The 263,235-nt window shown below is 48.9% G+C and overlaps 2 protein-coding genes across 8 annotated transcripts; both read right to left on the bottom strand.

Annotated features, from left to right (window-relative positions):
- Window positions 1-36,803: 36,803 nt before the first annotated feature.
- Window positions 36,804-199,826, bottom strand: LOC144943612 (semaphorin-3A-like). Of its 7 annotated transcripts, XM_078871224.1 has the most exons (19): window positions 143,818-144,293; window positions 127,710-127,856; window positions 115,748-115,934; window positions 79,305-79,462; window positions 75,249-75,311; window positions 73,478-73,597; window positions 68,798-68,891; window positions 67,756-67,875; window positions 61,847-61,992; window positions 60,220-60,334; window positions 57,394-57,463; window positions 51,834-51,978; window positions 50,112-50,331; window positions 48,805-48,896; window positions 47,428-47,469; window positions 46,538-46,695; window positions 45,697-45,767; window positions 44,797-44,942; window positions 36,804-42,477 (listed from the first exon to the last, which is right to left on the bottom strand). In XM_078871224.1, the coding sequence occupies exons 3-19, from the start codon at window positions 115,884-115,886 to the stop codon at window positions 41,959-41,961; spliced, it is 2,418 nt and encodes an 805-aa protein (XP_078727350.1). In that variant the 5' UTR covers window positions 115,887-115,934; window positions 127,710-127,856; window positions 143,818-144,293; the 3' UTR covers window positions 36,804-41,958. The 7 variants fall into 7 exon arrangements, with proteins under 7 accessions (XP_078727350.1, XP_078727349.1, XP_078727355.1 ...); XM_078871223.1 differs by lacking the exons at window positions 127,710-127,856; window positions 143,818-144,293 and adding an exon at window positions 199,755-199,826; XM_078871229.1 differs by lacking the exon at window positions 127,710-127,856 and having other exon boundaries at window positions 45,697-45,764; window positions 51,834-51,975; window positions 143,818-144,295.
- A 26,337-nt stretch (window positions 199,827-226,163) lies between these two features.
- LOC144943611 (guanine nucleotide-binding protein G(i) subunit alpha-1) lies at window positions 226,164-258,980 on the bottom strand. The gene is made up of 8 exons (XM_078871221.1): window positions 258,466-258,980; window positions 256,280-256,322; window positions 255,574-255,715; window positions 254,012-254,169; window positions 233,706-233,834; window positions 231,285-231,414; window positions 230,138-230,291; window positions 226,164-229,450 (listed from the first exon to the last, which is right to left on the bottom strand). Exons 1-8 carry the CDS (start codon window positions 258,581-258,583, stop codon window positions 229,260-229,262), a joined length of 1,065 nt encoding a protein of 354 aa, XP_078727347.1. The 5' UTR covers window positions 258,584-258,980; the 3' UTR covers window positions 226,164-229,259.
- Window positions 258,981-263,235: the final 4,255 nt, after the last annotated feature.

Raw genomic sequence — 263,235 nt, 5'->3', positions numbered from 1 at the left:
AATGGGAGGCTGATCGACGCCCGGGTGCGATCAAGGGATGGCTCCCTATTGGTCAACCACGTTATGTATGCCGATGATTTGGTAATAGCTGCTCATTCAGAAGAGGAGTTGGAGACGCTGCTGCTGAGACTGGAGCGTGCCACTAAGAGGTGGGGCTTTACCATCAGCCCCACCAAAACTAAGCACCTGCCTGGGTATTTTGTACCATCGGGCACTCCACCCCCACAACTCCCAATCGGTGATGGGGCAGTTGTGGAGAGAGTGGAGAGTTTCCCATACCTGGGCAGTGTGCTTATGACCGGCTCCAGTTTATCAGCAGAGGTCTCACTCCGAATCAGTCGAGCGGCAATATCTTTTCATCGGTTGCGTAACGCTGTGTGGAAGCTACCTGGTCTGTCGCTCCGCACGAAGCTTCAGGTCTTCTCGGCCACGGTCATTCCCTCCCTTCTCTACACTTGCGAAACGTGGACCCCCCTAGTGGAGCATCTTCGCCGGTTGGAAACATTTAGGCTGGCCTGCCTACGATCCATCCTGGGTTTAACCAGGCTGGATTGTGTGAGGAGCTCACAAGTCCTTGAAAGATCTGGGCAAAGTCCCATCAGTGAGCTCCTCCGGCAGGCAAGGCTGCGTTGGCTGGGTCATGTAGCCCGCATGCCCAGCCACAACGGAGGGCGGAGGAGCGACGCTCACAACAACGAGCGGAGCGCCGGGTGGCTAAAGCACAGCAAGTTGGCACAGTAGGGGGCACAGGTGGTGGATCAGCCAGTCATCTCGGTCATCTCGGTCAGTCGACCCGTGGCACCTGGGTCTGCCCCGTGACCTCCTGCCAGCGGGCGTTCGACACTTCACGTGGCCTCAAGGTGCACATGGCCTGGCACAAGCGTCGTGGTGACGTCACCGCCACTTAGTGGCGAATGGCGGTTGTTGTTGTTGTTGTGTGTGATGTTCGCAGATTCAAACACAGTTTCGATGTCCACGACTGTTGCCTTGCTATCTCGAACGATGGGATCGAATTCAAAGTTCTACCGCTGCAGAAATGTGTGTCGTGTTGTAATGCGTTTGTTTGCGGCGAACGTAAAGTCACCCGACGCTCTAACGCGTTATTGAATGACCACTGATCTGGGGGAAGCAGTAGTAGACAAATTTAAAGGTTTAATTTTGGTGCTAAATTGAAAAACGTACGTCAGGAAGCATGATTGGAATATGGGGCGCGTGCAGGGGAGTGGCACCTTTGATACATCGCGAAATGTTTTTGTATTATTGTTGAAAACAAAATTCCATTCGACAAAGTGGGTGGAATAACAATAAGAAATAAAGACTTCCTTTGGACACGTCCTTATCCAAAGGACACGTCCTTTTCCATTTTAACAGAGCGAATGTCCCGCCAAAAACGAGAATGTGTGAAGGTTGTTTTTGTTTGGTAACCAGTCGTCGTCAGTGGCGTGTAAATAAATGCAACGACGCAGCCATGCAATGTGCTGGCTCACAGCGCTGCTGGCAGAAGGTGCATCCACCAGAGACAGCTGCTGGAGTGCATTGGGACTGCTCCTGCACTCGATCACGAGAGGAATTGTATCGATGTGTTGTCTGAACCGCTTGAGGATCGCAATGACAAACATATATTGGGAATGGAGGGAGTACAGATTTGCTTCATGTGCTCAGTTCAAAGTGCGGTTTCAAAACCGCGACCGGGAATGTTTGTCAGCAAATCTGCTGAGGTTCTTAAATCCAGATTGAAAACTAGTTCCTTTAGAGCTGCTTCTGCGTGTGTAGTTTGTTATCCTTCCCCCGCACCTCCGATTAGCGCGGTCGGATACGTACGTGCGAGAGAAGTCCAACAGACTTACAAACATATACGACCAGTTTCGGTTCAAATAGCATACGCACCAAATCTCTGGATCTTTATCTGAGACGGGCATGCCCAGCTGTCCTTCGGACCTATATTTAAAGGTGTTACTGTTGCCCCTCACAGCAAACGTCACCTGGGGAACGAACTCAACTACTTTTATTTTACCATGTAAGTCCTGCTGAGCTACACAGCTCTTTGTCAGAATCTCCCTGTTTACATTAATAGCTCAACGAAGTGGCTTATCATGTGGAAATGTATATCAGCCAAATACTGTAAACGCGTAATGTTGATTCTAAAGGTGGAGGTGAAAACCGGAGGACTCGGAGAAAAACCCACGCGACTGTGTCGTTAATGCCGACTTGATGCCTTTTAATAGGTTTCTATTTGGTGTTTGAACATCTAAACACCTCCTCCATTTATGGGTTCCGTAGATACGCCTCAGACTGTTGACTGCTTGCTGTTTTGGGCCTTTTTGGCCTGTGCTTCGTAACTGTACAAAATAAAAGACCGACCATTCAGGTTTTTGCTCGTCGCAAAGCGGAGTTGCTCGCGATGGCGCTGAGGACGTGTGTGTGTGTCTAGAGCCATGATGAATGCTGAGTGCCATTCAGACTGTTGTTGAAACCGGCTGGACATCGATGTTGTGGGCAACGATGGCGAGATGTTCACTCCCTCGCAAGGGGTCGTGGGTTCGATCCTGATCCCGACCCCGACGCCTGCTGTATATTTGGAGTTTCATTAATCTCTCCCCCTGCTACGCTTGAATTTGTCTCAGGGTCCTCCGGATTTTCCCTCCACATTTAGAAACACGCGTTTAAAGTATTTGGCTGCTATACATTTCCACGTGATAAGCCATCTTTTTTTCGCCAGGTCCCTTCTCAAAAAGAGCTATATAGCTCTGTGGGTCTTACCTGGTTAAATAAAAATAGTAAAGACATTTTCTCAGTTTGACATTTCGAGTAGGGTGCTATATTTTCCCTGTTTTGGAAATATCAACAAGCACGAAACTAGATTGAAAAACAATTAACTTAAGTGAGTTGCAAGTTACTTTTCCATAGAGAAGCAGCGTTCTTATATTTTGTAGTTGTATCATAATACAATCTGCGTTGATAAAGTGCAGATAGCGCGCAAACACCACATCACCACAACAAGATATTACGCGTCAAGGTGCGATTGAACGTCAGGCAAAGCTGCGGTTGGCGACTGCTCAAAAGTCCGAAGAGCAAAGTCAATCTGCGCACGATTGTCGAGATAGTTCATAGAAATGCAGAGTGGCAGAAATAAACTCGGGGGTTCATGTCGATGCGTGGAGGGTAAACTTTTAGTCTCAAATTTGCGAATCAGAGACTGCCCAATGTTGCTTTTCGTTATTTTTTTGTTCACGGGCTAAGAGTGTTTTACAATGTCCAAACTCGAAAGCGAGACGCAGCCAATGCTGCAAAGTCTACTAAACCATAAGGTGCCGATCTCTTATCCTACTTGCGTCATCGTCGCGTGCTGTGCAGCAAAAGGTGTCGCCTATGACTGAGAATATTGGTCACATGAAATAGCCACATGTGTCAGACATGACCTACTCAGCGAACCACAACACACTCCAGACTTCGGCCCTGGGGGTGACCACCACGCTTCTGAGTGTACGGCACCCGTGCTCTTCGCTGCCCCCTTGGAGGTCAAGAAATCTCAGTCGCTGTGTGTATGTTGAACCACTCTCGCACCGCACGTAGCCGACCGTGCCAATCGAAGGTGGATGCAGTACGTTTAAGTTCCAGGCAAAGAACCTGTTTAAAGAGGCTAACTCTCACTCCATTTTCTGTCTCTCTCGAGAGAGAGTCTTGCTTGCTTCTCACTTATTTTTATTTCTGAAAAATAGTGCACACATAGAGATCACTGGGTTTTTTTCGTTGTTATACAGTGAGGGAAAAAAGTATTTGATCCCCTGCTGATTTTGTACGTTTGCCCACTGACAAAGAAATTATCAGTCTATAATTTTAATGGTAGGTTTATTTGAACAGTGAGAGACAGAATAACAACAAAATCCAGAAAAACGCATGTAAAAAATGTTATAAATTGATTTGCATTTTAATGAGGGAAATAAGTATTTGACCCCTCTGCAAAACATGACTTAGTACTTGGTGGCAAAACCCTTGTTGGCAATCACAGAGGTCAGACGTTTCTTGTAGTTGGCCATCAGATTTGCACACATCTCAGGAGGGATTTTGTCCCACTCCTCTTTGCCGATCTTCTCCAAGTCATTAAGGTTTCGAGGCTGACGTTTGGCAACTCGAACCTTCAGCTCCCTCCACGGATTTTCTATGGGATTAAGGTCTGGAGACTGGCTAGGCCACTCCAGGACCTTAATGTGCTTCTTCTTGAGCCACTCCTTTGTTGCCTTGACTGTGTGTTTTGGGTCATTGTCATGCTGGAATACCCATCCACGACCCATTTTCAATGCCCTGGCTGAGGGAAGGAGGTTCTCACCCAAGATTTGACGGTACATGGCCCGTCCATCGTCCCTTTGATGCGGTGAAGTTGTCCTGTCCCCTTAGCAGAAAAACACCCCCAAAGCATAATGTTTCCACCTCCATGTTTGACGGTGGGGATGGTGTTCTTGGGGTCATAGGCAGCATTCCTCCTCCTCCAAACACGGCGAGTTGAGTTGATGCAAAGAGCTTCATTTTGGTCAGATCTGACCACAACACTTTCACCCAGTTGTCCTCTGAATCATTCAGATGTTCATTGGCAAACTTCAAAAGGGCATGTATATGTGCTTTCTTGAGCAGGGGGACCTTGCGGGCGCTGCAGGATTTCAGTCCTTCACGGCGTAGTGTGTTACCAACTGTTTTCTTGGTGACTATGGTCCCAGCTGCCTTGAGATCATTGACAAGATCCTCCCGTGTAGTTCTGGGCTGATTCCTCACCGTTCTCATGATCATTGCAACTCCACGAGGTGAGATCTTGCATGGAGCCCCAGGCCGAGGGAGATTGACAATTCTTTTGTGTTTCTTCTATTTGCGAATAATCGCACCAACTGTTGTCACCTTCTCACCAAGCTGCTTGGCGATGGTCTTGTAGCCAATTCCAGCCTTGTGTAGGTCTACAATCTTGTCCCTGACATCCTTGGAGAGCTCTTTGGTCTTGGCCATGGTGGAGAGTTTGGAATCTGATTGATTGCTTCTGTGAACAGGTGTCTTTTATACAGGTATCAAGCTGAGATTAGGAGCACTCCCTTTAAGAGTGTGCTCCTAATCTCAGCTTGTTACCTGTATAAAAGACACTTGGGAGCCAGAAATCTTTCTGATTGAGAGGGGGTCAAATACTTATTTCCCTCATTAAAATGCAAATTAATTTATAACATTTTTGACGTGCGTTTTTCTGGATTTTGTTGTTGTTATTCTGTCTCTCACTGTTCAAATAAACCTACCATTAAAATTATAGACTGATCATTTCTTTGTCAGTGGGCAAACGTACAAAATCAGCAGGGGATCAAATACTTTTTTCCCTCACTGTATGCATGGCGGTCTGAGATATGTTGTTAAAGGCACCTTGTATATCTAAACGATTCGTATTTTCCCACATTTTCACCAAACTAACTGTTCTTGTTTAACTGTAGAATGACCTCTCTGTAAAACTTAAAGCTATAAATAATCTGACCCATAAACAAAGTCATTCATAATTTGGAGACATACCCATTCCAAGTCGCCATATATTTTTGTTCACTCGGACGATCCCAGAATTTGCCAGTGTTTCTCGCTTGCATTATGAGATCGATTTGCACAGTCCATTTTAGGCGGCCCAGCCAATGGCATTCAGCCTCCATTCGAACCACTCTCTCTTTTACCTGGCCGATCTCCACTTCCACTTTAGATCACCAGATTTTCAAAATTCTCCCAGAATGTTAAGTGTGTTATCACACACTGAACCATAAATGCCCAAAATGAAAATCAACTTCTACGTTCTGGATAATAGGTGTCCAAAACGGCAAAACATAAATTCTAAAAGTTGGCAAACCTTGAATCTGTCATGTTATTTGTTTCCTCGACAGATACCTCTCTGGTTCTCTGAATGTCAGGCATTAGCAAGAACCCTAAAATACTGTACATGCATTTGTCTACCAGAGTCTTGTAGTGGTGCATAAAATCAATGTGTATGAATCGCCTATTGTTCAATACTTCTTCTTGGTTCTTTCGGTAAAGTCACGTAGAAGGGAAGTAATAAAATAATAAAAATAAAACATAATAAAACAATTCTCACGACGTTTCGGCCACAACGCAAGCAGCCGTCCTCAGGCGAAGAATGAGAACATTATCAAGCTAGGAGCTTATATAGGTGTAGCGAGGAGGAGCGCCTTAACAAAAGAATGTGCATATGAAGAGGAATTTAGCATACCAATGGGCAATGAGTAGGAGGTGGGCGGAGGGGTTTCAAAGTCCCATTATGCCCATGCATTATGCAGGATCAACAGCACCACGGGGGGGCGCAAGGAACAGCGTTAATAAAGGAAAGGAATGTTAATGATATGTAGCTGCATTTACCAAACAACCACGTAGAAAACCAAAGTAAAAACTACATAAAAAACTAAAATATAAACTGATACTTACTATACTCTACAATAAGCTGAGTTACTAACAACAAATAATAAATTACAATTCTACGTCGTAAGAAGTATATAATATACTTCCATCTAAACTTTATTCTCTTAGCATATACAGTACTATATACTGCCATAGATAAACCCAACATTAAATTATATACTGTATTGCTGTAAACCACCCTATACTTTATACATTTTAATATAACACTATGTATTATTCAACTCACCCTAATGTGTATCGAAATGGTTTATTACGTCCTTCCAATGATTGCTAAGCCTGAATCCATCTTCTCGGTTAAAATTGTCTCTGTGTTTGTATATGTGGATCGCCTCATGAACGAATCTCTCATGATAGCCAGATGGCTTGCAGAGAACCTCCGTCTTGGAGAAGTCAATGTCATGTGAGCCCACTGAGTTGTAACAGTGGTCTGCCACGGCTGAGGTGTTTGTCCTACCGTGTTTTAGATCAGCTTTATGTTCACGAATGCGGTCTGAGACGTGTCGTTTGGTTTCCCCAATGTAACTGCTACCACAGAGGCAACTTAGTTTGTAGACGCCAGGGTACTGTATGTCTGGAATCACATCTTTTACAGACGGTACCAGATCACGGATTTTATGTACTGTGTTGAATCGGACCTGGATCTTGTGTTTAATCAGGATTTTGGAGATCTTTTTTTTTTTTTTTTTTTTTTTGTGACCCCAGCAATGTAGGGTAAGGTGATGGTCTTGAAAGGCTCCTCAACAGGATCTTTCTTGATGGTTGGAGTGATGGCTTTGCGGATTGTGTAGTCGGAGTAACCATTAGCCTTAAGAGCTTGGCGTACGTGTTTGAGTTCACTGGAAATGTGTTCATGGTCGGAGATGCATTGGGCTCTATGATATAGAGTCTTGATGAGGGAATTCTTCTGGGATGGATGGTGGTGGGAATCCGGTTTTAGATAAGCATCCGTGTGGGTGGCTTTCCTGTAGACAGAGTGGCTCATTGAACCATCAGGTCTCCTTTTGATTAGGACATCCAAAAAGGGTAGCTTGCCATCATTTTCGACTTCCATGGTGAATCTGATGGCTGGGTGTATGGAATTGATGTGGCCGAGAAATTGGTCTAGAGCAGGCCGGCCATGTGGCCAGATGACAAAAGTATCGTCTACGTACCTCTTCCATAAGGTCGGGCGTAGAGTGGCAGTCTGGATGGCGTCCGTCTCAAATTTTTCCATGAAGATGTTGGCTACAACCGGAGATAGGGGGGAGCCCATTGGGGTGCCCTCAATTTGCTTGTAGAAGGTTCCATTCCAGGTGAAGTATGTATTGGTTAAGCAGTGTCTCACCAGGGGGGGTACCCCAGCATTTAGTCCTTGATGGACCAAGTCTTCAATGATTGCGATGGTGTCAGGCACAGGCACCTTGGTGAACAAGGAAACCACATCAAAACTGACAAGCAGGTCGTCTGGGGACAGGGCAATCCCCTTGATTGTCGATACCAGGTCAGTAGAGTTTAGTACTGCAGAGGTGGTTTTTCCAGTGAAAGGCCGTAGGATTTCGGACAAAAAACGAGCCAGTTTGTAAGTGGGGGAGTTGATAGTAGAGACAATGGGACGAAGAGGTGTATCTTCTTTATGTATCTTTGGCAAGCCGTACAATCTTGGTGGCCTGGCTGCAGAAGGTTTCAACGAGAACTGTTTGGTCTGATCAATTAATGCGGTTGAAGCAGAAATGATGTTGTTGGTTTTGGAGACAAGGCTGTTGGTGGGGTCTCTTTTTATTTTTGTATAGCTGCCATCGTTGAGTAGTTCTTGAATTTTGTTGTTGTATTCTATTTTGTCCATGATGACAGTGGCATTGCCTTTGTCGGCTGAGAGGATGACAATGTCCTCCCTCTTTTTTAATTGAGCTAATTCAAAACGCTCATCTTTGCTGATGTTGCTAGCTGGCATCTTAGCGTTTTTGAGGGTTACAGAGATTTCAGATCTTGCTACGTCTGCAGCGATGTGACTCAAGCCCTTGAGAGCTACATCTACTCGAGCAATTATATCATTAACTGGTATGTGTCTAGGTGTGACTGCAAAGTTTAGTCCTTTAGCTAAAACGGATTTCAAACCTTCAGAAATAGGACTGTTACTGCGATTAATTACGACTTTGTTAACATCTAGCTTTTCAATGTGTGGGTCCGGTTTCTTGTTTGAGAGGCGGTTGAATTTGGAAATCAAGTTGTCCTTACATTTAGTCGACATAGCGGCAGCTGAAGAGGCAGTCATTTTTTCCACGTGTTCCCAATCCGATGTGGACATTGTTGCACTCAAAGATAAGTGTGATTTGTAGAGTATCTTGTCTAACTGATCTAGTTCGGTGCGCGTAAGTCTGATTTTCTCTGAGATAAGAGCTAAGCTAGTTCTAGACAGAATTCGTTTCGCATTAGAAGAAGTTACAGCAGCAGATGTTAGTGTAAATGCGTTTGGTATTACCTTAGAGTCGCGGCATCTCTTCAGAAAGGTGAGAGACTCGATTAGCTGAGCCTTCTTATCCCGGAGCTTGTTGAAGGATCTCAAAGTTATGTGGAAACCCTCCCCGTAGAGGCGGTTAAATTTCGATTTAAAGCTTTCGTGACTGCAGGGATTCATCTTCTTGGTTCTTTCGGTAAAGTCACGTAGAAGGGAAGTAATAAAATAATAAAAATAAAACATAATAAAACAATTCTCACGACGTTTCGGCCACAACGCAAGCAGCCGTCCTCAGGCGAAGAATGAGAACATTATCAAGCTAGGAGCTTATATAGGTGTAGCGAGGAGGAGCGCCTTAACAAAAGAATGTGCATATGAAGAGGAATTTAGCATACCAATGGGCAATGAGTAGGAGGTGGGCGGAGGGGTTTCAAAGTCCCATTATGCACATGCATTATGCAGGATCAACAGCACCACGGGGGGGCGCAAGGAACAGCGTTAATAAAGGAAAGGAATGTTAATGATATGTAGCTGCATTTACCAAACAACCACGTAGAAAACCAAAGTAAAAACTACATAAAAAACTAAAATATAAACTGATACTTACTATACTCTACAATAAGCTGAGTTACTAACAACAAATAATAAATTACAATTCTACGTCGTAAGAAGTATATAATATACTTCCATCTAAACTTTATTCTCTTAGCATATACAGTACTATATACTGCCATAGATAAACCCAACATTAAATTATATACTGTATTGCTGTAAACCACCCTATACTTTATACATTTTAATATAACACTATGTATTATTCAACTCACCCTAATGTGTATCGAAATGGTTTATTACGTCCTTCCAATGATTGCTAAGCCTGAATCCATCTTCTCGGTTAAAATTGTCTCTGTGTTTGTATATGTGGATCGCCTCATGAACGAATCTCTCATGATAGCCAGATGGCTTGCAGAGAACCTCCGTCTTGGAGAAGTCAATGTCATGTGAGCCCACTGAGTTGTAACAGTGGTCTGCCACGGCTGAGGTGTTTGTCCTACCGTGTTTTAGATCAGCTTTATGTTCACGAATGCGGTCTGAGACGTGTCGTTTGGTTTCCCCAATGTAACTGCTACCACAGAGGCAACTTAGTTTGTAGACGCCAGGGTACTGTATGTCTGGAATCACATCTTTTACAGACGGTACCAGATCACGGATTTTATGTACTGTGTTGAATCGGACCTGGATCTTGTGTTTAATCAGGATTTTGGAGATCTTTTTTGTGACCCCAGCAATGTAGGGTAAGGTGATGGTCTTGAAAGGCTCCTCAACAGGATCTTTCTTGATGGTTGGAGTGATGGCTTTGCGGATTGTGTAGTCGGAGTAACCATTAGCCTTAAGAGCTTGGCGTACGTGTTTGAGTTCACTGGAAATGTGTTCATGGTCGGAGATGCATTGGGCTCTATGATATAGAGTCTTGATGAGGGAATTCTTCTGGGATGGATGGTGGTGGGAATCCGGTTTTAGATAAGCATCCGTGTGGGTGGCTTTCCTGTAGACAGAGTGGCTCATTGAACCATCAGGTCTCCTTTTGATTAGGACATCCAAAAAGGGTAGCTTGCCATCATTTTCGACTTCCATGGTGAATCTGATGGCTGGGTGTATGGAATTGATGTGGCCGAGAAATTGGTCTAGAGCAGGCCGGCCATGTGGCCAGATGACAAAAGTATCGTCTACATCCCAGAAGAATTCCCTCATCAAGACTCTATATCATAGAGCCCAATGCATCTCCGACCATGAACACATTTCCAGTGAACTCAAACACGTACGCCAAGCTCTTAAGGCTAATGGTTACTCCGACTACACAATCCGCAAAGCCATCACTCCAACCATCAAGAAAGATCCTGTTGAGGAGCCTTTCAAGACCATCACCTTACCCTACATTGCTGGGGTCACAAAAAAGATCTCCAAAATCCTGATTAAACACAAGATCCAGGTCCGATTCAACACAGTACATAAAATCCGTGATCTGGTACCGTCTGTAAAAGATGTGATTCCAGACATACAGTACCCTGGCGTCTACAAACTAAGTTGCCTCTGTGGTAGCAGTTACATTGGGGAAACCAAACGACGTCTCAGACCGCATTCGTGAACATAAAGCTGATCTAAAACACGGTAGGACAAACACCTCAGCCGTGGCAGACCACTGTTACAACTCAGTGGGCTCACATGACATTGACTTCTCCAAGACGGAGGTTCTCTGCAAGCCATCTGGCTATCATGAGAGATTCGTTCATGAGGCGATCCACATATACAAACACAGAGACAATTTTAACCGAGAAGATGGATTCAGGCTTAGCAATCATTGGAAGGACGTAATAAACCATTTCGATACACATTAGGGTGAGTTGAATAATACATAGTGTTATATTAAAATGTATAAAGTATAGGGTGGTTTACAGCAATACAGTATATAATTTAATGTTGGGTTTATCTATGGCAGTATATAGTACTGTATATGCTAAGAGAATAAAGTTTAGATGGAAGTATATTATATACTTCTTACGACGTAGAATTGTAATTTATTATTTGTTGTTAGTAACTCAGCTTATTGTAGAGTATAGTAAGTATCAGTTTATATTTTAGTTTTTTATGTAGTTTTTACTTTGGTTTTCTACGTGGTTGTTTGGTAAATGCAGCTACATATCATTAACATTCCTTTCCTTTATTAACGCTGTTCCTTGCGCCCCCCCGTGGTGCTGTTGATCCTGCATAATGCATGTGCATAATGGGACTTTGAAACCCCTCCGCCCACCTCCTACTCATTGCCCATTGGTATGCTAAATTCCTCTTCATATGCACATTCTTTTGTTAAGGCGCTCCTCCTCGCTACACCTATATAAGCTCCTAGCTTGATAATGTTCTCATTCTTCGCCTGAGGACGGCTGCTTGCGTTGTGGCCGAAACGTCGTGAGAATTGTTTTATTATGTTTTATTTTTATTATTTTATTACTTCCCTTCTACGTGACTTTACCGAAAGAACCAAGAAGATGAATCCCTGCAGTCACGAAAGCTTTAAATCGAAATTTAACCGCCTCTACGGGGAGGGTTTCCACATAACTTTGAGATCCTTCAACAAGCTCCGGGATAAGAAGGCTCAGCTAATCGAGTCTCTCACCTTTCTGAAGAGATGCCGCGACTCTAAGGTAATACCAAACGCATTTACACTAACATCTGCTGCTGTAACTTCTTCTAATGCGAAACGAATTCTGTCTAGAACTAGCTTAGCTCTTATCTCAGAGAAAATCAGACTTACGCGCACCGAACTAGATCAGTTAGACAAGATACTCTACAAATCACACTTATCTTTGAGTGCAACAATGTCCACATCGGATTGGGAACACGTGGAAAAAATGACTGCCTCTTCAGCTGCCGCTATGTCGACTAAATGTAAGGACAACTTGATTTCCAAATTCAACCGCCTCTCAAACAAGAAACCGGACCCACACATTGAAAAGCTAGATGTTAACAAAGTCGTAATTAATCGCAGTAACAGTCCTATTTCTGAAGGTTTGAAATCCGTTTTAGCTAAAGGACTAAACTTTGCAGTCACACCTAGACACATACCAGTTAATGATATAATTGCTCGAGTAGATGTAGCTCTCAAGGGCTTGAGTCACATCGCTGCAGACGTAGCAAGATCTGAAATCTCTGTAACCCTCAAAAACGCTAAGATGCCAGCTAGCAACATCAGCAAAGATGAGCGTTTTGAATTAGCTCAATTAAAAAAGAGGGAGGACATTGTCATCCTCTCAGCCGACAAAGGCAATGCCACTGTCATCATGGACAAAATAGAATACAACAACAAAATTCAAGAACTACTCAACGATGGCAGCTATACAAAAATAAAAAGAGACCCCACCAACAGCCTTGTCTCCAAAACCAACAACATCATTTCTGCTTCAACCGCATTAATTGATCAGACCAAACAGTTCTCGTTGAAACCTTCTGCAGCCAGGCCACCAAGATTGTACGGCTTGCCAAAGATACATAAAGAAGATACACCTCTTCGTCCCATTGTCTCTACTATCAACTCCCCCACTTACAAACTGGCTCGTTTTTTGTCCGAAATCCTACGGCCTTTCACTGGAAAAACCACCTCTGCAGTACTAAACTCTACTGACCTGGTATCGACAATCAAGGGGATTGCCCTGTCCCCAGACGACCTGCTTGTCAGTTTTGATGTGGTTTCCTTGTTCACCAAGGTGCCTGTGCCTGACACCATCGCAATCATTGAAGACTTGGTTCATCAAGGACTAAATGCTGGGGTACCCCCCCTGGTGAGACACTGCTTAACCAATACATACTTCACCTGGAATGGAACCTTCTACAAGCAAATTGAGGGCACCCCAATGGGCTCCCCCCTATCTCCGGTTGTAGCCAACATCTTCATGGAAAAATTTGAGACGGACGCCATCCAGACTGCCACTCTACGCCCGACCTTATGGAAGAGGTACGTAGACGATACTTTTGTCATCTGGCCACATGGCCGGCCTGCTCTAGACCAATTTCTCGGCCACATCAATTCCATACACCCAGCCATCAGATTCACCATGGAAGTCGAAAATGATGGCAAGCTACCCTTTTTGGATGTCCTAATCAAAAGGAGACCTGATGGTTCAATGAGCCACTCTGTCTACAGGAAAGCCACCCACACGGATGCTTATCTAAAACCGGATTCCCACCACCATCCATCCCAGAAGAATTCCCTCATCAAGACTCTATATCATAGAGCCCAATGCATCTCCGACCATGAACACATTTCCAGTGAACTCAAACACGTACGCCAAGCTCTTAAGGCTAATGGTTACTCCGACTACACAATCCGCAAAGCCATCACTCCAACCATCAAGAAAGATCCTGTTGAGGAGCCTTTCAAGACCATCACCTTACCCTACATTGCTGGGGTCACAAAAAAAAAAAAAAAAGATCTCCAAAATCCTGATTAAACACAAGATCCAGGTCCGATTCAACACAGTACATAAAATCCGTGATCTGGTACCGTCTGTAAAAGATGTGATTCCAGACATACAGTACCCTGGCGTCTACAAACTAAGTTGCCTCTGTGGTAGCAGTTACATTGGGGAAACCAAACGACACGTCTCAGACCGCATTCGTGAACATAAAGCTGATCTAAAACACGGTAGGACAAACACCTCAGCCGTGGCAGACCACTGTTACAACTCAGTGGGCTCACATGACATTGACTTCTCCAAGACGGAGGTTCTCTGCAAGCCATCTGGCTATCATGAGAGATTCGTTCATGAGGCGATCCACATATACAAACACAGAGACAATTTTAACCGAGAAGATGGATTCAGGCTTAGCAATCATTGGAAGGACGTAATAAACCATTTCGATACACATTAGGGTGAGTTGAATAATACATAGTGTTATATTAAAATGTATAAAGTATAGGGTGGTTTACAGCAATACAGTATATAATTTAATGTTGGGTTTATCTATGGCAGTATATAGTACTGTATATGCTAAGAGAATAAAGTTTAGATGGAAGTATATTATATACTTCTTACGACGTAGAATTGTAATTTATTATTTGTTGTTAGTAACTCAGCTTATTGTAGAGTATAGTAAGTATCAGTTTATATTTTAGTTTTTTATGTAGTTTTTACTTTGGTTTTCTACGTGGTTGTTTGGTAAATGCAGCTACATATCATTAACATTCCTTTCCTTTATTAACGCTGTTCCTTGCGCCCCCCCGTGGTGCTGTTGATCTTGCATAATGCATGGGCATATTGGGACTTTGAAACCCCTCCGCCCATTTCCTACTCATTGCCCATTGGTATGCTAAATTCCTCTTCATATGCACATTCTTTTGTTAAGGCGCTCCTCCTCGCTACACCTATATAAGCTCCTAGCTTGATAATGTTCTCATTCTTCGCCTGAGGACGGCTGCTTGCGTTGTGGCCGAAACGTCGTGAGAATTGTTTTATTATGTTTTATTTTTATTATTTTATTACTTCCCTTCTACGTGACTTTACCGAAAGAACCAAGAAGATGAATCCCTGCAGTCACGAAAGCTTTAAATCGAAATTTAACCGCCTCTACGGGGAGGGTTTCCACATAACTTTGAGATCCTTCAACAAGCTCCGGGATAAGAAGGCTCCGCTAATCGAGTCTCTCACCTTTCTGAAGAGATGCCGCGACTCTAAGGTAATACCAAACGCATTTACACTAACATCTGCTGCTGTAACTTCTTCTAATGCGAAACGAATTCTGTCTAGAACTAGCTTAGCTCTTATCTCAGAGAAAATCAGACTTACGCGCACCGAACTAGATCAGTTAGACAAGATACTCTACAAATCACACTTATCTTTGAGTGCAACAATGTCCACATCGGATTGGGAACACGTGGAAAAAATGACTGCCTCTTCAGCTGCCGCTATGTCGACTAAATGTAAGGACAACTTGATTTCCAAATTCAACCGCCTCTCAAACAAGAAACCGGACCCACACATTGAAAAGCTAGATGTTAACAAAGTCGTAATTAATCGCAGTAACAGTCCTATTTCTGAAGGTTTGAAATCCGTTTTAGCTAAAGGACTAAACTTTGCAGTCACACCTAGACACATACCAGTTAATGATATAATTGCTCGAGTAGATGTAGCTCTCAAGGGCTTGAGTCACATCGCTGCAGACGTAGCAAGATCTGAAATCTCTGTAACCCTCAAAAACGCTAAGATGCCAGCTAGCAACATCAGCAAAGATGAGCGTTTTGAATTAGCTCAATTAAAAAAGAGGGAGGACATTGTCATCCTCTCAGCCGACAAAGGCAATGCCACTGTCATCATGGACAAAATAGAATACAACAACAAAATTCAAGAACTACTCAACGATGGCAGCTATACAAAAATAAAAAGAGACCCCACCAACAGCCTTGTCTCCAAAACCAACAACATCATTTCTGCTTCAACCGCATTAATTGATCAGACCAAACAGTTCTCGTTGAAACCTTCTGCAGCCAGGCCACCAAGATTGTACGGCTTGCCAAAGATACATAAAGAAGATACACCTCTTCGTCCCATTGTCTCTACTATCAACTCCCCCACTTACAAACTGGCTCGTTTTTTGTCCGAAATCCTACGGCCTTTCACTGGAAAAACCACCTCTGCAGTACTAAACTCTACTGACCTGGTATCGACAATCAAGGGGATTGCCCTGTCCCCAGACGACCTGCTTGTCAGTTTTGATGTGGTTTCCTTGTTCACCAAGGTGCCTGTGCCTGACACCATCGCAATCATTGAAGACTTGGTTCATCAAGGACTAAATGCTGGGGTACCCCCCCTGGTGAGACACTGCTTAACCAATACATACTTCACCTGGAATGGAACCTTCTACAAGCAAATTGAGGGCACCCCAATGGGCTCCCCCCTATCTCCGGTTGTAGCCAACATCTTCATGGAAAAATTTGAGACGGACGCCATCCAGACTGCCACTCTACGCCCGACCTTATGGAAGAGGTACGTAGACGATACTTTTGTCATCTGGCCACATGGCCGGCCTGCTCTAGACCAATTTCTCGGCCACATCAATTCCATACACCCAGCCATCAGATTCACCATGGAAGTCGAAAATGATGGCAAGCTACCCTTTTTGGATGTCCTAATCAAAAGGAGACCTGATGGTTCAATGAGCCACTCTGTCTACAGGAAAGCCACCCACACGGATGCTTATCTAAAACCGGATTCCCACCACCATCCATCCCAGAAGAATTCCCTCATCAAGACTCTATATCATAGAGCCCAATGCATCTCCGACCATGAACACATTTCCAGTGAACTCAAACACGTACGCCAAGCTCTTAAGGCTAATGGTTACTCCGACTACACAATCCGCAAAGCCATCACTCCAACCATCAAGAAAGATCCTGTTGAGGAGCCTTTCAAGACCATCACCTTACCCTACATTGCTGGGGTCACAAAAAAAAAAAAAAAAGATCTCCAAAATCCTGATTAAACACAAGATCCAGGTCCGATTCAACACAGTACATAAAATCCGTGATCTGGTACCGTCTGTAAAAGATGTGATTCCAGACATACAGTACCCTGGCGTCTACAAACTAAGTTGCCTCTGTGGTAGCAGTTACATTGGGGAAACCAAACGACACGTCTCAGACCGCATTCGTGAACATAAAGCTGATCTAAAACACGGTAGGACAAACACCTCAGCCGTGGCAGACCACTGTTACAACTCAGTGGGCTCACATGACATTGACTTCTCCAAGACGGAGGTTCTCTGCAAGCCATCTGGCTATCATGAGAGATTCGTTCATGAGGCGATCCACATATACAAACACAGAGACAATTTTAACCGAGAAGATGGATTCAGGCTTAGCAATCATTGGAAGGACGTAATAAACCATTTCGATACACATTAGGGTGAGTTGAATAATACATAGTGTTATATTAAAATGTATAAAGTATAGGGTGGTTTACAGCAATACAGTATATAATTTAATGTTGGGTTTATCTATGGCAGTATATAGTACTGTATATGCTAAGAGAATAAAGTTTAGATGGAAGTATATTATATACTTCTTACGACGTAGAATTGTAATTTATTATTTGTTGTTAGTAACTCAGCTTATTGTAGAGTATAGTAAGTATCAGTTTATATTTTAGTTTTTTATGTAGTTTTTACTTTGGTTTTCTACGTGGTTGTTTGGTAAATGCAGCTACATATCATTAACATTCCTTTCCTTTATTAACGCTGTTCCTTGCGCCCCCCCGTGGTGCTGTTGATCTTGCATAATGCATGGGCATAATGGGACTTTGAAACCCCTCCGCCCACCTCCTACTCATTGCCCATTGGTATGCTAAATTCCTCTTCATATGCACATTCTTTTGTTAAGGCGCTCCTCCTCGCTACACCTATATAAGCTCCTAGCTTGATAATGTTCTCATTCTTCGCCTGAGGACGGCTGCTTGCGTTGTGGCCGAAACGTCGTGAGAATTGTTTTATTATGTTTTATTTTTATTATTTTATTACTTCCCTTCTACGTGACTTTACCGAAAGAACCAAGAAGATGAATCCCTGCAGTCACGAAAGCTTTAAATCGAAATTTAACCGCCTCTACGGGGAGGGTTTCCACATAACTTTGAGATCCTTCAACAAGCTCCGGGATAAGAAGGCTCAGCTAATCGAGTCTCTCACCTTTCTGAAGAGATGCCGCGACTCTAAGGTAATACCAAACGCATTTACACTAACATCTGCTGCTGTAACTTATTCTAATGCGAAACGAATTCTGTCTAGAACTAGCTTAGCTCTTATCTCAGAGAAAATCAGACTTACGCGCACCGAACTAGATCAGTTAGACAAGATACTCTCTACAAATCACACTTATCTTTGAGTGCAACAATGTCCACATCGGATTGGGAACACGTGGAAAAAATGACTGCCTCTTCAGCTGCCGCTATGTCGACTAAATGTAAGGACAACTTGATTTCCAAATTCAACCGCCTCTCAAACAAGAAACCGGACCCACACATTGAAAAGCTAGATGTTAACAAAGTCGTAATTAATCGCAGTAACAGTCCTATTTCTGAAGGTTTGAAATCCGTTTTAGCTAAAGGACTAAACTTTGCAGTCACACCTAGACACATACCAGTTAATGATATAATTGCTCGAGTAGATGTAGCTCTCAAGGGCTTGAGTCACATCGCTGCAGACGTAGCAAGATCTGAAATCTCTGTAACCCTCAAAAACGCTAAGATGCCAGCTAGCAACATCAGCAAAGATGAGCGTTTTGAATTAGCTCAATTAAAAAAGAGGGAGGACATTGTCATCCTCTCAGCCGACAAAGGCAATGCCACTGTCATCATGGACAAAATAGAATACAACAACAAAATTCAAGAACTACTCAACGATGGCAGCTATACAAAAATAAAAAGAGACCCCACCAACAGCCTTGTCTCCAAAACCAACAACATCATTTCTGCTTCAACCGCATTAATTGATCAGACCAAACAGTTCTCGTTGAAACCTTCTGCAGCCAGGCCACCAAGATTGTACGGCTTGCCAAAGATACATAAAGAAGATACACCTCTTCGTCCCATTGTCTCTACTATCAACTCCCCCACTTACAAACTGGCTCGTTTTTTGTCCGAAATCCTACGGCCTTTCACTGGAAAAACCACCTCTGCAGTACTAAACTCTACTGACCTGGTATCGACAATCAAGGGGATTGCCCTGTCCCCAGACGACCTGCTTGTCAGTTTTGATGTGGTTTCCTTGTTCACCAAGGTGCCTGTGCCTGACACCATCGCAATCATTGAAGACTTGGTTCATCAAGGACTAAATGCTGGGGTACCCCCCCTGGTGAGACACTGCTTAACCAATACATACTTCACCTGGAATGGAACCTTCTACAAGCAAATTGAGGGCACCCCAATGGGCTCCCCCCTATCTCCGGTTGTAGCCAACATCTTCATGGAAAAATTTGAGACGGACGCCATCCAGACTGCCACTCTACGCCCGACCTTATGGAAGAGGTACGTAGACGATACTTTTGTCATCTGGCCACATGGCCGGCCTGCTCTAGACCAATTTCTCGGCCACATCAATTCCATACACCCAGCCATCAGATTCACCATGGAAGTCGAAAATGATGGCAAGCTACCCTTTTTGGATGTCCTAATCAAAAGGAGACCTGATGGTTCAATGAGCCACTCTGTCTACAGGAAAGCCACCCACACGGATGCTTATCTAAAACCGGATTCCCACCACCATCCATCCCAGAAGAATTCCCTCATCAAGACTCTATATCATAGAGCCCAATGCATCTCCGACCATGAACACATTTCCAGTGAACTCAAACACGTACGCCAAGCTCTTAAGGCTAATGGTTACTCCGACTACACAATCCGCAAAGCCATCACTCCAACCATCAAGAAAGATCCTGTTGAGGAGCCTTTCAAGACCATCACCTTACCCTACATTGCTGGGGTCACAAAAAAAAAAGAAAAAGAAAAAAAAAAAGATCTCCAAAATCCTGATTAAACACAAGATCCAGGTCCGATTCAACACAGTACATAAAATCCGTGATCTGGTACCGTCTGTAAAAGATGTGATTCCAGACATACAGTACCCTGGCGTCTACAAACTAAGTTGCCTCTGTGGTAGCAGTTACATTGGGGAAACCAAACGACACGTCTCAGACCGCATTCGTGAACATAAAGCTGATCTAAAACACGGTAGGACAAACACCTCAGCCGTGGCAGACCACTGTTACAACTCAGTGGGCTCACATGACATTGACTTCTCCAAGACGGAGGTTCTCTGCAAGCCATCTGGCTATCATGAGAGATTCGTTCATGAGGCGATCCACATATACAAACACAGAGACAATTTTAACCGAGAAGATGGATTCAGGCTTAGCAATCATTGGAAGGACGTAATAAACCATTTCGATACACATTAGGGTGAGTTGAATAATACATAGTGTTATATTAAAATGTATAAAGTATAGGGTGGTTTACAGCAATACAGTATATAATTTAATGTTGGGTTTATCTATGGCAGTATATAGTACTGTATATGCTAAGAGAATAAAGTTTAGATGGAAGTATATTATATACTTCTTACGACGTAGAATTGTAATTTATTATTTGTTGTTAGTAACTCAGCTTATTGTAGAGTATAGTAAGTATCAGTTTATATTTTAGTTTTTTATGTAGTTTTTACTTTGGTTTTCTACGTGGTTGTTTGGTAAATGCAGCTACATATCATTAACATTCCTTTCCTTTATTAACGCTGTTCCTTGCGCCCCCCCGTGGTGCTGTTGATCCTGCATAATGCATGGGCATAATGGGACTTTGAAACCCCTCCGCCCACCTCCTACTCATTGCCCATTGGTATGCTAAATTCCTCTTCATATGCACATTCTTTTGTTAAGGCGCTCCTCCTCGCTACACCTATATAAGCTCCTAGCTTGATAATGTTCTCATTCTTCGCCTGAGGACGGCTGCTTGCGTTGTGGCCGAAACGTCGTGAGAATTGTTTTATTATGTTTTATTTTTATTATTTTATTACTTCCCTTCTACGTGACTTTACCGAAAGAACCAAGAAGATGAATCCCTGCAGTCACGAAAGCTTTAAATGTTCAATACTTGTCCACAATTCTATATACGTCTGGAGATGGGCATGTAGGCAAGATCGTCTGAAGTGGTCCACGTTTGTCTAATATGTTAACAACGTATCGGAACGGTTCTTAGACTAAATATATGTTTCAAGAAACATCTTTGCTTTGAGATTTAAAAAATTTGGACTCATGAGTACTGAGAGGTAATTTGTTCTGAGCCTCAACCTCAAGGCGGACCAAGTCGACGTCGAAAGGTCCGAAGTGATCCCGGAGGGGAGCTGAACGCCTCTGGGGTCGAAGCTGCCACTTCCCCCAGAGTCGAGCCAACCGCGGCTGAGCGAGTCGGCCCTGGCAACCGACGACCAACCGCCACGTGGGTCACCCTCACGCGGGTCAAGTGAGCAGCCCAACTTAAGCAGGCTCCAGGCCTCCTCCATGAGAGAATGGAAATCTGGGGAAATCCATGGCGGGTTCGCCATTGCTACTGCTGTGGTGTCGTCACAAGGCACTTGTTCGTCTTCTTTCGTATGGGCTGATGTTAGACGCAAAGGAACAATTATAATTTAAAATCAGGTGGTCAAGCCAGGATAACCACGTTAGGAGCAGCAAAGTAGTGTGCCATCGCTGCGATGTCTCCTTCGTATTTGTGGATCGGGCACCGCGTCGTTATACATTGTACTTCTGACTTACCTCGAAACAGCCGACTGAAATGTCGCAGTTCCAGCCCCAAAAAACTGGCGTCCGCCTCCAAGATGAAGTCCAGAGGGGGGTTGTGGGGGGTGGGGTCTCCCAGTAGCAACCCCCAGTTGGAGCTTCCGCTGATCGGTCCACCATGACGTTTCGATCGCAACACAAGAGACCGTCTTCAGCTGAGAGTGTTTCCATGTTTCTTTCTGTTGCATCTGTCCTCCTTTGCTCACTCCCACTGTGCTACCTGCTGCTCTCAGTGTTCAACTCGCCAGTTGTTCCCACATTTCATTCACGCCCATCCTAGGCCTTACACGTTTTAAGTTCTCCACAGCTTGCCTGCAGAAGTTGTCTTTCTCATTGTTTAGTCGCCACCAATTCACCCTACTACAGTTCTTTTGTCTCACCTTTCCCTTCATAACTCCTTTCACGACGCAATCTGCCCCCAGTAGTCTGTGTTGTTGTCCAGTCACACACTCTCCAGGGATCACTTTGCAGTTCTCCACTCCTTTCAGGCGCTTCCTCCTCACCAAACTAAAATCGACGTGGCTCCTCACCTCTCAACTCTGGTAGGTCATCAGGTGTCCCTCCTGCTTCTGGAAGGAGGTATTCACCACTGCAAGATCATTCGCCTGGGCCATTTGAAGAATGTCCTCTCCTCACCCATTCCTAATGCCATATCTGCATCATCCATGGTTGCTTTCATATTCGTCCTTACCTCTTTCTACTCTTCCATTTAAGTCTGCGCCCATCACCACTGGTTCATCTACCAGTAAGCTCTGAAACTCCTAGTCTAAGCTCTCCCAAAATGCATCCTTCTCTTGTCTACTGCAGCCCATATGCGGGGCATACGCACACACATTTACAACCCCACTGTCCAGTACTCGTCTATGATCAATCTGTCATGCACTATTCTGACTTCCACCACCTTAGTCTTAATCTTCTCACTCAGCACAACTCCAACCCCATTTCGCAATGCTGTGGTTCCATGGTATAACAATTTCGAACCACGGCCAATCTCTTTCGCTCTTCTGCCTTTCCATTTTGTTTCCTGGATGCACGCGATGTCGACTTTACACCTTCTTAAGCAGTCTGATATTTCCTGACCTTTTCCTGTCATTGTTCCAATATTCCATGTGGCCAACCTTATATTCCTCTCAAGCATACTTCTGCTCTTCACATTTTGTTTCTCCATCTTGATATGTGCAGGCAACGTGACTACCACCACCCGGGTCTGCACTCCCTGCAGCAGCAGAATCATTGGATCCCGAGATTCGTCACACCCTCTGCTCACCTAAGGGCCGCAGGGGACTGAGGACCACTTGTTTGCAAGGACTTTACATGTTTTGGCTTCAGGGTTTTACGGTTGGTTGCCACCAGGCGCCAACCCTCCTCCTTTTATACTCTTAGTTCTTTCGGTAAAGTCACGTAGGTAAAAAAATGAAATTAAAATTAATAAAAATAAAACAATAAAAATCACGACGTTTCGGAGGCAACACAAGCTTCTATCTAGAACCTCCTCCTTTTATCCTAGCTTGGGACAGGCAGAAAAAAAATGTTCTGACAGAGTTAGAATCATTTAGAATCAACGTGCGTTTCGAGTATATGACTGGCATAAATTTCCACATGATACGCCACTTCGTTGAGCTATCATTTGTGGCCAGGTGGCTTCTGAAAAAGAGCTAAATAGCTCAGTGGGCTTTACCTGGTAAAAAAAAATAGTTTCATTAAATGGTTTAGTTTATCTCATTGGCACCTGGGTCTGTTCCGTAACCTCCACCAGCGGGGCCTTCGACACTTCACATGGCCTCAAAATGCACCTAGCATGGCACTTATTGGTCTACGGCAGCTGCTGTTGTTGTTGTTGTTGACATCACGGTGTTCACTGGTGCCGCCTCGGCTGTCCCAGGGGCTCGTCGGTGCCGCCCGTAGCTGATTGCTGTCCCCTCGGACTGATTGGCCCCAGGGCTGGGCCGTGCCTTTGCCCTCTCTGCCTATCCGCGTGTCCGCGCGGGAGGGGACGGGGACTCTCCGTGTCCTCGTTCCCCCTCTTCACTCCCACCCCACCCTTGTTGTCCCGACTTTTGAAAAGTGTCTTGAGATGGAAGTTGCGTTCAGATGCTGTGCGCGATTTTAAATGGTAACATTTGTTGGGAAATGAATGAACGTCGAGTTTATGTGAATGCAACTTGCCATAATCTGCATTGTGGATGCAATTGCGCTCATTAATGGATGTGAACTTAAATTGTGTCGTGGCAATCGTGGATTTAACGGCTCAAAGAGCATGTTTGCGCCATTCCACGTGTCGCCGGGTTGCTTAAAAACGTTAAAATGTTCTCTTAATTGCCGAACGTGTGCTCTGTGATGAAAAATGTCTGATCGAATGTGATTAATGCTGGCCAGCAGTGATCACTCTCGTGTGAAATGGCGTGGGGGACTGTGGCGGTGAGGGGTGAATGTTCAAGGGCATGATTTAGAGTGGAGGCATTTCTCACAACAAAGGTGTTGTTCCATCGGCATTCAGGTGTAAACACAAGGCGATAACATTATCTTTATGACAGTGTCTACAAGCGGAGATAAGGGGCCGTCCATAAATAGCGTCACGCGATTTTGGTCGATTTTTGACCCCCCCTCGTCACGCGGCATCACAAAAAGTCACAACCCCCCCTCAAATATGACGTCACAAAGCTATGCCCCCCCCCCCCCAAAAAAACATATTTCCATTTTGAAAATAAAACATGCTTCAAATCACTTTAAACTACTGTCATTGTAGTGCGTATTTAATGTGGCGCTGTACTCTGATGTTGTAGGAGAAAACATGTATTAAAAAGGCGTTGGAAAGCTGAAATTTAGCATGAAATTAATTTGAAAATAGTCATCGTCTAACTAAAACTGCAGATGTTAAGAATATTTATTGAAATTATTTTATAATTATAAAATATTAAAAGTAATTATAACTATAAAAAATGCTTGAAACTTTATAGTAGAACGAAGCAAAATGGAGAGTACAATTTTAAGAATCACATATTCATTCCACAGAATGAAAACCCCTGGTAGAATCGTTAGACTCAAATGTTTAATAACAATCATAAAAAAATACAAAATGTATGCATATCCATTCTCCCATGGAGAAGCAAAATGCTCCTTCATGGAATAAATAGGGAGAGCATGGATCTCTTCATCCTGTGGAATGGATATTCCATTCAGATCAAGCTCTTCTTCGTCTATCCAATCTGCACTCTCTACATTTTCTTTGTTCACGATTACAACCATTAGTTCACGTTGCCAACGTGCAGCGGACTCTCTGTGGTCTGATGCGTTTTGGCGGAATAATAATTGATTCCTGCTTGTGTGATATGACATTTATTGACGGACAATACAAGTCATATGGAATCGACCGATAAGGATTCTCCTACGTACAAACTAGCCCGTTTTCTATCAGATACTCTGCTCCCTTTCACAGGCAAGACCTCTTCGGCAGTACTCAACTCAACCCAATTAGTCTCTATGGTTAAGGACATGGTACTATCTCCTGATGACATCCTCGTCAGCTTTGATGTAGTATCTTTGTTTACCAAAGTCCCAGTACCGGACACCCTAACAATAATTGAGGACTTAGTCCAACATGGATTGAATTCTGATGCACCTGCGCTGGTTAGGCATTGCCTCACCAACACCTATTTTACCTGGAATGGCACCTTCTACAAACAGAATGAGGGTACCCCTATGGGCTCCCCTTTGTCACCAGTTATAGCCAACATGTTCATGGAAAAGTTTGAATCAGACGCCATCCAGACATCCACCCTGCATCCTTCCCTGTGGAAGAGGTATGTGGATGACACTTTCGTCATCTGGCCACATGGCCTCCCAGCATTGAACCACTTCTTGGACCACATCAATTCTAGACACCCATCCATCAGATTCACCATGGAAGTGGAGAAAGACGGTAAACTACCATTCTTGGATATTCTGTTTGAGAGGAGGCCTGACGGATCATTGGGACATTCTGTCTACAGGAAAGCCACCCACACAGATTCCTACTTGAAACCGGATTCCCACCACCACCCATCTCAAAATAATTCTCTCATCAAAACGCTATACCACATAGCCCATGGCATTTCTGACAAACACCACCTGACCGGTGAATTAAGACATGTACATCGGGCCCTCAGGATGAACGAATACTCTGACCGTACTATCCGCCAAGCTGTCTCTCCCACCACACAGAAACAGCCACATGAAACTCCGACCAAAACCATCACGTTACCATACATTGCAGGCGTGACCAAAAAGATCTCCAAAATTCTAAACAAACATAAGATCCAAGTCCGATTCAGTACAGTGCATAAAATCCGTGATCTGATTCCATCTGTGAAGGATGTCGTTCCTGACTTACAGTATCCTGGAGTCTACAAATTGAGTTGCATTTGTGGTGATTGCTACATTGGAGAAACGAAACGTCATGTTTCTGATCGTGTCCGCGAGCACAAGTCAGATCTGAAACACGGCAGAACTGATTCTTCTGCCGTTGCCGATCATTGCTACAACTCGGTGGGCTCTCATGAAATTGTCTTTTCCGAGACCAAGGTTCTTAGCAAACCTCCCGGCTACCATCAAAGGTTTGTACACGAAGCCATACAAATATACAAACACAGACATAATTTCAACCGTGATGATGGGTACAAACTTAGTAATCATTGGAAAGATGTTATCAACCACGCAAAAAAGACTTAATTACAATTTTTTGGACCATCTTACCTGACAGGCACTATTTTACTTTACTTTACCGAGTGTTAACATCCCCAGTTATTTTTTAACAGTACTCTCTTCATTGTTCAGCCAGCATTGGTATAAACATGGGCATTTTCGTTCTTTTGTCTATCATGTGTATCAGACCTCCCCTCCCCCTCTCTGTCCATTGTGTTGGCGTGTGCAGTAGTTTGTCGCTTGCGCACAATCGCTTCCACACCGTCGCCCACCCTTTTGGCCCCGCCCCCCCTCCCTCCCGATACGTTCCATTCATTGGCTACCATATTCTGATGAGCTCCCCCCTCCCTCTCCTCCCCCCTCAACTCGCTTTTAAGGGATTACATCTTGAATCATTGCCTCACTTGATGCAGCTAATCTGGCTGTGACGGTCCCACTTGATGACGGAGACTTGTGTTGCCTCCGAAACGTCGTGATTTTTGTTTTTATTTTATTTTAATTAATTTTGATGTTTTACCTACGTGACTTTACCGAAAAAACCCAAGAATAAAGGATTTGAAGGGCGAGGAATGATGTCATCCACTTTCAAACTTTGTGCTGCAAACAGAGATGGGAATTTATGAGATGCTCCGTCTGTTGTCCGTTCTGGAATTTTAATGCAGGGCCTTTTTACATTTAATCGGCTTCTGATGGGGCTCCACTCCACGCTGGCTTCGTTCCAATGATTGATGAGGTTGGTCCTAGCTGGACTGCAGTGGGACTCATGCTTGCTATACCTCGACGATGTTATCATCTTCAGCCGGATGTTCGAAGAACATCTTGATCGGTTACGTGCTGTCCTTCTCATAATGCATGCAGACATTCTCAAATTTAAGCTCCAAAAATGTCACCTCCTGCAAAAATCCGTGCGGTATCTCGGTCATATTGTCAGTAAATCGGGCATTGCAACGGACCCCGAGAAAACAGCGTGTGCTCGGACTTGGCCGACCCCCACGATGGTGGGGGAGTTGCGAAGTTTTATAGGATTCGCGTCTTATTATTATCGCCGTTTTGTTGCCGGGTTTGCTACCATCGCGAAACCGATCCACGCCTTGACGGCTAAGGGTCAGAAGTTTCATTATTTTTTGCGCATAAAATACTAAACCGTGCACACGATATACTGAATCGTGAGGGGTTTTAAAAATTGCATTTCCATAAGGGAACTCCTTAGTTAAATCAAAGATCCTAAATGGTTAAATTCAGTCACTCATGGTTCATAGTCGGACAATGGCGAAAAGAAGCATGACGCCATTTTCTGGGTACAAATAACTCAAATTTCATGGAGGAATGATTAATAATGGAGGACGTGTTGGCTATTGTACGTTTGCCGAAATGACGTCTAAAAGGTGACCTTAATACATTTAAATAATCAAAAAGTTAATAATGAAAAATTAATTAAGATTAGTGTTGTTATAAGAATTCTATTTTATTGAGTAGAACGTGTTGTTTATATTTATTTAAAGTTGTGCATTTTTACGTGACGTCACATTTCTCAAACCCCCCCCTCGTCACACATCGTCACAAATGTCTGACCCTCCCCCCCGCCCTTAGGTGCGTAACGTCATTTATGGACGGCCCTTAAGATAACACTCAAAACATGCAAACTAGATTCGAAGCTTTCGTGACTGCAGGAATTACTCTTTGGTTCTTTCGGTAAAGTCACGTAGAAAGAAATGAAATTAAATAATAATAATAGAATACGACGTTTCGATTGCAACACAAGCAACCATCATCAGGTACAAATGAATGAGAAAACAAACATAGTGAACTTGGAAATATAATGCGATACAACACAGAGAGTCGACTAACACAACAGTCAACGCCCCACCTGGTTGATTACGTTCTTCCAAAGATTGCTAAATTTGAGAGAGAGACAAAACATAGACACGGAGACACACAGCCAGACACACAAGCAGAGATAGACTCACACAGAGACAAACAGAGAGAGACACACACATAGACACACAGAAAGACAACGTCTCTGTGTCGAGGCCTTATAGAGAGAGAGAGGGGGGTGGGCAGAGGGGGAGTTGTGTGGAGTTGCTGCCCGCAGCGGACGGACGAGCTGGACACTGCACTTCTACACAAACACGCACCGAGCATTGTGCCTCTCTCTCTCTCTATTGTGCAATCGTACTTTGTCATGCTGGTCCATTGTTTGACAATCGAGTTCACATACGACGACTATACACGCGTATGTTTTGTGCCATCAATATGTACATCTCGACGATATCCACATTTAAACTGCAGTGTCAGCTATATACGGGGAAATCTTGCCCAACGTGGCTTTATCGAGTTCTGGTTTATGTAACAAGGGGTGGGTGGGGGAATGATTTGATCTCGGCTATATACGCGGTTTGACGCTGCCAAGATACTCATCAACGCGTTGGCAAGTCGCGCCGTTAGAACCATTCAGTCGTGCCGTGGGAGTGCTGCATGGGTTGGATGGCGTGTACGAGTCGACTGTGAGAACGACGCATCCACCCTTCTATGTTGTTTTCTCGTTTGTGTTGTTCAGTGCGTTTCGGTGTGACGATGTAACACATTTTCGCGCAGCGCAGCGTGCATCTCGCCGTCCACTCTCGTCACGGACTTCGGTGACACGGACGCCGAGATGACTTTGAGGGGCCATTTGGGGTCCCCTGGGGCCGAGTTGACTCAGTGGAGAGTTTCGAGGACACGGGGGGGGGGGGGTGAATGGGCGGCGGTGATGCACATTCACCAAATCCCCTACAAACAAAGATCCACGTTTATCATTAACGCCGCTGCCACAAAACTGCCGCGCGTCGAGCCCTTGCGGCAGGCAACGCCGTCTCTGCCCAGCAGCAGTTGGATGGGCAGGGAGAGGTGCCCGTCCAGAGTTGGAGATCACACACACACCCACCATGCACTGTGGGGCCCCGTCCAGAGCTGGAGATCACACACACACCCACCATGCACTGTGGGGCCCCGTCCAGAGCTGGAGATCACACACACACACCATGCACTGTGGGTGCCCCGAAACAAAAACGTAGAAGTTGAGGAAAGCGAATGGGTTCAATGTTTTTTGTTTATTTATTTACATATCTCGAGATATCCCAGTGGCCTAGGTAACACGACTTTTCAACAACCACAACAAATGTCATGTGGCGAGATGCCGCCGCTGGCGAAATGTTAACTACCTCGCCAAGTATTCAGGAGGTCGTGGGGTCCATCCAAACTCTGACGTCTGCTGTACATTTGGAGTTTGCGGTGTCTCTCTCCCCGTGGTCACGTGGATTTCTTCCTGGGTCCTACGGGTTTTCCCTCCACCTTTAGAATCAACATCATGCGTTCAGAGCGTTTGGTTGCTGTCAAATTCCACGTGATAAACCACTTTGTTGAGCTATCATTTGTAATAAGTTTGCTTCTAAAAACACATTCCTGCGGAGGGAGCTGGTAGGAACGTTGGGTTGCTCGGTCAATGCCCAGGGTCAACGGCGGCGTGGTGTATTCCGCAAATATGCCCGACTGTGAGGGCGGGCACAAGCCGGCGTGAGTAGGTTAAACGTTGAGTTTTATAAGGGCACCACGGGGTGACCAGCCCCTCCCAGCCCCACCCCTCCCACCCCTCCCACCCCTCACCCAGCCCCTCCCCACCCTCCCCTCCCCACCCAGCCCCTCCCTGCACGACGGACACAATAATCCCCTGTGGGTTGGTGTAACCAGGAGGTTCCTACCAGTAAAATACTTTATAGCTCAGTGGGCCTTACCTGGTAGAATAATAAAGTTTAGTTTTAGTTGTTTAGGTGATGCAATTAATCTTTTATTTTTACAGTATGTTCTTTAATATAACTATCCGTAATTTAACTCACATGCTAGTTATTTAGGTTTTAAACTGTTTCGCTGTATTGAATTCATGCATTTTGCAAATAATAAAGGACATCTGTATCCTGTTTGTGACTAGGACACGTTTTTCGAGTGAAGATTTCATTTTCATTCATCATATTCATTTTAAAATCTACTTTCATCTTAGTAAATTACGCACTTGACCCTGTTGATCCATAAAACCCTTATTGCGAAATCTCCGCTATACTTAGCTAACTCATTAACCCCATTGTCAAACCTAAGACGTCCATCCATTTGCCTTTTAACGATCCCTCTCACAAAAATTGGAATCTTGACTTACAGCTTTCGTGACTGTGAGGAATTCATATTCGTTGGGTCTTTCGGTAAAGTCACGTAAATAGAAATACAAATATCACGACGCTTCGATCGCAACGCAAGAAATCGTCATCAGGCGGAAGAAAGAGCTCTTTATTTTTATTTATATCTACGTGACTTTAACGAAAGACGCAAAGAATAAGAATTGGAATATGTGACAAAGCCTTTGCCATTGCAGCAACACATTTTTGGAACAACCACCTTGTTTCCTCCCTTAACATCGCAAATCTTCCTTCAAATAATAACATGAAGCAGAAGATTCGTGCTGGGTACAACCTCATTTGCACATGTAATTTGTAACTTTGATCCTTACCCCTGTATCGATAGTTCCATTTTAACTTACAATTTTATTGAGGGACTATGTTGTTGCCTTGGTGTGGTCTGGCACTGTTGTTTTTGTGTGTTTTGCTGCCTTATCCAAGCTTGCATTTGGTGTTGCAAAAATCGTCAGGAATTTATGTACTTATGGAATTTGTCATTATATACTTTATTTATAATTAATTAGTGTTATGACTTACTTGGCCTAAACTTTACACTCCTATCGTTGTTTGTATTGTTGTTGTAGTAACTTTTTGATCCGCCCCCCCACTGGACATCTGTGAGTGAAAGGGCTTCAAAGCTCATCGGATTCCTCCTGCAGTCTCAATCACGATTCTGAGCTTTCATCAATACACGGAAACAGTGTGACACCAGTTGAGGGGTTTTACATTGTTTTTCATTTTAATGTTTCACGCCGCAAGCTAAATGAGATATTCTCCTGATAATGCAAAACAATAATAATAAACGCTAATGAGCCAGACGGTGACGGGAATCCTGTTAGACCGGGGATGCGCAACCTTTGAAAGAAGAAGAATACATACATTTGCTTTGTTTTTGTAATTTGAACAACTTCGTTAGAGAGCCGCACCGCCCGCAGAGAGCTACTTGTACACAGACTCAGCAGCAGCGGCGGCGGCAGCAGCAGCAGATGGCAACATCCTGACTCAAGTGACAAAAGCAGCTGATGAAATAAAGCGCGTCCAATTCGAGTTTTGTCCCCCTGAGTTATTCTTGAACAATTCAGTTTGACTGCTGTACATTATATCACCACTAAAACATTACATAGCGACACCCCATTCCCTGCCATATTCAATCAATTATCTTTACGTTCAATTACGTTTAATATTAATGTCGGGTTTCTTTAAATGACTGCCTGCAATGGGGCAGCAGCCAAAGAGCCCCAAGGGGGCAGCAGCCAAAGAGGCACAATGGGGCAGCAGCCAAAGAGACACAAGGGAGCAGCAGCCAAAGAGGCACAAGGGGGCAGCAGCCAAAGAGGCACAAGGGGGCAGCAGCCAAAGAGGCACAAGGGGCAGCAGCCAAAGAGGCACAATGGGGCAGCAGCCAAAGAGACACAAGGGGGCAGCAGCCAAAGAGCCCCAAGGGGGCAGCAGCCAAAGAGGCACAATGGGGCAGCAGCCAAAGAGACACAAGGGAGCAGCAGCCAAAGAGGCACAAGGGGGCAGCAGCCAAAGAGACACAAGGGGGAAGCAACCAAAGAGACACAAGGGGGCAGCAGCCAAAGAGGCACAAGGGGGCAGCAGCCAAAGAGACACAAGGGGGCAGCAGCCAAAGAGACACAAGGGGGCAGCAGCCAAAGAGGCACAAGGGGGCAGCAGCCAAAGAGACACAAGGGGGCAGCAGCCAAAGAGACACAAGGGGGAAGCAACCAAAGAGACACAAGGGGGCAGCAGCCAAAGAGACACAAGGGGGCAGCAGCCAAAGAGACACAAGGGGGCAGCAGCCAAAGAGACACAAGGGGGCAGCAGCCAAAGAGGCACAAGGGGGCAGCAGCCAAAGAGACACAAGGGGGCAGCAGCCAAAGAGGCACAAGGGGGCAGCAGCCAAAGAGGCACAAGGGGGCAGCAGCCAAAGAGACACAAGGGGGCAGCAGCCAAAGAGACACAAGGGGGCAGCAGCCAAAGAGACACAAGGGGGCAGCAGCCAAAGAGGCACAAGGGGGCAGCAGCCAAAGAGGCACAAGGGGGCAGCAGCCAAAGAGACACAAGGGGGCAGCAGCCAAAGAGACACAAGGGGGCAGCAGCCAAAGAGACACAAGGGGGCAGCAGCCAAAGAGGCACAAGGGGGCAGCAGCCAAAGAGACACAAGGGGGCAGCAGCCAAAGAGACACAATGGGGCAGCAGCCAAAGAGACACAAGGGGGCAGCAGCCAAAGAGACACAAGGGGGCAGCAGCCAAAGAGACACAAGGGGGCAGCAGCCAAAGAGACACAAGGGGGCAGCAGCCAAAGAGACACAAGGGGGCAGCAGCCAAAGAGACACAATGGGGCAGCAGCCAAAGAGACACAAGGGGGCAGCAGCCAAAGAGACACAAGGGGGCAGCAGCCAAAGAGACACAATGGGGCAGCAGCCAAAGAGACACAAGGGGGCAGCAGCCAAAGAGGCACCGCGTGCGGCTCCAGGGCAGCAGCGGGTTGCCGACCCGTGCGTGAGACAGATCCAGCACAGACGTCGCCACCTGCTGGTCAGGTGAAGAGGCAGATGGAGAGGCGCGTGTCGCCTCAAGGCGAGGCATTGGCCATGAGATGAGATCATTGAATTGTACAGCGATAGAAACGATGCGTTACATCTCAGCACGGGTAGCGATGGGATTTTAAAAAACCCTTACGAAAGCTGGTAGCGAGAAAAGCGAAGTCCGTAGCCCACATATTTTAAATCCGAGGGCCTGAGCGATATTTTTTATCGATATTATTATCGATATTATGACCACAGGGTGAACACGGGCGCAGTTATTGGATTGGTCAATTTCGGCGACATCGGCGATTCCGTTGGAGTCCGATTTTATTGTAGCGCTGCATCACGGTGGCGATGGAATGTTAACTACCTTGCCCGGTATACAGGAGGTCATGGGTTCGATCCCGACCCCGACGCCTGCTGCTGTATATTTGGAGTTTGCGTGTCTCTCTCTCTCTCCCCGTGGTCGCGTGGATTTTTCTCCGGGTCCTCCGGTTTTTCCCTTCGCGTTTAGAATCAACGTCACGCGTTTAGAGAGCATTTGGCTGCGATAGATTTCCACACGATAGGCCGCTGTGTTGAGCTATCATTTGGTGCGTCTGATAACGATCCATGCAGCTCAGTGGGCCTTACCTGGTGAAATAAAAACAAGTCACAGTTTAGTTTTAAATCCTCAGCCTGTACATTTGGGCACGAATTGGTTCCCCGTTTCACCAACTCTCACCGTTCGCTGCGGCGGTGATCGTTCTCGATCACATTGCACTTTGCGATCGATGATTTCCAATCCAGCACAAGCCAATCGCATCCCATTGATTGCACGACGGTGGCCCTCGTGTGTTTGTCCAACTAATCAACAGAATATGCGGATCGTGATGCAAATAATATTGACCATGGTGGCATTCGCACCCCATTGATTTAAATTAAAAATGCGTGGGGTTCGTCCTCAGGGGTTCGCATACTTGAGGATCCAAGTGGAATGCAAATAAACGGGGAGGGAAGCCACACACCCGCCTGTACCATCATGCACAGAGGGGAAAAGGTATTTGATCCCCTGCTGATTTTGTACCACTGAGAAAGATTTTGCCCACTGAGAAAGAAATAATCAGTCTATAATTTTAATGGTCGGTTTATTTGAACAGTGAGAGACAGAATGACAACAAAATCCAGAAAAACGCATGTTAGAAATGTTATAAATTGATTTGCATTTTAATGAGGGAAATAAGTATTTGACCCCTCTGCAAAACATGACTTAGTACTTGGTGGCAAAACCCTTGTTGGCAATCACAGAGGTTAGACGTTTCTTGTAGTTGGCCACCAGGTTTGCACACATCTCAGGAGGGATTTTGTCCCACTCCTCTTTGCAGATCTTCTCCAAGTCATTAAGGTTTCGAGGCTGACGTTTGGCAACTCGAACCTTCAGCTCCCTCCACAGATTTTCTATGGGATTAAGGTCTGGAGACTGGCTAGGCCACTCCAGGACCTTAATGTGCTTCTTCTTGAGCCACTCCTTTGTTGCCTTGGCCGTGTGTTTTAGGTCATTGTCATGCTGGAATACCCATCCACGACCCATTTTCAATGCCCTGGCTGAGAGAAGGAGGTTCTCACCCAAGATTTGACGGTACATGGCCCCGTCCATCGTCCTTTTGATGCGGTGAAGTTGTCCTGTCCCCTTAGCAGAAATAAACCCCCAAAGCATGTTTCCACCTCCATGTTTGACGGTGGGGATGGTGTTCTTAGGGTCATAGGCAGCATTCCTCCTCCTCCAAACACGGCGAGTTGAGTTGATGCCAAAGAGCTCCATTTTGGTCTCATCTGACCACAACACTTTCACCCAGTTGTCCTCTGAATCATTCAGATGTTCATTGGCAAACTTCAGACGGGCATGTATATGTGCTTTCTTGAGCAGGGGGACCTTGCGGGCGCTGCAGGATTTCAGTCCTTCACGGCGTAGTGTGTTACCAACTGTTTTCTTGGTGACTATGGTCCCAGCTGCCTTGAAATCATTGACAAGATCCTCCCGTGTAGTTCTGGGCTGATTCCTCACCGTTCTCATGATCATTGCAACTCCACGAGGTGAGATCTTGCATGGAGCCCCAGGCCGAGGGAGATTGACAGTTCTTTTGTGTTTCTTCCATTTGCGAATAATGGCACCAACTGTTGTCACCTTCTCACCAAGCTGCTTGGCGATGGTCTTGTAGCCCATTCCAGCCTTGTGTTAGGTCTACAATCTTGTCCCTGACATCCTTGGAGAGCTCTTTGGTCTTGGCCATGGTGGAGAGTTTGGAATCTGATTGATTGATTGCTTCTGTGAACAGGTGCCTTTTTATACAGGTAACAAGCTGAGATTAGGAGCACTCCCTTTAAGAGTGTGCTCCTAATCTCAGCTCGTTACCTGTATAAAAGACACCTGGGAGCCAGAAATCTTTCTGATTGAGAGGGGGTCAAATACTTATTTCCCTCATTAAAATGCAAATCAATTTATAACATTTTTGACATGCGTTTTTCTGGATTTTGTTGTTGTTATTCTGTCTCTCACTGTTCAAATAAACCTACCATTAAAATTATAGACTGATCATTTCTTTGTCAGTGGGCAAACGTACAAAATCAGCAGGGGATCATATACTTTTTTCCCTCACTGTACATCTGCAGAACGTGAAGCACCAGTGGCATCTATATAACATCCTTTTAAAAATACTGGTATAAGAAGCGCGGTACATTATTGTAACGCACATTATTCTGATCTGGTCAGTAACAAATAAAATGTGTCATCCACCTGCTTCATGAAATATTTGACCATCGTGCATCATTGCCAGGTTTATAGGTTACTAACATGAGTTCCTTTGCACATCAATAATCCTTGCATCCTAGCCAGTAGGAAAATCGGAATGTTGTTTCTTCTTGCGATTTTCCGAATAGATTATTTAAAAGATGAATGGTTGTTCTCTCGTCAATGCGTGTTCTGTCTTTCGTATGGATAGAGTATCAACTGAAAATCGATGTCTAAGTTGTGAATCCAGCTTTCGGATTCAGATCTTAGCGAGTGTGAGACTCGTTCACAACGCCATCCACTCAACACACGAGCTCCACCCCCAACACGAGCTCCACCCTCGACACGAGCTCCACCCTCAACACGAGCTCCACCCTCGACACGAGCTCCACCCTCCACACGAGCTCGACCCTCAGCACGAGCTCACAACGCGCTCCACTCTCGTGGTACCCGGCGGCGGCATTTGGATTCCGAGCCTCTCGCTCCGACGTCCTCGCGGTGCCGGTCTGCACGGCGAGCAGCGCGCGCGGACGCTCTGGAAGCACCCGGCGGCGGCTTTGCCTCCATCGCCAATCTACCGGCTGCGCGGTGTCAGAGTGAGAAGCACTCGACGCCACGTCCCAGATCCAACACAAGCGCAGTGCAAGGAAGATCGTTGCAATGACGGATCACAAAACAACAACGACCATATCTACTGTTAGATATTTGTTTGTGTTAATATGGTCACGTGTCGCTTTGTTATGTACATAAATTCCATCGTCTGACAAAATGTAACATTTAAACTTATGCTTATTTTATTCAAAATACAGTTAACAGTAACATGCACATTTGTAAACCAATTCTGTTCTACAGAGCATGACTGAAGTACCTTCATGTGCTCTTACCAAGTTATAAATTCATCTAAGAAAAATAGTGTAAGTTGAGAATATATGCCCATAACGGGTAAAGTACATGGCCCATAAAAGCTATTATGTGTTCTGTTCATTAATCCACAATGTAATATGCAAGAACCTTATCACAATGCAAAACAGTCATACTGCTCTATTTCAATAGGACTGACATGTGCATTTAATGCGGGAAACAGCAGATGTCAAACAAATATTAAGTTAAAATGGTATTCAATCAACGTAAGTTGATTATGAAAAATATGAGCCATGCATCTTTGTATCCTGTCACTTGTAAACTAAGTCTTATTGGCAGGCAGCACAAAATGGGACTGAACGCAACGTGGATTTCCCATGAACTTCTAAATCGCCATACAAATGTACTTTCCGGCAAACCAAGGGTCACGAGGCTTGAAATACATCCCTCGGTTGTCATCCAAGCAAGCCAAAACATGTCGCCACAACCACGTCGATATTCTAAGCCTGCCAACTACAAGACATTGCAAAACGAATGCTCTTCACAATCAAGACGAGTCGTGAAGTCAGAAGGCGACGGCGGATGATGCTGCCGCGTGGCTCGGAGCAGGAATGTTGTCGCCACACTTCACGACTTAATTCGTCACAAGCGTAGCGTCAATTTTCTCTTGAAGTTCATATTATACTGACACAAACCCCTCCGTCTTCTCCACGTGAACGTGTTGGCGGTACCACCGGTGGTGTGTGATTAAACAACAACAACAAAAATCGCTATCGTTTATTTTCCCGCGATTCTCAACCCCGGTCAGGAAATCTTGCGGGGTGGTGGCAGTGGTGATGTTGCGTCCGAATCAGTTCTCGTGATGTCGAAGCCGTGGGAAAGCGAACGTTTATATGAGCGGACCGAACACGAAGGTGCACGGTGTGTTGCCGTGTAGCAGCACCCAGCCCTGATGACGATCGGCCGATCCGTGTTGTTGACGCTTCGTGACCTCGACAGATTTGAGTCGTGCCCGAGACTCGGTCGGACAATTCCTCAATTCAACTCGCCGGACTATCCATCGGCGGATCAAGAAGACGACGACGAATAAGATGATGCTCCAGTCCGACCTCGGGCTCATAAGGCAACGCAAGGAAGCTGCTGCTGCTGCTCCAGGCGAAACCCTCCTCCTGGTCGGCCCAAAAGGCCCTGGAACCAAGTCAACGGTCAATATTGACCTTTTTTTAGCAAGGCTCAGCCGACTGAATAAAACTTCGAATCGCGTCAAACTTTGCGACAGGATCAATTAATGACTGATAAGAAACAGATTTTCTGATTAACATTTTGATTTCAGGCTGTTTCATGAGGACCATTGGGTGCTATGCTGCACCGGTGTACCGCCAATACGTCCAGAATATCATTTGGAAAAAACCTGTACCTTGATCTGTACCTTTGCTGACACAAGCACTTCTAATATTTTCTTATTTCTATTCAATGTTCTAAAACGCCAGTGAAAATGTGAGCCAACTCGAGTTACAGGATTCGCATTGTAACCTCAGTAAAACATGATTGTAACCAATCCGATCAATTTTCACAACGTTCTATCATTTAATCGCTTATATATATGAATATAAAAACACTTGTTTGCTTTACATATTATAAATATTCTTCAACAAATTACTATTGGTAATGGTTGTGCGCGCCAAGTTTGACGGTGCTCAGAAGCCCACAACTTGCAGGGCTACACCAATAAAACGTAACGCCAACACTGTTATTTGCTCACCCACGAAGATACCAGCACCCTCAATGTTCATCGCATGGCTGGGTGGGGGGATCGTCGATAGGCCCGGGAATTCATTCACTGGTTGTGGGTTCATTCATTCTATCGCGATCCGTGCTGATGACAAGCAAAGCCGAGATGCAAGTTTGACTTGTCAGTTCAAAAGTAAAACCAAATATGTTCTCTGCCTCCTTTCACTTTGTGTGCTGATGTAGTGGTACAGCAGAACCCCTCTTCACGACTGATCGCTTCACGACGGGCCTCTATAGAGACCAATGTGTTCACTTACCGACCATTCCCCTGTTAACGACGGGCTGTTGTAAGTACAGTAAATATTAATGAATGCATTGATTAACCATGTTTCTTTTAATATTATGTATTTATAATGTTTGTATTTTTATGTATCAATATACATTGCTTAATTATTATAAAGTACGTTTTTGGGGTGACAAATTAAGCCTTTAACATGGATTTCCTAGTACTTGCTTTAACGACCAAATCACTTAACGACCGAGTTCGTGGAACCAATTTCAGTCGTTAAGAGGGGTTCTACTCTATTAGAATATCACTCGGCCGCCCGTCACCTGACCTGGTGACTCGGACGGTGCCCTCTCCATGACCTCAGGTGGAAGGCACCACAACCCAGGGCATTCCAGGGAAAAGGTGCCCCCTCCCCTCCCCCCCGAATAATTCCACTCCACCAGCCACCTCTTACTTGTCGTCTTCAGCCATGCTGGTAAGTCCATGGAAGCATTCCCGCCCCCCCCGCTCCCCAGAGAGATCAGCACGTAGCACCGGTCTGTAACACTGCAGCTCGTTTTACAGAATACTGCACACATGTCGTCAGCATGTGAGACACGAGTTGTGGTGCACCCACCAATTATTAAGCATCTGTAGTGCACCCATCGCTTGCACTATTACGCACAGACCTTTAAGTTAGGCGTATGGCATCCAATGAAACGTCAAGCAGCTGTTACCAACGCAGTAGGAAAACGCTATTCTTGTATTATGACTTCAGCCATTCAAATATACATGTCACGTTTAAATGGTTGTTTTGGATTGTGAAAAAGCAATATCCCAATTGTGCAACTGGCATTGTGGCAGAGCTGTAACCAACATCATTATTTTGGTGAACTGGTCGAGAAGCCACAGAACTCAAGCTCCTGTTGGCCTTGTCCCCTCGTGAGGGACAGAGGAAACACTGCCACCAGCCCTCACCTGCCCTGCAACGACAACAACAACAACCACCACCACCGTCCACCACGAAGCGGCGGTGATGACACCACAGAGCTTGTGCCAGGCTAGATGAACCTTGGGGCCATGTGGAGTGTTGAAGGCTCGCTGACAGGTGGTCACGGGACAGACCCAAGTGTTACGAGTTAACTGCCTGAGACGACTGACAAATGCGCCAGCCTGCCCGCTCTCACCTACGCATACTAAAACACCGTGACCAGACACAAAACCCACTCAACATGAGACCCAAAAGATGATGATTTTGTCACATGCGTGTGCGTATTGAAACATATCGAGTCAAGATTCTTAGAAGAGAACACCTGAATTCATGTTAGCTGACTTTGTCTGAAATGCTCCAAGGCAGGAATTTACAAGATTGTGCTTTTTAAGTTGTGCAGGTAAATGGGAGGCTTACTCCTAGAAATAGTTATCCTTATGAGACTGCCCCAAATGTTCACAAGATGTTGTAAGGGTCATTTGTTGACCAAGCTACGATATTTGATGTGAGATTGTGCTTTCAATAATACTCTTAAGTTGTCTACAGCTAGGGTTCACTGGATCTTGGAAGCTGAGCAGGTTTAAGCCTGGTTAACACGTAGGTCGTCGTGACCAATATTATCCATTAAGGTTTTTTGGGGGGTAAGATCGCATGAATATAATTGTGTCGTGAAACCCACCACCAACCGGCACAGCCAATTGGTAAGGTTTGTCACGTAAACAAAACATGCAAATTAGTTACTAGTCCAACACTCCGCTTGTGTGTTGGAGAGTAAACCCACAACGTTCACAATTTAAATTACAAACCTTACTAATTGGCTGTGTCGGGCGGTGGGGGGCTTAACGACACATTTATGTTTACACGATCTTACCCAACAAAAACCTCTATTATAGGTTGAAGCCTGGTTAAAAGGTGAATGGGAGATTTCCTGTGAATTCCAAGAATTGTAAGGTTGGCAGTACAGAAAGAGGTTTTAGAATCCATCTGTCTAGAGCTTCGACAGTAAGACCCTGGTATGCGCAGCGCGTTTTCTCATGTTTTTTGTTGTTGTTCACAATCATTAATGGAACTGGACAAACATCCCTATGCAGGGACCTCTCTTTAAGGAAATATTCTTGAGACTCGGCGAGGCTTACCTGGATAAAACTAAGGACATCATTAGTATTGTTGTTGTAATGGGACTGTATGATTCTCTCCGGTATTCTCTGAAATATTAACCTTGTGACTTAATACTACTTTGACGAGAGCATTTAGTACTGGACCGCCATGACACCCATACACCACGGAAGTGGTAATCTAAGAATATTTACTTCATCTTCTTGGTTCTTTCGGTAAAGTCACGTAGAAGGGAAATAATAAAATAATAAAAATATTAAACAAAATTATCACGACGTTTAGACTGCAACACAAGCAATCATCAGCGAAATCGCTGTCCGTGGTGCTGACGTTAAGAAAAAAACGCCACTTTTTTCAAATTTTCTTGTTGTGGATTTCATACCTGATGATGATTGCTTGTGTTGCAGTCGAAACGTCGTTGAGAATTTAATTGTTTTATAATTTTATTATTTTATTATTTCCCTTCTACGTGACTTTACCGAAAGAACCAAGAATATGAATCCCTGCAGTCACGAAAGCTTTAAATCAAAATATTTACTTCCTTTCACGGTTATAAAAAAAAAAAGCGTTTTAACGAGCGTACGTCGAAACCTTTGTAGATGCGTATCAGTCCACGTACGAGTTGTAACTCCCAGACACGCATTGTGCTCTTGTGCGTCAGTGGTTCACCATGAACTGCCCGAGAAGAAACGCTCACGAAGGTTGGGTGGCCATAGGCGGAAAAAATGTGAAATGCGCACAACAACAATTTCAGACAAACCTGACTATGTACATTGGATAAAACAGCAAAATCAATCTTCAGACAATTTTCGAATAAGCCGAGAACAAATTCCCACCCCACATGCCTTTTTTTTTGGAACATTTAAACGACGGTTTAATAGTTTTCTTTTTTAATGTACACGAGCTTAATGGAGATACCACTTGCACAAGAACGACGAAAAGTCTTTTTGAAAAGGCGATGACAAATCAACGATGACGATGATTAAAAACCCCAGCATGTCACAGCATGGGGTTTGCAGGTGAGAAGCCATGCTGTGCCACGCACCACGCACCACGCGCCCACCACAGTCAGGGGCCCACGCTGCGCGGAGACCTCTCGGGCTCGTGCGTGCGACGGTTGCGTCCCTTCTTGCCGTCCTGGAGGTGCTTCCACTTTGCGTGGCCGAAGCCTCCGTGGTGCCGTCCCTTGCCCTGCCGGCCGCGGTGCCGCCGCTCGCGATGCCACACCTGCTCGCAGAAGTCGTCGACGCCGCCCAGCGTCGGGTGGTTGATGAGCTGCATGAAGTCGCGGTACCACAGCCGGCGCGACGGTGCGGCGCCCGGCAAGGACGACGGCGGCGGCGGCGGCGGCGAGGAGCCGGCGCCCTCCGTCGCCTGCGCGATCCTGGCCCTGGACATGGCCTCGTCCTCCTTCCGCAGGAGCTCTTCGAGTTGCGCGGCGTCGATCACCTCGAGGCGGAAGCGCCGCAGGGTCTGCGCGAAGCCGTGCTCCGAGGCTCGGCACAGGTAGGAGCCCGTGTCCCTGCGCAGCGTGCCGCGGAAGAGCAGGCCGTGGGCCGTCTTCACCACGCGGTCGTCCGGCGTCACCTGCGGGGGGGTGGAGGGGGTGGGGGCAAAAGGGCCGCGTCAAAAGGAGACGCGGGACGCACGACGCGGCGGATAACGACGCGCGGAAGGGGGCCGCTGAATTTCACCGGAGACCGTCGATGCAGTTGTGTTCACTCCTTTCTCTTTGAATGCTTGGACGGAACTCAGAGAGTAAAACACAAAGCCCAATCGCATCCTGATCGTGATGTCTCGGATAAGAGGTTTGATGCTTAACGCATGTATGACAGGTTTTTTTACTTAACAATTGATTTTTAAACAGTAGCTCTAAAAATAGCCCCACTTCCTCCAGGTGTGGTCATTAATTTGGTATTGCTTCTGCAGGGTTTATTACAAGTAAAGTTTTCTCGCACGCATCAATCAGTTCGTGCTAATTTGCAATGAATGAGGTCACGAGGCTCCGTGGGAGAAACCCCACGAACGAGGACATTGCCAAAGTGCGTACAGTGTGTACAACAGGTAAGAGGAGCAGTACGGTACAATACAACATTACGGCACAATACAGGATGTTTTGGTTCTTAACTACGGTATGATATTTCGGTACAGTATTTTTGTCATCAGGAACGGTACGAAAGTACAGATATTGTTTTATGTACCCTTTCTGTACCAACTCAGGTGACCAATTATTTTCTGCTAATCATTCTACTATATTGTCTACAATAATTTAACAAGTCAATTATCAAAAACTAAAATGGCAGGCAAGATTCCTTTCTCAAAATGCCACTTAGCGTGGATAACGAATGATAATTTTAAGCGTTTTCAATTGACATTTAAAAATTATGCAATTTTGGATTTAAATGTGTTTTTTGTCAATTCTAACAAAACAATCAAACATGTTAACAGAAGATTGTTTTTTTTAAGAGCAAGAAGCATTCAGCAAAATATAAATCAGGCAAAACAATATACTATAAAGCTTGCTTGTCATCTATCCCTTATTTTCTTTTCTTTTTTATGGTATAAGGTACGAAATCTTACCGTACTGGTACGATACGAAAATGTTCTCAAAGGTACGGTACAAAAAATCTGAAGGCACGGTACAAAGTTACGGTCTGGTATTTTTTCGAGGATCAAATACAAAATATATATCTCCTACCGCCGCACCGTACTGCCAAGTGCTACTGCACTCATGATTCCGAACCAGGAGGAGCCCTGATTAACTTTGTCATTGAAGCGTTAACATCTCAAAATTCACACGATCTGATTTGCAAGGCGGGTGGAAAAATACCAACCTGCTACCCACACCCGCCTGGAATTCACCGTTGTGGATTTGCTTCCCCGATGTTGGTCGTCTATTGTATTTATTCTTAGCACGTAATTAACGTCTTCTCAGTCTAAACATATAGATTTTTTATTCAGTTTATTCCCTCTTTGCTGTTTGTTAAGTTTTTTTGCGATGTGGGTCTGCTGATATAATAACAAATCTGCCTCCAAATGTTCACACTCTTGTTGCTTCCATTTAGTTTTCAAACCTTGTAAGTTTAACAAACTTTATGAATTATTATTTGGTTCTTTCGGTAAAGTCACGTAGATCGCGTAAGTATAAATGCGTCGTAACCCTCCACCACCCAACACAGCCAATTAGTAAGGGATCTGTCACGTAAATAAAACGCCAATTAGTTACTACTTCAGCCCACCGGTGTGTTGAAGAGTAAATCCACAACAATTACAATTTGAGTAGTACGACGTTTCGCTGGTAATTACACCAAGCATCATCGGGCAATTTGCCAAATCGTCTGATGATGCTGGATGTAAATCCCTTACTAATTGGCTGAGTCGGGCGGTGGAGGGTTATGACGCATTTGTAGTTACGCGATCTAACCCAAAAACCTTAATTATTAACCTATAGAAGATGAACCTTTCGAGTGATGCCCCTCAATATTAACTATATTACTTTATGCCATATTGTAGCAGTGCCGATATATTTATATCGCTATTTTGGTGACTAGTTAACGATAGTTTGAACAACTGCTTTGTGAGGAATAAAATATTCTCTAAACCGATGGTTTAACATCTCCAACTGGGAGCTTTCACAAACACCCACAGTTGCACTTTACCTTTCTCCAACACAACACCAAACCGTACCACTACTCTATTAGCACCACTAACGCTGCATTGACACAACAAAGTCTCACTGAAGAAAGCCCAAAGTACCGACGTATTCATTCCCACTCACTGACGGAAACACAACCCCCACGTCGAAGCTTTATAGGCAGCTGCTGCCCGCGACGCTCTCCACGCCAACGTCACTAACGGGGAAGATGCCTGCCAACGACGCTGGTGGTGGGGAGTGGAGGCGGTCACCTCGTTCTTGGCGGACTGGCCGCTGGGCTTGCCGAGGAGCCATGAGACGTGCGCTTGCTGGGACTTGGGGAGGCACTCCAGCAGCAGGCTGCTGTTCTCCACTCCGTACACCAGCTGCTCCTCCATGCTCTCTGCATCCCCAGCCACTGAAGCCACACACACAGCACTCAAGCAGGCCGCTTGTTGTTGTTGTTGTCGTGTTGAGTTTGGTGTCTCCCCCCTCCCACCCGCCGCGCTCCTCCGATGAGCAATGGTTGGCTACGTGCGGTGCGCAGGAAGCTCAACGCACGTACATCCTCCACAATCGCGTTCGTGGTTATTTTGCGTGATGTGTTGTGTGGTTTCGCGTCGGACTGGGAAACCGTTGTCTGACAGAAGTGGGGAACCTTGCCGGTGAGACAGAGAACGTCATAACCCCGTCCAGAGTTTGCACGTGCTGAACCAATTGCTGGTGAAAGATTGGATGTGTAAAAAAAACGAATTTATTTTTGTGCCGAGGGATTGATACTGGAAGGAGGTGTATTGTCTTGCATAATTATTTTGTCTCTGGAGAAAGGACAAAGCCACCACTTTGTGCTTAATAATACGAAAAGCAAACTTGCTGTGTTTGAAAAAACAAAACATGTATGACACATTTTATTGGAAAGACGGTTATTCACAAAATGCCCATGTGAGTATAAAGACTAGCTCTGTGCCCTTCTCTGGAATCCCGTGGATTTCTCAATAACTTATGAGACGTCACAAATATATAAACGCAAGTTTTACTTTTAAACATCACATTATCTGAAAATCTGCCGGAGCAGGAGCAGCGCAAGGCTGCTGGGCCCTGGATCCAGGTGCTCGCGGCCGGCACGACGAGGTCGCGAGTAATCATTGTTTGAAGCGCTGTCGCACACTTACGTGAGTAGTACTGGTCGGAGCACTGCGTGAGGGGGTCTCCGTTGCGAACGTCCTGCCGCCGTGACCTCCTGCTGCGAAAGCAAAAACCGTGATGGTAATGCTCACAGCTGCACAATAGCATCGTCATGGGCGCCCCGGTGGCGAGATGTTAACAACCTCGCCAGGTATACAGGAAGTAACGGGTTCGCCCCCGACCCTGACGCCTGCTGTATAATTGGAGTTTGCATGTTCTCTCTCTCTCCGTGGTAGCGTGGATTTTTCTCTGGGTCCTCCGGTTTTTCCCTCCAAATTTAGAATCAACATCACGTGTTTAGAGTATTTGGCTGCTAGAAATTTCCACATGATGATAAGCCACTTCGTTGAGCTATCATTTGTGCCAGGTCACTTCTGAAAAAGAGCTATGTAGCTCAGTGGGCCTTACCTGGTTAAATAACAAATATTTACAATAAATGTGTAGCTATACAGTCTGTTATCCTGTAACGCGGTAGTTGCATTCCTGAAGAACACCGCGATGTGGAAAAATCGCGTTATAATAAATAATATATAGTAGAGGGTATAAAGCACAATACACGAAAACACGTGAGATGCATATGCAGGTTGAGCACAGACTGAGGCGAGTGGGTAGCATCTACAAGCATCCAGCAGCATCCCAACGCCTTGCGCGATGCTACGCCGAGGCAGCCGCACAAACCGCTTATTCCTTATCGCGCGACGTAGTCCGCTCGATTCGCGCTCTACATCCAATCCGCGTTATGAAAGCCAACACGCGTTTGCAGCAGAACTGCCCGTAACGTCACAGGCAGCTTGAGGACGCGGCGAGAGCGTGGCGGCGGCGGGCAACCTGCGCGAGCTGGGGAAGTATCGCGTGCAGGAGGCGCCGTCCCAGGCGCAGTAGGGGTCCCGGGCGAGACAGCACTCGGCGCAGGCCTTGCCGTACACCCCGCAGCGGTGCAGCGCCAGCTGCGTGAGCCCGCCGCTCGAGCCGATGTAGAGGTATTGCTGTGGTCAAGGGACGGCAAGAAGAGGCCGCGTGCGCGCTGTGTGCGATGTCCAGGCTCTGTCGTGCCATGCTCAGTGGCGCATCCAAGTGGGGGGCGACTGGGGAGATGGGGGTGATTAACCCCCTCCCCCCCCCCCCCCCCCCACGAGTATTGGTGTTTTATTGATATTTAACGGAGAATTTTTTTAAAATATTATTTTGATAATAATGGAGAGGCATTCACAAGGGGGCCCCATACCTGGGTCAACTCCCCTTCCCTATTCCTCAGTTTCCGACTCAGGTGTTCTAAAGCTGCGAGGACGAATCGGGAGTTATGCCAAAGGGTGAATGAGGGGGGTTCCCGTGGTTCTTCCAGGAGCTCAGGATACAATGTTGGGTATTATCTCGGTGCCACACATCACGCTCTACAGATCGGTAATTTAAGCACAGAACGTCCTCATGGCGGGGCAGTCCCCAGAGGCGTGGATGCAACGTTTAGATGGTGCCCAGGGGCCACCTGGGCCAGTCGGGGGGTTTGGTTGAAACTCTTTTTTTTTAAACACTCAACTTCGTGTGCGTTGTTTTTTTCATTTAAACTCGAGCAACGTTCGCTCACGTTGAAGCCTATTTACCGACTGTTGAATCCGTTTACATTACTGGCAGCAAGCAGTAGTGATTAAAAAATGTATAGTTTGTGAAAACAACATTGAATCGTACACAGGGCACTTTTGAAAATGCGTTAGGGAACTCACCAGCTTTGATGAGATTTCCATGCTCAAGATGGGTTCAGGTTCCTAAGTTGAAACACACAAATGATGACTGAAATGAGTAAGTAAATAAACACCACAATGCATTCACAACCAGCACAAATTTGTGTTTACGTTGAATTATAGTTTAACCAAAGGCCTGCGACCACATCTCCTCATGCGTTCTGAGGAGCTAAGCAGGCCTGAGCCTGGATAGTGCTTGGATGGGCGACAGCATCAACAAACAGTCTGCTGCTGTAGGGCTGACAGGTTGCTATAGGGCTGCTATGGGGTTGTGAGATGACGCGGTGGGCTTTGGGTTGTTATAGGCTGCTATAGGTTACTGATTGCTATAGGGTTTCTATAGGTTACTGATTGCTATAGGGCTGCTATAGGTTACTGATTGCTATAGGGTTGCTATAGGGTTGCTATAGGGCTGCTATATGGTTGTTATAGGTTACTGATTGCTATAGGGTTTATATAGAGTTGCTATAGGGCTGCTATAGGGTGCTATAGGCTTCTATAGGTTGCTATAGGGGAGCAATAGGTTGCTATAGGGTTGCTATAGGGTTGCTATAGGTTTCTATAGGTTGCTATAGGGTTGCTATAGGGTTGCTATAGGGCTGCTATAGGGTTGCTATAGGGTTGCTATAGGGTGCTATAGGTTTCTATAGGGGAGCTATAGGCTGCTATAGGTTGCTATAGGTTGCTATAGGGTTGCTATAGGGCTGCTATAGGGTTGCTATATGGTGCTATAGGTTTCTATAGGGGAGCTATAGGTTGCTATAGGTTGCTATAGGGTTGCTATAGGGCTGCTATAGGGTTGCTATAGGGTGCTATAGGTTTCTATAGGGGAGCTATAGGTTGCTATAGGGTTGCTATAGGGCTGCTATAGGGTTGCTATAGGGTGCTATAGGTTTCTATAGGGGAGCTATAGGTTGCTATAGGTTGCTATAGGTTGCTATAGGGTTGCTATAGGGCTGCTATAGGGTTGCTATAGGGTGCTATAGGTTTCTATAGGGGAGCTATAGGTTGCTATAGGTTGCTATAGGGTTGCTATAGGGCTGCTATAGGGTTTCTATAGGGTGCTATAGGTTTCTATAGGGGAGCTGTAGGTTGCTATAGGGTTGCTATAGGGTTGCTATAGAGCTGTGAGACAACGCGGTGAGCAGCAGAGGTCAGTGCAGCAACAGCCAGCGCAGGTCTGTGCAAGGTAGCAATAAACCCCATGAATGTGCATCGCTCTAATAACTGGGCCAGTGGCAATTATTAGGTCGAGTGTGATGTCATCGCTACCGGCATTTGCCACCATTTCACTGCAGGGCTACAAATAGAAACTCCGCTCTGTGCTTGCGGCCTTCACCCCTGGAGGTGCAGACGAACCTTGAAGACCTGGATCTCCTCGAGAAGAACCTCCTCCAAGTCCTGCCAGGTCTGGCGCGGCACCGACACCACCTTGAGCACGGTGCCCACGTCTGCATTCGCCACGCGGCACGCACCACACACAAAGACAAAGATCCCCCGTGTAGCCTTAACAGACCGTTGGGGCAAGTTGACGTTAGAGAGCACCTATAAAGGTCGGCACACGAGGGGGCAGCATCACGCACGGCCGCCTTTGTATCCCTAGTGGCGATGTTTACACACCGCAGCAGGTACTCCTTTGCGGCTGAATCGACCTAGGGGAGGCCCAGGACCGGTTCAGATAATCGTCACTGCTGTTGGCCGTGAGCGGGAATCGAACTCCGGTCGTCGGGTTCGTAGCGCAGCGAAGCGCTAACCGCTGCACCACCGCTCCCCCTCCGCACCACCCACCCACCCCATGCCACCGCACACCACAAGCACCGCACACATCACATGACACAATGCTTATATGACACGCAAGTGTGTGTAACACACAAATCGCGCACCCCATTCGTGATTTGACTTCATCACGCAACTACAATGGCTAATTCTTACAAATTACATCACTCTCACTTGAGAGCGGGTAAAGCATTTTACCAGTTGACCCAATGCACAAGATTTATTTTAAATCCCCTGCTGCTGTGCGCCCCAGCAGCATGAAAGGAGCACACAGCAGTCGATCGGCAGGTTATGCATGGTAGGGTAAAGTGTGGGTTACTCTCCCTTCTACCAAGACATCTGTCCGGCGTGGAAGTGTAGGCCAAGTACTCTCCAGACAGGCTCTCTCTGGAGTTGCCTCTAGCGGAGGCCCTTCGACCAGCGGCGCCTTAAGCAAGCAATTCCAGACCCGCAACTTTATCCTCACAGTGGATACGGTGATTCACCATGGGAGTGGCTCAGCCACTGCTGATGGCTTTTGCATCGCCAGCCATGGGAAAGACAGCAAACTAAACACAAAAAGCAGTTCTAAAGAAAAGAGTATTCAATCTCGATTATTTAAAAGTGCATAGCTCCAGTGGCTTCCTAATATCGGAAGGAAGAGCGTTCCAGACGGCCGCAGAAGTGCATCTGAAAGCGCCGCGCGATGACGTGGTGACCACCGCCTTTGTTCGATGGCCAGCCAAAAGCTGCTGCTGCTGCGAGGATGACGGAGTTCACGCGATGGTTTACGCTCCAGGACGAGAACATCACAGAGAGACGACACAGATAAATGTCACAGAGAGACACACCACGCTCGCCCCACCCCCAGAGAGACGACACAGAGAGAAGCGCCCCGCGTCCCCGCTGACCGGTGGCGATGAACATGACGTCGTAGTGGCCGTCGTCGGCCTCCACGCGGTCCACGACGATCTGCGTGAAGCGGTACCCCACGTCGGTCTGCAGCAGCAGCGGCCGCTGAGCCGCGGGCCGCACCGGGTGCAGCATCAGCGGGTGGCCCTTCACGAAGCTGACCACCTCGTCCGGGAAGGCCTTCGTCGACTCAAACCCCCCGAATATGCGACTCGGGCACTGCGGCGCACGCACAGGTAGATCAGCGCGTGTGTGTGTGAGTGTCATTGGTATTGGTGAGTGTCTGAGTTTGTGTGTCTTTGTGTGTGAGTGTCTGAGTCTGTGTGTGTGAGTGTCTGAGTGTGTGTGTGAATGTCTGGGTGTGTTTGAGTGTCTGGGTGTGTAGACTCAAATGAGTACCTGGTGCCGTATCTAAGTGTGTGTCTGAGTGTCTGAGTATGTGAGTGTGTGAGTGTTTGTGTGAGTGTTTGAGTGTGAGTGTTTGAGTGTGAGTGTGTGTATGTATGTGTGTGGGGAGCGGTAGTGTAGCGGTTAGCGCGCTGCGCTACGAACCTGGTGACCCGGGTTCGATTCCCGCTCACGGCCAACACCGGTGACGATTATCTGAACCGGGCCTGGGCCTCCCCTAGGTCGACTCAGCCTCAAATGAGTACCTGGTGTGATGTGTAAACAACGTCACTAGGGAGACAAAGGCGGCCGGGCGTGGTGTTGGCCACCCACCCCCTCGTGTGCTGTGCCAGCCTTCATAGGTGCTCGCTAACAGCACTTGCCCCTACAGTCTGTCAAGGCTACACGGGGGATCTTTGTATGTATGCGTGTCTGAGTGTGAGTGTCTGAGTGTGTGTGTTAATGTGTGTCTGAGTGTGTGTATGTATGCGTGTCTGAGTGTATGAGTGTCTGAGTGTGTGTTTGTGAATGTCTGAGTGTGTGAGTGTTTGAGTGCATACCTGTCAACCCATACGGTTTACCCGTATTCCTGTACAGGGAAATTTAATTTTCAGGTCCATACGGCGTACAGCCGTTTCAATACAGGCAACAACAAAAAATTATTGTCTATTTGTTTGTGTTTCTCCCTGATGATGGAACTTTGTAGGATGAACGTTGATATTTATAAGGGCACGGGGTGACCAATAAAGTCTTAATTGGTCTGTAATAAGGTAGGCACTGATAAGGGGTTGACATTTACGTGAGTATGTGAATATGAGCGTGAGTGTTCACATGGATACATGCCAGCTTTGTGTGAAAAATTATTCAATGTTAAATGTTTATGCTGCTCTTAAACACACCGTGTAGCTTCCCTAAATTAAAAAAAACGTCAGCGCAAAGGACTATTTACAAAACATCCGTGGTTTACCCAATGGGCTAGAAGCACGTGGTCACAATTTTGAGGTTTATTAAATACATTTATTATCCCACTCAAATTGAATGGAATTCATCAGAAACCCCAAAATATTTGTGCGTCGAATTTTCCAAAGTTATTTTTCCCCCCCACCGGGGTATCCAGAACGTCGTCGACAAGTGAAATGTTTGAAACCACAAATGCCGCTAAACCGCGCATCCCATTAGTCTGCCGGTATGCGTATATAATTCTTGGTGGCTGAACGCCTGATTAGCTGCGTATAGAGTTCGTTCGTGTGTGTGCACGTGTTATTATTCTGGCGATTGCGTTGTTCATGGATAACGAGCGCACGCGAACACACGCTTAGTGGCGAGGGACTCACGGTGCCAGGGCGCGGGTAGGGCACGCGGCCCTGGTACGCCACCCACTTGTGGCTGGGGCCCTCCTTATGGGCAAAGGGGCCCAGGAAGGTGCGGCGGACGTCCGCCATGCTGTACATGCACACGGCCGAGCCCGTGAACACGCTGCTGCAAGGCCACACAACGCACACGCGCACCTCGTCACCGACGTGCGCAGGGAGCACCAGAGCAGCCGTCAGCCTGCTACGAACCGCGGCGACACGGGCTTCGATTCCCGCTCACGGCCAACGCCAGTGAAGATTATCTGAACCGATCGTGGACCTCCCCTAGGTCGAATCAGCCTCAAATGAGTAGCTGGGTGCGGTGTGTAAACATCAACACTAGGTAGACAAAGACGGCCGGGCGTGGTGCTGGCCACCCACCCCCTTGTGCGCCGTTCCGGCCTTCATAGGTGCTACTCGCTTACTGCACTTGCCCTAACAGTATATTATAGGCTATCTTTGTCTTTGTATGTTTGTTGAACTTCTTTTGCACCGTACGTAGCCAACCATTCGAATCGGAGATGCGGGTGAAGGACAACAAACTGAGCACAAGAAGCAGTTGTCAAGAAATAACTTTTCAATCTATATTTAAAAGTGCGTAGCTCCCAGTGGCGGTCTAATATCGGAAGGAAGAGCATTCCAGACGGCCGCAGAAACGCATCTGAAACACTCACACACTCGCGATGTGGTGACCGATGGCCAGCCAAAAGCCGCTGCTGCGAGGATGACTGGAGTATTGATCGACACAACACAACTACGAGATAAATGATTGCACATAGGTGTGTGTTAGTCACGGAGGAAATATCGTTATCACGTTATTTTAACTCGACATTTAAGGCGGTGACGTGGCACAGTCGTTGCGCTTTGTGCTATAAACTCAGTGACTGGATTCCAAGCCATATTCAATGACGTTAAAGTGATATCTAAGTAAGTAGGGAAATAAAACTCAGCTTTATAGAGCGCCATTTCCACAAGGCCTCACGGTTGCTCTACAACACAATGCCGCTAAAAACCCTTAAACATTAAACTAAGAGTAAAACAAGCCTACACAGATGGATATGCAAGGGAACATTTAAATAAGTATACAGAAAATGAAGCCAAAAGACGACAAAGATGAAGACGAGTGGAGCAGGAGCGGCAAATAAGTCCGCCAGCGTCCCCCACGCCCACTCACAGGTTGTCGCCAACCTGAACAGACCCTGGGCCTCCACCCCATCGTTAACCTGAACAGACCCTGGGTCTCCACCCCTTCGTCAACCTGCACAGACCCTGGGCCTCCACCCCATCGTTAACCTGAACAGACCCTGGGTCTCCACCCCTTTGTCAACCTGCACAGTCCCTGGGTCTCCACCCCTTCGTCAACCTGAACAGACCCTAGGTCTCCACCCCTTCGTCAACCTGAACAGACCCTGGGTCTCCACCCCTTCGTCAACCTGAACAGACCCTGGGTCTCCGCCCCTTCATCAACCTGAACAGACCCTGAGTCTCCACCCCTTCATCAACCTGAACAGACCCTGAGTCTCCACCCCTTCATCAACCTGAACAGACCCTGGGTCTCCACCGCTTCATCAACCTAAACAGACCCTGGGTCTCCACCCCTTCATCAACCTGAACAGACCCTGGGTCTTCACCCCTTCATCAACCTGAACAGACCTTGAGTCTCCACCCCTTCGTCAACCTGAACAGACCCTGGGTCTCCACCCCTTCGTCAACCTGAACAGACCCTGGGTCTCCACCCCTTCATCAACCTGAACAGACCCTGGGTCTCCACCCCTTCATCAACCTGAACAGACCCTGGGTCTCCACCCCTTCATCAACCTGCACAGCCCCTGGGTCTCCACCCCTTCGTCAACCTGAACAGACCCTGAGTCTCCACCCCTTCGTGAACCTGAACAGACCCTGGGTCTCCACCCCTTCGTCAACCTGCACAGACCCTGAGTCTCCACCCCTTCGTAAACCTGAACAGACCCTGGGTCTCCACCCCTTCGTCAACCTGCACAGACCCTGGGTCTCCACCCCTTCATCAACCTGAACAGACCCTGAGTCTCCACCCCTTCGTAAACCTGAACAGACCCTGGGTCTCCACCCCTTCATCAACCTGAACAGACCCTGAGTCTCCACCCCTTCGTCAACCTGAACAGACCCTGGGTCTCCACCTCTTCGTCAACCTGAACAGACCCTGGGTCTCCACCCCTTCGTCAACCTGCACAGACCCTGGGTCTCCACCCCTTCGTCAACCTGCACAGACCCTGGGTCTCCACCCCTTCGTCAACCTGCACAGACCCTGAGTCTCCACCCCTTCGTCAACCTGAACAGACCCTGGGTCTCCACCTCTTCGTCAACCTGAACAGACCCTGGGTCTCCACCCCTTCGTCAACCTGCACAGACCCTGGGTCTCCACCCCTTCGTAAACCTGCACAGACCCTGGGTCTCCACCCCTTCGTCAACCTGAACAGACCCTGGGTCTCCACCTCTTCGTCAACCTGAACAGACCCTGGGTCTCCACCCCTTCGTCAACCTGCACAGACCCTGGGTCTCCACCCCTTCGTCAACCTGCACAGACCCTGGGTCTCCACCCCTTCGTCAACCTGCACAGACCCTGAGTCTCCACCCCTTCGTCAACCTGAACAGACCCTGGGTCTCCACCTCTTCGTCAACCTGAACAGACCCTGGGTCTCCACCCCTTCGTAAACCTGCACAGACCCTGGGTCTCCACCCCTTCGTCAACCTGCACAGACCCTGGGTCTCCACCCCTTCATCAACCTGAACAGACCCTGGGTCTCCACCCCTTGGTCAACCTGCACAGACCCTGGGTCTCCACCCCTTCGTCAACTTGAACAGACCCTGGGTCTCCACCCCTTGGTCAACCTGCACAGACCCTGGGTCTCCACCCCTTGGTCAACCTGCACAGACCCTGGGTCTCCACCCCTTCGTCAACCTGAACAGACCCTGGGTCTCCACCCCTTGGTCAACCTGCACAGACCCTGGGTCTCCACCCCTTCGTCAACCTGAACAGACCCTGGGTCTCCACCCCTTCGTGAACCTGAACAGACCCTGGGTCTCCACCCCTTCGTCAACCTGCACCGACCAGCAGGTGAAGTCTGTGGCCAAGCAACCCCCACGGTTGCCGTGGCATTGGGCTGCCTTCATCAAGCAGATTGCCAAAATGTCTCTAAACCAGCGGTTCTTCACCTTTACTGCAGCCTTGCACCCCTTAGGTTCTCAATCTTTTAGAAATGTATAATGTTAATAAATACATAGCGTTTGATGAAACAAATTAAGTTGTACTTACGTGCCCGTGTTTAATTTGTGTTTCGATGGTTTACCGTCTAAAAAATTCCGTCCATTTATTATACCCCCAGAAAGGGCATCACGCATCCCCCAGGGGGTGCAGCGTGCACCCCAGGTTAAGAAGAACCACTGCTCTAACTGTTTATATTATCTCTTCTTTGTTGATCCACTACAGCGAGCACTTTCATAGGACACCTTACTCGTCATGGTGCTGCCCTCCCCCGCATGATCACAACAGGACATTTGCATTTGAGATGTAGAATACAAAACTAATTCAACCTTAGGCAGCGGATAATTTGTCTTAAAACTGGACTTGAAAATGGGGAGTCATCAGTACAAACAGACGGGGAGAAGGGAGCTCGGGGACAACGGGGAAGGAGAAAACGAGCCGAGCAGAGATTGGCGAGAGTGTCCGCACAAGGTCTCGGTTGATGTGGCAGAGGGCACGGGGAGCGAGCAGAGTGAGACACAGATTCGAGTGGTGCACAGGGACGAGGCGTGGAGAATCTCGAATTATATAAAAATAATATTTGAGATGATTCACAATTGGATTGGGAGCCAGTGGAGGAGATATGAACATCGGGGTGATGTGGTCTCATTTACAGGTATTCCTTAGGAGAGGGTGCCACGGTCGAGAGATGTTAACTACCTCGCCTGGTAAGCAGGCGGTCGTGGGTTCGATCCCCACCCAGAAGCCTCAAAATTTGGAGTTTGCATGTTCTCCCTCTGGTCGCGTAGATTTTTCTCCAGGTCCTCAAGGTTTTTCCCTCCACATTTAGAAACATGCGTTTTGAGTATTTGGCTGCTATTAATGTCCACATGATGATGATAAACAACTTCGTTGAGCTATAATTTGTGGCCTGGTTGCTTCTGAAAAATAGCCGTATAGCTCAGTGAGCCGTACCTGGATAAATAAAAATAGTATTTTAAAAAACGTCTTGTTGGAGTGTTTTGCATCATTTGGTATTTGGAAGTAAGGAATTTGGTCAAGTCCTAAAGGAGACATTCATAATAGTCGAGATGAGAGGTGACGAAGGCATGAAGGAATGTGTCCATCAGCACAGGGGTCCAGCAAGTGCTGGATGCACGCGGGTGGAGGCGTTGCGACTGATTGTGTGTGCTCAGCGTTGAGAGAATGCTGCAGAGAGAGAGAGAGGGAGGGAGAGAACCTTCCGGGTCAAGGGATGTTGATGTTGAAGCGAATATCTTTATTTTAGATGTTTGTATTATTATTATTGTGATTAACTAAAAATGGGGCAGCTTAAGTGCAGAATTTTTGCCGCGCCGTGCAACTTTGTGACTACGTCGATTGGAACGGACAGACAGTTCAACCGTGTGAGGCTCAATGTGCGATGTCATCTTAAAGATTGAGTTTGCGGAAGGGCTAATTCCACTGATGTGCAGCAGAGGGATGTACAAATGCCACTACTTACAGTCTACTTGGACTGGTTCGTGTCTTTTCTTTGCAGAAAGAGGCCCCGTGAGTATTGGAGCAGATACGAAAATTAATTATAACAGAGGAAGCTGATTTGTCTCTATCTTATAGTTAACATTGGAGTGTTTTGTTTCGTTTCTAATAAATCGCATTTTTTATGACTTCAGCTCCATGGGAACCCAGAAATGAAGCCGCGTTACTTCTCCGTACATCAATCATGAACTGTTGTGAAATGCTCTACACAACACATACACACCACTTTGATGGCAAGGCGTCATCATATCCACAACGGCTTTGCCGGTGACGATCAAGTACACTTTACAACTGGAAAATTGTTCCGGCGCTGGAAAACTGTATATCGGGCTTAGTGCATATCACTATTGTTATAATTATAGATCCGCTTGTTTACTCGGTAAAGCCTCATTGAGTCTCAAGAATCTTTTTTTCAGGAGGGTCCTGCCAGGTTTTCACAGTATGGAGCGATGTTGTTGCTGCTACTGCTGCTGTGTGTAATCCCAATTGAGAAAATGGCAGGTATTGTTTTAGCAATGGGATGCGTGGGAGAAAATTGGAGAACCTGGAGGATACCCATGGGGAACAGCGGGTGGGGGAGGGAGAACAAACTTCACGCAGAAAGGTGCCCGGGTCCGGGAATTGAACCCAGGTGCTCCTTGCTGCGAGGCACACCCTGCCGCGCTGAAGCGAAATTTTCATCTGTGCAGAGTTCTCGTCGGGTGCCGCGTTCTCATGCCTCGTCAGTCATCGGCCATTGTGAAAGGGCAGTTGCCCGAGTCATGGGAAAAGCAAGCCTCCTACCTTGTCGTGGTGAAGATCGTGTAAATCACCGGATTCTTCGCATCCCTGGTTTGCAGCAGGTACACGTCCTCTGCAATGAAACCACCCCGCCACAAATGCCTCAGCGAAACTTCGTAGTAGTAATAATAATAAAGCAGCACTTCCTGCACTCTATCGCGGCCACGGTGGTTTGCACACACCTGGGACTTGTTCGTCGAATGAATGCCGTGCGGATTACACTGCAGCCACGAATGTTGCCATCATAATGTTGATGATGGCTTGGAGGGAAACTTTATACCCAAGTGGCCCCTCGGGGCCTTACCCCCTTACATACGTCTGCGGCTCTATAGAGCGCCGATTCAGTTACAGGCGAGGATAGTTATTTGAGATACATTCTATTGAAAATGTGTTTCTTTAAAACTGCAGCGAATGTGAGAACGCACAGATGGATGAATAAGCGAGTACATTAAACGTGATGTCCCGACAGAGTAACTGTACGTTTTCATGGGAAAATTTCGAGCACTTTTTTTTATTAAACTTTTAGCAATGTTACAATTATGTTTTACAAAGGACACTGAGGAAAATGAGTGGGATAAGAGTAAAAATAAAACACTATAAAAAGGTTGAAAAGATATATTGGGAATCAGTAAATATGATTTTTATTTGCAACCCCACATAAAAGTTTGAATACATTTTATATTCTCCCATTTTTTTAATTAAAAAAACTCAATATGTGGACTGGGAAATATGTTTAATTAAAGAGGTAAGGTTTTAAAATATGCCATGTGAGCCACAATCAATCAATGGAAGGGGCTAATCCCAGACTGGTGTAAAGATCACGATTGCGCGCTGAGTGGCTTTCTTTGTCTGACATGAAGAGAAATGCGCGGGTGGAAATTTAATTCCGAGCTATTTATGGGTTGTGCTTGGACCACGTATGTTACGTTATATTTTTCCATCCAAAAAAATAATGTAAATGGAGATTCAAGATATGAACAGTTACCAGATGGTAACGGCAAAACCATTTTTCTTTTGTGGAGGTGCTTTTAATGTAACATTTCGATGACAGGATAACTATTATGTGATAGTTTTACAAATTAAAACACGTACAGTCGTGAACGCACGCGATTTTTTAAGTCAAAACATACGCAGCCTCTTTCTGTCTGCGATTCTGGAATTGGAGCATATTTAACGTTGTATTTAAATGACTCAAATTCTATTATAACTGCGGAACTTGTAAAACAATAAATCACCGCAACTATCATTATCAGGAAATTACATCGGAACTGGCCATCGGCCCCTCGATCACCAACCTGCATTGGTGAAGTATGGTCAAACACCCCCCGTGATCGACATAGCAGGGGGTAGCTTTTCATCCAGCAGTGGATCGACAAGGGCCTGTGACATCCTTTACTGCTACGAAGTTTTGCTGGCTGAGTGGCCGAGGTTCGCGGGAGGTGGCGGCAGTTTGGCGCGAGACAAGCGGCGAAACGCTTTTAACCCTCGCTTCGCCGCTCACTCACTCACACAGCTCGTCAACATGGGTGTCCATGCCGTCCTCACTCACACAGTTCGTCAACATGGGTGTCCATGCCGTCCTCACTCACACAGCTCGTCAACATGGGTGTCCATGCCGTCCTCACTCACACAGTTCGTCAACATGGGTGTCCATGCCGTCCTCACTCACACAGTTCGTCAACATGGGTGTCCATGACGTCCTCACTCACACAGCTCGTCAACATGGGTGTCCATGCCGTCCTCACTCACACAGTTCGTCAACATGGGTGTCCATGCCGTCCTCACTCACACAGTTCGTCAACATGGGTGTCCATGCCGTCCTCACTCACACAGTTCGTCAAAATGGGTGTCCATGCCGTCCTCACTCACACAGTTCGTCAACATGGGTGTCCATGCCGTCCTCACTCACACAGTTCGTCAACATGGGTGTCCATGCCGTCCTCACTCACACAGTTCGTCAACATGGGTGTCCATGCTGTCCTCACTCACACAGCTCGTCAACATGGGTGTCCATGCCGTCCTCACTCACACAGTTCGTCAACATGGGTGTCGATGCCGTCCTGACTCACGCAGTTCATCCAAATGGGTGTCGATGCCGTCCTCACTCACACAGTTCGTCAAAATGGGTGTCCATGCCGTCCTCACTCACACAGTTCGTCAACATGGGTGTCTATGCCGTCCTCACTCACACAGTTCATCAAAATGGGTGTCGATGCCGTCCTCACTCACGCAGTTCATCAAAATGGGTGTCCATGCCGTCCTCACTCACGCAGTTCGTCAACATGGGTGTCCATGCCGTCCTCACTCACGCAGTTCGTCAAAATGGGTGTCGATGCCGTCCTCACTCACACAGTTCGTCAAAATGGGTGTCCATGCCGTCCTCACTCACGCAGTTCGTCAAAATGGGTGTCGATGCCGTCCTCACTCACGCAGTTCGTCAAAATGGGTGTCGATGCCGTCCTCACTCACGCAGTTCGTCAAAATGGGTGTCGATGCCGTCCTCACTCACGCAGTTCGTCAACATGGGTGTCCATGCCGTCCTCACTCACGCAGTTCGTCAAAATGGGTGTCGATGCCGTCCTCACTCACGCAGTTCGTCAAAATGGGTGTCGATGCCGTCCTCACTCACGCAGTTCGTCAACATGGGTGTCCATGCCGTCCTCACTCACGCAGTTCGTCAAAATGGGTGTCGATGCCGTCCTCACTCACACAGTTCGTCAAAATGGGTGTCCATGCCGTCCTCACTCACGCAGTTCGTCAAAATGGGTGTCGATGCCGTCCTCACTCACGCAGTTCGTCAAAATGGGTGTCGATGCCGTCCTCACTCACGCAGTTCGTCAAAATGGGTGTCGATGCCATCAGGGCCCGGCACGGAGCACACCAGCCGCGCCTTGAGGAACGTCGTCCACTTGTTGATCAGGCTCTTCTGCCCTCCCACGTCGTTCTATGGACACAGGCGCGCACACACAAAAAGGTCTTCCCCCATATAGCGTATTAATAGACTGCTGGGGCAAGTGCTGTTAGCGAGTAGCGCACGAGGGGGGTGGGTGGCCAGCACCACGCCCGACCACCTTTGTCTCCCCAGTGGTGATGTTTTACACACCGCACCAGGTACTCTGTTGAAGCTGAGTCGACCAAAGGGAGGCCCAGGCGGAGTTCAGATAATCGTCACTGGTTTTGGCCGTGAGCAGGAATCGAACTCGAGTTGCCAGGATTCTAACAAAGACATCACTAAACAAAAACGCTGCAAGTCCGCACGTTGATCATTTTTGTCTTTAATTTCCAGGTAATAAAATAAACTTCCTTCAATTTCTCTACTTAAAATAAAACATATTTTAGTGATTTAGTCCATAATTGTAATGGTACGTGGAAACACAGGTGGGAGTTTGTTTAATTGCACACAATGCTCAGTTTACACAGCACTCATCCCATTCTGGGGCCACATCAAACACCAGTGGCGAGTGGTTGCTGTATCTGGACAGCGCTCACAACAACGATCGGAGCGCCGGACGGATAAAACACAGCCAGTTGGCACAGTAGGGGCACAGGTCAGTCATCTCAGTCGACCCGTGGCACCTGGGTCTGTCCCGTGGCCTCCTGCCAGCGGGCCTTCGACACTACAAGTGGCCTTAAAGTGCACCTAGCCTGGTATAAGCGCCATGGTGGCATCACCGCCACCTAGTGGCGAATGGCGGTTGTTGTTGTTGTTGACCAGCGCTCGGGTTGGTGACGATGGTACAACGGGCAAGCCATATGCCACGGGGCTACGTGGTGGGCTACGTGGTGGGCAGCAGAGGGCAGTGTAGCACTGTGCAGTACTTCAACACGGAGTTGGCTGTCCCGACCAAAAATATCCATGAGTTTGTTTATTGGGTTAGATTGCGTAAATATAAATGCGTCGTTAAACCCACCACCACCACCAGTCACAGCCAATTCGTAAGGTTTGTCACGCTAACAAAGCGTGCCAATTCGTAAGGTTTGTCACGCTAACAAAGCGTGCCAATTCGTGACTAGTTCAGGACTCCGGTGTGTTGGAGACTACACTGTTCAGTATTCCTTTCCTTGCCCATCTCCGTGGCCTCGGCCTTCACCATCCCACACTGACCAGTGTGGTGAAGTATGGTCAAATTAATGGTACAGCTGACAGGACGCGGGAGGCCTTCGTGCAGCAGTGGATTGACAAAGGGCTGTGTGCACGTGATACAATGTAACTTTACAGGCTCACAAACCGCCGTGCGATAAGGCACGGAGTGCAAAAGCAGCGGTTAACGGAGTCGACGGTCCGTGCAGCATTCCTCGGCGCTTGCTCTCCTCGCCCATTGCACCTCCCCCCGAGTTGTTTCTGATTTCATTTCTCATTCTACCTGATCTCGTCACTCCCCCCGAGTCGTATTCCGTAAAGCGGTGCCATCGCCACGGGCGGTTTCACGAGCAGCGAGGGTCTGCGTGAACTCACCCGGCACACTTGCCCGATGCGCGAGTACACCGCCTTGCCCGGGTGCTCCGACTCCATCGCCGTTTCGCGGAAAAAGAAGTAGACCTTGTCGTCGTCCTCGTAGCCATTGCTCTCGGGAACTCTGTGCGCTGCGATGAACTTCGGCTCTGGAAAAAAACATACATTTGCATTGAACGTCAGTTGAACACGCGGCCAATGATATTCCATAATAGAGGTTTTTTTTGGGGTTGGATCGCGTGGATATAAATGTGTCGTTAAACCCGCCGCCACCCAGCGTGGCCAATCATTAAAGTTTTGTCACGTAAAACAAAACGTGCCAATTGGTTACTCGTTCAGCACTAACTGGTTGTGCATTGGAGAATAAAGCCACGACATTTATAATTCGAGTAGAGTGACGTTTCGCCGGTAATTACAACCGGCCTCGTCAGGCGACAGCGGGGGTTGTGGAGAAATCCTCCTCCTGTTTGGTTTCACGTTAGGCCACAACAAGCGCATGCTGGGACGAACTCTGCGTACGGACGGCCGGTAGATCGCACGCTACACGGGAATCGCGTTATTTGCAAAATGGTAATTAAAAATGTGTCAATTATGCAAGGACGGAAAAGTCCGAAATTGCAGTACCACAATTGCGTGCCGATGCCACCCCTGCTAGATCGGGGTTCTATAAAACCACTCTCAAGAGGGTACTTGGCCTACTCTTCCATGCTGGACAAACGTCTTGGAAAATGTGGCAGGAACCAACGCTCCTACCCCACCACACGTGGCCTGCCGAGAGTGTAACTGTGGTATTATACAAAGCAAACCAGTATACACGTGTGATTATAATCTCGTCCATGAGAGCTGGATTCTTCTGAATTATGTGGTGGGGGGGAAGAAGAAGAAGAAACCCAACAATGATATGACAACGTTTCATGCAATCGCTTTGTAAACCGGCTAAGTTATCAACTCGCTACGCTGAGGGCTGTCCGGAGCTGAAGCCACCATCTCGGCAGCGACAGCTCGGTTCTAGCCCCCCATCCCCCCGCCAGGGCACTGCGACGCCCACCGCGACGTCCACCGCAGCTTTGACTCTCGTGCAGAGGTGACTCTCGTGCAGAGGTGACTCTCGTGCAGAGGTGACTCTCGTGCAGAGGTGACTCTCGTGCAGAGGTGTCTCTCGTGCAGAGGTGACACTCGTGCAGAGGTGACTCTCGTGCAGAGGTGACACTCGTGCAGAGGTGTCTCTCGTGCAGAGGTGACACTCGTGCAGAGGTGACACTCGTGCAGAGGTGACACTCGTGCAGTGGTGACTCTCGTGCAGAGGTGACACTCGTGCAGAGGTGTCTCTCGTGCAGAGGTGACTCTCGTGCAGAGGTGTCTCTCGTGCAGAGGTGACACTCGTGCAGAGGTGACACTCGTGCAGAGGTGACACTCGTGCAGAGGTGACACTCGTGCAGAGGTGACTCTCGTGCAGAGGTGACACTCGTGCAGAGGTGTCTCTCGTGCAGAGGTGACTCTCGTGCAGAGGTGTCTCTCGTGCAGAGGTGACACTCGTGCAGAGGTGACTCTCGTGCAGAGGTGACACTCGTGCAGAGGTGACTCTCGTGCAGAGGTGACACTCGTGCAGAGGTGACTCTCGTGCAGAGGTGACACTCGTGCAGAGGTGACACTCGTGCAGAGGTGACACTCGTGCAGAGGTGACACTCGTGCAGAGGTGACTCTCGTGCAGAGGTGACTCTCGTGCAGAGGTGACACTCGTGCAGAGGTGTCTCTCGTGCAGAGGTGACACTCGTGCAGAGGTGACACTCGTGCAGAGGTGACACTCGTGCAGAGGTGACACTCGTGCAGAGGTGACTCTCGTGCAGAGGTGACACTCGTGCAGAGGTGACACTCGTGCAGAGGTGACTCTCGTGCAGAGGTGACACTCGTGCAGAGGTGACTCTCGTGCAGAGGTGACACTCGTGCAGAGGTGACACTCGTGCAGAGGTGACTCTCGTGCAGAGGTGACTCTCGTGCAGAGGTGACACTCGTGCAGAGGTGACACTCGTGCAGAGGTGACACTCGTGCAGAGGTGACTCTCGTGCAGAGGTGACACTCGTGCAGAGGTGACTCTCGTGCAGAGGTGTCTCTCGTGCAGAGGTGACACTCGTGCAGAGGTGTCTCTCGTGCAGAGGTGACACTCGTGCAGAGGTGACTCTCGTGCAGAGGTGACACTCGTGCAGAGGTGACTCTCGTGCAGAGGTGACTCTCGTGCAGAGGTGACTCTCGTGCAGAGGTGACACTCGCGCAGAGGTGACTCTCGTGCAGAGGTGACTCTCGTGCAGAGGTGACACTCGTGCAGAGGTGACTCTCGTGCAGAGGTGACACTCGTGCAGAGGTGACACTCGTGCAGAGGTGACTCTCGTGCAGAGGTGACTCTCGTGCAGAGGTGACTCTCGTGCAGAGGTGACACTCGTGCAGAGGTGACACTCGTGCAGAGGTGACTCTCGTGCAGAGGTGACTCTCGTGCAGAGGTGACTCTCGTGCAGAGGTGACACTCGCGCAGAGGTGACTCTCGTGCAGAGGTGACTCTCGTGCAGAGGTGACACTCGTGCAGAGGCACAGGGGTGTCACCCCTGGAGGACATGGCCACCGCGGTGAGATCGTCCAACATTACAACAAAGAGTAACGGCTACGGCTATGTTAGTACACACGATCAACAGGAGGTACGGAAACAATGGGCGTGCATGTGCATACGTTGTACATACGTTGATTACCATATAAATAACCCAATTGATACCCATCGCTCAAGGGGTGCTCACAAGTGATGCCATCACATCTACATCCCTCTAATTAAGGAACGAAACAGGAGGATTTCTCTACAAATCTGTCTGTCGCCTGATGAAGCTGGTTGTAATAACTGGCGAAACGTCGTACTCAGATTGTAAATGTTGTGGCTTGGCTCTCCAACACACCGGTTAGTGCTGTACTAGTATACTACACTATACACTACACACTAGTGCTGTACTAGTATACTACACTATACACTACACACTAGTGCTGTACTAGTGACGAATTGACACGTTTTGTTTACGTGACAACCGTTACTTCTTGGTTGTCGGGTGGTGGCGGGTTTAACGACACATTTATATATTTACGCGATCTAACCCAAAAACCTGCATTGTGGATTACAACAAATATTTACACTAAACCCATAGCCATTCTGCTGCTCCGTGTGACACTGGCAGATCTGTCGCAGCAAGGGACGTCGAGCGGACCTCTGCCGGCGCTCGTGCCATAGGGCCAGGATGCGGAACGTGTCCAAGAGTGCGCGTGCGGGACGTGTCCACGAGTGCGCGTGCGGGAAGCGCAACGCGTATGATTGCATTTACATTCAACTGTATCGGTAATGGAAGGATGAATATTTCAAGTGAAGCACTATTTGTTAGATATACTGGCACGTGTTTGCTAGTTATTGCCTTGGGGTGTTTACGTGCAATTGATCAGGCATGCAGGGAATACTACTCCTGGAAGACCCGTTACTCTACTGGAATACATATATGCCACGTAATTTCCAGCAAACACAATGTACACAATATAATTTATTAAGTTCTGTTGTCGTTACTGAACGATGTAATGCCTTCCTCAGATAGGGGCATCGCACAAGCCACTTGTTCTTTCTAAGAACACCATCACCACAACAGTGACAAACATCAGAGGAAAGGCATCGTGGAGCTGATCATGCGGACCCTGACCCGAGTTCAGGACCCACTGTAAAACGAGATCAATAACTGACGTGTGACCGGTTCCCATGAGGGTGGGAGTGTGCTGCGGGCCACAGCGGATGCGCGCCGGGCAGCCACTCATCCACTCACCCTCCCCACCACTGACGGTCACAGGGTCTAGCCCCGGGAGTCGGCGATTGGAGCGATAACAACCCCGCCGCGGTGGTGTGACCCCGAACATCGCGGCGTTATCTTGGGTCGGCTGTGACGAGGCTAATCCCTGCGGAGTCCTTAGAGGATACACTGACGCTGGCCAACAGCGGAGGCTTTGCCTTTCACGTTTGCCCCCATCTATTCCCAATGGCCGCGTCGCGTGCGGTGCACACACTCCTCCTCTGCCCCGATCTCTGCCACGAGGAACTCTATTTGCCATAGTGAGCGCCACGCGAGCTCCCTCCTGCGCCCACGTCGGTCGCCTAGCGTGCAGGAGCCGCCTCCTGCTCCTCTGAGAGAGTTCATGAATTCGAGAGTGGCTTTCTGGTGCCCCACGTTGCTCTTCCTGCCTGTCACGTTCACTCCGCATCACCACCTACCCTCGACATCCCACATCCTCTCGTCATAACTAAATCGCAATCGAAGGGTAGTCGTCTCTAATTCTACGACGCTTGTGTCCAGGTAAACAACATATCTCGAGCGGCGTAAACTGTACCGTTTCAACATTTAAGATCGCAATCATGAAGCACGTGACCAAAACTCGTAATTTGATTGAATTTACATTTTTTTCTAAATCTTCAATGGCAGCTGGATTTAGTAGTTTAATCAATCAAAGCTTTATATGATTAGAATACTCTGATAATATGGTCCACCACTTCCATAAAAATAGTATTCGGTTAAATTGCATGTACGTCCAATTCATTAATACGGGTGTTAGCGTGGCTATGTGCAGATCTCAAGTTTAAGAATGGCATTTGAACAGGATCTACGCAGGATTTGCAGGGTTTGACGCGGCACTAAATGGCACACGACTGTATTATGTGTCTTTGACCCGGGTCAAGTATTAATATAGCTTGTAATGTTCCACACGACGAGATGTCCGCGCGTATTCCATGTCTTATTAGCTCCGATAGGTTCTACATTCATTGCTCCGATAAGTTCCACATTCATTGCAATGGAAGCTATTGTAATAGCTATTTCTACAAAACCACTAATTATTAGATCCGGATTTTTATTTCCAGAACAAGTTCACAGCCAAATTTAATTTGCTGGGGTTTTTTGTACGGTCATTGGTAACTAGGCTGAGCCCATCAATATCTCTGCACTATTATCATTATTATGAATGCGCTTTGTTGCCGAGGGGTGTTTTTATTCTTCCGCGGCATGTTGCGACGTTGACTCGCGAAATCTCAAACAAGTAATTTGCTGGTCGTTTTTCAGCACCAGTTACAGTGCATCATCACCTCAGCTATGGGAGGGGGAACCAGATAACCTGTAGGAAGAACGATGCAAAACAGGGGGAGAACATAAAACATTCAGACGGAAATGAGCTCTCATCGAGATTCGAACCCAGGCGATTCTTGCTGCGAGCCGCCCTGCCGCCCATGAAACACGAATCAGTCGAGGTTCTGTTAGGACGGCAGCAGTGTCCCAGCTGGTGTCGCTGTGAGCATTCACCAGCAGCACCAACAGCACAAGCAGAACCAGCAGCATGGACTGCAGAACCAGCAGGGCCAGTAGCACCAGCAGGGCCAGCAACACCAGCAGCACCAGCAGCACCAGCAGCACCAGCAGCACCAGCAAAACCAGCAGCACCCGCAGAACCAGCAGCACCAGCAAAACCAGCAGCACCAGCAGCATGAACTGCTGCATCAGCAGCAGCAGGACCAGCAGCAGCACCAGCAGCACCAGCAGCAGCAGCACCAGCAGCAGCACCAGCAGCAGCATGAACTGCTCCATCAGCAGCAGCAGGACCAGCAGAACCAGCACCAGCAGCATCAGCAGCAGCAGAACCAGCAGCATGAACTGCAGCACCAGCAACGCCAGCAGTACCAGCAGCAGCACCAGCAGCACCAGCAGCATGAACTGCTGCATCAGCAGCAGCAGCAGAACCAGCACCAGCAGCACCAACAGAACAAGCAGCATGAACCGCTGCATCAGCAGCAGCAGGACCAGCAGAACCAGCACCAGCAGCATCAGCACCAGCAGCAGCATCAGCAGCAGCCGCCTTACCGCTCAGCCAGCGCGAGTCGTGCTGCTCCGTGCGAACGGGCATCCTGTGGCCCAGCGTGCGCACGATCGCGAAATCACGGCCCATGAAGTCCGAGGTGACCCCGGCGTACAACTCCTCTCCTGCACGCGACGCGGAGGGAAGTTCGCCTTCGCAAATCGCTCAACCAAACCACCGGCGTCGTCGGCGGTGCCCGAAGCGTTCTCCATTCTTGAATTCAAATGTGGATGACCGTCGGGTGCTTTGCATTCCGTTATTTTGTGAAGCGAGAAACGCGGCGTCGGGATTCTGTGGGCGCAGCCACGGGGAGTTTGTCGTCCAGCCCACGGCGCGCTGTCAGCGTCGACTCGTCAGCGGCGCGTTGGTGGGCTGCCCCACGTGAACCTGTGCTTTGACCTTAACAAAAGCGTGTACTCGATTCGTTGCACTAATGATTATTTTTTTTTATCTGCAAATCATTACGTGCGTAGGCATTCAATTGCTGATGAAAGTCACATGTCCGCTGCGTCCGCGTGACGTTCCGACCGACGGGACTGTAAAGCGCGTGACACCGGCGCTTGCCGCAAAACGTGCACTGCGACTTGTGGTGAGAAACAAAGTGCGGCGGTGAGACGCATGGCAGCAGCAGCCAGGTGCGAGCCAGGCAGCCGTGCCGGATAGCCACGGCGGGCAGCCGTGCCGGGCAGCCGTGCCGGGCAGCCGTGCCGGGCAGCCGTGCTGGGCAGCCATGCCGGGCAGCAAACCAGGGGGGAGCCGCTGTGTTCCCACCCCAATTTGGCTTTGATTTACCCAGGAATCACCAAATAGATGACTGCAATGTAGCGATTACTGTCACGTTCATGTCATGACGAGGGTTGTTGGGGAACACATTCAATTCAACGTACTGCTGCATGAACTTAGTAATTAAAAAAATTTTTGCAGCACAAGTTAATCAGTATACCCCTTCCTGCAATCATCAGAAGAGAAATCCTGGAGCGATGACTGTTGTTTGGCCTCATGAGTGCCAATATTTAATATCCTGGATAGCAACTAAATTGCACTTACCTACAAGAGTAGATGCAGTCAGCTGGTTGGGGTCATAGGGGCTTTTCCCTCGCCCACTCTCCAGGGAATGCCGCTCGAGGCTGAACTGCTGGTCCTGCACGGAATACGGTGCAAGCGAATCACGGCACGGAACCACAACACGGCACGGAACAACAACACGATATGGAACAAGGTACACTTGCTGGAGCCCCCAGGCCCAATGAGCTTCTCCGTTGTTGGTAATTAACCGAATGCTTTTTGGAGCATGGGCACACGGTGCCATCGTGGACTAGGAATCCACAGCGGACGTAGTGTGCACAAATGATGCTTCATTTAATCACGAAAAGGATATATACTGTATACTGAGAAGACTTTACTGAAAATAACACTGGACTGGTTTTGTGTTGCTTCATTCAGGTGTGGCCTGCGTGTCGGAACCCAGTGGTTACCCAGCGGGAACCCAGTGGTTACCCCGTGGTTACCCAGCGGGAACCCAGTGGTTACCCAGTGGTCCCCCAGTGGTTTGGGTGCCCAGTGCATACACAGTCAGTACCCAGTGGAATAAATGAAAACATCTAAATTAAATCACGACGTTTCAGGCGCAACACAGAAGAAGGACGCTTGTGTTGCGCCTGAAACGTCGTGATTTAATTTAGTTGTTTTCATTTATTTTATTTTTTACCTCCGTGACTTTACCGAAAAAACCAAAGAGTAAGAATCTTTTCAGTCACGAAAGCTTCAAATCTCGAAGTCCCCAGTGGGTTCCCCAGTGGTGTGGGCACGCACTGGGTCCCGACCAGCAAGCAGGAGCCATCTGTGAACACGGCCAACATCGCGCAGAAAAGTCTCTGAAATCGTTTCGTACAGTGCGTTGGCTCGTTACGGTTAAGAGGAATGGGCGAGGTAAAGGGGGCTTGATTAATTGCAGAAGACACAGACCCAAGCAATTAAAGCCAGTCAATTTGTAACCAGGCCAGGGAAATCGGGGGGGGGGGCGATGCAATTAGACTGCTTGGGGACAAAGCCGTCTAATTGGGTCAGGGAGGTGAGGTGGAGACACCGGGAGGGGAGGGGGACGTGGCGTGAAGGGCAGGTAGGTTGGGTGAGGCGGCGTGCGTGTTGGGTAGGCAGTCAAATGTAACAATGCCGTGCGCATTGGGGGGTGAGCACGATGGGACGCGATGGGAGGGGTTGCGGACATGGGTGAGTGAGGAAAGTGATGGTGGTGTGGGCAGAGCAGAGAGGTGGCAAGGTAAGGTGATGGGTGCGTTGGGTAGGGAAGGGCTGGTGGCTTAAATTCACCCTGTCCACAGGATGGGCTGCCCTCTTGGTTTAAAAGTAAACTTGCCCTCGACCTTAAAGTACACTTCACCGCCATCAATGCGTGTGTTGTTATTCCCATCCGTACCCCTGGGGGGTTTGCGCACAGCGTTTCGGAGCTGTTCCCGGGTGGGCGACTGTCAGAGAAAGAGGCTACTACTCAAGGTTCGCGTAACACCAGTACCGGCTTAAGCGAGTGCGGGGACTGTAGCGTATGTTATAAAGGGGCCCTAAATAAATAAAACGCATAAATATTAAAACGTTAATTTTTAACTTGCATAGTAGGATAATTGTATGTTTTTATTTGCTATACAGCCAGATAATACGACAAATCGATATTCTTAAACACCTAGTCGTTCATAAAACTTGAAGGCAGTTTAGTACTATAGTAAAAGAGCAAGTGCAGAATCACTGAACCGGAATTTAAAGCTTGAAATCATTTAGTGCGGGGCCCGTAGCATATGCAGCTACTTTAGCTACTAGGATAATCCGGCACTGCGTAATACAGCAGCAACGCCAGCGTCAGCAGCAGCAGCAGCCAGAATAAGCAGCAGCAGCCAGAATCAGCAGCAGCAGCCACAATCAGCAGCAGCAGCAACGCCAGAATCAGCAGCAGAAGCAGCCAGAATCAGCAGCAGCAGCCAGAATCAGCAGCAGCAGCAACGCCAGAATCAGCAGCAGAAGCAGCCAGAATCAGCAGCAGCAGCAGCCAGAATCAGCAGCAGCAGCAGCCAGAATCAGCAGCAGCAGCCAGAATCAGCAGCAGCAGCAACGCCAGAATCAGCAGCAGAAGCAGCCAGAATCAGCAGCAGCAGCAACGCCAGAATCAGCAGCAGAAGCAGCCAGAATCAGCAGCAGCAGCAGCCAGAATCAGCAGCAGCAGCAACGCCAGAATCAGCAGCAGAAGCAGCCAGAATCAGCAGCAGCAGCAGCCAGAATCAGCAGCAGCAGCAGCAGCCAGAATCAGCAGCAGCAGCCAGAATCAGCAGCAGCAGCAGCCAGAATCAGCAGCAGCAGCAGCAAGAATCAGCAGCAGCAGCAGCAAGAATCAGCAGCAGCAGCCACAATCAGCAGCAGCAGCAACGCCAGAATCAGCAGTAGCAGCAGCAGCCAAAATCAGCAGCAGCAGCAACGCCAGAATCAGCAGCAGCAGCCAGAATCAGCAGCAGCAGCAGCAACGCCAGAATCAGCAGCAGCCAGAATCAGCCGCAGCAGCAGTCAGAATCAGCAGCAGCAGCAGCAACGCCAGAATCAGCAGCAGCAGCAGTCAGAATCAGCAGCAGCAGCAACGCCAGCGTCAGCAGCAGCAGCAGACAGCAACTGGTTGAGAAGCCCTTGGGCTGGAGCTCGCTGGTCTCCGTTGGCCACGAGGTTATTATCCCCCAGATGTGGAAACTCTGAAACACGTGGGCACCGCTCACTGCGTGTTGCTGCGCGCGTTGCTATGTTTGATCTCTGGGAAGAAGCTGACATTGTGGTAAGTGTATTTCAAGGTTTTTGGGTTGGTTGTTTTTTTGTACGTGTATGTGCATTGTGGTATTAAACGCTAAGTTAAGCTGGTCTCTAAGCTGTCACTGATTAAGATTCCCTTGGTTTGCAAACTCGCTGATGTTTTTTTAACCCACCACTAATCCTTAAGAATCCAGAGTGTTTTGGTCTGACTCTACGAGCATGAGGCATTAACGTGGACCCCACATTAACACTGGACCCACATTAACACTGGACCCACATTAACACTGGATCCCACATTAACACTGGACCCACATTAACACTGGACTCTACATTAACGTTGGACCCCACATTAACACTGGACCCACATTAACACTGGGCCCCACATTAACGTTGGACCCCACATTAACACTGGACCCACATTAACACTGGACCCACATTAACACTGGACCCCACATTAACACTGGGCCCCACATTAACACTGGACCACCCACATTAACACTGGCCCCACATTAACAAAGGACCCCACATTAGCACTGGACCCACATTAACACTGGACCCCACATTAACACATGATTCTACATTAACGTTGGACCCCACATTAACACTGGACCCACATTAACACTGGACTTTACATTAACACTGGGCCCCACATTAACACTGGACCCACATTAACACGGGACTCTACATTAACACTGGACCCCACATTAACACTTGACCCACATTAACACTGGGCCCCACATTAATACTGGACCCCACATTAACACTGGACCCACATTAACACTGGGCCCCACATTAACACTGCACCCCACATTAACACTGGACCCCACATTAACACTGGACTCTACATTAACACTGGACCTTACAAAATCTCAAGAGTCTTATTTCGGCTTCCCGAGCCTTCAGCATTAACTCCATGAACATAAAACATTATCGCTCATTGCTAAGAATCAAAAGCCTAAATCTGACTATTTGCCTCAGGCATTAAGGCCAAATATTGTATTTATTATTGTTGTATATTGTTTCTATTTTAGTACGACAGAAATTGTAGTTTCATAATTGACATCTGTGTTGAAGGGGTTTCTATTTCACATATCGGTCTTCTTAGCAATTGGACGTTTTGGCGGTACACCGGTGCGCGGTATTAAAAGAAAGCAAAAAAATGTCCACAATAATTATTCTTGCGCGATTCGCAACCCCGATGTGCGTCAACATCGTTTCTCGTAGACCCTGAGTTTACTTGATTAAACTTGGAATGGGACTGACCCCCCACCTCTGTCCCCCTTCCCTCCCCGAAGAAAATCGATCTGACGCACCCCGTACCGCACAACGCTACGGTCCTACACGTCCGCGCTGGTTGTCTGTCCGAGCCGCCTATCCCGCCATGCACCACTCGCCAGTCGCGGAAGTTGTACACCACCCGTGGTTGGATCAATAACAAATATTTTACGGGAAAAAATCGTTACTCGTGCTGGCGAAGCGGTGGGAAGACGAACGTTACACGAGCGGGCTGAACACGGAGAAGCTGCACGGTCTGTCGCCGTGCAGCAGCACCCAGCCACGATGACGATTGGCTGCTCCGTGTTCCGACGGCAAGGTTTGACTCCTCGTGCCCTAGACTTGGTCGGACGGTTCCTCGATTCATTTCCGGAAGAACAAAAAATGTCTTGGCGGACGTGGTGTCACCACCGCCACGTCCGAATGGTGACAGCAGCTGCTAAATCTAAGGGCAACTTCTGATGGAGGGTCTGCAGCTCGCTCAAGGGCAACAGCGACATCGTCAGACTGCTTGATGAAGAGCGGTGTATTATGCTGGACCGATGTACCGCCAATACGTCACGTGACGACCTTTGGCAGCGCCCTCAACCCCTGCCACCCGGACGCAGGTGCCAATACCCGGGCTGTCCCAGCGGGGACAGGTGACCACCCTACCTGGGAGCGGCGGCCAACGCGCAGGAAGGCGCAGACGGGGTTGAAGGCGCCCGTGCCGCAGGTGTAGAGGTGCGTCTGGTTGTAATGGTGCAGCACGCGGACGTGATTCCCGCAGTCCTTCTGTGCACAGCAGCAATGCAACGTGGAGTCACACACAAGACAGAGGCAAGGAGCCCCCGTGTCGCCTTCACAGACTGTCAGGACAAGTGCTGTTAACGAGCAGCACCTATGAAGGCCGGATCGGCACACGAGGGGGTGGGTGGCCAGCACCACGCCTGGCCACCTTTGTCTCTCCAGGGGCGATGTTTACACATCACACCAGGTATTCATTTGAGGCTGAATCGACCTAGGGGAGGCCCATGACCAGTTCGGATCCTGGTGTTGGCCATGAGCAGGAATTAAACTTGGGTCACTGTGTTCTTCGCGCAGCACGCTAACCACTGCCCCACCACTCCCCAAATATTTCTCATACACAGATTTTGCATTAAATCAAATACATTTTGGTAAAATTGTAGTAATTAAAATCGAAATGGACTGCCATGGGTGAATGCATATTAACTTTTGAAGCACTGCATGCATGCTTGCCAATTAATCATTTAAAGGTGGTTTTGGAATGAAATTTACAAATATGTATCCCACAGAGTATACCCAGTCTAATGTGTGAGATATCATTATACAACTGCATACTCTATTCGTTACGTATCGATGTCCATAGCTTTCGCACTGGAACCTATAATTGGTTTTTTTATGTACTTAAGATTACTGTCTTCCACACAAGTTGAAATTTGAAGTTTTCAGACCGGGCAGGTGATCTGAACGTTTCCGTAACCAATGTTTCCATAGAACCTGGCTTCCAACCTGATGCATCCCTGGCATCATAATATATGCTCAAACATATTCGTGTTGAGAATAGGTTTTCCCCTTTTTTCTGGCAACAAAAGAGGTATTCAGATGTTAAAACACCAAACAGAAATCCTTTACAAGGAATCATGTCTGCATTAACCACAATACTTGTGGTCAGAATGCAAAAAAAAACCTCCTCTGATAATATATGCATTGTCTTTGAAAATGATTGGTCCACACCAGAGACAGCTTTCTTTGGAGCCTCGTCTCAAAAGGTGTTAGACCAGAGGATGCCAAAAGGCGTACAGCACAAAGACAGGCATGATCAGGGTAATGAGAGCTCGGGGTGAGCAGCTACATGACATATTCCTGTTGGTTTGCACACGGATATATTCCAGGATAAGGGTAAACATTTGGCCACGTTGTGGTGTTGCAGAAAGTTTCGGCGGTAGAGACTTTCAAGACAACACAGTTCGTTCAGTGCGTGAGCAAAATGATGCTCACTGCGCTGAGAGAGAAACGAATGGAACCCTCCAGTGTGGTCTGTGGAGGCCTGGAAGATACTGCCAGAACGATCCCACCAGGCACTGCCCGTGGTGGGGGCCGGATAATCAGGCTCCAAATCTGACACACGTGCACACCACTGCTACAGTGTTACATTTGTCTCGGTGTCTCAGGGACCTCCAGGGGGATGGAGTAATTTCCAACGCTCGTTTGAGCATTGATGTACTTCGATGGGCACTTTCTTCAACGGGTTCTGCTTTAGAGTCGGGAGAATATTATTAATAACAGTTTTAAGCAAACTCTGAAATGAAAATCGCACTAACAGGGTATGGCAGGCACCTATTTTGTATTTGTCTCACCAGCGACTAACGATGAGGTACAGCATGGTGTGTGCTTTGCGGGTTATTGTGTGGGCTCTCCGTACCGTCACGTCCTTCCCAGCCAGCTGGCATTCCAGCATCTTCTCATCCGACGCCGGCCAAGAAATCTGAAGCAAAAATAGAATGGGAAAGATACCCGTTGTAGTCTCTTACAAGAAGCCTCCACACGCTGGTAAACATCAGCGACAGTGATGCGAAAATAATGCAAACTGTGAACCCAATGAAACGTGCATTGCTTTTGTTTTTGAAGTTTGTCCAAGTGGGAGAAGTCATTATTTTGGATTTGAAGCCCATTGGAACACGTGATATTAAACATGCAATATTTTATTTTACAATATCTATTTTACCAGTTAATAAGGCCCACTGAGCTACGTAGCTCATCTTCAGAAGCAACCTGGCCACAAATGATAGCTCAACGAAGTGGCTTATCACGTGGACATTCATGGCAGACAAATACTCGAAACGTGCGTTGATTGTAAATGTGGAGGACTGGGAGAAAAATCCCACGCGACCACGGGGAGAGAGACATGCAAAGTCTAAATGCCGAGATAATGTAAATTGAATGAAAAACCAAATATGCAGTTTCATTTATTTTCTGATAGTCAATGATAATGTTGAAATGATCACCCCGATGTACCTGGACACCAATGTTGAGACCAGATTCGAACCCAATACTGCGACGACGCTGGTATAGTCCTGACACGGATCGTAAGGTACCGTGAGCCACGGAGGCTTGCCAGAGCGGTCGAGATGAATACAACCACATCCGCGTTGTACAAAACACACATCAAAGGCTTCTCTTCTCAAAATTTCCCATCATTTTGCTCGTGTCAAAACAACAATCAAATCCTTGATTTAAAGCGGAGTGTAAATAGACTCAGACGGGTGCTTTTCAAGGGCAATAGCAACGCAAATATGAACAGGGTGAATTTACAAAGCGCCACCGTGACATGAAACACCGCGCGCACATAAACTGATTGTGGGTGGAGAAAAATAATCATCTGAGAACGATCGGACACCACGGCATTGGTGACGCCACCTTCGCATGCACTCGGCTGGGGGTGAACGGCACATCGTCAAGCGATCGCACATCCCCAGATAATTAACTTAGTGGTGGTCTGGGCAGCTCAGAGGCCACGCACACCGACCTGGTGCCGTTGCAACTTCTTAGGACTGAATCTAGCCAATCGCCTGTGTTTCCGCACTTGATTTGGCTCAAACATGAGAGCAGTGAGAACGTGTCTAGCTGTCCTCCCATTTCATGACATTTGCACTCTTCGGTCGGGCGGATGGGAAAGTTCTGCCCCCGGTTGTGTAGACCAGAGGTCACTCGAAGAGACCTCGGTTTGTGATTTCTGCATCCGTGGACCATCATCGAGCGCCAGGAGGTTGCAAATCTCAGCAACCGCCATGTTCCTTTCAAAATATATATATACAGTATCAGTGTTTGAACAGCTGATGTGCTGTGCAGATATCAACACCCATGACTGCAGTCAACTACTTAAAAGTTGTTTAATTTTTTTTTTATGTGCCAAAATGTTCCTCTGCCCAACGGGGAAGTTCTCGTCTGTTGGCGGTGCTCACGTAAAAACCTGTTTGTCAAGCTGCGGGAAGGACGTTCTCAATCATCCACTCACGGACGTGGACGCCCGGGTCACTCTAACCCGATGTGTGTTGAACTTCTTTCGCACCGTACGTAGCCAGCCATGTCAATCGGAGGTGTGGGGGAAGGACAAACTAAACACAAAATCAGTTCTCAGGAAATGAGTTTTCAATCTGGATGATTTAAAAGTGCACAGCTCCAGTGGCTTCCTAATATCGGAAGGAAGAGCGTTCCAGACGGCCGCAGGGGCGCATCTGGAATCGCACGATGCGGTTCGATGGCGAGCCAGAAGCTGCTGCTCCTGCGAAGATGACCGGAGTTTGTGTGATGGCGTACACTCCTTGACGAGATCAGCAAGGTATTGTGGTTCATTTGTGGCAAGCACTCTGTGTGTAATGAGTGTGATAGCCCTAAGAGGGAGGGAGGGTGCGGGAATTCTGCTGTGCACTTGTACGATGCGACGGTGCAGCCCTGCATTTGGTTGTGCACCTGAAACGACTTGACCTGGCACGCACTGCACACCATTGTGGGGTTTTAATGGTGAGGAGAAACAAAACTAGTTCCAGTCGTGAACCGAGTGGTATTCTCTCCTATATTTATATAAGACTAATTTAAATGTGAATAATTTAATGGGATTCAGCAGGATTGGATTTACTTGCGGTGACAAATATTATTGCATTGGTACTTCAACATTAAGAGCAAAGCATCAGAATCTTTATTTAAACTGCAAACATCCCATGAGCTATGAAGCTCTTTTTCACAAATGTCCCGTCGAAAGTTACAACAGCAAACAATACAAACACCAATATGAGTGCAAAGTATAGGAACGCTAAGCAAGTCACTAAATATTAATGTACAAGTATAAATTGCATAAGTACATCAATTAATGCCGATATTTCAACACCAAATGTAATCTTGGGCAAGGCAGCAAAACAAAAAGAGTCCCAGACCACACCAAGACAACACACAGTCCCTCGATAAAATTGCACGTTCGCATTGAACTATCGATAGATACATGGAGGGTGGAAAACGTCTATTTATAAACCAGTGAGTGTAATCTGGTGTGGTAAGTGCACTGCACCTTGTACCCAGTTACCCTGGCCACAGCTAACACGCATGGCGGAGTGATATGTTCACTATCACACTTAGCACGCTTGGCACCGTATGGTGCGAAATAATTCAACATAGAGCTGGGCAGTATATGCACAAAGCGTCCACTTGACTCATGCATTTCCCGCTTGCTTACATACTCCAGCTACTTTCAATATTTCCCACCTTCGTGTCATGTATTTATACTTATTTTACAACTCAAAAGAACTACGGTCACCTTAAGAAGTATGTATTTTATAACTAAGCATATTGGGGCGCCGCGGTGGCGAGATGTTAACTACCTCGCCTGGTATGCAGGAGGTCGTGGGTGCTATCCCGACCCTAACGCCAGCATATTTGGAGTTTGCATATCTCTCTCCCCGTGGTCACGTAGATTTTTCTCCGGGTCCTCCGGTTTTACCCTCAACATTTTGAATGAACGTGCGTTTAGAGTATTTGGCTGCTGTAAATTTCAACATGATAAGCCACTTTGTTGAGCTCTCATTTGTGGCCAGGTCGCTTCTGAAAGAAAGAGCTACACAGCTCTGGCAAAACAATATATATTCTTTAAAAGTTTGTAGTATTTGTTTCTGACTTTGCTGCACTGCAGCATTCACAATGCGACGTGTATTTATAAACCTCTCGTTTGCCACATTGAGCGCCGGGCGCGTTGTCTCCCCCATCGGAGACGCCTCTGGTGGCTGCACTCTGCCAGCAGCGGCTTTGATTTCACGTTCCCTGAAACGCCGAGCACAATCACCACGCATGACAGCCCTCTTGGGGCCAATCGGCTATTATTAAGGCCATGACATATGTCAACGGGCAGCCAATTAGTGGCACGTTGACAGGACCTTGGGTGCCATTTTCTCTGCCATGTTTAACAAGCCGACCCAAACAGGGCTTATCGTGGGATGCTATTTAAAATGTGTATGCTGGATTTGTAACACTACGGTTTATATATAACGTTCAACGAAAATATCCCCGTGAGGGCATTCATCACCAACGTGTCATGTCTTCCTCTCTTGCCGCTTGTAAAATATGTTTTATAATTAACCCTATTTTTAAAATTACACGGGTTGCTGTAATTGCAAAAAAACAAAGCAATGCATAACCAGTAAGAGAGAACAACAACTTGACATCATGGAAGAGGACAGGATACCCACCCACACTTTACCCCACCACACAATACCCTTCCAATCGACGAACTATGCGATGTCCCCATTTAAACGGCTCAGTGGGTAGAGGCGGGGGGGGGGGGTTAAGAAACTTGCTTTTCGCCAAAGAGTGCGTAGAGAGACACATCTAATTTTGCCACGAGTATTCAAGAGGTTGGGCAGAAATTGCGGTTTCACGCCTGGATATGATGCCTCCTCGTTCGATCGCCCAATCAGCAGGTTTGTGCACCCACCTTCGTGTGTCCACGTGTGATGTTGTCAAGGGCCAGGGAGTACAGGACATCCTGGCCACCCACAAACAAGCGGCCCCGTTCCTCATCCAGCAGTAGAGTACGGTGGTCACTTGAGTTGAGGTCACGCAGGGTCACAGAGCTGTTGGAGGCCTGCAAGTCTGGGTCGGGGCGGGGTGGAGCAAACAAGAGGTGTGGGGGGAACGTTATACATCGGCGGCTCGATAAAAGCAAGCAGCTTGACCGCCACGTAGATGTGCGTGTTGAACTTCGTTCGCACCGTACTTAGCCAACTGCGCGTATTTGGAGGTGCAAAAAAAATACGCAATCGGAGGTGCAGCATTACGAATACAGAACACAGGTGGGGTCAATTGATACTGCACAGATAATTATATTGCGGATCGCGAAACACAACAAAGGGATGGGTTTTTGTTTGAACATGTTGGGGATTTACTGAGTTTGAAGCCCAATGTCAGACCTATTTTTCAGATGTCTTTTTAACTATAACTTACACTTTCAGTGATTACAAACTATAACTTACACTCCGTAATAACTGAACGTGTTTTTCCTGCTGACAAAAGTGACGTCGCACGATGCCGTTTGAGACCACGTGGCCGGGGGTGGAGTGGCGCACGTGTTGTGACGTCATGTGTTGACTGGCATAAACACATTCCTGCGAAGGGAGCTCGTAGGAACGTTGGGTTGCTCGGTCAATGGCCAGGGTCAACGGCGGCGTGGTGTATTCCGCAAATATGCCCGACTATGAGGGCGGGCACAAGCCGGCGTGAGTAGGTTAAACGTTGAGTTTTATAAGGGCACCACGGGGTGCCCAACCCCTCCCACACCCTACCCAGCCCCACCCAGGCCCTCCCCACCCTCCCCACCCAGCCCCTCCCCACCCTCCCCTCCCCACCCAGCCCCTCCCCACCCTCCCCACCCAGCCCCTCCCTGCACGACGGACGGACGGACACAATAATCCCCTGTGGGCTAGTGGAACCAGTGGGTTCCTACCAGTATTACCACCCCACACTATTGAGCATTGCACGCACTGAATTGTCAATTGCCAGTGACGCAAAGATGGCATGTGAAGTAAGTATTTTTACAAATTCATTCTCTTTTACTTAACATTACGTTGGTGTGTGGATGAGTTGTTGTTATCCCCCCCCCCAAACACCCCAGCGAGCAAGCTCAGCCATGCACGGAGAATTGTGTGACATTCGTGACCCTCGCCTTGCATTCCCACGTCATTCCTAAAAAAACGCCCGAAATTCTCTCTTCCAAAGAGCATCATTACATCAGCGCCACGTTTGGGCTGCGGGGGCAGCAGGAGGGGCTGGGGCACATCCTCCCAGCTGCGCATGCACGGCGCATTCCCGCTGGCGGGGAGTGACAGGTAAATGGAGACGCGGGGCCGCACTCAGACGCGCGCAGGTGGCAGTGTCGCCAGACGGTGAACGCACCGCCAGGTAACACAGCGCGTGCGTGTGTCTGTGTGTGTCTGTGCGTGTGTGTGTCTGTGCGTGTGTCTGTGCGTGTGTGTGTCTGTGTGTGTGCCTGTGTGTGTCTGTGTGTGTATGTGCGTGTGTCTGTGTGTGTGTCTCTGTGTGTGTCCGTGTGTGTGTGTCTGTGTGTGTGTGTCTGTGTGTGTGTCTGTGTGTGTGTTAGGCTGGCCTGCCTACGATCCATCCTGGGTTTAACCAGGCTGGATTGTGTGATGAGCTCACAAATCCTTGAAAGATCTGGGCAAAGTCCCATCGGTGAGCTCCTCCGGCAGGCAAGGCTGCGTTGGCTGGGTCATGTAGCCCGCATGCCCAGCCACCGCATGCCTAAACAGCTTTTGTTCGGCCGGATCGAGGGGGCTAAACGGACGCGGCACGAGCTAGACAAGAGATGGAGTGATGTGGTACAAGAGGACGTGGAGCTGAGTGGACTTGCCGATGACTGGTACCAGCGGTGTCAAGATCGGCCTCTGTGGAGGAGGCTCGTGAAGGACGCTACTGGGCAATTGGAGGCAGTCGCCCTCCAACAACAACGGAGGGCGGAGGAGCGACGCTCACAACAACGAGCGGAGCGCCGGGTGGCTAATGCACAGCAAGTTGGTACAGTAGGGGGCACAGGTGGTGCATCAGCCAGTCATCTCGGTCAGTCGACCCGTGGCACCTGCTGGGTCTGCCCCTTGACCTCCTGCCAGCGGGCGTTCGACACTTCACGTGGCCTCAAGGTGCACATGGCCTGGCACAAGAGTCGTGGTGACGTCACCGCCACTTAGTGGCGAATGGCGGTTGTTGTTGTGTGTCTTAGTGGCGAATGGCGGTTGTTGTTGTTGTGTGTCTTAGTGGCGAATGGCGGTTGTTGTGTGTCTTAGTGGCGAATGGCGGTTGTTGTTGTTGTGTGTCTTAGTGGCGAATGGCGGTTGTTGTTGTTGTGTGTCTTAGTGGCGAATGGCGGTTGTTGTTGTGTGTCTGTGTGTGTGTGAACCCCTCCTCCAGTCCCTGCAGGGAGCGGTGGCGTAATGGTGAGCGCTCAGTGTCGCTGCAAACCCGGCGACCCGAGTTCGATTCCCGCTCACGGCCAACACCAGTGACGATTATTTGGTCCTGGGCCTCCGCTAGGTCGACTCAGCCTCAAATGGAACGACGGGGCGTGGTTCTGGCCACCCATCCCCTCGTGTGCCACAGTGGCGGCCCTCATAGGTGCTACTCGCTAACAGCACTTGCCCCAAACAATCTGTTAAGGCTACACGGGGGATCTTTGTCTTTGTGTGAACCCCTAGCGCAGCCCGGAGCGTTCTCTCTCTACCCCCCCCCCCCCTGGGAATCGCGGGGTACACTTACACGCATGGCGAGCCGCGGGGATTAGCGGCGCGGCTAAATAAACAAAAAGGGATTTAAAAAACGGAGGGGGGTAACTTCCCAAAAGGGGCAAACAATTTGGGATGGGTAATTAGCTTCCAAGCTCACTCCAGTGTGAGGGTGTTTGAAATGTTTCTAAACTGAACGTGAAAAGACGATCCCAGCGGTGTACGAACGTCGAGCATGTTTAAAATAAAAACTAGAAATGGTTCGGAGATTGTCGTGATTTTAAGAGACGAGCAGATATCCACGACCTTTAATAGCGTATCGCTCGCTGCTGGGACGAAGGCCCTCGCTGCGAGGCGTGGGGTCGTTTGACTTTGCTTCACCGACGCCGATCAGCGCGGGTTGGAGAACGGGTGGCCCAGGACCGGCTCAGATGTCCCTTTGGCAGTGGCCGGGAATTGGCCGCGCTGTGCGCAAACCACTGCGCCTACACCGCCGCATTAATAATATGAACAATGAATAAAATAACCCCCCATGAGAACATACTGCAATAAAGCAATGGTATTGTCGTTTCCACGATACCGTTAGAAATATGCTTATATGTGAGTACTAAACAAATCAACAACATTCCAACTTTATTGATTCATTTCCTAAATCGTATGGCCGTTATCTCTGTTTAAGATATATACAGTATTTTAAAGTAGAGTTGAGGTATTTTATTTTTTATTACCAAATATATATTTTGTACTTTCCAATGTAATAATCCAATTTAATACCAGCCGTAATACCAGTTGACGTCTCACCTTGTATCCTCTCCCTTATCCATGACCACACGCTTCAGAGCCTCAATTATCCTTCAGTGTTCCTCAATTATTTCGCTACCCCCACAATGTGGTGAGAGAAGGGAAGGGGAGCCATTTGTAAATCCGAGACCAACCACAAGATAATAACATTCATTATAATTTATTCTGTACTGCAAGCCTGCAAAATTGGTTCTGAACACATCTGTTCCATGCGAATGCTTCAAATGTTATATTTTACTCGTGCTTTATTTAAAATAACACAACTTAATGTTTACAAACTACTTCGGCACCATGGGTGGCTATGAGATGTTAATTACCTCGCCTGGTATGCAGGAGGTTGTGTGTTCGATCCCGACCCTGACGCCTGCTGTATATTGGGAGTTTGCATGTATCACTCCCCGTGGTCGTGAGGATTTTGCTTTCTGTCTTTCGGGTTTCCCCTCCACATTTAGCATCAACAACACGCGTTCAGAGTATTTGGCTGCTTTACATTTCCACATGATAAGCCACTTCGTTGAGCTCTCATTTGTGGCCAGGTCGCTTCTGAAAAGAGCTACATAGTTCAGTGGGCCTTGCCTGGTTAAAAAAAACATTGCTTTGTTTTCAGTTTAGTTTTACTTCATGCGCGAGAACAATCGTGCAGGCTTAGCTCTCCCGGCATTGCTCCTCCGGCATTGCTCCTCCGTGCGCTGGCGCCGTCCACCGATTGGCCTGCTGCCTGCGCGAGAGCCCCCCCAACGAGGGGGACGCGGGCGGCCCGCGCGGCTCCTCGTCCACCGCCCCAGCACCCAGAACCAGTTCGACCGCCCGCGAAAAACTCAACACTGGTCACGTGACCTGGAACTTTTACATTGGCGGTTCGGATTTGTGTTTGTCATATGCATCATGAAAACAAGACCTCACGGTACAACAGGATTCCCACCCCCTTTGTGTGTTGCAGCGCTGTGGTGTGTTTACCTGCGGTGTGTTTACCTGTGCCGCACTGAACTGCCTTCACATCGTTTGAGCACGGCCCACGTTTTTTGGTAAAGTATTTTTTTGTTATTATATCCTCGTTTTGCACGCACCAAACAGCTCTTCCGAACAGAGGCAGTGAGTGCAAATCGTGGCATTCCGAAAATAAAACTCGCCTTTGAAAAGAGGCGTTATGTTCGCCCGATTAGTGATGACAGAGTCACACGTTCACCAGAAAGTATATGGTGCAAAACTTGGAATGTGTCCAAAACAAAATAAGCCTCGTAAATTGGTTTATACGGCAATTACAACAACGTGCATTACGTGAAATCATGAGTCACCATCAGCCAACTGGTCTATACAAATAACAAGGTGACCATCTACTCAGACCATTGATGCTTGAACAAGTCTAAACTAAACTCTCCATATATTTTGTTTTACCAGGTAAGGCCCACTGAGCTGCATAGCTCTTTTTCAGAAGCGACCTCGCTATCACAAATGAGAGCTCAACGAAGTGGTTTATGATGCGGAAATGTATAGCAGCCAATTACTTTAAATGCACGTTGAAAAACCGGCGGACCCAGAGAAAAATCCACGCGACCACGGAGAGAGACACGCAAACTCCAAATATACAGCAGGCATCAAGGTCGGTATAGAACCCACGTCCTCCCGTATACCAGATGAGGTAGTTAACATCTCGCCACCGTGGCATTTTTCCAGCCTACCTAGGTGCCAGGTGACTTACATGCTGCTAAAATAGTGCTGAAACTCAGTGAACCTTGGATAAGCAAAACATTATCAATATTATTTACCTACTTTCACGTCTTAAATTGCACATACAAACATATCCCAAAGCGTTATATGCAAATATATCTATGAATTATGGATGTTACTTACTCACGATATACAATTTCACATTTTGTCAGACAGAATTCTCCCATAACAATTATAAATGACCCAGCATATATGCAATTCGCAAGTCAAACGAATGGATTTAGGCTCCTAGAAAGTAAAGCGCAGTGCAACGCACAACTACTCGGACCTTTAATCTTGAATAGCGTATTGTGCAATGTCTGTAGAGAAACTTCCGGGGGTAGATTTCCAGATGGCTGCAGTATTGTTCACTTGCAGGCAAACTTCCATTGTGTAGTCATTGCGTCTGTACTGAGGAGCCAGTAGTTAAATGTGAGAGTATCCTCTTACCACTCCTGGTTGCTGCATTGTTATCATTTACATACAATGCAAGCGAAGCAGTCCCCTTCAGGATGTCATCTGTGACTAACCGAATATGATTACACTATGTAACACAATCTTTGTTCCTGGGTATTAAGTGTTATTTCGTAATTGCGTATGCCTAAAAAGTATAGGAAATGGCTATTATTCCCCACAAACTTTGCGTTTGTAACCAGGACAGTGATATTTTGAAATGTATCTATTTTCAATGATGAAATGGCCGAAATTGTGTCTTTTCGTTCACATAAAGTCAGAAAAAAACATGTGAATCAAAATTAACATGTATTTATACTAAAGTAATAAAAAATTACTACAAAAGATTTAGAAGTGGGTAGTTTTTCGAGATTCACGATTATACTGTAAATCACTTTCACGAATCAGACCCCAAATGTAGTCTCCCATCATGTTCTCATTATGCTGTCCTTGGTAGTGGCGTTCAAAGTCCAGTATACCCTGGTGGAAGCGCTCGCCTTGTTCCTCCGAGTATGCTCCCATGTTCTTGAATTTACCAAGATGAGCATCAAGGATATGGACTTTGAGGGACATCCTACAGCCCATTGTACCGTAGTTCTTCACCGGAGTCTCAACCAGCTCCACGTAGTTTTCGACCTTGTGATTGCCCAGGAAGCCACGTACCACTGCGACAAAGCTGTTCCAAGCCGCTTTCTCCTCACTAGTGAGCTTCTTGGGGAATTCATTGCACTCCATGATCTTCTTTATCTGTGGTCTGACGAAGACACCGGCTTTGACCTTTGCCTCAGACAGCTTAGGGAAGAAGTCTTGAAGGTACTTGAAGGCGGCCGACTCCTTATCTACAGCTCTGACAAATTGTTTCATAAGGCCCAATTTGATGTGCAGTGGTGGCATCAGCCACCAGTGGCTCCCACTTGACAATGTTCCTTCCCACAGAGTCCGCTGTGGCCAGTCCCGACTGTGGAAGTGCGCCTTGGTGTCTAAATCTTTTGTAGTATTTTTTTTATTACGTTAGCATAAATACATGTTAATATTGATTCATATGTTGTTTTTATCTGACTTTATGTGAACGAAAAACATTGTTACACAGTGTAATCAGAAGGCATGCCCACAGGCAACAGTTCATCCACACGATTCAATTTAAAACCACGTGCTGCTGAAACATGGCTTTCGTTATTTTAATAAATCACCTGCTTAATATGTGTCAAGTTTGTGTAACGAGGTGAGAACTCGACAGACCAGGTTCGCGTCACTTGCAAGCGTGACCTGGGCCAGCACGGTTACAAGACGAAAACAAATCGGATTAAGTAATCAGCACGTTACAAATTACAAAAACGTTCCAGATGAGGCGTGACATTTGTGCCAAATGCAATAAGGTAATGTATTTTAAAGTTCACGAGAGATTTAATTTGAGTCACAGTGGCCAATGAGGGGGGCACTGTGTTCTCTGGGTTAGACCCGCCAATCTGTAATCCATCTGATGGGGCATTGACCCCCTCGGCATCAATTTTCAAGGAACAATGCCTTTTTTGTGGCGAGCTGTCAAAAAAACATGCCGCTCTCTCCAGGCTAACTAATCCTTAAAACATCTGCGGACGGAGCAATTCCACAGTGACCCCCCCCCGCCCCCCCCCCCCGCGACTCTGCTCGCGCGGTATTTCGCTGCTGTCAAACGCGGTTAGTCACTTGGGTGGTGATCACGGGGCCCAGTGTCACAATCGCACGCATCGCACACTCCCCCCCCCCCCTCCGTGTCTGCCCCTGTGGCCCACAACGCAACCGCTGCAACGCCACACGTGGCTCGTTTTGCTGAGTGCTGAGGGATGAGGCGTCACCCCCCCCCCCGCCTCTTAGCCGGTCGCAGTCACATTTATTTCGTGCGTATGCTGAACTTCTCTCGCACCGTACGTAGCCAACCGTGCTAATCGGAGGTGCGGGGGTAGGGGAACAATTTCGATGGTGACCTAAGGACCATAATGCATTTTTTAGGGAGCTCCTGATGTTTGTTTGCAAAATGCACACACACGCGTGTGTGTGTGTGCTGTTTACAATTTGAGACATTTAGCCACGGTAAAAAACGTGATTGATTTTTTTTTTCATAATTCATTGGGAAAAGGTGTTGCTGGCAATATTCCTGCTTGGATACATGGCTGGCACGTGGTCACGTGCGCGTGCCCGGCGGGGACGTCACCGCGCACATCTACGTGATGACGTCACTCGCAGTCCCCACATCCACCCTCCACCCTGGACGTGTATCCCGCGGAAATATGTGGGATACGCTGTCATATCTTATACTACACCAAAACAAGTTTTCCTTGCTGGCTGGCTCACGCCCTTCCTTTTCTACCGAGCCAATGACTTCTCTTCCTAAAGTATCTTCAATCCCGCCCGAGTGTCAATCGTTTCACTTAGAAACACGCGTTTGTAGTATTTGGCTGTTATAAATTTCCACACAATAAGCCACTTCTTTGAGGTATGATTCGTGGCCGGGCCGCTTCTGAAAAAAAAAATATATATAGCTCAGTGGGACTTACCTGGTAACATAAAATAAAATATTTAATTGTTTTAGTTTAGTCTATTATTCCCCTGCAATCGTTCTGTTTTATTCACTGTCCCTCTTAATGTGCATGCCCTCCCCCGTGTGTGCATTGCCCTGCGATGCGGTCGCATTTAGACATTTCTTATGAACCCTATTTTAATTGTGAAATGTAAACCTATGCCAAAACATTGCGTTATTTTTCTCCACCGCTTTGTAAAGCTACACACCACGTTCACGATTCATGCATGTGCAGAGGAAAGGCGAGGAGACGGCTATGGGGAGGCAGCACAGCATCAGGCCTCAATGACAATCTCAGCACGAAGGAGGAAGAGAGAGAGAATAACCGCGTGGAATTATTCTTTGCAGACTTTACGTAATTATATATACGATCATTATTTAATACATCCAACCTCTCGTCTATGAATTCTGTAACGCGCAAAGGCCACAAAGGCGCAAGCTGTCCGGCACTATTTCTGTTTTCCAAGGCTCCCCAAAGATTTTCAAAGAATCCGTCGGTCAGATGCTTAATTTATAACCAAGTGAGAGCCCGTGGCAAAAACTGATCTTTTTCGCGTGAATAAGAAAACACAAGATGATGGAGGATGTATAAAAGGGACTGATTAATATTTATATCTATTTTTTTAGGATGCAGCATACGAATTCATATATTATGCACAAATACAACAATCAGAATCAGAATATTTATCTATACTGCAGGAGGAATCCGATGAGCTCTAAAGATCTTTTTCACAGATGTCCAGTAGGGGCATGGGGTAAGAACGTTACAACGACAAACAGCACAAACACACGATAGTAGTGCAAAGGACAAGAAAGGTAAAAAATCACCCAAACACAAACGAATACAACACGAAACCATCCCCATCCTACCAGGCAAAGCCCACTGAGTTATTGACTTATTTTTGAGAAGCAACCTAGCCACAAATGACAGACGCTCAACAAAGTGGCCCATCATTTGGACATTCATAGCAAAATCATCTAAACAATCTCAATGCACGTTTTATTTATTCTCAACTGCAATGAAGTGGAGGGGGTGTCACGAGAAAGTATGAGATTAGCAGAGTTGTCCTGGGATCATCCACCGTCTTAGAAAGTGACCCGCGGCCTGCGCAGTGTTTGGGCGTTGAACCCCGGCTGGTCTGCACTTGAGCGCGACGCGCCTCGCCGCCGAGCACTGCAGGCGACTGCAAGCGACTCACTGGAGTCCTGGCTGTCTGTCAGCTGCTGACGCTACAAATCCCCGTTTATCTGCAAAAGATCAAAGTCGCTGCAAATCTCATTATCAGCGGATCCCTCTCACGTTATCTCCACGAGTGAGAGAAATGAGATGAAATTGAAAGCCCCTTTCGATCCACGGCTTTGAAAAGGGCCACCCCCGTGCTTTTGCTGGTCATGGGACACTTGCGAGACCGTAGCTCGCGCTCACGCTGAGACACGCCACCCATGCTGCGTTTCCGCGACGATTTTAGACACAAGGCCCCAGCCAATGGGCTGGCGGTGGCTCCTGTCTGGGCCCCAATCCCTCATTTGTCCCCTCTTCCTCCTCAACTGGGGTGGTTGGGGATTAACAGATGATTTCGTTATCTTCGGGGCTGGAAATAGGAAGGAATTACTGGGGGAACTCATTGCTCCCTCCCCACCCCGCCCTAGATCTCGATCATGCCAACTGGACCTAAGAGCATTGACGAATAACTTAATTTTTTTCAGCCGGTTTTAGTAGCCACATTAATTTAAAGTAATAACGCAATTCCACACCCGTGAGGTATCGAGCATTAAATATTGCATGTCCAACATTTCTCTTCAATTTTGCCCTATGCAAGATGAGTTCAAAGGTGTGACTGTCAACGTTATTTTGGTAATAATTCAGGATCAACATCGTACACAAAGGCTAACAAATTAATGAATGCGTGGATGTGGAACTTTTTTCGCACCGTACGTAGCCAACCGTGCTAACCGGAGGTGATTAATGAGGCATCAATCATGATAATTAATTCTCAGAACGCTGTAGAATTTGTAAACGCGCAGTTTGCGCACAGAGGCCACGGGGGGAAACCCACGGACAAGCAGGTTAGGAAGGCAGAACCAGAACCAGCACCTCCAATGCCGAAACTACAAACTCTGTGCTGCTATATCGGGATGTGTGTCCCACCGTGCATTCGCTCTGTGTAATCAAGGGGGAGCCGTTGAGATTGGTCACGAAACACCGGCGGCGCCACGGAGGATCACAGAGGAGGCCCTTGCATCACCCTGCTGCACCTGGTAGACGGGACGAGTGAGACCTCCGACTGCAAATGCCGTCCTGGGTGACGATGCTTGGGTTGGGAGAAGCCAGTTGGTTTCACGTTCATAGTAAACAGGGCGCGTTGCAGTGTTACTACGCGTTATTTACCGTCTAGAAGCGTCTCGCACTTACGACAAACATTACGGTGTGATAGGCAGTGCCGGATTATCCTCGTAGCAAAAGTAGATTGCGCTAGGGCCCCGCACTTTCAAGGGCCCCGCGCTAAATGCTTCCAAGCTATCAATTCCGGTTCAGTGATTCTGCACTTGCTCTATAACTATAGTACTACACTGCCTTCAACTTTTATGAACGACTGGGTGTTTAAGATTAGCGATTTGTCGTATTATCCGGCTGTATAGCAAATGAAAAAATACAACTACTTTACTATGCAAGTAAAATATTTGTGTTTTAATATTTGTGTTTTATTATATTTAGGGCCCCTTTATAACATATGCTACAGGCCCCACACTAGCTTAATCCAGCACTGTGGATAGGCATTATGGTAGGTCGGAAGAGGCTCTGGCCGTGTGTGTGAGACACTGGGGGACCTCAATTGACGCACACCGAGGATATCGGTTCACTCCTCAGCCCCCGGAACAATTTTTGTGGTTTATTTTTCTAGTTTAAAACAACGTTGTTCGAAGTATGACATGTTATTCAATGCGGGTGGAGTGGTGGTGCAGTGGTTGGCACGCTGCTATGAAGCCAACAACCCGAGTTCAATTCCTGACCGTGGCTCACCAACACCCGTGGCGAGTGACGTGAAATGGTCCTGGGCCCCCATCCTTTATCAACCCACACTGACCAGCGAGGTGAAGTATGGTCAAATAACCACCATTATCGTTATGATGTGGAGATGCTTTCATCCAGCCGGAGATGTGCAAAGGACCGGGCATTATTCGTTTTGTTCATGAGTATTGTTCCAAACATTATTAAAGGATTCTTTTTCAATTGTACAAAAATAATGCACGTTGTAATACGAGTAGGGAATTGAACTTATGTTTCGCATGTCAAGGGAAAGCCATCTGGTGTCCCACAGGCAGTCAGCCCCCCACCTGTGAAGCATCGTTGCCACCACACCGCAATCATGACATGGCAGGAGTGTAAGAGGCACGCCGGTCGATATTTTATTTAACACGGGGCCTGCATTCATCATCAGTCCCAGGTGGGGTGGTAAACCGAGGATTATTGTATTCATCATCAGGCCGGAGTGTACACGTCGCACATCGTACGCGTGTGTCCGTGCACGTGTGTCCGTGCCCGTGTGTCCGTGCGTTGTGGGGAGCGGTAGTATAGCGGTTAGCGCGCTGCGCTATGAACCTGGCGACCAGGGTTCGATTCCCGCTCAGGGCTAACACCAGTGACGATTATCTGAACCGGTCCTGAGCCTCCCCTAGGTCGACTCAGCCTCAAATGAGTACATGGTGTGATGTGCAAACATCGCCGCTAGGGAGACAAAGGCGGCCGTGCGTGGTGTTGGCCACCCACCCCCTCGTGTGCCGTGCCGGCCTTTATAGGTGCTCGCTAACAGCACTTGCCCCTACAGTGTCAAGGCTATACGGGGGATCTTTGTTGTCCGTGTGTGTGTGTCCGTGTGTGTGTCCGTGTGTGTGTCCGTGTGTGTGTCCGTGTGTGTGTCCGTGTGTGTGTCCGTGTGTGTGTCCGTGTGTGTGTCCGTGTGTGTGTCCGTGTGTGTGTCCGTGTGTGTGTCCGTGTGTGTGTCCGTGTGTGTGTCCGTGTGTGTGTCCGTGTGTGTGTCCGTGTGTGTGTCCGTGTGTGTGTCCGTGTGTGTGTCCGTCCGTGTGTGTGTCCGTCCGTGTGTGTGTCGTGCGCATTATTCATGACGGCAAAGCGGCGCGCAACCACGAGAGCTCACATTCTCAATCGTATCGAGCAGCTCAGAGCCAAGCAGTGTGCAGCAAACGGTTCAGGTTGAGGTGAGGGTGAAGGCGGGGGGTGTTAGGGCTGGAGGACAGAGAGGTGAGGGGGGGTGGGGACCTTGTTAGGGTGAGAGGGGAGGGAAGTCTGCACCGAGGTTCACGTCTAATTGCCCGACAAGTTCGAGCACGATGGGGCAACGTCAGAATGGACCGAGCCTCTTCTATTGCTGCCACTACCGGTGCGGCGAGCGACGGTTTTAGTGCAGTAGACAGGACGGAAATGTCCACGGCTGTTGTCGTCGATTTCACGAATCTCACGCGGCTGGCCGTGACGCATGGACTTGCGGTCTCTTCTACAAAGTAATGCATCCTACCTGGTCACAGAACCTACAACGTTACTCAAAACGAATTGACTACTCCTGAATTCGGCCGCCCGGGTTCGATTCCTAGCCATGCCACCTCCCCCACATATTTATAAACAAAATAGAGCTTTATAGCTCATCGGATTCGTCCAGCAGCAATACATATTCTGATTCTGACCCCGCTTTTTGAACCCGCGCTAACTAGCGTAGCGAAGTACGGACAAACAACCCTCATCACCGGCGTGGCCTGGTGAAGCTTTCATTCAGCGGTGGATTTACAAATGCCTCTGATTAATATTTACATGCACAATATATATTATTCTCTGCCGCAAAGTTTAACACAAACGCAAAACATCCAGTTGATTTTAATTCAGCCTAACAATGTTTGTTGTTCGTGCCATTAAAAAACGGTATCTGTACTACCGTGAGAATTGGGTGGTGCTTATTATACTTGGGGGCTGAGAGCCGATGGCTGAGACCATCGGTACCGAGTTTAATCACCATTGGGGGAATGAGGGACGCGACGGTGGTGAGATGTTAACTACCTCGCCTGGTATACAGGAGGTCGTGGGTTCGATCCTGACCCTGACGCCTGCTGTATATTTGGAGTTTGCATGTTCTCCCTGTGGTCGAGTGGATTGTTCTCCGGATCCTCCGGTTTTTCCCTAAAAATTTAAAATCAACATGTGCTTAGAGTAATTTGGCTGCTATAAATCCACGTGATGATAAGCCACCTAGTTAGGCTATTATTTGTGATAGCCAGGTCGCTACTTCTAAAAAACACAGCTCAGTGTGCCTTACCTAGTCAAATACAATATATAGTTTAAATAGTTTAGTTTTAAATAAATTGGCAGTTAACCTCTCAACAGCGGAGTGCACCAACAGAGTGGCACCTGGTTGGCCTCTTGTGTTTTTCTCCTACTGTATTTATTTTTAGAGAGCATGAAAAAAAAGGATGATCACATCACCACGCTGATTTTGTTTCTTCTTCTTCTGTGGTTTACATCACTCGCCACCACAAACGTATAATTATAAACACATTCCAGAAAAAATCACATCTTTGAAACCCTGCAAATTGACTAAACCGTGTCTGGGAATGTGTCGCGTGGAGAACGACGCAGCGGGCAGAGCTGAAAAAAACATTCAGGAGTGCTGGAAATCACCGATGTCTGCTACTCGGCGGTTGCTTGCAAAACCCCAGCTGCTGGTCGTGTCACTGATTGGATTGAGAAAGACCCCAGGGAAAGGGGCTGCGAGGTAAAATATGCATCACGCCTCTCATCCACCGCAACGCGTCTCTCACGAACACCACCAACAACAACAACGACAACGGCGGCAGTGGCGGCCCTGACTGTCATCTTTAAAAGTAGGCACGCTTGTGTTTCTACCGTCACTTACGTAAAATACCTCGAACGGTATTTGTAAACATTCCTCACCGTCATTAACGTCACTTAAATTCACATCATATTCATAGCTAATGGCTGAATCAACTGCTACGTGGATGGCTTAACTGGCATTACAAGCGTACGATAGGCATGGAACACACACGCATGGCGTTCGCCACAATGTGCTTTACTCTTACCATTCTCTATCACTCGCTTCACATCTACGCACGTCCGCTGAACTTCTTTCGCACGCCGTACGTAGCCAACCGCGCTCAGCGGAGGTGTGGGATTATACAGTGAGGGAAAAACGTATTTGATCCCCTGCTGATTTTGTACGTTTGCCCACTGACAAAGAAATGATCAGTCTATAATTTTAATGGTAGGTTTATTTGAACAGTGAGAGACAGAATAACAACAACAAAAATCCAGAAAAACGCATGTCAAAAATGTTATAAATTGATTTGCATTTTAATGAGGGAAATAAGTATTTGACCCCCTCTCAATCAGAAAGATTGCTGGCTCCCAGGTGTCTTTTATACAGGTAACGAGCAGAGATTAGGAGCACACTCTTAAAGGGAGTGCTCCTAATCTCAGCTTGTTACCTGTATAAAAAGGCACCTGTTCACAGAAGCAATCAATCAATCAGATTCCAAACTCTCCACCATGGCCAAGACCAAAGAGCTCTCTAAGGACGTTGGAGATAATCCACGCACCTCCGATTAGCGCGGTTGACTACGTACGGTGCAAAAGACGTTCAACGTATAAGTGTTCATACATTTTGATGCCCCGTACATCCCCTATTCAGTGCAATGAATGCGGCATCTACGGAGCGGCTACAACCATGGAGAACAACCGCCGGGACGGTGGACAACGTCCCAGGTGGTGGAGCTGCCCCCAGCGACTGCCATTGACGCGGCGACGCGTGCAGGACCCGTGGCCATGCAGCGGGTGACACCAATGGAGAGGGCCCCATGTTGACCCAAACCTCAAGACCCAAATATACCACGGCAGCATCCGTGACGAACGTGTTCGGGAAGTCAATGAAACATGTCCACGTTATTGTTGGGAGAAAAAAAATCGAAAGGCCTCCGTTGGCGTCAGCGGTTCGGATGCTGGACTTACAATCCAGAGGACGCCATTCCAATCTCCCAGCGCGGCAGCTAAAACAGCGGTGCACGGTTCTTAAGCCCCCGGTTCCACCTCTGTCTACCCAGCGGCACGGACGGCTTCACCGACGTTAGGAGGTCGCGTGCGGTGGGGCAAAGTGTGGATAACTCGCACGCCTTGCAAGGAAAGTGTGGCCGGTGTTAAAGAGTGTGCCACAACGCCCTCTAGGGGGGCTCTCAAGAGCTACCCCCAGTGGAGCTTCTCGTGCCAGCAGTGGCAATTTGCAGGGCTACAAATATGACGTACACGTGGCAAACATAAAAACAACAAATCAAAACAATAAGTATTGTTCACAAGGGGTACCGACCCACTCGCACGGTGTAGTCGCTGCAATCAAGCAGCCACCCCGCTAGGCAGGGTGCATGGACAGCATCCCCCACGCTTGTCAGAGCTCACTCACGACGAGCAGCCCGCCCAGGTGTTCTCATGAGACGCAGGAATCTGTGGAGCGCATGGCCCATGGACGCACCGAAGCCACCGCCACACTCAGTGGCCACGGAGGACCGTGGCTAGGAGCGTGGCGATGTGACTGGCACACAAAGCAACGTCTCTCCAAGTCTCTCTCTCTCATCGTCTCTCTCCATCTCTCTCCTTGTATCTCTCTCCATCTCTCTCCTCGTATCTCTCTCCACGTATCCCTCTCTCTCTCTCTCCACATCTCTCTCCACGTCTCTCTCTCTCCACGTCCCTCTCTCTCCACATCTCTCTCTCTTCATATCCCTCTGCACGTCCCACCGTCGTGCCTGTCCGTTATCCCATTTTTGTTTCAATAGCTAATGGTGAAGGCGCAGCCCTGCAGTTGCTCGCTCAAGTCACTGCTACCCGGAAGGGTTTCTCCACCAGATGGAGAACCCCTCTGAGAGAGTTTGTTTTGGCCTACTCTTCCACACTGTGTCTCGAATGAGGTGGGAGTAACCCCACACGTTTACCCCACAGCTGTGTGTGCGCCCATTTCTCTTGCTGCCTTGACAAAAGTGGGGAGGAGGGGATTAATTAACAAATATATCTATGGCCTGTACATTGTTTCAACCATCGCGCGGGAAGATTGAACTGGAGACCTCCCGAATGCGAACCGATACAACAATTCCATAGTAAGATCTCAGTCTATCGTCGATTTCCGAGAGCAGTGCACTACCACCATGAGTTGAGCTTCATTTGTCTTCATCTAAACTAACAGAAGACAAGCGTAATAGAGGTGTTTTGGGGTGAGGTCGAGTAAATATGAATGTGCCGTTAAACCCACCACCACCCGACACAGCCAACTAGTAAGGGTTGTCACGTAAACAGAACGTGCCAATTCGTTACTAGTACAGCACACCGGTGTGTTGCAGAGTAAATCCACAAAATGTACAATCTCTATTATGTATGATATTTGTCGCGAAACCCTACGTGTTAAACAGAAGACAGTCGACTGCCTGGTACGTTGTCATGTATTTTAACGTAATTTGGTTTTGTATGGAATTGGCTTTTACTCTTCTTGTGATTTAGTCTATTAACAATGTTTTTTTTAAATCTGTACAGCACTTTGAATGGCATCCTTTGCACGAAAAAGTGCTCTAGAAATAAAGACTTAATTTATTACATTTAATCTAGATTTGAAGTTTTTAATTAAGTTAACCAAGGAGATTAAATAAAGTCACTGAGACGCGTCAAACAACAGGGCAAGGGGCGACCCGAGTGCTCGGCAGCTCGGACCATGGGCTGCCATCGGACAACCTCCCCCCCGTTGTCTCACCCCCAAAAGACAAAGATCTCCCCGTGTCGCCTCGACAGACTGTTGGGGCAAGTGCTGTTTGCGAGTAGCAGCGCCTATGAAGGATGGAACGGCACACGAGGGGGTGGGTGGGTGGCCAGCACCACGCCCGAACGCATTTGTCCCCCCTTTGGTGATGTTTACACAGGGGCTCATTTGAGGCTGAGTCGACCTAGGAGAGGTCCGGCACCGGTTCAGATAATCGTCACCGGTGGTCTCACCTCCATCACCACCAGCCACCAACACCACGCTTAGCAATATTCGTTTATTCCTTCAGAAAAGTTCTACTCCACCTCAAGACCTTTGTCACATGTGTGGCCATTCCCGACACGCGTTGTCGTCCACGTGGGGGGAGGAGGAAACCGATGCACATGAAGAAACCCTGCAGCACACTCGCAAAATACAACTCAAGAATCTACTCAAATAGTGTGGATCGGGATCCCGCTTGCTGTACTGCCACCTCCTGGACACCGTGCAACCCATGCCAGGTTGGGAGTCTCATGGACCAGATGACATTTCAAATACCTCCTCCGATTGTTTCCGTCACAAGCATTGCCGATAATATTTTATGATAGGCAGTAGGTTTGGAAAACTATGCAATATATTGCAATTCTGTGATCACAATTCTGCGAACACTACGCTCAACATTACTTCCAGAAATCCATACGAACATCGCATGTGCCCGCCTAACTGACCAATTAGCCTTTTGTTCTCAAATACACAGCGCGCTAAATTATGCACGCGTTTAAAGGCCCTATTGCCATCCGGTAAGTATACATTACTCCGACGATATTATCCCCGTTCGTGTGGATGGCAGGAGTTGTGTCAATGCTCAGGTAAGTCGAGTATTAGCGTGGCCATTGTGCTCCGTGAAGGAAATCGTGTCATTGTGCGAACAGCCAGCTGTTCAAACAATATTTTGGTGTAACGCACAATTTTATAAAATTTTAATACCCTAAGTGCGATTATGCTTGTGTCGTCACCAAACTCGCATTCGGGACCGATTGTAGAAATGTGGCGTGTGGCTGTTTGGCGAGTGGGGAAGTCTACTTAGGACCGCGCGGTCATTTATTTTCGCAAGGATTGAAGCAAAAGCTTTTAGCAGATTGTGTGTTTGGCCCACAGAAGGAAGGCGATGTATCACTGCCGCGTGCCGGTGCGTTGCCATCGACAGGTGGTCTCCTTGTCCGCGAGGATTTTTGCGGAAATCCAGTTATTCTTGATGCCGATTGCGGCGAGGGGAAAGCCCCCGTCGTTCGAAGATTCCAACCGCTGCTCGAGGGAGCGTTCGCAGCACCGTGAGCCGTGCCCACGAAGAATCGGTGGGCGATGTTAATTTCCAAAGTGCAATTCTGTCGGCGTGCAGCCGCTGACGCGTAGCATTTGAGTTTACGTTCAACTCCCCTGTCAGCTTAACCTGTGTGTGTGTGTCCCATGCGCTCGCTCTGGCTCACTCATAATCTGTTTGAACAGCAAATGGCGACGATGGCCACCGCCCGGCCGTTACGAGCGACTGTGACCGATGTGCGACTGTGACTGATGACGGGACCGATACTCGCGGTCGCAAGCGGCACTCCACAGATGCGCCTCGAGATTAGTGACCCTGAACATTGCGTACAAACTCGTGGAAGATGTTGCACTCTGCAACAACAATAGCTATTGCTCGTCTCGAAGTTTGCCAGTAAAAGGGCCTCCACGCGCGTGAATGGAATCAACCCCAGAGCGATTTAATGATTCACCACGATTCATGGTTGTAATTGGTTTTTAAAATCTATTATTTCGGGGTTTAGTTTATATTATTTCTCATGCGTTCTGTGTAATTTATTCTGTCTCAATGAACGATTCGTATGTAATTGGTGTAAACTGTAAGTAATCGAATATCACACGTAGTAATGCCTGTATTGTAAGTGTATCCATTTTCCTTAATAATTCGATGACGCGTTACATGCCTGGTATTTACGATCGGATTTTATCGACGTAGTAATATTTAGATGGCAAATGCTCGTGAGATTTGCGTGTGACCACTGTCTCTAAACTCAGAGATGACGGCAATATCGGCAGGTGTTCCCCAGCGTCTATCGGGGAGCGTTCCACTCAATCTCAAGACCTCCATCAGCAGTGTGCAGCGCGTTTACATGTGGCCCTAGACGCGTGGTGGACATGTCGGAAGATGCCCATGTTTTTTTTTAAAGCCCCGACGCACACTGGATAATACAAGTCGAGGATGTGCTCAAATACAGTGCATCAGGAAGCTATTTGCTGTACCGCCATCTCTCGGACACCACGCAGCTCCACCAGGTTGGGAGTCTCATGGAGAAGATTGCAATTTAAATGCTCCACGAACACTGGCACCCAATGGCTGGGTCAGTCACGTGCCACTCATTCTGGCACTTGTTATGCATTACTCTGCTTTCTCCCCCTGAAATATAAACTAAACTGTAAATTAAACTATTTTTTTATTTTACCATGTAAGGCCCACTAACTTGTTCAGACGTAGCGTGGCCACAAATTATAGCCCAACGAAGTGGCTTATCGCGTGGAAATGCCAGATACTCGGAAAAAAATTGTAACTGTGGAGAGAAAAAACGGAGGACCCAGAGAAAAATCCACGTGACCTCCATGGGGAAAGCATGCAAACTCCAAATATAATGTATAGGCGCACAGGGCCGGGATCGAACTCACAACCTCCTTCATAGCAAGCGAGGGAGATAACATCTCGCCGCTGCTAATGATAAAAACGTTCCCACTTAGCATATGTGAGCTATGATGAAGGTTGATCAAATAGCACCAGGTTCTTTTAGTATTATTATTCAGCTTGTATACTTAGCAAAGCCTAACTGAGTCTCAAGACTCTTTCAAGAGGGTCCTGCCAAGTGTTTTGTAGAAGAGAGCGATCGTGTTGCTGCTGTGTGTGTGTGTGTGATCCAAATGAAGAAACTTGCAGGTAATGTTTCAGCATTGGGATGTTTGCCAAATATCAGTTGCATTGTATGGGGCTTGTTTCTAGCTGTGGGAGGAAACTGGAGAGCCCGACGAAACCCCACGCAGCTCAGGGGGAGAAGATACAAGTTCCACACAGAGGCACCTGAGGCCAGGTGGTCCTTGCTGTGAGGCACAGCTGTTATCACTCCTGCAGGGAGTGACCCTGGGGCCAAGCAAATTGAGTGTGCTCTCAGCGTGCTGAGAACAAATTAATTTATGAACGAACTTAACTCATGAGGATGTTATATGGGCTTCTGGCAGCCCTTCTATACCCTCGATGTAGCGGCCAATATATCCACTTCTAAGTTGACACTAATTTATATGGGATTAGTGAAATATCTGTACACTAAGGAAAACATAACGTCATTGATTACGCATTCCAGCCAGATAAACAACCAGTTTTATTATCTGTCAACCGAATCTGCAGCGGTCTATTAAATCCAAACAGGGCAATAAATTATTATATCCAAGTTAAAGGTTATTTAAAATTAGCTTTCTCAAAAAGCAAATTGAAAAGGTCAGTTCGCGAATTAAAATTAAGGACTTACAAGGGCATACTTGGAGCATTATGAGCGGAACCTCGTGCCTTTAAGAGTGACGCATTAAAAGCGCCGATTGATATGGAACGTCTGTCCGGGTGAAGGGTCCATCTTGACCGCTCGCTCGGCCGTTTTCTTGGCAGCGTTTTGCCACAGCCCCCCCCCCCCCGCCCGCCCCCACCGCATCTCCACGCGGATTTGCGAGGGCGGCAGAGACGTGGCAGCCGCGGCGTGGCGAGGATTAGCGGTTGGGCACAGGCCTCGGGGTCCCATGGCGAACGCCAAACTCCCCCCCACCCTCCCCACTGGCTATTCCTGCCCAGAATCCGTAAAAAAAAAATCACGGCACAATGCGAGAGTCGCACTTTTTTTTTTACGTTTTTAATGCTCCGCTCTGGTTGCGTAATAGGAGACGGAGCGGGGAGCGCTAATGCAAAACTGGCGACAATACGGAACTCATTTGGTCTCTGCGGTATTGTGCCTGTGAAATTGTCCCTCCGATGCGAGCTTCTACGGCTGTGTTCCCTGAATTGAAACAAGATGCATATGTGCGGGCGCGCTTTGGTCAATATTTGCAAATGTGTGCCTTTCTACTTAAAAATGTACACGCGTCTATTTGTAAACGTGGGCAGGTGTGCGCGTGGGTGCACTCGCGCTGTGCACGTGACGGCACGGGTGTGTGCCGTATCGAATGCATTTTTTCCCCCCACTTATAATAGTTAGGTTTTCCAGTACGACACTTTTGGTTTAAAGAATAAATCATGCATAACGGTTTGTCAAAAGAAATAACGATGTTCGTTTGAAAATGTTGCAAAAAATATATAAATCCCGGCATCAAGACGGCGTTTTTATGTTGAAACGGTCGCTCTGAGCCCGCATCTATTTCTGTCAAAGTAAAAATTTGATACCGGCGTGCGAGTGTTCGCATTTTTGGCTCGTGCATTTTTAATTAATCAGTAAATTATGCACACGATTGGTTGAGATGCGTACTTTCAACCCAACAACGGTACAGTGTCGGCTTGTTAAATACAAGACGCACAAGAATAACTGTGGTGGGCACGACAGAACCCCGGAGATCCGAGTTTGATTCCTGCCCCATGGCTAACATCAGCGGCGAGTGATATTTGAGCCAGTCCTGCCACCGCCCCTCCATTACCAATCTTCACTGACCAACGTGGTTGAAGTATGTAGTACGTTGAACTTCTTTCGCACCGTACTTAGCTAGCCGCGCTAATCGGAGGTGCGGCGGGGGGAGGGGCACAACAACTAAACACGCAAACAGCGAAGAGGGGAGATGAAGATCGCAATGAGGGTAGAGGGATAGGTAAACTGGTAAAGGCACAGCCATGCAATGTGTTGCTCATTCCAGTACTGGCAGAAGGACTTCCATCAGAGCCCCTATTAAGGGTAATTTGGCCTACTCTTCCACAATGGCAATACATCTTGGAAGGGGTGGGCGTACCCACACTTTACCCCACCACACGCGAGATGTCGATTGACTGTGAGGTACCCCGTTTACAATACTGGGTGGACAGAGGTGTTGATTGAAGTGGGATTTTCGGAGTGGGTTTTATGAAACGTGCCCCATTGCTTCATTGCCAAATCACTCCCAATAAGTTACAGAGCTAAATTGTACCTACAATGTATTGGCTACCCAATCAGAAGCCTATTATCCTGGCTATTAATGCAGCAAATGTTAGATGCTGGTGACGATGGCTATTGCCTGAAATGGACCGGTAAGTAAAAATAAAAGCTTGACACATTGCTGAATAGTGTTTCCTGGGTTGATTTCTACGGCCAGGGCACTGTTTGGATGAACCACATCACACGTGACGACTGCTGCTCTTTGCACGGACTGTCCTGAAGACAACAAAGAGGCATTGCTTGTGAATACTATGTCCGCACATCTGAATAACGGAGTCAACGTGGGCCAACCAATGGCCCAGAGCATGTTGACAGCACCGATGTTCCGGTGCGGGATGAAGAAGCTTCTTTTGTGCCCTCCTCTGGGGACCCGTGGGTGGCGAGACCTCATGACGAAGGCTTCACGATTGAGGCCTCATGATTGAGGCTGTGCGAAATGCAAGAGCTGCGTCATATGACCAAAATGAAGCAAGCACACAGCTCTGCAGCTAGTCTTCCCCACACCCCCCCCCCCACCCTGTATGACTTTGTACACATTGCCATGAATCAATGTAGTTATGGGTTAGCATTGTCATTTGCTATACTGTAAATGAAAGAGAGTCCACACGAGTCATCCTCGGAAGGGAACTTTATTGTTCCAGTAAAGCACACGCAGGAGCATCAACAATCACGCAAACTCTGGTCATCCTCACAGCGGAGGCTTTTGGCTGACCATCGAACAAAGACGATTACCACATCACGCGCTTTCAGATGCGCTTCTGCGGTCGTCTGGAACGCTCTTCCGATATTAGGAAGCCACTGGATCTATGCACTTTTAAATCATGTAGATTGAAAACTAATTTCTTTAGAATTGCTTTTTGTGTTTCGTTTGTTGTCATTCCGTCGCACCTCTGATTATCACGGTTGGCTACGTCTGATGCGAAAGAAGTTCAACGTACATACTGTAACCCACACTCAGGAACGCTCGCAACCCACACCCTAATCTCTTCTCTCACTCACCATCCTCTTGAAACCTTCTGCCGGTCTCTCTGAGGCTCTGCTCCTTCCTCATTGCTTACCCCTGAATATCTCTCTCTGTCTCTTGGGTTTCCTCCATTCCCCTTTTTCCCTTTTCACACCTTCGTTAGCACTGGCCTCTTACATGATTTCTCCCGGGTGTGGTCCCGTGTTCCCCAACCCAACCTCAGCATGCACCTGCATGAACTTTACACAAATTTATCAAATCACTCCCTGCTAGGGTTGTCACATCTAAGGCACACACAAAAAAACTGGGACATATCATGAAAAGATAAAGGGAGAACTGGCATGTCACTGAAAAAAAAAATCTGGACGTTTAATGTTTAATGTTCAGGGAAGACTTATAGATTTCCCAGGACCGCCATGTCAAAGAGACGATCCTGGGAAAAAATCAGGACAGGTGGTAACCCTACCCCCTATAATGCAGACGTGCCGTTCCTGTATGGGCGTCCTTACCGTGCATGCGACTGTTGCAACTGCAAACAGCAGTGCGTCTTTTTATAATTGCTCCAATGGAGCTGGCGTCAAACTTACACTTTCTGCTACTTTACACAAATCCATGACTTTTCTAATGAGCGGAAGGCATAAACTTCTTGGTTATAACGTTTCAGACAATTCATGGTGCAACCTATCACATTAGCACGGTTGGCTACGTACAGTGCGAAAGAAGTTCAACATGCGTGCACATAAACAATGCATAGGCACAACAACAGGTACCCATGGCCTACGCTGTACCTGTAATTGAAAGACTCGTTACAAATCTTTGCCCCCCGGGGTCCGTGCGCGGCAACAGGGGGCACGCGCTGCTGCCGCTGCTGCCGCTGTCACTGCCGCTGTCACTGCCGCTACCGTCGCCGGGCGTTGTTCAGAGTCAGAGTCTTGACTGAGACTAGAGGAATCCGACGAGCTCCGAAGCTCTTTGTCGCACGTGTCCCGTTGCTACCATCGGTCACGGCGAGCCGGGCCCGGCCGGGGACAACAGCTGGCGCCGAGATTACGAGGGAATATGCTTGCTCAGCATTATTGAAATGGTCACAGAAAGAAACAATACACACACACACAAAACAAACGACAAGAAATACTTCGTGGCATTAAGAGGGCTTTTGTGGGACGGCATGTGTGTGTGTGTGAGTGTGCGCTCATCCTGCATGTCACCGACAATGGGGAGCGGTGGTGTAGCGGTTAGCGCGCTGAGCTACGAACCCGGGACGTTTGATTCCCACTCACAGCCAACACCGGTGACGATTAATCTGTATCGGTCCTGAGCCTTCTCGAGGTCGACTCAGCCTCAAATGAGTACCTGGTGCGGTGTGTAAACATAGCCACTAGGGAGACAAAGGCGGCCGTGCGTGGTGCTGGCCACCCACCTCCTCGTGTACCGTTCTGGCCTTCATAGGTGCTACTCGCTAACAGCACTTGCCCCAACGGGCTGCTTAGGCTACATGGGGGCTCTTTGCCTTTGTGTGTGTGCGTTCATCCACATCAGATCTTTCAGTGCGGGATCATTTTTTGACGTTGTGGTTTGCGGGGGTTTAAAATGCTGAAATGACAGCACAGACCTGGTACTGCAAGCAACACTCGCAGCGCGAGAGTAAATATGTACAAGCTCGACGTGGGATTACAGCAGCTGTTTGCTTATTGGTTCTGGGTTTGGATGCGAAGGGTGACATACCTCGTTTGGTGAGCATTCCAAATTGGTACGATCACACCGTGTGTTATCAGAGGCTTGAATACAGCTTACATGCACTTACTTATACAGCAAAGATTTAGCAAACTCTGTGAATTGCCGCATTTACTGTTGAAGTGTAACTGTGCCTTTTGGTATCTGCTTCTTATTATAGCACGGGGAGAACATGACTGGGAAACATCGTTAACAGCAACGGAGATCACACACTCAAATGACATTGTAATCTGCATTTTTTATCATCCATTAGACCTCGAGCTGAGACTGTCTCCAGTTCCTCGGCGACTTGCATATCCAGCGCTGTAATTGGGTCGATGAGAAACTGGCTCTTGCAGTAACTGATTTACATGTGCTAATGTTATCGTGACAACATACGACGCTCAAATGCCATCACGGACACAGAGTTCGATCTCGATGTCATCAGAATGAGCTGCAGAGAAAACGCACGGGAAGCCGTGAGTGAGTGAGTGAGTGCAGGATAATGGGGCGTCAAGGTGGTGAAATGTTAACTACCTCACCTCGTATACAGGAGGTCGTGGGTTCGATTCCGACCGAGACGCCTGCTGTATATCTGGAGTTTGCATGTTCTCCCCGGGGTCACGTGGATTTATTCTCCGGGTCCTCCGGTTTTTCCCTCCGCATTTAAAATCAATGTGTTTCGAGTATGTGGCTGCTTCAGAGTATTTGGTTGCTATAAATTTCCACGTGACGAGCCACTTCGTGGAGCGATCATTTGTGGCCAGGTTGCTTCTTAAAAACAGCTTTACCGCTCAGTGGGCATTACCTGGTAAAATACAAAATAGTTTACTTTCACTTTGTTAGTTAAAATGAAAATAAAAGAGACCAGCATCGAAGCTCATCAGATAAAACGTGGCGCTACTTTTTCCCGAACACAAACCCAGGATTTGTGGAATCTGTGCAGTGTGCAATCGCGGCACTGCGTACACGATCCGATATTTTGTGATGTCGCAAAATCGTTGCAAGAATTGGTGGTGGCTTGGGGAGGCCTTCGTCCAGCAGTGGATTGATCATGCCTGATGATGACGACTACTGTAAATAAACATTCAATTATTTGCCTTTGGAAGCCTTTTAATTGCGTCCTGGAATATACGAGAGTTACAACCCTTTTGGAAGTGCATTGTACATTTTACTTCCTCAATGGCAATATAGCTTCACGTTTAAAATAGCATTCACACCAAAATGAATGACATTTTAAAAGATGTACACCCCTTTGCCAATCCCCTTCTGGACGAACATCTCCCGCATGCCGTGTCGGTCGTGGGAAATGTTTGGCCATACGTCACCACGGTGGTCAGGGTGGGTGGGTGAAGGTGGGGCCAGGACCTTTTCCAGACCCAGGAATCAAACTCAGGTCACCAGATTTACAGTGCCGTGTGCCAACCACTGCGCCACCGCTCCACCCGCTTTGAAGATGGCCAGCTAAAGTCAACTGATGCTATACAACTGCAGCACGTTGGTAAGAGATGCTCAGTAGTCCGTTGCATTCCACGCCTGCCCTTACTGGCGATATTTCTGATGTACGTTGGCCAGACATTGCAAACACTTTGAACACTGACACACCCGTGTTTAAAAGCCTACTCTCTATCCCCAACTAAGTGGGCCTACATTCTCAGAGCTTGCACTTTGCCGGTCCCACACCCAGCACTGCAAACAGACCACACTTATTAGTGGTATTGTCAGCCAATGTCGGCTTAACCCAAAGTGACTTGAGGATATATCTCTGGCCGCTGGTGCCGATATTGAAAGTGCCCTAGCAAACACTATCTGTATTATATCTATAATGTTTGGAAAAGGCAAACACAAAGGTGCAACCTCTGTCATTCCCTGATTGTGCCGCTGCTGGTGGAAGGGTCCCCACTGGAGCGAGCTCTCCACAGCACGTCTAGGACGGTGTTTGGCCTACTCTTCCATGCTGGCCAGATTTTTTTTCTCGGAAGAGTTTGGAAGTAGTCACACTTTACCCCAGCACGTGCGATCTGCCGGTTCGACCCACCGCTGTAAACCCATTCATACTGCTGGGTGGACAGAGGAGAGGGGGTGGGTGGGGGGGGTTAAGAAACTCGCACCGTTGTTTCAACTGCCACGCCGAGAGATTGAAAGCAGCTACCTCTGGATTGCCAGTCCAGTGTCTGACCAGGACAACCACGGCAGCATCTGAAACAAGATGCCAACCTACTCGTTCAAGTGGAGCAGGTCACTCAGATCACTCAGAAGTCAGAACCTTTCATTGTTGAAGCCGTCAAGCAGTAGACACAATTCGTCTCTGCTCGCATCAGCGCATTCTTAAAATTCATGGCTAGAGTTCAATCCGAGATGTATTTGTTGTTTTTTCACCTGGACATTCCCTTGAGATGAAGCATCTAATTTGCAAGACTGTCCAAGGTGTCGATTGACACGCACGTAGCAAACACGTAATGACACGCGTATAAACATCTTGAACATAACACAAAGTCGTGAATGAAAGCACCTCTGGTGGATGTGGACCAGGGGGTCACGTGGACCCATCACGTACAACATTTACGGAAAAAACACAAGCGTGTAAGTTGACTGTGTACAATGAGCCTGAGAATCAATAGAATGCATCATTGCAACCCTAACGCCTACACGCGCTAGGGGAATACAGTCAAAGCGCCACGCAGATGGTGGATTCAATCTACCTGCTGTACTTATATCACCTGGCCCCCTCTCTCACCCCAGGAGATTCAGGAGTTTCACAAATTTGGACGATCCACCAAACATTTGCCCCCGAAATGCTGCGTCACGAGGCGTGGGCTATGATTCCCCCTCGGTCTGCCACTGTACAACGGTACGCATGAGAAATCTGAAGCTGTACCTCACCGGACAGTCGATCCGACCAAGAGTAATAATGCAGATTTTATTTTGTTTAAACACACACATCTGCAGATGGCACAAGTGCAGCATGTTCCCTGCGAGCCCGCCCTGCTGTAGGTGGCGGGACGCTGCAAGGTCGTTTGCTGTCTCTGGGCGATGGCTTCAGCTCGGGAGAGCCGTGAATGATGCTGGCGTGAAGATCGTCTTTTATTATTATTATTAACCCGAGCGGGGAACACACAGGCCTCGCTTTTGTGGAGCAAATTCATTAATTTGCCTCAGCTTTGTCATTCAGATGTTTGCTTTGTGGCTTTCCCACAGGAGAGGGACAAATTGGGCTTTTTTTCTGAACAGCCAAGTCACTATAAAGGCAATGAGTGTGTTTTGTGTGCCTTTGTTTTCTAATGCTCCCAACAGAGGCTTAATCTAAAGTGCCCATTTTGTGCAAGTAATTAGCGGGAATCCTCGGTGCTCTGACAGCACTTGAATGTGGCAACAACTCTCGCACGCAACCTCGCTCGCTCGCAACACCTCGCACGCATCACCTCCTCGCTCGCAACACCTCCTCGCTCACCACCCCTCCTCGCTCACCACACCTCCTCGCTCACCACACCTCCTCGCTCACCACCCCTCCTCGCTCACCACCCCTCCTCGCTCACCACACCTCCTCGCTCACCACACCTCCTCGCTCACCACCCCTCCTCGCTCACCACACCTCCTCGCTCACCACACCTCCTCGCTCACCACCCCTCCTCGCTCACCACCCCTCCTCGCTCACCACACCTCCTCGCTCACCACCCCTCCTCGCTCACCACACCTCCTCGCTCACCACACCTCCTCGCTCACCACCCCTCCTCGCTCACCACCCCTCCTCGCTCACCACACCTCCTCGCTCACCACCCCTCCTCGCTCACCACACCTCCTCGCTCACCACCCCTCCTCGCTCACCACCCCTCCTCGCTCACCACCCCTCCTCGCTCACCACACCTCCTCGCTCACCACCCCTCCTCGCTCACCACACCTCCTCGCTCACCACACCTCCTCGCTCACCACCCCTCCTCGCTCACCACACCTCCTCGCTCACCACACCTCCTCGCTCACCACACCTCCTCGCTCACCACACCTCCTCGCTCACCACCCCTCCTCGCTCACCACACCTCCTCGCTCACCACACCTCCTCGCTCACCACCCCTCCTCGCTCACCACACCTCCTCGCTCACCACACCTCCTCGCTCACCACACCTCCTCGCTCACCACACCTCCTCGCTCACCACACCTCCTCGCGCCGTGTCTAGAATCACGTGGTGGTGGTGGCGGTGCGTTTTGTCAAATTGGCCGAGATATTAAACTGTGGGAGAGAGGTATACGTATTGTTTTGGTTTTCAAGAGGGTTGGGCGTGACCCCACTCACCCCCTCACTCGGCACACTGGCAGGGGGGAGATGAACATCAGGGCAGCTGAGGACTTAACCGTAGCATCTTGGCAAGGGATCTACACACACACACGGGGAGCGGTGGTGTCGCGGTTAGCGCACTGCGCTACGAACTCCGCGACCCGAGTTCGACTCCCCCTCACGGTCACCACTGGTGATGATTATCTCAACCGGTCCTGGGCCTCCCCTAAGTCGCCTCAAATAAGTAGCTGGGTGCGATGTGTAAATATCGCCACTGGGGAGACAAAGGCAGCCGGGCGTGGTGCTGGCCACCCACCCTCTCGTTTGCCATGCCGGCCTTTATAGCTACTCGCTAACAGCACTTTCCTCAACAGTCTGTTAAAGCTACACGGGGGATCTTTGCCTATATATACACACGGTATGATGAAAAATGATAACGTACAACCCTTGTGGTTTCTCTGCCGTAGAAAGAATACGGTGTCAGTGATGGGGGTTGTTTGACCATATTTCACCATGCTGGTCAAGAATAACAAAGTGCACAGACCACTGCTCCAATGCCCCCCCCCCACTCCAAGTGATATCAAGTGAGCATACATCTATTAGTCGTCGGTACACTTCTATAAGAATACGGCCAATTTCATGTGGGAAATATAATCATTACATTATCACTTCCGTTTTATTCCAATGCTCGTATGTGCTTCACTCAAGATTTGAGCTTCAGTTAACAGCATGATGATGCTAGATGCCATCTCCAGTGAAATGTCCAAACCCATTTCAATGTCGTAAGATTACTCTCCAGCACATTGGGGTGCTGAAGCAGTAATACATTTGGCGCATTTGAATCATGTGACACGTTTATTAATTGGCTTTGTCGGGTGGAGGAGGGTTTTACGACACACATTTTTACACCACCTTATTCAAAATAAACCAATTAAGAATGACAATACTCGCTGTGAAGGCATACGCGTGAAGACATCCTCTGTGATGGTTGCGTCGAGTCTCCCCAGAGAAGCAACCCGTCATGTGCAAGCAGAAGCAACGACTGCACATTCGACTTCAGGCACAGAACTCGCACCCGAGGCGAGTCTAAAGTCACTATTTTATGGTGCCATCGCACGAGGAATCTGTAAACTTTTTAAACGTCACGATCACAGAAATAATCACAACGGCCGTATTTACCAGCAAGCTAAGAAAAGTGTCAAAAACCAGGGTGTGTCATGGAAAGAACGATATCTCAGAATGGCTGAAGAGGGGGGAGACCCACAAGTAAATGCATCGTCTTGAGCGGTGTATTCCTGTGCCTGGGAATTGGAACGCCCTAGGAAACATTAAAAGATTTCCCGGGACAGCAGCTGCCTCGACACGAGGGTGATCCGGGGACAAACCAAGGGAGGGCGCAACCCAAGTCAGCGACCAAGGGGAGAGACCAAAGGCCGGACGGCGGCACGCCGTAGGAGCAGATCGTGGAGGTTGGGGCGTCAAACGTTGTAAGAGCTGCGGCCTGGAGGGGAATAGAACATTTGGCGAGGTTGTCACAGCATCAGCATCAACCAACGCTGGCTGCGATGACCTCTTGACCGCCAACGAGAAAGCTCTTACCATTTATTCAATGGTCGAAAAAAATGCCCATGACACCAAGGTGGGGGCCTGCTGAACATCCGAAGGACGAAGTGAGGCTGACACAATTGAATCAGAGTGCAGTCACATTCAAAGTAAGTGTCCCCATGCTCAAGCAAACACTGCACAGTGATGCTTCCCCACTGGTGGATCTTTGTGAGCCGTACGATTTTATGCTCTAATGGCAGGGCGGACTAGGGTCTATCTATAGGGTGGTGACCACTGTTGAATTTCCATCATGATCCAGAAGGATGATGGGCTTTGGTGACCCTTGCCAACAAAACGGCTGGACAGACGTTTTGTTGGCTGAGTCCCACGTGTGTCAGGGCACCAGCTGTGTGGATTTTTGCCGGAGTCTCAAAGTGCCAGGGCCAACACCCTCAAGGTTTCAGGTTTCGTTGCGAATTCCAAAGGCTGCGAGAGCAAAGACTGACACCGGTACGATTCTCATGGTTTCAGTGTCAATGCCCAAGTCTTACAAAGGTCACCTGACACATTTTAGGTTGCTTATGGTCCACGTTGAACTCTGGGGGTGACTCGTAGAGACCCCGTGTCTTGAACTTTTGAGATGTAAGCAACAACAACAACAAATCTCTTCAATAGATAATAAAGGTTCCAATTTCCCTCGATGCCGAATATTAAATGCACAAAATTTAATTTTATTTTTAATTTAACCAGGTAAGGCCCACTAACCTATGTAGGTCTTTTTATAAGTGATCTGGCCACAAATGATAGCTCAACGAAGAGGCTTATCACATGGAAATTTAAAGCAGTCAAATACTCTAAAAGCGTGATGTTGATTCTAAATGTGGAGGAAAGAACCAGAAAACCCGCAGAAAAATACAAGCGACCACAGAGAGAACACGCAAACTCGAAATATACAGCAGGCGTCAGGGTTGGGGCGACCTCCTGTATACCTGGCGAGGTAGTTAACATCTCGCCCCTCGCCGACCGCAGAGACGGTCGGACTGACATGCCTCACGCTGGCCAGGCTCACACACCGAGCCCTCTCCAACAATTGATCTTCAATCCGGCACTCGCTCCACCAGCCGCGTGACTCAGAGTAACGCGGAGCAGCTCGCAGTCGCGAAGGTCGTGAGGTCAAATCCTCGTTCGGGGTTTGGCTTGATCCATCATCCCTCCGGGGGTTGGTAAAATAGGTACCTCTTTGTGGGGAAGTCAACAGTGGTTGTCCCATGAAGAGGCTCTGCCCATGCCATAGCAATATGGAATTTACACCACTGTACCACTATTCAGAACGTGGAATTTCCAGCGCTCATTTGAGCATGAATTCACTTTTACTTTTTGTTACTTTTACTATCAACGCACAACATAAATGTTGCACGTCCACTGCTAATTGCTTCATACAAATACACCACACTGTATGCGGATATTGCATTCTTGGCAATACCACGTTGAATACGCTGCATACAGGCGTCGTTGTACGAGCAAATTGCGCTCCCGTTAATCCACGCTCCCCGTTATTACATCACGCTAAATGCTTCGCGAAAAACTTACGTACGAGATTAGGGTTAAGTTAAGATTACACGCTTAATCCAGACATTACTGCGTCAGTGGCGTGCACTGTGCCTCTCAAAAGAGTGTATTCATTGAGGGGGTGCGGGAAGAGAGCGGGGGAGGGAGGGGGACCCGAGGAGCCCCCCCCCCCCCCCCCCCCCCCGGTGTAATTACTCTCGCAAGTTGCAGCAACACATGCAGCGCTTCGGGTTGGAGGCCTTCTCGCCAGGTGACGACACGGAGCCACTGTAACTGGCCTCCCAGCGACTGTACGTATGTATGTTGAACTTCTTTCGCACCGTACGTAGCCAACCGTGCGAATCGGAGAGTGTGGGGGAAGGACAACAAACTGAGCACAAACAAGCAGTTCTAAATAAGTGAGTTTTCAATCTAGATGATTCAAAAGTGCATAGCTCCCAATGGCTTCCTAATATGGGAAGGAAGATGTGTTCCAGACGGCTGCAGAAGCGCATCTGAATGCGCGCGATGCGGTGACCGTCTTTGTTCGATGGCTCGCCAAAAGCCGCTGCTGCGAGAATGACAGGAGTTGTATGGTGTTTATGCTGCTTGACGAGAATCAGCACTCTCTTGCCGCACTGCGACGTGCGGGAGCTGAAGGACTGAATCCGCCAAGGTCTGCTCAGCTGACTGTGTGCCTCACTTGTATTGGCCACGCTCAAAGGGCGCCACGGTGGCGAGATGTTAACTACCTCGCCTGTCAATTTGGAGTTTGCACGTTCTCCCCGTGGTCGCGTGGATTTTTCTCCAGGTTGTCCGGTTTTTCGTGAATTGGTTTAGCATCTTATCAGTTTTCATTAAACTGCATAATAATGATGTACAACAGCCCTTTATCAATCCACTGCTGGATGAAGCCCTCACTTTACGCTGTGCCTATCGTAGAGATAGTTTCACCACATTTCACCGTGCTGGCCAGTGCACCTCAGGGGACCACGAATCAATCCAAAATTTGTAAAGCGTGGATGGGACTGAGACAAATTAAACAACATTTTAACTAAACAGGGGGTGATATCTATGCCATGGCATGTAGAGCTATCACTGTACAACTCATATCAATCATTTGCTGGGAATAAAACCCAGTTGTGGCCAGATTTATAGCACGGCATGCCAAAAACTACTGCTCCCAAACCGAACTACGTAAACGGTCGCTCAAATTCAGAGCCATGTCAGTGGGCCGCGGAGACTACGGGGGAGAAATCCAGAGGCAGCGACGTTGCGCGAAGCCTGTGGACGCCCGATCGCCGTCCCGTGGAGAGCGGCGATGGCTGCGTAAGAGGCTCTCTGCTCTGGAGCGGGGCGAGCATCCCCACGGACGCCGATCGTCACCGAGCGTCATCGTCAATACGGCCGGCCCATCGCTGGTAACCCTCGCGAACGCCGAACGTCGTCAAGATCATCGCTCACCGTTCGCCGACCTCATGAGTGCCGTGCATTCTGCGCACAGAGGAGGCGTATCTTTGTCCTCCAGTGGTCACGCTCTGCGCCGACTATCCCTACGCCAAGCCGGCAAAAGGAGCGCTCCAGAAATACTGAGCCCTGGTCTTGACACATTTAATGGAAGTTGTTTGATCGTACTTTACCACGCTGGTCAGTGTCGGTTGAAATGTGGGGTTGGGGAGGGGGCCAGGGAGTGGTTCAGATATCACTCACCACTCATGTGAGCCATGGCTGGGAATCAAACCCACAAGGAATCAAACCCACCCCAACAAAGTAAAAACATGTTTTAATTAAAATCAAAGTGAAATGGTAACTCGCAATGTCAGAGCAGTCGGGAATACACGCGGCTTGGTTCATAGGAAACGCAGTAGCATCTCAACCTCAGTTTGTGAAAAATGCATTGCTCTGCCACAGTGTGAGTGGGGTTCCTGCAGCAGCAGCAGCAGCAGCAGCAGGAGGAGGAATATTGGGCATGCAGCAGCAGCAGCAGAATGACCACTGGGCATGCAGCGCAGCAGCAACAGCGGCAGCAGCAACAGCGGCAGCAGGAGGGACACTGGGCTTGAGGCGCAGCAGCAGGGACACTGGGCTTGCAGCAGGAGGAACATTGGGCTTGCAGCGCAGCAGCAGCAGGGACACTGGGCTTGCAGCAGGAGGAACATTGGGCTTGCAGCACATCGCAGCAGCAGCAGCAGGGACACTGGGCTTGCAGCAGGAGGAACATTGGGCTTGCAGCACATCGCAGCAGCAGCAGCAGCAGCAGCAGGGACGCTGGGTATGCAGCGCAGCAGCAAGAGGGACACTGGGCATGCAGCGCTGCAGCAGCAGGGATGCTGGGCTTGCAGCGCAGCGCCACTTGTGCGCATAACGCTAAGAGGCGTTGGATGTAAATTAATAACGGTAATTTGATAGTCCATGTGTGTGCTGTAGGCTGTTTGGTAAACAACGCAGAAATATCGCATTGTGTGCGTACAGATTTATTAAACTTTACTCAAGCGGTGTGAAGTTTCCGCAATTTCACTTTGTTGAAATATCAGATCATGGAAAGGGTTATTTTTGTGTCCATATAGAGTATATATAAAATACTTTAACAACATTTACACATCACAGATCAAATAGGGTCGATGCAACGAAAATTAAATTTCACAAAAATCATGTAGGTTTACACAGAGAATTAGCGCAGATGTTAGATAACAAGGTGACTATAATTTATCGTCGTTGCTATCGATGACTTAACGTGTCACTTTTTACACTCCCGCATTCCGATGAGCGCAGGTGCAGTGCAGTGCTCAGAGCACTCCGCCGCGGTATAAATCCACAAAGTTCGGCGGTTCGACCTCCCGACAAGGCAGCCAAAACAAAACGGCCCACGTCGATTATTTTGCCGTTACCAATGTCCAAATGATGAGCCGCTTTGTTGAGCTCTCGTTTGTGGCTCGGGTGGCTTTTAAACAATAAGTTAATACCTCAGTGGGCTTTGCCTGGTAGGATGGGAATGCTTTCGTCTTATTTGTATGTGTGTGGGTGATTTGTCTACCTTTCTTATATTTTGCACTACTATCATGTTTTTGTATTGTTTGTTGTAACGTTTTAACCCGCCACGACTGAACATCTGCGAAATAGAGCTTTATAGCTCATCGGATTCCTCCTGGAGTATAAATAAATATTCTCGTTCTGAACCTCCCACCTCCCCCCACCCAACCTCTGTCCACCCAGCATCACAGACGGATTCACCACATTCGTGCAATCGGTAGGCCGCGCGCGGTGAGGGCAAAGTGTGGGTAATTCCCACGTGTTGCGAGGAAAGTCTGGCCAGTGTAGCAGGGTGCACCCCAATACTCTCTGGGGGAGGGGGGCTCTGTAGGGCTACCCCAGAGTGGAGCCTCTCGTGCCAGCAGTGGCACGAGCCGGCAATTGTTGGCCCTCCACCTTGGCTACGTTTTTTGGTATATAAATATATATTTTTTAAGTACCAATATTTCTTAGATGTGCCGATTCATAGTTATTTAAGCCTCACGCGTATATATCTCAACGTGTTTTCGGTTGTCATCTCGCGCATGAAGGTTCATAGATACCGTCGATACTTTGTCGTACATTAGCTCCTCTGATAAAATAAAATATAAAAAATTGCTTGAAACTAAAATGGAAATGGGGTTATGTAAAAAAAATCAACAGCAATGTGAAACCCATAACCCCATGAAATGGACACGTCTATTATAATAAATCAGAACTCTCTATGCATTTTAATCATGCTTAAACACCAGTTCCGCAGCAATCTATTAATGTACATTTAAAATATTTAACCTGCCATTAAAAACAAAGGTTAAACCAAATTGCACTGTTAACTTATTTTTAAAAAGACTAAAGCTTGTTTTTTTTACTTTTTGCAATAAGTAGAAATGTTTGTTTGGTACTCATCACAATCTCCACGAAACGTAGCACGAAAATTCACAATGTTCATTCCGAATACAGTAACGCGCTTGCTTGGCTCCACGAAGTTGCAGGCGCTTGTGTCGCCTGACTCTGTGAACGTGAATTTCAGAAGAACCTCTGCGACACCACTGGAGAGGAGCAGCGCGGGCGTCGACAGGGACCCACCTTTGTACGTGAGCTTGAGGCGAGGGATGCTCGTGGTCTTGCTGGAGGCAGACGCAGCATCGCGCAGCAGCAGCAGCAGGAGCAACAGCAAGAAACCAGAGCGCAGCAAAGTTGCGCTGCCCTTCACGCCGACAGCCATCCTTGACCGCTCTCGTGTTAATTGCGGTGCTTCGAAGTGCTCGTCAAACTGCAACAGGGGACAGGTTGAAACGAAAAAAATATAAAAACAGCACGTTCATAAAATCAACAACAACAAAAACCGAAAGCATGAGAAATCCCCTGCCAGCAGCGGCTGCGACACACCGCGTAACAACGCCCGCGCTGCTGTCGTGCGTGGGACGCACGGGCGGCTGATAATAACGAGGCGCTGTAGGAGGGGGTGGGGTGGGGGGGGTGGCGGTCGGTCGCGCTGCCCACGCCGCCGGTATCAAGATTTGTCTCGCGCACACTCGCCACGAACCAACGCACGGAAAAGTTCCCTCGCCCCCACTCCCCTCCTCCTCCACTCCACCCACCCACACTCACTCACTCACGCCTGCTGGCGGCGTTTGAGAAGAGGGTAAGCAGGAGGTCAGCGCACAAAGTCTTTAACCTAAATAAACCCCGAGGGTCCACGCTCACATCTCAAAACAGCGTCAACACGTCCCTTTTGGCAACACTTTTGAGCTGATGTACCGTCTCCCCTGAACGCTTCCTACTGAACCAAAAAAACCCAACCCCCCCCCCCCCCGCCTGTGCGGAAACATATGAACTTCTGGCACAGCGGCCCACTCCCCCTGCGGCCAGGAGTAACCCGTCACACCTGCTCTCGAGTTCAGGTAAACTCCTCCTGGTTTCGCGAGCGCCGGCGGCGCTGGAGACGCTGGCCGCGTGAGCAAATTGAACACGAATGGCGACGTGCCGTTGTGAGTTGTTAAACGTCGGGGCACTCCGTGGATACCTGCAAGCGAGGCCTCTCTTTGGGGTGCCGCAAACGAACGCGCGCGGTGCGCAAGTGTGCAAGTAGCAAGCGCGCGCATCAGCCGAGATGTGCGTTGGTGTGGGCCGCTTTGCGAAACGTTGAGTGCCCCGTCTAATTTTGGGCAGTAAAACGACGCCGCGAAATCGTCTACTTGAAAGAACACCGCAACAAACAACAACAACAACAACAACAACAAAAATGAGACTAAATTTCAGGCCGACTTTTGTATCCTCCAGATGGGGCGAGTGGGAAGAGAAAAGCGGCCAGGAACAAAGGCAGGAGGCGTCGTCTCTCTCATTATCTGTGTCCAGGGCACCACCCTGCGCGCACGTGTGGGCGGATGGTAGAAAGGAAGAGAAAAATCGACCGTTCCCACTCCTGACAGATATTTCTCCGGCATCTTCAATCGCCGCTTGACGGATTGTGTCAACTTCCACGAGGCGTGGGCTGCCCTTTGTCGGCGTTTCTCCACGCGATGTCCCTTTTGTGTTCTCGGACAGGCTTCGTGCGTGCCCACTTCTCCCCCTCTTACAACATCTATCCCTGTTCTTTTGGGGGGGGGGCACCTCCCTTTGTTTTTCAAGTGGCCTCTTCCGTGGCCTAAATAAATACAAACGTTGAATCTGACATTTTTAAAGTTCCTTATTTTTTCCCCGTGGCGACCGACCCGGGCCACATTCATCGAACGCGGCGTCTACCCGGCTACATTTTGAGCCGCCAGAAATGTACAACCGAAGGTGACGCATTCTGGTTAAAACGGCTCTCTCGGTTTTTATTCTATTGTTTTCAAATGGGAGGAGCGAGCCTCGAAATGATGAACTCTGCTTCAAGCTTTGATGTTGACTCGCCCCCGGCTCAACTGTTAGTGCCACCGTCCTGATGCCGCATTTGGTTTGTCCCACGCATTCCATCCAACCTCATTCCATTCGAACTTAAAACTAACCGTAAACACAAAAGGGGGCATTAGCAACATATTTGCATTGAAGGAAACTTTACTTCTTTACATTAGCAAATTAGTTGTCGTCGGCAGCAAATATGCAAAGCAGCTTCACAATACCTGCTGTGCTTACAATGCGTTTAAAAAATGTTAACCCCATTTTATGACAATATAATAGCAATATAATTGAGAATATAATAATAATAATGATAATACGGAAAAGCAGGAAGCTGTTTCCATAATCATGTGACAAAACATTATTCACTATATTTATCGGGATTCCGCCGTGGTGTGTTGGTCACCATACTGGAAGTCTAAACGGCGTGGCAAGTTAAACAACGATGCAGGCTTCCAAATAAATCCCTCTGCCTCTGTCCACCCAGCAGTCTAAAATGTATAGACCACAGTTAGTTGATTGGTATGTCGTGTGTCGTGGATTAAAGTGTGGCTCCTCCCACCTGTTTCAATACATCTGGCCAGGATGGAAGTGTAGGCCAAATATCCTCTAGAGCTCTTCAGCCAGCAGAAGAGCAACGAACAATGCCAGGGCTGCACCTTTACCTTTATACACTACACACGCCATGAATGTCATGATTGTCTCGAGAATCGATACCCTCGTTCAATGTACGTGAACTCCAGAGAGCATCAGCAATAAGATTAATTAGTATTTCTGTAGCAAACTAATTTTAATTGAGTGAAAAAAATCTTCCTCTATCCCATGGGACTTCATGTAATAACAGCTCGGAGTTTATTTTATGACATGAAAAAAAAAATAGAGTTGTGGAAAATATATATAAATAAAAAATACCAGAAGAAATATAGCTTGCAATCAAGGTAAACACAAACACTCTATCGCCTTAACCCCTCAGTCTAACACTAGCGCATATTTAAAAAGGTACCAAAACATCTAATCACATCAAAAAAAGACACAAAAACCACATCTGTTACATTAATCATGAACAGGAAATATAATTTGGGAAGAAAATAATACTTCCTTAATCGTAATGCCCTACGCTTTGGTGGCATTTTGGAGAGAAATCGAACACAATCAGCGACAAAAAAAACCCGCAGAGTAAAGGTCATACGATAAGAGTCGTGTCATTTAGTACGAATGCAAACGTGCACTTCGTCGAGGTAAAGCCGCCGCTGCGGCGCCTTCCCGGCGTCAACTGTCGAAGGCGCGAGCGACGCTGTGGACCGTCACACGTCGCGCGGCTCTCCCCGCTCCGCTAGGATCTGACGACGCGGCGTGCGGTATCAGACCAGAGAAAGCCAAAAGGCGTTCTCTGGTCTAACACTGGTGGAGACTGGGCCCTAAAGAAGGCTGTCATCTGGTGGAGACCAATCAGTTTCAAAGACAATGCTTATATTACCAGAGCAAGTGTTTTTTTCATGTTCACCACAAGTATGTGAAGTTAATGCGGACGTGATTCCTTGCGAAAGGTTTCTATTTTATTGCCAGAAAGGGTATAAAACCTATTATTATACAGATTCAAACGTCGCACTTGAAATCACGGGCAGTTGCGCCACGCCGCTAAGTGGGCAATACTCTGTCGGCGATTCAACATCGTCTGCGATAAAATCCCTTTTCCTTCAAAGGGTTCGTTGATTTTAAAGCCAAATACTTCGTGACATACCTTCACTTTCCACCAGGTAGAAGGCCCACTGAGAAGCGACCTGGCCATCACAAATGATAGCTTAACGAAGGGGCTTATCGTGTGGACATTTATAGCAGCCAAACACTCTTAGCACGTGTTTATTCTAAATGTGGAGGGGAAAAACGGAGGACCAGGAGAAAAATACACGCGATCAAGGGGAAAGAGAACATGCAAACTTCAAATATACAGCAGGCATCAGGGTCGGGATCGACCCCACGACCTCCTGCATACGAGGCGAGGCGATGCAGATAACATGTCGACACCGTGGCACTGTGTGCGTGAACCCAGTCCAGACCCGAAATAAAGTTTTAAACGTGAATTTTAAATCAGGCCTGCAGAAACCTTACACCCAAGTGTTTTTTTATAACTTGCACAAATCATGACAAGCACAGTTCCTTCAACACGCCGTGTTCCTCGCCCCCATTAAGATATAAAAGGAGAAATGTTCTGCCCTCAGCTAGGGGAATTAACAATTTAACATGACATGCTCATAGCAGCAATGATTTTGCAATTCCATGATCTAAAATTGACGACGGATCAGCGTGGGACTACACTACGCGTGCTTGTGTGCAGCGAGATATTTTTGAAGTCTGTGGGACGAGAGTTGAATCACAGCAGCTTCTCTTTGATTGAGCAGACGCCCACACTCGAGCAAGTGCATCCCGCAAAAGGTAAAATTTACTTGCAAAAGACTTGGTGAAATATTCACGTATAATTGCTAAAATTGCAAAGGCTATCTATGGCACGGTCACCCTCACATGAGGTGACAATTCTACGGGGGTTTATGAATTAATAACCTGCTCGATAAAAAAAATATGGGGAGTCGAGGTAAATGTAGCAAATGTTGTAACAGTACGTGTTTACAAATTAACGTGGTAACTCGTCATAACAACAGCCACTTGATTAATAAGAAACTCTTTTCGGAATCACAAATCCCACCAGAGAAAAAAATCCACACAATATTAAAATTAGCCGTCTGTGGTTGAGGGGCATACTTTTAGTGCACATGTCACTCGGGGGTCATTAAAAAGCCCCGAGTTAGTCCTCCACCAAAATTAGTGGCATATCCATATCCAAGCAGTATTCCCTGTGTGCCCCTCCTGATAATGAGGGCGTAAGCCACTGGCAGCGACAACTCCGACGGAGCCCACCGATGGGGCGTGCTCACGAGGCGCGAGACTCAGACGAGTCGTCGATAATCACTTACAGGGCCACGCGGTGTTGGGAATCACGCGCCATTCCCTCGCCTCGAGTTGGCGGGTCCGCTCCGATTGACGAGCGCACCCCAATAATTGTGAGACTGCGAATCGCGTCGGAGGTTGTTTAGGGCGCTGTCTCGCACAATCTTCCTGGCACCGTGAATTATGCAAACCCCGTGCGGAGTTTATTCTTACGATGCTTTTAGTCTTAAATCTTCGGATATTTATAGTTTTAGTTCCAATTTATTCATGACTCAGCTCGGCAACGACACAAATTGCAGGGTAACAAAAAAGTGTTCTCATTTGCATGTCGTTCTGTGCAAAAATGTAGGCCAATAAGCTGATACTATAAGGTGATGTTAATTGCTAATGTATTTACCATGGAAAATACACCTCATTCAACATTCGCTGCAGATGTACATATTGAAGTCAAAACGGTGTACAATGTCACTTGGTATTGGCCACACATCTCAATGCAGGATCCTAATCTTCGGGGCTCAGTCTGGCTTCCCAGTGTAAGTACTCGCGGGTGAATAAGTCATTACATCTCCAGCACTACCACTGGGATGCAGGAGCGTCCACTGCGTGACATCACAGTGGGACCCCACGTGCAGTGTGTATCGCACGTCACGCGCCGGTGGTTACGTGTGAGCGGGTCCGCGTCCTCTGAGCCCACGTGCTCTTGAGACCTTGCTGTACTTGGCTGCATGAATTGCCACGCGATGATGAAGCCACATTGGTCGAGCTTCCATGTGTGATGGCCAGATCGCTTCAGAGCAAGAGCTGCACAGGTCAGTGGGCATGTTGCCTGGTAAGATAAAAAAAATAGTTGCGTTTAAAACGCCGCCAGGGCCCCTCCTGCACCTCCCATGCAGGACACGGGGACATGAGGAGGAGGAACTCCCTCACCTCATCCTCACCTCACATTCCGCATAAACGATTGTACATATTATTTTTTCCCTTCTAACAATCAATAATCGATCGTGATGTAGGTCATCTATTACAAATGGATAATGCCTTTCGAAAGTTGATGATGATGAATAAGAAGAATAGGCTTCACCCTTTCTGCCAATAAAACAGGTGTTAAGTAGATACCTTTTTCAAGGCATCAGGTCGAGATTAACCACACATACTTGCGGCAAACATGCAAACAAACATGCTCTGATAATATATGCATCGCCTTTGAAACTGATAGGCCTACACCAGAGGACGGCCTTCTTTATGGGCTTGTCTCACCAGTGTCAGACCAGAGAAAGCTAAAAGGCAAAAAGTACAAAGACAATGCAAGTTGATTATATTCAAACACTGCATTTAACTGTTTTTTTTAAACACTTCAATGAACGGCCAATTAGTGATTGTAAAGCATATGTATAGAAGAGGGACACGCCAACTCCAGTACAGCTTCTGCAGTGAGCTTACAGCGCACACAAAGACAAAGATCCCCCTTATAGGCTTAACAGACTGTTGGGACAAGTGCTGTCAGCGAGCACCTATGAAGGCCGGCACGTCGCACGATGGGGTGGGTTGGCCAACACCACGCCCGGCCGCCTTTCGTCTCCCCAGTGGCGATGTTTACACGCCGCACCAGGTACTCATTTGAGGCTGAGTCGACCTAGGGGAGGAGCCCAGGACAGGTTCAGATAATCGTGAGCGTGAATGGAACTCGGTTCGCCAGGTTCGAAGCGCAGCGCGCTAACCGCTACTAATGAGAACAGTCCACCAGCCATAAAGTGTGATTACCCTCGTCTCTGACGTGAAGAATTAATTGCATGATATTTTAGGTACAAGTTAAGTACAAGGAGATAAACCGTGGGTGGGAAACATGGGAGGACTGCAAAGTTGCGTTTATACTATTTAGATTATTTTGCTGCTATAAATGAATACATGATGGGCTACTTTATTGAACTATCATTTGTGGCCAGGTCGCTTTAAAAAAACAAGTTAATACCTCAGTGGGCTTTGTCTGGTAGAATGGGGATGGTATAGTTTAATGTGTTTGGGTGATTTGTTTACCTTTCTTGTGCTTTGTACTCCTATCATGTTGTTGTATTGTTTACTGTAACGTTCTTAACTCGTGCCATCTGTGAAATTAGCTTTATAGCTAATCGGATTCATCCTGCAGTATAAAAACAATATTCTGATTGTTGAATATGTGCACAAGTTATTGCATTCGTATGCTGCTTCCTAAAAATATAAATATTAATCAGTCCCTTTTCTACATCCCTCAGCATCTTGTGTTTTGTTATTCACGCGAAAAAGATCCGTTTTTGACACGGGCTCTCACCTGGTTATAAATTAAGCATCTGACCGACTGATTCTTTGCAGTATAAATAAATATTCAGATTCTGAAAAAAATTCTGGACAAAGACTGCGAACACAGTTTTGCGTGGCTGCCTCAGTGTTTGCAAAACGCCAATGTGCGTGGCATTGGTTTGCATAGATTTAGATTTCCCTCAGCCTTGATTAGAATTCGTAATTCAACTTTCATAGGATATGAGTGCACACATGAGCGGTCGTGGTCTACGGAGACCAGGTGTAAGGAGGGCGACTTAAGAAGCAGCTGGTCGTGAAGGCACGCAAGCACAAGGACAATTAAACTCGCCACCTTCATCAGTCGCACTGCCCTGTGGCATCGGCGGTGGCTAGGGGAGAGGGTGCACGAAGAGGCTGGCGTGTGAGAGCGATGAAACCGCCACCGCTGAGATTCCAAATGGGAATCTGGGAAGGCTGCCCCAGAGCTAGCATGGCACTTTTTCAGAAGCGACCTGGCCACAAATGATAGCTCAACGAGGTGGAAATTTGTAGCAGCAAAATACTCTAAACCAGGGGTGCCCAACCCCCGGGCCGCAGACCGGTACCGGTCCGTGGTCTGTTAGGAACCGGGCCGCACAGCAGCAGCAGCAGGTGAGCGGTGAGTCCGCGCGTGGCCCGTCCCCATTGTTTCATTCTTTACCACTTCCGTCCGCGCCTCTTTCCTGCACTGCGCACAGTGTTGGTAAGCCCACAAGCTCTAACCCTAGCAGCCAAAATGAGTAAAAAACAAACGTCGCTGGAGAGCTTCTTTGAAAAGGGGGAAAGACCCAATGATGACCCCCCCCCGCTCCCCCGGTCCGTGGAAAATTTGTCTTCCACGAAACCGGTCCCTGGTGTCAATAAGGTTGGGGGCCGCTGCTCTAGACGCGTGATGTCGATTCTGAACGTGGAGGGAAAAACCGGAAGACCCCGAGAAAAATCCACACGACCACGAGGAGAACACGCAAACTCCAAATATACAGGCGTCAGGGTCGGGATCAAACCCATACCTCCTGTATACCAGGCGAGGTAGTTAACATCTCGCCACCGTGGCGCCCGACTGTTAATAGGCTAACCCCCATCACCAATGACTTGGCACGCAAAAGCACGATAATGTAAAAATGTGCTTTGTCACTTCATTTGGCACAATTTAGTTTTGAGAATTACGTGTTTTAAATGTAATTGGATTGCCACGGGCACGGTGTATAGAAATATGTACACCACCCAGTATGAATAAGAAGCCACCGAATGGCCTTCAGGAGAGGTTTTGTCAGTTGTATTTAGTGCAATCATTTAACAACGATGAAAGCGCAATGGGGAATATAAGTGGCAGAAAGAATACCTTGCAGTTGGCTAATGTTTCCAGCAGTGGCCTTTCTTCAGATAATTAGGTCATAAATATTGACTGGATTACAGTTTAGAGGCCACACTTTACAAGCGCGGTGCCTTGAAAACACGAGTTAAATTTGAACATAGTTGGGGAAAGAACAGTCTTTAACTAACATATGACAAAGCCATTCACATGTCAATGACCGTAATCATATTCCTCGTGCTATGCCATTGATTTAGTTTTCAGGGCTTCAAAGCCACTCCGTGCATCTTGGAAGCAGGTTTTTCAAGATGCCAGGGATGTGGAATCTCGCCTTCATTTGTGGCCAGGGAAGCTGACTCGCGATTGGCCGCTTGTGGTCACGGGACACGATGTCCACATTCCTGGGCTCTGTTGTTGTGTTTATTGGGGATTAACATCACGCCGGCACGGTGGCACCAGCCTTGTCCTCCGAGGTGTTCCGTCGTGGCGTTCGGGTTCAACAAGTGCATGGGAAGCCAAAACTGGGGCACTTTGAATGTATCCGCGATGAAATCAGTACGGCCATCCCCCGATTTACAAACGATTTACGGTTTACAAACTTCCGCGTGAACGCAATTGACAAATTACAGACACTTTTCAGTTAACGAAATCTGTGAAAAAGAGCTTCATGGCTCATCTGATTCCTCCTCCACTCTAAGCAGAGATTCTGATTGGGATGCGCAACGGTGTCACGGTGTCGCTGCGCTGCAGCAGTAACGCCTGTCCAGTCATTCCAACCTACAGCACATCTTTTGGCGAGTTCCCTGAAAAGATTAATTATTTTTTTTTATCAATTAGTGTTCAATCGTCTGAAGTTTTATATTATTATTATATTTGTATTGTGAAAAGTCAGGTGTATATTTTTAGGTTCGGTGCATAGTTGGATTAACTGTCCGAAACACATCCCTAACTTTTAGTATGAAATCAATTTATGAGATTTCGTTTTACGGGTGCATGTTGAAGAACACATCCCTTTCGTAAATCGAGGGATAACCTGTACGGTAAAAACATTTTTGCCGATCGTTTTGCACGGAATTTTAACGGTACCTCCTCTTGTACACACGGATTTTAAATTGGACGCTCTGGTTTGCTCGCACGCACAAAAATACTCGTTAAGGAGTTGACCAAACATCGAAAGTAGGACACGGTATCACACATCTCGTGTTATACAATACCCCCACCGCATTTTTGTGCTTTCTGATATGCTAATACTGTTGTGTCAGCCCGCTATCTCGGCTGCTGGAGCCGTGTGCCGTACATTTCGGTGATCTCACTTCCATGGAGGAGCCCACCCACGCACTACCTCACCACTCATTCACTCACCCGGCCTCTCACCCACTCACTCACCCAGTGCCGGATTATCCTCGTAGCAAAAGTAGCTACGTATGTAGTAGTAGCTAGGGGCGCCGCACTTTCTAGGGCCCCGCGCTAAATGCTTTCAAGCTATCAATTCCAGCTCAGTGATTCTGCACTTTCTCTATTACTATAATACTATACTGCCTTCAACTTTGATGAAAGTTAGCGATTTGTCGTATTATCTGGCTGTATAGCAAATTTAAAAATACAATTACTTTACAGTTGTAATATTTATGGGGTTTTAATAACATGCTACAGGTCCCGCACGATGTGAATCCGGCACTGCCCCCCCCCCATATTTATTGTATCTATTCACAGCCCCACGTTACTCAATTTCAACACACGAGTGCAATGGTGGAGACAATTGGGCCCTCCTGTCTGTCACGTCAAGCCCCTTTTCTGCCCCCTGCCTTGAGGCATCGTCAGCGCGGCCACAAAGCGCCCTCCAGAGGAGGGGAGGGCGGAGCAGCTGTCCTGGCCACTCGTGCAAGCTGAACATTCGCTCGTGAGGTCGGCGGGAGGGTCGGAGGACTTCGGTAATACGCGAGTCAGAGTACCGGGGCCAGCACCTCGCCGCATTCAATGGGTTCTATGATCTCACCGTGAACTGCCATAACAATAGAAGACAATTGGTAAATAAAAGCAAAAGAGGTTTTCCTCAACAGATGCGTGTATGTATGTTGAACTTCTTTAGCGCCGTACATAGCCAGCCTTGCTAATCGGAGGTGCATGCAGAGAGAACCACGTGACCAAGCTGTCCAGCCGATGACAGTGTTCAGGGAGATTCATCATCACGGCATTGGCTTGAGGCCCGGGCCATTGCTTCTTATCCGTTGCTGGCCCCTGAAACGGTGATTGTGTATTTGTCCTCTGTACATTGATTGGAAAAATGTAACATTCTAAAGTAAAAATGCGCAGCATTAACACACTGTATATATTTAATTACTATTATTATTATTTTACCAGGTAAGGCCTACTGAGCTACATAGCTCTTTTTCAGAAGCGACCTGGACCACAAATGCCAGCTCAACGAAATGTCTTATCACGTGGAAATGTATAACAGCCCAATACTCTAAATGCGTGATTCTAAATCTGGAGGTAAAAACCGGAGGACTCGGAGAAAAATCCATGCGACCACGGGGAAAATATGCAAACTCCAAATATACAGGCGTCAAGGTCAGGATCGAACCCACAACCTCATGTATACCAGACGAGGGAGTTAACATCTCACCAAGAGTAATGCTCATGGTGTTTTGTTGAAAAAAAACAACAACAACAACAACAACTATACAGCCAGCCACCAATATTCATAAAGCAGTTGATTGGCAGGGTGCGTTTTTTAGGGTAGCGTGTGGAAGAGTAGGCCAAATTCGCTCTCTCGAGGGGCTCTCTCTAGAGCTTTCTCTAGTGGAGGTCCTTCTACCAGCTGTGGCGTGAGCCAGCAATTGCAGGGCAGAACCTTTACCCTTTATTCATATTATGACAACCAAGAACACGACCGGGATGAACTGCAGACTCCCAGCCGTGAAATAATTGAAAAAGTAAAGAAGTGAGCCTCACCTGGTGAGGCTGAGAGAGTTAAGAAGTGAGCCTCACCTGGTGAGGCTGATAGAGTCAAGAAGTGAGCCTCACCTGGTGAGGCTGAGAGAGTTAAGAAGTGAGCCTCACCTGGTGAGGCTGAGAAAGTTAAGAAGTGAGCCTCACCTGGTGAGGCTGAGAGAGTTAAGAAGTGAGCCTCACCTGGTGAGGCTGAGAGAGTTAAGAAGTGAGCCTCACCTGGTGAGGCTGAGAAAGTTAAGAAGTGAGCCTCACCTGGTGAGGCTGAGAAAGTTAAGAAGTGAGCCTCACCTGGTGAGGCTGAGAGAGTTAAGAAGTGAGCCTCACCTGGTGAGGCTGAGAGAGTTAAGAAGTGAGCCTCACCTGGTGAGGCTGAGAAAGTTAAGAAGTGAGCCTCACCTGGTGAGGCTGAGAGAGTTAAGAAGTGAGCCTCACCTGGTGAAGCTGAGAAAGTTAAGAAGTGAGCCTCACCTGGTGAAGCTGAGAGAGTTAAGAAGTGAGCCTCACCTGGTGAGGCTGAGAGAGTTAAGAAGTGAGCCTCACCTGGTGAGGCTGAGAAAGTTAAGAAGTGAGCCTCACCTGGTGAGGCTGAGAGAGTTAAGAAGTGAGCCTCACCTGGTGAGGCTGAGAGAGTTAAGAAGTGAGCCTCACCTGGTGAGGCTGAGATAGTTAAGAAGTGAGCGTGGCCTGGCGAGGCTGCAACGTGTTATGGCAAGGCAGCATGGCTCAGCACCGGGACGACAGGAGAGCGCCTTCCAACGTTCACTTGAACTTGGGAGTACGGCGCCTTGACTATGCCTTTTGAGCACACCCCCACACACACACCGATTGTCAATTTAAGTGGCGTTTCATAGTAGCATTGTGTATAGACCAACACATACCTGTCACCCCCCTATCAGTGCCCTACCTTATGACAGACAAATTCAGACCTTATAGATCACCCCGTGCCCTTCTAAATCTCAAGGTGCATGCTACAAAGTCCCATCACAAGGGAGAAACACAAATAGACAAAACAAATTGCCCGTATTAAAACGGCTGTACGCCGTATAGACCTGAACACTCAATTTCCCTGTGCAGGAATACGTGGTAAACCGCCGTGTGGGTTGACGCGGTGTGTCAACGTCAGGCGACGGGAGTGATCTCTATACCAATAGGGTTTTTCCCCTTTTTTCTGGCAACAAAACTGACACCTTTTGCAAGGAATCATGCTTACATTAACCACAATACTTGCAGTCAAATGCAAACAAAAAACAATACTCTGATCATTTATGCATTGTCTTTGAAACTGATTGGTCCACACCAGAGACAACTTTCTTTAGAGCCTAGTCTCATATGGTGTTCGACCAGATGACGCCAAAAGGCGCACAGTTCAAAGACAACGCACTACCAGAATAATGAGATCTCGGGGTGAGCAAGCTACACCATGGGACTTCTTTTGCCAGTACCAAAATATACGAATAGGGTTTTTCCCCTTTTTTCTGGCAACAAAACTGACAAAGACAATGCATAAATTATCAGAGTATTGTTTTTTGTTTGCATTTGACTGCAAGTATTGTGGTTAATGTAAGCATGATTCCTTGCAAAAGGTGTCAGTTTTGTTGCCAGAAAAAAGGGGAAAACCCCTAATAGTATATTTTGGTACTGGCAAAGGAGGTCCCATGATGATGGGAGTGATCTCGTTCGTCTCAGGTGTTGTTCCCGTGGCTGCTCTCGGTGATTAATGCCGAGCCTGGGCCAGCCACTCTCAGCCCCCCGGCACGCAAAAGTCCGTGTGGGAGCGGCTCACTGGCAACAGGCATTCAACGCCAAAAAAAACCACACACACAAAAACGCGGACATATTCATCTCTCTCGACGGGGATTCGTGCGTGCATTTTTTTTTTGCGAAGCACCTGGTGGAGACAAAGAGAGAACAGGAAAAATAAATGCAACGCTGCTGTCAAAACATTCGCTCGCCCTCTCGGTATGCGTCAGCTGTTTACCCCTTTAAGCTTCGACCCTTCGCAGCGCATTTTTGTTTGCCCAACATTTCAGAGAGGACGTTGTTGTTGTTGCTGCTGTTGCTATTGTTGCCTAATCGTTAGGCAGCGGAGATCGTACGCGTGTATTGTGCCGTTTGGGGTTTTTTTGCGGATGGGTGGAGAGGCAGAGTCGGCGTCGCTGGGCACCGCCTCCCCCACGGCTCCCGGAGCTGACGCCGTTTTCATTTCATTCAAACCAAAAAAAACCCACAGCAACAAACTCACCCCCCACCCCCACACGCACAACGAACTGCCCTGGCCGAGCGTTGCGCAGATGCCGAGCGTGCATTTTTACGTGGCCAGGGTGAGAAACGTCGCCGATGTTGCACACAAACAATTGGTGCTGGATGGGGGGGGGGGAAACCACGTACCACATTTAATTGGTATTCACATACATGGGCAAGTAGGGCCCCGCGTATGTCACACCCCCCGCCCTCGCCGCTGTTGGACGGGAGTCGAGGTCGTGGAACCCCAAACGTGGCTCGGTGGAGGTCCCACGACCTCGGACGTCGCCGATTTGTGAAAGGCGGCGCTGAGCACACAAGACGTGGGAGCGCAGGAAGAGAGTCCAGCAATCAACGCTGCTGCTGCCCCTGCTGCTGCTCTGTCCTGCGTCGGGCCTACTGCCGATGAGAACTGCAGCGGGCGTGGGGAGCACCAATTCCACACCCAGCAACTGCCCGGGATTAAGCCCTGCTCAGCTTCGGAGACCCTTTTCCATTTGACGTTGACGTCGGCGATATTTGTGGCCCGTATTTGAGGTGATTATAAAAAGAAGAAAATGACAGAAAAAATGTTTTGACAATAAAAAAACGACACACGGTTACCAGAAATTATTCAAAACGACCGCTGCATTTCACCGTCCTTCTGTCCCCCCTTCGCGCGACCGCTCTGCCCCGTGTTTTCACACGGACAGCAGAACTGTACTTCTTATTTGTGGGGGTGCGAAGTAAAGGCCCGGAACACAGCCCCACTAAATATAGACCCGAGGTGGCTTCTGCTGCTGCTGCTGTCCGCCTGCACAGGACCCCAGCGAGCACGGCCGCTGCCGGCAGAGGAACACAATCGTGAGCCATCGTTAGAGCAACGACAATCACGGCTTCCATATGAAAATGATGAGAAAACCCAGCGCAATAGAACGCGCAGTGCAGGCCCTGAAAGCCGGTCTGCACTTTGCGTGACCTTGTTTCACTGCTGCCCATTGGGACGGTCACACTTTCTCAAATCTTTGGAGCTGGTGTTCTTACGCAAGGCTGGACGGCTGTTGTAGACATGCAAATCTCATCTTGTTGCGTTGTTCAATGCATTCGGCAAATAAAAGTTTAACCATTCTTTCCCGTTGTTATGAAACAGAAAATAGTTACGTTTTGTTCCGTACTGTTGGGTTGCGCTTATTTTTTCTTCAGTTCAACCATTCTCGGTGTCTGAAGAGCATATTCCTTGATTACCTTAACATTCCCCTGGCATGAAACGAATGGAACAGAAAGCAATGCTCCGTAACCTTCTCGAAGCAAACTGTGCACAAGTTCCTAGACTCAGTGAGAAGGCCTTGGGGTTCAGGGGTCTCAAGCGAATGGATAAGATGAGGACTACTTTGCGAGCAGTAAAATAGTGGAGGCCCCAAGGGTATACTGGTGCCTGTCATAGGAATGAGGATTCTACGCAACTCTCTTGGGTCCACCAATGGAGTTGAGAGCAGCCCGGTGCCTGAGAGAGCAGTGAGACACTTTGAGTTGCTTTGTTGTCAACCCAACACCACTGTACTCAATCCAGCACTGTACTCAACCCAACGCTGTGCTCAACCCAACACTGTACTCAACCCTAACACTGTACTTAACCCAACACTGTACTCAACCCTAACACTGCACTTGAAACTATACTCAACCACACACTGTACTCAAGCCCAACACTGCACTCAACCACAACATTGTGCTCAACCCAAACACTGTACTCAATACTGTACCTAACCCCAACACTGTACTCAACCCAACACTGTAATCAACCTAATACTGTACTCAACGCCAAAACTGTACTCAACCCAACACTTTCAATCCTAACATGGCAAACGGTATTGTTTTTTATTACATATTTTGCTGAATGGTTCAAAATTGCATTGGAACATTCCAGAGCAACAACGGAATGAATGTGTAAATGAGTCACTTCTGATACACTAATAGTAGGAGGGAACACACCTTTATACTAAACCTTTGGACACTGTTCACACACGGGGTAACTATAAATGGGTCAGAACAGCCGGCATGCTGTCTGACCTACGACGCCGAAGACGAAGACGTTGCACCTTGGGTTTCAATCCACCGACAGACAGCCCTTATCCAGCCTCGGGACTTCCCTTTTATGCCCCCCAGTGTGGCCTGGCTTTGCCCTCGGCCATGCCCCCTTCTGGAACCTACCAGAAGGTTCTGGGCCACCTATCACATGTCCCCTGCCTGGCTCTGCTCTTGGCTATGCCCCCTTCTGGAACCCACCAGAAGGTTCTGGGCTATACCTCACTTGTCCCCTCGGTCACGTTTGCCCCACATACTTTACCCCGGCCTATCACGTGCTCCACCAGCCAGCCGGGGTGCCACGTCCTCATATGCCCCCTTCTGCCCACAGCCAGCGCCACGCACCCTAGTGACCCACTCCGTGGCATTGCATGCTCTGCTGGCAGAACGGCTGCCACACCCTGCTCTGCCGGGAGGTCGGCCGTTATGCCCACATTCCCTTTCTCTGTCAGTAACCAGCGCTACACGCCGTAGTGACCCATTCTCTGTCACTACATCACCCCCCCCCCCCCCCTTAAAAAAAACAGCCGTCCCGTCTTACCTCCATACCTCGTGCAGCGGGACGACCCACCATCAACCAACAACAATCCCGATGACAACAATCGCAACAAAAACAACCATTAACCCCCCACCCCCCCCCCCCCCGCGAGTCAACACAACAACAACAAAACATTTGTGAATGCACCATAATAAACCCAACCCCCAGATTATATACAATACCCGACGACCACTGGCACGCCACAGCCCACGAACACAGGAAGGTCCCAGTTCAACCAGCAAACACAGCCCGGTTCGTGTCTGTGACCACTTGCCAGACGGTGGCAGAATAAATAGGACTGGGGCGGTTATTTAAAACGTACAGTTTTTGAACGGGTCCTCGTCGCCGGTCCCCCAGGTGGGACAAGGGCAGGTTCCCTGGGGACCTCGGGGACGACTTGAAGATGGCCTAATGGGCACGGCCCCTCCCGGAAAGAAGATGGGGGGAAGAAGAAGCGGGTGTCAGTCCTTCCTCCCTCATTTGATGGCTTTTATACGGCTCAACGGGTGGTTCCGCGGTTGTCAAGTGCTGGATTCCTTTGGGCTCGGAGGAGCGGAGGTCGACGGAGTGGAAGATGGCGCTAGTGCGGAGAACTGTCCCTGCTCGGTACGGCATCCCTTGGAAATGTAGCCCCGCAGGCCACACTTGAAACAGGTGACGAGAGCCCTCCATGGTGGAGTGACAGTTCTCCCTTGCAGTTCCCGCTCCTGTCAACGTCCCGCGTCGACTTTCCCCCGTGGACTCCCAGCCAGTAATGCACAAATTTGAGGGGGCTCCTTATCCTCAGGCTCTTCCACTTCCCCCAACTGTCCTACACAAGCGGCCACCCCTACTCGCCATCGCAAATTACAATGTGCCTGTATGCATGGAGCCACCTTAATCGAAGTCAGGTCGTCCTCCTCCATGGTGGGCAGAAAAATGGTCATTTCCCGCGCCAACGCCAACAACCTCTCCAACACCAGGGAGTCCAACCCCGCTTGCTCAATCTTGGGGTGTACGGCTTGGGCCAGCGACATCAACGTGCTATGGAAGGCGAGGGGCGTCTCGGCCTTCCCCCGTCTTCGCATTGCAATTTTTTGTCGCACATTGGATGGTGGATCGAAGATAGCTGCCATCTGGCATATGCCTGTAACGTCGTCCTGTCCGTCGGGGGAATCGCATAAAATGCCGCCAAGGCGTCGTCATCCAAAGTCGTAGGCAGTGCTCACAGCGCCTCAACATCAGTCCATCCCGCGAGCGCACATGTAGCAGCAAACCGCCTTTGAAAGGCAGCCCAATTGCCCCGGCAGCTGCTTTCATACAAACAGCAACCGCTTCTTGAGGGTGGGCATCTCCGCGCACGAAGTTGGCGGCGAGTCAAATTTGACGGGAGCTCTTTCCCACCAAACCGATAAAATGGCGGCCGCTCACATGGACTGGGGCTCCGCCGTTTCCCACGCTCAGCTAATGGCGGCGGCGGGGCTGTCCACTAGCCCTTCTCGAATCACGTCTTCCTCCAGCTCCTCCACGTCCATCTCCACCACCAGCGCTGCCGCCGCAGACAACAGGTCCGCGAGGCACGCATTTTGTATGCGGCGTCCTCCTCCTGATGGCCGCAGCGTGGAGTCGCAGCCTTCCTTCCACTGCTCCGCCGGAAGCGCCTCCTCGGGATTATTTTCCGTGGTCCCGGGTCCCAGGGCTGTCTGGGGAATCACCTTCCCGCCATCTTCCTCGTCCGAAGACACCACGGTGAATGTCTTTCTCAGCGGCAACATTGACATTCTAATTTTAACTTTCCCTAATTGTTTTAATTCATTGTTAACATTTCTGGCACCAAATGTAGTGAGTCACTTCTGAGACACTAATAGTAGGAGGCAACACACGTTTATTCTACACCTTTGGACACTGTTCACTCACGGGATAACTATAAACGCGTCAGAACAGCCGGCACGCTGTCTGACCCACGACGCCGGAGACGAATAAGTAACACCTTGGGTTCCATTCCACCAACAGACAGCCTTTATCCAGCCTCGGGACTTCCCTTTTATTCCCCTGGCATGGCCTGGCTCCTCCCTCGGCCACGCCTCCTTCTGGAACCCACCAGAAGGTTCTGGGCTAGACCTCACGTGTCCCCTCGGCCTAACACGTGCTCCACCAGCCAGCCGGGGTGCCACGTCCTCATATGCCCCCTTCTGCCAGCAGCCAGCGCCACGCACCCTAGTGACCCACTCCGTGACATTGCATGCTCTGCTGGCAGAACGGCTGCCACACCCTGCTCTGCCGGCAGGTCGGCTGTTACGCCCACATTCCCTCTCTCTGTCTGTAACCAGCGTTATGCGCCGTAGTGACCCATTCTATATCACTACAAATGCATAGCGACTGGTTCCAAACTAAGATTGTTGAATCCCTCAAAGGGCAACCCTTGAAAGTCATTAAAGAGTGTGTCAACCATCCATTGCAGGCGTGTTCAATTGCCATCCCTGGCAATCAATAGTATTCAACTAGTATACACTAAGCAAGCAGAATGTATATTTGTAATGTAATTAATCTGTATTTAACAATTCAACCCCCGACCACCCTGCCTCCCCATGTAATGCATTGTGCACAATGTAGGGTCGCAATTTGATCCAAGAATCAATTGTTATTTTTAGTTCGTCTTGTTTCACACATTTCCATCTCAGTTGTATCATTTCTGTCAGCCGACACCGTAAAGATTCATGATTTCGTCGATGTCTGCTACGCTGTGGCTGCCAGATGGATGTGACCGATGAAAGATGAACGGAGGCGAGCCGTGAGTTCGCTCTCCCAGCCACCGTGTTACAGAGTTGCGATTGGCGTAATGTTAACTCCCTCGCCTGGTATACTGAAAGATCATGAGTTCGATCCCGGCCTTGACGCCTGCTGTATATTTGGAGTTTGCGTGTCTTTTTGCCCGTGGTCGCGTGGAATTTTTATGCGGGTCCTCCGGTTAGTCCCTCCACATTTAGAATCAACATCGCGCGTTTGGAGTATTTGGCTGCGATAAATGTCCACATGGTGATAAGACACTTCGTTGAACTATCCATTTGTGGCCAGGTCACTTCTGAAAAAGAACTATACAGCTCAGTGGACCTCACCTGGTAAATAAAAAAATATTTTTAGAGTTAGATGAAATGATAACTCCATTCAGCCACAGCTTTGCTTCTTCTCACCGCAGTATCTTCGCTTCCCCAGCGATAACGAGCACAACGACAAAGTGCGCATAGCAAGCCCAACTTGTGTATACCGTGGTGGAGTCATTCACAGCCTCGCCACCACTGGGCCAATGGCAACAAATGAAGATTGACAGCGACAGGCAACACGAAAGGTTCAGGCGCAGAAGCAATCGTTAAACATTCACACGTCTACTTAAACGTATATACACACAATGCTAAATTGTGTAAACACAGGCGACGGAGCGGCTACATGTAAACATGACATGAAGACCGTGGAAACGTCTCCCTCGACTCGTAACATGGGTGCCTGTGGTGCCCGTGTGTGGGAGCGTGCCTACTCTGCTACGCTGCGCGTGGATGAACCTGAGAAAGGCCAATGCAGCCGCGGCAAAACTCGGCACTGAACTGTGGAGAGAGCTCCGGCTACCTTCCTGAAAGGGCACAAACTTATGCAACCCTGTGACCAAAACCAAAGTGGCACACTCAAGAATGCGTGGGTTGTTATCACATGACCATGAGCAGTCAATCAAGGTTCTGATCCCAGGCCAAAAATGCAGTCTTAGATTGCAAACCTTTATTTTTCCTGAAAACCACACTGCTGGGTGTATATTTCAGCATGCAACCAAAACCACTTTGTTGGATGACAGGAGGATATGACCCTGGATGTATATGCAGCCTAATACTGGGCAGATTCTACCCAGTTTCACACCTGTGGTAGCAGCCAACAATGACCTTCATCTCATGTAATGTTTCAAACATTTTATTTCAAAGCCTCTCTACACGTCTCCCACCAATCTCAATGCACTTATTAACCAATGCTGTACATTTAGTAAGTCACCGTTCTTCTGGAAGACACGGGGCCAACGCTTCCACAATGGATCATTCAACAACCGTGCGTGGTGTTAATTCACCTGTTGTGAAAATATTGGGTCTGAAATCAGAGTATCCATAAATTGATCACCCTGTATAGGTGGAAAGCTAAAAGCAAACGAGGCAATGATTGTATCAGTCGCCAGTCGAAGCCAAGAAATGATCGTTTCTGTCTACAGCACGGCTTCCGAGTCTTCAATTATCCAAAAGCTATAAGCTGGTCCAGTTGTGCGCTGTATGTATGTCTGTTGAACTTTTTTCGCACCATAAGTAGCCAACCGTGCTAATCGGAGGGTGCGGGGGAATGACAACAAACTAAACACAAAAAGCAGTTCTAAAGAAATGAGTTTTGAATCAAGATTTAAATGTGCACAGCTCCCAGTGGCTTCCTGATATCGGAAGGAAGAGCGTTCCAGACGGCCGCAGAAGCGCATCTGAAATGTCGCGCGATGCTATGACTGTCTTTAAAGTGCAGTGACCCAACTGCACTCTGCTTGGGAAAATAAGTGATCAGAAATGCGATGTCCCTTCCAACAAGTCTGCCCATCGTGGGAGAGGAGGTCAAATTCCTTTCAGAGGCGCTCTCTAGAGCTCCCGCTAGCATAGGCCCTTACCACCAGCGGTGGCGCGAGCAAGCAATCGCAGGGCTGCACCTTCACCATTCACACAGCCACGCACGCACTCTGCAGAACACACGTGATGTGCATCGCGCTGGAGATAGAAATCACGTGGGAGACGCACGCAGGACGCGCCGTGACGCGCGCGGACGCGCAAGACCCTTCCCGCCGATTGTTGAGAAAGTTCTCCACAACTGGCCTGACCCCTCGTCCGCGCGTTTCCACGGGGAAATACGGCGCGTCACAAGCGAGCCCCCCCCCTTCCCCGGAGCCCAAGTGGCATTACCTGAGCAGAGGCCAGGTGACCTTCACGACCCCAGCCCCGCCCGCTGCACACGGCGCGGGTGAAACGACAACGCCACTCCGTACTTTGAAGCGCGAGGCTTGGACAGGAAGATATAAATATTGGGCGCTGATTTACTGTCATGCATTGCTGAAGGTAACGTTCTTGTTATCAGCGCACGTCTCGTTCCGAGGAGGAGGTGTTGGAGGTACTAATGCATTTTTAAAAATACTCCGCGTCGCTTTTGCACGCTTACTTTGTCCCTTCGGTTATGTTCCATTCCTCGGTGTTATATCCATACAAGAGAGATCCAAATTTAGTTGTTTTCATTTATTTTATTTTATTTCTTGAGATCCCATTGTGTGTTGTGTGTGACCACTGTGTTCTGCAACAACACGGCTCTCCTGCTGAATTTGGCTGCTGATTTGTTTTGAAATTCACCGCGGTAATTAAAGACAAGTCTCTACCTGGTATTATTTAGAGTGGTAGAGGATGCTTGAAGAAGGAGTTATTATTCCTTTGGCTTGGCTGGTGTGCGTTTGATACGCCATGATGGCGCGATGTTAACTACCTCGCCTGGTATACAGCAGATCTTGGGTTCCATCCCGACCCTAGCGCCGGCTGTATATTTGGAGTTTGTGTGTCTCTCTCCCTGTGGTCGTGTGGATATGTCACCGGGTCCTCCGGTTTTTCTTCCACATTTAGAATAAATCAACATACGTTTAGACTATTTGGCTGCTGTAAATGTCCACACGATAAGCCACTTCGTTGAGCTATCATTTGTGGCCAAGTTGCTTCCGAAAAAGAGCTACATAGCTCAGTGGGACTTATTTGGTAAAAAAACAACCGTAACAGAGTATGCAGAGTAATAACATCGATACTTCTCAGCTCATTAGTGATTTAGTCATCCCTAAGAACTACATAGCTGTCGACCCATACGGTTCTTGTACAGGGAAATTTAGTTTTTAGGTCCATACGGCGTTCAGTAGTTTGAATACGGGCAAAACAATATCTGTGTTCTCCCTTGTGATGGGATTTTGTAGGATGAACGTTGAGATTTATAAGGGCACGGGGTCACTAATAAGGTCTGAATTTGTCTGTAATAAGGTAGGCAGCACTGACGAGGGATTGACAGGTATGGAAGTATTTTGTTCGGGCACTGCTGTCATTAATTGTGCCTCCCAACTTCCACGATTATAACATCAGACAGAGAGGACGCGCACAGCGCCACTCCAATGACATTCTCGTTTGCTCCGCTATCAAATATGTATCGACTGTAAAAAAAAAACAAAGATTCTGCTCAGCAGCTTCACAAAGAACATCGTTCCGTGTCTCATTCCCCTTCTTTTGATCTGAAACGTCTTTCTTTGCTCATGCTGTGATGCGGCGCCTCTTGTCGACGTGTCCGTTATAACTTCCTTGTATATATCCACGGCCAACGGTGGTGCCTGCTGAAAGCCTCAAGGGGAGTGAAAGAAAAACTCTATTTTCGTGACAAATGAAACCCAAGCCCGAATGTTATCCGACACTCGTTGAACTCCATACACGAGTCTGCCGCTCGAAATGTCGCACGAGACGTAGTAAACTTGCGCGCGCGCGCGTGCGTCTCTCTGCCGGAGATGTCTCAATCAGCGCCGCGCGCACCCAACCGGGACAAGGCCGCCGACGGAACGACGCCGGGTGGGGGGGGGGGCGCAGCGAAGGATTCAAAAGACGGAGCGCGGCTCGCGCGGAGCGGCGAACGGAGAAAGAAGAAAACTCCATTGCTCAGATTAAAACCGAGAAGGCAAGCGGGGACGTGTGTTTGTCGGGACAGACAAAAAATACAATTGTAACGAAGAGCGTTAGGAAACGCGGGGGTTGGGGGGAGGGAGGCTGACGGTGAAGGCACAAGAGGCGGGGAGCGAGCGAGCGACGGAAATGCCTTCGGAGGTGTCGAGCGCGGAGGAAATGAATACGGGGGGTGGTGGTGGAGGGCGCGTTTCGGAGTGAGATTGATGACGGCGCTGTGGGATGGAGGGGCCCGCCGCAGACATCGCCGCGTGAGGGGGGGGGGCAGGCAGACGGGGCGACACGGCGGCCGGGATTTGGGGGTGACAATTGACCAACACTCCCAAGTTTTGTTGATTGCTTGCAAAAGGTTTCCATTTGGTGTTTGAGTGGCTTGGCACCTCCTATTTTATTTCCATAAAGCAGAGGTGGGGAACCTTTTTTCTGCCAAAGGCCATTTGGATATCTATAACATCATTCGCGGGCCATACAAAAATGATCTGTAATATTTGGTCAAACATTTCATTAACTCACCCCTAATGTGATGGCTGGAACTGCTTGTCTTTGGTGAGGCGTGTGATGTTAGCTGGTATTGATGATGATGTTGCTACTCGCAACTGCTTTTCCAGGTTTGCTCCTAGATTTATTGAATTTCGAGTCCCGCCTGCGGTTGCTTGGCAGGGCAACACCAAATGATTTCGCGGGCCTTATACGGCCCGCGGGCCGGACGTTTCCCACACCTGCCATAAAGGATAAAACCTACAAAAAAATGTCATACTTTGATACTGTCAAAAAGGTCCTAATTTGTAGCTTCTCACCCCGAGCTATAAATGCTCTGATAGTGCATTGTCCTGTACTTTTCGCCTTTTGGCGTTTTCTGGTCTGACACTGGTTGAGATTAGGCCCTAAAGAAGCTGTCTCTAGTGTAGGCCAATCAGTTACAAAGACAATGCCACATATATTATATTTGCATGTTCACCACAAGTACCGCGTGTGCTTAATACAGATTTGATTCCTTGCAAAAGGTTTCTGTTTGGTGTTTGAGCGTCTTAGCACCTCCTGTTTTATTGCCAGGAAGGGTAAAACATGTTCTTATTTTTTCATACTCCCAAGTTGCTCGCCATGCAAAAAGTTTACCCAAGACATGTTTTTGAGCCGACAGCATTCGACGCGAGTTTCGAGGGAAATTCATGGACGAATGCTGACACGCAAAATGTGCGTTGCAGATTTAAATACAACGCAGTGCTGTGCATAATTGTGACAATAGTGAGTGGCTTTGCGTGTGAAACCCGCGTCCTAGCAGACTATTTATTCCGTATGATTGTGCTCGTGCCTCGGTGAGCCTCACGCCTCTTTAGCAGTGGGTCCTAGGAAGTTTTCACAGTAGGGGGGATGCGATGATTGCAGATTTACAGGATTACAAATAAATGTGGTACCTTGATGCAGGCTCACAATGGCTTACTTTAACATCCACCGTCAAGCAGACCGGGGAGTAGTTTTTTTTTATTATTATTTTATTCTGGTTCCTACTCGCCGCAATATTAACCAGGTGGCGGCCGCTGGAAATTCGAACCGCGACCCTCTGCAAAAGACGCGCGGCGAACGCAGCGCCACAACCCCGCCGGACCCAGGGCGACGCCAGCTCAAGGTGCGAATTCACCGCCATGGCCCCAATGTCAGCAGCAGCAGCAGCAGCGACACACAACAGTGACAAGTTTAACCGACACAGCTTTCACACACACACACATGAGAATCTGCCCCATTGTTATCACAGTTTGCAAGGCTTTCTTCAAGGCGGCATGATGATAATAATGTCGATAGAGGAAAGCGGAAGAGAAGATATTATCCTTAACACTGGATGGTAAAAAAAGGTTACAAGGTAGCTATCTATGAGAATGTTCGTGGAGCGTCTTGGGCCGATTGCATCTTGTAACTAGCAGGAATATAACATTTGTGACAGTTTCACAGTTCTCAGTGGGAGGCCGAGCAGCAGCGATCTCTATCTGAAGCATAACAGCTGAACAGACTGCAGGAGCCACCACAGTGGAATTAATAAAAATTTATGTTGTCTGCGATTGCTCGACCTCGTACGCTTCACCTTTCTAAGCTGCCGTGCCAATGCCCCATCTTGTGCCGGAGAGACGCGCACGAGGCTCCCCGTGACAGTTTGAGGAAGCATTGGCTGCAGAGCGGCTGCCACGTTCATCATTGCACAGTCAACGAAACCAGTCCATCGTTTGTTCATTCTCATCCTTCAACAGCAGAGCCCAGCTCTTCAAGTCCCCCCGCCCCCACACTCGTTCCCCTCCCTCTCCCTTCACACCTCCACTCACATCTCAAGCCTCACCATGCCCGTAGTCTCTACAGTCTCCCCCAACACCCTCATCTCCCTCTTGCCTCCCCCCCCAATCTTACAAACCGAGCCATTTCAAATACAGTAGCCTACTATACGCGCACGGTATTCAGGCCACGTCGCCACCGTAGAGGAGAGAGGCCAACGGGGACGCGATCACAGCCGAGGCCGTGCGGCCCTCCTGTGCAGCGGCGGACTCAGGCCCGACGGTGTGGCCCCGTGCAACGCGTTGGGAGGGAAATGAACACGCAACGCAAAGCCCGCGCCGCTGCCCCCACCCCCCGCCGCCACAACCGCGCGCGGGTTATACGACGCAGACGAGCCCTGAGCGCACGCCGTGGGGCTTCTATAAAAATAGCGGCGCATGCAGATTTCATGAAAACAGCAGGGACGGCGCGGAGCTCGGTGCCGCTGGGCTGGTGTAAGGCTGGGGTGGTGTGACGTGGGCTGGTGTGACGTGGGGTGGTGTGACGTGGGCTGGTGTGACGTGGGTGGTGTGACGTGGGGTGGTGTGACACAGCTGGTGTGATGCGGGGCTGAAGTGACGTGGGGTGGTGTGACGTGGGGTGGTGTGACACAGCTGGTGTGACGTGGGGCTGGTGTCACGTGGGGTGGTGTGACGTGGGGTGGTGTGACACAGCTGGTGTGATGCGGGGCTGAAGTGACGTGGGGTGGTGTGACGCGGTGTGGTGTGACGTGGGGCTGGTGTCACGTGGGGTGGTGTGACGTGGGGTGGTGTGACACAGCTGGTGTGACGTGGGACTGGTGTCACGTGGGGTGGTGTGACGTGGGGTGGTGTGACACAGGTGGTGTGACGTGGGGCTGGTGTCACGTGGGGCTGGTGTGACGTGGGCTGGTGTGACGCGGGGCGAGGACTCGTCGCTCGCTGCCAGTTATTTGGTGATGTGGGGCGAATACCCAGAGGGTGGCAGCGTGTCGGTAAGTGGATGTTCGAGACCTTCCTTCACAGAAAATAAAAAACCAGGACATTTCGTCGTCTAAGCACAGATTAAACTCCAAACGTGCATTCCAGCCGACGTCAATTGTAGCGTCGCCCGAAACGTCGCAGGCGGCGCGGTGGCGCATTGGTCAGCGCCGCTGCGCGACGATTGCCCCCCACCCAAGTTCGATTCCCGGCCACGGCTCACGTCAAGCAGCCGAGTGACATCTCGAGCGGCGCTCGACTCCTTTCACCAAACCCCACACGGCACGGGGAGGCGTCCATGCTACTCGTGGTTTCGTGCCAGAGCTGCACGTGATCGCCGCTACTTGCAGCGTTGCAAATGTCACGTTAGAAAGCGAAACCCTGACAGCGGTTCTTAGCAATTGAAACGGTGCCGCAATCACAGGGGAAGGCGCCTCTGCTCAACGACAATAAATGTCACAACAGCGAACGTTGCGGCGATTTAACTGCGATGGCATTCGCAATGAGCAGGGCACGGTCACCCAGAAATACGCACATACAATATTTATACTGACACACAAGAATGTGCCGTTTAGACTCCTATAGTATCCATTGCGCAGCACCTATCAACACACAAACACAAAATACCCACATATACAAGCTTGCACTTACACCCGGCACCCGGAGCAACACTGCACACTCACCTGCAGCCACACCTGTGAACACACACACACACAATACACATACACCCCAGATAGCCTCTAACAGACTGGAGGGCAAGTGCTGTCAGCGAGCTCTAAGAAGACCGGGACGTGTTTACGAGGTGGTGGGTGGCCAGCACCACGCCCAACCGCCTTTGTCTCCCCAGTAGGATTGCTTGCATACCACACCAGTTACTCATTTGAGGCTGAGTCAACCTATGGGATGCCCAAGACCGTTTCAGATGATTGCCACTGGTGTTGGCCATGAGCGGGAATCGAACTCAGGTGTCAGGTTCGCTACACTATCGCTCCCCCAGTCTCCTCACACACCTGTAGATGTACACACCTGTACACAGTCTCCTCACACACCTGTAGATGTACACACCTGTACACACAGACTCCTCACACACCTGTAAATGTACACACCTGTACACAGTCTCCTCGCACACCTGTAGATGCACACACCTGTACACAGTCACCTCACAAACCTGTAGATGTACACACCTGTACACACAGACTCCTCACACACCTGTAGATGTACACACCTGTACACACAGACTCCTCACACACCTGTAGATGTACACACCTGTACACAGTCACCTCACAAACCTGTATATGTACACACCTGTACACACAGACTCCTCACACACCTGTAGATGTACACGCATGTACACAGTCACCTCACACCCCTGTAGATGTACACACCTGTACACACAGACTCCTCACACACCTGTACACAGTCACCTCACACACCTGTAGGTCTATAAAGTCACCTCACACACCTGTAGATGTACACAAACTCCTCACACACCTGTATACTCTATCGCACTCAGAAGTGTTGGCGAGTCACAACTTCGAGTCGTCCCGCACCTCCGACGGCTCCGTGCGCGCATTTGCAACGCGAACGCCGCCCTCTCCGGCACGCCCGTTCCTTTCACGACGAGGTGCAGCTAACAGGGGGGGGGATACAATAAAAATGAAGCCGTGGAAACTCCACGAGACCCCCCCCCTCATCCTCCTCTACCCGGGCTCTAAACAATCAAATCATTCGGATTCCCGATGCTCCGCTCGGCTACGCACCCCCGACAGATAATTAGCGGTGACGCGGCGACTCGCGTCGTGGAAGCCGCGCGTCCGTCTGCGCTCGTCGGACGATGATGAACGCGCGCCGGGAAAATCTTTAGGAGGCGACGAACAAAAAAACTTCAATCGGTTCCGCGGATGAACGCGGATGGAGGTGGTTACCTGCGCATCGCTCCCGAGGCGCGCGCGCACGCGCGTGTCCGTGCCGCCGCCGCCGCCTTCGTAGCCGCGCTTCACCACGGCCGCTCAGCGCAGCGTGCGTGGCGACATCGCATCAGCGGCGCAACCACACACACACACGCGCCTCGTCCCTCCTCCTGCTGCTGCTGCTCGCGCTTCTCCAGCTACAGTTTCACGAGCGGCGACCCCCACACGCACGAGAACGCGCACGCGAGAACACACGAGCACACGCGCACGAGCACACACGCACACGAGCACACACGCACACGAGCACACACGCACACGAGCACACGCACACACGAGCACACACACACACACGCACACACATACGCACACGAGCACACACACACACGAGCACACGAGCACACACACACACACGAGCACACACACACACACGAGCACACACACACACACGCGCACACACACGCACGAGCACACACACGAGCACACACACACACACACGCGCACACACACGAGCACACACACACACGAGCACACACACGAGCACACACACACGAGCACAGACACACACACGAACACACACACACACGAGCACACATACACACGAGCACACACACGCGCACACACACACACGAGCACACACACACACGAGCACACGCACACACGAGCACACACACACACGAGCACACACACACACGAGCACACACACACACACGAGCACACACACACACACACGAGCACACACACACGCACACACACACACACACGAGCACACGCACACACACGCACACGAGCACACACACACACACGCACACGAGCACACACACACACACGAGCACACGAGCACACGCGCGGGCAGTCCGAGCGGGCCGCCCTCTCGCACTGTTCGCGCTCTGCCAAGTGTCCCTTTTCAAAGCGGGCAGACTTGTGCCGCGGTGTTGTCGCGCCGCTTTGGAAATCAGCGCCGTGGAGAACACAAAGGGAGGGAGGGAGCGGGGGGGTCTCTATGGGATTGTGGTCACGGGCAGATTCCGCGGACGTATAGGATGTCGTGGCGCAGATAACCCCGCCGATAGCGCCGGGGGCTGGGAGGTGGTGGTGGTGCTGTGGCCGGGCATGACAGTCGCACGGAATGCCCTGGGTGGGGGTGGCAGATGAAAGTGGACACCGCGCGCTTCGCAGCAAACGCCGCTCGCCAGGACGCCTTCTCGCACTGTGGAGGCGAGATCACGGCATAATTAAAACGCGTACTGTACTCGGCACGGCTGTGAACCAATTAAAATGCAGTCACGTTCGTTCAAATGACAATTGGGCCAAATATCTCGATTATTTCACAAGTGTGTAATGTGAAAGAATGATTATAATAGTAGCGGCACAGAGTAGTTGCTTTGACATAAAGAATATTTTCAACTCGATACGGATCGGTTTGCAGTCAAAAGTGAAGCTATCAGTTGCTAACAATTGTACAAACACGCCTCCTATTCACCATTCTCTTATCCTTCAACCTGTCATCCAAGGTCGCAGCAAACCCAGGACGCGTCCTCAATACATTCACAACCTCACACGCACAGCAGTGTGAGGTTCGAAGCATCCTTCGCTTCCATGGCCACGGTCAATTCTTGTTCCGTGGCACAGCGTTCCCATGCGTCCTCATGTCACACATGGCACCCATGTCTTCATAAGGGGACATTCACGCGCTATAAATAATCTACACAAACACAGATACTATTGCCCGGGCACTGGGATTCGATCGCCCCGTTTTCCCCACTTGTAATTGTCATGTGATGAAGTAAACGCCAAAAGCGACCTTCATTCCGCAGCGTCGGGTACCAGAGGGAGCCCTGGGGTTTCCCAGTGCCACCGCGTGCGTGGCGTGCCATACATCATGCGGCACGGACGTCACATTTGTTATCGCGGGGAAATGTTACGCGGCAGAAATCATCTGCTCCGAATTATGGTGGATTTCCCACCGCTGGCTTCGGGCCGCCACCGACAGAGAGAGCGCGAGAGGGGACCGACGACCAGCGCCGCACCGAGCAACCAAAACACGGCGGGGTGGAGCCCGTTGCGTGCCCGTGACTCCACGTGTGCCGCCGCGCGGACGTCGCACTCTCGCGTTGCTAATCCTCTGATCTTCGACATCGGTGACTGGGTTCGCTCATCGCGCTCACCCATTATCCCACAGGCGAATGAAACATGTGCATTGATTGTCGGCGTGTTGAGGAATACCCGGGCTGTGTGTCGCTTGGTGTTTGGCGCGTGATGTGGCGTGGATAATCACCGACTGATAGGGGCAGTGAACAGACGTTCAACAACAGCCGACTTATTTCCTGGATCATCAGAAATGAACCCTTTCCAGAAAATTCTCAAAAAACGCTCCCCATATCAACATGCCAGAGTTTTATCGCGTGGAATATGTTATGACACGCGGTAATACCAACACTGACCAACACATTGTGTGCCAAAGGTCCCGTGTGTTGCATACAGAATTAGCGTGACAGAGCACCTGGGCTGCACCGTGGCATCGCCTTGCACTGCATTACTGGCACTACAACATAACAACTATTTATATCTGACAAAGCTTGTAGACGCCAATCAACCACTATTAATAAATAATTGTATAAGGGATATGCCGAAAAATGTATCAAATCTCACACCAGACAAAGTACGATTATGCCACTGTGTTGTCACTTGTTCGCATAATCCCCGGCACAAACGATGCAGTTTTCCATTAGGACATCACCTACCTACATATGCCATGAATGTGCCACTCTGGTTTGACATGCCCCACCCACTGAAGTTGGCCTATCCATCGTCACCACCAAACGTGTCAGCACACACGTTATAACCGTTGCAATTCGGATAAACGCTTCCCGTACGTTAGGATGGCCAATCTGCAATGCTCCCGATGCCTCAACGCGCGATGTCCCAACTCTCTTAACAACCTCAACCGTTCCCTCCCGCCTCCTGCTCCGTGCGTTCGCTCCGGGCCCTCTGGAGTTGCGAGACCGGCGGTGCGAGAGAGCGCTCGGGCGGTCCCTGCACGAGAATCGATTGAACTGGGACTTGGGGAGGGGGAGATGGAGAGCAATTAGTGCTGGCCTAGTCTGAGCGAAGCCTAATTGGTCAATCCGCCCGCAGGGAGGAGGCGGCATTAGGCTGTTAACCAATTTGTAGGTTGCAGTGCTGTCCTGTCGAAGGTGTTTTATGCCCAAGGACATGGAACCCTCACCCTTTGCCGTTCATTAAATACCAATTGCCATGCCCCAAACGTGCAGAAGATTACCCCCTTCCCCCACCCCGCTCCTGTTACTGCAACCTTACGAGAGGCGATACCTCTGCTGGGCACGCTGCTACTCTCGGTCCCCTCGCCTTGGCCCACGTCCTGACATCGCTGTAGCGACGCGTGCAGGTGTGTGTGCCCATCCACAGGGCGCCCAATCGTCCGTGCAATCCCGGCCACCCTTGGCCGCTTCTTCCAACGGCCATTTGAACGCAGTGGCGGTACACCGGTGGTGCGAGATATATATAAAAAAAAGTTTCATTGTCGCAATAATAATTTATTTTCTCGCGATCCGCAAACTGCGGCCGGAAAGTCTTGTGGGGGTGGTGTTGTTGCGTCAAAATCAATGCTCGCGATGTCGAAGCAGTGGCAAGACGAACGACGGCGCAAACGTTGCTTTGAGACCGTTTCGTGAGGACCGGTGCGTTGCGCTGCACCGGCGCGTTGCCGCCAACCTGGTGGCGTCTCTCTGTCGCTGCGGCCACCTCGCGCTGCCGACAACCGCTCGAACTGCACGGCGCGCAAACTTCGTTTTCTCTGTGTGCGTGTGTGGTTGTTGTTGTTGTTGCAGTCTCGCTTTCATGATATAGATGTTCTACTCCGTATGCTTGCGTTGTCGTCATCCTATCCTAGGTATCATTTGGAATCGTCCCGCTAGTTCAGGAGTCGAGGATGCAACTCTACTCTCCCAGGGGTTCACATCCTGGTTGAGGGTTGACTCAGCCAATCATTTCCCATGGAAGATAAACAAAAGAGAGTAGTACCACTTTGTGGGAGAGTCAACAGTAGTTGTTTTATGGATAGACTCACCCCTGCCATATAAACATGGAATCTCTCCCATTGGCTCAGTGCTATAAATAGGGAATATCACCTCAATTCACATTTGAACAGAAAATCACTCACTTTGAATTTCTAACGTAACAAATACTCTAAGGAATGTTACCGAGTAAAATAAACAAATGAAGCCATATTCTAATGGTGGTTTGAGGAGGCCTCCATACAAGCAGTGGATTTACCAGAACTGATTGTTCTACATATACATAAAGTAAAGAATCTAGAAATTAGCCTGGAGACAACTGCATCGATTACAATTGTAGTTATTTTCAGACACAAAGTACATTGCTCTGATTTTTATGGGGTAATTGGCTATTAATGACCTGGATGGTATTTCAATTTGTCGGGTGGGGACCCAGTTAACACAGGGCCCACCCCAGGCTCTCTGGGAGCTGTGCAGACGCGGTGGCCATCGTGGCCCAGGAGTTCCGTGACGCTCACGAGGACCCCGTGGCTGGGCTCGGACGCGAGGTGCAACGAGAGCACGACGCCCTTGCTGTTTGGGGTCACGCGACGAGGCATCGCAGTCCCCTTGGTGGCTGGATGTGGGCGGGCAGATGCCGGCTCCTCCACTGTGGCTGCAAGTGCGCTCCAGTTTATAATCCGCAATTTTTTGTTTAAAATATATTTTGTATTATCTGCTTTAACTTTTTTTTTATTTTTCCAGCTATTATTTGACAGATGAAAGTGACAAGAGTGAAGACTGCTGTCACAATATTGGTGTCAGTTGTCAAATGCAGTGACCTTGTTGTTAGTGCTTACGACCTTGACAGCATGGCATCGTACTTGCTAGGCAGAGGTGGGATAGGCCGATACCTGAAGGTGACTTGATACTTTTAAGCGACCGAAATTCACCGGATACCCGACTGTGTAGATCATGTATATCTGAAGATGTCCGGGATTCTCAAGAAATGGGTTTGCTGCATAGATTAGAATTTCAAATACTTTTCGCTGCGTGGAATGCGCGCGTCTCTCGCGAAAGCTGCACACCTGCAACGCCTGCCAGGGCCACGGGGTGCCTCGTGCTAAACTGCGGAGAGATCGCAGGAGATATGCGGCTCGAGGAGACTGCGTCGTGGTGAATGGGGGCTGTAAAAAGAGAGTAGCTGTGCCTGGGATGCCAGGGGCGGTTTGCGGCAAGCAGCGCCGCCGCGCGAGACCCGCTTCAGACAAACGCGAAATCGTCGTCACGAGGGAGCCGGCGCTCGGAATCGATCTCAGGTCGCGGAGTTCACAGTGCAGTGGGCACCAATCTCACCGCGCCCGCCGCTCCGCCACACGCTGAAAACACGAACGAGATGCGGAGACGTCGTCGATGAGCGGAAAGGCGCGTTTGGGTTATTTGCGATGACCTCTGGTAACCCCCCCCCCCCCCCCCCGTAATATCACGCATGTCTCTCAAACCCCCACAAAAACGCGGCTTGCAAGAGGCAGTGGAACGACCGCTTTGTTCCCGCGTAGAGCGCAGCGCCGCTTGAAGAGGCTTCGCGGCTAAAAGCTCCGAGACCGCCGAAAACCCCGCGCGAACGCACGACCTCATTGTGGAGCGCCGCAAGGACTGGGCGTGATCTCCCCTCTCCCAGGGCACGCGGCTGGAGGAGAGTGCTTCGTGGACGGCCGCGGTGCGGAATCCTCCCACACACGGTGCCCCTTGCAAAAAAAAAAACAACTAAAAACGGGGGGGGGGGGGGGGGCCTGGGGCAACCGAGAGATTCACACTCGGCGGGGGAGTCGCCAAACCCCTTTACTTACTACTTGACACAATGATTACTTAGTCAAGGGGCTACGGAAGAGCGATCCGTGGGGCAATGCGGATGATTGTACAAATGTGTTTCAAGCTGAATGACGACATATCCAGTTTGTTTACAAGCAACTCGAGTGTGGCACATTTAAACATGCAGCTCCTCTTTTACGTTCTGTGCGAAACGCGACCATTACTAAAATAGATTCTGCCGCTATGATGTAGCGCGAGCAACAAACGCACCATTTATATGCTTTTCTCAATCGCGGTAAAATTGAACGCGTTTTAATGCGCAATAATGCCCCTTTCCCAGGCAAGGTTTAATTCAGATCTGCACAAAAGCTGCACGCGCACACAAACGTGTTTGTTGCACAAACAACATGCGCAGACCAGCACAAGGGCAGCGACGGCGTGAAGACTTCAATTAGCAGAAGAATACCGGGGCGGAAAGCGAATGCGCACGCGGATAGCCGCTAATGAGCATGCGTGCGCATTCCCACATCCGCCAACACTAAATCTTTCATGAGTTGAAAGCGCAGAATGCACCCCCGGTGCCACCGCGCTCGGACGTGCCAGGCTGCTGCCAACCTGGCAGCAGCCCCGTTCATCCCTCGCTCCAGTGAGCAGCGCAGCAGCAGCAGCGCACGCAGCAGCAGCGCACAAGCGCCACAATGCCCGCATTGACGAGCCGTGCCCAAGTGCCTCGCCGGGGTTCCTCCGCACGCAATGGTCAGGCCCCACCCCCCTTCCCCCCCCCCCCACGGGACAGCGGTCGCAGGGGAGAAGGTGTAGCCAACCGATGACTGTATACAACCTAGACGTCATTCCCTGCGCACGACTTTCTTCACCTCTCGCAAAGTATGGGAAGAATGCTTTGTGTGTCGACGGCCGCGTAATCTCCGATGTCCGTGCGTGCCAGACTTGCAGAGCGCAGCGGCCGGCGTGAAGCCATTTAATTAAGTTGCTGGCACCGTAATGGGGAGGGCCACCTAACTCCGTAACATTTTGGTTTGTCCGCCTTGAGCAGCTTTTATTTCTTCTCCCCACTGTACAATAATAACGTTACAGTTCGGGTGACCGCGCTCACAATGACAGCAATGTCACTCGCTAATTTACCTCCCATGCGTTTACGAGCTCACATTCTCCCTGTGCAATGCAAATCCCCATCAAAGTAAAAATGCATGCAGGCCACCGCGCGTCGTGGAAATGCGCGATAACGTGGAAAATATTCGGTTCAGTACCAAAGCGTGGCGAGGGTGAGGGGGACACGCCTTGCAAACCCAACAAAGACAAAGATCCCCCGTGTAGCCCTAACAGACCGTTGGGGCAAGTGCTGTCAGCGAGTAGCATCCTGTGAAGGCCGGCACTGTGGCACACGAGGGGGGTGCGAGCCCCGACAGAAGGCGTGCACTCACACACGCGCTGCAGACAAAGACGGCCACCATGGCATTGACTGGCCGCGAGGCCTCGTCGCAATCGAACGGCGGCGGCCTCACGACCGCGAGGAGTCGTCGGTTCAGCAGAGCCCCGCCGCGGGTGCGTGCGGGGACTGCGCTGAGAGCTGTGGCCGCGGCTCCGTCTCTTCTTCGTCCGTACGGCGGCTGATGTCGACACAAAGCAACGACTACGATGTCGCAGCCAGGTGACGAAGCCAGCAGATAGCCGCGTCCAGAGCAGCGGAGTGTATGGCCGCGATGGCTTCTTCGTTTATTTGTGGATCGGGGGCGTTGCGTCGTCAGACGTTGCACGGCCTGTTCTGGATGACCACAGTCGCACACTGCTGGAGATTTGTATTTTCTATTTGTGCATCAGGTATCCGCATATGCCATGATTTGTGTAGATGCGGTTTGGGGTGGATCATGAGCTTCGTGGAATATAAAAACCAGGCATCTTCTGCGTTGGGTCTTCCACAATGTTTTTTTTCTTGTTGCTGCGAGTTCTTTTTGAATGCCATTCATTTCTCCGAGCTTCATCGGGGTAGAATTCGCGTCGTTTTAGGTGAAGCGATTGCCTCCACAAGGGCTTTGTGGTCCTGATGATACGAGAAGGCGACCGTTTCTCCGAGATTCTCTGGGCGGGGGGGGGGCTCTGCCAGCGGGAGACTCGGTGCCCGCTGGTTCCCAACACGCGGGGGGGGGGGGGTTTACTCGCTGCTTTAACGACCCGTCGCGGTGTCTACAAATAAAGCCGTGTGGCTGGGACACTGCCATAGCGGTGCGATGGCGAGCACGCCGGACTTGCGATGCAGAGGCCAAATCATGCGCGTGGAGATCGGCTCCATTTAGAGCATCAGGTATCCGCCTCTGCTGGTTTGTGCGGATGCGGTTTAGGGTGGACCACGAGCTTCATGGAATATCAAAACCAGGGATCTGCTGCGTTGGGACCTCCACAAGGTGTTTGGCTGCGAGTTATTTTTGTTTAATTCCATAAACTTTGCACCACAGTGAGTGAACCGCTAGGCTGCGCGTGGCGAGAGGTTCGTGTCCGCCCCACTCCCACTTATCCCAAGACCTACCGGCCAGTGTGGAAGAGTAGGCCAAACACCCTCTCGCGGGGCTCCCTCGAGCTCCCTCTAGCGGAGGCTTTTCTCCGGGCAGCAGCAGCAGCAATCGCAGGGGCGGCGCTTTCCACCTTCCACTGGGGCTGCGTGGCGAGGCGACTGCCGCCAAGAGCGGCACGGGGTGGCTTCGCAGGCCCGTTGTTTTTACAACCGAGACATTGTGACTACGGCAGAGTGCCTCAGTGGGTCCCTCCTTCCTCCTCCTCCTCCTCATCATCATCCCGCCTCCAAGAATCGCAGGCCCGAGCGACCGTACGTGGCAATCGTTTCGGGTCGAGCCTCGTCGTGCACAGCCAAACAAAACACAACAACGCTACACTCACATATCGGCCAGAAGAGGGGGGGGGGAGGAGTGAAGTTGGTGGGCTGGAAGAGAGGATGTGTGGGGAGCAGTTGTGGAGGATGGGATGCCCCCTAGACATGACGTTTTATTCAAGTTGACAGGACAAGGGCAGGTTGTAGAAACAACTGCATGGACGGAATTAGCCGGCATTATCTACTGGTTACACTGGAATGTGTCTGCGCTCTGGTGTGCGAGTGTGTGAATTGTCTTTGTGTGTTGTGTGAGTGGTGGTGCATGGGCCAGTCATCTCAGTCAGTCGACCCGTGGCACCTGGGTCTGTCCCGTGACCTCCTGCCAGCGGGCGTTTGACACTTCACGTGGCCTGGAAGTGCACCTAGCCTGGCACAAGCGTGGTGGTGACGTCACCGCCACTTAGTGGCGAATGGCGGTTGTTGTGTGTTGTTTGTGTGTGCGCGAGTGTGTGTTATGCGTGTTGTGTATGTGTATATTGTATGTGTGTGTATTGTATGTGCGTGTTGTGTGTGAAAAAGACAAAGGCGGCCGGGCGTGGTGTTGGCCACCCACCCCCTCGTGTGCCGTGCTGGCCTTTATAGGTGCTCGCTAACAGCACTTGTCCCTACAGTGTGTTAGGCTATACGGGGGATCTTTGTCTTTGTGTGTATGTGTATTGTGTGTGTGAGTGTATGTGTGTATTGTGTGTGTATTGTGTGTATGTGTGTTGTTTGTCTGTATTGTGTGTGTATATATTGTATGTGTGTGCTGTGTGTGCGTGTTACTTGTGTGTATTGTGTGTGTATTGTTTGTGTGTTGTGTGTATTGTGTGTGTGTTTATTGTGTGTGTTGTGCTGTGTGCGTATTGTTTGTGTGTTGTGTGTGTGTTGTGTGTGTATTGTCTGTGTATATATATTGTATGTGTGTGCTGTGTGTGCGTGTTATTTGTGTGTATTGTGTTGTGTGTGTATTGTTTGTGTGTTGTGTGCATTGTGTGTGTGTTTATTGTCTGTGTGTGTTGTGCTGTGTGCGTATTGTTTGTGTGTTGCGTGTATTGTGTTGTGTGTGTTGTATGTGTGTATTGTGTTGTGTGTGTATTGTTTATGTATTGTGTTGTGTGTGTATTGTTTGTGTGTTTTGTTTGTGTGTTTTGTGTGTGTATTGTGTTGTGTGTGTATTGTGTGTTTTGTGTGTGTGTATTGTGTTGTGTGTGTATTGTGGTGTGTGTGTATTGTTTGTGTATTGTGTTGTGTGTATATTGTTTGTGTGTTGTGTGTGTATTGTTTGTGTGTGTTGTGTGTGTATTGTGTGTGTGTTGTGTGTGTATTGTGTTGTGTATGTATTGTTTGTGTGTTGTGTATTGTGCTGTGTGTGTATTGTTTGTGTGTATTGTGTGTGTATTGTGTTGTGTGTGTTGTGTGTTGTGTGTGTATTGTGTGTATTGTTTTTGTGTGTTGTGTGTGTGTTGTGTGTGTGTATTGTGTTGTGTGTATTGTGTGTGTGTTGTGTGTATTGTGTGTGTGTTTATTGTCTGTGTGTGTTGTGCTGTGTGCGTATTGTTTGTGTGTTGCGTGTATTGTGTTGTGTGTGTTGTATGTGTGTATTGTGTTGTGTGTGTATTGTTTATGTATTGTGTTGTGTGTGTATTGTTTGTGTGTATTGTTTGTGTGTTTTGTGTGTGTATTGTGTTGTGTGTGTATTGTGTGTTTTGTGTGTGTGTATTGTGTTGTGTGTGTATTGTGGTGTGTGTGTATTGTTTGTGTATTGTGTTGTGTGTATATTGTTTGTGTGTTGTGTGTGTATTGTTTGTGTGTGTTGTGTGTGTATTGTGTGTGTGTTGTGTGTGTATTGTGTTGTGTGTGTATTGTTTGTGTGTTGTGTATTGTGCTGTGTGTGTATTGTTTGTGTGTATTGTGTGTGTATTGTGTTGTGTGTGTTGTGTGTTGTGTGTGTATTGTGTGTATTGTTTTTGTGTGTTGTGTGTGTGTTGTGTGTGTGTATTGTGTTGTGTGTATTGTGTGTGTGTTGTGTGTGTTGTGTGTGTGTTGTGTGTATTGTTTGTGTGTTGTGTGTGTGTTGTGTGTATTGTTTGTGTGTTGTGTTGTGTGTATATTGTTTGTGTGTTGTGTGTGTATTGTTTGTGTGTGTTGTGTGTGTATTGTGTGTGTGTTGTGTGTGTATTGTGTTGTGTGTGTATTGTTTGTGTGTTGTGTATTGTGCTGTGTGTGTATTGTTTGTGTGTATTGTGTGTGCATTGTGTTGTGTGTGTATTGTGTGTATGTGTGTTGTTTGTCTGTATTGTGTGTGTATATATTGTATGTGTGTGCTGTGTGTGCATGTTACTTGTGTGTATTGTGTGTGTATTGTTTGTGTGTTGTGTGTATTGTGTGTGTGTTTATTGTGTGTGTGTGTTGTGCTGTGTGCGTATTGTTTGTGTGTTGTGTGTGTGTTGTGTGTGTATTGTCTGTGTATATATATTGTATGTGTGTGCTGTGTGTGCGTGTTATTTGTGTGTATTGTGTTGTGTGTGTATTGTTTGTGTGTTGTGTGTATTGTGTGTGTGTTTATTGTCTGTGTGTGTTGTGCTGTGTGCGTATTGTTTGTGTGTTGCGTGTATTGTGTTGTGTGTGTTGTATGTGTGTATTGTGTTGTGTGTGTATTGTTTATGTATTGTGTTGTGTGTGTATTGTTTGTGTGTATTGTTTGTGTGTTTTGTGTGTATTGTGTTGTGTGTGTATTGTGTGTTTTGTGTGTGTGTGGTGTGTTGTGTGTGTATTGTGGTGTGTGTGTATTGGTTGTGTATTGTGTTGTGTGTATATTGTTTGTGTGTTGTGTGTGTATTGTTTGTGTGTGTTGTGTGTGTATTGTGTGTGTGTTGTGTGTGTATTGTGTTGTGTGTGTATTGTTTGTGTGTTGTGTATTGTGCTGTGTGTGTATTGTTTGTGTGTATTGTGTGTGTATTGTGTTGTGTGTGTATTGTGTGTTGTGTGTATTGTGTGTATTGTTTTTGTGTGTTGTGTGTGTGTTGTGTGTGTGTATTGTGTTGTGTGTATTGTGTGTGTGTTGTGTGTGTTGTGTGTGTGTTGTGTGTATTGTTTGTGTGTTGTGTGTGTGTTGTGTGTATTGTTTGTGTGTTGTGTTGTGTGTATATTGTTTGTGTGTTGTGTGTGTATTGTTTGTGTGTGTTGTGTGTGTATTGTTTGTGTGTTGTGTGTGTATTGTGTTGTGTGTGTATTGTTTGTGTGTTGTGTATTGTGCTATGTGTGTATTGTTTGTGTGTATTGTGTGTGTATTGTGTTGTGTGTGTATTGTGTGTTGTGTGTGTATTGTTTGTGTGTGTTGGTGTGTGTGTTGTGTGTGTATTGTGTGTGTGTTGTGTGTGTTGTGTGTGTTGTGTGTATTGTTTGTGTGTTGTGTGTGTGTTGTGTGCATTGTTTGTGTGTTGTGTGTGTTGTGTGTGTGTGTTGTGTGCGAGCGAGTGTGTTTGCTTTGTATGAGCTAACCGTTGCACTGTGAGCCAGGTGACCCGAGTCCGATTCCCGCTCACGGCCAACACCAATGACGATTATCTGAAACAGTTATGGGCCTCCCCTAGGTCGACTCAGCCTCAAATGATAACTTGGTGCGGTGTGTAAACATCGCCACGAGGGAGACAAAGGCGGCCGGGCGTGGTGCTGACCACCTTGTGTGCCGTGCCTGCCTTCATTGGTGTTCTCTAAAAGAACTTGCCCCAAACGTATGTTCAGGCTGTACGGGGGGAACTTTGCCTTTCTAGTGTGAATGTCTCTGTCTTTTATTGTGTAATGTGAGCGTGTGCATTGTAAAAATTATGCTTAAAAATGAAAGTTAAAGTTTTAAGCAAATACTTTTTTCTGAGGCATATTGATGACAAATTAGCTTTGTCAATGTTTGATGATATTCACCACAATGGCGCTCATGATAATTTGGCGTTATGTATTGTACAATTTTGCTCGAAGTAATATCTATCCAAGCACATAATTTGGCAAATTTCAGCTCTGAGAATTAGAATGTCGATGGTTTACTGCCATAGGACCAACAGCGGTCTCAAAGAAGTGTTTGAGAAAGTATCTCCACGTGTTGTGTAGAGATGAGGACCATCTTAAGGATTCTTCCGAGCAGGTCCTGTGCAACTATTTTAACTCGGCCGTTCTCGGAAACACGATGTTCCACTGATGTGTGAGATTTCCGAATGGCTTCTTGTCCAGTTGCTTTGTTAATAGTCTAAGCACTCTCACCAGCCTCGTATCACACGTGGCACTTCTGCCTCAAGGCTCCATTTCCATGTCTTTTTTTCCCCAAATGCATTCCCGATGCCGTGAAGAAAATAAGTTCCAGCACGTGGCTCATGCTAAAATATCTCACGGCAGTACAGGGTAGACAACTTGTATATTGGAAATAGAACACAGCATGAGAGCGTTATAATTCTAATGTCCGTGTGCATGTTGAACTTCTTCCGCACTGTTACGAAGCCAACCGTGCTACTCGGAGGTGCGGGGGGAGGACACCAAACTAAACACGGAAAGTAGTTCTAAAGAAATGAGTTGTCAATCTGGATGATTTATAGTGCATAGCTCCAGTGGCTTCCTAATATCGGAAGGAAGAACGTTCCAGACGGCCACAGAAGCGCATCTGAAAGCACCGCGCGATGCGGTGACCACCGCCTTTGTTCGATTGTCAGCCAAAGGCCGCGGCTGCTGCGAGGATGACGGAGCTCACGCGATGGTTTGTGCTTCTTGACAAGACCAGCAAGGCGTGTGGCTCACGTACAGGCATTGAGGAGAGCAGGATAAAGAGGCTGGCATGGGAGTGGACAGCGCAGAGGTCTGCAACCAGATGGCGGGATACTAAAACCAGATGGCGGGAGGCTGCAAGAATAGACTCTGGAGCTCGGGTGACGACTGTGCGACAGCTGCGGGAACGAGAAGAAGACAGAAAGTGATCGCAAGGTGTAGTGGCATCAACACAATTTGAGGTGACGGCCCCCTGATCTCGACACATAGGTATGCGCACCCTCTATAGCGCAGGCATTCGTACGAATATAACCACCGCACCGCATCTCTGTGGGAAGGAGGCACACTTGCTCTCCCCCGTCACGGCAAATTCGACGAAGTGCCCTTGCGCGCGTCCGCGTCGTTTCGCTCCGACATCTCCGTGCGGCTGGCTCGGGGCGGGGGGGGGCACAACTTGTTGCAGCTGAAGGAGTCACGGCGCGAGGTCGAGCAGCGGTGGCGTGAGGCCCGGCAGGTGGTGGCGGTGCCACTGCTTCTGCAGTTTCTTAATGTAGAGTTGTGGGGGGGGGGGGGTGGAGGGGGGGCGAGGTTTTGTGTTCTCGCGTTACCAGGCTCGGCCGTTTCTTGGCCAGAGAAACGGCGAGGGGAGAATCGCCCCGTTCGCCACCGCGAGCAGCGCCAGGGACACGGCGGGAGGGAGACCCCGAGAAGGACACCCCGTGACACCCCGCACGCCATGCCGCGGGAGACCCTCGCTTTGTCCGCAGTCCGCGTCGCGGGTGAACTCGCGGGACGAGCGCTGCGCGTTGTTCACCTCGCGACGCTTCTGCGTCTCCGCGCGCTGCGGCGCTCCCGCGTGCGCCTGCACAGCTTGTCGGGCGCGTGACAAAACAAACGGGGCCACGGCGGCGAGCACAACGCCCGCTGCGACATCTTCCTGGATTTAGATTTACGGCTTCCCATATCAATACGGTGATATATTTGTACACGAGAGTCGCCGATGTGCCTGCTAAAGTATGTCAACATCAGCACGAGATATCCACGGCCGGTCGGGTTGGTCATCGCCAAAGCCCCCACCCTTGCCCCGGCCCTCTCATGCCTGTGCTGTGACAACCTTCTTAGCTTCCCACCGACTTCACTTCAACGCGGCATTTGTCTGTTGATGAATGTGTTCGTGTCCAGCCTACATTAGGTGGGGGGCGGTGGTGTAGTAGCGGTTAGCGCGCTGCGCTACGAACCCGGCCACCCGAGTTCGATTCCCGCTCACGGCCAACACCAATGACGATTATCTGAACTAGTCGTGAGCCTCCCCTAGGTCGACTAGGCCTTAAATAGGTACCTAGCGCGGTGTATAAAACAACGATATTGGAGAGGCCAAGGCAGCTGAGCGTGGTGGTGTCCACCTACCCCTTCGTGTCCAATGTGGGCATGTAGAGGCTATGGTTCACGGCACTTGCTCCAACCACCTGTTGTGGGATCGTGTATACGCGTGTGCACTGATCGCACTGTGCAAGCTCACACGATATAGCAACAATAGAGAACTTCAATAAAAATGGCAAAACACCTTGAAAACAATTGACTAATACACGTGCTATTTTAAGCCGCATCACATGAAAGCATGAGATTGTCACCACTGGTCATTGTGAACCAGTATTCATATCCCCTGCATGTTTCGTTTGAGCTGACAGTATTCCAGTTGATATCATTAACAGATCTATAGATTTTGTATTTTGAAGGTGTTTATTAATTTCTGTCCTCAATGATTCGTCACTACCGAATAATCATCAGCTGATGAAGAAAATCCTTATCTTATTCAACCACAGCCTACTAACCGTGGCCCCTATCCATCTTCGTTAATACATCTTGCTGATATTATTCGTTAAAGTATCTGTCAATTTTTATGAAAATCAATAGCTACAATGAAAAAAAGTAATTTGTTTCCCACAGAATGCGCAGGTAAGTAGGCAACCGTGGGAAGAATGAGTAATCAGCTGCAGTCAGACAGCTGTCGTGGTGACGAGATGTTAACTACCTCGCCTGATATGCAGGAGGTCGTGGCTTAGATCCTGACCCCCTTGATACAGTAGTTGGTGTCTGTGTGTCTCTCTCTCTTTCCCGTGGTCGCATAGATTTTGAATTTTTCTCTGGGTCCTCGGGTTTTTCCTCCACATTTAGAATAATGTGCTTAGATTATTTGGCTACTATAGATTCCACATGATAAGCCACTTCGTTGAGCTATCATTTGTGGCCAGGTCGTTTCTAAAAACGTGCTACGTAGCTCAGTGGGCTTTACCTGCTAAAATAAAAAATAAAAAATTTAAGCTGTCGATACGACAGCAGTTAACTGACCAATTAGTATACATTAATAACACCGAATTACCAAATGTGTCAATACATCACGCTAATATTATTCGTTAAAGCAACCGTTAACGTTGGTGAAAATCAATAGATATGTGTTAAGCACACACGCCGTTATCTTGAGTAACACCATTAGCATGTTGCATCGCTGTGCACACACAGACACAACTAGAATTTCCATTGGCCCTGGGCAGGGCACTGAATATTAACGAGGCACGCGCACCCTGTTATCTCCCACAACCCGGCGATCCCATTGAGTAACGGGACCTGAGCTGCCGCTCCTCAAGAAAATGCTGGCAGTCAAAAAATTAGATCAGAAGATTCAACAAGGGGCGCATGTCAATTATTCATCCTCCTAATGCACCTTGGGAGATAACCGCCAACGCCGCACCGCTAGCCTTCCCTGAGATAAAGGGCCTTCAGGAAATGCGCCCATCACTTTTAATGAGCATGCCCAAGGCGTCTGTCCGTCACGTAGCTCTGCTTAATAATAATAATAAAAAAATCCAAGCATCCGGAAAATAAAAGTTAACACCGACATATTTAGCAACACATGTCAGGCACCGAGTATCCGCCAGTCACGTGGTGTTATTATAAAGAAGATTACGATGACAACGCTGAAGATGAGGGCAATGTTTTTGAATACCTCCATTGCTAAAATTCCTTGCGAACCAAAACAAATCAGCTTGCAATTAAAAACAGAGCTGGCTGTCCACGCTCTCTCTCTCTCTCTAGCTTTAGCTCTGTATAATTTCATCAAGTACAGTTTTCAATAACAGGAGAAAAAAATCCATTTATGAAAATCAGTGTGCCAGAGTTTGTAATTTACAGAGAACCCGTGACATTTGAAGTTACGGGTCATGCTTTAAAAAAAAAACTCAATGTGGATGAGCTCAATGTTGTGGAAGGGAATAATCCCACACAGTACGTTAAAGTGACCCCAGTGTACAGATGTTATCACGCCATGGGTTAGCGCGAGTTGATCCCACAGCGTGCAGGGTTCAGGCTCAACGCAAGATTCAGCCCACCTGGGGTTGTGAGAGCTGTTTCCCAAGTCTGCAGATGCACCCCCCCCCACCCCGGATCTGCAGATAGCACCAAGGCCACACGTCTTGCTCAGCGGTTTAAGCTCAGACTCCAGCAGCCTCGCATTCCCGTGCAGCGCACGGAGCCTAATGCCAACATCTCGGGGCCAATGTCCACGTTGATAATTTTTCAACGTCAATCTTTTTTTTTATCTTTCCAGCCTCACCCTAACAGAGCAACAGGTGAGCGTTGTTGCATTGCACATAAAGCAATTAAACATGATAATAATTTACCATGATAATGTAAATGCATAAAATATATATAATTTATATATCAAATATTATTTGTTTTAGAGGTAATGACCACATACGTCTGTATGCTACCATGCACAGCTGAATTAATTAGCATATGGACAGTGTTCTGTAGAGTCGAGATTTTGTTTTGGAAAGCCATTCTGAGATACCCTGAACTCTGGCTTACTTGTATGTTTGTTGAACTTCTTTCGCACCCTACGTAGCCAACTCTGCTCATCGTATTTTGAACTTATTTCACACCCTACGCACCCAACTGTGCTAATAGGAAGTGCGGGCGAAGGACAACAAACTAAACACAGCATTCAGTTCCAAAGAAATGAGTTTTCCATCGAGATGATTTCAAAATGCATAGCTCCGGTGGCTTCCTCACATCGGAATGAAGAACATCGCTCCAGACGGCCGCAGAAGCGCGTCTGAAAGAGCGCAATCTTTGTTCGATGATGACAGATGTTCCACTCTTAGTGTCGCGGTGGAGCATCATGGGTATTTAAATACATAAAACTGGCTCCCATTACGTAGAACCAACACCCTTTGGTCTTTTCTGATCAACATTATTGAGTAGCAATTAAATCGTTTTTTTTGTTGTTGCAAGGACCATGGCACTGAGGTTTAGACGGGGTGCTCTTGCCAATAACAGCTGGCAACCCAGCAGTATTTGTTGAACGAGCCCAAGTCTACTGATGAGAACCTGAAGGTCGAAGCCCACCCACAGTTTGTTTCTGTAACAAACACCGATAGTAACCGTCTGGAAATGTCATGAGGTGGACTAAACATTATTTTTTTTAATGTATTGCCCATAACACTTCACAGCAATGCATAATATGCTGACACTTGAGTGTTATCCCTTCATAAATGTGGATATTCTTTGGGTGCTCTGCCAGTTTCCACAAAGTAACAGGTCAGTGAAACTTCAGTCGATTAATAATTTCCGTATTGTTACTGTACAATATCATTCGTCACTTTGTCTTCTCAGAAATGAGAGCGACAAAGACGTGGTTGTCATTTTAATTGGCTTGCGCGCCGCTCTCGGTTGCTCTTACACGAAGTAGCGTGCTCCTCGTCTCTTCAACACTTTAGTACAACAGTCACACTCCATCTGTTCAGTGTTGCTGTAACTTAATTGTAATTGTGCTATGATCAGTATAAGTTGATTTGGCCGAAGGGGAATGTATTATTTCACAATGCTCTACGTTTGTGCAAAAAATTCAAATTATCCTGCGATGCAGCTGCTTTTGCTCTGAATTAAATTTTATTTCAGCGCTGTACTTTACTTTATTTGTTTTGCTTTAGTCACTGTGGTAACCCATGTCACTCTTGCAAAGGACGCCTTCCTTAAATTCCCACCTGGATAAACAGTCCTCCACTTGAAAGTTGAAACTCAAAAGCCATGAATGGAAATACAGTATCAGGTGGATCTACTATTCAAGTGCATAGTTTGTTGGGGTTTTTTTTCCAGGAAATTTTACTCATTAAGATTTATTTAGAAAGGGGCACAGCAGGTCAAAACCCGTGAAAACTCAAGCAGCATCCATGCCCGTGCTCTGGGTCCATCCCAGCTTACTAACGATTGAACCGTGGCTCTGCACATTCAATCCCATTAATAACCCGAGCGTGGCGTTACTGCTCGCTCTGGCCTCAAGCCAAGCGGCGGCGCTTCGCGATTCACGCGACACCAGAAACCCCAGCGCCGGTCACTCGCGCCGACACTGGCGGTCGCGTGGAGTGAGACGCGGCGCCCAAACACGGGACGATAAACCAACGCTTCTGAATAAACCATTGCCGAGAACTGACAGCCAGCAGCCGATTTCAAAACTCAAATGTCATTTTCGCTAATTTCGTTGAACTTCCGTGGCACCGTACGAAGCCAACCGCAATCATTTCGCTCATTTCCCAGCTTCACATTCCTTATTGCCGTACAAATACGGTGCTTTTTGTGGAAGACTTTGCTGTTTTTTCCTAGATTTTTCTGTTGCGCGTAGTCACTTTAAAATGTTTCTTGTTCATGTTTTTGTTTGTTGCGGTTGCACCCGATTCAAGAGCCGCATGGCTCACAGGGCTATACCTAATAAATAAACTGAAACTGAAAATTGAAACTCATTGGACGGGCTTCCACACAGAAGCGATGGACACCGCAATACGCACTGCGATGGTGCCTCGGCCAATCACCCCGATGAGTTCTCGTTTCCGAGCGATTGGGACGCTTTTGGGTTCCCACGATCTCCTCTTCGGCCACGACGCCCTCAGCTTGGCCGTGCGCGCTCCGAGTTACCGTCATGAGACCTGGCACTCGGGGCGTCTCCGTCAAAACAGGAATCGTGCTGTATCAGGCCCAGCATTACTAGGGGGGGGGTTCTGAGTAGGCCACAGCGCATAGATAATCTAACCAATAACCACCAGGAACCACTCACGAGCAGGACGCCCCCAACTTCCATTTGTGCCCTGCATCACAGCCAGTGCCGATGATGCCACCACACTCCGGCACGATGCCTTCCTATCCTCAAACGTTACCCACCCAACACCCAACCTCCAACAGCTACCCCCATGTTGCCTCTCCAATGCCTGTCACAATAAACCTGCCCTCCTCCGAATTCGCACACCCACTGCTCCCAAAGCACCGCCACCTCCTCCTCGTCGCGATGGCTGCGATGCGCCTTTGCCACGCTTTTTTCCGAACTCCTCCCAATGTCCCACACCCTTCCTCATTCCTTACCGAACGGTAACAAACAAACGAACGGATGTCGCCTTTCCCCGCTGCTCCGACCCCACACCCATGCGACCTTAGGCGCACTTCTCTCCGCTTGTTTGTCTCTTTCAGCAATTAGCGAAATTTTTTTTTGACTTTTCCAAAAGCGACCCTTGAATGCCGAACGCATTCATCCACGCTATTTCCTATCTCCCCTCTTATGCAATGGGATGATAATAGCCTCTATCCAGCCCCGCGGTAGCTGTTCGCTGCTCCGCGCAGCCTCGTGTTATGCAGCTCCTCCCAGCATCTGTCGACACCCTCCTTTCAACATCTCAGCGGCAATGCCTCACACTCCGCACGTCTCACACCAGGAGCCAGCTGCTTCGCTGTTGCTCGAAAATCTCACGGCAGTCCGCGTCGATGATCGTCGCACGTAACAACTACAGGATCCATCATAGAGGAGGTTTTTTGGGGGGGGGGTTAGATCGCGTAAATATGAATGTGTCGTTTAACCCACCACTACCCGACACAGCCTGTGAGTAAAGTTTGTCACGTGAACAGAACGTGCCAATTCGTTACTCGTACAGCACTAACCGGTGTGTTGGAGAGTAAACCACACAACATCAACTCTGGCTGTCGCCTGATGATGCTAGTTGTAATAACTGGCGAAGCGTCAGGGTACTCGAATTGTAAATGTTGTGGGTTTACTCTCCAACACACGGGTTAGTGCTGACCTGCACAGAGTTGTACAATTTAATAACTCCAAGTTAAATGTCATCGTTGAGACGTGATTCGTTGATCTCCTCCCTCTTTTAGCAAACGCTTGAAGAGAAAAAAACACAAAATAGTGTGCCGATTTATACTACATTGTTAACTTAGTATAAGTTCAATCATGTATTTATCACTCAATATGTCCTGGAATACTGCCAAGCTACCCTGGAAAGGGGATTATCACCATAAGGCACTACCACTAGAGTACAAGATACGATTATCCATAATCATCCTATATTATTGTATTCTATATTCCTATAATCATATTAATGGGCTTATATAAACATTAGCTAAATTAATCCGTAAAATACTTGAATGTGAGAAATTCTGCACATCACTTAAATTGTTCCAGCTCCACCGACTCTACATCTCAAGGATGCAAGCGCAGCAGGCCACCCGTATTTTTTTGGCAGCCCTTTATCACTCCACTGCTGGATGGCCCCATCAACAACACGTTAACCGCCCGTCCGCCCGTCCGTCCATGCGTAATCTCAAGCAACGTCCCCGTACCGTGCGGACGTCGCGAACGCGAAAACAAATTCTGGTGAACGCGGGCAGCCCTGCCCACGGTGGAGCGATGTCGCCCCTAGCACGGGACGCGGGTGACCCCTCGTCACCTGTATCTCAGGTGTGCATCTCACAGCAGGGATATCACCCACAGTCGATGATGTTGAGACCCAGAGAGGTTAAGACTGGCGACAAAAACAAGGTATCCCGTAGATGTGGTTGCTCGACCCCAGCTATACGTGCTCTGATACTCGCATTGTCTTTGTTACTGACCTCGCTAACAGCACTTGCCCCAGCAGTCTGTTAAGGCTACGTGGGGGATCGTTGTCTTTGTGTGCGCTGTAAGCTTACTGCAGAGGCTGTACTCGAGTTGGCGTGTCCCTATTCTATATGTCTGCTTTACAACTGCAGTGACATAGAATTAGCTACGCAGCAGCATAGAGCGCGCTGCTGGCGGGGAAGGGGACCTGCGACTTAATAGCAGCCCTGACGTCAGCAGGCCCGGTGACCCACCAGAGGGGATATCTGGGGGAAAGGTTATAGAAGGGGCACGTGGGCGAAGTCCGGTAAACCGATAGTAGGTTCTAGAGAGGGGGCGTGGCCAGGGCGGAGCGAGGCCACGCCCCTGGGAGCATAAAAGGGGGCCCTGAGCGAGAGCTCGGGGCTGTCGTGTGGAGTGGGATCCCCGTCGTGCTGTTGAAGAGCGTCGCCATCGTCGCTGTCGTCTCGTCGCCATCATCGCTGTCGTCTTCACTCGATATTGCGCTGCTAGACGGTAGTTGGCTGTCTCGGTTCAGCGCCGTCAGTGTTAGACGGCTAGTATCGTGTATAGGCTAGCGACTTACGTAGCGTTGTGTATAAACGAGCGACAGAAGAGTGTGTACCAGCGTAGGGTGTGCATTGTGCAAGTCTTAGCGTCTCCAAGTTAAGTCACTACACAATCACTGAATAGGCCGTTAAGTTAAGTGTTTTTTATAAGCAAGTTTGCAGGTGACCAAATCACTTGGTACCTTTTGAATAGAATCAACTTGCATTATCCTTATACTGTTGGCATTTTAGCGTGCTCTGGTCTGACACTGGTGAGACAAGGCTATAAAGAAAGGCTGCTGTCTCTGGTGTGGACTAATCAGTTTCAAAGACAATGCATTTATTATCAGAGCATGTTTGTCGGCATGGGTTGCCACGAGTAAATGTGGGCGATGCAGACATGATGCCTTGCAAAAGGTATCTATTTGGTGTTTGAACGTCTTAACACCTCCGGTTATATTTCCAGAAAGGGGAACCCCTCTTTTTATTTTCATCATATTCGATGCTGGCAAAGAAGGTCCCATGGATATAAGAGGTCGCGCTCACGCGCCTGTGTGTGCCATGCCCGTGCCTGTGTGTGCGATGCCCGCGCCTGTGTGTACGATGCCCGTGCCACGGTACGGCGCGAGGCAAAAGACAATATTCCAACGGTGAGGCGAATTCACACGGGTGCCCGTGGCTCACGTAGCCGGGTGTGAACTCATCTGTGCTTAACCACACGTGTACAATTGAGCACTCTGTGTGCAATATGGGGAGTTAAGAAACGATGTTTGCGCGATCAGGGGATTGTGCCCCGAGCCCCCACGTGCACAGCAGAGGACGGAGGCACGGCCCACGAATTTAGAATTGGGGACTTGGGGCCGAGGAATTGAGCTGCGATGTCGTGACATGGAGGGTGTCTCTCTGGTCGCTTTTGCAGAGACGCCACTGCCCCCTCTGACGAGGAGTTTCGAAGGAAAGTTTCGCCGTTTCACAACCACCCCCCCCCCCCAACGGCGCTCAGCTGTTGTGGAGTCGCCCACCACTTCTCCGGAGGACAGAATCACAACGCGCAGTCTCTACTCATCGTCTCCGAAATTTATTAGTTTTTATCGTCGTCGCTGCTGCTACTGTATATTTAACCGACCTGTCCCCCCACTTCCGCAAAGATCCACGACTGGAGGAGAGGGATGGGGACAGGGAGGGCCCGGCCACACTTTGCCTCCTTACCGCAGGGAGACGGCACGAAGCTGAAGGAGCAATCGCACGAATCGTACGCGGCACTCTCCTCGTCGCGAAGCGATCTGGGAGCGCCGCAGGGTTGCCACCTGCCCCTCTTTTCCCCCGCGAGGAGGTGCCTCCTCCTGTGCTGAACAAATGTTGTTGAAAATGCAAAGGGCCAGGGACTCTGTCGTATTGCATTGTGAATGCCGGCAGACAGCAATTAGATTGGGGAAGATGCTCGCGTTGTGCGCTTGAATGGGAAAACAAGGAGGAAAAATGATGCACACGCGTGGATTCTGGCACACTTTTCAAGCTGTCTCCCTCTCTAAGCCTATCGCAGGCAGTGCTAGATTGCTGTCTCCCACGCATTTTAATCAGCGACAAAGAATTTAAAATTAAAGACAAGCCACCGCTGTGCGGTTGTAGCCATGCAACCCGAACTCTGGGCCATCGAGTAGACCCACTGTGGCCTGCGCTCCTTCAGCGGAGGAGGAGGAGGAGCAGCAAGAGGACACGAACTCTCTGTCTGCTGAAGCCCTCTCGGCCGTGGCCAGCAGCGGACCAAGGCATTGGAGGGCATCGAGCTCCTGAACACATTGTCATGCGCAAGAATAGAATGGGCGACGATAGCGTTGCCTTCAGACAGGCACGGCGAGGGGACACGTCACACAAAATCAGGTGTCAAGTAACGCACAGGAGATAATCCTGGCGTGAAATGACGAGAACGTAAAATCGAGTACACAAATCATCATCCGCATGAGCAAAGCCACCCAGACATGTTCGCCGATGTCCCTTTCCTGCTAAACACGGCCGTGAAAATTCGGAGGTAATGTTCCTTGAGCGACCTTTCCCATTAAAACAACAACTGTGTGTCTACGCACTCAGAAATACATATATGACACCTGTGGCCAATGCAGAGGAGTTGCCGGGTCGGCTCACGCGAGGCACGGCGCGCTCCAGAGGGGGAAGAGGGGGAGGGGGGCAACGCAGACCCCAGACCCCAGGGTCGGGACATCGTCGCGGTTCGCACACCGGAAGTCGCCGGTTCCATTCCATCTCCCAGCACCGGCGGTTGAAACGACGGTGGAAAATTAAATTCAATAGACAATCTTGTCGAGCGTTTGGTCACGCACATTGCAATCTCACAATCGCCCGAGCGGGAGCCACGGACAACGAGCTCGAAGGCCGCCAGGCCGTTGTGAGCCGGTGCCAACAATTGTTCTGCAGTTCTCTACATGTGAAGATATTTTCAGCCAAACATTGAGTGTGTTTTATACGTGTGGCAGGATACCGGAGTACCAGGAGAAAACCCACCCATACGAGGGGGGACTCTTAAATATCCCCCAACCCCACCATTGAGGCCCAACCGGGCGGTATTACCTGGTAAAATACAAAATAGTTCAAGTAAGCGGTGTCACCACCGTTAGCCGCATGCGGTAGGCAGAGCGTGAACATTACACCCGCCTAGCGTGGAGGAGCAGAAGAAAAAGCTCCGAACGCGTGGGGGCAAACATCGATCGTCGTTCCGAACGACACGCGGTCCAAGCCGAAAGCGGATCAGAGAGCTGGACAGCAAATCCTCGAAAAGGCTACGCAATAGTCTGGGAAACCGCTCTTTCTACAGGGCTCGCGTTTGTCAGGACGTGACCTTTCGTCCACACGGCACGCGAAGCCTGCCACATGGCAGTGCCAGTACAAAGCGTTTGCCCTGGGCAATATCCGAGGCCCACAGCTTGGCGATACCGTGCCCAGGAAGAATGGCTCTCTGTTCTCTGCTCGTTTTCAGCATCGCTATGCCATGACATGCGGGTCCACGCATTGGCTTGATGGGAGAAATGTTGGCGCCGTAGTAGCCAGTGTCTTCATCGGAGTCCATCCCGGATAGCACGGCACAAAGCAAGGCATTCGTGAGCTCTTAAAACATCGTCGCGTTATTGCCAATGTTGAGCACGTACACAAATGTAACTTTAAACAAAAAAACGGGGATCAAACTGAGATTTGACCGTGCATTAAACTCTGTAGCTATTGTGGTCAAATGTTAATAGCACGGCGAGTTAATGTTCCATACGAGATCGCCGTGCAAGTTTGATTACAAGTAGCAGTATGATCTGCATCGTTTCTAAAATTCACAACGATGCAGCAATGGTGTATATTGCTGCAAAGTTTGGCTGCTACCCAACTCTACAAATATCTATACGAATTGGTATTACCCTTTCTGGCAATGAAACAGGTGTTAAGATGTTAAAACACCAAACAGAAACATTTTGCAAGGAATCCTGTCTTGTAGCAGCTGACCCCGAGCTACAAATGCCCTGATGGTGGCATTGTCTTTGTGCTGTTCGCCTTTTGGCGATGTCCTCTGGTCTAACGCTGTTTGAGACGAGGCTCTAAAGAAGGCTGTCTCTGGTGTGGACCAATCAGTTTCAAAGACAATGCACATATTACCAGAGCATGTTTGTGTTTGCATGTTCACCACAAGTATGTGTGGATAATGCAGACATGATTCCTTGCAAATTGTTTCTGTGTGGTGTTTTAACATCTTAGCACTGCTGTTTTATTTCCAGAAAGGGTATAAACCAATTCTTATATTTTTATATTGGCAAGAAAGGCCCCATGATCTACACATATCACACACACACACACTGCCTCGGAGCAGCAATGCTCAATACTTGTTAAACCGCGCAATTATGTTGCTGGATTAAGGACGATCGCCCGATGCCATGAGCCGAGCTTGCTCTAAAATCACGACGCCAAGCTAACGTTGCTTGGAGATCACAGAAACTTAACCGAACTATTTTTGTTCAAATTTAATGGCATCCAATTAACCGGGCGCCAGGGACGCGCGACGCCTTTTCATGCACTTCTGGTTTTTTTCCCTTCCCACGGAACACGAAAAAAACCCATTCCGCGTCTCCTCACTGCGCGGAGGGGTCGGACATCAAAAGGCCCAGATCGATGGGCCAGCGGCAGAACCGTTGGCACACAATGGGCCGAGGGCCTCGGGAGTCCAAGGGAGTTCACTTTGTTTTTGCGCTGCCTCGGCCGTGCCCAGCGCAGCTGCCGTGCCGATGACATCAAGTTCACCCTTCATTCTCTCTCCAAATGTCAGAAGCCAGATACCGCGCACCAATACCAACACCAAAGCTTTTCGCTGTCCGGTATATTCGAAATTCACATTGAAACTTCTGCAAAGGTTTGCACGGTCTCGCTCCGAAGACGTTGTTCCTGCCAAGCACTGAAACGCATAATTCAAGTCCAAAAATGTAAACGTTCAAAGCATTTCACTGCCAACGCGGTCGATAGGCCTAGCACCGAGCGCAAAAATGCGTCGTGCTATCTGTACCGCAAACACAGGCATAGATCCGTACGCAAAGGCTGCAGGCAAACACAACAATGTATTAGCGCGGTGCTTAAAAGATTAAAACGGAGCAAAAGAGCGGCGGTGTAACACGCACACGCGCGCACACGCGCACAGACACACACAGAGACGTGATGCAGCGTCAAGAACAACAACAAGAAAAAACCACCGGCGCCGTGCAATACAACCCACCGCATTCCGGGGCACATATCGCGACTTCCCTCATGGCGAGGCCTCTGCCGATCAGAGACAGCCAGATCACCACAACCAATTTGGGAGCTGACAACAGGCAATTAGCTTCCACCGTGCAGGCTTGCTGCACGCGTGCACTCGCGCTAAACCGTGCCATTCAACCTCTCGGCATGCCAGCTTTAGTTATTTATTTTCTGCTGCCAAGCGAAGGATAGGAGGAGTATTAAGGGGCCAGACCAAACCCACCCCTAAGCCCTGCCACTAGAAAAAAAAGCTCGGGGTGGGACAAGCTAATTGATGGCTGACAGCTGTAGGCTGGTCCATCAGACGCGAGATGAAGACCTATATGGGGGGGGGGGGAATTCACAGCCGTGCATTGTCGCGATAGTCTCCGTCCCCCCCAATCCAACAAGATGACTGTGCGCTTCAACAAGTATTGAGCGATGATATTCCAAGGCAGTGTGTGTGTATGTGTGTATGTGTGTGTTTGTGTGTGTACGTGTGTGTGTGTGTGTATGTGGGTCGCGGTTAGCGCGCTGCACTACAAACCTGGCGACCCGGGTTCGATTCCTGCTCACGGCAAACACAAGTGACGATTATCTGAACCGGTCCTGGGCCTCCCTTAGGTCGACTCAACCTGAAATGAGTACCTGGTGCGATGTGTAAACATCGCCGCTAAAGAGACAAAGGCGGCCGGGCGTGGTGTTGGCCACCCACCCCCTCGTGTGCCGTGCCGGCCTTTATAGGTGCTCGCTAACAGCACTTGCCCCTACAGTCTGTTAAGGCTATACGGGGGATCTTTATCTTTGTCTTTTGTGTATGTGTTTGTGTGTGACACTTGTGGAGTTGGGTGACAGCCAGGCAGGTTGTCCCAAGTTACGCACAAAAACAGGGGAGGATTAAAAAAAGTGCTCTGAATGGGAAGAAGTCGCGTATCGATTCGATACGCGGCGAGCATTCGAATGCCCGACACAAACGAGTGGCGTGCAACACGACCGCGGGACTGGGCTCCACACGACGACCCACAAGAGGTAGCGCGAGATGCGCCCTGCCCTCCCAGGGCGGCGAGGAGCAAGTTTACGAGCCATTTAGCGCCGTCAATCACGAGTCAAGCACCCTCACACACGGAGGCAGGGACCCACGGAGGCCCTCATACCACAAAGCCGCTCATTATTCTACCTAACAGCGCGCGCACACAAACTATCACAAAGAGAAACATAACTCTTTCTGCCTTATTTAACTGGAAAGGGGCTCTTTAAACAAAGACGGTTTTTTTGTCTACTCTCAGGTCTAATAATTAAATTACCAATTGCAAAATACCCAAAGCAAACGTGCGACATGCGTTACCCACTTGTTCGCGGTATTCAACGCGCGTCTCATTCATCGGCGGCGACGCTCCGCTGCGTGCAAGATCGGTGCGCGCTTCCCATGCAAATGTGGCATTTAAAAGGGGGCCAGCGCTGGAAAGAAACACGGGAGACCGACCGCATCTCCAGAAGCCTCCATCGCAACAACAGCAGCAGCAGCCGCGATAAATAATGCACTTGAGGGATTCTGGAGAGACTCAGAAACTTCCAGCATCAGAATTTCCGTTTCATGTGCAAAGTCCTCTCTCTCTCTCTCGCTCTCCGCACAGCAGCCCAAAGTGCATTATATGAAGCCAAACCCAAAAAAAGCAATCACACAATCGTATAACGTTAACAAATAACTATGCCACAGAGCGCACGGGCGGTCTGCTTGCTGTAACGATAACAGATGTAACAACAGCAGGCCACGTTTACTTATTTAAGAGTTGTTTTTTTAAAGACGTCTGAGATCACGGTCGCAGATTGACGCTTCACTCGGCGCATCGCTGGCCTCACCCAAAGCCTCTGCCGTGCAATGTAAAGAGGGCCACCTCCCACAGTGTGTGGGAACAACAGGGCGAAGCCAGGAAGGAAAGGATAGCATTTGGAACCCCTTCGCTCGCAGATTAAGAACCCAGCTTTTAAACGGAGCAGGAATAATGGCATTCCAGCAGTTACCTTCCATGTTGCCATATTTGGAATTCGGGCCCAAAAAGTTAGGAGTTTCAAGATTCTGGAACTCACTTTTTGACCCAGAAACACTGCTCTAACAAGCAACGTAAATGTGACTTCATAGGCTCTCAAGGGTTTAGCTCGCACAATAACCCGGCCTGTGTACGCAGTTGTACTGATGAGGGAGAAATGTACACTATCTGCGGAATAAAGTGTCGTCATAGGTCAAATGTAGCTGGGCTGAACAGCATAAAGTCTATAAACCGCTTTTCGAATTATTGTTTTTCTCACACAAATGTTATCCCGATTGTCCCCTCGGAGTCGTGTCTTGAGAAAATAGCGCCAATTCAGATCTCTCAGAGGGATTGAGAGAATGATCCACGGAGGCAACTATCACAGAGCTACCGCCGAGCTCTGAGCCAGAGAGCCGTCTCGCGCACTAGGGGGCAGCACTTCGCCACCTGCTCTGCCACCGAGAGTCGTGTTCGTCACGTGACAGGCAAACCGATATGTATATGTTTTGCTCTCAGAGCTGTAACATAGTCAAATCAAGTGTGGAATCAAATGTAATGTCATGGTATTTTGTGTTGAATCATTGGCAAGCAGGCTGAGACGATCAACTCACCAGCCGTGAGAATCTGCTGAAATCACAAACAACAGATGAAGCCTCTAACGAACCTAGGATCTTGGCGGTGCCACATCAAGTGCTCTGACCTCTGAAGGAAAACTTCGCTCATTCGTTCGTTTCTCAGTCCGCTTGTCCCGGTGAGGGTTGTGGGGGTATCATGTTGAGTAGGGCGGTCCAGACCTCACTTTCCCTGGTGACGGACTCCAGCTCTTCCTGGGGAATTCCCAGGCGTTCCCAGGTCAGCCGAGTGACATCGTCCCACCAGCAGCAGCGTGTCCTGGGCCGGCCCCGGGGTCTTCGCCCAGTGGGACGTGCCGCCCGGTAGAGTTCCAGGGTGAGTCTACCGGGGGGCATCCTTACTGGGTGCCCGAACCACCTCAATTGGCTCCTCTCGATCTGGAGGAGCTGCTCAGCCGATCACGGAGAGCGGTAAGCCCAGCAACCCTGCGGAGAAACCTCATTTCGGCCCCTTGTACCCGCTATCTCATCCTTTCGGTCATCACCCAAAGCCCATGATCATAGGTGAGGGTAGGAATGTAGATCGACCTGTAAACTGAGAGCTTTGTTCATGAACTCAGTTCCCGCTTCACTACCATGGAACGGTACAGTACCCGCAACACTGCGGACGCTGCACCGATCCACTGGCTCATCTCCCACTCCCATTCGCCATCACTCGCAAAAGAAACCTTGAGGAACTTAAACTCCTCCAAGAAGGGAAGATGTTCCCCCTCACATGGAGAGAACAATCCACCGTCTCCCGGGAGTGAACCATGACCTCTGATTTGGAGGTGCTGATCCTCATCCCAGCCGCTTCACACTCGGCATCAAACCGTTCAAGTGCCCGCTGGAGATCACAGACTGACGAGGCAAAGAGGACAACGTCATCTGCAAAAGCAGCCATGCCACCTCCATGCCCCCGTACTCGATACTCTCCATATCTCGGCTGCGCCTCGATATCCTGTCCATGAAAATCACAAACAGGAATGGCGGAGTGCAACACCCACAGTGAACGACTTTGATTTAACACCAAGAATACGGACACAGCTCTCACTCCGGGAATAGAGGCACCGGATAGTCCACAAAAGCGGCACCGGTGCATCATACTGCCGCAGCACCTCCCACAAGACATTGTGGGGAACACGGTCATATGCTTTCTCCAAGTCTGCAAAACAGAGGTAGACTGGAGAAGCATACTCTCATGATCCCCAAATATCTGTAAAATGGAAAAGAGCTGGACCATTGTTCATATGACCATGACGGAATCCCCATTGTTCCTCCTGAATCTGAGGCTCGACCACGGGGCAGAACCTCTTCTACAGCACTTTGGTGTAGGCTTTACCTGTAGCTGAAGCACACTGTCTGGTCCCCTTTTTAAAAATGGGAGCCACAACCCCAGTTTTCCAATCTAGAGGTACTGTACCCGCCTTCCATGCGACATTGAAGAGGCGTGTTAACCACGACACTCCTACACTGTACACTGCTTTCAATAAATCTGGGCGAATCTCGTTCACTCCAGCACCGTTGCCGCTATGAAGGTCATCGACTGCCATATCAACTTCAGCAGCCATAATGGATCGCCCCCCCCCCAGCTGTGTGCAGGGCTGCCTCCTGAGAGGAGGACATATTCACCAGCGTTGGGGAGATCCTCAAAGTGTTCCTGCCACCTCTCGACGACCTCCCTAGTTGAGGTCAATGTTATGCCACCCCCAGTGGCGGCTCCTGCAAAATCTCTCAGGGGGGGCAAATGTCTGGATGATTGATAAGGATAAGGTCCACCCATGCAATGGATAAATTAACAGCTTAAGCATGTAAAGGCAACTTCACTTCTTTAATATTAATGAAAAATAAAGTGACTCTTACAATACATCTTGTTTGTTTCTATACTCACTATTACAATCCACTCAGTTTCTTTTATTAAAGATTCCACTAGGTGGCGACAAATAATATTGTTGGATGAAACGTGCTTACGTATGATGACGTAAGCACGTATGATGACGTAAGCACGTTAGGGCGAGCCCTCCCGGAAGCCATAGAGAATGCATTGCAGCGCCCCCGTTCGAAAAAAAACATCTTTGAATGTAAGTCTATGGGACCACTCGGGGCGATTCTCAGCTGGAGGGAAATCGCCTAAAAAGAGGCGGTACTCCACAGAACGTAGCATGACGCTGATTGGACTATATCCAGAGGCACAGTGACGGCTAGCGTGACTCTGTGGTTGAATGACATTGGTGGTGCGTCACCCAATCGCCCTAATGAAGAAACCGCCCCTGGCCACCCCTACTAAAAACAGCCTATGTCCTGTCGACCTCTCCTAAGGCGTTGGATGGTTTGCTAGAACATATTTGAGGCTGCACGGTAGTCCCTCTCCATGGCCTCTCCAAACTCATGCCCGGGCTTTCGCTTCAGAAACTGCTGCCACTGCTGCCCTCTTGGCAAGCCGATACCTCTTTATCGAGTTGGGAGACCCTTTTCCGAGCATAACTCGGAGGAAAGCCTCCTTCTTCATTTTGACAGCTTCCCTCACCATTGGTGTCCACCAGCGGGTTCAGGAGTTGCCGCCATGACAGGCCCCAACTGGCTTCAGGCCACAGCTTTTCGCAGCTGCATCCACAATCAAAGTCCTGAACATCGCCCACTCGGACTCAATGTCCACGACCTCCCCGGGAGTGCAGGAGCAGTTTTCCTGGAGGTGGAAGTTGAAATCTTTCTGCATTGGGTCTTTCGCCAGACGCTCCCAGAAAACCGGCACTATTCGTTTGGGCCTTCCCGGTCTATCTGGTCAGTGCCCCAAGCGTCGGATCCAACTTACCACCAGGTGGTGATCAGTTGACAGCTCTGCCCTTCTCTTCACCCGAGTGTCCAGAACATACGGCCTGAGGTCCGATGCTACAATTATAAAGTCAATCATTGACCTTCGGCCCAAGGTGCCCTGGTACCCAGTACACTTAAGACCATCCTTGTATTCGAACACGGTGTTTGTTTTTGACATTCCGTGACTAGCGCAGAATTCCAATAACATCTCCTCATTCGGGTTCAGGTCGGGGGGGCATTCCTTCCAATCGCGCCTCTCCAGGTATCGCCATCGTTTCCCACGTGAGCATTTAATTCGCCCAGTAAGACTATGGAGTCAGTAGGCGGCACTCTGCCACGCACTGCACCCACCGTCTCCAAGAAGGGCGATTACTCTGAACTGCTGTTTGGTGCATACGCACAGACAACAGTTACAGTTTCCCTTTCTGAAACTCAAAGTCTCATTGAGGCCACCCTCTCATCCACTGGAACAAACTCCAACTGAACAGCGCCCAGCCGGGGGCTTGTGAGTACCCCCACACCTGCCTGTGGCCTCCCACCAGGGCTCACTCCGGAATAAGAGAGAGACCACCCCCGATCAAGAAGTCTGGTTCCAGTGCAAATGCTGTGTGTGGAGGTGACACCAACTACATCTAGTCGGTACCTTTACACCTCCTCCACCAGCTCCTGACTCCTTCCCCCCCAGTGACGTGCCATTCCACGTCCCAATAGCGAGCGTTCATCTCCAAGGTCCAGTGCATCTGAGGTCATCCCTGTCCCTGCCAGACTGGCATCGCACCCGCCCCTCACCCTTCATCCTGCGGATGGTGGGCCCACAGGACGTGTGTGTGCGTGGGTGTGCATCCATCGGCGACTGGACCGAGACCTTCGATTCATTGAAAACGCGAGAGGGCTTCACTCAAAAATAGCCTCAGAAGAACGTCATCCCATCCCTTTGGGTAGCACGCGGAAGCAACGGCGTTCCGCAAGTGGGGGGTGAGGTGACGAGAGTGGCGAGGGGGGGGTGCGGTGTGTTGACCCACTCCACGCTTCATCACTTTAAAGCTCGGACTGAATCCAGGGCCGCTGAAGGAATCCGCCGCGCCTCTTTTTCTTCACTTCTCTAACAGGTGGCGTGGAGGCACAAGGAGCTCTCTCAACCGGGCGGAAATGTCTTTTTTGCAGAAAAAAAAATGTTCCACCGCTCAAGTTTGACCGTGCACACCACGTTCCACTGAAACTCCTGACACGTGCCTGAAAACCTGGTTCCGTTTTTAATTACGAACCCAGCCGCCTCAGTGCAGCAAAGTATACCACCAACGTTGAACACGTCGGCTTTATACAAATACATTAACCCCCCCCCCCACCCCTCTGGACTTCGCACGTGATCACATGTATTATCCCTCTATTTAAGACTGAAACAGGAGGAGAATTTCTCTACAAATCTGCCTGTTACCTGATGAGGCTAGTTGTCACGGTACTCGAATCAGAAATGTCGTAGTGAGTTTACTATCCAACACACAATCGGTGTGCTGAACTAGTAACGAATTGGCATGTTTTGTTCACATGACAAACCTTACTAATTGGCTGTGTCGGGTGGTGGCGGGTTTAACGACACATTTATATTTACGCGATCTAACCCAACAAAAACCTCTATTATGTATAACACCAAACCTGCACGGCAGTGGCAGAAGTACACCTGGTGTACACCTCTCCTGAAAGACACAAGTATGTCGGTGCAGTCTGTTCTGCTATATCGCGGTCGTTGTGCTCCTGAAGAACACCGAGTTATGGAAAAATCCTATGAAAATAAATAATACAGGATAAAGCAAAGTCCGCGACAACGCGTGAGATGCGTACGCAGGCTGAACAAAGACTGAGGCGCGTGGGTAGCATCCAGCAGCATCCAGCAGCATCCCAACGCCTCGCGTGATGACGCTACGCTATCGGCACTCGGAATGTGTTACGACAGAAGGATACTGCTGCGTCTATGCTCGACCCTATGGGTGACCAATGCAGAAGTAATACAAAGGTTGCGCATAGAAGATAACATTATGATGATGCAGGCAGTGATGAGAAGGAAACTGGCACTGTTTGGACACATTATGTAGGATGGACAACAACATGAAAATTAAAAGTGTTTTGTTTTTGGAAAAATGGAAGGAACTGGAAAGAGAAGAAGACCTCACAGGGTATGGCTTGACGACGACATCACAAGAGGCTGGTGCCAGACAGGCGTGGCACCACTTGAGCATATTGGCACAAGACAAGAGGAGAGTGGAAACAAATGACGACATGTGCAGTGCAGTGGACACGTGTGGGCTATCTGACCATGGATCGTGATGATGAAGATTATAAAGACAGTGGTACGTGACCATCGATATAATCTTGGCAGCCGAGCATCTCTGCTCAACAATTCGTGAGGCACTGCTTAACCCAACGACTCGTAAGACGTTCGCTGCGGTCAAAGAGTCAGATGTGAAGCCGAGCAGAGAACATTGTCAATGGCGAGTTGATGCCAAACGTGAAACAATAAATACGGAAGCCAGCTTGAGAAGGAGGGGGGAGGAGGAGGCGGCGGAGGAGGGAGGAGAGAGGAGGTTGAAATAACTGCAGGACCAGGGGTTGTCCAGCGAGATGATTCACGAACGCCGTCTGAGACCTCGACACCTGGAATCCTGGAATCCACGAGGCCACCGGTGGAGTGGCCAAAAAGGGGGCATTGTAAAGGTCACAAATAGCCATGAGCAGGTGGTTCTCTCAACTTCGGTGAGGTCCTGCAGCGGTCCCGAAATACCGTGCAGCATTCCACACGACGTTTGACAACGCAACGAGTGTTGTGCACAACATTTGAAACACAACAGGCAACCCACCCCCTCCCCCATCAGCTGGTGATCAATCAGGTTAGGCTGACCGAGTCAAGAGTGTCACGTTTAAAAGGACCACACATTAACAATTTATCCATCACTCGGGTGGCCAACAATGAGCACTCGACATTGACATGCTTCAAAAGAGAAGGCACAAGAGGAGACGTGCCGGATGAGATGTGGTCGACCTCCCACCTTCATGGACCAACAAACGGAAGCCCTCCAAGGCCTATTAGAGACGCCGCGAGTTGGCTCTCCTCTCAAGAGCCTCGCAAGGTGACTGAAGCCGCCTGTGATTATACCAGGTTCCCGGAAAGTAACACGTGGTAACAAAAATGATTGTTAAACCACAGTATATATATGAAGAAAAAATATCTACAGTTTTTTGACAAAAAAACCCCCATCAAATGCTCTACTAAACAATGTTGCCATGTCGTATGTATTCAACATTGACTTTGTGCCACCTGCTAGGCCTGACTGGGTTGATCATTCCTGCAGTGGTTCTTCTTCACCTGGGTACATCACGCACACCACCCTGAGGCTGCGAGATGCCCTTTCTGGGGGTGCGAGACACGGACAAAATTTTGTTTCGAGGGTAAATCATCGAAACACAAATTAAGCACAGGACACGTAAGTACAACTTGTTTGTTTCATCAAACATGTGTATGTATCAACATCATACATTTTTAACGATTGAGAATTAAAGGAGTCCAAGGCTGCAGTAGCGGCTAAGAAGCGCTGCGTGGGAGGCAGCATTACAGAGTCAAGGCCACCTTTGATCAAGGTGGCCGGGTGATGTGGCGTTGTGCCCTCAATATTAACTCACTGATGCAACCGGGATTGCTTCCAAGGAAGTTAATGTATTTGTGCCTCACGTCGAAGGCCCTGTTTAATCAGCCATCTCAGTGACCAATATGTGGCCGAATGCCACATGCTTGAAGGAGTTAATAAGTTGCGTTGCATCTGATCCAGCCGTGGGGAACGGATCGTCCAATGAAACAAATTAACATGTGGGAACCACGACTCTGGCATTCAGGAATGGAACAAGGAACAGGACATAAAAAAAACAAAATTCGGAATGAGAAACAAAATGGAATATTATAAATTTCCATTCTTCCTTTGTTTGGTGGCCGTTCAAAATGTCCCCCCTTTCACTACGTGCTCCGTATCAATGGGTACACGCGAGTCAGTCCAACGGCAGGCCGCGTGCGGTGGGGTGTACCGTGGGTACTCGCCCACCTCGTCCAACACGTGTCGCCAGCGTGAAAGAGTAGGCAAAGTATCCTCGAGATGGGCGTTCTAGAGTTGCCTCCAGTGGAGGTCCTTCCACCGACAGCGGCCTTAGGAAGCGATTGCAGGACTGCACCTTTACCGTTACTCATGTCCACCCTCCCACCTTTTCTCCATCTTAAAAAGAAATTCCCCTCCCCCTCTCTATCTCGTGCTGGATCAGGCACCAAACAGGTCAGTGATGCTCGTGGCAGATGTCCTCTCTGCCGTGGTCTCCCCCCGCCCGTGGTCTCTCCCCCCCCCCCGTGGTCTCCCCCCACCTCCCCCCCGTGGTCTCTCCCCCCCCCGTGGTCTCTCCCCCCCCCCCGTGGTCTCCCCCCCCCCCCCGTGGTCTCTCCCCCCCCCGTGGTCTCTCCCCCCCTCCCGTGGTCTCCCCCCCCCCCCGTGGTCGCCCCCCCCCCGTGGTCTCTCCCCCCCCGTGGTCTCTCCCCCCCTCCCGTGGTCTCCCCCCCCCCGTGGTCTCTCCCCCCCCCCCCCGTGGTCTCTCCCCCCCCCCCCGTGGTCTCTCCCTCCCCCCCGTGGTCTCTCCCCCCCCCCCCGTGGTCTCTCCCCCCCCCCCCGTGGTCTCTCCCCCCCCGTGGTCTCACCCCCCCCCCGTGGTCTCTCCCCCCCCCCCCGTGGTCTCTCCCCCCCCCCGTGGTCTCTCCCCCCCCCCCCGTGGTCTCTCCCCCCCCCCCGTGGTCTCTCCCCCCCCCCGTGGTCTCACCCCCACCCCCCCCGTGGTCTCTCCCCCCCCCCCGTGGTCTCTCCCCCCCCCCCGTGGTCTCTCCCCCCCCCCCCGTGGTCTCTCCCCCCCCCCCGTGGTCTCTCCCCCCCTCCCCGTGGTCTCTCCCCCCCCCCGTGGTCTCTCCCCCCCCGTGGTCTCACCCCCCCCCCGTGGTCTCTCCCCCCCCCGTGGTCTCTCCCCCCCCCCCCCGTGGTCTCTCCCCCCCCCCCCGTGGTCTCTCCCCCCCCCCCGTGGTCTCTCCCCCCCCCCGTGGTCTCTCCCCCCCCGTGGTCTCACCCCCCCCCCGTGGTCCCCCCCCCCCCCCGTGGTCTCTCCCCCCCCCCGTGGTCTCTCCCCCCCCCCCCCGTGGTCTCTCCCCCCCCCCCGTGATCTCTCCCCCCCCCCGTGGTCTCACCCCCCCCCCCGTGGTCTCTCCCCCCCCCCCGTGGTCTCTCCCCCCCCCCCGTGGTCTCTCCCCCCCCCCCCCGTGGTCTCTCCCCCCCCCCCCGTGGTCTCTCCCCCCCCCCCCCGTGGTCTCTCCCCCCCCCCCCGTGGTCTCTCCCCCCCCCCCGTGGTCTCTCCCCCCCCCCCCCGTGGTCTCTCCCCCCCCCCCGTGGGTCTCTCCCCCCCCGTGGTCTCACCCCCCCCCCGTGGTCTCTCCCCCCCCCCGTGGTCTCTCCCCCCCCCCCCCCGTGGTCTCTCCCCCCCCCCCCCCCCCGTGGTCCCTCTTCCCCCCGCACCTCAATTGTGTGTGTGTGGAGGGGGGGGTCCCTTCTATATGAAACCAGCGCTGGGTTTGGCACGGTTCATTGGTTAGTTTTCCCCATGGAATGGAGCCCTGCACCTGTTCTGAATTAATATCACCCGCACGGGGCCTCCTCCGCTAATTGTTTCACCCACCGAGCGCGCTGCACCGCTGGTGCATTGCGCGACCTGGATGAGGCTCCTCAATTCCTTCATCGCCTGGCAAACACAGAACGTGGCTCTTCCTCTGCCCCCCCCCCCCACCCTGTATCAGGATTGAACCTCCGCGATATCCCGCGCTCCACTGCTCTCACATGTAAGTATAGTTTTAACATTACACCATTGAGGCTCCATTGTATAACGTAAACACTCAGGCTAGATTTTTCATTGATTGCAACCAGAGAAACCTTGTCACCCATCATACATATAGGACTCCCGGCTCAAACTATACTATAAAAAAAACCTTTTTTTTTATTTTACCAGGTAAGGCCCACTGAGCTATGTAGCACTTTTTGAGAAGCCACATGACCACGAATGATAGCTCAATGAAGTGGCTTGTCACGTGGACATTTATTGCAGCCAAATACTCTAAACGCGTGATGTTGATTATAATCGTGGAGGGGAATACCGGAGGACCCAGAGAAAAATCGACGCGACCACGGGGAGGGAGCCATGTCAATTCCAAATACAGCAGCAGGCGTCAGGGGCAAGATGGAACCCACGACCTCCTCATTGTGCCCATTAGGCCAGTCGTAGAAAATGCACCTGTCAACACGTTTCACCCCGTTCCTGTCATAACGACCCTGCTGACATCGTCTTCATTGGCACGTCGTTCTCTCTCAACTCGTCTGGAAGCCACACATCGTCTCCGTTGATTCGGGCACCTCCAAGAAACTTTGGCCCTCTTTTTTTGAGCGCCAAAACTTCTGTTCAGCAGCTGCTGCTGGGAGCGCTTCGCAGGTCACAGCCCGAGCAAGCCGCCACCTCCGAGCCGCGCCATCAAAGGCGACGCTCAAACTTCGTGATGAAACCCAACGCCAGTTTGCATTATTGATGATGTCACCTTGTTGCTCCTCTCCTGCCTCCTCTCTCTCTCTCATCGCTGCTCGCTTCCCTCCTTGGAACTTCAATGGCCGGCGCTCTTCTGAAGTCTCTGGAGCGACTCGTCCCCTCTGCCGCCCCGCCCGTTGTGCCCTTCCCTCTTCATCGCACCGCGGGAATTGTTCTTCCCTGCCAATCTTCCGCACAGAGTGCACGGGCCCCATCCTCCGTGCACTGCGCTCCTAAAACACTGGAACTCATTAACCCAGCCTCTGTGTTTCCACCAGATTACAATTTGCAGTCGAGAGGCTACCGTCAAACACGCACCACTCTTGGATGTGCATCGCCGATACGATTAGAGTCACTTTTAATTTAAACAAAAACGGCGCTGTCCACTGCGCGCACGCGGCATGTCACTCGGCACAGCCTTGCCGGAACAGCTGCAGCGAGCGATGGGAGGGTTTTTTTAAAAAGAAAATGCATAAAAAAGTGATGCAATGTCTGCGCTTGTGCTTCTAGTTTTTATAGAGCCAGCGTGACCCTCTCTGCTGCTACCACAGGGGCCAGTGAACTCGAGTGGACGACTGTCGTCATGAAATAATTAAGCAGGCAAGACGCCTCCTTAATACACTTGTCCTTCCGCACAACAAAAATGAAAAAAAAAATGTACACACCCGATCACTCACACGGCCTTCTGGGAATGCATCATTCCAGCAGCATTGCCTCAACACAAGCAAACTCGGGGCTGGCTTTGACTTTCAGTATCTCATCAGAAGGATCTATCCACCAAATAAATACCTATGAACAGACGTTATCGTAGGGAGAGAAGAGTGAGGTACCCTGTTGACTGGCAATTGAAACGCGGCCCATGGACCATATAAAACAAATCTTTCTAGAATGCATATGTAATGCTGCCAGAGTGTATCGTATTATCGAGACAGCACTTTAAAAAGGAATATGCTAAGTCACCCGGCTTGGGCGTGCGCTTAAAAGAGGAAATAATCGAATTCTTCCAGTCAATAACCGTTGTATCGCATGACGAGCCCAATGAGTGATCGATACGGAGCTCCCGTGAAACACTCGGCCGCCACTATAAATAGCGCAGAACAAGGGATATTTTTGGTCGCGCAATGTAGAACTCGGCTTCTTCATATCCGCTGCGCACATCGCTCATGCCAGAGGCAAAGCGGCGTGGGACCGTGCCTAGCACGACCAATGTTTGGGTTCTGTTTCAAATGAAAGGAAATGAGAGGCAGCAGCAGCAGCCGCAGGACCGCAGCCCATCACAACATCCAGCACGTTAACACAAACGCCACATCGCAATTCTATTTTTTTTAAACACACAATTTAGCCCTGACAATTAACCCCTGGGAGATGTCGCATTGTGTTAAGATAAACTCAACTTGTTTTTTTTTTACCAGGTAAGGCCCGACTGAGCTATGTAGCTCTTTTTCAGAAGTGACCTGGCCACAAATGATACCTCAACAGAGTTGATTATCATCATGTGGACATTTATGGCAGCCAAATGCCATAAACGCTTGATTTAGATTCTAAATGTGGAGGAAAAAACTGAAGGACCCACATGACCAAAGGAAGAGAAACATGCAAACTCCAAATATACAGCAGGCATCAGAGTCGATATCGAACCCACGACCTCCTTCATACCAGGCGAGGTAGCTAACATCTCGCCACCGTGACGTCCCATGACCATGAAGTCATCTCTGTACAAGGTCACTGAGGAGGCCGTACCTCCCTCGTCTGATCTCTCACCACCGCCCGTCAGACCCCAAGGAGCGTGACTCACCACCAGTGCCGGATTAAGCGAGTGCGGGGCCTGTAGTATGTATGTTATAAAAAAAAGCCCTAAATAAAATAAAAACACGTAAATATTAAAACACCTAAATGTTTAGCTTGCATAGTAAAGTAATTATATTTTTTCGTTTGCTATACAGTCAGATAATACGACAAATGGCTAACCTTAAACACCCAGTCGTTCATAAAAGTTGAAGGCAGTATATTACTATAGTAATAGAGCAGGTGCAGAATCACTGAACCGGAATTGATAGCTTGAAAGCATTTACGCGCGTGGCCCTTGAAAGTCCGGGGCCCGTGAAAGTGCGGGGCCCGTGGCGTATGTAGCTACTTGTGCTACGAGGATGATCTGGCACTGGTTGCCACCGTGCCCCGCCACCCAAACGCTCCCCCAACCGTCTGGGGCCATGGCCCCGTGCCTTCACGTCTCCCGTATCACTGTCCACATCGAGTGCATTCGAGTGAAAACGAGGAAAAATATAGACTCAACGTTGAGGATATTATGTTTTTTTTTTTAAAGCAACAAATATTGTTAAAACCGCACACAATGAGCTTTCTTGAAGTGGCGGCTGCTAGGCAAGGCCACGCTCATCGGTGGGTGGCAGATTGCTGTGAATTCTGTGAATTCTGCGTTCGAGGGAATGGCCTGTGGGGACCACACTGTGCCTTAATCCATGCCGTGTTGGATTTGACGACATCGCGAGTACGTGTGGAGTTGCGGTTGTTTCTCAAAACAAGCTTTTGCTATTTCTCACATTTTCTGTTAAACCTGCGGACGACATCGCGGTGATGGCCCGTCCAGAGTAAGCGCGATCTCAAACGGCATCCTCCCAGTCGTCGTGTGGTGTCAGAATACGGCGTCCTGAATAAAGAGCAGCATTCAGAGACACACGCGGCAAAGTCCTTTGGGCAATTATATTAATTTCCGGTGGGTAACCTCTCTGTCCGAGGTGTGAAAATGCGATTTTCACTTTGGTTGCCAAGCGTGCGGGGGGTTTGGGCGAGACCGGCGGTGATTCTTCAGGGGCACAGTGTCCTGACAACGCTGACAACCACACCATGGGCGGTGTGTTAGCCAGAGTTGTCTGCCTGCCGACGCTCAGCAGCAGCAACAACAAAAACAAAACGTTGCAGTGAAACGGCGCGAGTAACGCAACACATAAATTGTGCGAGGAGGAATGCAAGCAATGTCTGCCTTAAGCTTGTTCTCTGTACGGTATGTTGAACTTCTTTAGCACCGTACGTAGCCAACCGTGCTAATCGGAGGTGCGGCGGGAGAACGACAAACCACTAAAAACACAAAAAGCAGTTCTACAGAAATGAGTTTGTCCATCGAGATGATTGAAAAGTGCGTAGCTCCAGCGGCTTCCGCATATCGTTAAGGAGGCGCGTTCCGGACGGCCGCAGAAGCGCGTCTGAAAGCGCCGCGCGGTGCGGTGACCGCCGCCGCCTTTCTTCGACGTCGCTCGCCAGAAGCCGCCTTTGCGTGGCCACCGCCGCAGACCGCGCGTCCCACGTCCACCGTGGACGACCCTGCGACGTGACGTCCCACGTCCACCGTGGGGGACCCTGTGACGTGACGTCCCACGTCCACCGTGGACGACCCTGCGACGTGACGTCCCACGTCCACCGTGGACGACCCTGCGACGTGACGGCTGCGCTCGAGGGGAGCCCGGACACGAGCACTGGGCGCCCCTTTTTGAGACGGAGTTCGTGAGTCCGCTTCTCGAGCCGTCTCCTCGACGCTGGCCCAGCCAGGCAAGCTGCGCTGGGAATCTCGGCCCGAGGCGGCGAGGCGAGGGGAGCCTCCTTCCCATTGGCAGCGGAAACGGCTGAGGTGAATTCACTGCCGATGGACGCCAGGAGCGGCCTCCCCGTGCACGAAAGTTCCCCAAAATGGCAGCCGTCTGTAGCCAAGCTCAGGGAATGCGATGTGCGGCACAGGAATAACATCAGCACTCACAACAGCGGGGCGTCGAGGAGATGGGGCCGTGCAATTCGGAGGAAGAGCTCTGGCTTGTGATCCCATTTGCTTTCCTCTAGCCATGCTCGCGAGGCCTGTGCGGTGAGACGCAGCCAGACGGCGGTGGTGGTGGCTGTGGTGGTGGTGGCTGTGGTAGTGGTGGTGGTGGCTGTGGTAGTGGTGGTGGTGGTGGTGGCTGTGGTGGTGGCTGTGGTGGTGGTGGCTGTGGTAGTGGCTGTGGTGGTGGTGGCTGTGGTGGTGGCTGTGGTTGTGGTGGTGGCTGTGGTGGTGGCTGTGGCTGTGGTGGTGGTGGTGGCTGTGGTGGTGGTGGCTGTGGTAATGGTGACTGTGGTGGTGGTGGCTGTGGTGGTGGTGGTGGCTGTGGTGGTGGTGGCTGTGGCTGTGGTGGTGGTGGCGGTGGTGGTGGTTGTGGTGGCTGTGGTGGTGGTGGTGGCTGTGGTGGTGGTGGTGGTGGCGGTGGTGGTGGTGGTGGTGGTGGCTGTGGTGGTGGTGGTGGCTGTGGTGGTGGTGGTGGTGGCTGTGGTGGTGGTGGTGGCTGTGGTGGTGGTGGTGACTGTGGTGGTGGTGGCTGTGGTGGTGGCTGTGGTGGTGGTGGTGGCTGTAGTGGTGGTGGTGGCTGTGGTGGTGGCTGTGGTGGTGGTGGTGGTGGCTGTGGTGGTGGTGGTGGCTGTGGTGGTGGTGGTGGCTGTGGCTGTGGTGGTGGTGGTGGCTGTGGTGGTGGCTGTGGTGGTGGTGGTGGCTGTGGTGGTGGCTGTGGTGGTGGTGGTGGCTGTGGTGGTGGTGGTGGCTGTGGTGGTGGTGGTGGCTGTGGTGGTGGTGGTGGCTGTGGTGGTGGTGGTGGCTGTGGTGGTGGTGGTGGTGGTAGCTGTGGTGGTGGTGGTGGCTGTGGTGGTGGTGGTGGTGGCTGTGGTGGTGGTGGTGGCTGTTGTGGTGGTGGTGGTGGCTGTGGTGGTGGTGGTGGTGGCTGTTGTGGTGGTGGTGGTGGCTGTTGTGGTGGTGGTGGTGGTGGTGGCTGTGGTGGTGGTGGTGGCTGTGGTGGTGGTGGTGGCTGTTGTGGTGGTGGTGGTGGCTGTGGTGGTGGTGGTGGTGGCTGTGGTGGTGGTGGCTGTGGTGGTGGTGGTGGTGGCTGTGGTGGTGGTGGTGGCTGTTGTGGTGGTGGTGGTGGCTGTTGTGGTGGTGGTGGTGGCTGTGGTGGTGGTGGTGGCTGTGGTGGTGGTGGTGGCTGTGGTGGTGGTGGTGGCTGTGGTGGTGGTGGTGGCTGTTGTGGTGGTGGTGGTGGCTGTGGTGGTGGTGGCTGTGGCTGTGGTGGTGGTGGCGGTGGTGGTGGTGGTGGCTGTGGTGGTGGTGGTGGCTGTGGTGGTGGTGGTGGTTGTGGTCGTGGTGGCTACACTGCTGCCTGTAGGCCAGCAGCGCTGTGGAGTCAGCAGCGAGGGTTGGTGCATCGCCGCACAAATGTTAAGAAACTCCCTTCCTGTGGGTATCGATGTGCCACAGCCTGGCTTGCAGAAGGCAGCAACAGCAAGTGGTCTCATCGCTTATATGTTTCCGTATGTACGGGGATGTATGTATGTTGAACTTTTTTCGCACCGTACGTTGCCAGCTGCGCTAATCGGAGGTGCGGGGGAAGGACAACAAACTAAACACTAAAAGTATTTTTTAATTATTTTCCCAATCTAGGTAATTTAAAAGTGCATCGCTCCAGTGGCTTCCTATTATTTGAAGCAAGAGCGTTCCAGACGGCCGCAGAAGCGCAAAAATACATTGTTCCCTGATCGGGAAACTAACCTGCTCCGCTGTGGCGAGATCGCCGAATCCTAACCGCGAGACCACCAGGGATAGCGGGTGGACTATTTGCCATCTGTTTCCCTCTGTACGGGGATCGAGTGTTCCCCCCTCACATCCTTGGGTTGTCGCCACGTGCTCAGGTTTTCTCCCACTCGTTATACAAACGCTCATCATTAATTTGCTGGGTAAAAAATCTGGAGTTTTTATTTTTAAAACCCCGACGCAGGTTCCTCCTGAATAAAAAGAAGAAGAGTCTTACAACGCAACGGTGGCTCTCCTTGGATAAATTAGTGATTTATTTTCATCTGAATAAAATTGACACGAGTTCCAAAGACCATTGCCGCCCCTAGGGGCTCGTGCAGGATGTGACAGGGCACGGGATGCGCGCGGAGGATTTCAATGCGGGTCTGTGTCCACTCCGGTGGCTATGGTGGCTTGCGTCTTGTTTATCGCATTGTTCGGATACACGAGCAAAGTGGATTACGGGGGTTTAGCGAGGGGGCCTCGTGCTGCAGTTCACATTGCAAAGCACGCGAGCAACGGGGATGCGATTGGCTTACAACACTTCACACGTCCGCCGGCAGAAACAAAAAAATCTATTCTCATACTCTTAGCGGTGCGTGCCTCAAATTGCTCACTGGAATATTAATTATTGAGTACAAGTTGTTCACGTTGCCGTTGAAGAGGATGTTATCTTTTGGGGGACGGTTGAGAAAATGAAACGGAACGAGAACACAAGAAAAAGGAAACTCACAATCCAAGCGAAGACGGCGAATGACGCTGCAAGTGGGATTGTCGAGCTCACGGAGCGTCGGGCAGGTGGCATCGTCGCATATTGCCGTTCCGTCGCCTGGCTCGACAAAACTGGCGTCACTGGACATCCTTGGGATGCACACGATGCGAGAGATTATTGCGGGAAATGTCACGAGTTTTTTCGTCATTGGATTTCATGTACGTGGAGAGTAGATCGTGGTTGTCTAGTTGAGTTTGTTCGTGATATAACCATGGCTAGCATATTACGATTTCAGGATGTTATTTTCCATGAAATTGTTCCAAATCCTTGTATATGGGCAACATTTGACAATGACATCTGTCGAGCCTCAGAGATGAACAGTACACAATGAAGTTTAACTCGCGTGATCAACACAATTCCTGCAGGATGGCGCACGACTGAGATGTAATATCCTGAAAACTAACACACGGTGTGTGCCTTAGAGGAATCCCACAGGTGTCTCATGTCAATTCCTGCAGATGTGAGTTTAATCTTTGTTATATTTATGTAAACCGTAGTTTGGCGAGATGTTAAATACCTCGCCTAGTATACAGGAGGTCGTGGGTTCTGATCCCGACCCTAACCCCTGTATATGTGTTTGTACGTCTCTCCTCGTAGTCGTGTGGATTTTTCTCCGGGTCCTCCGGGTTTTTCCCTCCACATTTTCGAAACACCACGCGTTTGGAGCATTTGGCTGCTGCAATACATTTCCACGCGATGCTAATTAACCACCTCGTTGAGCCATCATTATGATGGCGAGGCCGCTTCGTGGAAAGAAAAAAGAGCTAGACAGCTCAGTGGGCCTTACCTGGTAAATTACAATTTAAAAAAATAGTTGAAAGTTGCACTTGTTTGATTCACAACGCAATCTTGAGCATGTGTGTTACCGTGGAGACAAACGAACGGAATACCCGGAGCGGAGCCACCTCCATTACAAAGCGAGGCGGGGGGGTGTGGGGGGTGGGACAAAGCGGCGATCGGATACCGACAAACTGCGGCCGTGCGATGGTTACTCTCGCCGGCCCCTGCCCGCTCGTGGGCACACACGCGACCCCCCCCCCCCCCCCCCCCCAGAGCGCTACGACAGACAGCAGCCGTAACGCAACACCGGCAGATTTATTCCGATGAAAATTCAGAAGTGAAAAACAGAAGCCGAGTCGAGGCGGCCGCCTTCCCTGAGCAACGCGTGACGGCCCCACGTGGGAGGGCAGCCCGAACCCCCGCGACGGGCCCGACCACGTGAAACGATCCCCCCCCCCCCCCCATTCTCCCCCCCCCACCTCTCTTCACTTTGCTTCTAAAGATATCGGATAACTGATGTGCGTCGATGGTTTTTTTTCATTCTTCATCTGGCTTTAAAACATAAGATGAGTAAACTTTCCCGAGTAATACGAGGAGGTTAAATCGTTACCTGTCCCATATTAGGAACGTCACTGAAGCTGTCCACTTTGACATCATCTCGATTGAAAACTCATTTTTGTTTTGCACATTTTTATTGTGTCTCGTTTTTACGTCCTTCCCCCGCACCTCCGTTTAGCCACCGTTGGCTACGTACGGCGCGAAGGAAGTTCAACATGCACACTTAATCGGTTTAATGAGTAAAATTGTAATCACGTGTTAAATGGGTAGCATTGTGATATTATTATTTTACTAACGCGCTCCATTTTCTTCACACCGTTCACAATGGAGCTGCTCCCCTTACCACCCCAACACCCCCCCCCCTCATCTCGTCGCCATCTGGGGCGCCACGGTGGCGAGATGTTATCTGCCTCGCCTGGTATGCAGGAGGTCGTGGATTCGATCCCGACCCTGACGCCTGCTGTATTTTTGGAGTTTGTGGTGTCTCTCCCCGTGGTGGCGTGATTTTTTTTCTCCGGCTCTTCTGGGTTTTCCCTCCACATTTACAATCAACATGCGTTTAGAGTATTTGGCTGCTATACATTTTCCCATGTGTGTATGTCGAAAATTCGTTTACGCCGTATGTGGCCAACCGTGCTTATCGGAGCAATAATTTGTCTGACCGTCTGTTTTTTTGTGTTTGCGTCTTCCTCAGGTCGTCCCCTGGAGTTGTGTGCTGTACTGTGCACGTTTTTAACACCGTCTCTGCTTCAACATTGATAGTGGTGTGTGTGAAATTTCAGTCGTACAAATGAACAAAAACTTCAACGGAGCAATGACCATCGACGCGACCTTTGGGATGCGAGTGGCCTGCACTGGACACGGGCACGCGAGCCGGTCAGGCACGAGGCGCGAGGCACGAGGCACGACTTAAAGACGATCCCTTCACCAAACCTGCACCGACCCAGCGTGGTCGAGTCGGCTCAAACAATAACCTCCACCACTGTCGCAACACATGGATGCCTCCATTCAGCAGTGGATGGATCATGGCTGATGTTGATGATGGCGATGATGTTGATGGTGACATTGCCAAATGTGCACTCCTGCATAGTTTCCTGCAGATGCCAGTGTTTTTCAATTCACCACGGGTGCCTTGCCATGCCTGCCAAGCACAAACCCGTCGATAAGACTCTCAATCGCACAATCAAGCAATTGAATCGGTCCTTGCGCAACAACTCATCCGGATGTGCATGGCTCGTCACTTTGGTCTGGAACCACAATTGCGCATAAATGCTCTTGACGCAATGTTGTTTAATGCTTAAAGCGGAACAGCCTGCTACCGTAGTGCCCATGAGCAACACGGTTTTTAGTGTTGTCACGCGTTAGGGGTTGACCACTCCAACTGCAGTCGCTGGAACCACGACGGATACGAAAAGGCGAGAGGGGCAATGAGAATGAGCGACGCTCCTCTGCGCTCGCGGCCCCCGGCTGCGTTGGCTGTGTGCCGGCCTGCGGAGACGGTCGCTCAGCGCAGTGGATTCGTAATCAACTCCACAGAGTCCCAGAGGCGTCAAACTCCACCCCCCACAGGCCACAGAGCGGCGCGCCGCCGCCGATGAAGTCACGAAGTTTCGCCCGTCACCTCCCGTCCAGCGGCACACATGACGACAGAAGTGAGACTTCCCACCCCCCGCAACTATCTTTGCATTATGCAATTAGTTGAACCGTCAATAAGTTAGTTAAGTCATCTGTAAGCCCAGCTGCAAATGCAAACAACCTCTTTTTAACTGCACCACTCGGCAGCAAAAGTCTCCATTTATTTGTTTTCACGCGCAAACATTTGACAATGAATCGAGCTACACGCTGACGAGTCGCCACCCTCAATTCACGACGACTTCGCATTCAGCGGCCGTGGCGGCGTTTTCAATTGCTGCCTGCCAGCGGCCGCGCGTCCTATCGAGCACCGTGACGGCAGCCAGCCAGAGGTGGCTTTCTTGTCGATGGCGACACCAACGGTGGGTGGCCACCGCCCCCCAACACTGCGACTATCGCATTACCATCGCACCACCGCGCTACCGCAGAGACTACATTCACGAGCCAATTAGAATCCACCGTGGGGCTATATAGGGAAAACTAATTGCTCATAAACAGCGAGCTGGCTTAGAGCCTGATCGACTGTAACAAAATATGGTATGTCCGCTGTAAAAAGATCCAAAATGCTTTCCGATTTAGCCTTTGTTTGTTCAGTTGCCTGTTCACCAACCACTCTGGCTGTATTCCCGTCCGCTGGGTCGTGTGTCTCTTTTCCCCCATAGCTTTTGTGTCCGCGTACAGTGAAGTACATGACACGTCCCGCAAGCTACATCAGGCAGGCCCCGGAGCAGGTTCACGTGTGCTGCTGTGTTTGTTGATTTTTTTGTATCACCGACGCAGAGGTGGCTCGGGAGACTGAAACGTCAAACGCATTGAAGAGTTTGGGCTGTGAATTCCACTCGCGGTGTGGCGACTGCAGCACTCTGCACACTCTCCCGTCACAATGGTAGTCGGGTGGCAAGTGGTGTCTGTGCCCTCATTTTGGTATGCTTTAGGAAAGTGTTGCAGATCATGAACACCAGTGAAGAGGTTTGATTTGCCCCTGGCATGTGACCATTTGGGGTGCCCCCGTGGAGAGATGGCATGGGTTCAATCCCAACCCTGACGCCTGCTGTATATTTGGAGTTTGCGTGTTTCCCTCCCCGTGGTCGCGTGGATTTTTCTCTGGGTCCTCCCATTTTTCCCATCCACATTTAGAATGAACATCAAGCGTTTAGAGTATTTGGTTTCTATACATTTGCACGCGATAAGCCACTTCTATGAGCTATCATTTGTGGCCAAGCCGCTTCTGAAAAAGAGCTGTATAACTCAGTGGGCCTTACCTGGTAAAATAAAATACAAATTCAAGGCATTGTCAGTTGAAGTTATCTATGGCACTGCAAAGCTGAATGAAGCTATTCACCTGTGAAATTAAAAGGGATGTTCTCCTGCTATCTGTGCACTTTATTGAACGTGGCAGATGATTTTTAACATGCAAACACAGGATAGCTCCTTCTGACAGCCAGTTACACAAAAGTATCTTGAAACATGAGATCCACGGCCATATCTCGACTGTTTAGTTGGAAGGGGCGCCACGGTGGCTAGGAGATGTTAACTACCTCGCCTGGTATGCAAGGAGGTTGGTGGGTTCGATCCCGACCTTGACGCCTGCTGTATACAGTATTTGTAGTTTACGTGCCTCTCTCTCTCTCCCCGTGGTCGTGTGGATTTTTCTCCGGGTTTTTCCCTCCACATTTTCGAAACACGCGTTTAGAGTCTTTGGCTGCTGCTAGAAACTTCCACGTGAGGATACGCGACTTGGTTGAGCGCTATCATTTGTGACAGCCAGGTGGCTTCTGAAGAAGAGATACATATCTCAGTGGGGCCTGACCTGGTCAAATAAATAGTGTTTTTTTAAAGAACGCGAAAACATCCACTGCCGAGCTGAGTGTTGGTAACATGGCAGCGTTCCGTGGCGTCTCTACAGCCACAATGGAGCACTGCAGACTAAGATGGCCACAACGGATCTGGAGTCAATGACAATTTGCAACAGCATCGCCAGCTGAGATTACAATTACGTTGGGCTTGCAATTCATTACGGGTAACACAATTACCGTTGTAATGGACCCCCACGTCTGCGCTATACTCCTGGAAAAAAAATCCACTGAGATTTGTCTCGTGCGGCTGCTGCTGCCACTGCCACGCGGGCGCTGATGAACACGACGGGAGCGGCAAGTCGGAGCAGGTGCACGAGTGGAGCGGTGAGGCTGCAGCCCGTTCGCAACAGTTTTCCGTTCACCAATTATCCTTCTGTAGTCGCGGTGGAACAACATTTCCTCAGCCGTAGTAATTTTGCCAGCGACGTATTTTTTTAGCGGGGGTCATTTTTTTTCCTTACATTTTTAAATTCGTAAATGAATCTTCTTCTTCCTCTTGGTACGGCCGATGTTGCTGTAGGACAACCACCGGGATGTTACATCGAGGTGACGAAGCCAGAGGATTGCGTCAGGAGCAGCGGAGTGGCGAATCATCGCGATGATGCCACTTCCGCCTTCGTGGTTGTGAACTTCGTGAAGCGAATGAGTCTGCCACAACAAACAAAAACATTGAACGTCGGGCGAAGATCATTTTCGGGGTTATCTCTCCGCCCAGACAAGACGTACATTTCTCAAGGTGCACAACTTTGCGCAAACGATTTTCAGGGGGGATGGGGAGTGCCGGGCAATCGTTTCCCGGATGACGGAGCGCCCGCGGAAGCGCTGCCACCATCGCCCAGCCGGGCACAGCGGTATCCCCCCCACACACCGCCCCTCCCAGCACCATGCCTCTATGTACGTATGCACGTTGAACTTCTTTCGCACCGTACGCAGCCAAACGTGCTCGTCGGAGGTGCGGGGGACGGACAACAAACTGAACACACAAAAAAGTATTTCTAAAGAAATGAGTTTTCAATCTAAATTATTCAAAAGTGCCCAGCTCCAGTGGCTTACTAATATCGGAAGGAAGAGCGTTCCAGACGGCCGCAGAAGCGCGTCTGAAAGCGCCGCGTGATGCGGTGACCGCCGCCTTTGTTCGATGGCCAGACACAAGCGGCTGCTGCGAGGGTGGCCGGAGTTTGCGTGATGGTTTATACTCCCCGAAGAGATCAGCCGCACGGCATTGTGGTTCACTTGTAGCGAGCACCCTGTGCTGAACGAGCGCGACCTCATCGTCGCCTACTCGTTGGGCCAACCGGGACGGCGCCTTCTCACGCCTTCATGTGCAACGTCATCCCACAAGCGCCGATTTCAGTGGTGGGCTGCCATCATTTTTACCCGCGTGCCCCGCACCGCAGCGAGCTCGGGTCGGCCCGGTGCGGTCACCGCAGGCTCACGGGACACGCGCACACACTTCACTCTCGCGCAATCTGCACGGACAAGATGAACGCACGCACGAGTGACATGGTACACACACAGAGCACAAATACGCACACCAGATGGATACACGCACTCATTACGAGGGCACGCAACTGATTTTGATGAGCAGTGACACTGCGCGTTACGCATCTGCCCCGTAGAACAACCCAGCTTAAATATACGCTCCAAGCGTGGTGGTGTTTCATTCAGACGCTGTCTCCCCGACAGACCTGGTCTTCACCTGAGGACGGCTGCTTGCGTTGTGGCCGAATTATTGTATTATGTTTTATTTTTATTATTTTATTACTTCCCTTCTACGTGACTTTACCGAAAGAACCAAGAACATTCATTGTATGGTTCAGCCATGGAGCACCAGTTGATATTTACAAACCGTAAATCATGTTTTAATTATGAGCAGCAGAAACTTGCATCCATTGTAGGAGAAATTTACACTTAAATATCAGATTACCATATACATATTGGTATAAACGCCCTCGTCTGCTTTTAAATTAAATGGTTTGTGTTTACGGACCGTATCTGTTTCCAATACTTAACAAACACAAGGACATTGTATCGAGTTAAAACTGTTTACCACATCAAGTGGTAATGCGATCTCGTTAAGTGTGAACCAAGTCAGCGATGCGCCATGCAAGATTGCATTCGGAGAACACGCCTCAAGCTGACCACACACACACAGTGCTCATGTACGTGTGTGTGTGTTTCATGAGTGATTAACACGCTGTGCTACGAACCCGACGACCCGAGTTCGATTCCTGCTCACGACCAATAACAGTGGTGAATAATTGAACCAGTCCTGGGTCTCCCCTAGGTCGACTCAGCCTCAAATTATATCCTGGTGTGGTGTGTAAATATCGCCACGAGGGAGACAAAGGTTGCCGGGCGTGGTGCTGGCCACCCACCCCATCGTGTGCCGTGCCGGCTTTCACAGGTGCTACTCGCTAACGGCACTTGCCTAAACAGTCTGTTAAAGTTACACGGGGAATCTCTGTCGTGGTACTTATTTGACGAGCTGAAGAGGAGCTGGAACACACTCGTGGCCTGTAGCCCAGCACTGTGGGGGTTGGTGGACAACGCACGGATTTTGTGAAACTCCCTTCCCGTGGGCGTACAGGAGATGCCATACTCTGGCTGGCCAGAAGAAGGCAGTACACCAAGTGGACTACTTGCCATTTGTTTCTATCTGTACGGGACAGAGTGTTGCCCCCTCACACGTATGGGGTTTCACAGGCGCTCCAGTAGTCATCCCACTTGTTTGAACACTAATTGGGTGAAAACATTTCTTTTTAAAACCCAATGCAGGGCCCTCATAAAAATGAATACACACAGTGTGACTCTGCTGGACAGATAAATATGTAATATATTATTATTATAACCTCACGTTCTATTCTCCACGTCAATGATCCTGGGGTGGTGTGGAAGCAGTGGCGGATTCCCTCCTTGGGACCCGCAACGTTGGTATTGTATTGGTATTGTATTGGTATTGTATTGGTATTGTATTGGTATTGTATTGGTATTGTATTGGTATTGTGTTGGTATTGTATTGGTATTGTATTGGTATTGTATTGGTATTCACCGTTGAGAGAGTGACATTGAATGTGTTGTGTAATTATTAATTGCGGGCCAGATTTTAAAATCTTTGCAAATTCAGGACTGCCCTGTCCCCCGTACCTCGGGAAGTTTCTAGATCCGCTTCTGTGTGGTGGCGTGAGGTGAGGGGGGGGGGTGGCCGTGCTAAATAAATCAAGGGGGCCATGAAGAATATTGTTTTAAATAACTATTAAACTATTTTTGTTTATTTTGCCAGGTAAGACCCACTGAGCTATGTAGCTCTTGTTCAGAAGTAACCTGGCCACACAAATGAGAGCTCAAACGAAGTGGCTCATCACGTGGAAATGTATTACAGACAAATACTATAAATGTGTGATGTTGATTCTAAATGTGGAGGTAAAACCTGCAGGACTCGGAGCAACATCAACGCGACCACGGGAAAGTGAGAGACACGCAAACTCCAAATACAGCAGCAGGCGTCAGGCTCGGGATCGAACCCACGACCTCCTGCGCACCAGGCGAGGTAGTTAACATCTCCTAGCCACCGTGATGATGATGAGAAAGAGACACGCAGACTCCAAATATACAGCAGGCGTCAGGCTCGGGATCGAACCCACGACCTCCTGCGCACCAGGCGAGGTAGTGAACATCTCCTAGCCACCCGTGGCTTGCTCCCCAGTCCCTCTGGGATCCGTGCTGTCACGCCGAACCCGCCCCGTGCGACTGAAGAAGCCCATCCCTGCCGAGGGGCATCTACGGGGTGTGTTGCAGCACGTGCAGCAGGGCGACGATATCAAAAGACACCGGGCAGACCACTCAGCCACGGTCAGCCGTCGCGACCTCAAACACAACGGGGTCCGCGACGTGTCCGGCCATTTACCATTCCACACAGCCCCTATGCTACCGCGCATTCGTACACCGCCGGTGTACACCTGCCTCCACACACACACACACACGTACACACACACACGTACACACACACACACACGCCCAAACACACGTACACACACACGCACACACACGCACGCACGCACACACACACGCACGCACACACACGCACGCACACACACGCACACACACACGTGCGTGATTGACCATGCATCGTCGTTGTTGAAGATATCTCACAGGAAGACGTTTGACAAGGATGTGCATTCAAAGTGAGCGAAAGGCACGTGTCTTCAATTGGCAGATTGAGCGTGGCGAGGTAAAGTGTGGGGGGGTACCCGCCGCAACCTCTCCACGGGCGTTGGAAGAGTAGACCAAGTTACCCCCTAAAATTACTCTCCCAGCGCTCCTTCGAGGCGTGGGTCTTCCACCATCAGCGGCGTAAGTGAGCAACTGCAGGGGCCGCGCCTTTGTATATTTTTAGCATTCACACAACGCTCACTAGCTCTACACAACACGTGCCTCTACACAACACTCACCGACTCTACACAACACGTGCTGCCTCTACACAACACTCACTGACTCTACACAACACGTGCCTCTACACAACACGTGCTGACTCTACACAACACGTGCCTCTACACAACACTCACTGACTCTACACAACACTCACTGACTCTACACAACACTCACCGACTCTACACAACACGTGCCTCTACACAACGCTCACTGACTCTACACAACACTCACTGACTCTACACAACACTCACTGACTCTACACAACACTCACTGACTCTACACAACACGTGCCTCTACACAACGCTCACTGACTCTACACAACACTCACCGACTCTACACAACACTCACTGACTCTACACAACACTCACTGACTCTACACAACACTCACTGACTCTACACAACACTCACTGACTCTACACAACACGTGCCTCTACACAACGCTCACTGACTCTACACAACACTCACCGACTCTACACAACACTCACTGACTCTACACAACACGTGCCTCTACACAACACTCACTGACTCTACACAACACGTGCCTCTACACAACACTCACTGACTCTACACAACACTCACTGACTCTACACAACACTCACTGACTCTACACAACACGTGCCTCTACACAACACGTGCCTCTACACAACACTCACTGACTCTACACAACACTCACTGACTCTACACAACACTCACTGACTCTACACAACACGTGACTCTACACAACACGTGCCTCTACACAACACTCACTGACTCTACACAACACTCACTGACTCTACACAACACTCACTGACTCTACACAACACGTGCCTCTACACAACACTCACTGACTCTACACAACACTCACTGACTCTACACAACACTCACTGACTCTACACAACACGTGCTGCCTCTACACAACACTCACTGACTCTACACAACACTCACTGACTCTACACAACACTCACTGACTCTACACAACACTCACTGACTCTACACAACACGTGCCTCTACACAACACTCACTGACTCTACACAACACTCACTGACTCTACACAACACTCACTGACTCTACACAACACGTGCTGCCTCTACACAACACTCACTGACTCTACACAACACTCACTGACTCTACACAACACTCACTGACTCTACACAACACTCACTGACTCTACACAACACGTGACTCTACACAACACTCACTGACTCTACACAACACGTGCTGACTCTACACAACACTCACTGACTCTACACAACACGTGCTGACTCTACACAACACTCACTGACTCTACACAACACTCACTGACTCTACACAACACTCACTGACTCTACACAACACTCACTGACTCTACACAACACTCACTGACTCTACACAACACTCACTGACTCTACACAACACGTGGCTCCTGCAAGTGCGCGCGTGCATTCTCTGAAGCATGTCTTGCGCCGCTGCTGTAGTACCCCCCCCCCCCGCCTAATCGGTGTTCCAACTTTAGCGAGGGAACACGGATGATGCGCACCGCACAGCACACGGGGAATTAAACAACGACGACGACGACGGAAATGCGAATGCCGAGTTTACCTTCCAGTCGGCCCGGGCGGCGAGATCTTGGGGGGGAGGGGGGGGCACGAAGTGGCAGCGTCTTGGCCACCGGTCTCGAGCTGCGAGCTGAGTGGCGGTGTCTTTGACGGACTGGGGAGGAGGACTGGGGAGGGTTGGAGAGGACTGGGGAGGACTGGGGGGAAGGACTGGAGAGGAGGACTGGGGGGGAGGACTGGAGAGGGCTGTAGAGGACTGGGGAGGGTTGGAGAGGACTGGGGGGGAGGACTGGGGGGGAGGACTGGAGAGGAGGACTGGAGAGGGCTGTAGAGGACTGGGGAGGGTTGGAGAGGACTGGGGGGGAGGACTGGGGAGGAGGACTGGGGAGGGTTGGAGAGGACTGGGGGGGAGGACTGGGGAGGGCTCCGCCGCGAGGAGCGCGCGCGCGTCCCTGTCTCGCGCGTGCTCCTAGCGGGGGCCACGCATTGTCACCACCACCAAACAAAAACAAAGATCCCCCGGATAGCCTTTCACACACTGTCGGGGCAAGTGCTGTTAGAGAGTAGCTATCAAGGCCGGCACGGCACACGCAGGGGGTGGGTGGCCAGCACCACGCCCGGTTGCCTTTGTCTCCCCAGTGGCGATGTTTACACACCGCACCAGGTACTCATTTGAGGCTGAGTCGACCTAGGGGAGGCCCAGGACCGGTTCAGATAATCGTCACTGGTGTTGGCCGTGAGCGAGAATCGAACCCGTGTCGCCAGGTTCATCGCGCAGCGCGCTAACTGCTACACCACCGCTCCCCACACACAATCTCACACACACAATTTCACACACACACACAATCTCACACACACAATCTCACACGCACAATCTCACACACACAATCTCACACACACACTCTCACACACAATCACACAATCTCACACACACAAACTCACACGCACAATCTCACACACACAATCTCACACACACACAATCACACAAATCTCACGCACAAAATCTCACACACACAATCTCACACACACAATCTCACACACACACAATCTCATACGCACAATCTCACACACACACAATCACACAAATCTCACACGTAAAATCTCACACACACAATCTCACACACACAATCTCACACACACACAATCTCACACGCACAATCTCACACACACACAATCCCACACGCACAATCTCACACGCACAATCTCACACACACAATCTCACACACACAATCTCACACACACACAATCACACAAATCTCACACACAAAATCTCACATGCACAATCTCACACACACAATCTCACACGCACAATCTCACACGCACAATCTCACACACACAATTTCACACACACAATCTCACACACACAATCACACAAATCTCACACACAAAATCTCACATGCACAATCTCACACACACAATCTCACACGCACAATCTCACACGCACAATCTCACACACACAATCTAACACACACACAATCACACAAATCTCACACACAAAATCTCACATGCACAATCTCACACACACGCACAATCACACAACAACCGCCTTTCGCCACTAAATGGCGGTGACGTCACCACGATACTTGTGCCAGGCCAAGTGCACCTTGAGGCCACGTGAAGTGTCGAACGCCCGCTGGCAGGAGGTCACGGGGCAGACCCAGGTGCCACGGGTCGACTGACTGAGACGAGTGGCTGAGCAACCACCTGTGCCCCCTACTGTGCCAACTTGCTGTGCTTTAGCCACCCGGCGTTCCGCTCGTTGTTGTTAGCGTCGCTCCTCCGCCCTCCGTTGTTGTTGGAGGGCGACTGCCTCCAACTGCCCAGTAGCGTCCTTCACGAGCCAACCTCCACAGAGGCCGATCTTGACACCGCTGGTACCAGTCATCGGCAAGTCCACTCAGCTCCACGTCCTCTTGTACCATATCACTCCATCTCTTCTCTAGCCCGTGCCGCACTCGTTTAGCCCCCTCGATCCGGCCGAACAAAAGCTGTTTAGGCATGCGGTGGCTGGGCATGCGGGCTACATGACCCAGCCAATGCAGCCTTGCCTGCCGGAGGAGCTCACCGATGGGACATTGCCCAGATCTTTCAAGGATTTGTGAGCTCCTCACACAATCCAGCCTGGTTAAACCCAGGATGGATCGTAGGCAGGCCAGCCTAAATGTTTCTAACAGACGAAGATGCTCCATTAGGGGGGTCCAAGTTTCGCAAGCATAGAGAAGGGAGGGAATGACTGTGGCCGAGAAGACCTGAAGCTTCGTGCGGAGCGACAGACCAGGTAGCTTCCACACAGCGTTATGCAACCGATGAAAATATATTGCTGCTCAACTGATTCGGAGTGAGACCTCTGCTGTTAAACTGGAGCCGGTCATAAGCACACTGCCCAGGTATGGGAAACTCTCCACAACTGCCCCATCACCGATTTGGAGTTGTGTGGGTGGAGTGTCCGATGGTACAAAATACCCAGGCAGGTGCTTAGTTTTGGTGGGGTTGATGGTAAGGCCCCACCTCTTAGTGGCACGCTCCAGTCTCAGCAGCAGCGTGTCCAACTCCTCCTCTGAATGAGCAGCTATTACCAAATCATCGGCATACATAACGTGGTTGACAAATAGGGGGCCATCCCTTGATCGCACCCGGGCATCGATCAGCCTCCCATTATATCTGTACCAAATGGAAATTCCCCCGGTACAGCTATTGAAGGCTTCACGAACTACGTGGTCAAAATAGATGTTAAATAATGTAGGAGGCAGTGGACATCCCTGTCGCACCCCAAGGTGTACAGGGAATGGCTCTGATTCCCGGCCACGTAGTTTTACCCGGGCCCGCTCACCATCATAAAGGTCCTTAATGATCGTGAGCAGAGGGTCAGGGACTTCGAAAGCACGAAGAACAACCCAGAGCCCAGTCCTACTGATGGTATCATAGGCATTGACCAGGTCAATAAAGCAGAGATGTAGGTCTTGTTGGAATTCCCTACACCTCTGCTGTAGCAGACGGACAGAACATATGGCATCTGTGCAGGAGCGCCCTTTCCTGAAACCGCATTGGGGCTCCGCAAGCCTCTCCTCAGCGTGCCTACCAAGGCGATGTTGAATAATCCTTGCCAGGACCTTTCCCGGCACACTGAGGAGTGAGATGCCCCTGTATTGTTACAGTCTGTGCGGTCCCCCTTCTTAAAGAGGGGGACCACCAGGGCATCCGTCCAATCCTGCGGAACCCGTCCAGTGGTCCAGACTGTTGTTATGATGTCATATAGGGCAGTCTGTGCACAAACCCTCCCTCAGCATTTCGCTTGGGAGATCGTCTCTGCCCGGTGGCTTTCCTGGTCTCAGACTCCGGATCGCCTTCAGTACTTCCTCAACAGATGGCACCTCAGCCAGCCACTCACAGGAGGTGACTTCTTCCAATATTTGAGGCACCGCAGCCTCAGCAGGGTCATCCCCACTTTGTGCCATGATGTTTTCCTGGCTGAGGGATTTCCCCTCTCCCAGGACCTCACAGAAATGCTCAGCAAATCTGCAAACCTGTTCCATGGCGGTCGTAGATTGGATCACCGTTTTTTTCCCTAATGATGCTAATAGGTGTGGCGCTGCAGGTTTCTTTTTTGATGGAGTTAAATAGAGATTTGTGATCGCGGGCCATTGAGGCAGACTCCATCTCCACAGCAACCCGCGACCACCACCCATCCTTGCAGCACTTCACGGCTCTCCGAACCTCCGAGCGAAGGCTGCGGTAAGCCTCCTCATTCTCTGACGTGGGATGCTGTAGACGATTAGAGTGGGCCTGTCGCTTTTTCTCAACTATCCTAAAAACCTCCTTTGTCAGCCAGGGTCTCTGGGGAGATCTGGACCATGTACCCAAAGCAGCCATTGCAGCTGCATGAGTCACAGTCCTAAACCTTGCCCATTTACCCTCGACATCTGGAGGAGTGGGGGACGATGCCATCCCCAGCCGAAAGCGATGATGAAATTCTCACTTGCAACTTTCATCAGCTAGCTGAGACCAGGCCACCTTAGGTTGGAATGGGGTCCTGGGTGTACACCCACCACCGGAGTGTAAGAATGGCAGGCGCATCTTACAGATGACTAGTCGATGGTCAGAGGGCAGATCAGCTCCACGATAGGTGCTGGTGTCAAGGACATGGGCCCGCATCCGCTAATCCGTCACTATGTAGTCCAGCAGATGTTCTTGCTTGGACCCAGCATGCATCCATGATGTTGTGTGGATGCGCCGATGCCTGAACAACATGTTGGTAATTGCAAGCCCATGGGCTGCACAAAAATCTAGCAGCCTCCTACCGTTGTTATTAAGCTGATCTGGCCCATGGCCTCCAATCACTCCAGACCAGGTGCCAGCATCATGACCAACTCGAGCATTGAAGTCACCCAACAAGATGACTCTATCCCGAGGGGCCACTTTAGCCAGCACCTGTGACAGAAGGTCATAGAAGCATCTGACTCATCGGCCTTGCCTACATCCCTCCACGGATGTTCGTCTTTGGTGGGGGCATAAGTAACCACGACTACCACTCCTCGCCTCCGGTTGATGGGAAGGTGAGCCCAAGTAGTCTGGGGCTTACAGCTTCCCACACCTCACCGCCACGCTCCCACGCCCCCTTCATTCTTTTGTTCAGGAGAAGAACCACTCCCTGTTGTTTAGTAATTTCCTGCCCCGAGTAAAGAACTGTCCACCCCTTATAGTGGCAGGAGTTAGAGCCGGTCCACCGGACCTCCTGAATGCCACAGAGATCCAGGCGGTACCGGTCCAGCTCCCAACAGAGGAGTGGCAGCCTCTCCTCCGCAGTGAGCGTTCGAACATTCCATGTGGCCATCCGTAGTGGCTTTTTGTTGTTTCTGGAGGAGCCCCGAGGGTAAAGATTCAATCTCATGGCTCCGCCAAATGGGGTTTGGCCAGAAGACGTCATAGACGCCTGTCCCCCCGGAGCCTCCGGCGCAAGCTTATTAATTAGATATCTTAGACGTGGTTTAGTGGCAATTTATTGAAGGTGGAGGGGTTACCAGTCCCTCGCACCCGTCCAAAGCCCCCATTTAGCCGCTGTGGTGGCTACAAATGCCCCGAGGGGAAAGACCAATCGGAATTGGCCCTCCCCCCACGGCACTGCCCACGACAACGTTGCCCGTCCGGCACCACGAGGAGGTAGGGAGTTGTTTTGCCAGACTATCTCACACACACAATCACACACACAATCTCTCACACACAAGTTCACACAAACAATATCTCACACACACACAATCTCTCACACACACACAATTTCGCACACACACAAATCTCTCACACACAATCTCACACAATCTTACACTCGCTCTAGACTCGGTGTGTTGGCTGGGTTGAGGGGCCACGTCGTCTGTAAATGTAAAATGTAAGATCTGTTGGCTCACGAATCCCACACTCGCAAGAGCACCATGCGACATTCTTAACCTTTACAAATTCGCGTCACGTTAACCGGATTATAAGACGCACACCTCCATGTGTACGCCCGGGACTTTAAAGCGCACGCTGGGAGTGCGTCACGGTGTGATGACCCGATTGTGGTAACCTTTTTGTGGTAACCCAATTGTGGTAACCTTTCTGTGGTAACCTTTTCGACCGGGGTGAGGAAAGTGGGCCAAGGGTGAACGAGGGGACACGGGAAGAGGAGCTGAGAACGTCTGGAGAGTTCCCGAAGGGGGCGTGATTAAGGGCGGAGCCAGAGAGGGAACAGGTGTGGTGTCGCCTGGAACTGTCGGGAATATTCCAGAGGTAGGCGCGGCCGAGGGTGGAGCCAGGCCGCGCCGAGGAGGATTAAAGGAAAGCTCCGATCGTATATCGGGGCTGTCTGCAGCTGAAGTGGAACCCGAGTGCTACGTCTACGTCTCCGACATCGTGGGTCAGACAGCACGCTGGCTGCTCTGACCCGATTATAGTTATCCCGCATACGAGAGAAATAGGCGTATTGTGGTCCCGTGTGTAACAAGAGGGATAGATAGGTGTATATAGTCCCATGTGTAACGGTGTTACGTAATTGTAGAATAAAGTTGTTGCCTTCTCAATAGTGTATCTGAAATAACTCACTACAGATGTATACTCTGATCGCGAAATCCTACGTGTTAAAGATACTCTGGCATTCACCGTTTGCTTAAAACATTACCTGAAATTGACCACATGTTTAATTAGTTAGTGCGAATAAATAAGCCACTCATTTTTCAATTTCACCCGCAACGCTGCGCGGTCAATATCGCGCCGAACGCGCATTGGAAAGAGCTCACGCGTGGCATCGCGCATGGCATCACGGGTGGCATTTACCCTCGCTCAAGGACAACCAAACCCGGGTGCCTCCTCTCCACAGCTGGGCTCGTGAGACGTCGACAGCTGAACGCGAGCAGCGAACGCTCACGTCAGCCTCACCGCGTAGCACAAGTCGCAGTTGTACTTTTGAACAACGGGAGTTTACACTTGTATTTTCCTTCCCCCAGCACACTCGTAACAAGATAATGACTACACTTTGACCGACGTACTCTTTTAGTGCTGATGAACGTAGGTTAGTACGAGACGGTTTTGCATGGGTGCTGTATTGGTATTTTTCAAGTCGAGTTCATGACGGTATTTATTGTTCTGTTATGAATTGTTCTGCTATTTATTGTTCTGTTCTGCGATCAGAGCTTTGGGGATGAATCAAGAGCGTTCATCCCAAACAGCTTTGGCAAGAACGAGAGTGTTTATGTTGGGAATATCACTCGTGGTATAAATGTGCTCTGCCCCTGCCTGAAGAATGTGGAATTTCCACCACTGGTTAAGGTCTTAAAGAATAGGAGATCAGTACTAACCCATGCTCATATACATGTAAACCCGCTACTCAATTTGACTTTTCTAAATGTGTACAGTATTTTATGTTAATCACAAGACACTTTTTGTACGCTTTGGAAATCACTGTCATGATTTATTTGGAAGCGGTGTTCAAGTTACAGTTTATAATCAGAAGATATTAAAGTGTGTTTCTCTGGGTTTTTTTTGTTCCATGGTTTCCACACACAATGCGGTGAACGAGATAGGAAAAAAACATTAAAATAAATATGTTTAATTTTAATTGAATTTTGTTTAATCATTTATGTTGCACCATAGTCCATGGGAAGTGCAAACAAACTTCGTAGCATCTTCTCTGTCTGCCATTCCCATTACAAGAATTGGGATTAACAGGAATTATCAGCTTAGGACTGTAAGAAGCAGACTTCACACAGAATGGAATTACTGTAAGTCGAAACAATTAAATTACTGTAAGTCTAAACAATTAAATTACTCAAAAGCTCAGGTTAAGAACCGCGTCAGCTGCTGCTTTAAAATGTTGACTATTATGTATTTATTTTTACAAAACTTAATGTAGCACAGCAATCTTGAGCCAACTTAAGGAGTTACGTTCCTGAAAATCGCCGTGGTTAGCAAAAACCGCGGTTGGCAACACTGAGGCCTCATTGGAAACAGGAGGTGAGGGCAGTCGTGGCCACGTTCACGCTCGTCAAAGCCGACGTTGCCTCTTCCTTCACTAAACACAAATAAAATACACAATAACACGATAACAAAAACACAATAAACATTCAAATAACATAGCTTTAAAAATATATATATATAATGGTATTTAGCTTTAATGCTCAGGGTTTAAATCGATGGTGTTGATGATGATGAGTTAATGGGGGAGGTGTTTGCGAGAATGAACGTGGCTTTCTCAACCCTCTACCACCACCTGGTGGTGGGAAGAGAGCTGTGGCGGGGAGAGGAGACGCGCCGAGTGAGTCCCGATGCGAGGTGATTTGAAATCACAGGCGCCAGTCGCCGTGCTCAAACGCGGATTCGCAAAACTCCGTACCGCGGTTTTGCAAATTTGGCATGCCGGAGGAAAACCGTGGATACATAAATACCGACGATGTTTAAAAGGCGGTTGGTGAGGGATCGCTGTGTTTCAAAAAAGCATGCTGGTAGCAGCCGTATCCGTGAACAGAAACCATCTGACCTCTTGAGTGCTTATAAAACGTCCAGGTGTTTTCATAAGGAATCCACAAGTGTTCATGCCCTGGTGGAGACAAGGCAGTTTAGCTCCTGATCCACGCTGACACGGAGGATGCTACCGGTGGATTCGAGTGAGCACGGCCATTGGGACGACTTTCCACTGATTGTATGCATTCCTCCTCGTGTGCTGCTGTCCTCTGCTAAACTTTAGTGGCATCGTTATTGCGGAACGTTGGGCCGGACAGACCACCACCACCACGTCTCTCCCGGCTCGTGTTGTCACGCATGGCCAGATGCTCTTTGTGCGATGCCTTCAGGCGGTAATAAGATTCATTTGCTCCCACATCTGAGTTATATTCCGCTCACGGGTAAGTGTGGATGTTATCACAAGTCATATGAATATCCATGGCTATTCTTTTTTGGGGGGTGTGGATTATAAAAGGAATAGATAATAAGAAGGCTGCTATGCATCAACGAGACAAACAGTGTTTCTCTGGCAGTGCTCGTGTTTATGTGACTGTGCACCCAAGACCGACACGTGGATGGGAATGCAGAAGGTTACAGGAGGAATCTTATCCGCGTGCGAGAAATTACAAAAAAAATTTTGGGGAAAATCGTTTTTTAGCCATTCACACGCAACAACATCCAGCAGAGCAACCGACTCCAATCCAGCAATCGAATCAGGGGTGGCAGAGAGAGACGGGCATCCGAGCAGGGCAGTCAACAGGATTGCTGCAGCTGCCCTACTCCAGAGCCTGTGCGTCACCGTGGCTCCAGGTGAGAGAGGCGTCTGCTGGGAGAATGGCTCAGAAAATAATTCGTTTCCGCTTGCCGAACGAATACAGTATGGTAGCACTCGTGACACACCAAGTTCCTGCCACGAATGAACCACAGCACCTTGCTGATCTCGTCAAGGAGTATGAACCATCACGCAAACTCCGGTCATCCTCGCCGCAGCGGCTTGTGACTGACCATCGAGCAAAGACGGTCGGTCACCGCATCGCGCGCTTTCAGACGCGCTTCTGCGGCCGTCTGAGACGCACTTCCTCCCGATATTAGGAAGCCACTGGAGCTACGCACTTTTAAATCTAATGGATTGAAAACTCGTTTTCTTCAAAACTGCTTTTTGTGTTTAGTTTGTTGTCTTTCCCCCGAACATGCACGGTTGGCTACGTACGGTGGGAAAGAAGTTGAACACACATGAGTCCGAGCCGTTCCACAGAGCATAGAGGGTAGTTACAGGGAGCTTCACTGGAGCCATTCCGGGTACATTTGTGACACCTCAGCATCTCTGTCAATGAAGGAGGCCTTACAAGCATCAACTGGTACAGCAGGAGGCGGGTACAGGACAGCCCATCCTGAAGGCCGAGGGTGGTTGCGATTTTCTGTCAGTTCCTTTTTTGGCCAGAAAGGGTCGACAACTTCCGAGACGGAACACGCTGCATTGAGTGCTGGATATTTAAGATGAAATCATTTTGAGTAGAAGAACCACCAAGCAAGGGCCACCAAGGAAGGGCCACCAGGGAAGGGCCACCAAGGAAGGGCCACCAGGGAAGGGCCACCAAGGAAGGGCCACCAGGGAAGGGCCACCAAGGAAGGGCCACCAGGGAAGGGCCACCAAGGAAGGGCCACCAAGGAAGGGCTACCAGGGAAGGGCCACCAGGGAAGGGCCACCAGGGAAGGGCTACCAGGGAAGGGCCACCAAGGAAGGACCACCAAGGAAGGGCTACCAGGGAAGGGCCACCAAGGAAGGACCACCAAGGAAGGGCCACCAGGGAAGTGCCACCAAGGAAGGGCCACCAGGGAAGGGCCACCAAGGAAGGGCGGCCAAGGAAGGGCCACCAGGGAAGGGCCACCAGGGAAGGGCCACCAAGGAAGGGCCACCAAGGAAGGGCCACCAGGGAAGGGCCACCAAGGAAGGGCCACCAGGGAAGGGCCACCAAGGAAGGGCCACCAGGGAAGGGCCACCAAGGAAGGACCACCAAGGAAGGGCTACCAGGGAAGGGCCACCAAAGGCCTTCTGTCAGCGCTCTCCACGTGAGCCGCGCCTCCAAATCCGGATTAACGCAGTTACGAATATTGGTGGGAAATCTCGGAATGTGGGAAGTTTCCACTGTAGGTTGACCGCTCGCCGCCCACTTGGGCGATGTAAAATGGCTTGGTAAAGAAAATGCAACGGTGATCCCAGCCGATTGTAAACGTGTGAAGTTCTGGTCTCAGTGCAAGGTTGAGACTTGACATTGGGTGCATCTCGGGTGGGTACGCGTGGCCATGTCACCTCCTGGTGGTCTCACGACAGAAAACCATTTCACATTTTCCAGTGCCACTGAATTCACCATTGCCGGATACATCCCAATTGCTCTGCGGTGTAACATGATGAGACAAAAACAGGAGAAACAAAATGGTTTCGCGTTATTTATGGCCACCAGTTTAAAATTGTGGCCTACAATTTGGAGAAATACTTCTGAATATATAGGACATTAAAGAAAACGTTTAATTATTGTCATAACAGTTTGTAATTAGGGTTCAACAAGTCATAAACAAAATTCACTTCAAGCAAGCTCGCGTGTACGCGCGCCTTATTATGTGACACAATTTATAATGTGACACATTTCTGAAGCTCTCAGCACGTGGAGCGAAACGTCGGACATCATGATGAACAACAGCTCCCCCACGCCCTCCCAAAATCGCAGGCGAGCTGTCGTGTGGACTCCACACTGTGGAGGCCACCTTACCGGGGATTCCGCACCACAGGGGCGCAAACTTTGGTGAGAGGCCACAATGGACATTGTAACGTTTTGACCCCGTGTCCCTCCTGTGAAAAATAGCTTTATAGCTCATCGGATTCCTCCTGCAGTATAAATAAATATTTTTATTCTGAAAATATTGTATTTGGTATAAGTATAGGTTGTACCCTTTCTGGCAATAAAACAGTTGTGTTAAGATGTTTAAATGCCAAACAGAAACCTTTTGCAAGGAATCCTGTCTGCATTAACCACACATACTTGTGGTGAACATGCAAACAAAAACATGCTCTGGTAATATGTGCATTGTCTTTGGAACTGATTGGTCCACACCAGAGACAGCCTTCTTTAGAGCCTAGTCGCAAGCAGCGTTAGACCAGAGGACAACGCCAAAAGGCGAACAGCTACTCTGACAAGAAAGTTCCCATGTTATTGTGTTTGGTGGTGCCGGAAACATCACAGCGCCCCCTCGTGCCGCGCCTGCTCTAAACTCTAAACTAAACTTTAAACTAAACTCTAAACTAAACTCTAAACTAAACTAGAAACTAAACTCTAAACTAAACTCTTAACTAACTCTAAACTCAACTATTAACTAAACTCTAAACTAAACTCTAAACTAAACTTTTTTTATTTTGTCTGGTAAGGCTCACTGAGCTAACACGTAGATATTTTTCAGAAGCGACCTGGCTATCTCAAATAATATCTCAACGAAGTCGCTTCTCACGTGAACATTTATAGCAGCCAAATACGCTCAACGCGTGATGCCGATTCTAAAGTGTGGAGGGGAAAAACCGGAGGACCTGGAGAAAAATCCACGCGACCACGGGGAGAGAGACACGCAAACTCCAAATCAGGATAAGAATGTTTATTTATACTGCAGTAATCCGTTACAACAACAAACCGCACAAAAACACGATAGTAGTGCAAAGGACAAGAAAGGTAAACAAATCACCCAAACATAAACAAATACAACACGAAACCATTCCCATCCTACCAGGCAAAGCCCACTGAGTTATGAACTTATTTTTTAGAAGCGACCTGGCCACAAATGGTAGCTCAACAACCAAGTGGCCCATCATTTGGACATTTATAGCAGCAAAATAATCGCAATGCATATACAACAGGCGATCGTGTCGGATTCGAACCCACGACCTCTTGCATACCAGACGAGGCAGTTAACATCTCCTAGCCACCGTGGCGCCCTTGGAGTGTATCCCTGACCACACATCGGACACGTGCCATAACACATGTATGTTGAACATCATCACTATCGTCATTTGACAGCGACTCCTTCACTTACGAACATTCGACTTACGAACTTTCAGAGATACGAACAAACCTGTACGTATGTCCAGTTGCCCGTTCGGAACGAGAGTCGTAAGTTCAACCGGCGCGCAATAGGCGGTGGTGGCATCTACATCTGCAGAACGTGAAGTACCAGTGGCATCTACATCTGCAGAACATGCCCTCGTCGAGGAGGCCGCTCTCCGATCTTACATTTACCTGCTAATTTTTCACATTAACATCACTAGCCCCGCCCACTTCTTTATGATCCTTGGGCTTCACACATTTTAAACCTTTTAAAACAGTCTGCCTCAGCAGCAGATCATGCTTTCAAACCTGATGACAGATGCTTGTGTTGCGCCCGCAACGTCGTGATTTGTTTACTTTATACCTACGTGACTTTACCGAAAGAACCAAAGAGTATGGATTCCTGCAGTCACGAAGTTTCAAATCCAGAACATAAAAAACCAGTGGCATCTACATCTGCAGAACGTGAAGAACCAGTGGCATCTTCATCTGCAGAATATGAAGAACCAATGACATTTGCAGAACATGAAGAACCAGTGGCATCTTCATCTGCAGAATATGAAGAACCAGTGACATCTGCAGAACATTAAGAACCAGTGGCATCTACATCTGCAGAACGTGAAGAACCAGTAAAATCTGCAGAACATGAAGAACCAGTGGCATTTACATCTGCAGAACATGAAGAACCAGTGACATCTGCAGAACATGAAGAACCAGTGGCATCTGCAGAAGGTGCAAAACCAGTGGCATCTACATCTACAGGATATTATACAACTTCTAAAGCTATTCCCCATGTTTAGTATACATGCTATACAACGTGTTTGGATTCGACAGGAGTAAGTTGGACTTACGAACAAATCGACTTACGAACAGTCCTCTGTAACCTAACTCTTTCGTAAGTGGAGGAAACCCTGTCTTCTGTACTATAATGGAGCAATTGTAAATGTATTACCGTACTCCGTTTGTCCGGATTTTTTTGCTTTAAAACCCATTATTTTGTGACATTAACATTCCACGAAGTATTGATTTGTATGTATTTTTAAATGTCACGGACAAAAAGGTCGATTTACAGTTAGGAAAGCATTATCCCCGGTTTACAACAAGCCGATTTGCGACAAAAGTCCACCGTGGATCGATATCACGACACAGAATTTTAATTTACGACCCATCTTACAACATCACTCTGAACACATTTTAACAGCGATGTTTCTACTTTACAACGTAGTAGAAAGTCAGTGAGTTTTTCTACATATATACATAAAAGGTCAAGTAGTCACTTACGCAGACGAAGCAATAAGATAAAGAAAACATATACATTATGGGACCTCCTTTGCGAGTAACAAAATATGATATTAGGGTTTTTTCATTTTTTCTGGCAACAAAACAGGTGTTAAGATGTTAAAACACCAAACTGAAACCTTTTACAAGGAATCATGTCTGCATTAACCACAATGCTTGTGGTCAGAATGCAAACAAAAACATACTCTGATAATATATGCATTGTCTTTGGGTCTTTCAGCAGTACGCCTGCGATCGAAACGTCGTGATTTTTTATTATTTTATTTTTCTATCTACGTGACTTTACCGAAAGACCCAAAGAGTATGAATTCCTGCAGTCACGAAAGCTTTAAGCCAATATATGCATTGTCCTTTAAACTGATTGGTCCACACCAGAGACAGCTTTCTTTTTCTTGGTCTAACACCGTTTGAGACGAGGCTCAAAGGAAAGTTGTCTCTGGTGGGGACCAATCCGTTTCAAGGACAATGCATATATTATCAGAGTATGTGTTTTGTTTAATTCTGACCACAAGCATTGTGGTTAATGCAGACATGATTCCTTGGCAAAGGTTTCAGTTTGGTGTTTTAACAACTTAACGCCTGTTTTGTTTCCAGATAAAAAGGGAAAACCCCCTATTATGATAAGAAAACATCATTTTCAACATGTATACAAAAAAAAATGTGTGTAAATTTCAGTGTAAAAAAATACGTTCAGAGCTAAGACATGACTGTTCGTAAGGGCCCGACATCTTCTCGTTTTATTCATTTACACCCAGAACAGCTACGGCCCACGAATTCGAGCCCATCAGCTGCGCCAGATGGGGTCACATCGCATCGGTGACAGCACAGACAGCCTCCTACCAGACGCCACCCAACGCCCCGTGGGGGAAGGCGAGAGAGGGGCCCCTCCTTCGTGCTGGTGAAAGCCGTGCGCACTGTTTTGTGATGTAAGGCGCTGATAAATCGTCGTGGCATTTAAGCACTCTAACCACAAACAAAATATTTAATCGGCTGCCATCAAAACAAACCAAGAAACTACCAGTGCCCATAGTTTAACAAAGTGCTTACCACAAATGAACCACACCAAAAAAACCTTGATGCTGATCTCGTTAAGGAGCATAAATAAACCATCAACCACTCTGGTGATCCTCGCAGCAGCAGCAGCAGCGACTGCGGCTTTTAGCTGCAATAAAACACAGACGGCAGTCACCGCATCGCGCAGCGCTTTCAAAAGCGCTTCAGCGCCCGTCTGGAACGCTCCTCCTTCCTATATAAGGAAGCCACTGAAGCAATGCACATTTAAATCTAAGTTTAAAACTGTTTCCTTGAGCACTGCTTGTGGTGTTTAGTTTGTTGTCCTTGCCCCGCACCTCTGATTAGCACGATTAGTTACATACGGTGCAAAATAATTTCAACATACATCGGGCAGTGACCCAATGGAACTACTGTACCCCAACCCCTGCCCGCTCCCCAGGTGAGGTACAAACACTCAGCTACTAGAGGCAGCATCAGTGCAGCTGAGAGGTACAGGTGACGTACAAACACTCAGCTACTAGAGGGGGCATCAGTGCAGCTGAGAGGTACAGGTGAGGTACAAACACTCAGCTACTAGAGGGGGCATCAGTGCAGCTGAGAGGTACAGGTGAGACACAAACACTCAGCTACTAGAGGCAGCATCAGTGCAGCTGAGAGGTACAGGTGAGACACAAACACTCAGCTACTAGAGGGGGCATTAGTGCAGCTGAGAGGTACAGGTGAGACACAAACACTCAGCTACTAGAGGGGGCATCAGTGCAGCTGAGAGGTACAGGTGAGACACAAACACTCAGCTACTAGAGGCAGCATCAGTGCAGCTGAGAGGTACAGGTGAGACACAAACACTCAGCCACTAGAGGGGGCATCAGTGCAGCTGAGAGGTACAGGTGAGGTACAAACACTCAGCTACTAGAGGGGGCATCAGTGCATCTGAGAGGTACAGGTGAGACACAAACACTCAGCCACTAGAGGGGGCATCAGTGCAGCTGAGAGGTACAGGTGAGGTACAAACACTCAGTTACTAGAGGGGGCATCAGTGCAGCTGAGAGGTACAGGTGAGACACAAACACTCAGCCACTAGAGGGGCATCAGTGCAGCTGAGAGGTACAGGTGAGGTACAAACACTCAGCTACTAGAGGGGGCATCAGTGCAGCTGAGAGGTACAGGTGAGACACAAACACTCCGCTACTAGAGGCGGCATCAGTGCAGCTGAGAGGTACAGGTGAGGTACAAACACTCAGCTACTAGAGGGGGCATCAGTGCAGCTGAGAGGTACAGGTGAGACACAAACACTCAGCTACTAGAGGGAGCATCAGTGTAGCTGAGAGGTACAGGTGAGACACAAACACTCCGCTACTAGAGGCGGCATCAGTGCAGCTGAGAGGTACAGGTGAGGTACAAACACTCAGCTACTAGTGGGGGCATCAGTGTAGCTGAGAGGTACAGGTGAGACACACACACTCAGCTACTAGAGGCAGCATCAGTGCAGCTGAGAGGTACAGGTGAGACACAAACACTCAGCCACTAGAGGCAGCATCAGTGCAGCTGAGAGGTACAGGTGAGACACAAACACTCAGCCACTAGAGGCGGCATCAGTGCAGCTGAGAGGTACAGGTGAGGTACAAACACTCAGCCACTAGAGGGGGCATCAGTGCAGCTGAGAGGTACAGGTGAGGTACAAACACTCAGCTACTAGAGGGGGCATCAGTGCAGCTGAGAGGTACAGGTGAGGTACAAACACTCAGCCACTAGAGGGAGCATCAGTGCAGCTGAGAGGTACAGGTGAGACACAAACACTCAGCTACTAGAGGGGCATCAGTGCAGCTGAGAGATACAGGTGAGGTACAAACACTCAGCTACTAGAGGGGGCATCAGTGCAGCTGAGAAGTACAGGTGAGGTACAAACACTCAGCTACTAGAGGCAGCATCAGTGTAGCTGAGAGGTACAGGTGAGGTACAAACACTCAGCTACTAGAGGGGGCATCAGTGCAGCTGAGAGGGACAGGTGAGGTACAAACACTCAGCTACTAGAGGGGGCATCAGTGCATCTGAGAGGTACAGGTGAGGTACAAACGCTCAGCTACTAGAGGGGGCATCAGTGCAGCTGAGAGGTACAGGTGAGGTACAAACACTCAGCTACTAGAGGGGCATCAGTGTAGCTGAGAGGTACAGGTGAGGTACAAACACTCAGCTACTAGAGGAGCATCAGTGTAGCTGAGAGGTACAGGTGAGGTACAAACACTCAGCTACTAGAGGGGCATCAGTGTAGCTGAGAGGTACAGGTGAGGTACAAACACTCAGCTACTAGAGGGGCATCAGTGTAGCTGAGAGGTACAGGTGAGGTACAAACACTCAGCTACTAGAGGGGCATCAGTGCAGCTGAGAGGTACAGGTGAGACACAAACACTCAGCCACTAGAGGCAGCATCAGTGCAGCTGAGAGGTACAGGTGAGACACAAACACGCAGCTACTAGAAGCAGCATCAGTGCAGCTGAGAGGTACAGGTGAGACACAAACACTCAGCTACTAGAGGCAGCATCAGTGCAGCTGAGAGGTACAGGTGAGACACAAACACTCAGCCACTAGAGGCAGCATCAGTGCAGCTGAGAGGTACAGGTGAGACACAAACACGCAGCTACTAGAAGCAGCATCAGTGCAGCTGAGAGGTACAGGTGAGACACAAACACTCAGCTACTAGAGGCAGCATCAGTGCAGCTGAGAGGTACAGGTGAGACACAAACACTCAGCTACTAGAGGGGCATCAGTGTAGCTGAGAGGTACAGGTGAGGTACAAACACTCAGCTACTAGAGGGGCATCAGTGTAGCTGAGAGGTACAGGTGAGGTACAAACACTCAGCTACTAGAGGGGCATCAGTGCAGCTGAGAGGTACAGGTGAGACACAAACACTCAGCCACTAGAGGCAGCATCAGTGCAGCTGAGAGGTACAGGTGAGACACAAACACGCAGCTACTAGAGGCAGCATCAGTGCAGCTGAGAGGTACAGGTGAGACACAAACACTCAGCCACTAGAGGCAGCATCAGTGCAGCTGAGAGGTACAGGTGAGACACAAACACGCAGCTACTAGAGGCAGCATCAGTGCAGCTGAGAGGTACAGGTGAGACACAAACACTCAGCTACTAGAGGGGGCATCAGTGCATCTGAGAGGTACAGGTGAGGTACAAACGCTCAGCTACTAGAGGGGGCATCAGTGCAGCTGAGAGGTACAGGTGAGGTACAAACACTCAGCTACTAGAGGGGCATCAGTGTAGCTGAGAGGTACAGGTGAGGTACAAACACTCAGCTACTAGAGGAGCATCAGTGTAGCTGAGAGGTACAGGTGAGGTACAAACACTCAGCTACTAGAGGGGCATCAGTGTAGCTGAGAGGTACAGGTGAGGTACAAACACTCAGCTACTAGAGGGGCATCAGTGTAGCTGAGAGGTACAGGTGAGGTACAAACACTCAGCTACTAGAGGGGCATCAGTGCAGCTGAGAGGTACAGGTGAGACACAAACACTCAGCCACTAGAGGCAGCATCAGTGCAGCTGAGAGGTACAGGTGAGACACAAACACGCAGCTACTAGAAGCAGCATCAGTGCAGCTGAGAGGTACAGGTGAGACACAAACACTCAGCTACTAGAGGCAGCATCAGTGCAGCTGAGAGGTACAGGTGAGACACAAACACTCAGCCACTAGAGGCAGCATCAGTGCAGCTGAGAGGTACAGGTGAGACACAAACACGCAGCTACTAGAAGCAGCATCAGTGCAGCTGAGAGGTACAGGTGAGACACAAACACTCAGCTACTAGAGGCAGCATCAGTGCAGCTGAGAGGTACAGGTGAGACACAAACACTCAGCTACTAGAGGGGCATCAGTGTAGCTGAGAGGTACAGGTGAGGTACAAACACTCAGCTACTAGAGGGGCATCAGTGTAGCTGAGAGGTACAGGTGAGGTACAAACACTCAGCTACTAGAGGGGCATCAGTGCAGCTGAGAGGTACAGGTGAGACACAAACACTCAGCCACTAGAGGCAGCATCAGTGCAGCTGAGAGGTACAGGTGAGACACAAACACGCAGCTACTAGAGGCAGCATCAGTGCAGCTGAGAGGTACAGGTGAGACACAAACACTCAGCCACTAGAGGCAGCATCAGTGCAGCTGAGAGGTACAGGTGAGACACAAACACGCAGCTACTAGAGGCAGCATCAGTGCAGCTGAGAGGTACAGGTGAGACACAAACACTCAGCCACTAGAGGCAGCATCAGTGCACGTGGAGTGACATCGCGCGATGTCAACGTGCAGTGCCGGCCCGAGAGAGTTATTGGTCTCGGTCCGTAGTTGCAGTTACATTGTAACTAGTGTAGTTAGCCTGGTGGTGGTAACTAGTGTAGTAACTAGTGTAGTTAGCCTGGTGGTGGTAACTAGTGTAGTAACTAGTGTAGTAACTAGTGTACTTAGCCTGGTGGTGGTAACTAGTGTGGTAACTAGTGTAGTAACTAGTGTAGTTAGCCTGGTGGTGGTAACTAGTGTAGTAACTAGTGTAGTAACTAGTGTAGTTAGCCTGGTGGTGGTAACTAGTGTAGTAACTAGTGTAGTAACTAGTGTAGTAACTAGTGTAGTTAGCCTGGTGGTGGTAACTATTGTGGTAACTAGTGTAGTAACTAGTGTAGTAACTAGTGTAGTTAGCCTGGTGGTGGTAACTAGTGTGGTAACTAGTGTAGTAACTAGTGTAGTTAGCCTGGTGATCACCACCTTAGTTACCCCGTGTGTTGGAACTGAATGAATGCGTTGCCTCCACGTCTCCGTCTGCGACTCGGTTGAAGCCACGACACTCGCATGGTGCACGACACGTGCTCACGGCACGTGCTCACGACACGTGCTCACGACACGTGCTCACGGCACGTGCTCACGGCACGTGCTCACGGCACGTGCTCACGACACGTGCTCACGACACGTGCTCACGGCACGTGCTCACGGCACGTGCTCACGGCACGTGCTCACGGCACGTGCTCACGGCACGTGCTCACGGCACGTGCTCACGGCACGTGCTCACGGCACGTGCTCACGGCACGTGCTCACGGCACGTGCTCACGGCACGTGCTCACGGCACGTGCTCACGGCACGTGCTCACGGCACGTGCTCACGGCAGGTCTCTTTGTTCACCTTCCCAGTGCTTTACGGCGGACAACTCTCAGTGTCGCAGAGCCACTGGGGTCATGAGCGGGGGGTGATCGTGGGTGAAATGAGTGGACACGGGCAACGTTGAGAAGCCACATTTCTGGAGATTGTGGATCACTCTGCCGTGCAAACCCTGTGCCACATCATCTTATCTTAACGTGGTTGACAAAGCGCCTAAACCAAGGCGCTGTACATAGAAGAACGGTACAACATACGAATGTCATAGTGGAGATGAGGTGAATGAAATAGATGAGAGGAAGCAATGGGGGGGGGGGCGAATCTGTGATGCGTGAATTCGGTAAAAGCGAAACTGATGACAGTAAACGAGGGGATTCCATCCCCCGGCACGGAGGGGCAGGGGTGGGGGCCTTCCAAATGGCCAACCCAGCAGACCGGATGAGAGGATGCAGCCGCACGGAAGCCGTGGGTTGCGGTCTCGGTCATGAGCCCAGAGCTGAGCAGCAGCACAGGAGGACGAGGAGCAGCAGGAGGAGGGGATCGGGGTCGCCACACTTTGGAGACCGCACTCCAAGCGGTTGGCCGTTTTTGGCTGCGTCTCGTATCACGGAATGTTTACAGAAGCACTTGCAAGTGGCAGAATGCTTCTTGCAGTGGCCACTTTGTGTGTGTGGAACAAAGACAAAGATCCCCCTTATAGCCTGAACAGACTGTTGGGGCAAGTGCTGTAAGCGAGCACCTATGAAGGCCAGAACGGCGTACGAGGGACTGGGTGGCCAGCACCACGCCCGGCCGCCTTTGTCTCCCCAGTAGCGATGATTTTACGTACCACATCAGGTACTAATTTGAGGCTGAGTCGACCTAGGGGAGGACCAGGACCGGTTCAGATAATCGTCACTGATGTTGGCCATTAGCGGGAATCCAACCAAGGTCGCCAGGTTCATAGCGCAGCGCGCTAACCACTACACCACCGCTCCCCCCTACCGTACACACACACAGAGACACACACACACAGAGACACTCACATACACACAGAGACACTCACACACACACATACACTCACACACACACATAGAGACTCTCACACACAGAGACACTCACACACACACAGAGACACACACACAGAGAGACACCCATACACACACACAGACACACACAGAGACACTCACACACAGAGACACACACACACACAGACACTCACACACACACAGAGACCCCCACACACACAGAGACACTCACACACACAGAAACTCTCACACACAGATACACTCACACACACACACAGACACTCACACACAGAGACACACGCAGAGACACTCACACACACACACAGACACACACAGACACTCACACACACAGAGACACTCACACACAGAGACACTCACACACAGACACACACAGACACTCACACACACAGAGACACTCACACACAGAGACACTCACATACACACACAGACACTCTCACACACACAGAGACACACAGACACTCACACACAGAGACACACAGACACTCACACACACAGAGACACTCACACACACACAGACACTCACACACACACATAGAGACTCACACACACAGAGACACTCACACACACAGACACACACACACACAGACACTCACACACACAGAGACACTCACACACACAGACACACACACACACAGACACTCTCACACACACACAGACACATACACAGAGACACTCACACACAGAGACACTCACACACAGAGACACTCACACACACAGAAAGACACTCACACACACAGACACTCACACACACAGAGACACTCACACACAGAGACACACACACACGCGTGGGGAAACCCCTGCTCCTGCACCCAGAGGCCAGGATGAGTCTCATTTGAAGGAGTCACCTGGGCCTACCAGAACACGACTGGGAAGGCGGCATGGGAACCCTCACCGTGGCTCGAGTTCACACCGCACTCACACAGAGCTCTCCACGCACCTCATCCACGCACCTCATCCACGCACCTCATTCACGCACCTCATTCACGCACCTCAACCACGCTCCTCATCCACGCACCTCATCCACGCACCTCATCCACGCACCTCATCCTCGCACCTCATCCTCGCACCTCATCCACGCACCTCATCCACGCACCTCATCCACGCACCTCATCCTCGCACCTCAACCACGCACCTCATCCACGCACCTCATCCACGCACCTCATCCTCGCACCTCATCCACGCACCTCATCCTCGCACCTCATCCACGCACCTCATCCTCGCACCTCATCCACGCACCTCATCCACGCACCTCATCCACGCACCTCATTCACGCACCTCAACCACGCTCCTCATCCACGCACCTCATCCACGCACCTCATCCACGAACCTCATCCTCGCACCTCATCCTCGCACCTCATCCACGCACCTCATCCACGCACCTCATCCACGCACCTCATCCTCGCACCTCAACCACGCACCTCATCCACGCACCTCATCCTCGCACCTCATCCACGCAACCTCATCCTCGCACCTCATCCTCGCACCTCATCCACGCACCTCATCCACGCACCTCATCCTCGCACCTCATCCTCGCACCTCAACCACGCACCTCATCCACGCACCTCATCCTCGCACCTCATCCACGCACCTCATCCTCGCACCTCAACCACGCACCTCATCCACGCACCTCATCCACGCACCTCATCCTCGCACCTCAACCACGCACCTCATCCTCGCACCTCATCCACGCACCTCATCCACGCACCTCATCCACGCACCTCATTCACGCACCTCAACCACGCTCCTCATCCACGCACCTCATCCACGCACCTCATCCACGCACCTCATCCTCGCACCTCATCCTCGCACCTCATCCTCGCACCTCATCCACGCTCCTCATCCACCTCCTGGGTGGAATGAGGGCGCCGTCAAGCGACTCGGGGGTTCGGCAACTCGCTGCTCCGCACGCAGCTCTTCAAGGACCGCTTGGTGACAGTTTTTGATTAATTACCGCCCCGTGTTCACCACCAACGCTGTCGATATTGCGGCTCTTGAAATGTTGATGTTTGTGTATATATACTGTAGAAGTGTAGAGTTCGAGCAAAAAAAATTTTGGTTTGCCACCCAAGGTGAAGGGAATGAGGCCACTCTTATAACACGGACAGCAGCGCTATTACGGAGAGGGAATGAGTTCTAACGCGATCTAACCCAAAAACGTTTATTATGAATTAGTATGAGTACTACACGAATTAGTATGAGTACTACACGAATTAGTATGAGTACTACACGAATTGGGTTAATATCTTGGGGTGGTGGTGGTGGGGGGTGGTGAGGGGGTGATATTTCCGGTAACCGCATGGAGACAAAGCAAACCGGTAAAAACCGGTTGCCGGTGGTTCCGCACGCAGACACGTCTCTGGGCGACACCGTGACTCGATGTCCCCCCCCCCCCCCCTTGTGTACCCAGCGAGGGGAGCTGCCACCGCGGCACAGAAATGGGCCCAAAACTCCCCGCTGAGGACTCAAAACTCCCCGCCGGGGACTCAAAACTCCCCCGCCACCTCCCCTGCAGCGCCTCTGCAGCGGCGCTTGGCCTGGCCTGGGCACAGTCGGTGGTCGCGTGTTGGGCCACCGTGGTGGATGAGGGCCACCGTGGTGGATGTGGGCCACCGTGGTGGATGTGGGCCACCGTGGTGGATGTGGGCCACCGTGGTGGATGAGGGCCACCGTGGTGGATGTGGGCCACCGTGGTGGATGAGGGCCACCGTGGTGGATGTGGGCCACCGTGGTGGATGAGGGCCACCGTGGTGGATGTGGGCCACCGTGGTGGATGTGGGCCACCGTGGTGGATGAGGGCCACCGTGGTGGATGTGGGCCACCGTGGTGGATGAGGGCCACCGTGGTGGATGTGGGCCACCGTGGTGGATGTGGGCCACCGTGGTGGATGAGGGCCACCGTGGTGGATGTGGGCCACCGTGGTGGATGAGGGCCACCGTGGTGGATGTGGGCCACCGTGGTGGATGAGGGCCACCGTGGTGGATGTGGGCCACCGTGGTGGATGTGGGCCACCGTGGTGGATGAGGGCCACCGTGGGTGGATGTGGGCCACCGTGGTGGATGTGGGCCACCGTGGTGGATGAGGGCCCACCTCCTCGCTGCTCATCTTGCCTCGGACACTATGACCGGTTTCATGGCTTTCGCACCGGTAAATCGATTCTCAAAACCGGTTTGCCGGTTATACCAATTGAGACCTCTGCAGATGATTCAATGCTCTTATTATTTTATGAATGTTTGAGGGTGGTCTGGTGGTTCATAATGCAACGGCTGAATGCGCCTTCTAGTGGTGCATTGTGTAGACGCACACGATGCGTGTTGTTTGTTATCACGGTGCGCTTTATGACGTGTGCTGCTGCTGTTGCAGATGATTATCATGCTGCCGCTGCTGCTGCTGCTGATCGTGTCACTTATACTCGTGCTTCTGCTGGTGGTGGTGGCGAGATGTTAACTGCCTCGTCTGGTATGCAGGGGGTCGTCGGTTCAATCTTGAGTTTGCGTGTCTCTCTCCCCGTGGTCGCGTTGATTTTTCTTCGGGTCGTCCGGGTTGTTCGTCCACATTTAGAAACGTCCGTTTAAAGTATTTGACTGCTGCTCTACATTTCCACGTGATAAGCCACTTCCTTGAGCTGTCGTTAGTGGCCACGTCGCTTCTGAAGAAAAGCTACGTAGCTCAGTGGGCCTTGCCTTGCAAAACAAAAAATTGTTTCAAACGTTTAAATGGTGATGTCGAAACCCATGGAAGCTGAATTTGGAAAGCGGCAGGCATCTGTTTGGCCGGCTCCATTGTAACGAGTGCTAGAGGAAAAAGGATTTTAACACCGAATAGGCTTTCGTGACAAATATTATCCATGAGGTTTTTGGGTTAAATCACCTAAATAAAAATGTGTCGTTAAAACCGCCACCACCCGACAGCCGATTAGTAGGTTTTGTCACGATAACAAAACATTCCATTCAGTTACGAGTACAGCACACCAGCTGTGTGTGGGAGAGTAAACCCACATTTGCAATTCGAGTACGACGTTTCGCCAATAAGTACAACTAGCATCATCAGGGAACAGACATCCTCCTGAGAGCGAAACAGGAGGATTTATCCACAACCTCCACCTCCCGATGAGCACGATTGGCTACGTACGGTGCAGCAGAAGTTCATACTCCACCTTTGCACGTGCGCGCTAATTGGCATTGCTTCCTAACCGTGATGCTCGCAGATTATAAGGGGCCATCCATTGAGTACGTACGCATAGAGGGGGGGGGTAACCAAATGTACTCATAGGAAACGGGGGGGGGGGGTGAAGCCTCGATAATAATTTGTTTACATTGGCCTTCAAATGAGTTAAGATTGTCCGGCGGTGGACCGTTTGCTTAAACACGTTACTATTATTAATCCTTGATCGTTTCTGCGTGGATTAAATATCGGCCGTTCTATAGGATTCGGCGGGGGGGGGTGTAAAAATTCCACGTGCGTACAGGGAGGGGGGGGGAGGGGTCAAGTCGGCAGATTTTTGCGTACCCACTCAATGGATGGCCCCTAAATTGCGTGGCAAATTCATCTTTCTCATCCTTGTTTCGTGAATAATTGTGAGAAGTGATTGTGAGGGGCGCCACGGTGGCTAGATGTTAACTACCTCGCCTGGCATGCAGGGTCGTGGGTTCGACCCCAACTCTGGCGCCTGCTGCTGTATATTTGTCTCTCCCAGTGGTCGCGTGGATTTTGTTTTTCTCCGCTGTCCTCCAGTTTTCCCCTCCACATTCAGAATGAACATCACGCGTTTCGAGTATTTGGCTGCGATAAATGTCCACGTGACAAGCCACGTGACAAGCCCACTTCTTTGGGCTATCATTTGTGACAGCCAGGTCGCTTCTCAAGGGAGTTTCACTGAACGTGTTGCTCCCTCGAATTTCGTCGGGCACAATTATCTATCACGGCTGCCAACCCTTAGAATGTTTTAACGTAAACAACAAATTCGCGTGGTTATATCATTAAAGTACCTGTCATGATACAGCTCACGAAATCAGCGCGTTCCATTCATTAAAAAAATGCATCTCGCCTCGCCAATTAAAAAGTACTTCAAAGTAAGATTGTTATTCTCTCGTGATGACCAACAACATCAAGGGATTCACTCTACAGGGAGAGAAAACCATTCATGGCAAAAACAGCAATTAGGAGAAATTGAAATTCAGCGAAGTGTAAACGGGAACCGGAGTGTGGGGATTTGGTCACCCCTGGCATTCGCTTTTCACATAATTGCCGTCACGCTCACCCATCAACGCATCACGTTATGCTGCTCCGTAAACAAGCAACCACGGCGTTTTAAAAGCCAAATTTTCCTCCAACATAGCCAACGCAGCGGTCGCAACCCAGTTCAGGCTGGTGTCAAATGTGGCCGCTCGATTAATTTGCGGAGTAAAAAAATGAACGTCACACGAATTAAGACATGCATTGCATTGTCTTCCGGTGACACGTCATTTTAAAATCTTTAAAGTACATGTTGAATGCCATGGACTTAAACCTCGGATAGCTCTCTCGACCCATTACGGAACTTGACAGACGGCGACGTCCTGGGGAGGCCTTGATCCGTTAGTTGACGATCATTCAGGTGCATTGTCAAGGTCCGCCACCGATCACCATGTCCCTCGATTTCAATTCTCCTTCCGCTTGAGAAGGCTGTGCAGAACCTGTCATCTCTCAGCTTTGTAGGGCCTTTTGAGGTGCAGAGAGAGATTTGAACGAGCAAGCCCAGTTCACGTGATGAATCACGTACCGTGAAGGGAGGCACCCTGCTTTTACTCCTAACGGTGTATTCCACTTCATAGCAAGGTAGCCCAGACATTGAACCCGAGGGGACTAATTTAGTTTTTGTTATCCTGTCCCCATCGCTGGAAATTTCCAATAGGATTACGATTAATCGAAAATTCTAATGTCAAAGTGTTGAAATTCTTTATTGTTAACAGCAACACATTTTCACAAAAGGCGTATTTAAGCTTCATGTTAAAAGCAATGTACACAAGTCGCGGAGAAGCCAAGGAAAAACGACGTGGATAAAAAAATTGGTCTCCGAGTTGGTGTCGGCATCCAGTTAAAAGCAGAAGAGACTCCGTCACGAGATGACACGGCACGCGCGCGTGCACGGAATGTCGCGAGTTAAGGTCACGTAAAAATGTGCACAATGCCTGCGTTGAGGCAAAACATTGACACAGTGAAAAGGCATTGCAGACATGCACAGTAAAGTCACTCAAAGTACATTTTCGTGAACGGTCAAGAGGAAATCGCCCATAAATATGGCTAATTTTAAACATGGCTGATTTATGAAGGCAAGAGCAAAAAACAATCATGGTTAAGCGCGCACACGCACACGTGAAAGCCGGCTTGCACAAAGCGTGTTATGCTCAAGGACACAAGACCGCTCGTACACGACTACACCAACCTAGGAGCTTAGTACTCAACGTTCGGCGAAACTAAATTCAATGAAAATCAAAGTGGACCAAACTATTTTCACAATGCGTCAAACATTAAAGCTTAACACAGCCTAATTGAAATTATGGAATCGTTGTTGTATAAGGCAAAGATTAAGAGAGAGAAATGCATATACGTATCAAGTTTAACAAAGGTACGGTCAATACAAAATAAAACCATCTGTTGAATGAGATTTGTCCTCGACTGGCTGCTCCCTGGACACACAAACAACCTCGTGAGCGATCATCTCATCGGTCGTTCCTGCAGCAATCAAGCACGGAGCGCTGTTGCGGGAAAACAAATATTGGACAAGTAATGAGGATCACACGGCACAGTGCGTTAGATGTAAACTCATGGAATCGCCAGTAAGGGACATTGAAACGAAACAAAAAGACACTCACGAACCAATCTTCATATTAAAATATAATTTTGCAGTGCTGAAATGCAACGTTTAACCTTTATAAAGAACTCATGCATAATTGCCACGTGTTATTTTTGCTGGTTCTCTTCAATTCAAATGTGATTACTCTGGGTTGTCCACAGTAAAGTGAAATGGGCACCGTGTATTAGGACCATGCACACTGGCTTGCGTGTCTGCCTAGAATGCATTCAGGATTGCAGAGTGACCGACAGCGAATGGCGGTTCCTAAAAGACAAAGAACAGCTCTTTACACGCAGTCTACCCATCCATCCAAACGCTGCTGCCAGTACAGTTTTCTACAAGACAAACATTACCTGCAATGTTGGTGACACATCACAATGGGATCCGCAATTAAAAGGACGAAGGAATCCTACACGACGGTTTACGAGACATTCTGTGCGACCGTTGATTTAGTGGCGTGTTCCGATCACGCACGATAACGTGGGTCAACCGCCAGCGTTAACGACCAGCGAGTTTGCACTGCACGAGGTGAGAAATGCTTCGAGCATAATGAACTTCAATGAAGCTCACCGTCCCCTAAAGGTTAGGTCCCAGGTTTCCGACTTCAATGTGGAGAGATCAAATGGCAATCTTATCAAATACTTTTAACTTCATGGATCCTAATGGTGAGTAAAATGGTTTACCGCACACACTGCCACAGCACACGCACAGTTAGAAATTGGAAACGGAGTATCCTGCAGCTGCTCGGCTCACGGCTACCCAACACACAGAATCAGCATTGGCCTCCGCACCTCCGACTTGGTGCTTGCAGCTCTCAGGCCAGCCAGCGACTCTAGATTCTCAGCTTGGTCAATTGCCTGCGCGCACAAAAAATACTAACGTCGGCTCCAAGTAATAACTTGGTCTAGCGAGGGTTAAAATTTGCGACTGTATGGCAACTGGGCACAGAATAATCTACTAATTCGCTTAAAAAAATGATAACACAATATATTGGTCGTGGAGGTTACCAATTAAGGCATTTGCAATGAGACAGCATCGGCTGCCCTAAGTCTTGCAATAGAAAAGTGATGCTCCGTACCCACACTACCGTCAGCAGCACAACTCTGAATTGTAGAAAAATGCAAAAAAATTCTAACTTGCAATGGCTACTCTGACCTTAAACTGTGATGTAGCAGTAGTAGCTCACTGAAGTTGTTTAATCTGTGAAGAAAAATACGTGCCTTTACAGACCGCAGTGTGTGCATTTACGAGACACACCGAGCCCCTGGACCAAAGGTTCTGAACTTGGCGGCCAACCTTGCCTTAAAGTGACTGAAAATAAGAGCTGAGGATTATGGGAATGAAGAGTCCTGACCGATTAGGGAGCACACGAGGTGCAAAATACAGAGGGACTTAAGCGGGCGGGGTGTGGGATGCTGGTCTCTTACAAACCTTTGGGTGGATATTGGAGGAGTTTGGACTCAATTCTCTCCTCTCACTCTTGTTCAGCGCCTCGTTACAATGGAATCACAAGTGTAACGCAGACATCACGGGAGAACGTGAAGCACGGTTTAAAGTCGATACTTCAGGAAAATTGTGAGACGTATGTAATGGACATCGCTGACAAACTAAGATATTTTACAAACGTATAAATTGGTGGATGACTGGCGCATTTTGTTTACGTACAAAACATCAATATATCAGCTTCAGTTTAATGAAAATTTAGTTTTCTTCCGATAAGACAATTTGCCCAATGAGTGCAGCAGATAAAGTGAGTAACGTGCCGGCACACAGCGGTGGATCGCGCGGTGGTGCAGTGCTACAGCGCTACGTTCCAGCTGCCAGATTGGAGAGGGGACTCGCAAGGCTCCGATGTTCCGCCCCAGACTTCTCTTAGTCAAGGCTGCACCGCACACGCAAGCCATATAGCTCACATGCACAGGGTTGGGAGAGGCTTACTTCGTCACAACTGTCATCACACATTGGATGGGACAGAGGGTCGTGCAGAACAATGGAGTACGCTGAACCATTATCATACTACCGCTGGCTTCTGTGTGCATTGAAATTTCTAAAAAAGGTGCACTTGAAATACAAAATAAACTAAGTGTGTGTGTTTTTATGGCATGGACCATTACTAACCCTCATCACTTCATCATCATCATCACAAGAACAATGTTTTACCATGAGTGTGTTTTCAGAGCAAGCCTAGAAAAGACCGCAGTCCTTTAAGTTATTCTTGATTATTACATCGGTGACTGCGTCAAACACAAACTGTACATTCTTGGTGTCTGTGGCGCAAGTGAAGTGGGTGTAAATCTCCTTGGACTCCTTCCGCTTGTTCAAGTTCTCAAACTGCGTCTGGATGTACGCGGCGGCCTCTTCGTAAGTGTTCCCTCCTGCAAGAAATAAACAACCGACAGATGCGTTGCATTCTTGCGCTACTTCCACTCGGAGCGAGGTTGCATGTTACCGCCAACGCGGCAATGAAAACATAACGGTAAAAGCCCACAGGGCTATTGGTCGTAAGGATAGTGACGTTTGGTGATACCGTGTTTGCAAGTTGTGCACAAATTACTCAAAACTCGTCAAAACCGTCAATCACACTGCCTTACAAAGAACAAAACATTCAACGTGACGTTTTGGGCAATGCCCCTTTGTCATGGCACAATTCATTTGGCTCTTCTTTTAAAGCAGTGGTTTAGACAGTGTTGAGTTTATTAATATATTACGACTACACTTTGTATAACGGGTGTTCAATCCTATCCGACATATGCACACAGCCCATGTCGACGTACTTAAACACTTCAAGATGTTATATGCATTTAACAATTCACATCAGAATCAAAGAATGCCATTGCAACAAAGCAATATTAATTTACGGAAACAATAATAATTGAAAGCGACAATTTGTTGGGTTATGTTAGCTGGTGAAGGGTCTGGACTGCACAAATCTGGCCAGATCATTGCACGTGACCCAAAAACTGTTGTCACGTATACAAAAACATATACACAGGCACACATTCATCAGACCGTCGCGACTACAGACACAACTGTGCTCACTTTGCGACACAACTGCAAGCTACCTGTGTACTCCGGGTAGCAGATGGTGAGAGGGCTCCGTGTCACCTTCTCCTCAAACAGGTCCTTCTTGTTGAGAAACAGGATGATTGACGTCTCTATGAACCACTTGTTGTTGCAGATACTGTCAAACAGCTTCATGCTCTCGTGCATACGGTTCTGCAAAACATACATTTTCCAGGAAAAAAATAATAGAGGAGCATTGCAATATCAACAGAAACCCGCAGTTCGATTATTTTCCCCGAAACGCTGTAAGCTACTCGTGCGCAACTAGCGTGTGCCCTGGAGGTCCCTCTTATCCACTTGCCCATTTATCAGGGAAGGCCAGGGGACGCGCGCGAACCTTGTAACTATGCACCCTTGAGAATTCAGTGTTGATAAAGTTTCCATTCATATGAGAACACCGCCCAGACGTAGACTCACGTGTTCCACTTGCTGTGCCTGTTCATGTGTTTTTTTGCTATCGTGCGGCTGCAGACTCTTACACGGAGAAATAGCACAAGCTAACTCGGACACTTCGACATTCATGAAGCCATTTATATTCCATTGGCAATGCAGTGGAATATTTTAATGCACGTTTATACATTTCAGATGTCTATTCTTTGTTTAAATTATTGCCAATTAAAAATGGGTTCATAAACCACGTTGGCCACGTTGTACATTCCTGTTAACGCTGTGAAACAAGTCAAGGAGCACGTAACTATCTACATATTTAAACACATATACAGGTGGACTAGGATCTACACACGTATAATTCGCAATGTTTTAGAGATGATGCCAAAGTAAAAAAAAGAACACAAGTGTGCACGGGAGGTACGTACAAGAAAGTGAATCCTCTCATTGTTCGCGTCCGAACACTAAACCTAGACTTCACAGGAAGGTTGTGTGAGACTGTGTCTATGTTAAATAGGCTGTCCCTTACAGGGTGGTACTGTACATGAGCTACAGATTGCATCTACTGGTTTAAATATTTTATCTAATTTTAACTCTCATTTTTACGTTTGACTTCCACACAGCTGTGGAAAGTTTAGAAAATGTGAAGTTTCGTCTGCATTGTGTGACGTAGTTGTTCCTGTACAGGGTCTAGAGATGCGCATAGTGTTAAGACGCTATAATTATTATTATGAGGAAGAGGCAGCAGGCAAGACTCACCATCTCTTCATCCTCAGCCAGCACCAGGTCGTAGGCACTGAGCGCCACGCAGAAGATGATGGCCGTCACCCCTTCAAAGCAGTGGATCCACTTCTTGCGCTCGGACCGCTGACCACCAACATCAAACATCCTGCAGGGAGGATCACTTTTAAAACCCGCCACTAACGTATGCGCATTTGGCTTCAAACACAGACTGCTTTGTCGTGCAGTGCTTCAAAAAATGCAAAGACATTCCCTCAATTAGGATAACGTGTCTCGTGCTACGCAGCGACATATTTTGCAAGGGTTGCGCAAGCAGCGATGCACATGATGGCACTTCCCATGGTGGCGAGCAATGTGAGACGGCCTCAACGCAGTCGCACGCAGTGCGCGCTGCATGGGTTGCACCAAGCGTAATCTCAGCAGCAGGAACGGTTAAAACGTTCTGTTACACGACCTCTTCTCGGTCAACAGGGTGCGTGGCTTCACCTCCGCAGAATGGCCACTGCCACTTCATTTCCACTTCCTACCGGATGAAGATGCAGGAGGCCCTCTCCTCTCTCCTCACCACTGCCCATCAACTCCATTTCAGGAAGGATCTCTGTCAAGAACCTCTATCCCGCTTCGTTGCCTCAATCTGCAAGGGATGTGCAGTAGTGGAGACCGGGGGCTACACGGACCTCTTTCCACACAGCATGCGGTGTGAGCTATGGCTAGGCCGATGTGATGCTGTCTATGTGGAATGCGCTACAACACTGCGCACTATGGCATTTTTATTGGGACCTGGATATACTGCACAGTACTCTGCAGACCTGTGTTCTGCTGCACGTTTAGCATTCCGCTACCAGGATGTGCTGTACATTGGGTTGTAAGGGTTGCAATTAAATGGTTTCTCATTATACGCGGTTTCGATTATTGGTCAATATCCCTGTATTATTACAGATAAATGGGGTCCCACTGTACGTCTTAACAGCACACGATGCCCGACTCCTAATCACAGATGTTCTTTAGCGGTCTGTGTTCGTTACCTGCAATGCCAAAACAACACAGATACTCGTCCCTCTTCTCTTTAAACATTTCACATGTTTGCACCAAGCTCAATATACACAAAGTGCTTGCCACAAATTAACCACAACACCTTGCTGATCTCATCAAAGAGCATAAGCCATTACACAAACTCCGGTCATCCTTACAGCAGCGGCTTTTGGCTGCCATCAAACAAACACGGTCACTGCATCCCTCGCTTTTTCAGATGCGCTTCTGCGGCCGCCTGGAACGCTCTTCCTTCCGATATTAGTAAGTCACTGGAGCTATGCACTATTAAATCATCTAGATTAAAAACTCGTTTCTTTAGTACTGCTATTTGTGTTTAGGTTGTTGTCCTTCCCCTGCGCCTCCGATTAGCACGGTTGGATATGTAAATTGCAAAAGAAGTTCAACATACACACGTACATAACCATATTCCCAGTTATTGCATATACTCATGGAGAAACTACGGTTTATGAAATTACATGTCGGCTCAAATCATCTTGGTGCAATAACGTTGTGGTTATGCCTTGTTTTAAATGTACATTGTACAATACATAGTTCAGATAGTATGTTCCTGCAAGCATGCATTGAATGTTTCCTACAAACTAAGACTGATCACAATGTGTATGCAACATGCACACTGGTGAGCTTGAGAACGTTTCAGATGAGAATCCCTTCCTTTTTTGCAGATGTCAAGTAAATAGTTGTGCTCTGCACAACATCTACCGCGTTACTGCATATACTGCTTCATTGAGGCACATCCAGACATTGGCTTTCTGTGGTAACAATCAGGGGCTTGGAGTCAGCAGTGACGCTATGCAGGGGTCCGGCATCTGTGGCTAGGATGTACCAAGTACCTTGTACAGCACTGCACATGGACACCACTGTGAACAGGATGAACAGACAATGACTCAACGCTACCACTCGCCGTCCCCTTTGGCACAACCCGTGTGCTGGTGGCTATGCTGCAAGCCAGTGATCCAGCACCGTGAAGGCAGCGAGGAGTTGGTGGATCACACACATTAGTGGAACTCCCTCCCTATAATCATTGAGCATCATGGTCACCATAGCTTGGCTTGCCAGGGAATGGCAGTACAGCAACTCGATTCAGATTGAGTGTTAGCACCCTCACAGCGTGTGGATTTTCTCTGGATACTCCGGTTTTCTCCCAAATTCATAAACTCTGATTCATGGAGTTGCCCATCAATCCCAACGTAGGACGAGAGCTTGAACAATTGTAGGCACCGGTTCTGGCTGCCTTCCCGCTTGCCTGTGGTTTCTCACGCCTCAAAACATTTTCTCTCTCCCCCTCTCTCTCCGAGAGTGAACAAAAACCGCACGTGACAAATTCTACGTTATTTATTCTGTAAGGGACGCGTGGTAACCGGGAAGTTTGCATGAGCACGTTCTCACTTGAAGTGAAGGTCTTTGAATGTGAAGTGAGTCTCCACGATGCCGGTGGTCTTCACCCGCGTACGCAGCACATCCTGCTGCGTAGGCACGTAGCTTGGCTGCGAGATCCTTTCCAGGTCGTTCAGGTAGCTGAGCACGCAAGTGGAGAAGACAAAAAAAGGGAAAAGCACTCGTGACAATAAATAAACCCAACAATTAAAAATGGATGCGAATGTTACCGCAACACTGATGAAAATAATACAATTTAATGAGCTTCCAACTTTCGTGACAGCTGTGATGAACGTTATCCTCACTGTCACTTGAAGCAATGTGAACCCACATATAACACTGATGCGTTGTCTATCTGTGATTTAACGCTGCACTTTCCGTTGTTTTCATGCAGGGGGTGCTGCAAACCTACACGCCCCCTGCATGAACGACGGAGGCGCAGGGACAGACGTTTGATTACGTTGGAATCGATCTGCAGACGGCGGTCTTCTAGCACGGCCAGCTCTATGTCGCTTTATCTCGATCCACCAATCCCAAACAGGTGAAAGTCCGCATGGAACCAAACCCACAGCAAGGCCGTCTACTTAACGACGAGAGATAATTGACACGAAATGTAATTTTCAATGAAGTCTTGCAGATGTAAAATTATATAAGCTTTTAATAAAGAAATAAAATTATCTAATTCAAAACATAATACAATTCAAAGATGTTTAATTTTAACACTTCTAAACGGAGCATCAAGTGCTTGAGTGAATGCGTCGTTCGTGTGCAATTTTTTGTGACTTTCCTGGCCGAAGGTCGTAAATGGTTGTGAGGGGCGCCACAGGCGCCCCCGAACAACCCCGAGTTTTTAGATAGTATGACAAACTAGCAGGGTTGATGTTACCTAGATGATACGTACTTAAGTTGCTTCATAAGGACATTATACCATCAGCGGTGTTGTATCTACTGCTGGATATTAGTCGTTTTTAGTAATAGTTTAAAATCGGATGCAGGCTGCCTCATCCCATATCCACATCACCTTAACATGAGTAATTACCATAAACTAGTTGTATTATACCCAAGTGAATTATCTATGGGCACTATAGGCTCTAAACTACTGTAGTTTTCAAGTGAGGTGGTGGCATGGCCTGGCGGTAGCCCATTGTTTACAGAACAAACCTTGCCAGTCGGCTATGTCCGGTGGTCGCAGGTTATGGATAATATTGGTCGTGAAAGCCTACGTGGTGTTCAACTGCTTGAAGAGGTTCACAGTTGAAATGCAATGGCCGTCCTGATTATTACTGTGGCTGTAATGACAACCAATCCATCTTCATTTTACGAAACAATATTGCCCTCAATAAAGTCAGCATCGGTGCACATTACAGTGGAACTGGAAGGGTACAGGGGGCATAGAGCAGAGGTGATAAAAGAAACCCGTCACGCCCTCAGCGGCCAACACCGACAGAGCAAAGCAAATTGCAACCGCACACAACAAATCGCATAATAAAGTTAAAAGCCGTAAATAAAAATAAATAAAATAAATTGAAAGCAAAGAGACCGTTTTTATTTTTGAATTTATGGTAAGTCAAGTCTGAACCAGTGCGTGTCTTGCACAGACCACGGAACCGAGAGGCTCTCGGCACGTTTCAGATGTCCGGTGGCATGCAACGAGGCGATGTTCCAGATTTTTGGGGCTGCGCTATAGAAGGCTTTGTCCCCCCCAGCATCGGGTGAACAACCCTGGGCTGGGCCAGTCTTGCCGTTTACGTGGAGCCGAGTATGTGACCACAACACTAGTACGCGCTGTCGGCTTCGCAGAGGACCTCAAAGATTCCCATGACATCACTGAGAAGAAGCGAAGACTCGTCCTCCGAAGCGTTCGGGGTCCACATTTTCCAAATTATAAAATTACTTTGGACTGTGTTTGTCTTTTGGCGTCTTCTGGTCTAACACCGTTTGAGACGAGGCTCAAAAGAAAGCTGTCTCTGGTGTGGACCAATCAGTTTCAAGGACAATGCATATATTATTAGAGTGTGTTTTTTGTTTGCATTCTGACCACAAGCATTGTGGTTAATGCAGACATGATTCCTTGTAAAAGGTTGCAGTTTGGTGTTTTAACATCTTAACACAACTGTTTTGTTGCTCTTTGGTTCTTTCGGTAAAGTCACGTAGGGGAAAAACCTATTATCATCCTTAATTGGGATTACACACATCAACCATAGCCCCCTTCCGACAGATTAATGTTTGAGCTCACTCTTGCAAATGAGATGCATCCTGGTCTCCGGTTCTCACCTGGGTAAACTAAATCAACTTGAAAATGCGAAATTTGAGTAGTAATTTTAAAACGAAGCATATTTTTGCAGAAATTAAGAATGAAGCTTGTCAGACAAGATACACGATCCAGTATCACTTCACGCAGTGTTGCCACGTGGTGCTGTTGTGACATTAAAAACAAAATGGAAAACAATAGCTCAGTGGGTTGCACCTTCCTATCAAAAGCAGCGGCATCCGGGGGGGGAAAACATCCGCAACAGTGTGATGTGGCGTCCAGAGTTCAAACGTGTCTTATGGCGTGGCACTGGAAATAACAACATCAATTATGTTCAATCTGACAATACTTCAAACTAACTCGACCATGGGAGCCTATTTTCAACGTAGCCGTTCCCTGGGTTTTAATCTTCCACGAAGCTCATGGTCCACCCTAAACCGCATCCCACTGCACAAATCATGGCAGATGCGGATACCTGAAGCACAAATGGAAAATGAAAAACTCTCCAGTAGCGTGGAACTGTGGTCATCCAGAACAGACCGTACAACGTGTAATGACGCAACACCCCGATCCACAAATACAAAGGAGACATCACGGCAATAAGCAACTCCGCTGCTCCTGACACGGTTATCTAGTTTGACGATCTTAATGTGAAATTGTAGTTGTTGCTCTGCATCTATATCAGCAGCCATACGAAGGAAAATTGCTCCCTATACATTATATATTCATACTGCCATGGATTCTGCACACATTGCAAAGCCCAATTGAATTAATGATGAAATTTGTGGCAATTCATTAATCGCAGTATAAAGGGGTGAACCATTACATGTACGTAGAACGTCTTTCACAGAGTACCTCGCCAACCGTTCTAATCTGAGGTATGGAAAAGGAAAGCAAACTAAACGCAAAAAGCAGTTCTAAAGAAATTAGTCTTCAAACTAGATTTTAAAAGTGCATAGCTTCGGTAGTTTCCTAAAATCGAAAGGAAGAGCGTTGCAGACGCCAGCAGAAGCGCATCTGAAAGTGAGCGATGCGGTGACTAGCGTCTTTGTGTGATGTTTAGCCAAAGCCGCTGCTGCGAGGATGACCGGAGTTTGTGCGATGGTTTATGCTTCTTGACGAGATCAGCAAGGTATTATGGTTCAATTGTGTGAAGCACTGCTAACCAGAAGGCTTAACCATATTCAACAACCATAATTTTGAGCCGAGCCTGACTAAAGATAGTCCTATAACAAGACGAGCTCATGTCAAAGGAATGTGGAATTTTGCTAATTAAACTGAACACCGCCCCTCTGATAATTAGAGCAGGGAGACAGTTTGACTTTGAACTAACTCTTACCAACACAAAAGGTCACATTTTTCAACAATTTCCAAGGGGTAGACTAATTTTCCATACTCCCCCCTCTTCCACCCCACCTCGGAGAGAAGTCATTAAAATGTTACATCTCTAAGGATTCGGCTTCAATCTCCCTTCACCGAACATTCAGCTTCCTGCCCCTCCCAACAAGCCATGTGTATGCACGTGATAAATGTTAATCGTTCCCTTCCCTAAACAATGCCTCAAACTCGAGCGGTCAATTTAATCCCCAACTAGAAATCACGAGCATACATAGCACCAAGGTTAACCCAGAGTGAAACGCGAGCCCTACCTAGGGTGTCAATCATGTGGCTCACAGGGCTGCTGACAGGCTTTGTGAGGACATGTTTTTGTGCCTTCAAGCATTGTCTTTCAGTCTGGGTGTGGTCCTCCAACAAAGCAGTGGGCTAAATAGCCCGTTTGCTCAAGCAGTCAGTCTCTCAAAGTTGAGGTCACATGTTTTGATATGGGGCTGAAAATTTGTATTTCATCAAAACTATATTAATCTGTTAACAATATAAAATATATCTCCATATATATAAAAGGCAAAGTTGTGAATATGTGTGTCTGTTCAAAATGTTTAGCGTACTTCCCGACATGAAACAAACTGCAAATTTGCCATGTGGGTACTTTCCAGACTGTACACCATGCAAAAATTATAAAAATACACTTTAGTTTTTTTTTTGGGGGGGGGGGAGCTAATGCAGAGATTTTTTGCACGGCAAGTGAGCTGTGACGTCAAATCTGTCATGTGACCCGTGCATGTGGAAACGTAACGCATTATAGTGTAGCGATTAGCGCGCTGCGCTACGAACCTGGCGACCCGAGTTCGATTCCCGCTCACGGCCACCACCAGTGACGATTATTTGAACCGGTCCTGGGCATACCCTAGGTCGACTCAGCCTCAAACAAGTAACTGTTGTGGTGTGAACATCACCACTGGGGAGACGAAGGCGGCCGGGTGTGGTGAATCCAAGTCCCGGGCGAAGCCGGGTAGTACGGCTAGTACTTTATATAGTTGGAGATGATACCCCCTCCCCCCACGACTAATCAAGAAAAACACACAATGGTGATGAAGAATGCGTCTGGACTCATATTTGTTGTGATTGCATCGTTTCTACAGCCAAACGGAACGGGGCAATGCAGGCCCAGTTGTGACCCAGCATCAACACCAGGGGCCTTGGGTTTTCTTTCGTATGTATTCCTAGCAGCAGCATAAAGATGTATTTTTTTATTTGTTATCCACTCAAAGTGTCTGTTCAGACGCAGAGTGGATCTCGCCCATTCCTCCTTTAAAGGAGTGAAGACAGCAGCTGTTTACAATGTGGTCGATTGTTTGGGATTCGTGGCCGCACTCACAGGCTGCCGATTCTTTGATGTGCCATTTGTGCATCAGGTGCCCGTATCGGCCCTGCCCGGTCCCAATTCGGTTGATGGTCGACCCATTGGCAGAGTGGAGGGTTGAAAGCAGGAGGTTCGACTGTAAGGTCCTGTACGAGATGTTTATTTTTACGTCGGCCGCAGTCCAGACTTGCTTCCATCTCTCACCTTCATTTACATTTGCAGCGTGGAGTGAGGCTTGATTCTAAGCAAACAGGTGGCACTGGGTTTATGTCCCGATGTATCGGAAGGTGCGGGTTAACGATAATTTGTTGGTACTCCCGAACGGCCGCTGTTTCACGACGGGTTTGCGGTGGAGCGATGTGGGCGAGCACTGGGAGCCACTGGGTCCGCGCCGACTTCAGTGTACCTGAGATGGCCACGCATTGCAATGTTCAGCTGTGTGTCGATAATGCGAGTGTGAGCGCTGTGTCCCCACACAAGTGAGCAACTCTCCCGTCTAATACACAAGGGCGAGCGTGGCAGTCGGAAGTGTTTGCGCATCACAGCCCCAACGAGTTCCCGCCAGTTTAAGGGTAATGTTCGTACAAGTTTTTATCTTGTTGCTCAACTGCGCAATGTGTTGCCTGAAGGTGAGACTTCGATCGAGCACCACTCAAAAGATATTTCCGGAGTGGGTCGTGGGTGACGGCTTAGCCACAAAACTCGATCTTCAGCGTACTTTTTGCCTCCGCGTTGTTGAGATGGAACGCTGAGGACACTGTCTTGGTTGGATTTGGCTTAAGTCGCCAGTAGTAGTAATAATCTTACAATTTATTTTGGTCGGTGTTCAGCTGCGGTGAATGTTGTCGCTTGGCTGGCCAATGCTAGATCATCTGAACATATGAACTTGCGGCTTAATGTGGCCGGCATGTCGCTGGTATAAAGATTAAACAGGTCTGGTGCTAATACAGACCCGTGCAGTAGGCAATTTTGTAGAGTTCGTGGGCAGCTGATCCGGTTTCCGAGATGGACGCGAAATTGACGGTCACTGAGCATGCTGGCGCTGAGGCAAACTGTATTTTTGCACTTGATTGTGTTGGCGAGTTTAAAGAGAAATCCTCGGCGCCAGACCAAGTCGTATGCAGAGGACAAGTCTATGAAAGCAGCCGTTGTTTTCTGTTTATGCTGAAAGCCGGCTTCGATGTGTTATGTCAAGGCGAGGACTTGGTCACAACAGCTTCGTTGTGGCCGAAAACCTACCTGCTCAGGTGGTATGTTGGCTTCCAAGAGAGGAGAGAGTCGAGTTAGCAGTAATGGCTCCAGTAGCTTGTCGTCTGTACAAAGAACGGAGATTGGCCTGTAGCTGTGCGGGTCATCAGCAGGTTTTCCTGGCTTGAGGAGCGCAATGACTTTTGCTTTTCACCAAAGTCTTGGACGCTTGCTGGTGGCGATGATTTTTTGAAAAAAGTTTCGCCAGCCAGGTTTCATCCTTTGCAGCCAAGGTGTTTTAGGAATTCTGGGTAATCCCATCTATTCCTGCGGCTTCACCTGCCTTTGTTACCACCAGTGCAGCATCTATTTCTTCTGCGAGTACAGCTACAGACAGAGGAAAATTTGTTATGCTTGTGGAGTGTATATTTTGCGGAACGTTTTACTGTGCGTTCTTGTTTTTGACTTATGATTGTTTTTGCATTGCCGAGAAACTGCGCCGCAATCCCATAAGCAGTCGCCTTACGAGCCCGATGTTCTGAGGGTGCAGCACCACCGAGCTTCCGCAGTAACCCCCATACCCTCCTGCTGGAGTGCGTGAAGTCAAAAGACTCCATCAATGCTGCCCACTTTGCTAATCCGGGGTTCCCATGCTCCATGAGCCATGAGGCCTCCGTGGGATCAGCCTCTCCCACTTGGCACCCCCTCCCCTTTCTCCATCTCTGCACCACCTTCGACAGCTGGGGGTGATTCATAAAATAGTAAATGTTTTATGGGCTTTTTTTATAACTCTTAAACGAATTACAGATTTTAAACTAAAAGCTACGTAGATTAATTTTTTGTTTGGGATATGTTTTAACACCAACGCGGCCATGACAGTACACGCCCACAAGTAGCGTCGCAGAGAACGCCGGGCATCTCGCTTCCGCGTTAACCCCACGGTGGCACAGAGCTGCTTGTGGAGATGGCGCAGCTCTCTCGTCACCACGAGTTCGGGATGAGGAAGTGAGTGTGGGTGGGCTTGTATGGCCATCGGCTGGGCCATTGCCTGGGATGGGTCGGGCTAGGAAGCGATGATGCTGTGCAAAATCCGGATTCTCTGACCCAACCTCAAAACGACGCCATGTGTGACGGGCCCGGCTGCGGCTGCAGTGAGAATGAGGAATACGCGAGCTAAAAAGGTTTCCTGACAGGAACTATGGTCTCTACTGGAGGGGGGGGCATTGTGAACTGCCAAATGTCACGAATAGCTTCGAGTTGATATATTTTTCACGCAAATGTAAGAAACATTACAATATGAAAAACCAGCAGCTTCTTGTCAAAGTTTAAACTGGTAAAAAAAAGAAGTGTGCCAAATGTACACTGGTATGGAAATAGTGTGATTAAAAATAATGAATAAACGTGGCTTTTAATTGACGACAAATTTGCCCAAAAACACTTGGGAATACATTCTGTCAATTTAAATAATACAAACATCTATATTTAACGTCCATGGCATTGAGTGAAATATCTTCGTACACACAGGGTCCTTCCTATGTACTCCGATTTGCAGCTACAAACAGAAATACAAAACCCCTCGTGTAAACGAGTCCTCAGACACAGCACGGATCAATCCAGTGTTTCTCTGGGCGAATGAGCATTCAACAGGACTAACTCCCGACGGGATTTTGACCTGCACCCTCCTGGAAGAGATATAATCACTTTAACTGCAACACCGACCGGTCGGAGCCCAGTATAAGCACACTGTCAATACTAAATTGATCTTAATTATTATAACAAAGGAATACAGGGTTTTTTTTTCCACGGTGATTATTGTGACTTAGAACATGTCTCATCTCTGCCACTATCGTGAGCCCAGCAATGTACAAAAAGCGAATCATTAGCAATGTTTCACTTTTCTGAATAACAAAATGTACTTTAAATGGTCTCTAAAACGTAGTAAATAATAATTTCTGCCAGGCTCTTCACCTCATTCAATGTAAAACAATTACAGTGACCCTCAAATCAATCCACTATTTTGTCATTTGCTTACACATCTTCAAAATTGTGCTCAAGAAACTTGAAGCAATGCTATGTCTCCTCAAAATATTTAATTATGGAGGGAAATGAAAAGTACACTTTACAACTAATGTCACCCAACAGCCAATCAAATTATATATTATTGCATTTGCACATCACATCAAAGCTAGTCATTTAACTGTAAATTATGTACATTGTTAAATCACAAAAGACTTTGCATGTCACAGAGCATATTTGCCAACGTTACTGGTTCAGGAGCTGCTTATTCTCGCTCCGTCTCACATGGGCAGCATTCCTGTGATCCACCAACCCCGAGTTGCTGGATTTCAAACTTGCATTACGACTCCTTCATTGTGCAATTCACAGGAACTCAAATAAAAATATCTGAGATGACTCCTTAACCCTTAACACTTAAATTCATGTAACTTACCCCACAACCTTTTCCTCCCTTTACGATTAGGAAAAAGGGTTTATCCTAACCTAACACGCATCTCCACGTGACAGAAGATAATGGAGATTCATTGTTACACCGCTTTCGCCTACAGTAAAATAAGTTACCTGCCACTTTCCTGTATATTAATCGCAAGTGCATTACACACGCATCAATATTTTTAACAGACGCGTACTTGGCAGGTAATCTCTTATATTCTTGCAAGAAAACGGGGAAGAAATATAATGAGCACAATGACACGGCAGGTGCATGCGTCGCCTAGGGAGCGCCAAGACGCATGACACTGCCAAGGGCAATCTGTATGCGGCACGAGCCACCAAGGCACAACACCTCCGTATCCATGCCTCTTAACGAGTCGCTCGACACGGTGGCCATGTGAAATGTCTGCAGTCGACGGGCATCAAACCCAGAAATATACCTTTTCGAAAACCTCAATTCTGTCGCAACTAAATGCTTAATTTGAATTACATTTCCACTGCCAAAAAATGTCATTTGCGACCAAAAACTTAGGACTCATCGAGGAATGTTACAAGAAGGAAACTAAAACAGGTACGCAAGGCACAACTATTGCAATCCACGTATTGCACACTCGCTTAGCAAGTACGTGTACAGTAGACTGATGCAGCACCAGCAGCCCTAATGAGGCTTGAATGTGGCGTTATAATTTGACGGCTGTAAAGAAACACGGTAATTGCATAATAGAGGTCCACTTCGTATTACCTATTGCTATGGCTGCATAAGCCGATATCATCCTGCGAACACACATCCTTTGCTTACACCGGAAAATATATTTCTTCTGCAATACAGTGAAAACACAAAAGGTCACGCTGCTAAATTGCCACACAATTTCAAAAGCCACACTTTCAATATTTTAATGCCAGCGGCGATCAGCCTGCTAAGCAAACATAACAGAATAGGTGACACGGTGGATTTCTGTCTCCAGAGGCATCGCACATACCGGTTTTACATTTTAGCCTACAATTACTGTAAATGTCACCTTGGGCCACACGCATTAACACCACGTTACTAGGATTCCCATTCAGCGGGTTCCCATGAAGTAGAAAGAACGTGTATTCAAATCTAATTTCACACTGGTTTTCTATTCGTATGCTTTTAGCAACCATTTACAAAAAAAATGTATGGCACTTGACAATCATTTTGGGCAGTGCAGTGTGAGAAGTGGATGTTTTTTTTACACAGCGACTCCCCCATTCATGTACACATGAATGGAGGGGTCCCTGCTGAACCAGGTCCTCCCCATGCCTCGCATGTCCTGGAGTTTTTTTTTTACCACGCCAATCAGCGCAGATTTATGAAGGCTGGATGTATGTATGTTTAACTTATTTCGCACCGTACGTAACCGACCGTGTTTGTCGGGCGTGAGAGCATAGAAGAACAGTGCAACATTTGATATCGCTGAACTAGCCGCTGCTGACCTCGCAGCACATCTCCGCAGCCACGTATTGCCAACCTGGCGTGCGTGGTAGTCACTCACTCAACCACTATCCCTGCTCAGCAACACCTGCCACGCTTCCCAGATCTGACGACATTGCGCACCCCCACTGGGTCATCTGGTCATAAGTCTCCCGATTTATACACGCCTGTGATTGTGAAGAATCGATCCCCGTGTGGCTTATTTCAAGTCAGGACTTTATTCGCCGTGCCACGGACGCGTATGTGTGTAGAATGAGGCAAAGGCAGGTCGAGCGTGGTTCTGGACGCACCACCCCGAATGTGCGTCAGGCCAGCGTTAAAATAACGCCACGATCCCGTGACCACCGAAGAGCGGGCAGGCTGCACAGTTTGTGAAACGAGCACGTGGGCTTGGCCTGAATTCTATTGGCAGCCTTCCTGAACCATGTGAGTGAGCACTAGACTGGCAAACACAGCTTTCCTGGGGTAGGCCATGCAGCTCACTCTGCCAATGGAGCCACATACTCTTAACTGGGTCGTTTTCCCATATGGTAAGTCATGACGTCACCTGGATCGACACATAAAACACGTGCGGTCAACGGCATCTCTAAATTAAGAAAACTTTAGGGCTGTGTTTTTATCGTTTTGTATTAAACACACCTAATAAAAATTACACATGTTAATGCTTGGGAAAGTGTAAGCTAACACAAGCAAAATTTTACCTCATTATTTTGCAAGCATAAGACAAGGTACAGGAGGCACCAAAACCCACAGAGCAATGGACTGGGGAAAGTGCCGAGCCGTGCCAGGTAAAGCCCGGCCACAGCCTGGGTCTCATTTCTGATGGCCTTGGATGCCTAGAATTTGCCCCTAAGGTCTAGAAAGCTAAACAGGGGGCCTCTCTTCATGTTGTGTGTTTCAATGGTATGCAAAGAACCAGCACTCAAGATTCAATGTTCCACCCATTTGCTAAGATAGAGACAAGCCATTTCTCCGTGAAAAGCAACACATCTCCGTTGTTGCTCGTCTCTACTTGTGAATGACAACCAGTGGTGGAAATGCCACATTGCTGTGGTGTGGAAGGGGCCTTCCTTGCAGGAAGCAACTACGTACTTCTGAAGGAGTGTTACTTCCTTAATTCGTCCCAGCTGGTTTGATAGTCCGAGAAAATCACAGACCACCATTTTAACTCAAGTACACTCTGACTGCAGACCTTACGATTGTCAAATTATCCATAAACATAATTACAAAACAACCACAGGGACTCCTCTACTTAAGAAAATTCGACTTACAAACTTTCAGAGATACAAACAAACCGGTCTGTATGTCAAGTTGCTATTGCCTATTAGAAGTTGATTTGTGAAGAGAAGAGAGCAACTGTGCAGATATCTGTTGGTAAGTTTTTCAAGAGAGGAGAGAGGAAACACGAGCACAAAAGGGAATTAGCATCTACATCTGCAGAACATAAAGAACCAGTGGCATCTGCAGAACATGAAAAAACAGTAGCATCGACATCTGCACAATATGAAGAATCATCAGTATCTACATCTACAGGAGATTATACAACTTTTAAAGCCATTCCCCGTTATTAGTGTACATGCCGTACAACATGTTTGGAATCGACAGGAGTGAAGTTGGACTTAAAAGAAAATCAACTTACGAACAGACCTCTGGAACCTAAATTGTTCATAAGTAGAGGAGTCCCTGTAATTTCTTGCTAAGGCAAAACAATATCATCCCTGATTCGACATCTTTAATCGCATCAACCAAGTGGCTTTCCTTAAAACCCTCTGCTGCTAGACCACCCAGATTTGATGGCTTACCAAAAATCCATAAAGAAGGTACACCACTTCATCCTATCGTCTCCACCATTGACTCACCCACCTACAAACTGGCCCGATTTCTGTCTGAGACCTTACAACCATTCACTGGTAAGACCACCTCAGCTGTACTGAACTCAGCTCACTTGGCATCGTTAATTAAGGACATCTCACTGTCTCCAGGTGATTTACTTGTCAGTTTCAATGTAGTATCTTTGCTTACCAAAGTTTCTGTGCCTAACACCATTGCAAAAATTGAAGATTTGGTCCAACAAGGACTGAATGCTGATATACCGGCCCTGGTTAGACACTGCCTCACCAATACTTACTTCACCTGGAATGGAACATTCTACAAACGAGATGAAGGTACCCCAATGGGTTCTCCCTTATCTCCAGTTATAGCCAATGTTTTCATGAAACAATTTGGAAGAGGTACGTAGATGACATGTTCGTCATCTGGCCACATGGCCTACCAGCTCTGGGCCAATTATTCAACCACATCAATTCCATACACCCAGCCATCAAATTCATCATGGAGGTGGAAAAGGATGGCAAGTTACCATTCTTGGATGTTTTAATCGAAAAGAGACCAGATGGCTCATTGGGACATTGTCTACAGGAAAGCCACCCATACAGATGCCTACCTGAAACATGACTCCCACCACCATCCATCCCAAAATAATTCCCTCATCAAAACTCTACACCATAGAGCTCGATGTATTTCCAACTATCACCACCTAGCCAGTGAACTGGAACACGTACACCAAGCCCTCAAGATGAATGGATATTCAGACTACACAATCCGTAAAGATTTCACCCCAACCGTTGGGAAATAACCCTCTGAGGACCCAATCAAAACAGTCACCTTGCCATACATAGCAGGGGTCACTAAAAAAATTTCCAAAATCATGAGCAAACACAAGATCCAGGTTCGATTCAACACGGTACGTAAAATTCGCAATCTGATCCCATCTGTGAAGGATGTGATCCTTGACATGCAATATCGCGGTGTCTACAAAATAAGCTGTGTCTGCGGCAGTAGTTACATTTGGGAAACTAAGCGACACGTCTCGGACCGTGTTCGTGAACATAAGGCAGGTCTGAAACACCGTAGGACCAATACCTCAGCCGTGGCTGATCATTGTTCTAATGCAGTGGACTCACACGTAATTTATTTTTCCAAGACGAAGGTACTCTGCAAACCCACTGGCTATCAGCAAAGATTCGTTCATGAAGCCATCCAGATATATAAACACAGACACAATTTCAACCGAGAAGATGGGTACAAACTGAGCAATCATTGGAAGTTCGTTATTAACCAGTTTAAGTCATAACTGGCTGTGATGTTTCCATCCTACCTGGCGATGTTAGCACATTAACAGGTTAAATGTCTTTACATTAACAGGTTAAATGTCTCACTAACACAGCCACCGTTGCTCATTTTCCTCGCTGTGGCGGTGGCTCTGCGATCTTACATTGACATGCTAATCTCTCACAATACAATGGCCACCTCCGCAGCTTCGTCGTCGTGGAGGTAGCTCTTCGATTTACCCGATCTTATATTTACATGCAAATTTCATCACTAGCCCCACCCACTTCGCTTATGACCCTTGGGCTATACCAGGCCTCCTAAAACTGTAGATTCGCTATAAATAGCGCCACATATCTACAAACTAAGCCTGGCTGCGTCTACAAACTAGTGAGTGCGCGGAGTGCGCAGTTGCGTAATCCGCGGCAAGACGTACCGCATCGTTATACCGAGCATTGCAGCTGCAGCAACATGGGAGGGAAGAAAGTGGCGACGCCGTTCCAATCCTCACACACCCTTCAGTATGGGATGGAGCTCATCACGACAAAGGCCAATGGCGCGCAGTCCTGTCGTTGCTTGTTGTGTTCACCAAGGCCGTGATGTGGTTGAGGTGACGGGCGACTCGGGCCGCAAGCGCAAGAACCGCACCGACATCAAGAACTTCACGAAGCCATTCCTGCCGCAGCACAAGGAATCGTGGATGCTCTACCAGACGCTGTCGCCCGATGAGAAGAGCTACTTCAACGGCATGGCCAAGCGCACCAACACGCTCCACAACTACATGGACCTGTCGACCGCGTCGATCGACTACGTGATCCAGAACAGCATCATTGAGACAATTATCGGGGACTTGTTCTTTTGCGATGACGACGAGGACAGCGGCGACGACAACGACGACGACGACGCGGCCGCAGCCATCGCCAAGAAGGCCGCCAAGAAGGCCAAGGAGAAGGTCAACGCGATGAAGCTGTTCGTCAAGAAAGTGAACATCGAGACGGGGACGTATACGTACACGGCAACAATCAAGAACGAGATGCGCTTCGAGCTCGCCATGGACCACGTCGGTGTCGGCATGTCGTTCCGTCAAACGGCTGCTGCCATCGATCATGCCAGGATCCGCACCAACACGCCGAAGCTGCAGGGCATGAACGACCTCATTGTCGCACAGTCAGTCCGTGTTCTGGTGGCCGTCGGGCTGCAGATGATCGCCAGAATAATCTACGATCCATCGGTGTGGGCCTTCTCTCTGGCTGGCGACGGCAGTACTCACCGCGGCCAGTCGTTCTTCGACCTGCGCACCCGCGTTTGTTACCGCGGCTTCCTCGTCAATCTGCACCTGGTCGCGATCCCTATGTTCGAGCGTCACACTGCTCAGAACATCTTCCGCATGCTCGTCAAGTTCCTCGACGCGCTGTACCCCAACTGGCGCGCCAAGCTGATCGGCTTTTCATCGGACGGCGAGAATACGATGACTGGGCGTCATGGGGGGCTGGTGACGCTCATTGTGAAGGAGGCCAAGAACGACGTCATTCGAATCTGGTGTCCGCCTCATCAGATCGATATTGTGGTCCAGAAATCCGCCGAGTGCGTCATCGATGGCAGCTGGGTGAAGATCGTGTACGACTTTTCGGTGTACCTCCGCGCCCAAAACAACCTGATCATCAAGATGAAGGTCAAGTGCCCCAGGAAGGCTAACCGATGGGCCAATCTCGGGAACGTGCTCAAGTTCTACAAGCAGTACCGCCGAGCATTGATCGAGTACACTACTGAGAACAACCCCGCGAAGCTGCCCACCGCCGATTGGTGGGTTCTTACCTACGCGCTCGCGCCCGCCATCGACGCCATCAACGCCATCAACGTCACTATCGTCCAGCTCCAGAGCCAGTCGCTGCTCATGGCGCAGCAGGAGGAGCATATTCAGTCGCTTATCGGGTCGCTCACCGTTTTGTTCAGTGTTGAGATTGTTGATGGCGTCAACAATCATGATGAGGCGTACGTGTCGTATCATGATCAGTCGATGCGCATCGCGTCTGCCGCGATCATTGCCCACATTGAGGACCAGGGATCGTTTGCGCAGGAGAGCTACGAGGATCTCAATGAGGTCGACAAGACAAGGATCGTCAAGGAGATCTCGATATATGCGATGACGCTGATCGCGGGTCTCAACGACGTCAAAGCAGAGCGTAACGACGCCAATCGAGCTCTCGACCAGGATGCGGTGCCCGTGATGCCCGCTCAGCTCGTGAAGATGCGTCCTGGTGTGTTCGTGAAGGACGTGCTGGCAGTGCGTCGCGTGCATGTTACGAAATTCTGGTCAGCATGGTTGAGGAGGAGCATCGCCAACTGGTCAAGCTCTACAAGGAGGACACGATCATTCACGACGCCATCAACAAGCACACCAACACGACGACATTCAACGACGCGTGGGATGTGCTGCCGAGTGGTTTCGACAACCTCCGCGCTTTCAGCGGCGGGTTGGCATCGGTGCTCGCCAACACGACGGCGGTCGAGTCGGACTTCTCGATACTCAAGTGGGAACTCGACGAGTTCCGCAGTTCTATGATGCATCTGTCCCTTGAGGGCATCTTCCAGACAAAGCAGCGTCGCCTCCTGGTGTCGTTGCTTCGTTAGCGAGCGTAAATCAATGAAACAATGGGGCTCTATAGATGATCTACATTTATTCTACAAACTAATCCTGGCGGTGTCTACAAACTAAGCTAGTCTGTATATTATTTGTTTCTTTCGGTTAAGTCACGTCTAAAGATAAAATAATAAATTAAATTAAATAATAGAATACGACGTTTCGATTGCAACACAAGCAATCATCATCAGGTATAATGAAATAGCGACATAAAATCTAACCAGAAAACTATAGACAGACATATTAGCAGACAGATCTCACCAAGATACATAGCGAGAGCAACACAGGTAACAGAGAGGGGTGATCGTCTCTGTGTGGTGGCCTTAAATAGACAGAGGGGGGGGCGGAGGCAGAGAGAGGGAGGAGGGTTAGAGAAAAAATTAGCATATCAATGAGTGGTCAACAGACGTGGTGCTGTGAATGCGATGGCACGGCAAGCAAGCCTGAAAATCAGGAGAAGGACACACTAAAATTAAATAACCTAGTAAAATATCGAAATGTAATGTAATACAACACAGAGGGTCGGTTGTATTACATTACATTTCGATATTTTACTAGGTTATTTAATTTTAGTGTGTCCTCCTGATTTTCAGGCTTGCTTGCCGTGCCATCGCATTCGCAGCACCACGTCTGTTGACCACTCATTGATATGCTAATTTTTTCTCTAACCCTCCTCCCTCTCTCTGCCTCCGCCCCCCCCTCTGTCTATTTAAGGCCACCACACAGAGACGATCACCCCTCTCTGTTACCTGTGTTGCTCTCGCTATGTATCTTGGTGAGATCTGTCTGCTAATATGTCTGTCTATAGTTTTCTGGTTAGATTTTATGTCGCTATTTCATTATACCTGATGATGATTGCTTGTGTTGCAATCGAAACGTCGTATTCTATTATTTAATTTAATTTATTATTTTATCTTTAGACGTGACTTAACCGAAAGAAACAAATAATAATTCCTGCAGTCACGAAAGTTCTAAAATTAAGACTAGTCTGTATAGTTTGTAGATATGCACAGTTTTAGGAGGCCTGGGCTATACCCATCTCACACCTTTATAACATCCTGCCTCAACAGCTCTCCCGCTATTTTTTCAACTGATGACGATTGCTTGTGTTGCGATCGAAATGTCGTGATATTTTCTTTTCTATCTATGTGGCTTTACCGAAAGACCCAAAGAATAAGGCAAAACAGTTAAAAAAAGCCTCGAATTATATCATATTTACAATAAAGTGCCGCATTACATGCACATCAATACTGGCTCTGCTAAATGCAAAGCGAGTATTATTCTAACTATTTGAATGACTACAAGTGATTAGTATGTAAAATACTTAACGATCATCGTAAAAACGTGATGCGTTTCACGAATTAACATGGGCAGCAAGCATGCCACCCTTTCAGCCCTAACCGCAATTATTATGATCCCACAATCAAACTGTCCTGTGAATAATTTTAGTATTTTATTATTTATCCTTTTCAAAAGTGACCGTCACTCCAAAACTACATTACAAACTGCTGCATAAAGGGGCGGAGGTTAGTCGGACTCAAGAGGTTTAACATTAGTACTGAACAAGCACTCGAGATTGCAGAATGCAAAGCTCCCTCTGCCCCGTACAAAGCGGTGCACATATGCAACACACAAATTGGACTTTCTACTTTATGGTGTTCCCGCTCGTCAAGGTAAGAGTTTTGATATGGAACATGACAACCCTCTAAAGGTATCGCAAAAGACAAAAACGCAACTGGAAAGGGCAAATTCCCACAGTTTGTGGTTATGATCTGGAAGTCACACGTCCATTCGAAATTCCAAACGTAGGGTAAATTATTTTACTTTTTATCGCCATCACAAAAAGGAAGCTTTCACACCAGGGGTGCAAGAATGTCATGTCACACTCAAACCCAGCCACAACTTTTCATCAGTGTAACGTTTTTGAATCACCTGCCTCCTGGTAAGTAAAAGTGGATGCTAATTCGTCTTATTGAAACACAGTCTCAGATCCAATTATACACGTGTTTATCCATCCATTTCCCTCTTATTCAAGGAGCAACTTGCGGATAAACACGTAAAATAGGATGAATGTGTTGCCACTTCAAGTCACTCCTCTTAACCACACGAAGGCTGGGATGATAATAGAAACATGTTAATTAAGTGCAACTTATTTCCTTCTGTTTTGCAACACAAGTCAAATTCAACTAAGTTCCATGTCCTCAAGAAACGAATCAAGGTAAAGGCATGGAGGTCTGTATCCCCCCACCTTGCTCGCTGGTTGCACAACCTGGCCCAGAGAGCCTAGCAGGGAATGGAGGCAAGGAAGGGCAATCGCTTGCCCGAAAGGTTCAAATAATGTACTCGCATATGTTATGCAAATTAAAAAAATAGAATTACAACTACTGTACCAATGTGTTATAGGAGTAACTCGTGTAGTGTTATAGTGGGACAGCGTAATTAATAGGAATACATCAATCGTTTATTATTAACAATAGGATCCCAAACTGACCCAATGCAATCGATAATCCGATGCTTCAAAATCTGTATCGGGTTTTATTTTCATCCAAACCCGAGCAATGGGATCGTATTTAAATCACTGCGTAATGTTTCAAGTTATTATGCAATGTGTTTACGCGTATCAGGAAGCTGCAGCCCCTTAAAAAAAAAACCACAAGTACAAGGGGATACCAGCTCAAACATGTGCTGTCATTTCCTGGCCACCTTGCATCCGAGTCGCATGAATCTCACAAGCCCCACCGCGCCAACAAAGCACTGGGTTACACAACCACCAACAAACACGACTTTACACCAGCATAGCAGTCCCTCGGCTAACGGTGACATCGGTTCACGGTTTTTCGGTTAACGTTTCACCTCCCACAGGACCCCGTTTTTGCTCAATGTTAAAATTTTGATTAACAGTAAAGTGTTTACGTCATGCACGCTGGCGCCAATTTTGGCCAAACCGTAAATGGGGCGTGCCCTCAGCCAATCAGCAACGGCTATTTATGAGCAGTTTGACTCTCATGGCTTTGTTTACATTCCAGATTAATGCTTTTAACGTGTTATTCCTATACTGTATTCGAGTAACAGTTATTTGCGTTCACAGTAGTTGTGAAACGGATTTAAAAAACGTTAACCGAGGGACTACTGTAATATAAGAATCTAACTCGTGAATTGACTCATCGAACTTGCAGACATGTAATGATTCAAGATTCACCCCAACGTGACTCAACTGTCATGACTGATTGTGATACGATTCCAGAATGTAGTCCCCCATGCTGCTATTTACTGTCTCGTTTGTAAGTAGAGAAGTCCCTGTATTGCCCAACATTAGCATATAATTTACAAGTCTCACAGGCACGATTCTATATGCAAACATTGCGAGCACAAAAACATCTATTTCAATGGAAGTGATGCACTGAACGTGTAAAATAAGGTAAATTGTACCTGTACAACAAATGAGATTGGTTATAAATATATGTTTAACAATGGACTCTGTCACCTGCCGGAGAAGACGCCAAGTAATACTTTCGTTACCAGGGCATACATAGTGCCCGATTCACTCATCGCACAAAGTCACCTGGAATTCTTGTAACGTCTATGTTTTATAGGTTTAGGATGCTATGTTACATGGTAGCATGTTATGTACCTTGATAAACAAACAGCTCATCACCATCACACTAGGTGAAAGCCAGCCATGTTTTTTTTAAACGTTGCCATAACAACCACAAGGGCACGTCCTATCGAATTGCATGTTGCTGATGCAAGGTACACATTCCAAAATCTTTTTTCACAATTCCGGATATCGCCTGATGAAGCTAGTTGTAGTAATCGCCAGCGAAATCTCATACTCGAATTGTGAATGTTGTGGGTTTACTCTCTAACACATTGGTGCCGAAGTGGCAAATAAATGGCACGTTTTGTTTAATTGACAACCCTTACTAATTGGCGGGTTTAATGACATTTATATTTCCGCGATATAACCCAAAAAACATTATTATGGATAATATTGGTCGCGAAAGCCTACATGCTAAACCTATTCCAAAAACCTCCGTCTAACAAACCCAAAAGGCAACAGACTTATTTCAGTTCTTTGAACAAACTAGTACTTATTTTGTAATTAACAAACACACTGTGCCTCTCCTGTTCTCTCCATTAATTGACTACAATTAAAGTAATAGTGGGTGATGACACCATGCACTTGGGGATCATTGCATTATGTCAGCAGCGAAGAGCACTATGCCCCGGGCCTTCGGGTGCCAGTTAAAAAATACGGCCTTAACCCGTAACTTTATACAGATATAAAAGTGTTGATGCGACAATTGACCAGCTCAGCGGTACTCCGAAATGAGCAAGTCGAATCATGCAAAAGCCAAAAACAGGTTGCAAATTGATTGCGGGTGAAATCCTGTTCCTCTCGATTCAGCCTCAAACCAGTTGGAAATAATAATAAAAACATAACTTTATCCTGTGCATTCATGCTTTTATTACAAACTAGTTCAATGCCGTAATAAAACATTAAAACTCAAACCGAGTTACTCACTATGCAGCCGAGTCATTGAGCTGATACTCGCGGGCTCGCCGAAAGCACGCCTGCACGCCCGGATCTGCCCACAGCCGCTTGATGACTTGCGCCAGCTCGGGTGTCATCAGCCCATCTTCCGCCGACCCCGCCAGCACAAACAGCTGCCGCGCATCATCCTGCACGCAGACCAAGTGTCAGACAATTACCTTGGTGCATCATCGAATTAACTGCATGAGCAACAGGCCATTTTGAATTATATCACCGCACACTTGTTACTCTATTTCTAAGCAGATATTTAGGTTGAATATTTGATATTAAATATTGTGTTGGCTGTTCCCAAGTCAGTGAGGTGAGTATACTTTCCTTACATATTAACATGTATTACACAAACAATGTATCACTTAAGGACACCTCAGATTTGTCCAATTACTTTAACTGGTAATTATTTTAGAAATGTATCTATGCTGGTAACAGACTGCTAAAACAACCCAGCTCACAAATTAAAATTAGGGCAACAAACTTTCACAAGCAATGGTAACAACTCTGCTAACTACCCAGCCATGTGTTACATTTTATTATTTTCATGAAGACACACCTACATGTGTAGGTTTATTTTAAGAGAGTTTCATAACACATGGTTAAAGCCTCTAACTCGCTATATCTCAAAGGGCTGTCCATTGCTTGTGGAGCACCATAATACATTTCCTTTCTGGATTGCAAACCTTATGAAGCCATTGACTTATTTTGAAACACTGTAAAGCAGAAACCAATGTCCATGTTTAAGTTAGTACCCAGCGGTAGCTTTGCAGCTTCACGAACACAAGGGCGAAATGTTTGTGTTCAATCAAAAAGGCTGGTTCAGCGGATGCATGGCAGGAAAAGCATTCAAATGCTAAACTTTTTTATAGTTCGGTCACTTTCCGTAAAAAAAAAACCCCAGCAATGCGATTAACAAAACCATGAACGAGAGGCAATGTTTCACATACAAGGTGGCTTCACATGGGCAACCTTACCACCTGATCGTGATTAGCAGGCAGGGGGAAGTGTATTGCAACAAGGATTAAGGCTGGTTACAATTACAAACCATGTTCGAATGACATTTCATGCAAAATAACCACTCGCACATCTCCTAATGCTTTCGAGAAACCAATCAAAATTTTTTGGTGCGTGTTTTGTTTCTCTATAAATGTTCATTCAGATATTATTCAGTGTGTTAAATGTCATTTCCCTCTGCCTAACCACACCCTTTTTTGTCTTGAATACATAAGAAATGTTCCACTACACGACAGGCACATGTTCGTTTTGAGTAAATCCGAGTAATATAGAAATAAAAACCTCTTGAGCATACGTAAAAACCTGTTTTAAATGTGTGCGTGAAAATGCAGAACCAATCTATACTGACATGCCACAGTTAAACCGAACACAAAGGCAGACAACAATTGTTTTTGACTGGTTATCTGTCTGACACCGCAATTTTCGGATCGTCTCAATGTAATAAAATGTGTAAAATATGAATTGAATTGTTATTTGATTCTACGTAGAAACAATGAAACTTGCAGACAATGATGATGTTTACTTACCGCCCGGCCAGCATCCCCAAAATCAATCCTCAGGTTTCCCATTGCCCTGATGATGGCGATGACTGACTGGATGGTGTTGCTGTACACCACAGCCTTGTACTGTTTACATTCCTCCTCTGTGTAGCCAGCCTCGTGAATAATTCTGAAAACACGGGACGGAATAGGTGAGAGGGAACACAAAATATTATCATGTTTAATATCAACGTCTCATTAAAACACGACAGGCCTCGTGGTTGGTTATGGGTGGTTGAGTACGGTGCGAAAGGAGTTCAACATAAACATATACGCATGTATGTTTCAGCTTAATGGAATTATTTGTAGTGATGAAGTTGGTCACGCCTTCTTCCAAAAGTTAGCAGCTCTTTTCCAAGAATGTTTAAGTATTACCTTGAAAGATAGGATAGTGGACACTAGGGGATGTTTACTGTTGAATAAGTGTGCTTCGGCAGGACCCGTTGATGTACGGGATGATTGCCAGTGGTTGAGACCAAAGATGGAATCGCAGCCAAAGCAGCGGACACGCACGAGTGTCCACCGCAATTTAGAGCGACATGTTCACGAACCTCATGGGTGCCAATAGACATGATGATTAAGCTCATGAGTGGGGCTTGTGGAGGGGGAGACCAGTCGCCTTCATTGGGTGGGGGGGGGCATATAAAAAAGGGTTGAGAACATGGGCTTCAAGTGTGACATCCAACCAACTTACTTCATCTGCTTCACTATGGTGCTCTTCCCCGATTCTCCAGCACCTGCAATAGAAACAACCACACAAGCCCCGGGATCAGCCCTCCACTCTCTGCACCTCTCATGTGAAGGTTCATTTGAATTCACTTCGAACACGAACGACAACAGTTCGTGTCTTGGGCTACTGCTGGGGGGACACGTTGTTAGGCTATTAGGAACAAGCGACTGCTCATCTGTAACAGGGCAGCCGCAGTGCTCATGGCCGAAGGCAGCGAAGTTTTTCGTGTGTTTGCGTGCCATGTTCTCGTGTGCACCACTGCCAACGCAGTCGCTTAATTTGTCACTTTAACTTGGAATAGATCACGTTACACGCTTGCTTGAAGATTCAGAAACGGTTACACACTTGCTTGAAGATTCAGAATCAGAACATGTATTTGTACTGGAGGAATCCGATGCGCTATAAGGCCCCTTTTCACAGATGTCCAGTACGTCGTGCTTGCTTAAAACAGAAGTGGGGGGGGGAGTGAAGAGAGGCAGACATCCCACGGCCTCTTCCTCCACGCCTTTGTTCTCTCGCCTCGCTTGCTCGATTCGCCTCGCAAGAGCCAGTAGCGACAACAGCCCTCTCACGAGTAACATTCAACTCGGCCTACCACAGTCGACGCGCTCTCGTCGCTCGTCTCTCTACGTCTGTGTGTGTGTGGATGGTGTTCATCGTGAAACGTGCGGGACACAGCATGCGGCGGGGTGGAGACGGCGGTGTGGACACAACACACGCGTGGCGGTGCTAAGGCGGCTGGGGGGGCACACGAACAGGCTCGACCACAGCCTGTGACGGACACAGCGAGCAACAGCATTCCACTTTTGAGTCGTTTCCACTGCGGCAAGCAGATTGTAATCATCACCACCAGCAGCAGCAGCAGAGGCGGCCAGCAGTGTGCTTTGCCTTCTGCGAAGGCGAGGAAATTCCAGGCTGATGGTGACGACGCTCTCCGCCACGCACACGTGGTTTTCTCACAAAATCTCTTGCCTGTTCAGCAAGAGGTTAGGGTACCCCGATTTGGGGGGTGATGTATAGAGGGGACGAAAATAGATGGCGTTTGACTGTGCCGCATTGTGGGTGCCCGAATAGCTGCGAAGGATAGCCAAGGTCTGTTTGTACCCGCGTGTCATTGTGCCCTGTGTACTTGCCCCAACAGTCTGTAGGCTACGTGGGGGATCTCTATCGTGAAACTGCGTCTGTGTGATGGGGGGGGCTACAGGGACGCACCGAGCGAGCAGCATGAGGTTGTGAATAATTGATGAGATAGTATGCGAGGTTTGCCGATATCGTTTAATTCTACCGTGTTATTGCTGTATTGTCCTGTTTGTGTGATGTGGAGAGCTGTGTTTGTGGAGTTTGTGTGGAGCGTACGCTGTTTAACAAGTCGACTTTCGCGACCAATATCATCTATAATGTAGGTTTTCTTGGGGGTTCGATCGCGTAAATATAAATGTGTCGTTAAACCCGACAACGAATTAGTGAGGTTTGTCACATGAATTGAACGTGGCCAATTCGTTACTCGGACAGCACACCGGTGTGTTGGAGAGTAAACCCACAACATTTACAATCTGATTACGTGACAAACCCGGTGCGATGTGTAAACATCGCCAATAAGGACACAAAGGCGGCCGGGCGTGGTTCTGGCAACCACCCCCGCGTGCGCAGAGCCAACCTCCCGATAAAGGATTCTGATGAAGATGCTCTCAAACACACACTGGCCCCAACAGTCTTGGGCCTCAATTTGGGCGATCTTTGCCCTCAATTTGGGCGATCTTTGTCCGTCTATGTCGTGGGGAGCGGCAGTGGAGCGGTTAGCGCGCTGCGCTACGAACCCGGCCGGCGTCCCCGAGTTAAGATTCACGGCCAACAAACAGTGACTATTTTAACCGGTCCTGGGTCTCCCCTAGGTCGACTCGGCCTTAAACGAGTACCCGGTGCGGTGTGTAAACATCGGCACTATGGACACAAAGGCGGCCAGGCGTGGTACTGGACACCCACCCCCCCCCCATGTGCCGTCCCGGCCTTCATAACAGCACTTGCCCCAACAGTCTGTTACAGGCTACACGGGGGGTCTGTGTAGGCATGGCCATTCGTGTGAGTATACGCGACCGTCGGTACACATTTGTGTGTGGCGCGCGTGTGTGTGTCGAGTGTCCGGGACGCACCGAGTAGCAGCAGCTTGACCTCTCGGGACGCCTTCTCCCCGTCCTCTCGAAGGTTCCTGTCGATCATGCGCGACCTCTCCACGGCCGCCTTGTCCTCGGTGCTCAGCGTGCAGCCCATGCTGGAACGATCGCCTGTTTCTCGGCGGTTGTTACTGCTGCCGCTGTTGTTATTTGGTTGTCGCGGACTCCGCGAAGTCGGGCGAAGGCGCGGATGGGGAGGGGGGGGGCAGCGGTGAGAACGATAAAGTCTCAACAATGGCGAAGAGTTCGTTCGCGAAACGACAGCCGCGGCAGCAGCAGCAGGGAGAGAGAGAGCGCGACGGCACTCGGCGAGCCGTGGCCGCACGAGCGATGTGGTCGCGGTGGGACGAGAGAGCGCTAGGAGGTAACAATAGAGGGACAAGGGGGACGAGACGCAGCGGGCGGGGAGGGGGGAAGTAGCGAGGCGCCGCCGCAGCCACCGCTTGGGTGATGTCGCGCCCAGGAGGTGAACCTCCCGAGACTCCGCCCCGCTGCGGTCACTCGCGCCGAGACCGCGCGGCCGCCATCTTGGGTCAGGTTGGTTGCGACGGCGCGGTGGCGGTTACAGCAGGGCGCGCGGTGACGTCTCGCCCCCTCCCTCCCTCCCTGCGTGTCCCCGGGAGCGCGGGAGCCGCCCTCACCCAACATGGCGGCGCTAAGCCCACGCGAGCGGTGCGACGTCACATCCTGGCGGGTCGTCGCGTGGCGGCGAGGGGTCACTCCCCATTGGCTTGTCCGGCTTCCTGTTGAATTGCGGTTTGACCAATGGCGGCGCGCGAGACAACTGACGCAGCGCGAGGTGGCGGGGGAGGGGTGGGGGTGTGGTATGGTGCCAGAGGCGAGGTTTTCCCTCCAGATCCACGCACCTCCCCACTCCCCCTCTCATCCCCCTACTCCCCCCACTCCTTCCCCTCACTCCCTCATCCCTCCCACTCCCTCTCTCACCCCCCGACTCCCCCCCCACTCCCTCCCCTCACTCCCTCATCCCTCCCACTCCCTCTCTCACCCCCCGACTCCCCCCCCCACTCCCTCCCCTCACTCCCTCATCCCTCCCACTCCCTCTCTCACCCCCCGACTCCCCACTCCCTCCCCTCACTCCCTCATCCCCCCCACTCCCCCTCTCATCCCCCTACTACCCCCCCCCACTCCCTCCCCTCACTCCCTCATCCCCCCACTCCCCCTCTCATCCCCCTACTCCCCCCCCCACTCCCTCCCCTCACTCCCTCATCCCCCCCACTCCCCCTCTCATCCCCCTACTCCCCCCCCCCCACTCCCTCCCCTCACTCCCTCATCCCCCCACTCCCCCTCTCATCCCCCTACTCCCCCCACTCCCTCCCCTCACTCCCTCATCCCCCCACTCCCCCTCTCATCCCCCTACTCCCCCCACTCCCTCCCCTCACTCCCTCATCCCCCCCACTCCCCCTCTCATCCCCCTACTCCCCCCCCACTCCCTCCCCTCACTCCCTCATCCCCCCACTCCCCCTCTCATCCCCCTACTCCCCCCACTCCCTCCCCTCACTCCCTCATCCCCCCACTTCCCCTCTCATCCCCCTACTCCCCCCCCACTCCCTCCCCTCAGTCCCTCCCACCCCCCCACTTCAATATGAGATCCACACTCAACATCTCGCATGGACAGTGGCGTTGTGCACAAGCAAGACAAACATTCAACAACGCCGCATTCCTAACGCTGGGCGTATAAAAGTACAAATATATCGGCGACGTTTCGAGCAATGGCCCTTCTTCAGGACACATGGTCAAACGATGACGATTAAACTCGGCGACGCTCCCTCCCGTGGATGGTTACTGGTAGAGCGGCGCAGTCTGCAGGAGGTTCACAGGATTCCATGGGGGTCACGGTTCACGTCTTTCTCAGCCAGGAGAGCACCCAAGAGACAAAGAGTGACCTGGGGTGACCACAATGACACAAACTAAACAAATCACAGAAAATAAATTAAGCCGGACAAAGATAAAACAAAACGCGACCACACGAGGTAAAAAAATATTTCAAACGTGTAAAAAAGCTGCATTTGATGCTGTGTGTATTCCCAAATGAATAAACTGCATTGTATTTGTTTTAATTATGCACATTTTGATCATGACGCAGGCACACAATGGTCTTACTTTTGCAAATTATGTCAGAGGATATTTTAACATCCACTGTGAAGCAGCCGAGGTGCGTATGTTATGATGAATACACCAGGGCGGCCTGCTGGAGCCGAACCGCGAGCGTCTGCACCAACAAGAGGCGAACGCGCCACCCACCGCCTCCCACTCGCTTCGCTTGATACCGAAGCAATCCGATGAGCTATAGAGCTGTTTCACAGATGTCCAGTCGAATAAAACAACCCCACTCACCCACGCTGATTTCACTTCACAGTTGTTTTTGCAGTGATTAATTTTTACTTTATTGTACAGTACTTAGCTTTGATCACATTTCTACATGTTGTGTGTGTGTATGTTATCCCCCTGTTTCTCATGGGTTTCCTTCCATAGCAAAATTTTTTTATGCAACTGGTATCGGCCAAACATCTCAATGCTGCATATTTCCAGAAAATTACTAAATTGGGATTACACAACATTGGCCCCGGCAGGACCCTCTTGAAAAATTGTCTTGAGACTCGGTGAGGCTTTCCTGGGTAAACAAGGGGAATAATACAACACACATTTGAACATGGGCATGTCCTCTGTATACGTGTAGCCCATGAGTTTGATGACTCAACCATCTATCTTGTTTTAAGTCGTGCCATAAACATGACACAATGGCTATACAATACTCCACTGTTTGTTAATTGTCCATCTGTCTCTGTCACATACTGTCCGCAACTGAAGCCCCTTCAGCCCACATATAGCAAGGCCTTCAGTTGTAATTACCTCATCCATAAAATTAACTTCACCTCATCTATCTTTGATCACGAACCACAACCATACCAGTCATACATTATCTGTGCTGGGCATGACCAATAATGTTTGAATAGATTGAGAGTTTTTATTATCGCTGTATGAGCTCCCCCATCGTGACTGGCGAACAGAAAAAAGAATGGAATCCAATGCAAATAAAGATGCCTGCTTCGTGTCAGCTGTACACCACTTACACTGTAGTGATATTGTTAAACGTATTAAGACCACAGGATCACTGCAGAAGATTCCACGGAAGATATTACAGGAGATATGTCCACCTAACTCTGGACGTTGCGTGCTGATTGTCCAGATAACCAACACCTGTATCAGCGTGTTGTTCATATGCAACCACTTGTCTAAAAATAGTCATCTTATAGTTATCCGTGAAAAACATTCAAATATCAGCTCAGTTATGCAGTATTTCCAATATATAAGTATTAAATCCAGGTTGCCTCGTCACATTTTAAGTGATACATGGAACAGAAAAATTGAATTGTTGTTTTCTGTCAAGAGCCATCACATGGCATTCAAAGTGTTTTACGTAGCAGGTTTCACAACCAATATGATTCATAAGTGATTTTTGGTTTCGGCCACATACTAATCTGGCCAAATCTTCGTCGTAATTTATTTAGCTATGATGGGTGGTGGAAGGTCTTACGACACATATTTAGCCAGACAATTACGGAGCCTAACCCAAAATAATTATTCTGAATGTTCAAGTGTGGAGAATAGAGCTTCAGCGAATTGTGTCTTCCTTTGCATTTGCCACATCCTGCCTGGATAATTAGCATCCATCTCAGAACCGCGGCCATGACGCTTGGTCATGTGGCAAGAGAAAAGCACTGGCCTCGTCGTGACAGGTTACGCTCGGCAACAACTATAAAAACAAAACGACTCGAACAATAATTTTAACTTGCAAAGTAAAAATGTTACCCCATCTTGTTTTTGCAGCATTTTAAGATACTTTATTTTTTTCACACGAGTGTATAATTTTGTATTTCAGACGTATTAAGTGCTGCAGTTATTTCTAGCGTGCTGTTGTGTTTTTAAGTGATGCCAATCAAGTTTTTGTGAAGGTGCCAGTTCACAGCAGGCGTTAAAACAGAAGGAAGTGTTGTTTCGTGCTATGTATTGCAGTGTTATAACTTTGCAATTACTGTAAATATTACAATGCCTTTCATGTGTGGCACGAACATCCAGAATACTTGGAATAGCAGCATCAGTGCTAACAGTACTCACCATTAATCACTGCCCCTGCCTGCGATACATAACGTTCTACTATCACGGCCAATAACTTCATTGGCGCACCACCACTTTAATTCCCGCACAACCATAACCACATGTGCATTTTCCAAGTGCACACATATCGACAAATTTCAAACAAAATCTTCCTTAAATGGACAGAGGTCTCACCAAGTGCTGCCAACTATAGAACTGTGCTGCTATATTCTAAGCGCACTAGAGGGCAGCATGCACAACACCACGAACGCAAGATCTGTCTGCACATTACCTGTATGGCCTCTCTCTCTATGGCAGGCGTTTCAGAATCATAAGCGTAAAGCCCATTGAACTGATAAGCTATTTTTTCAAGGGCAACTCGGTCCGCAAGACAACATCAAAGCATTCCACAATCAAATATTTTTGTTAAACAAACTTGTGGTGTGAGGGCCCATTGCCCGAGGCGTCGCCAATTATATGCTTTTTTTTGTGGCGACGTTGTTCAGCTTTTTTGTTGTCTGTGATCGTGCGCCACTGCCAATGCAGTATCACAAATAATCTGCACACACTTATTACACTCTGTGGACCAGAACAAACCACATGCACCTACATTACTTAAAACAGCACTTCACA

Source organism: Lampetra fluviatilis, chromosome 32 (genome assembly GCF_964198595.1).
Source record: "Lampetra fluviatilis chromosome 32, kcLamFluv1.1, whole genome shotgun sequence".
Lineage (NCBI taxonomy): Eukaryota > Metazoa > Chordata > Hyperoartia > Petromyzontiformes > Petromyzontidae > Lampetra > Lampetra fluviatilis.
Note: the sequence above shows the minus strand (reverse complement) of the source record. Positions and strands in the feature narration are given on the sequence as shown.

What these genes read in the sequence shown, in the direction of transcription:
- LOC144943612 (XM_078871223.1), bottom strand. Translation starts at nt 115,886, where the DNA reads ATGGCTGTCGGCGTGAAGGGCAGCGCAACTTTGCTGCGCTCTGGTTTC. An exon ending in ACGATCTTCACCACGACAAG is followed by an intron (nt 51,979 to 57,393) that starts GTAGGAGGCTTG and finishes GTGGCCTTGCAG; the next exon opens with CAGCGTGTTCACGGGCTCGG. An exon ending in TACTTCCCCAGCTCGCGCAG is followed by an intron (nt 45,768 to 46,537) that starts GTTGCCCGCCGC and finishes TTGCTTTCGCAG; the next exon opens with CAGGAGGTCACGGCGGCAGG.
- LOC144943611 (XM_078871221.1), bottom strand. Translation starts at nt 258,583, where the DNA reads ATGGGCTGCACGCTGAGCACCGAGGACAAGGCGGCCGTGGAGAGGTCG. An exon ending in CTCAATGACTCGGCTGCATA is followed by an intron (nt 233,835 to 254,011) that starts GTGAGTAACTCG and finishes TTGCGTGCTCAG; the next exon opens with CTACCTGAACGACCTGGAAA. An exon ending in TGGCTGAGGATGAAGAGATG is followed by an intron (nt 230,292 to 231,284) that starts GTGAGTCTTGCC and finishes TATGTTTTGCAG; the next exon opens with AACCGTATGCACGAGAGCAT.